Raw genomic sequence first — 288,358 nt, forward strand, 5'->3', positions numbered from 1 at the left:
ATTGCAGTCACTTGGGGAGTGAATCAGCAGATGGAAAATCTGCTCTGTCTCTCCTCCTCTCTCTATATCTGACTTTGCAATAAAAAATAAGTAAATCTTTGAAAAAAAAACCTTCATTGTCATATTTTACAGAGAAGGGAAAGGAGTTAAGAAAAAGCATATTCACTAACCACTTGATTTTTTTTATTACTTTTTGAAAAGATTTATTTATTTTATTTGAAAGGCAGAGTTTCAGATAGAGAGGAAATGAGAGAGAGATATCTTCCAACCACTCATTCATTCTCCCAAATGGCTGGGGCTGAGTGAAGCCAAAGTCACAAGCTAGGAACTCCAGCTTAGTCTCGCACATGAGTGGCAGGGACCCAAGTACTCGGACCATCCTCCACTGCCTTTCCAGGTGCACCAGCAGGAAGCTGGATGGGAAGCAGAGCAACTGGGACTTGAACTGGGATGCTGGCGTTGTAAGGAGAGGCTTAACCCTTTGTGCCAGAGTACCAGCTCTATTTCATGAGTTAATCACAGGATATTGACTAACTTGAGATGTGTTATGACCCTCTTGATTCTAGTTAATAGTAAGTAATATTAATAACATGTTAAGTAAAAGGAGAAACATTCTCTCACCTTGCCCCTATTTGCCCACTTTGTCCTTGAATGTGTTTGTGATTTCCTCATCTTTTAAGGAAATGTTATGAAGAATAGTAATATTGCTGTACTGTGTGTAGTATCTGATGGTATATAGCCTTTGTCTCCTAATGGCTTTCAGTTCCTATTGGGAAGGTCCATGGGAGAGCTGTGGAAACACCTGCTGAGAAATCCCACTTGCTGCCACCTTGATGAGAAGGGGTTGGATACTTAAAAGAAAGGAACCCAAAGAGTCTTGAGATCTGTATGGATAGGTGGGGGTGCTGCTAATAAATCAACTCAGAATTGAATGAGTCAAATACATTGCTATCTGACAGGTGGAGGGCAGGCTTCAGAAGGGTAGGAAAGGCTTGTGAGAAAGATCAGATCGGCTGTGGGGAAATAAAGAGTGAGGCCTTCTCTGCACAGGAGAGTTGGATTGTGGGTCACCATCAGGCCTGGTGGACACAGGTAGTCTTAGGAAAGGGGAGCTTGCACACTCATTTATTACATGAGGGTTTACTGAGTACCTCCTCTCTGTCAAAAACCATGTAAGACTGGGTAAAGAAAGAGCTGACTGAACTCAGTCTGTACTCTCCATGAGTCCCAGTGTGGTGAAGGACTGAAAACCAGCACATTGCTCCCAGGAGGGCACATTCCAGGGTCAGGAAGGTTTCCACAAGGCGGTGGTGTCACCCGCTGTACTCCAGCTACACTGGTCTGGCGGCTGCACATGACTCCCTGCCTAAGAGTGTCTGATGTGCAATTCCTTAGTATCAAAGGCTGTCCCCACTCCTTTAGACTGTCTATTTCTACAAAGCTCTGACTCGGTTGTAAGCGGCTTCCCCTCACCCCCTTCCTCTCAAATGCAAGTGATGACACTTCTGTTATTTTTCTTTCCTAATATACCGCTGCTCTTTTCCTTTACAACACAAATATATTCGTATAGCTGTGTGGAGTTTTAAATAACTGCTTACTTTTCCTACTAGGGTGTAAGCTCTTCCAGGTAGGCTTTGCTTTTCTGCTCTATTTGCTATAGTTCCTCCACCTGGAGGGCCTTAATAAATAATGATGAGATGCAATGCACAAGCTCACCCAACAAAAGCAAGTCAAGAAACCCCCCATGTCTCAATTTTTCATCTGTAAAATGGGACTTATGGTACTGAGTGTAGGGTTTCTGGAGCCTGGTTGGGATGAGTTACGTGCCCCAAGAGGTTTGTGTCCTAATCCCCGGAGCCTGTGTAGATGTTATCCTACATGGCAACAGGGACTTCACCAATGGGATTAAGTGAAGGATCCTTGAGGTGGTGTGATTCTCCTGGATTATCTGAACATACCTGATGCAACCACAAGGGTAGTTATATAAGGGAAGATCACCAGAAAGCAATGTGATGCCAAAAGAAAGCAAACTGTAAAGTGTTGCATAATTGACCTTGAAGATGGAGGAATGGATCAAGAGCCAGGGACCTCAAGTGGAAGGACACAAGAAAGCAGATTCTCCCCTGGAGCCTGCGGAAGGAGGCACTTCCATCGACACCTTGACTTAGCCCTCCTGGACTCATTTAGGCCTTCCGATGTCAGGAACCGTAAGAGGGAAAAAAATGCTACAGTATCTTAAGCCTCTAAATTTGTAGTAATTTGTTGCAGCAACGGGAGAAAGCTAATACACAGGGATCAAGCAGGATAATATGTGGAAGACTCCTGGAAAAGTACAAAGCCAGGAGTCATTATTAGTTTATGATATCTCACCCTTTGTTTATGCCATTTCTGCACAGAGCACAGTAAATTCCAGCTACCATAATGAGGAGAGATCCTTGAATAATAACCCGACACCCCATGGAAGGGTATTTTTTCATGGTTTATAATTGCCATAGAGCTTGAAAATCTTCCAGGTCTTCTAGTTATTAATTATGTTCTCATGCGTATGCATCAATTACCCACATGTTCATACCTAGCTTGTTACTGCAAAGATAATTTTGAAAAAAATATTTGGAAAGGTTTCCTCTGCATGCATCTGCCTCAGAAAACATCCCATGAAGCATTTCACCTCCACTGCAGTTGGGATGTGCTTGCCAGGCTTCTCTGGCACAATGGAATTAAACCTCTGCTCTCATCTGTCCCAGTCCTGGCATCTATTTATTCTATGCAGCAATTCTCCTTTTCTAAGTGCAGTGGTTTAATGGCAAATTGAGTCATCTGGACTTGCAGTTGCTTCACTGGGGCATGGTCTGCAACAGAGGAAGGACCCGGATGCACCTGACCCAGGAGTTGGAATTTAAAGGGCAATGGGTGTCGACACAATGCTGCCTGCTGTTTCTCCTTGTTGGAAGAGGGTCTGTCAGGTCCAGTGGAGTGTCAATGCCAGGAAGGCAGTTTGGCCTGCCAATCAGTGCCCTCGCCGAGTGAGGACATGTGATGTGGCCTTCGTGTCCACCTGACTCCATTGACCAGTCTGCAGGGCCATTCCACCTCTTTCTGTTGTGTCCTCTTACCTTCCCATCTCTTCTGTTCTAAAAATGCTTGTAGGAACTCTAGCTGCTCCTTTGTGTTGGAAAAATCATAGCAGGTCTTTATTTTCCTTCCAACAGCCCAGTGTGTTCCTCTCGGTGATCTACAGAGTAGGGCACCTTCACTTACTGATTGGTAGACTAGACTTTAAACATTTATATGAGGGAAGACATTTAGCCTAGCAGTTAAGCCTCCATTGTCATCATTGGAGTAGAGAGGTTGGGATTGGTTTCCAGCTCCTAACTTTAGCTAACTTTCTGCTAATGCAGATCCTGGGGGACAGCAATAAATTAGCTGGGTTCCTGCCACTTGCATGGGATTCCTGCACTGAAGTTCAGTATCCCAGTAACATAGGAGTGCTTAAGGTGGGGGGAGACTGTGAATTAGTGTGTCAAAACCTCATCACCCACTGAAGGCACTCTGCCCTCCTCCACTGACCTCACTCCTGTTTCTGTACTTGAGGGGCATGTGTACCCCAGATGAGTTCTCTTCAAGGGACAGGGGGTTCTCAAGGGCATTAGTCCAGACAACTCCTTTGGGTGTCTCAGGAGTCTGGCACTCTGCATTTAAGGCAAGCTGCCCTCGGTGACATGGATGCCACAGGTGCCCAGACTTTGAGAGACTTCATGGGCCATGATATTAGCTGTGAAGATGGATAGTCAGCATTTCTGGGGCAGCTCCCATGGAGTATGAACCTATGTTTGGTTAGGACACCTGGCACAGAGGAGACACCTGGAACACACCAGCCAATGTCAAATGAGTACTTCAAAACGATCTGATTTATATCTTCAAGTTTGATGCTTCACTGGGCATTAGAGGGTGGTGTGTAAAGTACACTCTTGTTGCACCCATCAGCTCAGCCTTAAAAGTCACTGCTGGGGGACATCCAAAGCTCACATCCTCCCCCTGCCCAACATGTCCACTTGGAACCCTGTTTCAGGAAGTCCCAATTCAAATGTCATGTTCCCTGGAAAGTCTTTCCCATTTGGGACTCCATTTGGACTGCCACTTCAACTGGCTTTCTTCACATCATTTAAAGCAGGTTTGTTGTAGGAGTGGCCTCTGGCTCTTAGTCTGGATTCCTTGTTTCCACACCAGAAAGAATTCAAGAGGAGCCATAGGTCAAGGTCAGCAGAGAAGCAAGGTTTGTAGACAAAGAGAAAATACCTGCTTAGAAGGGAGTAGTGTGTCTTCCAGAAAGGAAGCTGCCTTGAACAGAGTTTTGGGCTGTCTTCCCGCACGACCAGGAGGGATTAGTGTCTGGAGCATGACTTGGTTAGTTGAATATTCCAAGTGGGTAGGGTTTTGGCAGAGGCTTGAGTACTCCCAATTTCTGTGCCTTTTTTCCTTTTTTTGAAATCTCAGAAGTAGGATTGTGTCAGGTGCGAGATGGGAGTGAGATGTGGGTGTTGGGTGGTATACCTGGGGTTGTGGCACATGTGGTCCCTTTCTGCCAGCTACCTGCCTGCTCACATCAGCCAGATGCTACCATGGCTAATGGACTCATGTGTGCATTAGCTGTCTCAGCAGATCACTGACGCTTCCTGCTCTTACCCCTAGTATCTCTAAAAGCGCTCCCCTTATCCCATCTCAGCTATAATTGCACCAGTGTCAGCTCCATCATCTTCATGCCTCTGTTCTTGTGTAACTCCTGCCTGTTCACATAACCACTTAACACCCTTCAAAAAACATTGCTTTCCTTCTCTGGTGGGACCAAGTCCAGGTTTGTGGACTTCCAGAGCTTTGTGTGGTCCCTGCCTCCCCAGTCTTGTATGGTGGTCCCCCACCCAGGTCCTGCAGGCACCATGCCTCCAGCTCCAGGCCTTTGTATGTACTTAAAATGATTTTCTATCCTAGCTCATGGGCCTGGCTAGCCATTTTCAGCATAGACTGCACATCTCACTCGCTAAGGAAAGTCTTTTCTTGATCCTCTTCTCTCCTCATTTTATATAATTCCTTTGTCTTTTCCAGCTGCTCATTTCCTTGGTCTTGCTATACAATCCCTTATCAGTTGTATCAGGACTTGATTCCTGTTTGTTTCCTTGGGAACAGGAGCATCTGCTTTCATTCTTCCAAGGTCTCTTTCTCTTTCCTAGATGAGACTTAGCATAAACCAGGTGTTAAGTGAACATTTAGTAGATGGATGGAATAAGTTAGTTCATGGATAGGCAACATGCATTTTGCTTCAAGTTGAGACTTTTCTTTTGAATTTATTCAGAAAGCACTTGATTTCATTAAGTCCTTGGGATCAGATGTATGCAGTTGAGCCCTAGTTAATCAATTAGAATTGAAATGTCTGTGAAACTAGTTTGTGAGTGAATGTCAACTCAGGAATTACATTGATTAATTGTGATATGACTGTCTTCATTAAGTCCTCAAAATGCTTGGAGAAAGTGCATTTGGCTGCCTAGATAACTTACGGGCTAGACTTCACCAGATAGATGCCTGTAGTGTCCCTTGTCAATGTGACTTTCAGAGACAAATGTTTTTCAATAAACAAAGTGAGGACTATAGTTAGTTAAGTGGAGGGGGTGGGAAGCTGTGGGGTCTCTGACTTGAGATCATGCCCCTCCCATCTAGTCCTGAGAACTAGGAATATAATGCAAGGGTAGACATGGCTGGCATGGGCAGCGGGAAAATGGAGGGCACATTCAGGAAAAAGATGCAGAGAAGTTATACAGAAAATGTTCAAAAACAAGATTCGTTGGATGAAGGGCAGCAGCGTAGAAACTGCAGGCATAGGAAAGCTCAGGAGATTCTGAGAGCAGGTGCTGAGTTCCTGGCCCCATAGCTCCCCCTCCCCCCCACTCCGTCTTTCTCCTTTGTCAGCTTCCTTCCAGGTGATTGCTGCCAGTGCAGTGGGAAGAGATTCCCAAGGCAGTTTCATCTGCCAGCTGTGCTCTTCCCTTCTCCTGCAATTGTTTGGTCTACAGAAAGTGCCTGAATGCACAAATGTAGCTCAGCCAATCAGATCCATGTCTTAAAAACCTGGAATTGGAATAAACGGGCAATGAGAGTTCTAAGTCAGAATCTGAGCTGGGGCCAGAGCCAGCTGCCGGGTGAGCTCAAGTTGAAATTACAGGAGCAGAACCCACAGGTGAGGATGCAGGTCTGCCAAGCGGTAGATGGCAGGGTTGGAGAGACAGGGATGCATGACTGACTGCATCACAGAGAGTGGCTGCCTGGGTGCTGGACTTTCCTGGGGCTTAGATTCCGTTTCCAAGACACCTAGCTGGCTCCGGTAACTGTGTCCTGTATCTCTTCAATAAACTCTCCTTTGAATGGGCTGGTGTAAGTGGCTCTCCCCCTGCATATTCAAAAGAAATTTGAGATGCAATCAGTGATTGAACATGCAGGGGACCAAGTTACAGCTTGAATTTGGGATGTACCTTGGTGTGGTGAGTGTTAAGATTGGGGCAGGCAACTTTGCATTAGAGCCAAAAATATAGCCAAAAACAAGGAGCAAGGCAGAAACACCCATGCTGTTTTTGCAATCAAACTGAAAGTCACTTCTTGTATCTGTGTATGTGGCTGGCATTTTGTTACACTCGGGTGAAGAAGATTCTGCTGATTGGACATCTGGCCAACAGTGAGTCAGCCTAACAGCCTGCAGTGGCGAAGTGTGGCTATGGTCAAGTCTCCAAGGTGAGGTCCAAGTGCAGTCGTCATTATGTCCTTGTGAGATGGCAGTGGAGAAGACCAGCAGGGAGAGACTTGGTCTGTTTTGTCCTCTTTCCAGAGGCAGGAAGGCCTAGCAAAGGATTTGTAGTCTACTTCCCTGCTTTTTCTTTAAAAAAAGATTATTTCAAAGTAGTTACAACCACAAGAGGTTGTTATACAATTACACTGGCTGCTGTCTTCTTGTACAGGGTCTGAGACATTGCTTTAAAATCCCTAAGCTATCCAAGGTTGCAGGTGTGGCACTCATCTCATCATCCTAGGTGTTGCCAGCAAGTCAGCGCACATGGACTGAGCATTCATTTTTTGTAGCAGGTGCTGTGCATGTCTGACTTATATGTATGAAGAAAACAGCTAATAGGCTGCTCAATGTGCTACTGCTTTGGAAGGGTTCTGACGCTTTGGTGGGCATTGCCAGGGCAACCAGACCAACAGTCTGTTAAGCTAATTAAGGCAGCAGTAATTGCACCCAAGCCTAGCTAAATGCAAGAGTATACTGGTTGGTTAGAATAATTTTCTTTCTGTTGAGGGACAGGTCAAACAGAAGCAGTTTTATAGTGCAGTAGAGGCTTTGGCCCCCTCTAAAGCTAACTGGAAAAAAGAACCTTGGGTAGGGGGAGTTTTGAATAAAAAATAGTTCATCCTACAACCAAGCAGATAATCAGAAGCAAAAATATTTGAGCATTTTCTTAGGAGCGAAGGCAACCACAGCATGGAGCATCCATCAAGGCCACAGCTCTCCTGGTGAGTCAGGGATCCATGTTCATATTCCAATCAGGGCTACTGAAAAGTTCCACCTAGAATAGGTCTTAGAGGGACAGCTGGAAATACGTGAAGAAAGACAAAAATGTGTGCATTTTGTGAATTTTTTATGTGCATTTGTGTAGGTGTCCAGTAACAACAGCAACAACAACAAAATGAGTGATTGCCTAAGTTCGCCATGGATTATTGATGGTTTGGTCAAAAGGCACACCATGACGTTGACTTAGGGATGTCAATCTTTTCTTGCTATGGTGCTTTCTGCCTCTGTGTGCCTGGAGTCCTTTCCTGAACCCAGGCTATCTGCTAGATTCCAGAGGAACTCCTTTGTAGGCCGGACTTTCAGAATTTACATTAAGAAACCCACCCAGTTGGCACTGGGAGTTTGAAGGATGTAGGGTCGGGTTGTGGAGTCAGGTGGTGGGCAGTAACTTTCTCCCAGCAGTTCACAGAAGCAGAGAACAACATTCACTCATTCATCACATTCATTCATTCTAACATTGACAACTTCCCGCCATGCCATCCCCTCTGATATAACAGTGAGTAAAACAAAGTCCCCTTTCCACCTGGAGTTGACATTCTAGTCAACTAGTGAGGCAAAGGGACACAGAAAATAAAAATATAGGGAAGAACTTCAAAAGGTTCATGAAAGGGGCTGGTGCTATAGTGTAGATGCTGCTGGCATCCCATACTGGCACTGGTTCAAGTCCTGGCTGCTCTACAACTGACCCAGCTCCCTGCTAACTTGAGAAAGAAGTAGGAAAAAAAAAAAAGAAGTGAAATTTTAAAAAAGCAAAGCAAAACAAACAAACAAACAAAATGGCCCAAGTGCTTGGGCCCCTGCCACCATGTGAGAAATCTGGATGGAGTTCTAGGCTCTTGCCTTTCTCCTGGCCCAGCCCCAGCCATTGCCACCATTTGGGAAGAAAACCAGCAGATGAAAGATTTTCTGTGTCTCTCTATCATTGCTTTTCAAGTAAATAAGGGACTCTGTTTTTAAAAAGTTCATGTAAATTGGAATTAAGATGATTTGTCAAAAATATATGCATATAAGGAATCTGAAAAATTCATGGAAATGCATATTATGCAAAATGCTATGTGTGGACTTCAGAGAGCTTCTCACCAAGATCAATGCATCTTTTAAGTGCATCTTCCTATGAACTTCTGAAAATATATTCATGAGTGCTGTGAAGCAAAATAAAGCTACTAAGGCCCTAGAGACTTATGGTATTGAAGGGCATCTATTTTACCTGGGAGGACAGGAAGTTGAAACAAGGGGCAATCCAGGGGTAAGACTAAAGGAGGCTGTGATGAAAGGAGAAAGTCTAAGGTTCCTGGGGTCCTAGAGAAATGCAGAGTGCGATTTTTTTTCACTTTACCACCTGCCCATATTCCTGCCTGGGAGCACTGTGACACCTGCAGTCTAGTAAATTAACCTCCCCGCCCCCCGCCCCGGCCTTTTTTTTTTTTTTTTTTTTTTGTAGGTTACAGGTTTCCAAACCAGTGGATTGAGTTTATAGCAGTTAGGAGCCTTCTGGAGTTTCAGCCAGGCCTCCCTCGTCAGAGCTTATGTCTGTATCGCCACCTGGTGGCCATGTCCTTTGTGCAGGCACCCTAAGAGGCAAAAACCAATCTGGGAGCGAAAGACAAGCCAGAAACAGTAACTCTACAACCGTTTCATATCCTGATCTTGTATGGCTTGAAAGCGGATGAATCACATTTGCTTTTTAAATTTCTTTTAAAAATTTGTTTATGTGAAAGAAAGAAAGAGAGAAAAATACAATCAGAGTTCTTTCATCTGCTGGTTCGTTCCTAAATCAGCCAGGGCTGGGCTGGGCAGAAGCAGGATGCTGGAACTTCATCCAGGTCGCCCACATGGATGCGGGAACTCAAGCATTTGAGTGCCATCCTTTTCTGCATCCCAGCTGTGATTAGCAGGAAGTTGGAAAGAGAAGTGGTTTGGGGATTTGGATCCAGGTACTCTTGATGTGGGATTAGTGTAACCCAAGTACTGCATTAACTGCTGCACCAAATGATTGACCCAGAAATTATATTGTTATCTACAACTTATTAATTTTGAGAGTTATATAGAGTGAAGGAGAGACAGAATTATCTTCTGTTCTCTGGTTTACTCCCCAGTTGTGTGTAATGGCCAGCACTGGGCCAAGCCAAAGCCAGGGGACAGGAGCCTCATCTGCATCTTCCGTGTCGGCGGCAGGGATCCAGATACGTGGACCATCTTCTGCTTTCCCACGCCTCTAGCAGGGATCTAGATCCAAAAAGGATCAGGTGGGACATGAACCTTTGTGGCTTATTGGGATGCTGATATTGCAGATGGCAACAACATGGACCCCGGGCATTATTCTTGGAAGTGTTAAAAGTATATGTATTTGTGGTAAGGCTATTCCATTTTTCCCTGGAAGGTTCAGTCATGACTTTTGATTCAAGGGCTAGGACAGGCCCCTTTCTTTGCTCTATTCATGCAGATCCCTTTTCGAGGCTGCTGGACAATTCCACTTGTCAACATGGGCATGATTTGTTTCTGGCCTTCTAATCCTGGTACAGCTGAAAGTCCAGTCTTTCAACTGGAATCTCTCTAGAATCTGTGGTTTCTGGGAACTCCCACTCAAACATCAGCCAGGAATTTAAGCCTGAGTGACAACTGCTGGGGGATCTGTGTCTGGGGCGAGTAACAGCCACGGAGAAGCCTGGTACCAGACACTCAACATGCATCATCTCTTCTTATCCACAAAGGGTGAGCTCCATCTACTAGGTCAGGAAAGTTCTGCAGAAGCCTAAATCCTCAAGCCATCGAGCCATCTACTGTCTCCCAGAATGCATTGGCAGGAAGTTAGATCAGCAGCAGAACTGAGACCGGAACCAGGCACTCTGATGTGGAATTAAAGCATTGCAAGGCAACTTCTCTTGCTGCACCACAACACCTGCCTCTCATCTTCCTCTTTGTGCCTTCCTTGTTCTCTGTGCCTCTTCTTCTGTTCCTAGATTTGATATTGCATCTTTGTGAGGGACAGGGACCATGTCAGGTGATTCTGAGCAGGGGCTGTCATTGTAAGCCAGACCCTGCAGAGACTTGGATGGGGGTGGCGTGGGGTTGGGGTGGGGGATAACAGCTGATCTCATAGGTCACCTGCTGGTCTGACATCCCTGAAGGTTCAGCCCCACAGAGAGGAATCTATGGGCTACAGCTCCACTCTGTGAGGCTGCTGGGCTTTGCGGTCTGAGCTCTTTTACCTGACTGCTGCTGAATTTCATTCCCCAAGGACAGAGTGAGCCTGGTTGGCTTCCTAATGAAGCCAACCTAACTTTGGGAGAAGAAACCTGCTGGGTGAGCACCATTAGTATGATAGTGTGCCTCCGGTGGTGAGAAGTGTCCCCAGTGACCTTATCAGAGGGTACCCCCCCAGCTGGACATAACTGGCGGGAAGAGATGATATTCTACAAAAGGTCACCAGTGACCAGAGGGAGAGAGAAGAGGAGGGGCAGGGGAAGAGGGAGGAGAGAGCTAGGGAAAGAGGTGATTTACATGTTTTTCTTCCATCTTCTCCCACTGTCTTAGGTTCTGCCATAGTTACCCAAGTCTTTCTCTTTCTTTCTCTTTCTCTTTCTCTCTCTTTCTCTCCTGTCCTCTAATGTGCACCTGCTATGTATCAAAGGGCATGCATCTTTTCATTGTTGTTGGATTAACAGCAATCAGCATCCCATTCAGTTCTTGTAAGTGGGATACCTTACACCTCCCAGTTCTTAACTCTCTCTCTTCCTCTCCCCCCGCCGCCCCCACTCATATGCAGGCATGCACACACACATACCCCACATCAGTGAAACAAAAGACCATTTCCTGCTCTCTGGAGATTGCTTTGTTTTGAGTCATAAAGGAAAAAATCCCATTTTAATTATTTATTTTTATTTATATGAGCAAAGCATGAATATGGTCTGGTTGCAAAAAGTTCACAAAATAAATAGAAAAGCAAAACCTTGTCAGGTGAAAGATCTGAAACAACTGTGGTCCTCACTTGCCAGCCTCCTGTTCTGGACCATTCCTGAAGAGTGTCCATGAACTTGGTAAGGGCTTAAAGAAACACAAAACCTATGTTCTACATCAAAGGATGGGGAAGTTGAGGTCATTTGGGAGATGAAATGGGGCATCCTATTTCACCTTTCTGTAGAAGTTGTTGACCCTCCAGCAATGTATTATTAGGTTTCTGCAGTTGCTTTGAAAAGAGTGAGGAAGAGAGGTGGGACCCCTGCTGCTTCTTTCTAACTCATTGTGCCTTCAGAAAGTGAGCATCAGAGGAAAATGTCCAGCATCCTGGCCATATTTGCCATGGCAGGTGAGAACATTACGGTCAAATTAATGCCTTTGTCAGTGATATTCTAATAGTGAGTATTCTCCTGGTATGACTGTACTGTAGGGCCAAATGGAGGTGAATACATAATTTTAAGGAAAGGAGTCAGAAATGTGTTGAATGAACAAAAGTTTGAGATGGGAAAGATCTTGGAGATCATTGATTCCCTGCATTTCATTAATGAAGACACTGAAGTTAACGAGTTTGGGCTCATATGTGGTTTGGGCCCAAACCACATGAACAGGGTTAGAAGCAGAGAGGCAATCAGGTCTTGGTTTCTGACACCCAACCCAATCCTATGCTTTTTCCTTTACACTAGAATTTGGTCCAGGTTGCCATTGTTCCCTACCTGGAGGACCTGGGCTGGTCCCAGTAATTTTTGGCTCCAGTTTCCTCATCACTTCTGTCTGCCTTAGAGTCACCAAGAGCATCAGAAGATTGTTGCGAAATGTCATGCAATGGCCAAATGATTTTCAGGTACAAAAAAGTGAACTAACTTTTGGCTTTTGGAAAGAGGAACATTTTGAATGTGTCAACTGCAGTCATATTTTTCAAAGCCTGATCAGACTCTCCTAAAGGAATCATAATTTGGGGAAATCTGGCTCTGGAAGCTTTGCATTTGTTCTTAAAATTCCCTAGGAACTGGATTATGATTACATGTTATATGACCTTAGGACATTGTTTCTAGTTCAAGAGATATAAGGCTATGGTTATATTGAAAGATGTCATCAGTTTTGGGGAATGCATGTTGAAGTAGTTCTGGGATATTTGGGATTATTATTTAGGCATTACATATCATGATATCTATAACATGATTTTTTTGGTAAAACAGCTTTGTAATTGCCTCAGTAAATATGCATGCATGCACATGCATACTAATGTTTCATGCAAGATTCCGAATCTGGGCCCGACGATACAACCTAGTGGCTAAAGTCCTTGCTTTTCATGCACCAGGATCCCATGTGGGTGCTGGTTTGTTTCCTGGCAGCTCCATTTTCCATCCAGCTCCCTGCTTGTGGCCTGGGAGGGCAGTGGAGGACAGCCCAGGGTCTTGGTATCCTACGCCCATGTGGAAAACCTGTGTGTGTGTGTGTGTGTGTGTGTGTGTGTGTGTGTGTTGGGTGGGGAGAGGGGTGACTCCTGGCTCCTGGCTCCAGATTGGCCCACTTGGGGAGTAAACCAATGAATGGAAAGTCTTTCTCTCTGTCTCTCCTTCTCTCTGTAACTCTGCCTTTCCAATACAAAATAAACCTTTAAGAATAACAAAAAAATTCTGAATCTAGGAGTTTGGTATATTACGTGTTGGTCACCAAACTTGTTTGAAAGTTTTAAAAAATGAAATTGCAAGTAAAATAAGTTCTCCAGGTGGTTCTGGTTTTCTCTAATGGTACAAGAAACACTCATGTCAATGAGGCCCTGACCAACGACAGTGTATGAGTGATCACTTTCCCTCTTTTTACTTTGGATGTCTGTGTTCCTGGCTCTAGTTTAGTAGGAAAAGAGACTCTTTCTTCTCTACTCCTTGGTCAGTCTCATCAGCGTTGGAACCATTTCTCTGAAGCAATACCAATGCAGTTCAACTGCCCCTGAGTTTATATTGTGTGTCTGAGTTGTCTTTAGGACCAAAGTCTTAAAATGGTGGACTGTCTTTCTCATAGCCAGGAAGGCCTACAGGTGGCACTGACTAGACTTGGAGGCGTTGATGGCACCCATGGGTCACAAACTCACCCAGGGCCCAGAGATGACACCCCAAGTGGGCCCAAGAGAAGACAAGGGACAGGCTCAGGATGAAGCAGGGGCAGGTGCTTCGTAATCATCACAGGGAATTCACACATTTCTAGGTTTAAGACCCCTTGTTTTAGACTGTGATAGCAAACCCAAGGTCATGGGTTAGATCCCTACCTTAAGAGCTGTGAGTATTGACCTTTGCACAAAGAGAAATTGTTTCTCACTGACAATCCGTGTACCTTACCTTGTTCTACCACTTGAGAATTGGGGCTTTGTTGAAAAAACTAAGGGAAAGAAGGCCAATAGGGTTGGGCAATTGGTTCTACACAGTGTAAGGGTTACTTCAGGAAATTCATGGCAAATGAACTGCAAAAGTAGAGTACTTTTTTTGTGTGCAAAACATTTTTGAAAAGTAGGGATAATTTTTTCCTTTGAAATGTATTTCCCCTAAAAGGCTGTGTGTGTGTGCTCATATGATGTCATTATATGTGTACGTATATATGTTTTACATAGGTTTTATATGTAACATGTACATTTTTTCCTTCCTGTGGGAACCTGCTCCATGCCACTGCAGAGGTGGCTGCTTTTTACCGATGGGTGAAAAAGACTTTTATTGCTCTCTGCTAGCAAGATGTATCAACCACCTTCAGAACTGGATGAAAAGGTGAAAATGTTTTGTCAGCACCAGTGAACTGTGATCGAAATGAGTGTTATTTTTAATGAGCAATACTTGATGAGGATTTACCAGGCAGCATGAAAGGAGCATATTGAACCTTGGGAACCAGAACAATAAGCACCCCAGCCCACCGCCGGTGTAAACCTTTACAACTCACACACTTTATGGGTCCTCTTTGGCTGTAACAGGAAAGGAGAGAACCGCACTCGGAGGCTCAGCCCTGGACCCTGTGGCAGGAACCTGCAGGATCCTTCCCGTGCACACCATGAGGTAGCCTGCCTTGTTCTTCTGTCATCCGCCCTTGCAGCCGAAACCCTTAATTAACCAGAGATGTCATCAAGAAAAAGTTTGCCAAGGAAGAGGATGCCTGGTTTAATTAAAAAGATCTTTAATAGTTATTAAGGAAATCAATTTGGAATTCAGGCCCTGAGAGCACTGATGGGGGAAGAAAATGCTGAGAGGAACTTTGCCGGCTCTCTGGGTAATGGGTTTTAACTCTTTGATCTGCTACTGCTTTCACATCGCTGGGGCTGGGTTGTAGCCACAGAGAGGGTTGCTTGTCACTCATTACTTAGGGTTTTGCACCCCCAAATCCAAGAGAAGCTAACCTTTCTAGAATGCGGTTATCCGGGTAATCCAAAGAAATAGGAAACCTTTATACATTGAAAGTCTCCCACCTCCTAAGTAAAAGCTGGCTGTCTTTTCCTCTGGAGAGAAAGAGAGGCATTATTTCTCCCAGAGGGTTTGTGCTTGGCCTGGGCAGTCGGCTGCTTTTCTTTATTACTCAAACCAACCTGCTTTGGATCAAGCCCGAAAAGGGGATTTGGCTCTTTGGAGCACAAGAGAAATATTATTTTCACTTGTCTCATGAAAATGATGACATGAAAGGTGAGATAGCCAGAGGATGGGCAGAATAAATCATCTGCACGGAGCAAATTGCAAAAGGGAGTGAGTTTTTATAAGACAGCGTCCTGCCAACAGGGAGAAGATATTAATATCGGCTTTTGATGCAGCCCCATTGAGTTCACATGCTAAAAGCATTTTTCAAATAATCTATGCTTAATTAATATTTGTACAGCACTTACAGAGGGAAATGGAGGACAGGTGCAGGGTTTGGCTACAAAAATGACTCTCCCTTGCTGCAACGTAGCTATTTCTCAGGTGACCAAAGCTCTTCTGTCCACTGCTCACCATGGGACTCAATGGAAACCCAAGAAGAGCGGCCAGACCTTTCCTCATGCAAGCCTTTGTTCACACCACCAGCTTATACTTCCTGGCAGAGCCTGGAGCAGGCTTTTGTTTATTTGTATTCCTCACAGCAAATGGCCAGCGTCTGTGGGCTATGCTCACAACTTGTTTGTTGATTGTTTTGCTGATTACCTGGAGACAAGTGAGGCCTCCTAGCAATGTTTTGGCTTCTTTGTTTCCCTTGGTCTGTGATGCCACTTGGGAGCATGAGGGTGTGGGGTTGATCTGTTGTAACCAAAGCGTTACCAGTGAACCTGTTGTGTATGCTGTAGACACATCTGCTGGCTTCTCTGGGTTTGTCTTTCCCCAGTTATAAAATGGGGAGTATAGGACCAGATGACCCCCATGGCTTCTCTTTGGAGCCTCACTTAGTTTGGTCCACCTTCATTTTCATGCTAGCTGGGTATATCTGTTCCCAGTTAAGAGATGGCACACAGGAAAAACCTCATGTGTAACTGGAATAGGTTGTAAACAGACCACCAGTTGGCTGGATCCAATATTTTTATGGGGAGATAATCCCATTAGCTAACAACAATTCAAGTCCAGGAGATTCCTGGACATGGTCATCTGGACCTCAGCTTCTGTTGAGAAGCTGGGAAATTCTGGAAGCACCTGATCTGCATTGGCATTGGTCAGTTGGAGCTGGCTTCATGCTAATCCTCTGTGGACTTGACACTCTGTACCATGCTTCCATTGATATCATTGTGTTACTGGATCTTCTTTTCCTGACCCTATCCCATTTCATTCATTCACATTGCATTCATGGCCCATATAAGGATGAGTGTAAGAGAAAAGGTGTTTCAAGTCTGATGTCAGGAATCTCTGGTCTTCTGTCTCGGGAAGTGGTCACTCTCTGGGATGTTCAAGCTGCTGTGGGTGGGTAGGTTCAGGTCATTGACTGACGTGACTCTCTCTTACTTCCTTATTCAAAGCCAGCTTGACTTCACATTATTGCTTTTTTTAAGATTTTACTTTCATTTGAAATGCAGATTCACAGGGAAAAGAGAAAGATAGAAGAAGAAGGGGAGGAGGAGAAAAAGAGAAATCTATTCACTGACTCAATACCCACATGGCTCAATGACCAGAGCTGAGGCAATCCAAAGCTATGAACTTCTTCTGGGTCTCCCACAGGGCTGACATGGCTAAGGACTTGAGCCATTCTCTGCTGCCTTCCAGCAGGGAACTGGATTGGAAGTGGAGCAGCCAAACTCAACTCTGGTGGCCATATGAGATATTGGCACAAATGGAAGACTAGCCAGCCATGCCATCACACCACCCTCACACATTGCTGCTTCTTTGAATCAATGTCTTGAAGAGCGTTTGCTCAAAATAGCATCTTTTGTGAATATTTAAGGTATTCTAAACTCAGCACATCCATAAAGCAACTTAAAAGCTAGGGCTCTAGGACTCACACTTACGTTTCAAGAAAAGCCGACATCCTTCTATAAACATCTCTTGAAGCCTTCCTGTTTAGAGTGGCCTTCTAATGTATTGCCTAAAATGGGAATTTTTTTCCAAGTGAAAGGGCATACTATTAATAATGATGTCAGAAAGATAAACATAAACAGGGACTGTCCCAAGAAATCTGGGACATGAGAGGCCACCTGGCACAACAGGCAATGTCTACTGATGACTCGATCCCAAAATGTGCCAGTGGGCACTAGAGCTTGTCCTGGATTTGTCCTATTTCCCCTCCTGGGGCACGACTGGCTCTGTTTATTGTTAAAGTTACAGCCAGACTGGTGAGGCACAGTTCTGCTCCTCCTAGGATTTGAGCTCGCTGTCCCTGTTCTGCCTCTCCCTCACGGCCATAAGTGGAAACCTCCCGAGAAGCACTGACTTCAATTGTCAGGATGCATGCAGCTGTCATACTTGGCTGTCTGAAATCTGGGACCCGGGGAGTGACAGCGTTTCAGAATCCATCTGTTTCTTGTGGTGCCTGTGCTCTCCTCTCTCTGATAATTCAGGTTAAAGAATCTTCTCCACTTTTTTGTTGAGCTAATTGGGTCACTCTTTCATGCTAGAACTCTGCATTTTCTACGGGGGTGCGAGAGAGGGAGCCGTGTCTCAAGTCACCACAGGACACCATCACTGAAGATCAAACAGTTTCTACAACCAGCAAAGACATATCATTAGAGCAGTCGCAAGTTTGGCAGTTGGGTGAGGAACAAAGAAAGTTTGGGAGCATTTCAAAATAATGAAAGAAGCAGGCTTTTGAAATGCAAAGATATAAATCCCTTTCAAGGAAGCAAATTATGCAGTTTCCTCCGTATATATGCATACACATATATGAGAAGGGGGAATGATTGGGGATAGTGGGAAGGTGAAAGGAGTTGTTTTATGGGTTTTATGGATAAAGATTCAGAAAAGAGATGGTCAGATCCCTTAGATAAAGCTTCCCATGTACTCATGGAAGATGAGAAGGGAAAGTGGCTGGCTTTATTCTTTTGACAAAGATGTCCCAAGGTAGCAGGAAGGGGGAGGGGTTGGTAACAGCCCATTCCCATTTACCTAAACTACTCCATCACTCACTGTAGAAGAGACCTATAGGAGCCCCAAGATTCGCAGTTTTAACTACATCAACTGTGCCAAGGAAAAGAGAGAGCGAAACAGAGGAAAAGGGGGCTGATGTATTATTTACAATGGGAGAACTCGAGCAGCTGAACCGGCTGCGGGACTCAGTGCAAAGACTCGGGTGTGATGAGTGCAGAGGGAGGCTGAGCCTCTTTGTAGCCTTCCTGCTGTGGTTTGGTGGCTGCGAAAGCCTGCCAGGGTTGGACCAGCATGCTTGCTGTGCTGTGAGCTCACCTGCTCATCTTCCTCTGTGGCCCAGACAGAAGGCTGTCCTTCCACCAAAGGTGAGATGTCATTTGATTGGCACAAAAGGCACCCCATTGGTTGTGACAAGTCTAGTAAGCATGAAGATAAGATGACAAGCTTTACACACACACACACACACACACACACACACACTCCCTGATGCCACACAGTGGGTACAGAAGAGAGACTTGGGACTTCTCCTTTTCAGAGGAACAAAGGCAGCAGGCTGTTGTGAGCTGAGTGGGAAGGACAGGAGGACAAAAAGCTAATGGAGGAGCCCACAGCATGTGCATCGGACTTCAGGGCTTCCTCCTGCTTCCAGAGCACATTTGTTCCATATGCTACTCTACACAGCTTTCCAGGGCCATAATGGATTTTATTCTGTAGTTTTTATATGAACATGAATGACTCACATCTGCTCCAATACCCAGTTTGCTCCCTAATGTCTTCAACAGCGAGGAGAAAGAGAATACAGCTTACACTCAACTTGCCAATGTCGGGAGTGACAAAATGTGTTTCAGTGCAGGGACCAGGAAGGTTAGAAACCTCAGTGAGGTCCTGGGAGGGTCTCTATGGGAAGACGGTCATGACAAGAAGGGAAACTGAGGCCCAGAGAAATGAGTAATTTGCTCAAGCCCATGGGGGCAGGACCATTTCTAGGGCATCAACATGGCCCTTATTTGTTTTTCTGATTGCTTGCCATGTTGAATCTTTCTGCTAGGAGCTTTTCTTCCCCATAGAGGCTGAGATGAGAAAAAAAAGTAACTTGGATTAATGGCCAGTGATGGCTAATCCCTCCCTGAGGTCAACAGTGCTCTGTGCTACTTAAGCTGTTTATTAAAGTTTTAAGCATCCTTCTGGGCATAGTGTGGGTACTGTGGCCATGCTGGGACCCCAGAGAGACCTACCCAGCTCTGGGCTCTGCGTGGACACTCACCTGGTTTCCAGATGTAGGAAGTTCCACCCAGAACCCATTTCAATCCTGATGACATTTCCTGTTTGGAAACCCAGAATAACATACCATTTATCTGAATCAGGTAATGAATGGCACCTGGCATACCTAGGATCCCTTAACAGCTTCTGGGGGCCCAAGGGAATCTTTACCACCGAATGGGGTAGGGGGCAAACTAGTGATTCACCAAACAGGCACCTAGGAAGAAATCCCCTGCTTCTCCAAGACCCTGCCTGGAGTGGCTTCACCCCCCAGGGCTCCAATCTGCTCATGAGCCTGGCAGTCAGCATGAGACACCTCTGTGGCCAGCAGTGAGTGTGGTGCTGTACCATCTTGGCAACTTGGCAATGGTGTTGTGTAACTGTCTGCCATCTGTTACTCAGTAGCAGCATCACAAAGCGCTCATCAGTGGACGCTGGTGCAGCTGGTGCCTGGAGCTGACAGGGGCTTGCCTGGGGGTTCCCTGTGGAGCCTGCCACAGATATGGTACCAGCAGGTTCAAGCCTGCAGGTCTGGGGTGAGGCTCCAGGGACCTGGGGATGCTGCAGGGGTGGGTTGGTCTTGCTGCTCCCCTGACCCCCCCCCCCCACAATCATAATCTCCAAAGTGATGGCTGGGAAGCCCAGTGGGACACTCCAGTGAATGGGTTTTAAATAAAGGCAATGACTGGCCGCTCCCTGGGGTGCTGTGTAATGATGGAGTGCTCAGCTCTGACTCCTGTTGGGCTGGCAGGAGTTCCCAGCTTTTCCAGATTGCTTGATTCCACCACTGCTTCCAAACCAGCACTTCTTTTTTTTTTTTTTTTCATTTGCTGTTTTTTATTTATTTTTTTTATTGCATTTCATTTTTTAAAATTAATTACATTGCATTATGTGATACATTTTTTTATGCACTGGGATTCCCCTGCCCCTCCCCACACCCTCCCCCCACGGCGGATTGCTCCACCTTGTTGCATTTCCATAGTTCAAATTCAGTTGACATTCTTTCATTGGAGGTATTTACCAAGCATAAAGTCCAGCATCTTACTGTCCTGGTAAGTTCAATGGTTTCTTAGTGAGACCATCTCTGGTCTGAAGGTAGAGCCGGCAGAGTATCATCCCAATCAATTAAAAGCCCCAACATAATATTTCCAACCATTTACAACATTGTAGCTTGGCCAAGAACCGTTTGAGGGGAGGACATGTAGCCTGGGGATTAAGATACCCACCTCCAATCCAATGTTATGGAGCTGGGTTCAATCCCACCTCCAGTTTCCTGCTAATGCAGCTCCTGAGAGGCAGTAATAATGGTTCAAGTGATTGACTTCCTGGCGCCACCCATGCCAGCGACCTGGATTGTATTTCTGGCCCCTGGCTTTGGCCAAGGCCTCATCCAGGAGGAACAACACTTGGGGAGTTACCAAATGGATGGGAGCTCGCTGACTGCCTCCTCTCAACTGACTAAATAGTCCTTTGGGGTTGTGAGGCCAGACTGCCTGTAGCTGAAGGACTAAGTGCCAAGAACAGAAGGCTCTGGGTGGCCTTCTCCATTTCTGAGGATGTGTCCTGGGGGTTCAACCTTGTTGGAGAAGGACCCCCAGAGCTGTGATTTGAACCTGTCTCACTTGCGGGGAGGTGGGGACATTTCCCTCTGAGCTCTGTGAGCATAGAGTGGAGGACGGTGGCTGCAGGCATGGCTGCGTTATTCTCCCTGCACGAGGACCTTGGTGAGGCCAATGCTCCTGTAAGTAAAGCACACAGGCCCCTGGATGGGCAGTTTTGATCTGCTCCCTTTGAGGGTTTAGATAACACCAGTCCTTGGCATTCAACTTTCTCTCCCCTCCACCCCCTTTTAAAGATTTATTTATCTAACAGAAAGTATCTACTTGATGGGCAGTTACAGCACACAAGGGAAACAGAGAGGTCTTCCATCTGCTGTTCACTCCTTAAAGGCTGCATCTACTAGAGCTGAGATTTTCAGAAGCCACGAACCAGGAGCTTCTTCCAAGTCTCCCAAGTGACTGCAGGGGTCCAGGTACTTGGGCCATCCTTTGCTGCTTTTGCAGGCGCATTAGCAGGGAGCTGGATTGGAGGTGGAGCAGCTGGGACTGGAACTGGTGCCCACATGGGATGTTGGCCACTGCCACAGTGCAGGCCCTTGCATTCAGCTTTCACAACTTCGGTTCAGCTGTCAGAAGAGGTGGTTAATACCAGATGGGGATTAAGGAAGGTGAATCACTCCCCCAAGATGCACACAGCCAGCGTGTTGGGGCTGCCTGAGGAACTCCTAGTCTAGTGACAGTGCCATGAGGCAGCCTTGCTAGGTCTGTGTGGGAATTGGATTCAAATCTGTACAACCTAATGACCCAAGTGCTTCTAATTGCCAAGTGGGAGGAGCATGCATTTCCTCAAGCTGTTTGCAAAGCAGGGCGTTTGAAAGCTGCCCCTCTGCACCTGGTATCTCTTCTGCCCAGGGTCGTTTTCCAAGAACCCTCTGTGGGTACGCCACCTTTGGACCCCTCATTTCCTGCAGGCACAGTGCTCAGATGCTTCCAGGGGAAGGGTCCCCTGAAGAGAGACATGGCGCCTTAATTTTTTAAAGGACATCTTTAAAGTTAAATTTAGCCTAGTTCATCTATCCATTAAGCTGGAAAAAAAAGTTGCCAGGCACCTGCAGGCAAACACAGAAACGCCCTTGGGAGTTTGGGAGTTGGTGGAACTTGGCCTTGGTCCCCACTTGCCCTGGGTGGCCGCGGGGTGGGGGTGGGGGGTCAGAAACCTGACCTAAGTAGCAGTCCTTGTCAGTGCCCCAGCATCCCAGCCTGGCTCTGGAAACGCCAAGCAAACGAGGGCAGGACCCGGGTATGAGCGCCAAAGTCCTCCCAGGCACAGCTGCGCCGGAGCCCGCGGCTTGCAGCAGGCGGGTGGCGGCCATCCCAGGTGCACCCGTGCCCACCCCGCCCCGCCCCAACACGGGCTGGCCCGGGAGCTGCGCTCAGGGCTCGGCGCCGGCGGCCCAGCGGCAGCAGCAGCGGGCGCCTCGGTTGGAGGGCGGCAGTTGCGCCCCCTCCCAGCTCCCGGGGAGTCGGTCTGTCTGTCGGCCCGCCCTCCCGCCTCGCTCCCTCCTCGCTCCCTCCTCCCTCGTGCATCTCCCGGGGTGCCCCGCACAGCCTCGGATCCCGCCCTCCCCGCTGCTCCAGTCAGTTTCCCTCTCGGCGGCGGCGGCGTGCAGAGCATCTCAGCGCTCGCTAGGCTCCTCTCTGGCTCGCTGCCTGCCCCTCAGCCCTCGCTTGCTTCGCTTCGGGGCTACCCGAGTCCCCATCCCCTCTCAAAGCAGGCTCGCTTCTCCCCGAAAGCGGACCGCAGGGTGGGGTGGGAGGTCGCCTCGCGGGATCCCGCCGCCCTTCACCGACTCGCGTGGCCTGCGCTCCCCCAGCGCGAGGCGCACGCCGGGACTCCTGCCCCGCCGCCCCTGACCGCCTGGGGGTGCCCCAGGGACGCAGCGCGGCCGAGAGGAGGAGGAGGCTAGTGGGACCATGAGGCGCCTGACTCGCCGCCTGGCGTTGCCGCTCTTCGGGGTGCTCTGGATCACGGTGCTGCTGTTCTTCTGGGTCACCAAGAGGAAGTTGGAGGCGCCGCCGGGAGCTGAAGTGCAGACCCCCAAGGTACTGGGTTTGGCGGCCCGCCGGGCGCGGGGCAGTGGCTTCTCCGGAGGGCGTGCGGTGTGCGTGTAGGGCTTACAGGCTGCCAGGAAAGCCAGGGCGGGGGTCCGGGTGCTGTGAACCGGGCAGCCAGTGTGGGTGCAGTGTTCCTGGGTCGTAGCAAGCTCGGGGGCAACTGCGGATTCGTGGCGTGCCGAGGTGGCCGTTGGAGTGGATAGTGGGCGCGGGCAAAGTGGGATTCTCAACTTGAGTGGCTCGCTCTGGGCGGCGAGGTGAGAGGTACGTGGGGTCCCGCCACGGAAGGGGAGCTGCTGGCGAGCTTCCCCGAGGCTGACAACTCGCGGACGTCGCCAGGAAGTCGCCGGCGGTTGGGGCGGGCGGCCCGGCGGGCTGGTGCAGGTACCCGCGTGCGCGCGCGGGAAGTCTGGCGGCCGTGACCTCCTTCCCGCAGCTGCCAGGCCCGAGCGGGGCAGAGTGGAGGCCGGAGGGCGCCAGGAGCGTGCGTGTGTCGCGGGCGAGTACCCTGCAGTCTGTGGGAGACACCCCGCAGCTGTGCTGCAAGTTGAATCAGCCGCTAAGAAGCCTGTGGGAACCGACTCCCTTGGTCCTGACAGGGAGTTGGGGAAATGGGAATCCAAGTGGTGTTTGCACGTCCTGCCCGCTGATTCATCCGCCAGCCCGCAGAAGCCGCACCTGCACCCCTTGCCTTTCCACCCAGAGGCCCCCCTCGTCTCCCAGACTTGGTCCCGGTGCACAGAAGATGGCTTGACCTGGGGCCGTGTGTGTGTGTGTGTGTGTGTGTTTTGAACAAGGAGGACGGGGAGAGAATTTCCTGCAAGTTGGACTATGGAGGATGTTCATAAATTGAGTCTGAAGCAGTCTGAGAAGGGCACATGGGAAACACGTTTATTTGTGTGCTGGGGCGGGTGTGTGTGTCTGTGGAGGGGTGCTACCAAGCACAGCAGCAGAGGGCCTGCCATGTATCTGCATACAGTAGGCGCTTTATTCCAAAGTAGCTGCCTGGAGTCCCCCGGCGAGGGAACAGGCTCAGGTTAACTGCTTTAAGTCACTCTTTTTGCTGGTAGTGCCCAAACCTCTGCCCCCAGGAGCTGTTCATTGTGGAAAGTTGGCTCTAAGAGTCTCTTAACCCTCTGGCATTTGTATTTCTGAATCTTGCCCATGTTGATGTCAACATGCATTTATTTAGCACCGTCTGTGTACCAGGCAGTGTGCTAGGGGTTATGATGCTGGAAATGCAGAACTCTCTTGGGGGAAGGGGATTTGCTTACTTTTGGACCAAGATGGCCTAGATCTCTGAGTGGCATGGGAACTGGGGAGCTGCCTGGGAGAGGGAGATGAGGAAAGAGAAGTGAGTTGAGAATGGTGAAATGGGTTTGTGGCATGGCCGGGAGGGCTCCATGGTAGCTGTAGGCTTAGAGGAATGACACAGCACGTTGTATGGGTTTGGCGCAGTTGGAGCACATGACCCTGGGCACGCTGTAGGGTGTGTGTGTGGCTCAAGCCAGGTAGGACCTTGTGGGCTCTGGGGTCCTTAAGCAGGGAGGTGATGAGGTCAGACGGGTGACTCCAAGCAGCCGTGACAGCACCTGATGGATGGCACACTCATCTCCTGCGGACCCATGGCTGGGGAGAGCTTCCCTCGTTCCCTTGGGTAGTTCTCTCCCAAGGAAGCAGTTAATGGTGCCTGCAGGGGGACATGAACTTTGTTTTGCATTGGACCTCATTACGTTAGGCTCACTTATTCCTGCTTTGCCCTGGGGATCTGGACCAAGAGCACCGCTCATCCTGGGTAGCCCAGGCAGCTGTGTGGCAGCCTGGGTGAGAGCCTGGGTGAGAGTTGCCAGCCCTGGCAGCTGCTGGGATGAGTGCAGTGGCCCCACCGTTGGCTGGGGTAGGGGGCTGGAGGCAGTGGTCTCATGCCAGGGGTCTGGCCATACTGCTGTGCATTCACCACAGGTCGCTTGGTATTTGTCATAATAGTGATTCCTTTTCCTGAATCTGTCTGCAGCCATGAATTATTTCTATGGACTTGAAGCACTTTATGCTTCTTATGACAAGGTGGCCTTTTTTTCTGTTTGCCTTTCCTCCTTGCTGTTTTTCACCTGCACAAGTGTCTGTGTGTCTGCTGACTTGTATGCCTTCTTACCACCGGAACAGACTTGCTCCCCGTGATTGATGAGTATAGAAATTGGCACGGCATGCCCAAAGGATCTCAGTGGTCCCCAAGCTTGACTGCATGTCTCCATCACACAGCTCATTGAACCTTCTCAGTCTTGGCTTTTTGGCAAAGATTGTAGTTCTGTGGGTTTGGGAGAAGCGTCTAGCCTTGGTGTATTTTTACATATACACCCTATGGTTTTCAAGTAACCTATGGATGAATGGGCTTTGGGAGCTGGATGGAGAATAGAGAATCCCACATCTCTTTAAGTTTTGCAGTGTGATTGGCTGCATGTAAATAAGGCCAAATGACTTCTTTCTGAATGGACTTCGTGTGGTTGAGTATATGCACTCAAGTTAAATAATTGCTAGTGTTTGTATAGTGCTCCACAAATCCACAGACTCCATTTCACATCCGTTAGCTCGGAATATTCTCATAAGGGTGATGATACCTCCATGCAGATGAGGTTGAGTCAGAAGGTGAAATAGAGCATCTAGGATTGCAGGATTCAAGAGGCAACATCCGGGCAAGAATGGGATGGGAGCATTCTGGAATCTGCCTGCTCTTTCCATACCATTGCATCCCGTGGACTGCTTGGTGCTGTACTTCAGCAGATGGTACAGTGAGCCTGGGGGATGTTGACAGCATGAGCTGCCCTTCTACTTGCCACAGCTGGTGTGGCTCACCTGCAGTGGGTGTGAGTGGGGTCGATAAGACAGGAATTCCTCTGGAAGTAAATGCTGTTGTGTGTTCTTGCCACTGTTGCTGTTAGATGGAGCTCACCATGGTGGAGAAATTTGTCTGATGAAGGGCCGTCCCCAGTGCTTTCACACAGCTGTTGGTTTAGAAATTGTTTGCCAGAGTGGAGATTGTTTCCTTTGCAGTACGAGTTTGATAGGACATTGTTCATCAGAGGGGAAGAAATACAGGTCTTGAGTGAGTGCAGTATCCTAGGCTTTCCCCAGAAACACTTCTACACAACCAGCTTGCCGTGATATGCTGAAGCCTTGGGGTGGAGTCCATCCTGCTTGTCTTTCTTCCTGGTGTAGGGGTGGGAAAAGCGATGATCTCTTTCCTGTCTATCCTCAGGGGTCATGACCAACACCTCTGCAACCAGGGGCATGGGACATGGAGCCTTTGGAATGAAGACCCCTAAAGACCCAGGCTGAACTCGGTGCTTTTCTGCTTGGGCTTGATGAAGCTTAGACAGCTGTGTGGAAATCTGACTGGGCAAGCGGAGGGTGAGTTAGTGCTAACAGACTGAGTCTGAGTGTTCACATGCTGTGGGGGACTCTCTGTACCCTGTTCTTCTGAGTGTGGGGCAAGACCCCTTCTAGGAGGGTGGTCTCATATCTACAAGGCAGGTTGGGAATTTTTTTTTTTTTTGGCTTTTGCAGTTTCATTTATGTATGAGTGGGAGGGAAAGAGAGGGACAAGGGGAGAGAGACTGACTTTGTTTGAGGCTTTCACTTTGGGATGTCATTTTTTTTGGCCCCAACACCAGCATGAAGGAGAGGCTGGGGAGGCGCTGCTGCATCCCTGCACAGGAGGGGCTGCCCAGCTCTTAGGGTCAGCGGGGGCAAGCTGCCTTCCCAGTGGTCCAGTACAGACCCAGGCTCTGGGACCTGGGGCCTGTGCTCTTCCTCCTCACTGCTTGGCAATGTCCCCTGCCCCGGGGAGGGGTGGGTAGTGGTGGGAAAGGTGTCTCCAGAACAGGCTGGGTCTAGTGAAACCCCTGGCCTGGTGGCCACAGTCCATGTTATACAGAATGGACTAGGTGCACTTTAGGTTTCATAAATTTCACTGGAGATTTTTTTCCCCTTTAGTTTGAAGAAGGGCTGATTCTATTAGTAGGTCAAGTCAAGAATTCTTTAAATTTGACTTCTTAGTATTGATTTGGTTCTTTTTCCTTGTCTTCCTCCCCCAAATTACTCACCAAACTCTAGTTTGTAACTGAAAGTCACATAACACACTTTTTAAAAAAGATCTGTTTATTATTACTGGAAAGGCAAAGCAGAAATACAGAAAAGAGAGTCAGAGAGAAATATCTTTCTCTGCTGGTTCAGTCCCTGAATGGCAGCAACGATCTGAGTTGAGCCAAACCAAAGCCAGGAGGAAGGAGCTTTTTCTGGTCTTCCACTTGGGTGCAGGGCCCCAAGGCTGTCTATTGCTTTTCCATGCCAAAGGCAGGGAGCTGGGTGGGGAGTGGAGCAACCGGGACACCAGCTGGTACCTATATGGGATCCCGTAGCTTGCCAAGTTAGTATTTAGCCATTGAAGCATCATGCTAGACCCCATGTAACACATTTGATGTTTTAATTCAATCTGTGTTTTAATGATAAATGCCATGAAAAATGACCTGAAAAGTGTTCTTTCTCTTCTTTCTAATCAGTTGTTTGTCATTGGCAGAATTATACAATGTTGTAGATTTTTTTTAAAAAACTAACACATTTGTCTCTTATTTCCTAGAAACCAAATTTAATCCAGGGGCTCAGAGTTTAGTAAAAGCAAAAGAAATTTGGGCCTGAGGGTAATTTTGGGGGAAAGGCTTGGAAATGGAAAGACTTTGAATAAAGTGCCTGAGGCCCATGTAAATGTATCGGCGTTGTACCAGGAATGTAGCAAACATGATTAGAAAATAGCTTGTCTTTCTGTAACATTTGCATACCACCAAAGTATATAATACTGTTGTTTTATTCCTCATTTAGTCGATAATTTCTCCCATTACCAATAGTTGTTGGTTTTCTGGAGAGGCTTTGCTAATCTGCTGATGCGCAGTGTGTGCGTGTTGGACTTGGGCCAGGGACTTTTGATCTCGGCACAACCGGAAGCAGTATGTGCTCAGATGCATGCTCATCCTTTGCTGGCTGGTGTCTGTGCCAGGCACCACACTCGTTTTCATTTTAAGGCTGTGCCCTGGAGCCCTGGGGGCTCCTTTGCTCGTGTGCAGCATTTGTTGGGAGGGGTGGAGAAGCATGCAGATTGCAGGTGGAAATCTCAGATATTCAAGCAATGGCCTGTCTTTGCTTTCTAGGTATCAGATCAGCAAGGTTGAAAAAAATTTGTTTTAGATTTTATTTACTTATTTGAAAGGCAGAGAGATGAGAGAGAGAAAGAGAGAGAGAGAGAAAGAGAAAGAGAGAGAGATTTTGTATCTCCTTGTTTACTTCTCAAATGGCTGTAATGGCTGGGGCTGGGTTAGGCTGAAATCAGGAGCCTGGAGCTTCCCCCCAGGTCTCCCAGGTGAGTGGCAGGGACCCATGCACTTGGACCATCTGCTGCTGCTTTTCCAGGTGCATCAGCAAGGAGTTGGAAGGAAAGCAGAGCAGCCAGGACTAGAGCTGATTGTTCATATGTGACACCAGCGTCGCTGGCAGTGGTTGAAAATGCTCAGCCACAATGCTGGCCCCTCCTTCAACTTCAGCTCCTGGTCCCCTGCCACCTGAGGAAGCTGTTGGGGAGGTCACCCTCACTCATTTTTGGCCTGGGGTCTGAGGACATAGAGTTGAGTCTGTGGTGCTCAGCAGTGAGTGAATGATAACTCAGAGGATGGCCCAGCTTACGTGCTTTCCTGCTCCCCCAGGTCCAAGTGTGAGACCCTGGCCCAGGTTGTGGGGGGAATTTCCTTTGCTTCCCTCTTGGAGCTCCCTCTCTTGCTTCCTTCTTATTCCTCTGAAGTGGGGTTTTTGGAGACACCTGTTGAAATCTGAGAAGGCGATGCCTGTGTCACAGCCTTCCTGGTCTGTCTGTCCATAGGTTTAAAGGCGCTATCTTCCACTCATCATTGGTCGTTTATTTTTATTATTATTATTATTCTTTAAAGATTTATTTTTTATTGGAAAGTCAGATAGAGAGGAAGATCCTCTGTCCGCTGATTCACTCCCTAAGTGACCGCAATGGCCAGTGCTACACTGATTCAAAGCCAGAAGACAGGAGCCTGCTCCAGGTTGCCCATGTGGGTGCAGGGTCCCAAGGCCTTGGGCCATCCTCGATCTCTCTCCCAGGCCACAAGCAGGGAGCTGAATGGGAAGCAGGGCTGCTGGGATTAGAACCGGCACCCATATGGGATCCTGCAGCATGCAAGGTGAGGACTTTAGCCACTAGGCTACTGTGCCAACCCCCATAGGTTGTTTATAAAGCCACCAATACTTGGGGCACGGGAGTTCTGCCAATTTTCCTGTCACTGTTTGATTAGTCTCCTTTGCCTGCACCCCACATCCACACCGCCCCTTCTCAACAATTCAAAGTAGTTTGATCAGGCTGGTGGGAGGTTTGAAGACATGTGGCTGGTGCCCTTGTTTGATGTGTGGTGTTTGTGCTTTTGTTACCCCTCCAGAGCATCTCAGCATCCGGAGGCATTTTTGGAGGTACTCTCACTTAGGAAGCAGAGGGAGTTGGAACCCCGCTGTGGCTTTTGTGCTTCCTGTACCAAGAGCCATCTGTCTGGGGCTGTGGGTCGGACCGTGCTCTGTGCTCTCTGCAGCTGGTTGTGGGCTCTTTGCATTGGCCAGACTACCTGGCGCTGGGTGGTAAGCATTCTCACATGGCCCTCAGGGGTGCTCACTGTCCCTGAGGGCAGGCCACAAAGTTGGGCCCTCTCCTTGTAGTTCCCATATCTCCAGGGAGTATTTCTTAAAAGCCCAGCAACCTGGGGATCCCTTGGAAATGCCAGGCTAAGTGGGGCTCTTCTCCTTCCGGCACAGCCTCCTGTGGAGGGGAAGCTGTAACATTTGTCTCCCATTTGGCTGCCTGCAGCCTCAGCTCTTCCCAGGGTAGCTTGGAGTAACTTTGAAGGAAGACCATATGGCTCTTAGTACTTATACTTCTGTTACTCTGTTATCTTTTGATTATTTTACCAGGAACGCTAGATGAACAACAACAAAAAATCAGTGAGTCTCCAAAGGCTTAAGTGGTAAGCTGACTAAGCAAGAAGATACACATGCACACGTATGTGAACACACACACTGGTGCACCCCCTGCACACATTTGCACACACATGCCTCTGCACTCCATGCATTTGCACGCATGTGCACACACACACACACACACTCACTGGTGCCTGTCCAGGGGTTATTCTGCAGAATCTCTGGTAATTTGCTGGCTCTGGAATTTTGCTATTGCAAGCAAAATGACCTGAGCTGACTCTGGGTGGCTGCTGCCATCATGGGACTAATAAAAACCAGGAAACTGATGGGGGTCAGAGAAGAAGAGATCTCTGAGGGTCAGGGAGCGTGGAGACGTGAGACGTGTATGTGTCCCCCTCGGAGTCATCTTGTGCTGAATGTGTCCCCCATCTTCTTCTTGCTTCATCTCATTCTTCCTCCTCCTCTTACCCAAGTCTCCTGAAAAAGCTGCTGGGATTGATGAGCAAAGAGCTGCTGGGCCAGGAGCCCCAGGGAGAAGTCTGGAGGGACAGCAGTGGCCATCCTCTGCTCAGCAGGAGCCTGCCATGTCCCTGTTGGCTCCAAGGTCAGGTGCAGCCTGCCTTGCTGGTTCCTGGACACAAAGGCAATTCTTTCCAAACGCAGGAAGCGGCTGCTCTGGGTGCTCAGCACCTTGTTGCTTGGACATTTTTACCAGCACAAGCCCGAACCATCTGATCCCCTCCCTCCTGGATGGACAAGGCTGACTTCCAGTGCAAAGCCTCTTCTGCATGCCATTTCCTGGAGACAAGATTAAAGGCACTTAAAAAAAATAATTAAGTTCCCCTCATGTCACTTGTCTTTTTAACCGTAAGCACTACAGAGATCTTTCGTGGAAAGATGGGTGAACAGGACACATTCACATGTTCCTGCCATTGGTGTGGAATGCCCGGATGAAAAGAACAACCACTCAGCTGCCTGCTTCCTAGGATCCCGCCATGGCAACTCAATTTGCATCTCATTCTGCACCCCAAGAGAGCAGGAAACATCCAGAGAGCTGGTCTGACCACCTCATCCTGACAAGCTGTCTGCACATGGGCTGGCTGTCCCTTGTCCCCGTCTGTCTTCAGGAAGGTTTGAAAGTTAAGAGTTTTCTTTCCTAGCATTCTGGGCTGAAGATTTACGCAGCTTTGCTTATTCCTCTGAGAGTACTCGAATCATTCATGTCTCCCCAACACCCCCAAGCCATGGAGAGACGGGCGCAATCAATATTTATGCAGCCATCACTCACAGCTGCAGCACGCACACCTAATGGATGCCAACTATCTTGATGGCTACTGAAAAATTAGCGGGTGCTGTATTTCAGGCCCATTGTTTTCTGGGATCTCAGGGATTTCAGAGCATGTGATGCAAGGATTAATTAAGCCACCCACATAATTGGCAATTAATAGATAGTTCATTGATGGATTCCAGCTGGGTGCTGAATCAACCAAGGTCTGTACGGAGGGCAGGTCATTGGAGGGGGCACTGCTGAAAGATGCCAATCAATAGAGGGCAAGTCAGGACAAAGGACAGCTTCTTTCTAACATTTTATGTGGTGTTTATGGCTTACAAAGCATTCATATTTCACAGATGATTTATTTGGCCTGTATTGCAAGCTTGGGGCGGACATTCCTTTTTTTCTGCTTTTCTGAAGTACAATGGATTTGACATTAAGAGGAAAGAAGACTTTGGCAAGCCCGTGGAACCGGCAGGTGGCCTGGGACTCACTGTGAAGCATGTGCTGTTTCTGTCATGTCCATGTTCAACTGGTTAGCTTCCTTTTCCAAGGAAAAATGGAATGTTTGTGTTATATGTATACTGTCATGTGGAAGCTAGTACCCTTGTTGGGCCATGAGGCCCTGCCTCTGCTTAAACATTGGCCCTGCTTTCCTGCCTGTGCAATGGAACTTGGGGATGGATGAAGGTAGGTGCAGAACCATGGGAATGTTGGAAGCAGGTTGAACCCGCCTTCAGTTCTTGCCAAGTGAGGAGATGCCTGGGCTGAAGTCACAGACTTGGTAGCTGAGAAGCAGAGCAAGGTCCTGCCATCGCATTCCCTGCTGAGTCTGCTTGTCAAGCCTGGGGTCTGTTCTGATGCTCTGGTCCTCCTCCTCCAGCTGCCTCCCTCCATGGTTGGCTAGGTTTAACCATAGGAAATGAAGCTTTGCTGCCATTGCTGGGACCACTGCAACTTAGAAGTCAACAGAATTGGGAAGTAAGACAGAGAACCTACTATGATGAGTGTTGAGTGTGGCTCTTAAATGACAGGCAGTCATTCCCTTGGGGCTGGAAGGGGTGGGGGGCGGGGCAGGACAGAAACATCCTTTGAAAAACCCAAACACAAGGCAGGCACAGGAGGCAGGGCTTTAAGGAAGCGACTGCTGTCTTGAGAACCAAGGGCACCCTGCTGGTGTGTCTCCTGTTGTCGCCTGGAAGGCCCTCTCATGGCTGCTTCTAGCTGGCAGCTGGTTTTGCCCAGCCGAAAGCCAGTGCAGAGGCTACTGTGAGCGATGCAGTTGCCACCCATGGATAGAAAGTCAGGTTGCTGCAAACACCTCCATAGGTATTCTGTCTGCACTTGGCATGAGCTGCTTGGGGTGGTGTGTGATGATGTTCCTGTTACATGGCCTACATGACAAAGTGGGTGCTGGACATGGGGATTCTGAGCAGAAGCTTGATTTACCTTATTCTTGGTTTTTGTTGGGTGACGTGACAGCTCTAACAGGTACTGCATCAAAATCCTGGATGTTCGGGTAAAGAGGCCAAGATGTGTATACTGAGAAAATTCACACTTGCCTCTTCTACTCGGAGGGCCTGATGGTTTATTCATTATTTGTTCAATTCTGGGTCAGATGAACTATCTGTCATGTGGCCTGCCTCTAACTTTTGGGGTAAATGGTCAGATAATAAGTATTCTTGTTTTCTTGAGGCCATGGGGCCTCTATTGTAACTTGACTCTCCAGTGAGAAGTGTAAGAATGATTGTGGTCCAATAAAACTTTACTCAGGGATGCCACAATATAGATTTTATGTTTTTTTCACGCCTTGTGAGAACTTCTTCTTCTGAAATTATTTAAAAATATTTATAAGTGTAAGAGACATTCAGAGTTTTCAGGCTGGGCTGACAATTGACAGGTCAGATTTGGCCTGAGGGCTGTGACGTCTTCTTCAGTCAAAGCCTGAAGAACAGACAGCAGCAACCCCTTAACAGTAACCCTGGGTGCTGGAAGTCCTAGTTGGGGTGAATATACCAAGGGAAAAGATAAAGTTCAGGAAGAAAGAAGTCTGAACTGAGTGTGTGGCAGGAGTGTGAGCTGAGCGTTGAGCACCTCATTTAAGGAGCAGAGCCTGGTCTCCTCCATTCTTTTTATAGTTGCTGGTTTTTGTTTCCTGAGTAAGAGAGGCTTTGGAGAAAGGCCTCAGTCTGACTTTGCAATTTCCCAAATCTTACTCCCTTTTATAGCCAGGGAGACATTTAACAGCCGGCCAGCATACGTGCTGTGGGTTAGCCCTTTTGTTGCCAGATTGTAGGAAGATGGGGGTTTTTTGGCAGGGAGAAGAGGCAAGGAGAGGGCATTTGGGTAAATGGATGCTGTGAGAGGGCCTTTGGCTGGTATAGTTGCCCCACAGGACATCTGGGCAGAATCAGCACTTAGAGCAAAGAGGTGCAGGCTGCGACGCAGAGAGTGAAATTACATGGCATAAGCTACAGGCTCATACAAAACCACGGTCTTGTCTGTGTTCCAGAGAGTCGGGTCTGAACTGTTAGTAAGTGCCGAGAGCTTTCTGTGCTAGTCCGACAGGGTCTCCAGGGAGGCTCACCCAGCTCAGGGGACTTAGGTGACGTCCCCAAGGCCACTTGGCTCACCAGCAGGTGGAGGATCAGATTCCAAACTGCCCCCCCTCCCCCGGCCCAAAACACCTGACTGCTTCCCCTACACCATGCTCACACCCTGCTCCCCCCACCTCAGTCACATTGGCTCCTGTCTCCTAAAGTGAGAACTTGGGATGTGTCTTCCCCTTAGCAACCAGCCTTCAGAGTCTGTGTTTGTTCTGTTTCCCAGAATTACCCACATCTTGTTTGGATCAGAAACTGTGGGGTACAGTGGTTTTCTATCAGAAGTTATCTCTTCCAGGGGGAGGCATTTTAAAGCAATACTCAAGGGGGAAATTCAACAGCATTTGCAAAGAGGAGGATGTTAGGTTGGGCTTTCACTGTTCTCTGACATGTTCTTGTGAGCCATGTCCTGTGACAGATGCCTGGAAGCATATAGGGTTAAACGTTAGACGTATTGAGCACACTCTTGAAGGTGCAGAGCTGGTTACACACACACACACACACACACACACACACACACACACACGAACCAGGAACTTCTTCCAGGTCTCCCATGTGGGTGACAGGGGCCCAAAGACTGGGACATTCTCTGCTGATTTTCCAAGTGCTTTAGCAGAGAGCTGGATCCAAAGTGGAGCCCCCAGGACCATATGGGATGCTGGCACTGCAGGCAATGGCTTTAGCTACTGCAGCATAGCAGCATCCCAAGGGTGTGAAGGTGTTTTGGGAATGTTTTCAAGCCTGATTAAAGACATGGCAGTGAGGAATTATGTCACTGTAGTCGCTGGTTAAAAATTCTCCCAGAGCGCCCCCCTTGAGGAGAAGAATCCTCCTGTATCTAGCATAATAACACCAATTATTTGGTTGTTTGTGCTGAGGAGTTGAAAGCTATCAGGTACTGGGGAAATACTCAGCATGGAGCAGTAATTATGGATCAGCTGATAACAGGGGATGCATTGGATTGACTGCTAATTAGATTATTAGCGCCCCAAACAAATACCTGCTATTAACTGCAAATCAGTTACATTTATGATAGTTTTCAGTGTTTACATGCATTGCTTTTTATAACGTGCAATTTCCTTCCTTCCGTTTCTGTGCCAAGACGTCTGTTTTCTGCCATCAAGTGAAATGTGTTTGATTATTGAGCAAAAGTGGAATCTTCTAGTTTCTCTCTATTTTCAGGAAGAGTCTGAGAGGGTTGACATATGAGCAGTTTCAGGTGTAGGCGAGGCTGTCTGGACCATGTACAGGCTGGGTCCAGCTCTCTGCAGCAGGCAGGCCACCAAGTGTTTGGGAAGGTGTCATAGGCCTTTCCTTTCAAATTGATTCTGGAGTTCACTGCCCAAGAAATGATCCAGTTGGGTAGTCTGTGGCCCTTTGAGATCGGTTCCTTGCCATCCTAGAGTCAGGCAGGGTGGGATGGGCATTTGGGCACATCAGGGACCTGTGTGCCCTCCGTTTCTAGGACATCTTCCTCCACACAGGCTGACTGTATCCACACCAATGTGACCTGCTGGCTGCTTTCCTATCCTGAGTTCTGTGGATGACATGATTTGGAGGGAGCCTGGGAGCTTGCCAGGAAATCTGGGAAGAGCAGGCTGATCTAGCAGGAGACAGGAGTGGCCCTGTTCCTGCCCTTTCTCCATGACACATGCACAGTCAAGCGTCCTTTGTAGAGTGCTAAGGGTGCAGCGTGTGTGGCCTCCACCAAATGTCAGGAGTCTACGCAGGAAGAAGAGGTTTCCAGAGGAGGGGACCAAGTGACTGACTGTTAGAAGAGCTGTCAGGGGCTCTGTCTATGTTATGTCATTCCTCCCAACCACCTTGTAAGGTGGGCTGGCTGAGATTCAGCGGCTGTGTGCACCTTTCTGTCTGAATAATATCTGAACTGTGCCTGGGGCTTCATTTTTTGTTTTTTGGAATATTATCTCTGGATGATGTATTGATTAACTTGGTTTTTCCAATGAGTGAATTAAGATTTCTGAAAGCCTAATACTTTATCCAAGTCAACATTGCTCCTAGGACGAATCGTATGATTGTGGGATCTGGACTGGGGTGCTGTTCGGCTGTTTGGCAAATGAGAAAGATGGGTGAGCTCCCAGAAGGAATTTTCCGATTTGAGTGCCTGTCATATGTGGACAGACACAGTATTGAAATTGACTTGCGTCAAGGTCAATTTGTTCGTCTAGAAAGCTGACCCAAGGCATTGGTGCATGTGAAATCCTGTGCAGGTTGCAGCAGGCCTGTGGGTGTGCCTGAGCCAAGTTCTGTCCCCTCCTCCAAGGACATGTTCTGAGGGAACATCAGAGTGTGGAACAGTGGCTCTGTGCTGGCCCCTGGTCACTTGGGTCTCTGGAACTCCATCCCCTTGGACTTGAAGATGTTTATCAGTTGTGTGTTGCTGGGGCTGGCTGTTGAATAGTGGGAGGGACTGCAACAGTAGAATCTCTGATTCCTTTTTTGAGTGCAGGTGGACTGTGAAGCCCAAGGGGCTAGAGAGGGGAGTCTTGGAGGTACGCAGCGATGAAGTCGGGGGGGTGACTGCCTCCACCTTTACCCAGAGCAGTTCTGCAAGCTTGAATTTCTTCCCGATCACGTTATTCTCCTGTTAGCTTCAGAAAACTCTGGCTGAAGTTTAATCTCCTCCTTAAAGCTGTTGCACGGAAATAGGAACCTGCTATTCCACAGGGCCTCTTATTAGAAGGAGAAGGATTTAGGATGGTCTTTTCAAGTCATTTTAGTGGTTTGTGAAGAAGCATTTGCTGGGATCCACTCGTCTCCGAAGCGTCTGCTGTTTTAGAAGCATCACACCAGCGGAAGGATAACAGGAAAGGAAAACCAGCTTTAGAGTAAATGGGCTAACCAAGCAGTCCCACTTCTACCGATCAGCCAGCAATGCTTATTGTGAGTTCTGATAGTCTTGGATATTCTAGACCAGGGACCAATCTCCAGTTTCTCTACTGGTCTTGAGTGGCCTGTGAGCTAAGAGTGATTTTCAATGTTTAACTGGTTAGGAAAAGAAAAACAATATTTCTTGGCATGGAAAATGATGTAAAATTCAAAGGTCAGTGTTGGTAAAGTTTGATTGCAGTACAGTCACATTCATTCCTTTATAAATTGTCTGTGGCTGTTTTCCTACTAAAGTAGTAGATTGTATAAGCACCTTGGCAAGATGGAGACTTGATGGCCCACGAAGCTGTTTCTTCAAGTGTGATTTGTGGGCCAGGGCTACTGGCATCACCTGTAGGTTTGTTAGTAATGTAGAATCTCAGGCTGTCTCAGGGCTGCGGATCCCAAATCTGTATCTTAGTGAGAGCCCAAGTGACCTGTATGCCCCGAGTGCATGAGAAGCCCTGCGTTTGGCCATGCACCTGCATAGAGCTTGTGTAAGTCATCCCTGGCAGTCGGCTCTGGGTACCACATTGCTTTATGTTCAGTTTGACTCTCAGGACCCATTCTCCCATTGGTGTGTGGATTTCTCTTCTGTTTACAGCTTCATAAGTACACAGGAGGCTTCACCAGTTTCAGGCAGTGTGGGAAAACCTGTGGTCATAACCATCACCGACCTAGTTCCTGCCATTCTGCTGCTTCCAGATAGGTGGGTTCCAATGTAACCTCCTTGGGAACAGCACAAAGCCATTTTTCCTTGGCCTTGCCCTGCCCTGGGGCACCCACCCATCCATCCATCTCAGGCCTGGCTCCCTCCCAGTCTCTTTTTAAAACAGAGGAATTCGCTTTCTAGTCCTCAAAGATGTTCTCTTTGTCTTCCTTGTTTAGGCTGTTTATTCTTTCAGGGAACATTGGCTTTGGTAAAAGTTAGATGATGGGCTATTTTCTGGTCTCTCTGCTTTAGGCTTGGGAATATCACCTCGCTGGAAATTAGGAAGCTTGGCCAACAGGTTATCAGCTGAGGTGAGGAGTTTAGGATGGGGCTGGAGTGGGATTGGGCGGGTAGAATGCAGTGAGAACAGAAATAAGCCAACACCATCATCATCTCAACACATCATGTAGTTGGGCAGGCACAGCCAACATAACCTATGAAAGTACCCCATCCATAGTAACTTTCTGTGAATCTTGTTGGAGTTCAGAGAAAGAACAGTGGTGTGGGTGCCAGCAGGGAAGGTGCAGGACTCAGCAAGGGTGACCACCAGTGGGTTAATGGAAAAGATCAGAGGAGACCAGGAGTAGGGCCAGACTGCAGAACAGTTGGAAAGGAAAGCCATGTGCTTATTTTTATTCTAAAATGGGAGTGTTTCTGAAAGTAAACAGATTTCCCCAGTTGGAGTCATTTTATTCTGCCCTCCAGGGACTTTATTCCGTAAAACGTTTTTGGGTTTAAGGGTTTTAACTGTTCCGAGCATGCTGATTGCTCTTAAAGGGGCCATTCGGTGAACTTTGAATTGGGTTTTCACTTCCTCTTACTTACCCTTCTGGCCTGCATGGGAGTTGCTGTGTGTGGTTTGTATTTCCTACCAAGGTTGATTTGGGCTGTGTTTGTATTTCTTTTCATCTCTAATTCACATAGCTGCTGTAAGAGAAATACTCTGTGAAGAAAGTCATTGTGTGTATGTTTGGATTCGCTGCAGATGAAACCTTAGCAGGTGTATAGTCACGTGTCACTTAGAAGTGGAGTGTACTTTAGTCAGTCCTGGGCTTGGGAAGCCTGATGGGAAGGATTGGGATGTGAAGACATCCAGTTTGTGTGGCCACATGGAAGAACCCTTCTTCCTTACATACAAGGCATCCCAAAGACTGATGGATCTCAGGTGTTAGCTGAGGTGTGGGACTGACCCACTGAGCTGCTCTCCAAATTGACTCCTTGGAAAACTGGATCCGTAAAAGACTGAATACATGGACATGGAAATAGGCTCATTCATGGTTGGCTAAATACCACAAAGGTCATAAAGTTGTATCCAACAGTAAGATCCTATTTTGTTGAAAAAGAGATATCTTGGGAGCTAAACCAGAATGTTGGAATATAATGAATGTTACTGACACGGACATGATACTGTGCAGTACCTCTCATTGCAGCATATTTATTTGCCTTCTCTCTGACTCCCTCTACCTACCACCCTCTGCCACTTCCTCTCTTGAACGTCTTTTTTTTTTTCTCAGTGTGTGGTGTGGCCAGTGTGTAAGTGTGTAGAGTTGAGGACTGGTATTGTGGTGGAGCAGGTGACACCTCTGCCCGTGACCCCTGCATCCTGCGTGTGTGCTTATTGGAGTCTGAGCTATTCCACTTCCAACCCAGCTCCCTGTTGGTGGCCTAGGAAAAGCAGCAGAGCATGGCCCAAGTGTTTGGGCCCCTGCAGCCCTGTGAAAGACGTGGATGAAGCTGCTCACTTTTGCCTGGCCCAGCCCTGGCTGTTGTAGCTGTTTGGGAAGCAAACCAGTGGGTGGAAAATCTTATCTGTCTCTCCCTCTCTGAAACTCTGACATTCAAATAAATAAATATAAAGCTATCATAAACACCCATGTATTGTCACATAAAGATCTTTTTGGTCAGTGTTAAATAGGAGAATGAGACTGATCCTGTTTTATCCTGTTAATCTGTACTCTGCTAGAAATGTCCAGATTAGTCAGTTCATGCTGTTTAATGGCTGCATAATATTCTATAGTGTGTGGGGATTTAGCTGAGTGTACAATTTCTATTTTTTTTGTTTTAAAAATTTATTTTTAGTTTATTTTTATTGGAAAGCAGGTCTACAGAGAGACCCTCTATCCTCTGATTCACTACCGCAATGGCCATAATGGCTGGAACTGAGCTGATCCAAAACTAGGAGCCAGGAGCTTCCTTTGGGTTTCTCACATGGGTGCATGGTCCTAAGCCTTTTGGCTATCTTTTATTGCTTTCCTGGGCCACAAGCAGGGAGCTTGTAGATGGGACATGGAGCAGCTGGGACATAAACCAGCGCCCATTTGGGATCCTGGCACGTGCAAGGCAAGGATTTAGCCACTAGCCATTGCGCTGGGCTCCCACCATTTACATTTGACTAGTATCTGACTTGTCTCTTAACTCTTATCGCTTTGAACAGTGTTGTAACAGATATCTGCTCATGCATATTATTATATTGGAGCTTTGGATTTTGTGTAGATGTTGAGGAGTGAGGATTCTGAGTCAAAAGAGGTTTGCAACTTTTGTATGAATGCATATATTTTAGAATTGCTGTAGGAAACCATGCACTCATCCATATTTCCACTAGCAAAGTAGGAAGAGAGCTCTTTCTCAGCCTGTTCTTTGTTGTGAATGTTGTCATGCTCATTTTGCCAGTTTAGAGGCTGTGGAGTGGAGTCCAGTTGTAATTTTGTGTTTTTCTGGGTGCCAGAGAAGCTGTGTCCTTTTAGATAGATTGCCCTTGAAGATCTGCCTTAGTGTGAGGTGTTGATTCATGTCCTGTGCCCGTGTTCCCATTGAGCTTTTTACTTTTTTGTTGCCATATAAGTTCAACTCTTTTTGTTCTGAGTGGATAGTCATTTGTATTGACATCATTAATTAAATAAGCTAATACTTGCCCCACAAAATGAAATAACATCTTTGCCATACTTATGTCCCGTGAACATTGGGTTCTACTTCTGGAATGCCACTCTGTTCGGACCAATTTGTCTTCTCCCAATGGCAATATAATACTTTTTTAAAAGCTTTATTTATTTTTTATTGGAAAGGCAGATTTATAGAGAGAAGGAGAGACAGAGGGAAAGATCTTCCATCTGCTGGCTCACGGCTAGAGCTGAGCTGATTCAAAGTCAGGAGCCAGGAGCTTCCTCCAGGTCTCCCACGAGGGTGCAGGAACCCAAGTCTTTGGGCCATCCTCTACAGCTTTCTCAGGCAACAGGCAGGGAGCTGGATGGGAAGTGGAGCAGTTGGACTCTGAACTGGCATCCATAAGGGATCCTGGCTCTTGCAAGGTGAGAATTTAGCCCCTAAGCCATTTTACCAGGCCTGATATCATACTTAAAAAAAAAAAAAGATTTGTTTTGTTCCATCCTATGATTCATTCCCCAAACGACTGCAATGGCCAGAGCTGAGCCGATCTGAAACTGGGAGCCTGGAGCCTCTTCCAGGTCTCCCATGCAGGTGCAGGGTCCAAAGGATTTGGGCCATCCTTTACTGCTTTTCCAGGCCACAAACAGGAAGCTGGATGGGAAGCAGAGCCACTGGGATTAGAACTGGCACCCATATGGGATCCTGGCATGTGCAAGGTGAAGACTTTAGCCACTCGGCTACTGCGTTGGGCCCAATATCATACTTTTTATCAAAATTTTCTTCCTATACGTAAAAAAAGATTTATTTATTTTTATTACAAAGTCAGATATACAGAGAGGAGGTGTGACAGAGAGGAAGATCTTCTGTCCGATGACTCACTCCCCAAGTGACCGCAATGGTGGGTGCTTTGCCAATCCAGAGCCAGGAGCCAGGAATCTCCTCCAGGTCTCCCACATGGGTGCAGGGTCCCAAGGCTTTGGGCTGTCCTCGACTGCTTTTCCAGCAAACAGGCAGGGAGCTGGATGGGAAGTGGAGCTGCCGGAATTAGAACCGGCGCCCATATGGGATCCCAGTGCGTTCAAGGCGAGGACTTAAGCCGTTAGGCCATGCCGCCGGGCCCTTTCATAATATTATTTTATACCTTCTAAGTCCAATAGACTAATCAAGAAGTATAAGAGAATCCGGTGGCATGGCCTAGTGGCTAAACTCCTCGCCTTGAACGCCCCAGGATCCCATATGGGCGCCGGTTCTAATCCCAGCAGCTCCACTTCCCATCCAGCTCCCTGCTTGTGGCCTGGGAAAGCAGTTGAGGATGGCCCAAAGCTTTGGGACCCTGCACCCGTGTGGGAGACCTGGAGGAGGTTCCTGGTTCCCGGCATCGGATCGGCGCAACACCAGCCGTTGCGGCTCACTTGGGGAGTGAAACATCGGACGGAAGATCTTCCTCTTTGTCTCTCCTCCTCTCTGTGTATCTGACTTTGTAATAAAACTGAATAAATCTTTTTTTAAAAAAAAATTATGAAAATATTATCTTTATGGGCTCGGCATTGTGGACTAGCAGCTAAAGTCCTCTCCTTGAATGTGCCGGGATCCCTTATGGATGCCAATTCAGAGTCCAGCTGCTCCACTTCTCCTCCAGCTCCCTTTTTGTGGCCTGAGAAAGCAGTTGAGGATGGCCCAAAGACTGCACCCTGCACCCTCGTGGCAGACCTGGAGAAAGTTCTGGCTCCTGTCTTCAGATTGGTGCAACACCATCCGTTGTGGCCATTTGGGGAGTGAATCATTGGTTGGAAGACCTTTTTCTCTGTCTCTCCTCCTCTCTGTATATCTGACTTTGCAATAAAAATAAAAATAAAAATTAGAAAAAAGATAATATTATCTTTCCTTTCTGAATATTTGTCTTGGTGGTTTAAATGTATTGCGTTCATGAACATTCGGAATGAAATACCATGACAATGTATTTCCCTCTTGCTGGTTGCAGATGACTTTAGTATTCTCTGTTTCTGTGCATGTTTTGTCAAAGACAGTATTGTGTTTCAGTAGTTTCCTTTTATTCTAAATTTCACTTCAAGTTTTCAACCAGGGTTTGTAATCAACTTATGATTGGATCATATAATTTCTCTTTTATTGATATACTGATCAATTTTGATTTCTTTGTCTTGAGCCATCCTTGCATTCCTGGGATAAGCCCTGTTTCGTTATAGTTTGTTTGTATTTAGGCAACTGATAAATAACATTTATTTGGAATGTTAACAACATTATAATTTCACAAATTGGTTTGCCAGATTTTTTTTTTTGTGTGTGTGTGTGTTGTCAGTTCGGGTTTAATAGCACACTCCTTCCATAAAATAAATGCATTAAGGCGTTTATGTTTTGTAATGTCCAGGAATAGTTTAATAATTTTGGCGTATTTTTTCTTTAGTGGCCACATACAATGGATCTGTGAAAGGATTTAGTCTTGTTGATATCAACAGTGGGTGTCGTTAAGCACGTTCGTATTTATTGCACACCAATTTCGAATCTTGCCTTTGGGCCGGTGACAAGGTTGCATTTTCCATTCTCCTGGCTATAGGTGGCGCTCTAACTGTTGTCTAAGTGAGACTGATAGGTTTCATGTCTGCACCAGAAGATAAGAACATCCATGCACATTCATGTTCTTTGCCCTGTCAGATTAATGCATTTGGGAGTAGGACCAAGTGATGGAAAGAACGGTGTTCTCTGTTCTGAAGGGAAGAGGGCCTCCCTGTCAACCGCAGCATCTATGCAAGCTGTGTGGGAAAGAAATTCCTGTGGCTCTAACCTGTTGCAGTCTGTTAGCACAGCCCAGTGTACACTAGCTGGTCTTTCCATGTGTTCTACTTCTTCTTAGGTTAGTTTGGGTGGTAGTCATGTTGCCCGTAAATGACCCACATCTTTTCTCTGGGAATTTTTTCTATAACACTTGTGACCACAGTTTTAATCACGTTTTTACCCTTTCCCAAACTATCTTGTGAGGCATTGATCCATCTTGTAGGGTTTTTTTTTCCTCCCAAATGATCAGCATTGGAATTTATGTCTCTGCTATGTTTTCATTTTTTGTATTAAGTGTAGTGGATTTGCTTGTAGTTACGTTTTGTATATTCTCTTCTTCGTCGTTAAGGCATGCATGGGTATAGGTTTTCCACATCTCTGTCGCATAGGATTTGGTTAGTCTTCTTTTTCTTTTCAATTTCCACTAGAAGGTTTATATTTTTAGTTTTGAGTTTTCTGTTTGAAGAGCTATGTTTCTTCATTTTCAGAGTTTCAGGATTTAAAAAAAATGCTTTTAACTTTTTTAGTTTTTATTTTGAATTTTGTTGAATTATGAATACAGGATATGGCTTATCAAACCTGTTTTTCAAATGTACTAATTCTTTTTTGAAAAGATTGTATTTCTTCGAAAGGCAGAGAGACAGAGACAAGAGACCCATCTTCCATCTGCTTTTTTACTCCCTAAATGGCTGCTACAGCCAGGACTGGGCCATGCTGAAAGCAGCGGTCAGGAACTCCTTTCTGGTGTTCTGCGTGGGTGACAGGCGCTGAAGGACTTGTGCCATGTCCTGCTTCCTTCCCAGGTGCTCTAGCAGGCCGCTGGGTCAGGACCTGCATGAGTACTCTGATATTGGATGCCAGCATTGTAAGTGGCAGCTTAACCTCCTGTGCTACAACACTGGCCCCTTCAGTTTTTAGTACTGGCTAATGACATAATCGGTTGTTGAAGCATGTTTTAGATGTATGTCTGGGAAAGCCCCTGAATATCTTTATTTGGTGGCTAGAAAATTCTCTCTTTGCATTATGTATTTGGTAAACTTTCTGGATTCTGTTTGTCATCATCTTTATTTGTTTTTGTCATGTTGTGGGCTTCTAAGTCTGTTTAACTTTGACATCATACTCTGCAGTTTTGTTTTAATCAAAGAGCTTTGGTTTCATGATATTTTTGTGCTATTTTAATTGGATCTTATAAATTAATGATTTATGTCTTAATAAATTGTGCCCTAACTTTCACCTTACCTGTTAGATATTTTTCATTTTCTATTGCATTTGGTTTCCAATCTTTCTTTATAATATAAAAAACTATATATAAATTGTTCTTATCAGCATAGAGTATGCTGATCTGAATATCTTCTTTATTTTTCCATCCAGTCTAGTAAATGTTTATATTTCAATAGAAATGTTCAGCTTATCAAAATTAATTCAGTAACTGTTATAATTGAATAGTTACTGTTTTGTAATCTTTCTCCAATTGTATTACTTTCACTGGTTTGGCCAATTACTCTTCCAACTTTTCATCCAAAACTTTTATTGATTTATTTTAGCCACAGAGAGACAGAGATGGAGCTGCAGAGTTCCCATTCATTGGATTACTTGCCAGCTGCCTGGACTGAGGTGGGCCAGATCTGACAGGTGGAAATTCAATGCAGGGCTCCCATGTGATTGCAGAAACGCAATGACTTGAGCCCTCGCCACTGCCTCCCAGGGCCTGCTTTAGCAGAAGTGCTGGTGTCAGGAACCCAGAGCTAAGAGTGGAATCTGGATGAGCTGACATGGGAGGCAATCTTCCTAGCCACTAGGAGCTCGTGCTGTTTTTCCTTTTACAGTATGGACATCTTTGTACACCGTCTTTGCTGACCATTACCTCTCAAGTGCATGTTTTTATGTGAAAAAGATGTGAGAGACACTCCCCCACCCCCATGCACATCATGCAGAAGTTGCTCCTTTATGTTCATCTGGACAAATGGAGCCTTCCAGGGCTACTTGCCCCGCTTTACACCTGCTTACCCGGAAAGCAATGGACAATCCAGGGATTTTACTTCCTTCACATTTACCACCCAGGTTCTGCTGAGAAAATTTAACACATCTAGAAATAAGTGCTAACGTTTTCTTTGCAGAATGCCTCTTCTTCCAATATTCTTTTCTATCAGTTGCATTAGCTGTTACCAAGCAATTTCATGCTACTTGTTTAGGTGTTAACTATGCAAACTGTCATTTCGTCACACTGTAGTTTTCTCTTTTCATCTTGCCAGTCTCTCTCTAGATCCCTGTTTCAATTCATTCCTTTTTTGATAAATTATTTTTTCTTAGACGTAGTTATGCATGTGTGTGTGAGCACTTGCATATGTAGAAGTGTTCTCCAGGTCTGGTGGATGGATGACACTGGCTTAGGTGAACGCAAGCTTGCACGTAGTCTTTCTGTTGTCTTCTGGATGCTGCTTTTGCCAATAGCAGGTGAGCATGAAGTCTCATTTCTTTGCTTTGGAAGTCACCTGCTCGTTTGTTTGTTTGTTTGTTTGTTTGTTTGTTTCTCTCTCTCTCTTTCTTTCTTTCTGTTTCTGTTTTTTTGTTTGGTGTGTGTGAGACCTTGTGCTTGTCCCGGGCACCAGGACACACACCTGAGAGTATATCGTAAGAGCTCAGTTACTCTTACTGACTCAGATCTTTCTTAAAATTCAGGGCATTTCCTGCTTGCCTGTATCTGATCCTCCTCTGACTCCTGAGATGACTGTAACTCCCAGGTAGGGCTCTGCACCCTGTTGTTCCGGTGTCTTTGCTTCTGCTTTTCCTGACTTGGTGTTTGTGCTCTTGCGCCGTCCCCCTCACTTGCTCTTCTAAGCCATTCATGTAGGTCTCTGCGGCAACCATCCTTTTCATCAACTGATCTGCTGACTTTTTTTATTTTTTTACTTTTAAAATTACATCTTTTAGTGCCAGAAAGCTGCCTTTGTGCTGTAACTGAGGATCATTAAGCGCTGTTATGATTGTTTGTTTGAGTTGCCCTTCTTCTCCTGTAACAGCTCTGTTTCCTCAACAGCTCCTCCTCCTAAGTGCTTTGTACACCCATCCCCCTAACTTCTGCTTGACCCAGTGAATGACTTGGTTCCTTTGTCTCCTTGGGGAAGCTGAGGCCCAGCTGCTGGGCTTCCCTTGAGTGAGATCAACAGAGAGTGGTGGTAATGCTGCCGCAGATCCCACTTCTGTACCTTGGACAGCGATAATGCTTGGCAACTTGGCGGATCTCTCTGCAAGAAGATGAACCCTGACTCCAGCTGGGAGGGCTTAGCAGGCCCATTCAGCTTCCCAGCCCTTCTTCTGGACCAGAGACACAGACTCTCATTTTTGGACCTGCATGCCAGGTGGAGCTTGCCTCCTTCAAAGGGTCCCCAGAATTCAGGAGCCTCTGAGCATGCTGCTGTGTCTGCTTTCTGCTGCCCTTCCTCGGGTTCCCTCTCAGTCCTGCAGCAGGCTTTCCCATCCAGCTCTGTCGTAACTGAGATCCAAAAATGCCATGACACAACTGCATGGTGGCCTCCGTGGCTCCCAGGCTCAAGAGGGAAACCTGTAATTGGATTTAAATTCAGAGAGAGAGAGAGAGAGGGAGGAGGAGGGAGGGAGGGAGGGAGGGAGGGAGGGAGGGAGGGAGACAGAGAGAGAGAGAGAGAGAGAGAGAGAGAGAGAGAGAGAGAGAGAGATATGGAGTGAGAGCAAGAGCAAGTGAATGTAAGAGCTCAGGTTATTTTGCAGGAGTATGCCCTGGTCACCATTGACCATAGTTGCTTCATTGATTTGCCTACGTCAGCATTGAATTTTCAGGTACTTTCAAGCAAATATTTCTTTAAAATTACAGATTTCTTTGTAAGGTGGTTAACTTCTGGAATGGAAAATGAGACTTTACATTTACATTTATAACCTGCCACGTGCTAAGAGAAGAGTTTGAGTTTTAGTTTTGAAAGGTTTATTAAGAAATGTTTCTACAACCTTGCAATAACTCCCTATACTGACGTGGTGGAAAAGAGCTACTTTATCCGTAGTGAAGTTAACTTTCTTACGTGGTCATTTGGACACACCCAGGTTTCATTTCTTCAGAGTAAGAATTCCGGAAGCACATGGCAGTACCTTCTGTCATCAGAAAAAGAACCAAAGGGAATACCTTGGAGATGCAAGAAGCAGCAGAAGGTTTTAAGTAGACTCAAGGCCCATGAGAATAACATGGGATCTTGTCCCACAGAGCGGACACTAGGTAGCTGGTCTCAGGGTGCGACTTGGACTTTGATTTGCTGGTAAAGTAGTTGATTTCAGTGTTTTTAAATATCTTTTCAAGCGAGAAGAACTACAATAATGAAGCAGACCATTTGTGTTGAACTTACTCTTTGATGATGTGTAACAGTGGTGAGCTCACGAAGAGTGGGTCAAGCGATTCTCATCTAGGCCATCAAAATGTAAGCACCCTGCACCTGGCACTGTGACCCAGTGAGTTCAGCTGCTGCTTGGGATGCCTACAGCTGATGTAAGAGTGGCTGAGTATGAGTCCTGCCTCTACTTCTGATCCAGCTTGTCTACCCTGTGAGGTGGCAGGTGGCAGTCAAGTATTTGAGTCCTTGACACCTGTGTAGGAGAGCCATCTAAAGTTCCTGGCTTCAACCTGGTCCAGCCTCTGCTGTAGTAAGCATTTGGAAATCTCCCTCTCTGTTTCTCTTTTCTGCCTTTCAATAAACAAAAATAAAAACACAAAGTGTAAGCACCTATTCCAAACTAAACATTTGTCTACTGTGGTCTTCAGACTTGGACTGATTCAAGGGCACATACCAGTAAAGGTGCATGGAACATCCTGTGCATCGTTCAAGAGGCTAGACTCCGATGTGACAGCATTGTTGAGAAGCACAGGCTGTGTTTGGGATTTCCTCACACATTGTTTAGGTCAAGGAAGCAACAGCAGCAGTCTGTCCTGGGCTTGTTGCACCCTTTGTGTGTGTGTGTGTGTGTGTGTGTGTATGTGGCACCTGGGCATTGCAGAGAGCCCTTTTGTTGCCCAGGCAGGAGCAAGAGGGCACGACTGATCATCGGCCTGCTGGAGGGCACTTTTATGGCACGCTGACTGAAGTGGGATCTGGGTTCTCAGACAGAAGAGAGTCCCCTCTGATTGCAGAGAAAGCCCTCTGGGTGAATCCCCAGAACTGTAAGGAGAAGCCATTCAGCTCTGTCATTGGTGGCAGTGGCTTTTTCGGGGGAAGTGCATTATTGGTGATGGTGCAGCTGCTGACCTATTTAAAGCAAAAGCAAATAAAAATGAGAAAGAAGTAAAATAGACGAGGTAAATGCAGGTGATGATGAAGTAAGAATTCATCTTGCATAGAAACAAGTAACACAAGAGAGGGACTGGAGACATTAAGTTTGGCATGAAAGTCCATTTACTTGCACCAGCTCATTTCTTTTTCAAAGATGAAAGGCCCTTAGAGTAAATACTGGACCGTGGTCACAGCTTTGATGCCAGGATCTCCCAGAGGACTGAGTTCAGGGCTGAGTTTCATTATAGTTTGTAGGAGTTTTTGTTATTGTTTATTTTTGGTTTGAAGGGTTGCAGCTTGATGCTATCACACAGGGTGTGGAGGGCAAGTGTCCCCAGTCAAGCCAGCCTGGGGAAACAATGAGTCCCTTCCTGTCCCTGCCATTTGGCTTTCCTGCTGCTGACTCAGTGGGCAGATTAAATTTTATTAATGTTTAGCGAGCATCTACTGTGTGTTCTGTGCTGTGCTCAGCAGGATGGGAATAAAATGTGAGCCCTGGTCCTGCACCATGCATATGTGTGTGTTTCCAAGGGTCAGCCTGCTGGGGAAGGTCCCCTGGTGACCTTGGGACTGACTCACAAAGATCCTTCACCTTTTTATGCTGGACTTCATGTTGCACCCTGGGAAGCTCCACTTGGTGTGGTACTCTCTGTCCCCACATCTTGGGTGGAGACCTGGGGCTTCTGCATGAAAGCAAGGAGATCACGCTGTGTTGTTGTTAATCCTGTTGGCTGGATTTGAGCTGTTATCTCCTGTGCCTGCTGCTTTAGGTCTTCTGGTCCTGTTGTAAGCCTAAAGTTTGTCTATCTGGGTGTTACAGATGGTACACAAGCAAGGGAAGAGCCGAGGCTTGACCCCAAGGTTGACACTTGATTGAGGTCAAGTGCCCACCTTCCTTCCTAACTACCAGAGTCAGGATGAGTCACATCCTTGAAAATCTGACTCTTAAGAATGTATTATTTTTTTCTGCATAACTGTGTGGAAACTAGGTAGGTTCTGTAGCTCAGAGGGACAGACCAATCAGCTCATCGTTAATTCTCCCAATTTTGGAACAGATGGCTTTCTGAGCACTTAGAAACAAATGTGGCAGTTGCCACAGGTAGCCTGGCTCCGCAAGAACCAAGCATGCCATGTGAACCTTGTGCTCACTCTCTGTGCTTTGATTTGGCTCTTTGGAAGTTACCTCTTAGATAAGAAAAGTGGTTTTTCTTCTCTGTGATTTTCTCTTTTTTCCCCCCACTATTTAAAATTTTCATTTCATTTAAAAGGCTGGGAGTACAGCATTTGTTGGCTCACTTCCTCAATGTCTGCTGTCACCTTGAACTCAGTCTGAGTCTTCCCACAGGGGCAGCAAGGACTGAACTGCCTGAGTCATCACAGCTGTGTCCCTGAGTGCACATTAGCAGGAAGCTGGATTGGAAAAGGAGCTGAGGACTTCAGCCCAGGGCATTATGATGTGGGACGTGGGCATATTAAGTTGTGGCTTAACTGTTGTACCCAATGCCCACCCTCTTCTTGTAACTTTTAAAATCCTTGGCCTGTTTCATTTCTAAGATGCCTACTATTGGAAGACTTGTCCCTTGAATACAGTTGCTATCTCCAAATTAGGACCCCTTTGACTTGATTAGTCAGTGAATAGGGCACCAGGAGCTAAAGCTGGAAAAGCAGCTTGTGTGTCTCCTGCTGTCACAATGAATGCCAGCATGGCATGTAGGAGGTAAGAAAGAGAGAGAAGGGAAAGAATGAGGTGTGGTGATTCGGAGCCTGGAATAATGTTTCCAAGAAAGGCAGTACAGAAATTAAACCCGTTTTTGAAAGATGGGGCTCAAGACAAGGAAAGAATGGATTTGTTTTTAACGATCTGAAGTAGAATTGAGGCTGTTCCTGCGATTGTTGGAAATAAAATTGGTTAGAAAATGATGTCAGCAGAGAGTGGGGACTGTGAACCAGGAAAATAAATGAGCTCTGAAATCACCTTCTATTTTATAAATATTGTTTCTGGAGCTGAGAAAATTGAGACAGATTATTCCTTTTTCTCTCTCCCAAGCCATGGGTAAAAGAATCCCTGAGTATCCCATTTGAACCTTGTGAGGAGCATCTTATCTTGTCCTGGCGCGCTAAGTAGCTTTGTCTGCATTTAGACACACTCCATTTCCCTTTCAAGGACCACTATCAGCAGTAGCCAATTACAAACACACCTCATAACACATTATTGAGATACACTGCACGCAAATAAGCTGGAGAGATGCTTAATGACTGTACCACATTGCGTCCATTACAATCTGTCCATGCGGCCATGGGACAGAGGGGCCAGTGTTGGCGTGTGCACCTCTGCCTATGTGTGTGTTTATGTGTATTATATTTTAACTGTGTCCCAATTAGGTATAATTTGAGCCAATCTGATTTAGATTTTCCAGAAAGAAAAGGAAGACCATTTCACATTCTGACAGGCTCCTTTTAAACTGGAGGCACTTGTCTTTCGTTTTCTAAAAGTCTCAGCACTATTAGTAGCCTGAATTCATCTGAGAACAAGGAACGATGCATTTTCCGACTCAATGCGTGGCTTCCTTCTGTTATCTGTTTCTGGTGGAGAGGCGAAAGGTGGGCAATTTAGAGCAATGTTACAGAAGCAGCCACTTCCTCTATTCTTCTATCTGCTGGCCTTGTTTTGCAGTGAGAGTTTGCTGAGTTTTATTTTTGCTGCCATTTGCCAATGCTGTTGGTTTTGAAGTAATAACTGCATTTTGCCACCGTCACAGTTGTATCCCAGGCCTGGGTGAAACAGCGGCTGATTCTCCAAGTGCAAAACCTTCTGCTATGGTGTTAAGTGTGTGGAATCTGGGAATGAGATAACAGCTGAGTTCAGGTGGGTAAACTAGCACCCTCACTTGTGGAGGTTGGGAGCCTTTGAGTTGATCAGGTTCACTTGCTGTCTCTTAGTTGATGCTGCGACAAAAGAGAAGTCACTTACTCAAGAGTACTTGGCTGGTTAATGGCAGAATTGATCTAGAACCTGGACTCCTGGCTTCAGGTCCAAGCTCCTGCAGTCTGCCTGTTTCAAGCTATGATATGCTTGCCTTTAAAATATAAGGCATGGTGCAGTGCAGGGAGCTCCTAAAAGGGATGCTGGGTGCCTTACTATCCAGCCATGACAGCCTTTACAAGAGCATACAAATGATTGACGCTTACAGACTCTGTGTTCCCCAGGGGATGCTATTTCCATGCTGCAGAAGCTTCTGTAAAGGGACATGTGATTTCAAAAGATTTTGCAATCAAAGAGATTTTTTTTTTAAATCCTTGTTTTCTTGGAAAAATGGAGTGCCTAATGTTCCTACAAGTGTGTTGCCTTTCCTGTGTTTTTCTTGAGTAATTCTGGGTCTTCCCTAAGAGGTAGCTTGGAGAAAATATACCTTTTTGTTTGCCTTTAAGTGAGACCTTTTTAGGCTGACAGAAAACTTGGAAAGTTCTTATGGAGCCCATCTGTGTGATTGAGCAGGTGACTTGTCCAGCCTTCAAAACTTGGAAAAACTTAGCTGTTCACACTTCATTCATATGTTCCTTAGTCCTTGGCAAGCTAGTTGCTTTTGAAGAATTTATGTTCCCATCTGCCTCTATTAGTAAGGGGGATGTTTGTGACTGATGTGATGATGGTGCAGTTCTGGGGCTGTGTTGATTCGATGTGGCCTGGCATACAGCCTGAAACTTCAGGGTTCATGTGGGGTCAGAGGCAGTAGTTTGGGCTTGGTATTTCCCCAATCACACTGCCTGGCTGAGGGAGATTGTGTTTGCTCACAGCCAGACAGATGGTGCCAAGTAGTGGCATGTTCCTACTGCTACTTTTTCAGCCAGCAAGAGAAATGAGACAGGGCAGCTAGCAAATTGGTATTTTGAAGTTGTGCTATGCCTTTGAGTGTGAGTATGCATGCTGTTGAGGAGGTGGTGAGAGTCTGGGCTGTGGGATAAGATTTTAATCTTACAGAAGCAGCTGTTTCTTTGTGTGTGATCTATGGAAGAACACCAGGGAAAGCTAAGGGAGAAGTAGGAGTGGTAAAAGGATCAGAACCATGGACAGCACCAAAAGTTTCTGGTGCCTACGCTGCTGGTTTCCCTGGGTTCATAAGGATCAAGTGGAAAGGCCAGCAATTTTACATTCTGTTTTTGGAGAGCTAGACTTCAGGAGGTGACAGGTCTGAGACACTGTGATGTCAGTAGAACTAGCAGACAGAACCAGCAGTTTAATGTGGTTGTTGGCACAAGACATCTCTTGAACACCGTTGCAGAAATAAGAACAAGAGAAAACACCATTTGCAGTGGAATTGAAGGACAGTTAGATGTAGTTGGTGGATTCTGAAATATGTGTGAGGGCTGACCTGAGCAGCTGGGAGAGGACACGATAAGGGAGTGAAGATGTTTAACAGAATGTCATGTAAGTGCAAGGGCATCCAAGGTGAGAGAGTGCAGCAAGGTACACATCCTGCAGGTGGAGTTGACATCTTGAAGAGCCATGGTTAGATCCCTTATTTGTATTCAGTGCCCAGGGGATGGATGAGCAAAGCTTGACGAAGATTCCTCTTGGAACTGCTTCAATCAGAGCAGCCAAGTGGTGTTCACACAGAGGGCATGCAGAAGAGCTTAATCCCCAGGAAGTAATGTGTATGACAGCATACATCCCATCCCTCCTTCGTTCCACCCCTAAGTCCCTTATTTCTTTCTAAACATGTTTGCTGACATGTAACATGCACATAATTTGACAAGTTTCTACATATAGGCAGTAGTAGGTAACCATTACCCAAATGAAGGTGTAGAACATTTTCAGCACCCTGGAAGTCTCCCCATGCCTGCTTCTGTTCATTGGCCTTTTTCTACAAGGAAAGCTTTAAAAAGATCATAAAAGTGTTTTCCAGTCCCTCCTCCTTCCTGCAAAACGATGGTCTGAGAAAGCCACTTCACACAATAATGTGCAATAGAGAAAGAAGTTGAGAATGTCAGGGGAAGAGAAGCAAATGTATTAGAAAGAAAAATGCCCATAAGAGCCATGAAAATTACTCCCAAATAAAGGACATTCCCAGGAAAGTGTTCTTAGGGAACAGATGAAAATTATAATCAAGAATCTCACAATGAATTCAAAGAACTCAATGAAGCAATCGTTTCTATGAAGACAGACCACAAAGCAGAAACACGAATTCTGGAAGGGTTGACAAGATGGTGAGAGGTGTTAAAATGTGAGCTGGCAGAACTCAAGGAGAAAATAGGAAGAAAAAAAGCAAATCTGCCTCAGAAATGAAGATAAAGTGAGAATATCTCAAGGGAAAATTGACACAGTGGAAAATTCAATGCAGAGCAGCGATAGTATAAATGAGAAAGGTGAATAAATGCTGTTGGTGTAAGGGAAGGTCTGATGTATATTAGAGAGAAAATGAGAGATCTAGAAGACAAGCAGTGAAGAAGCATTATTTTAGTTCCTGAAGGAAAACATAAAATAATGGAATAAAGCAAATATTTTACATTAAGAAAATGTTCATGATATAAAATAAGACTTAAGGCTCGGTGCGATAGCCTAGTGGCTAAAGTCCTTGCCTCAAACATGCTGGAATCCCATATGAGTTCCAGTTCTAGTCCCGGTGGCCCTGCTTCCCATCCAGCTCCCTGCTTGCAGCCTGGGAAGGCAGTCAGGGATGGCCCAGAGGTTTGGGACTCTGTACCCACGTGGGAGACCCAGAAGAGACTCCAGACTCCTGGCTTCAGATCAGTTCAGCTCCAGCCATTGCAGCCGCTTTGGTAGTGAGTCAGTGAACAGAAGATATTCCTCTCTGTATATCTGACTGTCCAATAAAAATAAATCTTTAGGAGCTTGGCACGATACCTTAGCAGCTAAAGTCCTTACCTTGAACATGCCGGGATCCCATATCACTGGTTCTAATCCTGGCAGCTCCACTTCCCATCCAGCTCCCTGCTTGTGGCCTGGGAAAGTAGTCAAGGATGGCCCAAAGCCCTGGGACCCTGAACCCACGTGGGAGACCTGGAAGAAACTCTTGTCTCCTGGCTTTGGATTGGCTCAGCTCTGGCAGTTGCGGTCACTTGGGGAAGGAATGAATCATCGGACAGAAGATCTTTCTCTCTGTCTCTCCTCTCTATATATCTGTCTTTCCGATAAAAATAAAATAAATCTTTAAAAAATAAAGAAATCTTTAAAAAATAAGACTTAAATGTAAATGTTAATACAGAATCAATTTGGATGTTGAGAATAATTACCTAGAACAGTTAACACCAAGATACAAATGTAGCCTTGGAAAGTTTTAGATATTAATCATACACAATAATGCCTGACTACTCTATGAAAAGCGTAGTTTCTATTATCCTGTTTACTTACTTGCTCCATAAATTATCTTAGTTGCCCACCTTTCACAGTCTCCCATCCATCTTAACCACATTCCTTTCCTCTCTCCTTGTCAAGGAAGTAGGGTGGTGGAGGGGGTGTGTAGGTAAATGGCAAGGGATGAGTGCACTCCAATGGAGTTGAGTAGATGCTGAATCCTGAAATCTTGGTGTCTGAGTACTATCTGAAACCCAGAGTTACCAGGGAGCCTTGGGAAATGGCTGGTCTAAGGGATGATGCAGAAGAGGCATAAAGTGAATGTGAAATATACTGCCAAGCTAGAAAGTTAGGGAACGCTCAAGAAAAAAAATGGAGACTTGTCAAATGGACATAGGAGTTAACTTAAAGGCATTTGCATTGGCCACACTGAAGGTAATAGGAATGAATGGATGCTTATATAGATAAGCAGATAATGGAGTAAGTGGTATGGCCACTGAGAAGTGTAGCAGGAATGGTGGAAATAGATCTTCACCACTTGGCAGCCCTCTTGGTGACACGTGATATGGGCAGGAATTGCTCAAGGATGCTGTTTTGTGGGTGGAGGAAGAGTACATGGGCATGTTAGAAAAGCTTCCCATACAGTGTAGTGAAATGCCATGGAAATATGCTGATGTGTTGGTAGCAAAACTTGACAGACCCAGTTGAACCAGATGATCCTTAATTCTGGGAAAGGCTGATGCAGGGAGAGCACAGCATTGCTTCTGTTGTGTTCCCACCAGGTGTACATGGCTTGTGTCTTGTCATGAACAAACATGTGATGAACATAGTCTGTATAGAGCCCAAGACCTATACTCTGAGACTGAAGGATTTCAGAGGCAGAGAAAGTATGAGAAGCTGTTCTAGAGGGACTGGTGGAATAAGGCAACTAAATGCAGTGCTTGGTGGCATATAGGCTTCTAGAAGGGAGGTGTTGCTGGGATAGTTGGAGACTTTCTGGAGTGGGCTAGATTGGTATTGGTTTACTGAGTGGGAAGCTTGCAGGATGATTATGTAGAAGGATGGTCCTTATCTTTGGAAGCCATGCACTTGCATGTTTACTGGTGTTGGATATCATGCAAAGAAAATCAGTACCTGTGATTTTCTTAAAAAATGGGAGAGTACGATAAAATATCACAATCAAGGGCGATTTTGTGAAGGGGTAGAAAAGTGTATATACTGTCTTTGTAATTTTTCCTTAGGTTTGAACTTGCCCCCAAATTAGGAAAAGGTTGGTTAAAAAAAAGAGAGCAGTACATAAAAAGGAAGAATCCACTGGGAATCCTGGCAAAGAAGTGAAGTCATTTATGGGAAGAAAAATATCAATGTGGCCTCAGTTTTCTCTGCAGCAACGTTCAATGCCCCAGCAGACAGCGAAACAACATTTATAAGATAAGTGAAGAAAGAAAGTGTGTGCCACTGATTTATGTCCATCTTACCCATCTTTTAAGTATAAAGACGACTTTGAGCATGCAGTAAGTCAGGGAATATTGTTCCCGTGAGCCCTTCCTGAGCAAACGAGTAGAGGAGGAATAGAAGAGGGAGGGGGAGCCCTGAATATTTTCCGGTGTCTAACCAGCCTCTGAGGAAGACTCTGAGACACAAACTGGAGTGACAGAGGGGAAATGCCAATGTTCCCTGCCCAGATGATGAGGCTGTGGCTCTCCCAGCACATTCTGGCAGGGGAAGTGGCCACAAGTTCTAAGAATGCCTGGTTTTGTAACAGCAGGGAATCCAAGCATGGAATTGAGAGCTGTCAAACAAAGTCATAAAAGCTTAGATAGAGTTAGCAATAAATGGTGAACACTTAAAAGATAGTATTGATTTTTATCAGGTGGTGTGGGACACCCAGAAGGACGAGCAGTCAGTGGTGTCCAGGGACTGTGCAGGGTGTCTGTCATCTCCCTGCCTGCACACATGTGATCAGGAACAATCGTGTCTGTCTTGTCTCCCCTCTCCCCACTCCTCCATACCTTTATTCTGACTACAGAATGAAAAGGCAGGAAGAGAAAATACACCAGTTTTCTCATTGCTTGTATTATAGAATTAATAAACCACATGTAAAGATTTCTAGGTGAGGGTTAAGGTTACCACTTGCATGGAACACATAGGTATGAATGTAGTCAGTAAACCTTCGCAGAAGAAGCACATGGAAGAAATAATCACACAAAGCCTAAAAATAATGTTCTAAAACCCAGAAGACATATGAGCTAAAAATAAGGCTATTTGTCGTATCGGTGAGTATAAATGAATTTCACTTATCTTTTTAGAAGATTTTCAGATTGGCTTACAAATCAAAACCTAATCCCCTATTGTTTGTGGAGGTACCCCTAAAGGAAAGTGATACAAGAAGGTTGGAAATAAAAGGATGAGGGAAGGAATGCTTAACAAGGTTAATAAAAAATAAATACAGACATAAAAAGTAATGCTTATGAGCTTGTATCAGGCAAAGTGGAATTCAACTTAAAATGCATTAAATAAGATAAAGGAAGTCTATCATGCTACAGGGTACATTTCACAATGGAAAAAAGAGATCATGGCAGCAGCACTTAAAAACAGAAATGTCAGGACACGTGAAGAGAAGCAACAGGAGTACCCCCAGTAGCACATCACTTTAATTCACCTGCCTCTGTCTCCAGATAACTGAGCAAAAATGAAATCAATATTGAAGACATGATTAAACATAAACAATTAGATGTGATTGCTAAATATCAAGCCCTGTAGACTAAACAAAGAAGATGTGTCTTTTCAGAACCCATGAAACATCTACTATGCAGCAAAGATAACTTGAATAAATCCCAAAAAGGGAGGAAAAAACTATAGGCAGCAGTCTCTGATTATAGTGCAATGAAACTAGAAGTTAATACTAATTCAGAAAAAAGACTAACTAAAAGTCAAAAGAAACCAAAAATCTTCAATGCTTGACTGAAAGAGGAACATAAAAACTGAAATTGCAGATTTTCTGGAAAATGATACTTAATGCACGAAATACCAGAACAGATGTGACAGACCTCAAGTAACACTCAGAGGAAAATGGATGGCTTTAAATATTTACATGAAGGAAGCATAAAACATGAATTAATCATCTGAGTCAAGGAGTTCTAATGAAATAAGAGAATATAGCAGAGGGAGGGCATGATAAGAGATAGAATAAAACAGAAATTAATGAGTTAGAGAACAAAGCAGTTGAGATAAATTTCAAGTTTTTTTAAGGAAAAAAAAAGACAAGGCGATAGACTAGCCAACATAAAATGGGAGAGCAAGGGCAGACACATAAAATAAGAAATAGTACAAAGTCACATAGAGGAAACTGAATGAATCGTGAGCCTGTTTCACTCAGTTGTATGTAAATATATTTTAAAAAATCTAATGAATTGGATGTTTTTTTAAAAAGATTTATTTATTTTTATTACAAAGTCAGATATACAGAGAGGAGGAGAGACAGAGAGGAAGATCTTCCATCCAATGATTCACTCCCCAAGTGAGCCACAACGGGCCGGTGCGCGCAAATCCGATGCCAGGAACCTGGAACCTCTTCCGGGTCTCCCACGCGGGTGCAGTGTCCCAAAGCTTTGGGCCGTCCTCGACTGCCTTCCCAGGCCACAAGCAGGGAGCTGGATGGGAAATGGAGCTGCCGAGATTAGAACCGGCACCCATATGGGATCCCAGTGCGTTCAAGGCGAGGACTTTAGCGCTAGGCCATGCCACCGGGCCCGGATGTTTTTTTCAACAAAATACTGTTTGCTCAAATGACCTTATAAGGGAATCCAAAATTTCCAAGATGGAAATGAAAAACACAGTTGTTTTGAACAGGTATATCTGAAAACACCAGTTCAGATAGTCACAAAAATTTTTTAGAAGTTTACTTTATTTAGTTGAAAGGCAGATGGAGACAGTGTGCATGTGAGAACAAGAGCGCTCCTGTTTGCTGGGTCATTCTGCACACACCCCTGACAGACAGGGCAAGGTTGGACTCAGTCTAGGCCTCCCATTGGGTGGTGTGAAGCCAGACACTTGAGGTGTCATCTGCTGTCTCCCAGGGTGCACATGGTAGGAAGCTGACTTGGGAGTGGGGCAGGACTCCAACCCAGGCACTCTGCTATGGGATGTGAGCACCACAAACTGCAGCTGAGCCACCAGGATACCAGCTGTTGTTACAGGGAAAAGTCTGCCCAATTTCCAAGGAATGCAAAATTCTAATATAATTCTAGGGCATAAGAAAATAGACAAGTGCAACAGTTACCTAAGCCTGACAAAGTAGCCACAAATAGATAAACCAAGCTGATGGCGCTCATCAGCATCAATTAAAAATCATAAATTATCACAATAGTTTCAGCAGAACACTGGAACATTGCTGCAGGTGTGGTTCCACCTTAGCGCACACAGGGCAGAGGGGAGATGATTTATCTTTGTAGATGCTCAAAAGGTTCCATTAAAAATCACACTCAAGGAAATAGGCACAGCTGACATTACAAAGTTAAGGAGCTTTATTTTCTAAACATATAGTATTTATTTGAAAAGCAGAGGTACACACGCACACACAAATCTTCCATTGGTGGTCTACTACCTAAATGGCTGCACCAGCCAGGGCTGAGATAAGCTGAAACTAGGAATTGAAAGTTTCATCCAGGTCTTCCATGTGAGTGCAGGGACCCAAGCAGTGGGGGCCATCTTCTGCTACTTTCCCAGGCACATTAGCAGGTAGCTGCATTGGAAGTGGAGCTGCCGGAACATGAACCTGAGCCCATATGGGACATTGACATCACAGGTACTGCCTTAATCCACCACACCACAACTCTCACCCTAAGAACTTTCTTTTCTTTTTTTAAATCTTTTTTCCCATTTTTATTTTATTTTTGATGTTGTTTACATAGTTAAACATAGTTTAACATAGTTAGAAAGAATGCAGACCCATGAGAACCACTGAATAGGGTGAGGAGGGTCAAGGAATGGGGGAAGGTGGGTGGGACAAATAATTCCAGTTTTCCTTTTCTTCCCTTTTCTCCTGTGTGTCAGTGGGGCGGGGTGCGAGAGTAGGGAAGGTAAGGAAGAAGCGGGAGGGACCTGCTTGCAGCTGCCACACCACATCAGTACCTGGGGATGGGCATGTCCACTGCATATCATCTTGGAAACCTGAACGTGGAGGAGAATGTTCCAAGGGTTATTAGTTAGTAGTTTTCAGAGTTTTGAAATGTTGTTGGTTTCACTGCTCTAAGATTGCGGACATGCTTTCCAGGTCCATTGACTAAGTCCACCCTAGTGTGTGCTGTCCTAACCTTTCATACAGGATGGGTGGGGGGTGTGGAAAGTTACAGAGTTAGAATATACATTTGTTTTTCCATTTGTGTGCCTAGGAAATTCAAGAAAAAAATATATAGGAAAAGTGGTTTACCTTTAGGGTTGGTGATGCAAACTGAGGATGGACAAGGGAAGAGGGGGACCTTTTTTATTGTATGCATTATTTAAAATCCGGCAGTGCACTGATTCCTAAAAAGATTATTGTGCTTACAGGATTCTGACTTATTCATTGATGTATTTATAATATTTGCTTGTCAGATAACATGGTGCACACCCTCTAGCCTTCACCTTTCCGAAGTATATAAATGCTTCTAACCCGGCCAGGTATAATTTGCCCATACCTCTCTGCTACTAATAAGCCATGAAGGAGAGAGACCGAACTTCTAGGAGTCGACTGTGATTTTCTCAGGTGCAATCAGCCTCATCTCGAGTCACTAACTTTTATGAGGCACTCGAGTGTTTGTTTGCAGAATGCAGTGCCTTTGCTGAGTGTGCGACTTGCGTCTCCCCAGAGGATATGGTGTGAATCTGGATCAAGTGTTAGATGCTTGTTTTGCAGCTTTTTAATTGAGACGTACTATATGATTGATGCCAGCTTGGGATTGTTCAGTTTCCAATTATAATACAACCCCGAGAGGCTCTGATCAGCTGCAGCGTAGAGAGGAAATGCTGGAGGTGGAATAGAGCCTGGAGGTGAACTTGTGCAGCTCTCCCATGTCACCAGGGAGGGCACGCTCCAGACAAATGGAGTTTGTTCCCTGCTTGCTAGTGCTCAGCTGGAACTATACGCTGAAGTTCCAAGGGCCAGTTCTGGGCTTTCCTGTCTGTCCATTTTCTGTCATACCGAGGTCTCGGCACAGTTGGTAAAGTTTACCCCAGGGACAGTACAGTAGTAGGGAGACTCAGCATCAGGAGAATGAAGGCCACCTATGTTAAGATGGGAAGATAGGACACATGTTAGATATGGACAGCAGGGCACCTAATTTAAACCATGGGAGAAATGCCCAGTGTAACTGAAAGTTCAGATAACAGCTTTGCTCCTGCTTTGTATTGAAACTCTTATTCCATTTTCTTGCAGCCCACCACACTCCCAGAATGCCTCTTGCTCAGTTTGGTAGCTCTGTGACAGTAGGGGCCTTGTCTGGCCTGGCCAGGTATCTGCCACATACACAGCACACATATTCAGTGCTGAGTACATTCCTGTGGAAGGAGTTCGTTTTCCACTCTTAGAGTGGAAGGCTGAGGAAAGAACAAGTGCATGACCTGAGAGTGGAAAGAAATTTTTCCCTTGAGGACACTGAACTGTGAAGACGAACATCAGGGTCAAAAGGTGGACGAATGTCCACTGTACTTCCAAGACTTTCAGATAATCTCTGATTATCTTCTTACTATTTGCTAGAGAGTGTTGTTGTCTCTTCCATTGGAGTTGGTTCCAGAGGATCAGCGTCCATGGCTGGGATTAGCTGTCCTGACTCCCATAAGCAGCAGGGCTGGAGACCAGCTGGCACTAGACTGAGAACAAGAGGCACTCTCCTGCTGGTCCCAGCTACAGGCTCCTGACTGTTTCTTCCTGCCTTAAAACCAGGACTGTGTTGATAGTGTGCCATCTCATAGCAAGGAAGGAGAAATACAATCTTAGGAGGATCCTTTCCATGGAACACACCTAGAGAGAGGGCAGGAATCTAAAGAAGGGGACCCCGAGCCCTGAGTTATCTTCAGGGGTGAGCAGGTGTCACTGCAATTTGGCTGAGTGACAGGTTGGCGTGTGATAATTCCATTTCCCTGGGTGGAAAGTTCTGTGGTATTCAGAAAAGGTTTGTGACGCAGGGCATGTTTTATCATGGGGCTCTAATTTGAAATCAGGACAGCCATGTGTTAATTGTGTGACCCAGGACAAATCATTTAACTTCTGACTATTAGAATACACTTCTAGAAAGTGGAAATAAAGAGTGAATCTTTTCTTTGTAATTTTCAAGGTTAATGTGAGACTCAAACAAAACAGTGTATGAATGAGTGCTTTGGAGATTGTATTGCATAAAACAGAAGCTAATGTTTTTATGTGTCTGCTTTATCCCCATTAACATTCCATTATAGATCCTGAAGATCTTATTAGACAATAGCGCTGATTTCGGAGTAGGAAACCAAAGGAGTGAGGGACTTGGCCAAAGATGTAGAAGAGAATGTTTCCCAACTGTTCTGAGACTGGCACTATGAAGAGCAGAATAATGTTCACCTTACAGAAGTCCGCATTGAATTCCTGCAAACTGTGAAGATGTCGGGTTACATAGCAATGGAAATCAAAGTTGCTGATAGAATTAAGTTGCTAATCATCTGACTCTGTAGAGAATATTCTGTTTGTTTATTTGTTTGTTTAGGTAAAATCACAAGTGTCCTTAGAAGTAGAAGATGGACCTGGGAGAGGAGGTCAGAGTGGCTCCATGTGAGAAGGGCTCAGCCCCTGGGTGGAGACTGTGATGATGGAAGAGAGAGGCCATGAGCCAAAGAAGAAGGGTGACTTTCTAGAAGCTGGAAACATGAAAGAAACAGAGTTTCTCTTAGAGCTTCCAGAAAGAATTGACACCTCCCTGAATTTTAGCTCATTGAGATTCATGGTGTACTCAAAACCCACACAACTATGCCATAACATATCTGTGTTAAGACATTGAGTTTGTGGTAGTTGTAGCAGTGATAGAAAAACTAATTACAGGTGCAGGTACCCGATTTTATGGGAACACTAGGCAGACAAACTTTTCTTAAGTCACAAGTCTTGGAGCTCTTTTTTGAACATTTTTTCTTCAGGGAAAGGAATTGTTGTGATGAATATGTCCAGTGTTTGTTCTGTGAGATAATCTGGGAGAAACAGGATATGAAATATTTGGTCTTGGAAGCACATTGTCCTATCTTCAGGTAGCCATTATCCCTCTCCCTGTGGAGGGTGATCAAGAGCTCTCAATTTTTTTTTGTGACCCTGCTATAACCATTGCTTGTGCCGATGACTTTTTTAGGACTCAGGGACATTCCAGGAGGAGGAAAAAGTAGGAAGTCAAGTCAGAGATCTCACTGAAAGAGTAAGTAAAGACTTTGGTGTCTACCCTGGTTCCCGCTGTGTCTCAGCACTAGGTGGGGAATGAGTGGCTTAATGTAGAACCTGTGTTGTGTGAGATGCATGCTTTGTAGTTCTGTAGTGAAGGCTGATGCACATTTATCAGTGTGACTAGCAAAAGGTTGAAATTCATGGACTCTGAGAGCTGGCTGGGGTCCTATTACTCTACAATAAGTCTGTGCCAAGACAGTCTCATCTCTGTTATTTTCTCTGGATGTTTGCCCTAATTCTTAATTTTTCTACTTCCACTCTGCTTTTGTTACTGTCAGTTTTTTGTTACAACAGAGACCAGGTGGGAAATCCCAGGAAGCAAAGAGGCTTATTTCAGCCTACAGTTTGAGTGGTGCACAGTCGAAGATCATATAGCCCCAGAAGTCTGGAATGTGAGGAAGGCAGTGGAGGGTGGAATGGGTGTGGAGAGAGGACCACATCATGATCTTGGGAGGGAGGGAGGGAGACAGGAAGGACACTTGACTTACATAACACACCGTTTTGATTAGATCAACTCTAATTGGATTAAGCTATCACCCATAATCCATCAACCATTAATGTTAATCCATTAACTGTTAACATAACACTTTGGGGGTTTCAGTAATTGCACGAGATTGGTGCCAAATCATGTGCAGTTCAGGACAGCAACTCTTTCATTGAGTTCCTTATTTTCTTCCTGATGACAGAATCTCTCCCCTTCCTTGATTCTACTCCACATTTGATATTTGCCTGGTGGTTCTTTGCTGTCAACTCCTAGAGTCTTCCTGACTTAGTTTGTTGTTGTCACTCCTGCCTTGTGGCTGTGACCTGGCTCTTGGTCTAGACTTCTCATTGACTAGAGGAATCACTACAGTTAGAAAGGTGAAATGATGTGCATGGGCTGCACTATCATAGGTGCAGTAGTGCGACCAGAGCGCAGGCTATCTGCTCTAATTTCTGCCCTCCATCTGGTAGCCTTCCCCCTACAGTGAGTTGGTGTAGGCATACAATTGCTGGACCATTAACAATCAGTGCTTGACCTTCAATGTCAAGAACAAACTCCCATTCTTTGGGAGAATTATTTAATGGTTCACTTTAATTCTCCATATGCAAAATGAAGAGAGTGAAGAAGAAGCTGAGAGACATCTGGCAAACAGTGAAATCTGGAATAAATAGATCAAGGGAGGCCCAAGGCCATCCTATAGCCAGAGCAGAGAGTGATGGAGAGCATCTGGCCACGTATTGCTCTCATCCAGTGTCTGTGGCTGTCTGGTCCTCAACACAGCTGTGGCTGCCACATGGGGCATGCACCTGGGGTAGATCTTACTGCACTGAAACAAATGGGAATGACCTGAATTCAAAGGCTTGCCAACCAGTCAGCATGCTTGAGAGAGGCCTCTCGAGTCCCACTCAAGGTAGGGATTCTAGGACTTGGAAGAACCTGACAGCCATACCATTCTGTGCTTAGGAATTTTGTGTCTTTCTAGGAGGCTCAAAATCTATGAAGGTGTTTTTTAGTTTATTTGCATTCCACACCTGCTGGATGCTACAGAAATAAAGTGATGTATACATGATAGATAATAATAAGAAATGTAGCACTTGTCATTTTTCAATGGTGCTATTCATTATTCTTCGCTATAGCACAGGGTGATAGATTTTCATTATTCTTTTCCTAAATAGGAGAGAAATAGACACCACATGTGCAAATTGACCTGCCATGTGGTCCCTGCCCAGGATGTATAGTGTCAGACTCTATTCCCCTTCACTTCCCACCTCCTACTCCTGATCCCCAAGACACCACCTCTAGAGGGCATAGCCTCCACTACAGGCTGCCCTTTAGATAACATTCTTTAAAGTTCTGTGAGCTGTAAGTAAGAGATTCCATGTCAACTTAGCATCTGTAAAATGGGATTATTTTATAGTAACCCAGAAATGTGGCCATGGTATCCAAACCTCACAGGCAGGACTGACTGCAGAGCTGTTGGGAGGCCCAGGGACAACTTTCTCTGTCTAGTCCCTCTTCTTGTCTCCATATGTCTGCTTTGTTCTTTCCAAGGAGACCAGCTCTCTCGCTCCTTAGCAGAAATGGGCAGAAATGTTATACTCCAGGGCCTGCATTGTAGTGTAGCACATTAAGCTGCCAGCAGCATCCTGAATGCTGGTTGGACTCCTGGCTGCTCCATTTCCCAGTTCCCTTGCTAGGTCTGCAGCAGAACATGAACTAAGTACTTCAGTCTCAGCGCACTCTCCCTAATATAGGAGACCTTGTTGAAGTTCCTGGCTCTTGGCTTTGGTTTAGTCCAGTCCTAGCCATTGAGGCAATCTGTGTAGTGAAATTGGATGCAAGATTTCTTTGTCTATCTCTGTCACCCTGCCTTTCAGATAAATTATTGAGAACACTGTTGTCCTCTCCTTTGTTCTCACCTTCACCTGCTCTCGTCTGTAGGAAACGGACCTAACTGGACCCAGGGTCATGCAGAAGCCACTCCAGGCCCAATAACTGGGATGTTGGTGGTTGAATCATGACCTTCAGGTCCTTCCTTCTTGATGTCTATGTTGTGGTCAAGGAGGTCTCCGCAAGATGAGCCGTTTCTTAGACGTTGCCCAGATGTTCACCTGGACGTTGGTCACTGTTTTGTATATTTACAGCATTGTAGCAGTGTGCCTGGACCAGTCCTGAGTCTGCTGCCTGGACGCTTGGTGTGGGTACTAAAGATGGCGGGTACGGCACCTTCTGGAATGGTCAGCCCCGGTTTTCCTGATCCCATCAGCTACCCTAACTCCAGCTGGCGGGGGACCCTTGAGAGCATGCATCTTCTGCTTTCTTGTGTCTATAAATAAGCTTTGTGTAGTGGAGAGGGAGCGAGCACACAGACTGCTTGTTATTTCTGGGACCCGTTGCATGAAATACGGGCTCCCTAGCATAACCTGTCAGAGCGGGCACTTTTTGTTTCATTAAAAATAAAACAGGAAGCCCTTTGAGCAATGGCATAAGAGAATGTCTGGAAAATAACCCTCTGCTTTTCCAGGGAAGATGTCAGGGTGTCCAGGACAAGGTGGATGAGAGAATTTCTGAAGCAGTTCAGAAAATAAAATTGATCAGACTTCAGAGGCATCGGTATAAGAAGTGAGGAAAGAAAATCTGTCTCAAAGCAGAAAACATGTCTATCTCCCAAAGCAATAGTCCTGGTGGCTAACTGATAACAACTGGCTTGATCTGAGCTTTTTTTTTTTAAGCCCAAGTTGGATATTCTTTTGTTTGGTTTCAAGATTTATTTATTTTCATTGGAAAAGCAGATTTACAGAGACAAGAAGAAAAATCTTCCATCTACTGGTTCACTCCCCAAAAGGTTGCAATGGCTAGAACTGAGCTGATCTGAACTGAGGAGCCAGAAGCCTCTTCTGGGTCTCCCACCCAGGTGCAACCAAGGCTTTAGGCCATCCTTTACTGCTTTCTCAGGCCACAGGCAGGGAGCTGAATGGGAAGTTGAGCAGCCAGGACATGAATTGGTGCTTGAAGGTAGAGGATTAGCCAGTTGAGGTAATGCACTTGCCCCTCAAGTTGGCTATTCTTTAGGAGGAGATGGTGGCAGATATATCTGTTTCTTCTTAGCCAGTTAACATGCTCAGCCTCCCCAGTGTGACCATCACTTTGTAACTGGTATTGTGGGGGACTCCAAAGACGCCAATGACCTGTGCCCCATGTCTCATCAAGCCAAGGCCCGCAGAAAGCACAAGGTACTTCAGTCTTGCATTAGGCAATGACAGGTGCTGAACAAGCATTGGCCTGAGGAGATGATGAGCACTGTGGGAAATGGAGGGGTCTTAGTAAGTCAGGAAGCTAGCTGAGACCTTGAGGGAGAAGGGTCCCTGGAATTTAGATCAGCAGAGAAAAGTAGACATTTAAAGGAAGGAAAATAGCAGACACCCTTTACCATGCTAACATACTCTTTCTTGATGATCTTGCTTTCTCATTGAGTAAGTTGAGTCCATCCCATCTGAGCTCTTCTCTTTCCTGCATCAAACCTTTGAACCTTCTGTATCCACATGCACCTTTCCCTCATCCTTAGGAAGGAGGTTGTCCACAGATGTCTTCTGGCATAAAGTCAACCCCTGCCTTGTCCTTAGAATTTGAACTCTCTTGTTATTAGTGCTGGTGGACCATCCAAAGCGACCTAACCTGTCTCAGGTGTCAAATTCCTTGTTGCTTTCCGGTGCCCTAAAATAACCTCTATATCAGGTGCCCTAAAAATAACCCTTTCTAACTGTGAAGTTTCCCTTGTATCACCAGTGATCCCAGTAATGCTGTGTAATAACCATAGCATCTCAGCAGTACACAGCAACCACTTGTTTATTTTGTTTGAAAGGGAGGATGGAAGGGGAGAGAGTGAGAGAGTGAGGGGGAGAGAGAGAGAGAGAGAGAGAGACAGACAGACAGACAGACAGACAGACCAGATGATTTTTTGTCCTCTGGTTTGATCCCTAGATGAACACAATATTAGGAATGTTATAAGGTGAAGCTGGATGTCTAGGTCTCCCACATGGATGATAGTGTCCCAGGTACTTGAGCCTTACTTGCTGCCTCCCAGAATGCACATTCACAAGGAACTGGAATTGCAAACAGAGCTGGGCACTTAGATGTGGGTTATGAGTGCTTTGCTAAATGACTGTCTCAAGCCTGTGGTGTTTGCTCACATGTATGTGAGTTGGTTGGGAGGGGCAACCTGTGGTTATGTTAAGCTGGTCACCAACCTATGGGTTATATTCTGGCCTTGGGCCATTTATCATTCATCCTCCTTCACCAGAAGCTATTCAAGATACTCTCTTCTTATAAGGAAAGGCCCCTGGCCCAGCCCACCATCTGCAGGGTGGGAAAGGCGCTCTTCCTGTGCAGATGGAGGGAGGAAGTGAGTGCTGGCTGAGCTCGTGCTTTCTTCATCAGCCCCCTTCGTTCTGGTTCTTGTGGCAGCCGGACTTCACGTCCCCAGTTTCTGCCCTCTCAATCCCTTTTCATCACACTCTGTTGGCCTCTGCCCCAGCCATTCCACTGAGTCTCCTCTTTCCCCCTGTCTTAAGTCTCACGGGGCAGCTGTAGCAGAATACCATATCATAGGGCCATATGACAGAAAGGTGTTGCTCACAGGTCTGGAACTAGGATGCTCCCCCTGGAGTTATGAGCAGATTTGGTGTCTGGTAAGGGTCCAATTCCTGATGCATATGGGAAGGGGTGAGGCAGCTCTCTGGGGGTCTCTAATAAAAACCCACATCCCCTACATGTGGCTATGCCTTTCTCACCTCCTCACTTTCCATAGGCCTCACCCCCAGATACTGTTCCAGTGTGGCTTGTGTTTCTGTGTAGAGAACTGATGATGGGAAGAGGGGCATGAGCAATCAGTCTGTGGTCCTCTGTGTTATCAAACCCAGCAGGTGTGATTCCATGCTCTTCTTACTTTCTATGTCTCTGCCATTGCCTTCCTCTCAGGTTCCTTTCTCTCTTGAGTCCTATGGCTTCCCCGGGTCCTAGTTGGCCTCCCTGTCTACTGCTTGATGTTCCAAGTTCCTTCCTGCATTTCCCACCACCCCCCGTGATCATGTTCCTAAGGACTTGGCTCAGAGACCCTCGTTTCCTGTCTTGTACCTCCAGATTCCCAGCTTCCACAGTTTGAGACATCTCCTCCTGACTGGGGACTCCTGAGTGGGCATCTGTAATAGTCACTCTTGAATTTCAACCTCCTCACTTCACTTGGATGTCATGCATATCTTGCCAATGAAACATCCTATCATGGAATTGCCCTTTTGGCCTCTGTGTCTTCATCTTCAGCCTTCAGCATTCTTTTGCAGTCCGCACTGGTACCTGCACTGTCTTTGTGAACCTCTTATGCTTATCCACTCCCTTCCCTTGGAGGGTTGCTTATTGTCTTCCAAATCATATGGTCAAATGTCACCGTCCCAGAGAAGCTACCTGGACCCTTGTGTCTAAACAGGGTCACATTCTTCATGCTGCCTTATTTCTTATGTCAGTCTTATGTTTTTACCAGTTACTGTAATTGGTTATCCTTTTGTTTGTTCTCTTGGATTTTATGTTTCCTTAACTAGAATGTACCCCTGCTAGCAGGTCATTGGTAAATCTTTCTAGAATTAATGATCTGGAAAGGTCCGTGGAGATCCTCAGGTCTGTTGTTTGCCAACCTTCAGCTATGGAATGTGGGGGTGGGGTGGGGCGGGGGGGTCGGACTGTGGCATTAATCCATGGGTTTGAAAGTCTACAGAGCATCAGTCACTGCTTAGCTGTAGGAGAGTAAAATAATAACTCACTGGAGTTCATGGAAGTTGCTGCTTATCCATGGTCAGGGGGTACATTCCAGTGCCCCACTAGATGCCTGAATCTATGAAGAGTACAAAACTGTACATATACGTGTTTTACTATACATACATGCCTATGATAAGGTTTAGTTTATAAATAAAGAACAGTAACAGATTAACTGCAATAATTAACTATATGTCTTTGCAACTTCGGCATATCTATTTTTTTATTATCTAAGCTGTGAAATTTCACCTCGTCAATCAACATGAGCATTTTAGGATTTCTCTTTGCAAATCTAAATTGTCAACATGACTGCTCTTGTGTGTTGGGACTGTTGTTACCTGGAAGAAGCATTGTTTGAACATAAGCAGTTGTGGTGGTTGATTGGATAACTGAAGCCAGTCTTTAGTGACTAATAGGTGGGCAGTATATACAGTGTGCACACACTGAACAAATGGATGGTTCACATCCCACATGGTATGGAGGGGAATGGCAAAGCTTTCATTGTGGTACACAGAACAATATGTAGTTTGAAACTTACATTAGCTTATTTCTGGGATTAAAATGCAGAAGACAGAAACTGTGGAAGACAAAAAATGTGGATTTTTGGGACTACTCTATTACTAGTTTCCAAATGATGGCATTGTAACAAATGTAGATTCACTTGAGGACTTTACCAAATTTATAGGGCCTTTCAATCTTCATGGGTTTTCTTAGCTAATATATGCAACTGTGCAGCCTGGTACGTTTTCTTGGTAAAGTTTGGAAAATTGCTGATGTAATTCATATACCTTCTGTCTTTGTGGCTGCACGAGTCAAGATTTAGGGGGAAGAAGCTACTTTGTGAAGGTTATGTTCTTCAGGTGGAGAAAGGCCTAGAAGAGGAGAGAAGGAAAAGGCCATGGAACCTGGGAGCTGTGTGGCCGGGTGCTGTGTAGCATGGCCATGAGCCAGGTCACACTGTAGGGCGTCCTCTGGCCATGGGCCAGTGAAGATTTGTACGGGTCAAAGGCTGGTTTCTCAGAGTGTGGCAGTGACTTTGAATCCTGGAATGCAAGGTTTAGCCTAGAGGAGCATGTGGCCTTGGACAGGGTGGATGCAGCAGTGACAGAGCCAAATGCCACAAAAGAGGAGGGGACCCGAGCCTTTCAGATAGGCATGAAGGAAGCACAGATGAGCTGGAGGTCCAGAGCCATGCTTGGAAAGGACATGGCAGGGCGACTGCCGATGAGACCCAGAGGCAGGAGGGAGATGGATCAGAAGGGGTGGTATGACAGAGGTGGGAGGTCTTGGGTTCTCTTGGGCCAAGTGGTATTGAGTACATTGATTCCAGTGCTGGGCTATGGCAGAAGCTGGCTTCCCTGCTGTACCCTGTGCCATGACCTCAAGCTTTCATGGGGTTGAGTCTGCCCTTATCTCTTGACTTGGAGTGGAACACTGGGCTGGCTGTTCTTGCAAGCATCTTTTTGAAACCCTGAGGTCATGTGAGAGCCCTGACGGTTCTTCTCCTTTATGGAGTCTTCGAGTTTGATTCCTGAGCAGGTTAGGCTATCATTGCTGAGTGTCCTATTGAGTGGCAGGATGGCTTCTGTTTGGCCTGTGGAGCTGGGCTCATGGCAGCTTAGACAGTGAAGGCTTCTTAGCTACCAAGGAGGCTAGCCCATTCCAGTCTGGGATGGGGGGTGGAGGTTGGGGGAACCCACACTTCTTCTGTGCCCTCCCTCAGCACTGGTTCCAAGAATGTTGTCCCATCTCAGTACCAGGCAAGCTGAGCAGCAGGGATGGGTATGGCACCCCATTGTGAGCAGGGAGGAGCTAGGTATGTTGACCACAAGCCTTGGATGCCACACTGGACAGCTGGACCAAAGCAGGTTCTTCCTTGCCCCTGAGGTCTTGGTTTCCAGCACCAGCCCATGTTCCACATGTTCCCAGTCCACCCCCTGACACCTGCTTTCCCAGTCCCAGAACCACCTGTTTCAGGCTATGCCAACACACAGAGCCATTTAGGCAGCCGCGTTGTCATGAACAGTTTCCTCCTCAATGCCATGGGGTATCAGAGTGCTTATCTCGTTGTTCGTGGCTGTGCATTAAATGAGGACAGAAATCTGACAAAGTGTCTTACCTAGCGGCTAGCCCATGGGTTTACTCAGTATGTGTTAGCTGAGGCTGGCTTTGTGGGGTGGTTGAGCCGCAGGAGACATTAGTTCTGACTCCAGACCCAGTACTCTTTTCTGCCTTGCCATTCATCATGTCCCCAAGTCGGTTCCTAAATCCCTGGGGCACTAAGGGTCCCTGGCAGCTTCTGTGATCTGCCCAGCCTAGCCCCAAGAATGATCTGGGTCCTCCTGTACTCTGCTTACAGATGCACCAGAGGCATGAGAGGGTGTAGGTAGCACATTGGGTGACTGCCCTGTCCTCAGGTCATGGGTTGGGAAGGGAGCTTGGCACATGGGCTTGGCGTGAGGAGTGGGGCCAGCCCATTGAATCATCGCTCTGTGATGGTAACACCTCACTGGTCACCTCGCCTGTAGGTCCCAGCCCAGCCCCACCTCCCAGTTTGTGCAGTCAGTGAGCTCTTGCAGCAGGGCACTGGGTGGAGGACAGGGAGATTGGCTGGGATTTAGGTGGGGCTTCCTCATTGTCCTTCCCTCAGGCCCGCGTTCTGTTGTCTTTAACTGGAACTGACGGGAGGAAATCATTAGACCTGGCGGCTCATTAATGATCATCGATTCACTGCCTCTGCTTCCCCCGGTGCCTCAGAGGGCAGAGGCAGGCCCTGATCCTCGGATGAGAAAGATCAGCCTTATCCGCTGGGAGACGTGGTTCCTGGCCCTCTGCCTCACCGCATGTCTAGTTCCCAGAGGGAATCAGGACATTGAAACCCACCAGAGGGGTTCCCCTTGCCATGCTTTGTGGTCAATGTAGGCGTAAGGTTGGGATGGAGGAGTCAGTCCTCTGGGTTCTTTCTGCTTACAGCACTTAACACCTTGCATCCTGCATGGCCAGCACCGCTGTCAGAGATATTCCCTAGAAGGGAATATCCTCATCATTGATTTTTCTTTTTCCTCCCTCCCTGTCTCCCTCCAACTCCTCCATCACCTCCTCCTCCACCTCCTCCTCCACCTCCATCTCCACCTCCTTCCCTTTCTAATTTCTCATCAGCAACAACTTTGTGTACACCAAAGCCTATGCCACCTACTTCAACTCTGTAGGAGGTGGCTGAGACCCTTCAGAAAGCTGGGACTTAGAAGTGATCTAAGTCACCTGATCAACCTTTGGATTAAAAAAAAAAAAAAACTATGCATGGAACTCGGGTTTTAACATTTTTTATTTTTTAATTTTGCACCAAAATAGACTTCTCTTTTGCTTCTGTTTTCCCAAGAACTTTTTCCAACAGTCTGGTGTTTCCTTGAACAGGTAACTCGGGTTTTGAGCCTCAGGTCAGCCCCCTGTTGGCGCTGTGCTGATTCTTTGGTCCTAGGAACTGATTTCCTCCAAAGCTCTGGTGTAGGCCAGTCTCTGACTTTCATCCACGTCTCTGACTGAGACCTGCTGACTGTTACAGCCCCTGGTGATGGAGGCCAGCTGTGTTCCTGACCTCTCCCAGCTCAGAATTCTGCAACAGCCCTGAGAGTTGTCCTTGAACTCCTTGCACGGAGGCTCAGCCTTTCTGCTGGCTCCTGGAGCTGCAAGCGGCTGCCCTGACCTCTGCCTGCTGCCTGAGGCCCACTGCCCTTTGTGTTGGGCTTTACATTCGTGGAAGGTGTTTCTCTTTCCTGCTGCCAAGCCCAGCAGTAGTCTCCTGCCCATCCAGGATGGCACCTGATCCTGGGCACCTGCATCCGTATGACCTTGGCTCACTCTCCTAGTAATTATAAGCAGATTTCGGTTGGCCTTACAGGAATTACTGCAAGTGGTCTCAATTCATAGAAGCCTTGGCTTCCTGCCCTGTGGAAGTGACACAGGAAACCCAAGTCTTTTCATATCAGACTGAGTATCCTATAACCAGGAAGGCAGAGACCCCCCCACCACCACCACCAAGAACAACTTGCATGCCAAAGGCACATGTAAATGACTTTGGGGTGGGGTAGGTTCGATGAAAATCAAATCGATTCAGATCATGATTTGAATCACTAGTCAGAAAGAGTCGATTAAATCAATACTTTCTCTTCAAACCTGCATTCGTTTTTGATATCGTTTTAATGCACAGGCTTCACAACTCTGACAGAGATGGATGTGGTTTTCATTTTTAGAAGTTACATACCATGCATTTTTAAGCTGTGATTTATTTTGACATTTCCTTGAATCAATTTTGCAGCCACGTCTGAGTCTTGAGTGATGACTTGGTTATTTTATTTACCAAAGCTAATCAAACAAATGTGTGTAATTTTCCCAGCAAAATAAGCATGTGCACGTTTGAATGTTTAACTATTTTTCGCTCTAAATGTGAAAATGTGTTTTTGCTGAGATAAATTAAACTGTTTCGGGCAGATCCACCCCCCAAACACTTGTAAAGCTTATGGTTGGGAATTAACGCAATCTTTTCCCTCCCCCCTCTGCTTATTTCCATGTTCGAAAAGAAAGATAAGCTGTTCTACTTTTGTAGGAAGTAGCAGCTACCTTCTCGGTTCCCCAGTGATTTTTTTTTTTTAAGTTGATATCAAATTACTCTTGCCTGGAAAACACTCTTGCTGTGTGTGGAGGAGAAATCGCTGTAATTGCAAACTTGATATTTGTCTTCATCATTGTTGCGAAGCCACACACTTGACTTCCTGTCAGCTATTGGCGTGACCTTCACAAAGCCTTATCAGCATCTTCAGTGATTAATTGAGCTTTACCATATCTGAGACAAATCCTCTTCGTGGGGAATTTGTTTTCAGACTATTTTTTGGTTTTGTTTTGTTTCGCAACAAAACATTTAGGATCAGATCTGGCCTTAGATACCACCACGTGGTGAGAAGGCAGGCTGTTTCTCCGTCCCTGAGCTCGGGCTTGGGAAAGTTGGGAAGTACTGCTTGTCTGTAGTGACCCAACTGATGGATTGGAGTCTGCATTTTGCTCTCACTTTTCAGAGCCGGCTTCCGGCTTCAACTCCATGACTTTCTTTCGTAGTACACAGGAGTCTTAAGAAATCTCAAGGGAAATGCAGGCTATGGAAAAGGTACACATGGATTCTAAAAAGTTTTGCTTTTTTTTGGCACCAAAACCCATTTTGCTTCTCCATTTTCCACAACCTTTTTGCAGTGCCCTTGTGTAGTCTCTACCTGTTGAAAAATTGAAGACCTCTATCTTTCAAGCAGAAGCGGGTAACTGCTAGTTTTTACTTTTATTTATTTATTTTTCTTTTTTCCACTCCCCGGGACTTGGACATAAGTACAAGGTTCACTTGTTTCATCTTCCTAATGTCAGTGTAACCAAACAGCATTTTGCTGTTAGGAAGCACAGCTTTAATGTGAAAAGTAAGAGCCTTGCATAGGTCACAAAGCTAGCGATGAGAAACCCTGTCCCTTGCAATTCCCACGACTGGGAGCTTCTGCCAGAAATATTTCCTGGATTTGGTTATTTCTCTACTTCTTCGTCCTCTCTGTGAAGTAATGATCTCTGAAAACTGTTCACCATAAATAAGCATCTGCCTCCTGTTCATTTACAGCTGCCTCAGTGGGACTGTTACAAAGCTACCAGACACCGCATGTTTCTCTAATAGGGATGCCAGGTGAGCAAAAATGAGAGGATGCCAGTTAGGTCTGAATTTCCAACAATGAGAAGCATTTGTAGTGAAAGGATGTCCCTCTCTGCTCTCTGGGACATAACTTATGCTGAAAAACCTGTCCATTTGGAATTCAAACATAACCAAGTGCCCTGGGTTTTAGCTGGCAACCTTCTTCTCCCTGGTGTTCAAAACAATGCATCTTGCTTGATTTCCCATGCTGACCCCAAGGTGCTGAGTAATTATAGTTTAGTTCTCAAGTGGCCAGACAGATTTGAGGTGATTCTTTCCCTGCATATATTGCTTTCTGTCGTTAAAACAATGCAGTCTGTAGAGTGTGCTCTAATCGTGCCCCCCACACTCTTCACATTCTCCTTTGTTGCTGTATTCCTTTGAATCCACATGTTGACACATGTCTCAGCCAAATTGGGCAGGTACCAGCTTGCAGGGGACCAGCCAAACCCAGGGCTGCTGAACACCAGCCACCATCTTCCCTGGGAGCACCAGGGGTGGCCTTTGTCTAGGGGGTGGCCACTAGAGGGAGTACCTGCGATGCAGGCTCTGTGATAGGAATTCCACAGGACCCAGAGTGGGGAACCTCCATGACTGGATGCCCCGCTTTTACTGGCTCCCAGGAACCTTACTCCCAAGCCTTTATCCCTGCATGCACGGCCCTCTAGATGGAGGAAACCCTCTTGCCATCCATTCTCCCCATCTTCTGACATTGATCATGATCTATGGCACTTGGTTCAAGCAAGCTAATATCCTTCAACACCAGGTGCTTCTCCTGATCTAAATATCAGGGCTTATTTCTTTGTTTCCTACAATTGAACCTCTCTGAGCCCAGTTCTTGGTGTGGTACCTTGCCCTCCCTCCACGCCCAAGGAGCAGCATTGCCTGAGATGAGGCACAGCCAAGGGATTGGAGCCCATGAGGGCCCTGACCTTGTGGCCTCCTGGCTTGTCCTGCCCTCTAGTGCCTGGGCTCTGCCGGACCTGGGTTTGGCCCCTGGCTTTCTCACTTGCCCATGCTGGTCCCTGAGGCCAGCTTCTGGTTTCTGTCCAGCGTGGAGACTCCTGTCTGCTCCGCTCTGACCTGAGTGAGCTGCCTGCCCCCAGGGCCTGAAAGTTTTTCTGTTTGTGGTGCTCTGGCACGACTAACCCTGGGAAATCTCCTGTCAGCCTGGGTGGGTGCACAGTGAGTGGGTTCCATTGATTGGGCATCTGGCAGAGGGGGAGAGGAATCTTTGGTAAGTGAAATCCACCTGGGAGGGCTGCGTTGGGAAATCCAGTTTTATTTCGAAGCCATGCAAGGGGCTCTAACTGTGGAGGCCATTTTCCGTAACCCTTAAAATGATGGGGTTTTCTGAGCGGGCCTGTGTTCTTTCTAATTAAGGGGAGGGCTGTTGAGGATGGGGTGAAAACCTGACTAGGTGAACCACGGATGGTCTCTGGTTACCAAGCCTAGTTAACATTTCCAAAGCCCTGCATTAGCGTTAGCATGGGAAGTGGCCCTGGAGGATCCTTGCCATTCACTTGCTCTCCTAATGAGCTCACCTCTCCCTGCTGGAGGCTGAGCAGGATTTCAGCTGCTGTCCCTACTGACTAGCAGGCATAATTGATCCTGGGCTGTTGTCCAGCCTCCTCATCTTACCAGCAGCCATGTCCCTCTGGAGCTGGCCTTTCCTCCACACCACCACTGCCCATTCATTTTCATCCTGAGCTTCCACCTCTAGCACATGGCAGTGTCCTTGAATTCCATTTGGAGGTTTTCTTTTTTTCAGTGGCCTGCCCTGGTCTTTCTCTCCCAGACATGGAATGGGGCTGCCCACTTCTGTGTGAAACCCAGTCTCCCTGGAACCCAGCCTGAGGCCATCTCCAGCAGATGTCTCGGCTGGCGCACCAGAGCCTCTTCACCAAGCCTGTAATAGAAAAGCTATATATGTGAGATATGCAGAAAGTTCATGGAACATGCGTGTGACACATGGATTTCAATGTTGTGGGCACCAAAATGAAGTTCTTTGAATTGTCTTGCTCAGTGAACTGCCTAAAGAACACTGCTTGTTATGGGCCTGATGGGAAAACAGAAGAGACACAACTGCATTGCTAATTATAACACAAAATCCAGAGGTGACAAATTATGTGAGAAATGCGTGTATTTTGGGGGAGCCTGGGGACAAGGTGGTTTAATTAGAGATAGATACAGAGGGAAGTGAAGATTTCTGGAAACTCTGAAATGGGACTTCTTGTGTCCTTTCAGTGTCATTGTTGATGGCCTAACTGTTGCTTAGTTATTGTTAAGTCTTGTTTGACAACTTGGGCTTTTATCTGCCTCAGTAAAGGGATTTTTGTTTTTCAGGAAGGTTTGGAGGTTTGTAGCAGATGGGGAAAGACATGTTTAAAGAGAGTAGAAAATAAGTCCGGAGATCAGTGAAGGGAAGTGTGGGGCAGAAGTTAAACAGGGAGGCACGTAGTAGCTGAGCTGTGAATAATGAACAGTGGAGATGTGTATTGGATTTTGTAATCTTGAGAAATGTGGGTGAAAAGAAATAATGGAAAGACCACCTGCTTTTCGTGGCCTTGAGCTTGTCATGGAGCCTGAACTCTGTGTACCGATTTTACTCATTTGTGAATTGGTTCCAATAATGCCCACTCTCTTTTCATTGTGGGAATCAAATGAGATGATGTTTGGAATGGCTTCTCATACTTTCTGTAATATTTAGTACACCAAAGTTGTAATTACTATAAGGATTGTCATTGTACAGCTTGAGTTCTCCTTGTCTGATGTGCTAGGGGCTGGAGGCCTCTTGTATTTCTGCTTTTTTTCAGCTTTTGGAATATTTGCTTATACACAGTGAGACATCTTAGGACCCAAATCTAAACATGAAATTCATTTGTGTTTCATACACTCCTTAGAACCTTAGGGTAATCTTGTGCCATAGTTTCAGTAGTGTTGGTGGCACCACCTCATTGGAGTGTTTCGAAGTTCACCTTTCAGAACAGGACTGCTCACCCTGTACTAATTCAAGTGGCAACAATGGTCAGTGATATGTCTCCTATGGCTTCTACTGTAAGTGCTATTGTCACAAGTGATGAAGCAGCTTCCCACAATACCCAGTACTTGTGTTGGACTCTTACAAGCTGAGTGTCCCTGATGGTGGCTGGGGCTTGTGACCATGCTCCCTGGTTCATTTCAGTGGAATTGATTTACACCTTTTCCAGAGCAAGTGTTGCCTCTCTGAATGGTAAATTACATGGTTCCCTATCTCTGTTTTTTTTAGTATCTCTATCAGTAAGACAATGTTATGATATCATACATGTTTTCCTCTTTTCCCAAATAGGTTATGACTTTTTGGGGTCGTGTGTGTGTGTGTGTGTGTGTGTGTGTGACGCACATTCCCATGTAGTACCCATGCATTTACAGCACTGGTTAATGTTCTTCCCATAGTGACGTTGGTGGCCTCATGCTGCAGAGGTCGTCTCTAGGGCTCGTCCCCTGCCCCTGTTGGTGACCCACGTGCCCTTGCCAGAAGGGACTCTCCAAAAGATGGTGACTTAGGAGATGAGGCGTTCGTAGAAGCAGAGCTGACTGTGAAGTGTGCAGCCGGGTGTCGGGTGTGGGTTTGCCGCTTGGCCTTTCCCTTGGGTCATACGTGCTTTGGGGGCCAAGCTGTGAGCTTCTCTGAGTCTGTTTTTCTCATGCAGAAAATATGCTTAATAAAATAGGCCTTGAAGGCTTGGCTGAGGGATGGCTTTGAACCTGAAGGAGTTCAAGAGGCGCTGTTCTGAAGTTTAGTGTGCTTTTGTATGCTGATTACTTGGCAGAATAGCAGCTGTTCCAGCAGGGGCTTTCTCTGAGCCCTCCTTGTCTGCCTGAAGATGGGTCCTCCAGAAGGTACCCGGTGCACCCTGTCCTTCCCAACCCCCACATCAACAACCGGGCAAGATGAGCAGCATCATAGGGCGAGAGAGTGGCAGCTGATAGCGAGCTCGGGTGGACTTTCATAGGCAATCCCCTTGCCTCCTGAGCACCCATTCCTTTTCTCTCCCCTAAGCTGCTTATGTCTCCTCTGCTCTTCCCTGAAAGAGCGTTTTAAGCTTCTGCATCTCACTGGATCTGTGGGTTCTTGCCTTTCTTACCTGCAGTGCCCCTATGCACATAATCCATTTGTGCATTTTTTTCTTCCTGCTCATCTGTCTACTGTCTGTCAATTCCACAGATTCAATTATTGACCCCTTGGAGGGGCCTGGGGACAAGTCTTGCCTCCTCTCTGGCACAGGACTGACTGGAGGGAGCCTCCATCAGGGCAATGTTTAGTGTCTGTGGGCAGTGTCTTGTCCCTGCCTCCCCATACTCAGCTCTCTGCTGCAGCTCTCTCTGGTGCCCAATGAACTCCAGCACTGAGTCTGCTAGAGTTAAGACAGCTTCCAGCCATGCAGATGGATCACTGCATTCCTTCATTCTAGAATCGCTGATTGATAAGAACATTAGGCACTGTGTGATGCTCTAGGAATTCCCTGCCAAGCAGTCAGCTCTTAGACCTGCTCTCTCATGGTGGTGGGAGTGGCTGCTAGGCTTCTTCTGAGAGATTTTCTCTCCCTTATCCAGAAAGGTGCCTGCCAGAGTAGCAGAACCTGGCCTGCGGGGAGGGTGTTTTTTTACCAAGGGCTTTGAACTTCCTGCCGGCCTTGAAGTGAAATCACATTATTCAGATGGAATATTTGTGATTCAATAATCAATTCACTAGTGAAAGGCAAAGGAACCGTATGCCAGCCCTGGCGGAGTAAATCATCTTGAAAGTGTATGAGAAGCAGCAGCCCCTAATAGCTCTTGTAAACATGCTGTCACTCCCAGGGTTGGGTCTGGGCCAGTCTTGACTTCTCCGTTCCTCTAAAGCTCTGCGGTATCTGGCTGCCGCACATACTGTGCATCAGACGGGAACTGCTCATCAAACCCTAGGCTCCCCTGAACCAGGAAGTTTCTAGGTCAGTCAGCACACCTTTTAGGAGTAGCTTCTAGACAAGTGGAGGCTCAATGATGTATGAACCATCTTTGCACAGGAATGACAATGGATGCTGTGAAGATACCATCACTCGGGTTCGTGGGTACTGCCCCTTGTTAGCCTTATGTTACAGATGGGGAAGCCAGGGCTTGGCAGTCAAGTGACTTATCCAGGGTCACACCATCAGGGTTGCATCAGAGCTTGCTTGGGGTGGCTGACATTCAGTTTCCTGGTACCGTCAGGTATAACTCTTTTTTTTTTTTTTAATATTTATTCATTTTATTACAGCCAGATATACACAGAGGAGGAGAGACAGAGAGGAAGATCTTCCGTCCAATGATTCACTCCCCAAGTGAGCCACAACGGGCCGGTGCGCGCAAATCCGATGCCGGGAACCTCTTCCGGGTCTCCCACGCGGGTGCAGTGTCCCAATGCATTGGGCCGTCCTCGACTGCTTTCCCAGGCCACAAGCAGGGAGCTGGATGGGAAGTGGAGCTTCCGGGATTAGAACCGGCGCCCATATGGGATCCCGGGGCATTCAAGGCGAGGACTTTAGCGCTAGGCCACGCCGCTGGGCCCAGGTATAACTCTTAAGTCTGATGTTCCCTCCTGCAGGAACCTCTAATGCTTTGCGACCTAGCTCCCCTGCACCTGCAGCTTTGGCCTTTTCCAGGTCCCTGCTGGTGGTGTAAAACCCAGAGATACAGACATGATTAATATATAGTTAAAGTAGTCAGCGTGGGGTAGGACAGAGGACCCTTGGGTGGCCATGGAAAGAAGGGTTCACCACTCCTGTCCCCCATATCATTCTCAAAGCCACTGTCATCTGTCTTCTCTGCTCTGGAGCAGCCTGGTGGTCTGTAGCTGGTTTCCCTGTGGTTTTCTGCCCACAGAAGCTGATGATGAATTTGTAACATGAGTCCGATCAAACCCCAGTGCATAACTCCGCAGCAGCTGTTTGTCACATTAGAATAAAAGGCACGGACCTTCTCTGATGCCTTTAAGACCACACTCCTGCTGGCACCTCCCTTTCTGACTTCATCTCCTCCTGTTCTTTGCTTCCCCCGCTGCAGCCCTGCTGGCCCCTGACTTGTCCTTGAACTGAGAGCATGACCGGTGTCAGCTTTGCAATTGTTTTCTGGCTGGGAAGCTGGCTGGCTCCATCCTTCCTTCACTGTTCAGGAGCACCTTTGCTTGCATCCTGCCCCAGGGCTATTGCCCCTTCCTCTCTAGCCCCTGACTTTGCACAGGATCTTGCTCTCGGTTTCACGTGGTGCCACAGTGACTTACCTTTGAGCAAAGGACTTGCATTTTCATCTTTCACAGGGTCATATACATGCCAGAGTCCATTCTGCCCCCGAGCCTGGAGATATTATGCAAAGTCATTTTCCTGCTCACTTGGTCCCCTGAGGCTAGAACAATTCCTGTACACCATCTGCATGCAGAGGATGTTCATATGCATTGCAGTCTCATGTTTATAACTCACGAATTTGGAGTGCATATACTATGCCAGGCCAGACCTGCTGAGAGCCCCATGGAGTGAGTCCTATTAATAGTTTCTGCTTTGTAGAACCAGACCCTGGAGAATGGAGTGGATGCCTATCTTGCCCAAGATCCTACAGCCAGTTAGCATGGAGGCCGTCACTGTTTGATTCCATGATCACACGCCCTTAAGCACCTGCTGTCACTCAGCCTGCAAAGTTTGTCTGTGCTCTGTTTACCCAACACTCTTGTTTGGGAGCAAAAGCCATCAACATAGGGCTGAAAAAACGACTAAATAAACAGGGATGTCCTGTGAGGTCACAGTAGAAGCAGAGGGCCAGTGTCTGGTGGTCCGACCTTTGACGGGGCCTGTCTCTCATGGGTATTCTGTCAGGCATAGTTTCCCTCCTTGCAGAGCATAGCAGGTATGTAGATGTGCGAGGAGACCAGATGGCCTCAGAGACTCCTGCAGCTCCTGTCTGTACACACCCCAGGCTGCCCCTGGGCTCTCCCAGGCTGTGAGGTTGTGAGTCTGGTAAGTGGGAAAAACACACACAAGGCAGCCTCTTCCAGGCAAGCCAAAGTAAGAGTTTGTGAAAAGGAAAGAACACAAGAGAAGTCAAGGAGGAAAAGAAGAGAGATAAGAGGCCAGGAGACCACAGGAAACCTTAATGAAAGAGAGAGTATGTAAAGGCATCCAGAGAAGAAAAATAGAGCGGGAGCAGGAGCAGGAGCAGGAGCAGGAGCAGGAGGGTGGGTATATCTGCTAACTCTGTGAGTGTGAAAGTCAAGGCCGGTGGAGGGAAGAGGTTGGAAGCATGGAGGAGAACCTGCTTATTGCAGCCCGAGCCTCCGCCCTGCCCATTGTGTCTGCTCTCCTGCTCCGTGGCAGAGGCTGAGACTGAACCTTTGCTTTCACATCCCAACACATTCCTCTCTGCCCGGGTGGTCTCTGTGTTTCTGCATGTGCCCCCATCCTGTCTCCTTTTCTGGCCTCTCCCAGTTTCCTTCTCTCTCTCTCCCATGTGTGAGTGGTCCCTGCATTGCAGCCACACTGTCTGATAGGCACTCTCCCAGTGGTTGTGAGGTCAACACCTGCAGCTTCATGCGTGCGAGGCCACACAGATGCACTGAGCCCTGGTCCCGTGTTCAGGGCCTCTTGAAATGCCCCCCTGACTCTTCAACAGGCAACTTATGCCTTCACTTTGCACAGAGTGCTGTAAATCCTCAAGTCCATCTTGTCCAGAGCTAGGAACACCTGCCATGGGGCCTGAAGGAGCTGGAAGCTCTTAGAATTCAGAAAGGAAGCTCAGTAAGAGCAAGGCAGGTCCAGGCAAGAAGGAGGGATTCAGGATGAAGATTAGGGAATGCAGGGCAGATTCCAGGGGGCAGGTGAGCCCAGCCATGCCAGAGGAGACAGGAGAGGAAGGGACGGATTATCCCAAGCCTCAGAGCCTCCTGGGAGTTGGGCTGCATGGACCACCGCTCTGCTAGGGTGTTCAAAAAAAGGAGCCGGAAGGACCGAAATGAGAGTAATGCCGTTTGACACCAGCTTCTGAAAGATTCTCCGTCTGCCCTTGACTTCAGATCCCGACTGCTGTCGTCAGAGCTGTTCCTCCCCGTTGCCCTCCAGATGCTCCTCTGTTCTCATGACTTGGCTAATAAAACAGCTGAGACGATCAAGTTCTGGGGAGAACTCAGATTCTGCTTTTTAAGATTTTATTTATTTACTTTGAAAGAGTAGAGGATGATGGAAGGATGGAGAGAGAGAGAGGAAGAAGAAAAAGAAAAAGAAAAGGAGGAGAGGAGAGGAGAGGAGAGGAGAGGAGAGGAGAGGAGAGGAGAGGAGAGGAGAGGAGAGGAGAGGAGAGGAGAGGAGAGGAGAGAAGAGAAGAGAAGAGAAGAGAAGAGAAGAGAAGAGAAGAGAAGAGAAGAGATCTTCTAACCTCTGGTTCACTTCTCGGATGATTGTGACAGAGCTGAGGCAAACTGAAGCCAGGAGCTAGGTGATTCTCCTGGTCTCCCACATGGGTGGTAGGGGCATAAACATTTGGTCCATCTTCTGTTTTTTCCAGGACATTAGCAGGGAGCTGGATCTGAAACGGAGCAGCCAGGACTCAAACTGATGCCCAGATAGGGTGCTGGCATCCCAAGTAAAGGTTTTGCTTATTATGCCACAATGTCAGTTCCAGGAGCAGACTCTTGATGGGCTCATCCTTGTTTGACTTTGGTTCCACTTTGATTTTGTCCAAGTTCAAGGTGACCCTGTACCAGTCTACTGAGGAAGACACTTGACCCTTTCTGCTCTCTGAAGCATGACATCCAGGCCTGAGCAGGGCTAGCCTCTGCATCCCTTCCCTATCCAGCTACCTAGACTTCCTGGCTTGCAGTTTTGTAACTGGGCAGAGGCCCTGGGGTTGTCCCACCAGCTGATGACATGGATTTACCTGCAGACTGGACTAGTTCACATGGTTGTACCAGCTCCTGGCCGTTGGCTGCTCGCTTACCAGAGTGCTGATACACTATAACAGAGCATTCTTCAAGCTGGAGGGAAATGGCTGAGTCACCAGGCCCTTGGAGCCTGGCTGTAAGCATGTTTGATTTAGTGTAAAAGGAGCAGGTGCATGAAGAGGGCCTGTGTATCAGGGGCTCTCCCTGGACTCTATCAGTATCTCTGTTGCGCAGGCCAGAAGGATCTGCACAAAGTCTGGATGGTTCCATCATTTTTATATTCCTTCCAGAAGGAACACTGCAACTTAAGGTCTCCTTTACAACACCTGAATGGGTGCCATATAATACGTGAGAGCTGGGTGCACAGAACTGACTCTGACAGTCCTTGATGGTTGAGTGCATGGTGGGACATCCCCAAATGAGGCTGAGGTGGTCTTGAACAGGAGTTGGTACAGGAGTTGGAACTGCCATTGGGTGATTAGCTTCTTCGGATTATTACTTATGGCTCTACATCCTTCCAGGGGTGCGTGGCAAATGCTCTGTGGGGCACAGAGAGGTGGTGTCCACAGACAGTGAGAGGATCATGTTTTGCAACAGGTAGATTAAGCCATGCTTCTCTTTGGCACTGCAGCTTGAGCCAGCCAAGCTTGATGCATTTCTCTCCCCCAGACCCCATCGAGGTGCTTACTTCTCCCTGAGCGAGATTGTCCGTCACTCATCGGGATCCGGAGATGGATTGCAGCAGTAACAGGAGCTGAGCGGGATTAGATAAAACCGAGGAGCTATCACACACAGCAGTGGACAGTCATTTAAAAGGAAATCCATCTACACAATAGCCAAGGCTGCTCAGGGAGAAAAAAGGACATCTTCCTGTGGCAGGCGCAGACTCCAGTGCTGTCCATCAGGTCTACAGGCAGTGGGGGCTCTGCTGTACTGGGAATAGGGTGGGAAACCCTGAGTGGTCTCATGTGAGTTCTCCCAGGGTCGGTGACGTGACCTGCCTGGGTCCAGGCTCCTATTCTACCACTGGCCGGCTGCCTTCTTCACAGGGGTATTATGCTTCATGTTTTGAAGCCTCTGTTTTCCATTTGTAAAATGAGAATAAGTATTTCCCAGAACAGGCATTGGCACATCAGTTAAGACATCCCTTGGATGTCATTTCAGAGTGCCTGGATTTGAGTCTTGTCTTCACTTGCAATTCCAGCTTCCTGCCAGTGCACACCAAGGGACACAGCAGGTGATGGCTCAAATGGTTGGGTGCCTGCCACCCAGGAGGGAGACCTAGATTGAGTTCATAGCTTTGGCTTCCTGCTGACGCGGTCTTGACTATTGTGGGCATTTGAGTAGTAAATCAGTGGGTGGAAGATTTTTCTTCATGTCATTGCCTTTCAAATAAATAATCAAATGAAGGGGGAACATAAATAGAAAGTGCAGTGTGTAAGGAGGATGAGTGGGATGCTCATAGGGTAGGTTCACACTCTCCAACCTGTCTCTAACAAATATATGATGACAAACACAGGTATCACCTTCCATGGGTGGCCATGTGGTAAACTGCAATTTTAATGCTATTTCTGAAATAGTGACTTTTCTTGTTTTACTCTCTCTCAAAAAAAAATAATGGTGATGGTTGAAGTATCTTATTTCCTGTTAAATAGCTTCTTTGAGATAGGTCATATATCATATGCTCCATTTACACAGAATGTAAAGGTTGTGTGTGGTGGGGTGGCATTGGGCCCAGTAGTTAAGTCACTGTGTGATATCTCCATCCCATATCAGAGGATCTAGTTGGAGTTGACACTTCTCTGCTGCTGACCCAACTTCTTGGGAAACAGGTGATGGCTCAAGTTCTTTGATTCCTGCCATCTGCCTAGGTCACTGGTTTGGGCCAAGCTTAGCCCTTGGTGGTGTGGAAGATCTTTCTCTCTGGGCTTGTCACTTGGGATATTATCCTACCTCTCTCATGAGCCGTATCCAACTGGTAAAACTCAGAGAGGTGGAGCCACTTGTCCCATGTCACACAGGAGTTTGAGTCCTTTGATCTGTGTGCTTTTCCACCTACCAGTGGGCTAAGTGTTCAGGTGGCCTGTAGGCATGTTTTGTAAATGGTGGGGAATGCACATGTTGAACCTGTAGAGCTCACCATTATCAATTGACTATGATTCCTTGCCCACTTCGGTTGGCACATGATTCTGTGATTAGGCTGTGGTGAGCAGTGTAGGACCATCACAGATCCCCAGGACCATTGTCAAGCTGGCGGCCCTGTGAGATGTGTGGCATCATTGGCTCAAGCCTGGGGCCCTCATTGCAGTCCCTCTCCATCACTGTGCTGCCTGCTGTTAGCTGCCAGGGATGGAGCTGTGGGTTTTACCTATCGCACCTAATTTGCTTTAAATCCTAACTACTCTCCTGAGAAGTGCCCTCTGCATTTCAGGCAGGGACCACTGATGACCAAGAGCATATGGTGATTAATTCAGTGGGTGGGGGTTGAGGGAAGGGAAGACTCTGCATGAAGACACAAAAAGGCTTTTCCCAGGATCACTCTCCTTTCCTGGGACAAGGAGAGAGGCATGATGCATCAGGTCTGTTCTATAGACCCTGGGGACTGGAAGCAGCAGCCTGTAGTTGAAATAGACAAAAGAGTAGGTGATGGAGGATGACTGGGGGAGTGCAGTGCCCAGAGGTCTTCAGGCTTCTGTGGAAAGGAGAGGGCGGTCTGGGGCTGCTGGCTCCCTACTCTCCCCTGCCTTCCCCCACTCCTCAGTGCCTCACAAGAGACCCCAAACCAGCCTGCATGTGTGAGCCCTTGATCAGCCTGCAGGAGACACATCCCTTTGGGTGTGCTAGCAGTTTCCACCTCTCTCTCCCTTCTCACCACCCCTACCCACCCTTATCTTGGAGACTGATGAAGGTACCAGGAAAACAATCCCTACACTCGCTGCTTCTCCCCCAGGCTCCCTCACCCTCTCCCACTGTGCATGTTGAGAGTAGAGCCATTTTAAGAGGTACTTGTGGATGCTGGCATTGGACTTGTGAACTCCAACTGCTCATATCCTCTTGGATGAGACCCCGGTCCCTAAGTGTGGTCCTTTCTGGTAAGATCCAACAGAACCCCTCAATTCTGCCTGCCACACTGAAACTGAAAGGTCCTTTGTACCATTGATTTTGACATGTAAACAGCCACTCTAAGCTGTTCTGAAAGCTAGCTACAGAGCCTGAGGGCATTAGAATAGATGTTAATTTTCTGATCATTTTCTCCAGAGGAATCCTTTGGCTTCAGAGTAGTTGTTAGAGATGCATGTGACTAATGGACAGGAAGAGCAGGTTTTGGCCTAGGTTCTGAAGTATGGAGAGCCTGACCTCAGTGCCCTCTGGGCACCAGCTAGGGGCCAGCACTCTCACAGGAGTTTGAAATGGAAAACACCTGAAGTAACGGACCTCAGGGGTTGGCTCTGGGTCCAATGTTCTAGAAATTTCCCATCATCCACGAGTCTCTTCTCTGCTTGGTCCTTGTAAGTAGACTCTTCGGGAGGCAGGGTCAAGTTGTACGGACAGAGACCTTTTACATTTGATTTAGTTCTTGCACACAGTAGGAATTTAACAGCAGATTGCACCCAGTTGAGTTTCAATCTCCGTTCCCACCAACCTCAAGTGTTTGTGGCAGTTTATCCAGGGGAGAGAGCCACTACTCGCCAGTCGGGACACGATATCCATTCCAAGTTTGTGTGGAACCTGCCTTGAAATATGCCATCCTCCTCCTCTCTTGCCATCTGTGAGGAGAGACTGCCCGACAGGGAGGAAATGAGAGTGAAATCTGTGTTTTGGAAGTTTCCTCCTGTGGAGTTGCCTTCTCAACGCTTTTCCATCCAGGCAGAATCACACTGATACCACCAGGCAGGAATTCAATGCATTTTTTTTAAGATTTATTATTATTGGAAAGCTGGATATACAGAGAGGAGGATAGACAGAGAGGAAGATCTTCCATCCGATGTTTCACTCCCCAAGTGAGCCACAACGGGCCGGTGCACGCAAATCCGATGCCGGGAACCTGGAACCTCTTCCGGGTCTCCCACGCGGGTGCAGGGTCCCAAAGCTTTGGGCTGTCCTCTCCTGCTTTCCCAGGCCACAAGCAGGGAGCTGGATGGGAAGTGGAGCTGCCGGGATTAGCCCCGGGGCTTTCAAGGCGAGGACTTTAGCCGCTAGGCCACGCTGCCTGGCCCAATTCAATGCATTTTTAAGAATTAACTGAAGTCATTTGCTTGCGGAGCTGTATTAAAATGCTAGGGTGGGTTGGGGAGTAGGTGGATGTCCATTGTAACCCTGTCTTCTGGGTTGGCACACTGTTGAGTGTAGGCACTTGGAGGTGGATGAGTAGGTTGGAAGATACGGTGAGGTGTACTTGGAAAAGAGGCAGATGCAGAGAGGGTGCAGGACTTGGTAAGGGGCAGGAAACCAACCCTAAAGGACAGGAACAAAAGAAGACATGTTTTCTATCTGCTGGTTCATTCCCTGGCTGGCTGTGAACAGCGTGGAGGTAAGCCCGACCAAAGCAGGAGCCAAAAACTTCATCTTGTTTTCCCACGTGGGAGAGAATGGACTCAAGCACTCAGGCTTCCTCAGGTGCATTAACAGGGAGTTGGATCAGAAGTGGAGCAGCTGGGACTGAAACTAGAGCCCATGTGGGATGCCAGCTACACCACAACTCTGACCCCTGTCTGTTTTTCTAAGGTTGCACAGTAGACTGGAGCACATGGGGAAAGTACTTGGGGGTGGTAGACCTGGAGAGTTTATGGCCCTAATGGGAAAGTTGTATAAACTACGAAGTGAATTATTTGTTTTTAGAACAGGACAGTTATGGCCATTGCCTTGTCTGGTGGTATCATAGAGAATGAATGTTGGAGTGGGGTAAAGGGGGAAATCAGACTTCCTGGAAATAAGGATGGAAGCCTAGACTGAGATGAGAAAATTTTGTTTCAAATGCGAGAGATGGGAAAAGTGTTTACATGTTAACATGCTGCTTGGGACGCTCACATCCTTTATTGGCATGCTTGGTTTTGAGTCCTGGCTCTGCTTCTGTATCCAGCCTCCTGCTAACATGCCCTTGGGAGATGGCTGATGATGAATCAAGTTCTTTGAGTTCTAGGCTTCTGGCTGGGACCTAGGCAGTCCTGGCTGTTCTAGGTCATTTTAGGGGTAAACCAACAGATGAAAGAACTCTTTCTACCTTTTAAAGAAAGTGAAAATAAATTTTTTAAAAAGAAAGAGACGGGGCAGGGTGGGGTCCAGGTATTTGACAATTGGGCTGCTCATCTGCATCCCATATCAGAGTGCTGAAGTTCAACTTCCAGCTCTACTCCCAATTCCAGCTTCTTGGCTCAAGTGGTTAGGTCCCTAGCACCCATGCGGGAGACCTGACTCCTGGCTTCAGCTTGGCCCAGTCCAGGCAACTGGGGACACTTAATGACTGGCAGATGGGGACACATATTTTCTCTCTCACAAATAATAATAAATTTAAACATTAGAGAAAGAGATGGTGGATGCTGGGGGGTTTTTGAAAGTAGAATTAATAAATCCATCCATGAATATGATGGTTGACAAAGAGGAATGATGAAAGAGGCTGTGTTTCCAGTTTGGGAAATGGTGGGAAAGGAACTTGCTGTTGAGATTAAGGGGCAGTGAAGAAAGCATATTGGGTGTAGGTTAGAAATAAGATTGTAGTTGCCTTGAGTTTGAAGGGGCTGTGGGCCCCCAAATGGGACATATGGTAAGGAGTTTGGAGGTTCTGATAGAGGCCTGGTTCATGTGTGTGGATGAGCAATCAGGGATTGCTTGAACCGCAGAAGAGAAACATTGATTAAGAAGGAATGGAGGGCCCGGCGGCGTGGCCTAGCGGCCAAAGTCCTCGCCTTGAAAGCCCCGGGATCCCATATGGGCGCCGGTTCTAATCCCGGCAGCTCCATTTCCCATCCAGCTCCCTGCTTGTGGCCTGGGAAAGCAGTGGAGGACGGCCCAAAGCTTTGGGACCCTGCACCCACGTGGGAGACCCGGAAGAGGTTCCAGGTTCCCGGCATCGGATTTGCGTGCACCGGCCCGTTGTGGCTCACTTGGGGAGTGAAACATCGGATGGAAGATCTTCCTCTCTGTCTCTCCTCTCTGTATATCTGGCTTTTCAATAATAATAATAAAATCTTTAAAAAAAAAAAAGAAAGAATGGAGAAGAAAAAGTCCAGAAGGAATCAAGGAAGCCTCCTCCCCTTCAAGCCTCTTGGGAAGAGAGTCTCCCGTTCCCAAGGCAGCTCCCAATGCCCTGCTGGGCCCTGGGGTTTCCCTGGCAGTGCCCTGGGGAAGGGGTGCAGACAAGGGGGCAGGAAGCACCTGTCAAAACAGAGCCAGGTGCTTTTGCAGGATTGGCTGTCTCCAGAGCCCCCACACCAGCTTCCATAGGAGAGAGGTGACCTGCCTGGTCCCAAGCACTGGAACTAATTGGCAGAGCTATTTAACTTAAGCACAACACCTTGGCTGTGTGATGTGGCTGGGACCCTGGGTGCCACAGTGACAGCTAGTCGCCCATTAAGAGTGCAGCTAGACCGGTGAGTTAGAGTTCTGAAGAGCTGCTATTAATGACATTTAATAACGGGACTGTAGTTAATGGTTAGCAAATGTTTTATGAACGGCTTCCCTGTGTTGTGTGAAGGCTGATTCAATTTATTTCGAATGAATTTGCCTTCCGCTATTAAACCCAGGAGCACATAATCAGTTCCTCTCCTCTGTGAAAGCCTTCAGCTGGCAGGGCTGGTGTCACTGTGGCCCCAGGCAAGTTGAGCAGGGCTTGTGATGGAGGAAGCCTTTGATGGTGAACAACTGTGTGGCCGGGGCTGTTGTGTGGATTGTTGGCAAAGTGGGCACTGGAGTGACTTGTTCCTGGAGGGTGGGGAAAGGCCATCTGGAAGACCCAGAGACAGGAAGGGGCTGCCCAGCTTCCTAGAGAAAACCCTGAGCCGGGACCCCCAGGTTTCCCTTCTGGCTGGGTACTGGCTCCCTCCTGCCTCTAGACTTTTCACTGTGCAGTACAGTAGTTGGTGATGTGGTACTCCATGACCATGAAGCTTCTCAGGCTGTACAGGGAAGAGCTTGGGATGGGGGTGACACCAAGCACCCAAAGGGAGTTCTAAGAAAATGTTCTAAGCAGCATAGCTGATCTAAGAAATATCCTAAGCAGCATAGCTTAAAAGTGACAGACATCTATTTCCCACAGTTCCTGGGATGGAGACGAGCAGATCCAGGCAGTTGGGGTCAGTTGAGGGCACTCTGGGTGCCTTGTTCCTTTATTCCTCATCATCACGTGCTGGCGTCCCTCAAGGGCCCCTTTTTATTCACGGATCCCATTTATCAGGGCTCTGGTCCTGTAACCTGATCCTCCCCCCCAGCGGCCACACCTCCTGGCACCATCTTCCTGGAGATTAGGATTTGTACATACAGTAGGAGGTGAGTCAGTGGTAGCAAAGGCATTCAGATCATTGTAGGCAGAATCAAAAAAGTCATTTATGAACTTGAATCTGTAACAGTACTCTTTGGGGACAAATGGCATTTCAGGATAGCAGTATAGAGTGCTATTAGACATTATTCAGAATAGAAATGGCTTTTGATGTGTTTTTGTTTCTTTTTTAATTGCTTATTTGGAAAGGCAGATTTACAGATAGAAGGAGACACACTGTGAGAGACTTTCTGTCTGCTGGTTCGCTCCCCAATGGTGGCAATGCTAAGGGAAGGGCAAAGCCCCAGCCAGCAGCTTAAAACTTCATCTGAGTTTCCTGTATGAGCAATGGGATCCCAAAGCCATCATTTGCTGGTTTCCCAGATGCTACTTTGGGGCACACAGTATTGGCTACTTCGGGGCACACTGAAGTTTGAGAAGCAGCACCCATGGTTCCTGATGGCTTGTGCCCCTGGGGGCTTTCCAGGGTTCAGAATTTAACTGGATTTTCAAAGTGTGTCTCATTTCTAAAGCAAGCCATGCTTGGGCTGAATCGAAAGGAGAGTCATTGCCTTTCACACTGCCCAGTCTCTTTCTGCCCCCACTGATGTGCATAGCGATATTGTCATCAGGCGGGGCAGGGCTCTGGGTGCCCCGAGAGGACCACTCCTCAGAAGGCAAAGCCACCCATCACCCAAGAAGAGGGTATAATCTCTGCTTATCCTAGGAGGCCAGGGATGTCGTAGATCACCGCTCTGTTGCCTCCCCAGGACCACTCTGGGGCTCTAGATCAGGCTCTGGGCAGTTTGTCCCCTTGGCAAGGAGCCCCTCCCTGGTCCCAGCGCTCTGTTTGAAAGTTGGCAGGGGCATGCCAGTGTTTACAGTCTCAGGGACCAGCACACTAGCCCCTCTGGCTTCCTGTGGCTGCCCTAGTCTCTGTGACCCAGAAGTTTTGCATTCTCAAAGCCCGTCATTTGGTCAGGCGAAATGGCAAGGCTGGGATTCTACAGGGTGCTTTCATTCTGAGTGCTATCTGAAAATCAGTGCCTCCAAGGGGATGAAGGATTTGTGTCACATACACACACACTTGTACACCAGTATATATTTTTAGCTATTAAACTGAAAGCAAAGCAGTCTGTGGGTGCCTTGCTGATAGGTTTACACATCCCACATTTCCACTAGGTTGCCAATGTTATATAGATGATCCATTTGATAACAGCGAGCCTGAAGATACAAGCACAGTATCTGTGCCACGAATAATAATTTTAGCTTTCATTTAAATTACTCCCTTTCTAGAGCGTGATTGCTTTTATGAGCAATATTTGCATGGCTGGGTCTTGTCTCGTTTCCCTCAGACAATTCAGTGGGTTGAAATCTCGCTCAGGTTTCCTGTCCGTTGCTCTTGGGGCTGCAGCGTCAGACTAGCCTCCTGGGGAGCAGGTCCCTATTCCCGGCCTCACCTCTCCCACAAGGGCTCCTTCATGCTTCATGTTTCACTCTACGTCTGTCTTGTCTTGAAAGACATTATCCACTAAGTGAGTTTGGATGCCTTTGTTTTCTCACCTTTAATAACAAAACTGTGTTTACTGACTCAGATTTTTCATTAACACGGGAACCGGTAGTACTGAATTGGTTATCGTTTCAGTGCAAGGCAAAGACAGGTGGCATTTCATCTTCCTGTGGGCCTTTATCAAGGGGAACGAGCAGCTGAAGGCCCAGGCTTTGAGTTGGGTGGAAAATAGTTCACAGTGTTCTGTGCTATCATACAAAGATGTGGGAAGTTGGGAGCCAGAGATGGTTACTCAGCCTGCCTATTTACTTGCGCAGCAAACCTGTACAGAGTGGACTCAGTGCTGGGTGATGGAACGCATGTGTTGTGGGGGAGATGGATAAGAATCAAGTGTGAAGCGGGGGACAGATGAACAAACAAGAAAGAGCCGACGTTGACAAATGCTGTAATAACAGTAAAATAGGATAATGGGTCGGGGAGTGACAGGACCACTTTAGATCAAACTCAGAGGAAGAAAGTGTCGAAGATGGAACTGGAATGAGGAGCAGGAGCCAGCCTCGCTCAGATCATCTGATGCTATTGACAGGATGGTCAGCAGCAGTCCACACCAGTATGAATGTAACTTCAATCTCAGCTCAAGCCACTGAAGACATATCTATGGGCATGGGGCAGGAGGTTCACCCTGGGCGGTAGAAGCTTTTGTTATACACCCTTCTTTGAAGTTTGCTTATCTCATTCAATGTTGTGTGAGCTCCTTGCTGGCAGGGACACTGGTAGGGTGTCCCCTGCTTGCACAGACTGCGTGCCTGGCACAGAGTAGGCTTCCCTGAGCCACACCCAGTACAGAGGATGGCTGCAGTGACTTCACTGGGTGGGCAAATGAATGAATGAACTGTGCTGATCTGCACCTGCTGTGGGCTTGGCATGGCCACACTCCAGTGTGGGTTCTTCCCAAACAGTGACAGGGACTCAGAGCTGGGTGAGAACTGAGCAGAGAAGTCACCAGGAGCCTTATGAGCTTTGGTTGGGTTTTCTGGTTCCTCAGACTCCATGCTGTATAGAGTAGTATGGGAGGAAAATAATTATTTCCTGGCAGATGACTGATGCCACGGCGTGTCTCTTGTTGCAAAGCAAGAATGCCAGGATTGTTGAGGAGCCAGTCTAATCAGAACGTAATTGCCTTTGGAATTTGAGCTACTGGGAAGCAGTGAGATCTGCAGGGAAGGCTGGAAATATGGCTTCTTAGCGGAGGATGGACAAGCTGGGGGTTAGGCTGCAGGTGTTCAGATGTGTCAGGAGAAATGGTGGGATTTCTGCCATGACATGGTCCCTAGTGGGGTTTTCATGGGCTGCATTTTGATGGATGGTTTTGCTCAGGAAGCAGACTGGCCCACAGCAGTCAGAGTGGGCGACAGCAGGACAGGGCAGGTTGAGGAAACAATGGAATTGAGACATGTCATCCTTTGGGTGAGAACATCACGCTGGAGCTTATGTGGACCAAGTACAGGATTCAAGGCTATTGATCCAGGCAGATCCGCCAGAGAGGAGGGTGATACCCAAGGTGAAGTGACCAACTACTGGAACAACTGGGTATATCGCCTGTTACGCTGGAGGCCAGGGCATAGGCCCAGTCCTGAGGGCCTGAGATGACCAGGCAGATTCCCTAGGCCTCATAGAGGTTCCCAGGGGAACCCCAAAACAGGTGCAATAAATAGAATGCAAGACCAGGCCCTGGGGCCCATAGAGGCCCTGTGGGAGCCCTGGGGCTCTGCCTTGGTGTGAATCTGCAGCAGGCCAACCCTCTTCCTGCCTCCCTTTAGGGTTGGGCCTGGACTTAGCGAGTGACTCCAACTGTGCAAAACCAGAACTGTGTGGTCTGAGGCTGGTGTATTACAGCTTCCCCTCCAGCGAAGCAGAGATGCCAGAGCCCAGACAAGACACACTGAGGCACTAGACTTTCGGAGAAGCAATGGATGACTTTAGTACACATCCCAAATGTTGTATGAGATCCTTTGTAGTTGATCTGAAATTCAGCTTTATTTAGGTGTCTTATATTTTGCTTTGCTAAATCCAGCAATCTAATTTGGAGAAACAAGGCAGAAGTTTTTGAAGGGACCCCCAAGATTTAAAGCTTCCTGTCCTATTTTCTTCCATGAAGGTTGGTGGAGGCTGATCTTCTTGTCCTCCTCCCTGAGCCCCTAGGCCATCAGGAGAGCTGTAGACAGGGGCTAGGATGCCAGGTCAGGGACAGGGTGGGCTGGGGGTGTCTTGGTTGAGTGGGAGAAGAAAGCCCTGACATCTGCCAGGGCCCAGGCCTCCACCGAGAACAAGTTTTACTTCTGGCTAATTCCAGAGGTACAAGTGCCGTTAGCTGCTGGCCGATGCCTGGCTCCACACTCTATGATTTGCTCTTCATGGCCTCCTCCAGTGACACCTGAAACATGACCCCTGAGTTGTCAACCATCCCAGTCAGAAGGAACACAAATATTTCCACTCAGTGGAGGACCTGTGTTTGTAGAAACATAACAGAACAGCCACATGGGGTGAATGTGTTGGTGCACATATATGTATGCCTATATGTATTATGTATGCATGTGTCCGTATGTATTATGTATGCGTGTGTATTGTGTGAGTGTATGTATATATCCGTTTGTGTAGGTGCATGTGTGTGTGCAGCTAGAGCTGAGGTTTCTCATCTCCCGGCAGCTGAGGGCCCACAGGCTCTGGGAAGTTTCAGGGCTGCTCAGTCCTTTCTTCGGCACCAAGGACTTGTAGGGCAGGACTGGCAACTGTTCTGATGCCGTGGTTCTGTTGTGTATGGCTCCCTGGCACATGGCACAGTCGTTCTCACCCCTAAGGAAAGTTGATCTGCTCAAGGCCTGTGTGCCTGGGGTGGGGGTGAGGGTGGTGAGTTGACAAGTTGTGATTTGCAGGTTGAAATGAGAAGCGGTAGGGCAGATGTCTGCTAAGCTGGTTCTGAAATCTTTGTCGCTGACTGTCACTTTCAACTGCAGGGAAAGACATGTTCTTAAGACAATCAATGCGAAGTCTTTATTTCAGTGACTGAGCGATGAGACAGTGGCAGCATGGGTGGGTAGGTGGAGGGGAGAGGTGTCCTTAAACCCACTGAGGCCACCGCATGGGGCAGATTTTCCTGACTCCTGCATCAGTTGAGGTTCTCCCAAGAACAGAACCTATAGGAGAACAGAGAGAGGTTTGTTTCAGAGATTTTTGCTTATTCAGCTGTGGGGACCAGTGCACCTAGAAACCAAGGGCAGGTGGGTGCCTGGAAATTCATGGGAGGGTTGGTGTTGCAGCCCTGAGCTTGAAATGCACAGGGTTGGCCCAGCAGGCTGGAAATTCGCGGGTTCCTATGCTGCCAGTGTGGGGAAGAATTGTTTTCTTGAGAAATCTTAGACACAGCTCACCTACTATGGAAGGTCACGTGCTTACCTCCACAGCTACTGATTTTATTTCATTGGTTCAGTCAGTCTAACAGAGACCTCTCCGGGAGCATCCAGTCTGGCATTTACCCAAACAGTAACAAAGCCCAGCTGACACATGACATTCGTCATTACCCTCTGCCCGTGCACCACCCTGCTGCTGCCTAACAGCTGGAGAGCTGCTGTGCTCTTGTCCAGCTGTTGGAGTGTGTGACTGTGTTTGTTCAGAGGTAGAAGTCATCTGGGACTTGGACAGGTCCTAGGGTCTCCCTTCCCCTCTCTCGACGTGCCTCCATCATTCTATCACCTCCATGTGGTACACTTTCTCGCCCCAAGGCTCTGTCAGCAGGCCCTAAGGCCTCTCCATGCCCTCACTCTGTCCCTTTCCTGGCATTCCTGTCAGGAATCTCTCAATCCTCAATCCTTTCTCTCTTTGGTTAGGATTGGCCTGTGGATTGCAGGCTTCTTCTGGGGTAAGGATTCCATACAGGGAAGGTCCCTATGGGTTCTGGGTTGCCTCCAAATCTGCTCCTCCAAAAAGCTGTATGTTCATTTAAAAATTAAACATTTGGAGACCTGGGTTATGGTGCAGTAGGCTAAGCCGCTGCTTGCAGCACTAATATTCCAGTATCTCATATCTCAGCACAAGTTCAAGTACCAGCAGCTCTGTTCCCGATCCAGCTCCCTGCTGATTGATGCACCTGGGAAAGCAGATGAAGATGGTCCAAGTGCTGCCACCTGTGTGGGTAATCGGGCTGAAGTTTTGGACTCCTGGCTTCAGCCTGGCCCAGCCCTGGACATTATGACATTTGGGGAATTGAACCAGTAGGTAGAAGATCTTGGCTTCTGTATCTCTCTCATTTCTCTGTCTTTGAAATAAATAAGTTTTTAAAAAATAAAAAGTAGGCTTTTTAGCTTAGGGTAACTTGAGATGGACAGGAAAGCTGCAAGGATAAATTAGTACACCCTTCACAATCCTTGCAACAGTTAACATCTTTCATCTCTGTGGTGTGAACCACCTGTGGGAATACAACACGGGCGCTTGCTCATGAATTTGACGCCAGGCTTTCTTCGAAGCTGATTCATTTTCCCACTAAGGTCCTGTTTCTGTTCCAGGCTTCCATGTGCTCCTCAGAACACCTGGGCTCTCCAGGCAGGCTTTGTCTGCCATCTGCAGCGATTCCCCCTTCCCTCTTGTTTCTGTCTCCACCCTCACCGTCCCCAGCTGCCTGTCTGGTTGAACAGTCACGGACTAGGCACTCAATGGTAAGGGTGACTGATCATTGTTCAGATGCCTAATCCCTGTGCATGCTGGGAAGAGGCAGCTGCCTCCTGGGCCCGTTGGTAAATATTTTACAACATCTAATGCAATCGAGTTGTTTACTCTGCAGGAAATGGAAAGGCATTAGTTAAGCGAAGTAACAAGCTGGCTGCTTGCTGACTCTTCAGGTTTAAGGGAGAGGCCTGGGAGTTTGGAGGATTTCTGCTTCAGGAGTTGTAACACTGGCTGGTTCATATCTTAAACCTTCCAGAAGGGATTGACTTCTGCTCCCCGACCCTTTTTTGCAGGCAGGGTTGGCTGGGCCATGGGGCCAGGTTCTTTCAACCTTGGACTCACAGAGACCCTTGCTGGGTTCCCGCAGTCCTCATTCCCAAATAGTTTCCCTTTGACCTCTTGCTCTTTCACCTACCTCTCTTTACTTGTTCTTTTGGGGGCTTCAGCTCAGAGCTGTGGACCGCATCAGGGGCTGTGATGTCTGCTCCCTTTTGGAAGGTAGTCAGAGGATCTGGGACACAAGGCCATATTACTATCCGCAGCAGCTGCTTTCTGCCCCTCTGGCTCCAACTCATCCACTCCTAGGTCCCGTATCTTGCCTCCCTACCTCACCCCCTCAAACAAAAAGTTCATTTCTCAGAAGAGTTAAGGCCAAGTGTTTATCATTTAAACCAAAGCATGCAAAGACCTTGGTCAGTGGTTGTGATGTCATTGGTAAGATGTATTCTGTAGCAAAATTTGATATGAAGTCATAAGGGGTACAGGACAGGAAGTCCAGGCAGAGTCCTTAAGGAAGGGGAAATGGGTTTTATGGGCCCCAGACCTGGAGCCTGCTCTTCTCCTTCCAGTTCTGGCTGTTTTCTCTAAGAAGGACTCTGTGTGTTCTGTGTGTTCTGTCCCTTGTTGCTCTGTCCTGGACTCCCTTTCCCTCTTCCCTATCTGAGCTTCTCCATCTGCCCCTAGCCCTTCTCATATCCTGAATTCTGGAGCAGCTAGAATGCAAACTTGTGATCTTTCATTGGATGCTAGCATTGCAGGTGGTAGCTTAGTTCACTGTGCCACAGTGTTAACCACAGGGGAGGAAGCACCCCTTGCCAGTGAAGGGCTCTGATGGGATAAACACAGCAAGTGAAGGACCTGGCCATGAGTCCCTGTTGAATATTAGGAAAGTCAAGTGCAATCCAAGTTTCCAGGACATGAAGAGCTCTGCTGGGGTCTGAGGCTAAGATATGAAATTGGGAAAGCAGTAATAGCAATGGAATACAGCAGTCTCAGATGGAGCTTGCAGGGGCCAGAGGATGGGCGCTTGGCTCAGCCTAGAGCAGCCCTGACGAATCCACGGAAGATTGCAGAGGTTAATGGTCAGGCAAGTATATCAAGCTATGCTCAGAAACTGCCCAAAGGCCTGGGTGTCTCTGCCTTGCTTTCTGTTCTTTAGCCTCCAGTGAGAGGTCTCCTCCAGACTTCAGCCTTCAGGTATGGGTTTGCACTTGGGCTACCATTATATTAGGGCAAGAACTAACAAAGAAGTAGGTTCATGTGTTGCTTTTGCCATCCTGCCTTGTCAGGGTCTTCATGGAAAAAAGAGGCAAGTCCAAGGTGCATTTTGGCATTTGTATGTCCCTTTGCCAAAAGCCAGAGGGCCAGCAGGGCCCCAAGTTTTAGATGTCAGACAGACAGAAAGAGAAAAGCAGAACAAAGACCAAAACAAGTTTCCTGTCACCCACCCCCTCATGGTGTGATCAGCATATCCACCTGGGGCTCAACTTGCTCTCGAGAAGGCTGTCTGTCCTTGGCTGTGCACTGTCCCCTCTCAACCCAGGGTAGCTGGCTTCATGGCCCTCCTGCTTGGACCATTTTTCTCTGAGAACTGGGAGCTGCCTCTTGGATGTTCTCTGGATTAAAATGTCCTAAAGGCACCTATTAAGGACGCTAAGCTTGGGCCTCAAAGGACTGGTGCTTGGCTGCGAGCCAGCACTGCCCATAACGGGTGGGTACCAGCACTGAAAAACCACCTGGAGATGAAGGTGAGGGGTGAGCTTGGCACCATCCCATAGCCTTGGCTGAAAGGAACACTGCATAACATCCTCATCACATGGGGCTTGTCAGCAGAACTAACAAGCATGTAGATTCTAGGACCGGCTTGCAGGGTTTATAAGGCAGTTCATTTGAGGGATGGCCCAGGGATCTGTGTTTTTGTAAAAACACTCTTGGACCTTGTCACTGGATTTGGGAGACCAAGGAGCACCTTGGATCTTCCCTGTTCCTTGCTTTTAGTTCTACAGAGGTAGGACATTTGGTCTGCAGTGCCCGTCAGACCTTGCAGTCCCCAGGAAGATGTAGGTTTGAGGCCCTTTAGAGTCTAGCCAAGGGTGCCAATTGGGAATCGAGGACACTGGGATGTGTCATCCTTAAGTAAAGTATTAGGGACCAGCATGGGAAGGATTGGGATGTGTCTTAGTTGGGAAGAAATTAGGACTTCTCTACAGAGTTGAAGTCCCCTTCACCCAGTGGCCTGCTCACTGACGTCATGTCAAGGCTTGCAGTTTCCTTTCCTTGCCTCAGTAGGCCTGCTTGGCAAGTGCAGAGGGCTGTGAGATGAGGCCTCTTAGACCCTATTCCAGCAACTCTGCAGCCCAGCCTTCTGCAGCCAGCCCTGCTGTTTCCTTGGATGTATGCACGTGTGCTTCCAGCTCATCACTGGCGTCCCTTCCCCCGTGTTCTTTGGAGACCCCAGAAAGGTGATCCATGCTGGCAGCTGGGCTCTGCACAGGGAAGCAGACGCCAGTGGCTTCTTTAGCAGCTGGGCTACTCACTGGTGTCTGAGTCCAGGCGAGGGGCTCAACCCTTGGAGGATTGTGGAAGTTCTTCCTGGGTCCATCCTTGCCTTTTTTCCAGGAAATGAAGGAGGGAGAGACAGCTCACTGTGTGGTGTGTGGAGTTTGTGGATCTGGGCTCAGCCTGGTGCCTTTGTGTTGTGGAACCTCGGCAGGCCACTTGATGTTGGCAGACAGGGCTTCTGGGGCCCAGCCTTCAGAGGTCAAGGTTTGAGCCAGCTTTCTAATCTTCCTAAATGCCCCAGATGCTGGTTGCTGCTCAGACCCCCTCAGAGGTCCTGAGTGTACCTTGTTCCCAACCCTGTCTCTCAGCAACATGACCCTGCCTCTCTGTGGAGCATCTGTGTAGCTCCTGCATCTTCCTTCCCACCTCCCATCTAGAAGGACCTTCTGAAGGCTTCCTAGAGGCATGTGGTACAGGGTGTGGCCGGGGTCTGATTTCTAAATGGCTTGTTTCTGGCTTGTGCATGAGCTAATGTGGAGTATTGGAGTGCAAGAACTTAAGAGTGCAGAGACGCACATCTGTTTATCTTGCTCTGAATTACATCTTGGGCACAGAAGAACACTTAATAAATCAATGTCTCCATGAAGATAATGGTGTTGTCAGTAAATGATACTAATCAGGAATGTAAGAGGAAAACATTGCTTACTTGAATTGTGAACCTTGGGTTTTAAGGGAAGAGAAAGTTCCATCCAGCACATTGATTTCCAGAGGGCAGCGTGCTGTCGAGCTAGGGAACACAGTGTGACTGCTGGATGAAGTGAGCCGTGTATTATTTTACTGTCGAGTCCTTCCAAATATTTCTGGGAACTCTGTCAGGACAAAAGGCCTTGTCTTTTCATAACAACTTGTGGCTTTAAAAAGGCTTACTAATGGGACCATAAAGAAACAATTACAGGGAAAAAATGATCTTTGGGTGATTAAAGGGTCTAATAATAAAATAAGTGGTCAGTCTTTTGCCCTGTTGTTATCCATTACTTGTACATGAACTTTGCAGTCAGCAACCTATCAGCAGAATGGACTGGATCTTTCTGGGCCTGGTTGCCTCAGGGAGGCACCTGATAACACGACCAGGCCATTTCCTTGTTACTCTTTCTTCTTGGGCGTTCTCCCCCACTGACTTGGCTGCTGCTGCGTTGCTGTCCCTTTATGGTTAGCTGCTGTCATATTGTCTTAGGAATGTTTGGTTGTAGATCAGTTTTTCTGGACTGTGGGGAAGGACCACATCTTTATATGCACAGGACCTCGTACATAGTATGCTTCACTGTATATATATTGCAAGCATTCAGTAACTTACAGAAAGTACACACACACAGACACACAACAGAATCACCTGATCTAGATCCTTCTGGTACTGTGGAAGACCCCAGAGAGCATGAATCCCTTGTCAGGAGTCCCACAGCCAGACTGTGGCTCTTACAGGGGTGGTATCCTTTGTGGCTCATGTGCAGGTGCACTGATTTTGGTTGGAGTTGTTGGGTTGTGATTTTCTCCTCCTTGTGTGGCTTGAGTTGGTGAATCCACCATTGGAATGTTGTGATCCAACAACCTTACATGCCAAGAGAGCATCAGAACTTTTTCTTTGTTTTGTTGTTCTTCACTCCCACATTAATTATTAACCATCTGTTGTGGACTGGGTGTAAACTAAAACACTTCAAGAATCCTACTGTCTTTTATTCCAGCTGGGAGAGAGAGCTGGTAAATAATAAACATAATCAATCTGGTAAGAGTGAAGGAAGTAAATATTGCATAAGAAAGAAAACAAGGAGCCAGAAGGGGATTGGGTAAGCATTACATGAGGTGCACATGAGAAGGTGAGATAGGAGCAAAAGCTGCAGGAGGTCAGGGTCTAAACCTTGCAGATGTCTGGGAACCGTGCTGCAGGCAGAATGAAGACCTGACGCAAGTGCTCCAAGGAGGGATGCTCTGAGTGTCTGAAGAAGAGCCAGGGACAGGGCCCGGCGGCGTGGCCTAGTGGCTAAAGTCCTCGCCTTGAATGCCCCGGGATCCCATATGGGCGCCGGTTCTAATCCTGGCAGCTCCACTTCCCATCTAGCTCCCTGCTTGTGGCCTGGGAAGGCAGTCAAGGACGGCCCAATGCATTGGGACCCAGCACCCGCGTGGGAGACCCAGAAGAGGTTCCTGGTTCCCGGGATCGGATTGGCGCGCACCGGCCGTTGCGGCTCACTTGGGGAGTGAAACATGGGATGGAAGATCTTCCTCTCTGTCTCTCCTCCTCTGTGTATATCCGGCTTTCCAATAATAATAAAATCTTTAAAAAAAAAAAAAAGAAGAGCAAGGGACAGGCATGGCTGGAGTGGAGTAGACTGGGGTGTGCAATGAGGGGGAAGGTGGGAGAGGAGCTGAGACAGCTGATCAACATCACTTTCTGGATGGCCATGTATTAAGAGCGCTTTGGCTTAGGTTCAGAAGGAAATGGGAAACCTTTAAAGGGTTTTAAGGATCTACTTGTCTTTAAAGGGGTCATTCTAGTGGTTGTATTGTAAATAGATGTTAGGGGGAAGCCAGTAGATCTATTAGGCACCTATTTAAATAACTCATGCCAGGGCCAGTGTTGTGGCATAGCAGGTAAAGCTACCACCTGCAGTGCAGACATCCTGTAGGGGCACCAGTTTGAGTCCTAGCTGTTTCATTTCCTGTCCAGCTCCCTGCTAATGTGCCTGGAAAAGCACCAGAGAAAACTCCTGGCTACTGTCTTGGGATAGGCCCACCTCCAGCCATTGTGGCCCATTTGGGGAGTGAACCATTGGGTGGAAATCACTTTCTGTCTCTGCTTAAAAAAATAATAAGTAAATAGCTCAGACCGAAGCTGATGATGACCTGGACTAAGGCAGCAGCAGCAATGGATGGTGAGGAGAAGAAGATATCCTGTGTGTTTTAAAGCGAGAGCCAATGTGATGTATTGGTGGATTAGATATGGAAAGAGAAAGGTAGTGAACTTTGCCTGACGGTTTTCACCTCAACTGAGGAGTCTGTCTCCACAGAGATGGAGCAGGGCAGGGTCAGCCAGATTCCCTGCCTCCCAAACAACCACACTAGTTTGTTGTTTGTTTTGCCTGGAAAAAAAGAATAATGTGACACAGCTCACTCTGGTGAGATGACAGGCCTCACACTCTGTTTTAAGCCTCCTATATTTCTTTTTTTACCAACTCAAATGCCACCCTTTAATAACCTCTTTAAGATTCATCACTTGCTTCAGGACATCCACCTTGATTAATTTTACCTGGCTCAAGTCTCCCAATTCATTCCATATTCATACATAGATATGCTTTACTTAACACAATAGATGAGTTTTTGAAAAGAGAGGTGTAAGTCACCTTTTAAAAAATATTAAAACCTATTTTATATTCACCAAGGGAGCTAATGATTTCAACTACCCTATTATTAATGCTTTTGTAAGGTGACGAATCCTTTTGTTAGATGACAGTGGATCTCCATTAATTTATCAGTTTTGAAAGATTAGGTTTTAATGGATAAAGCAGAGTGCACACTTACATAATATGCCTCTGTGCATGGGGCACCTGCTACTGGCCCGTCGGGATCGAAGGCACAGTGCAGTCTCACTTTGAGTCCATCAGCGTCCCACTAAATCCCCTTCCTTCCCTTCTTGCTACTTCCCCAAGGCCTGGAGCTTCAGAACCATGATCCCCGTTCTCTTCCTCCTTCCCTAAGCTCCTTACTACTTCTCTTGAGTGAAATCTCCTGGCTCCCACATTTCCCCTGTGTCTCCATAGCTCTCTGATACTGTTCATGCCCAGGATGGTGCCCCGGACATCATTTTTCTCCCTGTAATTACTTTATCTGTCTTCTCTGATGCTTCATTCCACACTGAGTGATTCACGCAAACTTCCAAAAGCATCCTTCTTGCCGTGACATGTCTCTGCCCAAAGATCTCAGTCCTCCTTACACTGTTAGCAGTCTGAACTCCTGAATGTGGTGGTGCATCGCCCTGCTATGACCAATGGCGTACATCTCTCCGGCCTCATCATCACCACTTGTGCGTTCAGCCTCTCGTCCCAGGAGGGACATTGATGATGAAACTTTTGCTGTGCCTTTACAGCCGTGAGTATGAGCAGTTAGGAGGCCACACCTTCACCACACATGTGCAATGACTCCAAGATCACTTCCTTCTACTCAAGTCCTTTCTTGCTTTCGAAGACCAACTCAACCACCTTCTCTACTCCATCCTTTTAGGAAACCTCCTGTTTCAAAATTGCCTCTCCTATACCACTTTGCTATCTGTGGTTGACCTGGGTCTTCTAAGCATTCATGTGTTAGAACCTGTACCCCTCAAAGCAGTGGCATTGGGAGATGGCCCCTACAAGGTAATCAGGTCATTGAGTGCTAACAGTGCTTTTCTCAGGGAATTGGGTAGATTCTGTGGTAGTCACATCTTGCTCTTGTGGGACTGGGTCATGTTTGCTTGCCCTTCTCCCTTCTGCCACAACTTACATCAGCACCAAACCTTCCCTGGAAACTGAGCAGTGTTCGGCCCCAAGTCCTTGGGTTTCTCAGCTTCCACAAGTGTGAGCTACATACATTTTTTCCTTTAGAAATTACCCCAAGTTCAGGCATTCTGTTGCAACAGATGAATATACACTTACACAAATCCTTTCACATGTCCGTGATGCTGGAGCACAAGTTGTAAGACATCTGGTGTGTTAGCATCTCCCCGTCATATCCTCCCCGTCACCCTGTCTATTTCTTGCTTTCTGGATGCTGCCTAATTCCTCTGCTTCATCTTTTTGCTTTATAGTGTGTGTAGCGAGTACTTAATGGAAATATGCTGGGTGACTATTTGGCTGCTTTCTTATTAAAGTTCCAATGCTGACACATGCTATGCTGATGCGCATGAGCTTTGTGAGGAGTAGTGCAGTCGTGGGTTTTATACCCCCACTCATCCCTGGCCAAACCCACAGATGGTGTACCCCAGTTTACTCTGCCTTCTCTGATAATCTGGGGTACTCAATAGTGGATCCACAGCATGATGGGGGAATTCACCCCCAGTGCCCTAGCCTCTGGTTTGCTTATTCTTTCCTTCATTTATTTATATTCTGCAAGGCAGGCATGAATTTCAGGCCACAACATCAGGCACAAGAAATGTCGCATTTCGTTTTTTCCTCTAAATCAAATTTAATCGGTGCCAAGCTTCTACTTGCTGAGCTGGCAGGAAAGCCAATTCGTCTTTTGAAAGAGCAACTCCCCTGTCTCCTGCTCCCAGGTGCTGCACCACAGCCTCAGCGGTGGTCTCACCCACAGGGAAGAGCCAGGAAATGAGTCTTTGGGTGGAGGTCCCAGCTGGTCACCTGTGAGCCAGTGTGTAGTGTGCTGGGGTGCCCAGGCTGGGCACAATGGATCTTGTCTGAGATCGCCCCCTAGTCCCAGAGTACTGCATGAAGAGCACTGGCCTCTGTTCTCTCCTGGTACTAAAGAAACTGTACTGCCTCATGGAACGTTTTCAACCACCCCCCTCCCTCACCTGGTCACTGCCTGACAGGCTGGCCAAGGCTGTTTTCTGAGAGTTCAGCCCACTCTGTCTTTAGCCACATAGGAGAGACATCTGCAAACAGAATTACCAGGGGTGTGTGGTGTCCCACCCCTGCTGGAAAAAAACCAGTGATATCGTGTGGCTGGTCACCAGGGCTGTTACTGACAGGGCATCACACCTGAGGCAAGAAGACCCTAGGGCCTCAAGGTGTGGCAGGAGAGATGCCGTGGTTCCACAAGTCTCATAAGTCTTTTTTTATATATAAGTCTTAACCAATAATAGCAAAGCATTACTGTCTGAAAGAGTGTTTGTCATTTTTCTCAATAAAGTGATTTATACTGAGTGCGCTTGTCATAAATTCATTACAATATAACCATAGAAATATATGTTTAGTACCAAGTTGACATAGAAATAGATTGTGAAGACTGAGAAGGAAGAAATCTGGGGCTAGGGCTATGGTTGTGGCATGCAGGTAAAGTTGCCAACTGCAGTGCTGGGGTTCCATATGAGCACTGGTTTGAGTCCTGGATGCTCCACTTCCCAGCTAATGTGCCTAGGAAAAAGCAGAAGCTAGCCTGTGCCTGGGCTCTTGCACTCATGTGGGAGACCTGGAAGAAACTCCTGGTTTCAAACTGGCTCAGCTTTAGGTATTGTGACCATGAACCAATGGATGGAAGATCTCTGTGTCTTTCCCTCTCTTTCTTTATAACTCTGCCTTTTAAATCAATCAATAAATCTTTTTTAAAAAGCCAAACTTCCATTGGTCCTGATTTTTATAGTTCAGTTTCCTATATGGCCCTGTTCTAAAAGGAAAAGAGATATGTGTTTTCATAACTCTGGTCTGAATTTTTGTTTACTTAGTTTCACTTGTTTGAATGGCAAAGAGAGGGAGAGAGACAAAAAGACAAAGGAAAGTGGTCTTCATCCAATGAGTCACTTCTTCGATGTCCACAATGCTAGGTCTGGGCTGGGCCAAAGCTAGGAGCCCAACATCCCATTCAGATCTCCCATCTGAGTGGCAGAAACCCAAATTCTTGAGCCATCTCCCACTGGCTCCCCAGATGTACATTAGCAGAAACTAGACCAGAAGTGAAGCACTTGGGCTTGAACCTTGCATTTGGATATGGGATGCAGGCATCCCAAATGAAGCTTAAGGTGTGATGTCAAACACCCATCCTGTTTCATAACTCTTATCAAAAAGGGAGAAACAAGCCACTTCTCAAGAGAAGTGAGAATTTTTCTATTACCAGGTTCTAAAATAAGCTATTCTCATGAGACTTTATAATGGATGAGTAAGAAGCAAAGCATCTTCCACACAAGACTGTTACATGAGATCTCTGCTTCTTGTGGCTTGTGCCTCTTGTGAGGAGGCTAAGTTTGCCTGTGCACCTGCTGGTAGTGGAAGTGTCCACATCTATCAGCCCCTCTTTATACTATGTTTTATTACCTGTTCAAAACTTTTTAACTGTGGCCAGATACTGCAGATGCCAGTGCTACAGCATAGCCCAAGCAGAACTGACTGAGATGAACATCTACAGAGATCATAACCTCGTGACAGAAACGCCTGGCCAGGCTGGGCAAAGGGACTCTAATCCTCAAGGGATTGTTGTCTGTTGGTCAACTTCATCATTTCCTGCTCCTGATGAACTCGGATTGGGCATAACGACTCGATGTTCATGATTAAATCGCACGGTTCCTAACATTTAACAGATACTAAATTAATCACTGTGGTTGAATTGCAGGTGTATATTTTTAAAAATTGTATCCATGACATATCTTTGAAGTTACTCTTATGTTTCTTTTAGGAATCATGGTGAGTTACATGAAATAAGAGTCTTTCTTGGTCTGTGTGGGGGTCCCTTTTTCCCTTATTTTTGTTCAACATTCAGTTTATGTGAAAGAATTAGAGAGAAGCAGGGGATGGAAAGAGGAAGAGAGATTTGTTTTATATTAGCTGGTCCACTGTCTGGATGGCCACAGTGATAAGGGTTAGGCCAGGTTGTAACCAGCAGCTTTCTCTGGGTCTCCTATATGAGTGGCAGGGGTCTAAAAACTGGGACCCTCTGATAAAAACCCAGGCCATTAGCAAGGAACTGGATTGGAAGTGGAGCAGCCTGAATACAAACTGGCACCCACATAAAGTGATATGGCAGGTGGTGGCCTTATCTGTAGTACTACAACACCAGTCCCTCCCTTTCCCCTTGATAGATGAAGGTGTAGAAGAGGGTATCCCAGGATTCTGCAGTGACTTGGGGGACATACCAGGAAGAATTTGTTGCAATACCAGTGACAGCAAGACATGGGTTAGCTGCTGAAAGTTAAAAAGAGGGTGTGTGATAGAGGAGCATGTGAGGTGGGTAAGCTGGAGTCCCAGTTCATGTCTGAGAGCTAGTCTTTGCTGGCTGCAAAGTGCGACGAGTCCTTTACTTTGCTCCTCTGTGCAGTGAAGATCTTATCTGCTCCAGAGGTTCTTGTTAGTGGTTCCCTGCAAACAGAGAGTTGTGGGGGGGACATAGGACGTCGATTATTGCTGTTGCTGGTCCTAGCATTTAGGGATGAGCCCTCGGCCAGGGAAGGTAGGGTGAGGTCTCTGTGCAGGGTGTGTAGTCTTTAGGAGGAGCCAAGTGTACTTAGATGTTAGTTACTGAAGTGTTTCCAGGATCGCAGAGGTTTCTCACCAAGAAAACTACTTCTCCATAAACGCAATGACAGCACTGCTTTAAAAAATTTGACTCTTGAAAATTCTCAAAATTAACAAAAGGCTTGGAACCATCTGAGAAGAAAAGTAGCTGAGCTGTAGGAAGAAGTAAATTTTGTGACATTTCAACTTGCTCTGTTGCCATGAATTCTCTCCAGCTCTGTCTTAGAAGACAAGAGCTTTTCAACCATGTTCACTGTGCCACTAGAGGAGGCAGATTGGGACTGGAACCATCCCCCTAAATCTCCACATCCAGAGTTCTCATTAGATAGAAGGAAGAATTAAATATCCTTAGATATTTTAAAACAGAAAGAAATTGTTTTAGAAGACCTGACATCCAAGAAATATAGAGTTTTGTAAGTTAGAATGAAAGAACACCAGCCATAAATTCAAACCCATAAAAAGCAATAAACAGCATAAAGGATAAATGTGGAATTAATTGACATAGTATTGAGCAGCCAACATGTTAAAAATAAATGCGATTTCTTAACCACATTCTGTGACCACCCCATTCACATTTCAATTTTAGTTTATATACGACATATGACATAACATCCATAACATAACATGTTATGCATAACATCATATCATCTTAAATTAAGGCAAACATGTGGTATCTAACCTTTTGGGATTGGCTCATTTCCCTTAGCATTATGGTTTCCAGTTTGGCCCATTTGGCCACAAAGAACTGCATTTTGTTTTTTTTAATAGCTGAGTAGTATTCCGTGGCGTAGATGAACCATAGCTTTCTTATCCAATCCTCTGCTGATGGGCATTTTGGTTGCTTCCATGTTTTTGCAATTACTGATTGTGCTGCTATGAACAGTTGATCGGGATGATACTCTGCTGGCTCTGCCATCAGACCAGAGAGGGTCTGCCCAAGAAGTAGTTGGACTTGACTGGACTATAAGATGTTGGACTCTATGCTCGGCATGTGCTTGCAATTGGGAATCTCAACTGAACTTGAACTATGGTTAAGCAACAAGGTGGAGGAACCCACCATGTGGGGAGGGTGTGGGGAGGTGTGGGGAGAATCCCAGTTCCTACAAAATTACAACACAATGTAATAAATGAATAAAATTAATAAAGTAAATATTTGCACTTGAAGCAGTTAATATTTTGCTATAAAAAAAAGGATAGGGCCCGGCGGCATGGCCTAGCGGCTAAAGTCCTCGCCTTGAATGCCCCAGGATCCCATATGGGCACCGGTTCTAATCCTGGCAGCTCCACTTCCCATCCAGCTCCCTGCTTGTGGCCTGGGAAGGCAGTCGAGGACGGCCCAATGCATTGGGACCCTGCACCCACGTGGGAGACCCGGAAGAGGTTCCTGGTTCCCGGGATCGGATTGGCGCGCACCGGCCGTTGCGGCTCACTTGGGGAGTGAAACATTGGATGGAAGATCTTCCTCTCTGTCTCTCCTCCTCTGTGTATATCTGGCTGTAATAAAATGAATAAATCTTTAAAAAAAAAAAGGATAAATGTGATTTTGTTTGTAGTTTTGTTCTTTTGTTGTCTGGTCTTAGAAGACAACTATGTAATGTGTCAGTTATAAAATTGTGTTGATAAGTTTAAAAATGCATTAAAAAGTAATTTGTGCATCCATTCCCTACATCAAGCATGTTGTGAGGGGGGGAATATATTGGTGTAAAACTATTATATACTATAGAAACAAAGTTGGTATTAATTTAAAGTAGAATGCTATGAATTAAGACGTTAGTTATGGGCCTGGCATGATGGCTCAATAGCTGGATCCGCATCTTGCAAATACCAAGATCCATGTTGATGCTGATTTGAGTCCCGGCTGAATACCCAGCTCCTCAGGTGCACATGAAAATCTTCTAGGTAGGCCACATATCTGACTGCAATATACTCTTAATACATTTGGAAGCAGATTTTTTTTAACTACAATAGAGTGAAATTGGAAATCAGTGGCAACAAAATTTTGGAGAAGTACACTAATAAGTGGAAATTAATAACAACAACGGACAAAGTCCTTACAGAAACAAATGATTTCTTTATGGAAAATAAATACTTTGGGATGGATAAGAATAAAAACACAACATAACAAAACTTAGCAGATGCAGCCAAATTCATGGCTGCATGTGTACTATTCTAAGGAAAAGAAAGATCTCAAATTAATCACTAAATTTCCACCTAAGAAATCACAAGAAGACAAGCAAACTAGCACTCCTCCATAGGAGGGGAGACATTAGTAAAGCTTAAAACAGAAGCAAATCAAGTTCTGAATAAAAACCAATCCAAAGATTGGAAAAGATCCAAAGTCAGTGGCAGGGTCACCCCAAGGAAGGACCAGCTGACGAAGCTGCAAGGGTGTGAGTGATGCCTTTCTGCGTGGAGCCCTGGAACTGGGCTCCATTCTCTTTGGAAACACGGGTTAGGAGGAGGTGCTGACACTTTCTCCTAACAGAATGACACAAACAAAAGTTTTAAAGGATGACTTTGGTAGCCAGATGCATTTTACATGGCTCAAGAAGGAAGTCAATAAAATCACCCAGGAGGGTCCAGGTAGCTGGGGACAGAGTTGAAAGCAGAGTGGTATCTGCAGAAGGCCAGTGTCTAAGGGATGAGGCAGGAAGAGATCAGTCCCAGGACGTGATGACTGGGTCTTTGATTCGACAGTAAATGAGAATCTTGAATGCTGGCTCCATGATTTATCTATTCCGAGCTGTTTCCTCACCTATGGAAGGAGAGTAGCGATACTTGTCTGGACCACATCACAGGATTTTGGTATGATCTAAAGGAAATCATGTGTTTTAAAAAGGGATAAGAGCCAATTATGAACTCTCAAACTCATGACAAATGTGACATCTGTCTGCTGTTCTGATGATGAGCTCAGAGTCTGATGTGTGTTTCCAAGGGTGACAGCATCCATGTGGAGACGCTGAGTAGGCATTTGGAAACGGGGGGGGGGGGGGGGGGGGATGTGATTGTGCTGTGAAATTAGTGCCAGAACCACCATTTGGGCATTACCAACCTATCTCAGGGAGAGGAGGGGGAAGGGACGGGGAAGGGAGAGGACAGAAGGGGAGGGGAGGAGGAGAAGGGAATGGAGAAGAGGGAAGGAAGAGGAAAGGAGAGTGAGTCAGGGGGAGGTGTAGACAAGGACTCAGTCAATAGGGAAATCAGATTGGCTAGGGGCAGAGGTGGGCGGGGTAAGAAGGAAGCAGGCCAGGGCTTCCCTGAGATGGTGAAAGAGAGAAGGCAGGCTCTCTGGGGGTGAGGGGGTGTCTGTGAACAACCTGCAGTGGTGCCCTGTGAGAAGGAAAGGAGCAAGAATGGCATCCTTAGGATTTAGCTGGACAGTCACAAGGAGGCAAAAGTAGGCCCTGGAGTCAGCTGCTCACAAGGAGTGGGGACCTTGGGAGGCAGACAGGGGCCAAGTTCAGAGACATGTGTTGGGAGTCCGTGGCTCCTTACTCTAGGATAGAAACTCTACCATGGTTCTGCTGGTGGCGGAAGGGCTAGGAAGGAGAGGTGACCCTATTTTGTCCCTGCCACTGTGCAGGACACAGCATACTCCTGTAGAAGCAGGAGAGGGAGATTTCTGGCTAATTAGACCACAAAGCATTAAGGGCACTGTCATTTCTGGGTCACTGGAGCCCTAGCGTTCAAAGCCACTGTCTAGCTGGGCTGGCAGGGCTCCTTTGGGACACCTGGATTTTCACTGCCCTCTGTCTCCCCTCCGCCCTGTGAGCACACTAGCTGCCTGTTTCCTGTCCCTAGAAGGCTCCGCCATCACAGTAAGGCCCGAAGCTTGTGCTGGGAGTGATTCTAGCTCCCTCCCAGCGCAGGCAGGCGTTAAGAGTCAACTGACCCAGCCTTCCTATAGTGCCCCTTTTCTGCAGCACGGAGCCAAGCATGGGCTGAGTCAGAGCTTCTCTGCTCCCCATGGTAAGACTCATCTTCAATGCTTCATAAGTCCTCTGCCAGGTCAGCTTTGATCACAGGCTGGCGCCTCCAGGTGTACTGAGGAGGGCTTCCTGGCAAAGGAAGTGAGAAACAGGTGTGAGGAGGGAATGTTCTCAACGGCTCCTTAGTAGACAGAGTGCAGACTCCACGCATGACTGTCCCGGGAGGTCATCTGGGCAGTGTCAATCATTTCTCAGCTTCAGGATGTGTTTTAACATGCTTGGCGTTAGAGGGCACTGGGAAAGTGAAAGCAGCGGAGGTGCAGGCCAGCGCCCCCGCACTGCCTCCTTCCTCTATGTCTTGAAGCCTGGAAATGCAGGCTGCACTGCCTTTTTTGGTGTGGCTCAGTGATGTCAGAGGCACACTGATTCTTCCTGTGCTGTCTCCCAACCCCCTGTGTCTTTTCTCATTGCCAGTGGTGGGCTCAGGTGAGGATGGACTTCCTGACAGATCAGTGACAGGGAGATATCCTTGAGTGACAGTCTTCAAGCAACCACCACTCCTGTTCCCTAGGCACCAGGGCTATAGAAAACTTTCTGAGAAAAGTATTTTTTTTTTTGCAGATTAGGACATTGGCCTTGAATCCCCAATGGTCTTCCACCTCAGAGAGGTGGCCTTATCACCACAGGTCTCAAAGACTCCTTCTGCCCCTCCTAGAGTCTGCCCCCAGGGAATTCTGCTCAAAACCCAGGATTTCATCACTGCCTTTTATCTGGGCAAGTATCCCAGTTAAAAAAAAAAAAAAAAAAAAAAAGGTCCCTGAGGGTGAATGTGGCAGCCACAATGAGTCCCAGAGGAGCCCCACGAGGCAGCAGGGCAGAACTTAGCCTATCAAAGACAGGGACCCCAGCGGCAACACGAAGGGACACTTCAAGGAGAGAGGCATGTGTCCATGCCTTCCACCCATGGAGGAGGAGGAAGTGGAAGCTTTCTCTCCCCCCCTCCCACCGTCTTTCTCTCTTTTTCCTTCCACTCTCCTCTCTCCTCTACAGAAGTCAGGTGTATGTTAGGGTCTGGAAAGCAGAGGATGCAGAAGCTGTGGCTGCTGCTGCTGTAGCTTTGAGGCAGGCCCATGGGCATCAGCAGGTGCAGACCGCAGGTTTTGTCAGTGCCCCTGGGTGTCCTCTAATAGGCTGGAGCAGAAGTGTCCCCCACGGCTATGCTGCGGGTGTCCGAGAGCATTGGTGACAGTCCTTAGCAGTTCCTGTCGTTTCTGTCTTGAACTCTAGCAGTGACATCTTGACTTTTGGCCTTTTAGCCTTTTCAGCTTTGTAAACCTCCAAGTACCTCTGTTCAGTCTCTTGTTGACCTTTCCTGGAATGGTTTTGGATGCATAACCTTTGAATTTCCTCTGCTGCCCAGCTCTGCTGCCCAGCCCAGCTCTGCTGCCCAGCCCAGCTCTGCTGCCCAGCCCAGCTCTGCTGCTCAGCCTAGTGCCAGATTTCTGGGAGATAAGGAGACACGCTCTGGCACTGGCGATGAGGAACGACAGCAACTCTTGCAAGTCTTACTCATCCTGTCCCTGGTCTGTCCATTCAGCATCAGAGGCCCCAGTGCTCCCTCTTGTGTCGTTGTGAAAACTCACAATGTTGACGCTGTTGTGGGCAAAGTTGATTCCTGTTCCAGTTCTGCCACAGGGAGGAATTTTGTTCTGTGTTGTACATAGAACTGGCCCTCACCTTGTGTTAGTTATGTGGTTCCATTTGCCTGCAAGGTGGTCAAGAAATAGTCTCAAAGTTTCTGTTACTAAGGAATGTGGCAGAGAAAGATTCAGACAAGTGCCACTCTTTGTCTAGGGGGCTCCATGGAGGGGGCCCAGAGGCTGCTGTGCCTGCACATGAGGTCAGCTACATGGGGCACCAGGTGGTCGGGTGCCGGGAGGGAAGGCAGTGCGTGTGGAGGGGATGGGTGTGATGATGGTTGCAGAGGTGATGAGAGTCATGGGTGACAGTGAATGTGGAAGTAATGGGATCTGTGTGGATGGGGAGGCTGGCCTTCCTGACGTGGGTTCTTTTTACTCCTCCACCTTAAATAAGGGACACAGAACTTGGCAAACCCTTCCTTTCTCAAATGACAAAGCTAATTGGGAGATTTGATGTGACTTGCTTGGGATGTCACAGCTGGGAAGTTGTTCAGCAGAAACCTAAACCTGAGCCTCTTCCTGCCCTGGCTCTTAACCTCTTCCCTCCTGGTCTGTGAAAGTTTCTGTGTGATGGTACGGTTGGATCAACGGTAGCCTGCGCGAGAGCTTAGGGTGGGTGACGGCTGTTGAGAACTGCCTACTCCTAAGAGCCCTCTCACTCCTAGCCCTGTATTCTGGAAACCAGTGCCTTTTTGGCTATGGTTTCTCAATATGCCCTGTCCCCCAGCTTGAAGCCACCCTCGCTGTTGCTACTTAGCATGTGTGCCTTCCTTCCCTGCTCCTCACCGTCCCTTCCCTGCTCCTCACCATCCCTTCCCCGCGAGATATGTGACGATGAAATACCACCTCGGCTGAGCTGGAGAATTTGTCATTTTTACATCTCCACATCCTGGTGTCTGCTGCTCCCAGTGACAAATAAATCCCTGGGCTGATGGCTGGCCCCAACCATTCATTAAGCAAATAAAACCCCAGCGTGGGAGTCGGAGGGTCATAAATAATTTCTGATGTTTTTTATTCCTACCCCCTACCCTTCACCTGCTGCCTCCCAAGATTTGCATATTTATTCAAGGCGTGGTGCCTCTGACATGGACTATTATACAGGAAGCATGTGGTGAAGGGCAGACAGCTGCTGCAGGGCAGGGAGGGGCTGGTGGAGCGAGGCCTGGCTGAGGACACTTGCTCGGAAGCCCTGAGCGTTGGTGCTGGCTTCCCAGCAGGGCGGAACTGGGGGCTGTGTCTTGTTCAGCACTGAATTGGCTTGGGTTGAACTTAGAGGCCAGGGAAGAGAGGGAAGAACTGTGCCAGGAGGCAACTGCATGCAGTCTGTGCTGTCCTGGGGCTGGAGTGCCTCATCATCTTAGAGAATGGAAATATGGGAACACTGGGGGAGCCCTTGGCAAGGTAAATGCTGGCAGATCAAGGGAAAGGGCAGTAGTTTTCTTCTCACAGAGAGCTGTTGTCCTCACACCTGCACAACCTCTGGGGGAGGAGCTCTGACTTCCAGCCCTGAGGAGCCGGGAGAAGAGAAATGTTCTAGGAAGAAGCCTGAGAGGTTTTGCAGGAACATTCACCTTTCAAGCTGGGCTTGGGTTTGACAGGCACAGTCCTGGTGCCATGCACCTCATTGTGTGTGCTTATGGGCCATGCACTAAGCCACCCTCACACCTGGTGAGGATGCTGCAGCTGTAGCCTCCCCGCCCTTCCAACATGCCTGTGATGCGCACATGTATGTAGGGCATACCAGGGCACTCTTGGCATGTCATATCCCCTGGGAACAAAGGCCTTCCATAAGCCAGGGCACCATGAGTGTGCCACAGTGACTGTGGACTTAGTTAAATTTCTGTTCTACTGTAAAGGGTGTGGTCATAACATTGGGTGATACACAGAAACACCAGTGATAGACAATGCATGCTGTATCCGAATCACACAAACAATACATAGGACAAGCTAGTGTGAAGCCTTCAAGGGCATGAGATAGGGACCAAAAGGGAATAAAAAGTAAAGGTTCATTTCATGAAACGTTGGTCTTTCCCATGTGTGCCAGTGTATATGTGCTGTTTAGCTTGCTGGCTGAGGTGTGAGTTGCATGCATTTGTTACCCTGACTTACCCTCAGATGAGCAGGCTGCAATGGGAAGACTGGGGAAAAGGGAACTCAAAACTCAGGAGTGCTGAGTGCTGGCTTGGAATCCTGACTGTGCTCCTCACATCCTCAAGCACACATCCACACATACCTCCTGGCAGGCTCTCTTTGTGTGTGTGTTAGAAATGATACCCCATGATAGCATGCAAGAGCTTTAGAGACCAGCCAGGCCTGGGAAGAAGCTGCTGTTTAGATTGGAAAAGGCTGGTCCCCTGGTACATTGGAGGCCAAGGCAGACTGCACTCCCCACAATGAGTGTTGGGACGGCCCCTTCTGATCACAGATAGCCATAAGAGCCTCTGCACATGGCTATCAGCCTGCTCTATCTAGGCTGCCTCCATCTGTGATCTGGGGCAGGGCAGCCACTCGAGCCATCACAGGTGATATGCCAGGTTCTGGCATCCATTTAGCGAGGGAAGACAAGGTACTCTGCATCCAACTAAATGCCAACAAGAGTGTATATGGGAGACATAATAATTCCATTTCTTGGAAGCCAGCCAGGGCATCCTTTTCTCTCTCTCTCTTTTTTTTTATTAAGGTAAAAAGTTACAGGGGTAAAGGGAATCTTGAGGAGAAGCCCCACCCAGTCTCCCACCCACCCCAGGTCCCGGATGTAGGGCATGCTCCGGGATCCTTGCTCAATTGGTCCCGGTAGTTCACCAGTTATGCATTGCTGCCAATCTCGCCACTCCAGACACGATGAGACTGTTGAATAATCCACTGATTGACATAGTCCATCATAAAGTCTCCCCTTGTCCAGTGTTTCGCTGCCAACGTATAGCTGTGGTGGTTGACTGTCCTGCTCTATCTTCTGTCCCTTCTTGGTTAATGTTCTAAGTCCGCTATTTCGGTTGAGGGGATCCCCAAAGAAACCTTGAGGTGTTCCCAGACCAGAATCCTATATGTACCAGCAAGTACAGGACCCAGCACAGTCTGTCTTCCAGTTCAGCTGGTGGTTGCAATTGCTGGGTTGGTTCCGTCTTGAGCCTCGACTTTCACTGGGGCCAATGGGTGTTGTAGTCCATCCTGGTTCTGCTCATCACATACTTGGCCATCACACCAACCATTGGGAGCTGCAGCCTAGTGAGAGTGACCCCCAATAACCCCCACCAGGCCCGCCCCTGCCCTGATTTGCCAGCATGTGTAGCAGCCTGGTTCAGTCTGTCCCACATCCCATTGGGCTCTCGTAAACGTCGAAGGGTATTGGAGCTTAGTTCTATCCAACCAGCTCAACTCTCCAGCCCTCACGGATGTTGTTGAGTGCCTCTCTGTCTCGCCATCCCAGTCCCTATCCTAGTTATTATTGTGCCCTCCCATGGGAGTATTAACTCAAGAGGGGGGAGCCAACTATTTCCCTCCCAGATCACCCTCACTCCCGGATTATGTTCTCTCCAGGTGGTCCTGTGGTTGGGCTTGACAGTATTGGCCCCTAGTGCCAGCTTCTGCTACGGCTAAGCCCCAACAGCCCTCACCCCCTCCAGTTTTGTTAACACTAGAAGGGATAGTCCACCCATACTGGCTCTTCCCTGATCTGGTCCATATGAGGCGCATAGGTGCTGCAGCCCTGCCTAGTCTGGTTCCAGCTCATGCTTTCCAGTGGGAGTAGCTATCCAGCAAAGGAACCACCCCTTATTCCCCTGTCGGCTCTGCCCCTCCCTTCCAGATTCTCATGTGTACTGGTTGGGTGCTGCGGTCTCATCTGGCACAGGCAGTCTCACCTTGGTATTCTGTGTTGTATCCTGCTTTTGTCGCGACCAAACCTGGCTCGACCCACACTCTGCTCTGGCGTTCGGATTTGCCAGAGGAGGACGTGAACTGACTCAGCCTGGTCCGCCCCCAGCCCATGCCGAATATATGCCAGTGGTACGTTTTTTGGGGGGCTATTTCCTTCCGTGCTTCTTGTGCTTATTTGTAGGATCCGTGTTCTGTCAGAGAAGTTGCTCAGGCTCCTCCCTCAGAACCCCTCCTGGTGCTAGGTTTCGCGCACACCAGTGGGTCTGTGGGCCAGCACCACTCAGTTCATCTCCTGTCCTAGCAGGAGTAACGGATTTTCTTTACTGGCCTTCAACCCATTCTGGTTCTTACTGTTGGATGTTTCAGTCCAGCCACGGCTCGTCCGTACCCACATATAGCACATACATGGCTTAGTTGGGGTTGAAACCCAGCCTAGTCCTTCCCACATCTACCCTGGTCCTCCAGAACACCAGGTGTTGCAGTCTGACCCAGCCCGGTGCGCCAAGTCCCAGTCCACACTTGTGCCAAGGGAGGCTACAACTGTGTCCTGACCAGAATGCAGCCCCATCCCAGTGTGTGCGCCCCTTGGTGGGAACTTTCACCCAGCCAGGATCTCCCCCCCTGCTCCCCAACTGGGCCTGATCACCGCCAGTGTTAAGCATGCCAGTGGTTGCTCTGGCTCAGTTCAGCACAGCCCATCGCCTGTCACAATCCCTGCCCTAGACACTGTGGCTAAGCTCCTTGGTTTCACCCAGCTTAGACTGTCACCATCCCCACTCCTAAGTCACCCAGTGGGATTGGAATTTCCGCAGGGTGTGGCCCACCCCCCCATACAATCTACCCCCAGATATGGTTCTCGAGTGCTAGTTAATGTCATGGCCCTGCCCACTGTGACCCCTCTGCTGATCCATCATCATGGCAAGTAATGGGACATCCTGCTGGGCATGCCTGCAGTCCGAGTTTTGAATGAACTGGTATTCGGTGTTCAGCATTATTGAGTAATTACAGGTTCTTCAGAGGAAGATTTACTGTCATTGGGAATCTTTAGGATTGATTCACAGCTCCAATGCACTGTGGGTTCAGCATGGAGCTACCTAAGCAGCACATCAAACAACCAAAATCCCAGAGCTCCACTGCCGGGCAGCTAGCAGGTGGAGTTTGGCGCCAAATGGCACACTGGCCGCCCGGGAGCAGCTCACCACGTGCACATGGTGGCTGGTGCACGCAAAGCAGGCATGGGACGACCCGTGTAGCCCTGGGATGCTTCCGCAGCCTGGCAGCTACAGGAAGTTAAGATCCCAGGACTCAAAGAACTGCCCCTTCCCATCCCCTCCCCAGCTCAAGCCAAAGCGAGCAGTAGGAGGAGCTGGACCCGCCTAACAAAGCCAGAGTCCCGCCTCCGAGAGGTTAGCTCCTGGGGCTCTGCTAGGCAGGTCTGGGAGTGGCTCACCATGTGCATGTGGCGGCCAGTGCGTGCAAAGCAGGCATGGGATGACCCGTGTAGCAGGGCATCCTTGTGCCGAGACTGGGAAGGATAATGATGCCAGCCATGAAGGTGGGCAGTGAAGAGCTGTCACAAGATCTCAGAGGCTTGGCCAGGCAATGAGATGAGGGGAAGTCAAGGTGGCCACTGTGCCTCTTGTTGAGTCTCCTGTGGACAAGCACAGGGCCCAGCCCCTGCTGGAAGACTTGTCCTCCCTCAGGCCCCCAACACCCTGCCTAGGTCTCTGCAGCTGTCTACTGACAAGTGCACGGTGATGGTCATTGTTTTGCATCAGCTAGGTGGGCCTGGGGTACCCAAGAGTGGTTGGCTGTAGATGTGTTAAAGAATGCTTGTCATTTACACTGGCTGGCTTTGTGTCAAAAGAATTGTTCTCTCCAGTGGTAGTGTGCCTCCCCCAATCAAAGGCCTTCAGAGCAGACTGAGGGGCCAATGCCACGGTGTCATAGATTAGATGCCAGCTGGAGCACCAGCATCCTATATGGGTACCAATTCATGTCCTGTATGCTCCACTTCTCATCCAGATCCCTGCTTATGGCTTGGGATATCAGCTGAAGTTGGTTCAAAACTTTGAACCTATATGAGAGACCTGGAAGAAGCTCCTGGCTCATGGCTTCAGACCAGTCCAGCTTCAATCATTGCAGCCATTTGTAGTAACTAGCAGATGGAGGATCTATATCTCTCTGTTATTGCCTTTCAAATACATGTATTTTTTAAAAGGAGCACAGCCTGAGGTTTCCTAAACAGCAAAGAGATCTCTGAAAAACTGAAGCATGGGAAGGTTCCCTGAGCTTCCAGCTGTCCACACAGACAGAATTGTCAGCCATGAACATAGGTTCCACCCAGCTGGCCTGTGCTGCAGGTTTCGAATGCACTTGCTGCCTGTTAAAGCTGGAGAGATGGGCAGAATGGATTTCCCTCTTAGCAGAAGAAAGAAACTTGGTGGGAGCAGGTTCAGAGGGGATCCATGGCAAGAGCAGGGGCGTACGCTGCGGATGTGATTTGGACCTTGAAGTGGAGGTGCAGAGTGAGCAGTAAGAGTAAGAGGGAGAGGTGGGAGAAGAGAACCTCATCCTGGGACTCATCTCTGGGTCTAAATCCTTGGGACAAGAGGAGGTCTTAGAAGGAGTGGGTGTGGATACAGTAGGAAAGAGGGCTGGGGGGTGAGGGGTGCAGAACAGAGACATTTTGGTTCTTGGCAGGGAGGAGGAGACTGAGAGGGGTGTAGGGGAACCAGGCGAGAGCGGTGAACTGGAGCTGCAAGGGGACCATACCCTGGGGCAAGGCAGAACCATTGTCCCAGTGATACTGTTAGTGGGATATGAGCTTTAAGAGCTGTTGATTGGACCAAAGCATGTGAAGGTCACAGCTCACGCTAGGAAAAGCTGCTTCAGTGGAGTCCCATGGAGTCAGACCTTGTTAATAAAGGACAGAGGAAAAGAGGGAGGAGTGGGCAGGCAGCAATAACCGTTGCTGCTGCGCTGAAGGGTATGATTGTTGGAGATGGTCTGGGGTCAGAGGAACTTTTTTGTTTAAAAAATTATTTATTTATTATTTATTTTTATTGACAGAGCAGATCTACAGAGAGAAGGAAGTATGGAGAGAAAGATCTTCCATCCTTTGATTCACTCCCAGAATGGCCACAAGGGTAACAAATGATCTGAACTAGGGGCCAGGAGCTTCTTCTTTGTCTCCTGCAAGGGTGCAGGGGCCCAAGGACTTGGGCCATCCTTTGCTGCTTTCGTAGGCCATAAGCAGGGAGCTGGAATTGGAGTGGAGCAGCCAGGACATGAACTGGCTCCCATGGGAAATGTTAGCACTGTTTAAGAAGTTTAGCCATGCCCGGTGGCATGGCCTAGTGGCTAAAGTCCTCGCCTTGAAAGCCCCGGGATCCCATATGGGCGCCGGTTCTAATCCCGGCAGCTCCACTTCCCATCCAGCTCCCTGCCTGGGAAAGCAGTTGAGGACGGCCCAATGCATTGGGACCCTGCATCCGCATGGGAGACCCGGAAGAGGTTCCAGGTTCCCGGCTTCGAATCGGCGCGCACCGGCCTGTTGTGGCTCACTTGGGGAGTGAATCATCGGACAGAAGATCTTCCTCTCTGTCTCTCCTCCTCTGTGTATATCTGGCTGCAATAAAATGAATAAATCTTTAAAAAAAAAAAAAGAAGTTTAGCCATGGTGCCAGCCTCTGGGGAACAGTATTTGAAAGACTCAGAATAGACTATGTATGGGGTGATGAGAAGGATATGGCAGAAAGGGAACTTGAAGAAGGATAAGAAAGAGAATGCACCTCCTGGGAAAAAACTGCTTGCAGACAAGAGGGACGGAGGTATAAGCAATGCATATCAGTACTCATGGCTGTCCATACGCTGGTCTTAACCTGGCTTATTAGCATGAGGGCCTTTACTGTGGGCAGAATTTAAATATTCATCATGCCTTCAAACATACGTTGGTGTTTTTCCTCTTACTCTGTTGGCCAGATGGTTAGCTAATGTGGAGAATGTGCGTGTCTGCTCAAGGCTTATCTCAAATAATTCTGTGTTCTGCCCTGCCCTTCATGGCAGCCCCCCCAGCAGCCCTCCAGGAAGGGGCCCTGTTGACTGGCAGCCCCCCTTGCTTGGGCCTTGCAGAGCACTCACCATCAGAGTTCTCTGGCTGCTAGTGGCAATAGCAGAACCAGGTCACCATGGACAGGGAATGGGAGAATGAATTCAGCTCTCACAAACTTCTCTAGGATTTTGTTATTAGAAAGGCTACAAAGAACCTCCATCCATTTCAGCATGCTCATAAGTCTATGCTTCTGTGTTACTTATTTTTCCAATGTTAGAACTGTCTACAGGGGTACCCTAATTTCTTCTCTGCTTAGGGACCCGAAGATCCGTATCTGGCTCTGCTTGTCACTCGTGTCTGCAGGAAGCTCTGAGTTCCTTATGAACGCCTTGCACTCCACCCGTCTTGGGGCTCTGAATCATCCCCTTAATCCCTAAGTATGCCTTGGCTAGATTGTACATCATCCCTGAGTGGAAGTGTGAGATGGCAACTGGAGTCCAGGATGCAATGCTATTTTGATGCTGGAGAAGACACAGTGTTGACAAAAAAAAAAAAAAAAAAAAAAAAAGAAAGGCCTTTACTCCAAAACTAATTGGAGAGGGGAATGCAGAATTGGATCAGAGCCTGTAACGCTCAGCTCCAGGGAAGGCTGGTCCTTAGGCCAGGTATCAGATGGTGCACAGCATTCTATGATCCCCTTTTGAGGGGACCCCTTGGGAGCCATGTGATCCTATTTGAGAATATAGTATTCTAGCTAAAAAGGAAGAAGCTTTGCCTCACTTGTCAGTATTTTACCCAGAAAACCAAGTCGATGCCTAAGGGCAGCTCTTGTTGCTTGCCTCCTGTGCACCCCTCTTTTACCCTGTTTTGGAATGTTCATCGCCATGCTTATGATCAGCTGCAGGGTCGCCAACCTGGTCCTCGCTCATGAGGACTACGAGACTTGGGTGCAAAGATGTTTTCCAGAACCTCAGGGGAGGATGACTCACTGTCCCGTATGCCTACTTATTTACTGATGCATCTGCCTTGGAGGCCTTTGCTGCACACAGAGCTCATCTCATTTTTATCAATTATGACAACAGCTCTGTCACGCAGACACCATGTCTTCCTTCTCTAGATGACAGTCCTTGATGTCTGGAGCAGGAGAGGAGCCTGCCCAAGGCCACACAGCTAAGAGTGGGTGCAGAGCACATTCTGTTCCAGCCAGAGAATGAGCTTTAATGCTCTTTCTGCTACATTAAGGTCAGGGAACTTATTCTCAGAAAGTTGAAATAATCACTATTTCAGGCATCTCAGGCCAGATGGTCTCCTCAGCTCTGCTCGTGTAGTGAGAAACACAGCTTGGATGGTGTATAGACCGATTGGCATGGTGGCGCTTCCATTCACTTAATTTATCCAGACAGGTGGCCAGCTGGATTTAGCCCCGAGGTGTTGGGGGTAGAGGTGGAAGGGAAGACCCCAGGCCTTGTTGGAAGTTGTCCCTGGTGGCCAAAGTTGCACTTGACCTTTGGAGCATCCCTTCCACACTTCCAAAATGGCCCATCTGTGCAGCAGCGGCTGCTGCTTCCAGCTCTTGAGTGAATCCCTCTTGGCTCCAGGATGGCCATTTGTGTTGTTGCCTTCCCTCTAGGCCCATTGGCAGATGATTAAGAGCCTGGCTCTGCATTTCTGACAGCAGTGGTGGGTGGAAGAGACCGCATGGCCGAGATAAGCTGGTGCATGCTGGGGATGGGGGCCAGCCACGTGCACTGTGAGCTTCATGCCTGGAGAGGAGTAATACGCATGTAATTGGCTTTTCAGAAATGTGCAAGCTGCTGGAAGGCCGATTGCTCCTGCACACCGTATTCTCTTGAGAGCAGCCATGGCTGGCTCACCAAGAGCAGGGTGAGCCGACTGAATTCTACAGCAGCAGGTGAGGACCACCCGACCTAGGTGATCTCTATAAGCTGTGTAGGAGCCAAGAGACAGAGCAGGAAGAGAGGGAAGGTGGGCTGATCCCAGCAGCATAGCAGGTGGACCCAGTGTGAAAGCCAAGGTGCAAATGAAACAGCTTTCTCAGGGTGAAAAGCTTGTTCTTATATGATCTCACAGGCCACCGTGAATGTCTGTCTTGCACAACCCTGGTTTTGTGCTGTGCACAGAGGGAGCTCTGTGTCTTGGGGTGCTCTGGGACAGCTCAGGGCCCTCCTGCTTCTTTTCAAAGATCTCTGTTCTTTAGAGTGTTCTTTGACCCACACTGAAACTGTAGCTTTATTGTGTTTTGTTTAAATTTATTTGAGCAAGAGAACTCCTTCAGCTTCTAGCTCATACTCCAAATGGCCACAATGGCTAGGGCTGGGCTGAACCCAAGCCTGGGGTCTGGAACCTGTTTCAATTCAGGGACCCAACTGCTTGAGCCATCACTGGCTGCTTCTAGGATGTGCATGAGCGGGAAGCTGAATCAGAGCTTAAATCCAGATATTCCAATATGGGATTTGGGCATTCCCCCCCAAACACTGCACCCAATGCCTACCCTGGTTCCTTGATAGAACAGCTGTAGAAAAATCAGCCTTTACTTAGGTTCAAGTTCAGGTCAGTCCCCTTTTATTGGGTACAACTGAAGTGTGCAATACACTGATGGAGTCTGTTTTCCTGTTCTGGGTTAACAATCTGCGTACTCTAGCAGCAAATGCACATTTGTCTCCCTTGCATTGTCTCAGCCCCTGGCACTTAGGGCAGAGGTGCTATTGGGAGGGTGCCCTGGGCCACCTCTTGAACCTGTCCTAGCACAGCCACACTTCCAGAGCCTAAGAGTTGGAAATGTCCTGGCCCTCTGCACGCCACCTTTCCCCTGCTTCCCATAGCGACCCTCCGGACCTGGACATAACGGGTGTAGTTCCTCTCGTTGTGCAAGAGGAACAAATGAGCCCCAAGTGGTTCTCTCAGAGTCACACAGGGTGTGAGTGTGGAGCTGAGGCTAGAGCCCTGAGCTCTCTCCTCTGCCCTCAGCTGCCATTCTCAGAAGGATCCAGGCTACGGCCTAGGACTGAACACACACCTCTGCTAAAGGAGCTACTTAACCTGTGGGAGGAATTCCTGTAGTCCCTGGGCTGGCTGCATCAGGGCCCTCATGACTTCCCTTGTGGACTACAGGCATTCTTGGGAGCAGGCCTGGATTGTATGGTCAGTAGTGCACCCACATCTTCCTGCCTGACCTGGACCCTACGGGACATGGGGAGCTTTGCAGAGATCATGTGAGTAACCCAGGTCCCCGCACAGATGGTGGGAGCTGATGCCATTCAGCAGACTCTGCCATCCCAGGACCCTATTCCGAGTGGACTCTGGTGTGAACACAGTCTCAGCCTGTACTTCTCCATGTTGAGTTTCAGCCATAGGGAGTAGCGAAGGCCCTGAGTAGGTTCCTACCCCAGGGCTCTGTCCCCTCTGCCCTATGGGAGGGGCCTGATTGAGGACACCCAGTCAGGCACCTGACTCACTCATGCTCTCTTGGAGTTGAACTGGGGATTTAATGAAATGACGTCTAATAATGCATTGCTCATGGTGCCTGGAGATGCTTGCCTCCACTTCCGGCTCTGCTGAGGGGTGCCTGGGAGTGCCTGTTCTCTCACTGGAAAGTCCCTCTGGACCACACAGGGATGGGCTGAACAGAAGGCTGTAAAGTGCAGCACACAACCAACTGGCGTGTAGGTCACATAGAGCGTTCCTGAGATGCATGTGCTGAGTCAAGTTAGTTGAACAATGTTTTATTGTCATTGTCACTAGAATTGTACCCTAACATCTCAAAGAACATGCAACAGTTTCCTTACTGCCTCACTTCTTCTTTTAAAAATTTGAATATTATTTTAAAAAATGAAAGGCTGAGAGATGAGACAGAGAGGGCTAGAGAGAGACAAACAAGGAAGAGAGAGATCTTGTCCACTCTCTGGTTCACTCCCCAAATGCCTGCAACAGCTAGGGCTGAGCCAGGCTGAAGTTGGGAGCCTGCAGTTCAGTCTGGGTCTCCTGCATGGTTGTCAGGAACCTGAGAACTAGAACCATTGACCCCAGGCACTCCAACCAGGGCTGTGTGCATCCCAAATGGGGCCACATGCCTGTCCCCTCTGACTCACTCCTGCCCCTCTCCTACAGAAGCCCTCTTGCCCCAGAAGCCACTTGTCAAATACCCTTAGCAAAAATTTCCTTACATAAGTACCCACCATTCTGCACTTTCATCAAATGATCTCTGTTCATCTCTCTCCCTTCAGAACCGGCTGCTGTTCTCCTGCCCTTCCTGCCTGCTAAGCCTTTCTTCCTCTCACATTCCATTCCTCTTGCAAAAATGGCCTCTCATGGGTCGGGAAGTGGCTGAGCAGTTGGCCTTGACCTTGGTCGGGAAATGCATGGAGCGCTGCTCCCTCAGGTCCTGGGCCTGTGGCGAGGGTAATTTTCCTCTTGTTGCTGTGACTGCGGATGCCCTTATTACTCACCAGACGTCTCCCCCTTGTTTAACAACATATTAAACCATTAGTCTCCATGCCAGTGGGTTCAGTTAGTTCACAGTGGCAAAAGCTGATCATTAAATCCCCTTTTTCCTGCTTAATCTCTTTTAAATTGGTTGCCTTTTAATTTCATCAAGTGCGCTCTTCCTCACTGTCCCATCGTGCCCTGAGCAGCTACCCTGCCCTCCCCCATGGTGAGGGGAGCAGGCCCAGAGAAGGCCGGGCCTTTGTCTCTACATGGACGGTAAGGTTTGGGTAAGGTTAGCTGACGTGAGCCCCTCTAGGAGCACAGAGGGGGTGAGTGGCATGTTTACCCCTGTGTTGCTTTTGTCTCAGTATCTGGAATAGAAGATTCCAGTCTTCACCCAGAGGACACAAAGCATTAGCTGCAAATCTTGGAATAGTGCCTAGCACACGGGCACATAGATAAAAATGAAGTCATATGTTTTCTCAGTAGGAAATTTAAATATTTAAACTAATGGATATTTGCTACATGCATTATTTACAGGAAACTCTAGTCCCATTAAGATGATAGTGGAGTTAAGAAAATTCACGTTGCTGGGGGTTCATTAGCATCATGGGCTGTAGGTCAGATGAAAGGAGATGGTAGGTAGAGCCCAAATGCCATTGTCACCACAACAGATCATCTGGGTGCAGGCAGGGGTCCATGAGCCTGGGGCTAGGTCATGTCTGCTGAGAGCATAGGACTGGAGAGAGATTAAAATCCTAGGGGCCCTTGAGAAAATGTGGAGATGCAACTGATTGATGCTTGAAGCTGAAATCGCATTAACAGAATGAGCATGGGGCTGTACAGCCTGCAGTTCCAATCAGAAGGCTGCCATAGCTGACTTAGACAGTTATTGTGGACCTGCTGCAATAGCTCAGTTAGCTAATCCTACCCCTTCAAACACCATTATCCCATATGGGTGCAAGTCCATGTCCTGGCTGCTCTACTTACAATTCAGCTGCCTGCTCGAGGCCTGGGAAAGCAGCAGAGGACAGCCCAAAACTTTGAGACTCTGCACCCATGTGGGATACCTGGAAGAATCTCCTGCTTTGGATGGACTCAGCTCTGGCTGTTGTGACCACTTTGGGAATAAACCAGCAGATGGAAGCTCTTTCTCTCTGTTTCTCTTTTTCTCTATAGCTCTACTTTTCCAATAAAAATAGATAAATTTTTAAGAAAAGCAAACAAATGGTTATCATGGGATTCACTTCTGAAATTCACCTTGTGGTGTTGCTGTGATGATTCAATGGAAGTTGAGTGTGCTGGCTTTGGCAGCACATATGCCAGTGGGTGTTGAGTGTAATGCACCCAGCACAGGGCCTGGCCTGTTGTCTTGATGATGGTAGTAATGTGGAGCAGTGCAACACCTAGGGGTATTGCTGTGGTTCTGAGGTAAGAGTCCAGGGAAGCCAAGCCTTGTGATCCTGGTTGAAGGGGAGTCCTTCCAGAAGAGAACAGAGGCAAGTAAGCACAAGGAAGAGGAGGGTGTTATGCAAGGATGTGGCCTGGGTTGGAGATCAGCTGGAGTCACATCCACAGTGGAGTATCACACCAGAAGCTGCTCAGCCGTTGGCCCTTGGTCACTCCCAGGATGGAGGCTGTAGCCTTTTAGGAGAGGCAGGTCTCCTGCTCAGTGCAGGGCAGGTGGCTGTAGAAGAGGTCAGAAGGCCATGCTACCAGCAGCTGCAGGATAGGAATCATCTCAGAGGAAGGGATCTGTGGAGCTGCAGCAGCACCAATGGTGGCCCACCCTCCCCACCCAGAACAGTGTCTCCAGCCAACTGCAGAGTTTCTGTAAGGTAGAGTGATATGGACTCATCTGTACTCCACCCCCTCCCCCCAAGTGTGTCTTCATTTGGCAGTATGGCTGGAGAAGTACTGAAGTTTTGTGTACCAAGGACAGACATCTTGGGAGAAAGTGGCCCTGCTGAGCAGTGGCTGCTGTTGGAAGCCTCAGGTCAATGGTGTTTGGCAATGGCAGCCCTAGGAGAGAAGGCGACTAGTAGAACAAACTTGCTGCCATACTGGTTTGTGAGGTGGTGAGTGAGTCGCATCAGCTTCCTTCTGTACTTTCCATTTTAGATCTTCTGCCCACTCCAGCTGCACCAGGTCTGGTCTGGTGCCTTCCCTTGTGGGCGGATACACAAAGCCTGCTTTCCAATCCATGATTCTCCCTTGCAGCTACATAGGATGTCCCCTTGGCCTTTTTTTCCCTATGACTGCGTGTCTATCTTTTCAAGTCCTTCAGGCCCTGGACACTTTGAAGAGTGCTGGTCAGTTGTGTAGAATGTCTCTCAGATTTGTTAGAGATTTTCTCTTGGTTTGGATTGTTTTTGGTGAAAATACTACAGATATTATGTTGAGCCTTTCTCACCATCTTTTAGGGGCTATATAAGAGTAAGATGAGAGTGACCCATCGGTTGCTATAAATGTTAACCTTGATCTTTTGTCCAGGGTGGTGCTGGCTGCATGTCTCTGCTGTTGATTCACTCTACCCTCCAACTTGGTAATTGATAAGTATGTGGGCAGGTATGCAGGCATCCTGATCTCACCCCAGCATTAGCCCACTAATTTCAGGACAGATGGAAGTTGCCTGGCATGTTCCCTTTTCATGAGGTGATGTGGCCTGCCTTATGCAGTTCCCTGACCGAGGTTGGAACAGATGTGGGAGGCAACTGTCAGGTCTTGGGCAGCAGGTGAGCTGAAGTTTCTTTAAGAGTATGGAATGGTTTGGTTCTGCCATAGGCTGCACAGCCTAAGCCTTTCCCTGATTCCTCTTCATATCCCCTCACCTGCTGACTTCCATTTTTATCTCACATTTCCTTCCCCTTTCTGCTTCGCTTTGCTTGTTGAGTTAATGATGATGGCAAAGGCTTGAGTTGAGGCACAGCCAACTTAGAACTCTGTAGTCTACAGACATGGCAGAGTAGGAGGCAGCTTCAAGATCACTGACTCTAACCACCTTACTGGTGAGGGATGAGAGCCAGAGCATGAAAGTGACTTGCCCAAGGTTACACCACAAGCAGGTCTGAGACTGGCTCTAGAAGAGTTCTGCCTCCTAACCACATGTCCTGTGTCCTTGCAGGCTCCATTTCTCAGAAGCATTGTCCAGAGACCATGCATCCAGGCCTTCAGGAGGAGGTGCCCAGCAGCAAGCCATTGTACCATGATATCTCTCCCCTGTCCTGCCTCCCTTTCCATTCAGTCTACAGCTTGGTCTCTCCCCGGTTGGAAACTGGAACCCAGTGCATCTCTGTGAGAAGGGCTTTTCTGTGCCCTGACCTAGGACATTGTTGGGGTAGAGCCCTTTGGGAAGCCCAGAGTCTCCTCCCAGCCACCCGGACCCTCATGCAGAGCCCGTGTGCCTCCCCTTGCCTTTTCTGGGAAGTGGGAGCAGGAAAGTGCTCACTTGCACTTGTATGCACACATACCTTTAGTCCCCTTCACCTCTGAGAGGATAATCACTGTGTGAAAGTCACTATTTTGTACATGCAGTCTTTTCATTTTATCTTTTAAACCCTAGGAAACATGTACCTGTTCTGCAGGTACAAGAACTGCAGTTTAAACAGGTGATGTAGTATACATCACATTGAAAGTGATAGAGCTGGTGTCAGAGTGCAGGTATTGAGGAAGCATAGGCCCACCCATTTCTATTCCTGAGTAACTTTCATGAACAACTACAGCATTAGAAGTTAAAAATCATTGTTCACAATATTTGTGAACAACATTCTCATGATATTCCACTCCCATTTTCTTGATTTAATAGATTGAGCTTCGTACTGGTTCTTATCCTCCATTCCTGGCATTTCAGTGTGAAACATCTATAGTTGGACACTATCCGATAGTAGATGCTTCAAAGTGGGTTCATAGGTGCTGGAATCCCTGAGCTCTCGGACTATGGAAATGCCAGTCTCCCGCCTTGTGCATCTGAATGGCATCGAGAGAGCAAAAATGCCCCCGGATCACACTGGGTGGAGCCCCTGCAGGGACTGCGTCCTTGTCCTCTGATGTCCAGTGTTGTCTTGGGAGATTTTGAGGCCTGCCAACCATTTCTGCTTCTATAGGTGACCGGTTAGTTCTGCCTGGATGCTTGATGATATCTTTCTGGAATGTTGACATCCAGTACCTAAATCAGGGCACGCCCTCCCATTCCTCAGCATTGTATCCATTTTCCATGAAAGGTGCCTTGCTTTCTTGAGGTGCAGATCTCAGTTTTTGTTCATTTCATAAGCTTTTCATTCTTTGTTTTTTAAATGGCTTTAAAAGGTTTTTTTAAACCCTTTTCCATCCGTTTGTCTCCTTCAAGGTCACTGTTTTCTAGATGTTGGCTCTCCTTGGCTGTTTCTGTGTTCTTGTTCCCTCCTCTCATGACACTGCTGACACTGTTCTTCAGTCTTGGTAACTTGCAGGGGTCTCCCTGCTGGTGAGTGGCAGAGCCAGGACTGGACCCTCGAGTTGGTGTCAGGAATTACACTGCCTGCTCTGTCTGCCATGCTTCTGGGAATTCTCTACATTTAGTTCCTGGTTCTGCAGAAGTATCTGGTGACTACTAGCTTTGTAAGTCTTTATTTCATGGCTTTATCATCCAACTCATCTTGAGCCTCTGTTTGATGAAGTTCATGTTCTTATGTTATTCTACCACACATATTAGGGGTGTGTGTGTGTGTGTGTGTGTGTGTGTGTGTTCCCATGGTGGTTTGTTTTCAAACTGTGGCTTTTGTTTTGTTTCTGTGTGTGATGGTATTTTTACTGTTTTCATGCTATGCTCTGTGTTTTGTTTGTCTCAGCCTGTTCATTTCCTCCACAAGGCTTAATTTGAGGGCTGGGAATTCTGTATCTGCCTTTTTGGGGGAGTGGGGTTGGGGAGAACTAGTTGGAGGCTGTGAGTGGTCTTCATGAAGACAAATAATCTCTCCAGCTAATGCCCCGGATTCAGAGAGATAATCCATACTACCACCTCTACATGTAGGTTGGGGGCAGAGGGCCTCCAAACAGAACAGTTTTATTAAGTGCTGTGACATAAGAGGAGGGGACCCTTGTGATTGCAGGGATCAGATCTTCCTGCCTTCCTTCAAGTGTGAGAGGTAGCGGTTACATTTAAGGAGACTGGTGTATCGGAACCGGGATAAAGCCAGCTGAGGTGGAAGTCCAGGGCAGGATGTGCAGGTCCTGGCAAGGAATTTGGCCTCTGCTCTTTGGATTGGATCCAAAGGTATCTTAGAAAAGTTGCTGAGCAGCAGGGTTCTAAATGAAATGCAGGCTGAAAGCCACGAATCCCCAGCATATGTCTTGATCAGCTTTGTGATGAGCACAAGGAACCAGCTTCTATCCCTGAGAGTGGGACCCCAAGGGGCAGAGAGGCTTCTGGATAGGCTGGTTCTCGCTAGCACCCTCCTCTCCTCCTGCCCTGTTGCAAACCCCTTCAGTTTCGGAAGGCAGCAACCAGTGAGTGCTCAGTTTCTCCTCCTGGGAGTGGACCCCTGACAATGGTCTAGTGTGTCTAGGCAGCAGGCAGGCCCAGGGCAGCACATCCAGAGAACACATCTCAAGTTTGTTGGTTTGGAAAGGAAAAACAGCAGGAATCAATGATGGAGTCTCTCTGTACACATGTCTGATTACTCTGCTCAGTGTGCAATGGGCAGAGACCAACAGAGTTGGGGAAACTGTGTCAGCCTATATGGGACTATGGAGAGGAGCGAAGGTTCGGGGACATTGACTTCTTTGCTGTGAGATAGATATGCCTCTGTGAGCCTCCCTGGCTTTGGGGTGGCCCCAGGTTCCTGACACTATAGCTAGATTTTTTTGTGTGTCCATCTCTGCACATGCAGGTTCTATCACATTTAGATTTGAAAATGGGGGTCGTGTCTCCTCAACACTATTAAGCATGGTGGAGAGGCAGAGTAATTAAGCAGGGACTCCATTACCAAAGGTGATTTCAGCTAAGGAGGCTGAGTGGTGAGGGCCAGGCCTGGGAGGCCCCTCTGCTGCCTCTCCTGGGACTCCTCCCTGCCTTGCCAGTGAGCTCACCTGCATGCCCTGTGCACACTGGGTGTGATCTTTGCTTGGCTAACAAATCAAGGTGCAGACATTATTCATTGTGTGCCAGCGGCATGCATGACACAGTGCTCAGTACTGTGTCAGTATTCATCCATTAGGTCTGTAAACTGGTCTTACAGTTTGGTGGAATAGACAGCTGAGGCCCTATCAGTTGAGGGAGAGTGGTTACATCCTGCTTACCCATGGTCTTAGAGACACTAACTGGAAGAAGAATTCTCGCTATCCCATTCTCCTCCTGCTATGCATTTCTCCCTCAGCTTGGTCTATCTCTATAGGCCCAGATAAGGACTCACCTCCTCACTGATCTGTTCTCTGATGGGCCCAGCACTTGATGCTCCCCCTTTTTCCAGAGAGCCAGGACCACTGCAGGCTGGTCCTGCTTTCCTGTCCTGCCCCTTCCTTGCTGGCCATGCCTCTGCATTTATGCTTATCTCCTCCTAGCCTCTTGGCTTGTGTATGATAGCAACATAATTGTATCCAAATTTTGGGTCTCAAAAATGACATTAATGTCCATAGAGCCAATAAATATTTGGGGGCTGGCTTGTGCCAGGAACTATGCCAACTGTAACAGCTGCAGCTGAGGCAGCCGTGCTTGCTATTCTCATGAAGGCTGGGCCTGGCTGGGGTGGCAAATGCAGCACCTGGAAAGTTAGACAAATCTCCCGTGTGGGCTCTGACTTCCCAGGCCCATGAAGGAGGCATGTGAGGTTCTAGGAGAGCGAAAGAAGGGACTAGAGTCATTCTGGAACATTCTTGGAGACCAAACGGAATACCAACTCTGATATTTGATGGATGAGTAGGAGTTGGTCAAATGAAGGCTAGCCCAGGCAGAGTTAAGCAGGTCATGAGGCCTGAGATGGCACAGACTCTGTCTTGTTTTATACCCAAAAGGGACTCCAGTGTGACTGGAGCAGAGGGAACCAAGAGGGCAGGGAGTAGGGAGTTTACAGGCCTGGATCAGGCGGGGCCTTGAGGCCACAGCATGGAACAAGGACATTATTGTAGGTGTAGTGGGAGGCCCTGATGGAAGTTGCATGGTACAGATGGCCACAGTTGTCACTTCCAAGAAGTGACTTTGGAAAATGTCTTAGAAGGGCAAGGAGTACAGGTACAGAGTCATGTTGGGTTGTAGAGATGAGGGAGGGGATAGCCAAATAGAACATCTGTTTTAGAGATGGAACCAATAAGAATCTGGTGATATATTCATTGTGTGTAGGGTCTAGTTGATCAGGGTGAAGTTGAAAGAGCTAAGAATGAAGGCAAAGACAGTGCTAAGGATGAGTAACCCCTGGCATGAACACCTGTGTGGCTGGCAGGATAGGTGCACCTGTGATGGGCAGGGTTACAGTGGTGACCTGTTCAGGTGTGGTACTAGGAGGCACCTACATGGACCCATTCAAGTAGGTAATGATAGAGATCCAGGGGTCGGAAGAGAAATCTGGACGAGCAAAATGTGTTTGTAATCCTCCACCTTTAGAAGGTTTTAGAGCCACAGTGGAGAAGACACAACCTCTAAGTGACTGGGAACAAAAGGGGGAGGGTTAAATGGAAGAGCAGATCCAGCTTTCAGAACCCAGACAAGAGAGCTCAATGTGGTGCCTCAACTGGGCTAATTCTCTGCCGTCAAGTGCTGCGATCCCATATCGCTGCCAGTTTCCATCCAGGTTTCTCCACTTCCCATCCAGCTCCCTGCTTGTGGCCTGGAAAAGCAGCAGAGGATGACCCAAATCCTGTGGATCCTGAACCCACCAGAAGAAGCTCCTGGCTCTCAGCTCTGGATCAGCTCAACTCTGGCTGTTGCGGCCACTTGGGGAATGAATCAGCAAATGGAAGATCATTCTCTCCAGCTCTCCTTCTCTGTAAATCTGCCTTTTCAATAAAAATAAGTAAATCTTTAAAAAAAGAAAAGAAAAGGAATGGATGAAGAGAGGGGGAAGTTCAGTGGAGAGGAGGAGCCAGCAAAGGAGATGGAGAGGTGCTAGAATAAGAGGAGAGGCCCACTGCAAGTGTGGTGGGGTGCAGAAGCACCTAAGGGGGTGTTGCCCATGGGAGCTAGCTGGTGTTTACTGAGAGTCTGTCTCAGTGCTGATCCTTGATGGTCTCTGGTAATAGGAGATCCCATGTCATCCAACCCCCTTCTAAGTATCTGTTGCCTTCAGATTGCTGTGGGAACTCAAGAAAGAAGAAATAAATGCATCAGTGTACACATGCCCACTCAAGGGAGGGATTGAGGTGAAGGACAAGTGCAGCTGTTCTTGTTGACTACCCTTGTCTCCCCTACTGCGGCCAAGGTTATTGATTTGGTCCCAGGGCTAGGCCAGGTGCAAGCCTCCTGGGAAATGAAAGCCCCTGTTGAACAAAGGGCCCTCTGGGGAGGCACTTCTCTTTCTCCCCAGGCATCTTGGCCTGAGGTGGTGCCAAGCGGGTCCCCCTTGTCCACTTGTGCTGGGAGCTGCCTCCCCCGGCAGGTGGCTGGAGTCCCTGTCGCTTTCCCTCCTTGAACGGTGTTGACTGCACTGTAATCACACAATTATGATGCCATTAAAATGTCACATTTGAAAAAATCTGTATAAACAGAGCATTAACAACTTCTCGGAAAATTGTAGTTTTTGCTGCTAATGACCTACTTTTTCTATGCACCCTCCCACCATCTGCAGTCCCCTAAGGCAGGCTGCAAAGTACAGCTGTGTTTTCTGCCTGGAAGGCTTTAAGGTGCACAGTACTGGGGGAGGTGCTTAGGTAGGACTGCTGACTGCCTGGAGGAGGAGCCCAGCATTGAGCCTCTGAGTGAATAAGAGGGCGATACCTCTGACGTGTAGATGCCTGGGAGGGAAGTTGGTCCCTACGAAATGGAAGCAAGCTGAAGGCTGGGCCAATCCCGGTGCCTTTGAACTGTTCATCTTGGCATAAAGAGATGGAATCTAAGACGTAGTGGTCACTCTCATAGCATAATAGCACAGCAAGGGGAGGTGTCCTACAGAGTGGCTGTGGGCCACCAGGGACCTAGGTGGGAAGAAGGGGCGACGGGTGCCAGGTAGTCCTAACCTCATTTCCCGGACTGTTGCTCTGGAAAAGCTATTCTGAGGCCAAAATGTCTTGCTCTCTGGACTCAAATTTTAAAGCACCAGGGAAATGGATGACTTAAAGGAATCTTGTAGTGAATACTTTTATAAAGTAAAACATAAACCCAAAACAGCTTTGGCAAAGTGATTAATCTCTCTTCCCAGCGCATCTGAATTGCAAATCTGGGTCCCACACAGCCCCAGATTTGATTAAAGCAAGAGCACGCCTAATTCTGCAGAAGCAAAGAGAAGGTCGCTGTGGATGAGAGGAAGTTGAATTAGAGTGTGGGAGACATTTGACCTGTCATTCTCATGTTTCACATCTTTGGGCCCTGCAGAAGTGATGGTGCCACCGGGCTGTGATGAATTGCGTTGCCATTTGGAAAGTAATTATTGGTACTTCCCAAGGGGGAGGAACGTGGTCCTGTGGGTGTCGTTTGTAGAAGCAAGTTTATCATTAATCACTCTGGACAGTGGCCTGATGGGGTTCTGGGTGAGGCCTTGCAATATGTAGAGGTGGCCAGTGTTCAGGACAAGGCCAGCAGGGTGTCTCAATTTCTTAGCACATTTCCCTCAGCACCTGGGCAACACCTGCAGCACTAAATCCACCCTTGACTGAGGCAAGTGTCCCTTTCCTTTCCAGATGGATTCGGCAGGCATGGATAACTGGACGCTTCGGGAGACTGCTGTTAGCATTGAAAATAGCCTCTTCCAGCCAGCAGCCCCCTGAAGTCCCAGGAGCGGAAGTCTTTTCAAAGTCATTCACGGGCTCTGAACCCACACCTCCACGTTCAGTGGCTGACCCAGTTTTGAGAGAGCCGGAGGGTATCTGGATGTCACCTTATTTACAGAGCAGAAAGAAAATGCGCTAAGCCCTGGGCCCTTGCTGCCCACAGTATCTGTGGAGGCGTTCAGACAGGGGAACGAATTTCTGCTCTGAAGAGTGTTAGAGGCTTCCAGCTGCTGTCGCCTTAGGGAAATGAGTGGCAGGGCTTACTGGACACTTGCCTCTGCAACTGTTTCCAACTGCTATTCCAGTTAGGGCCTTTTGGCAAGGGGATTAGGGAAAGTGTTTCAGGGATAACCTTAGCAGCAAGTGCGGAATTGAGCGTCTGTTCAGTGCCCCCCCACTCCTCCTCCCTTTGTCTGTCTCTAAGTGGGCACTGTGCTGCCATGCAACTCCATGGGGGTCTCTGGCCAGAGCAGGTACAGGCTGGGGATGGGCACTAGAGTTCTCTTGCCTGGGGTAATCCCAGCACCTCCATCTACTTGTGAAGTCAACTTGGCCCAATCACTTTGGTTGTTCGGTACCACCAGCTGCCTCCGTTTTGCTCAGAGGGTTGAAGGAGGGATATTTTTAGGTTAGAGCCTGCAAGCAGAAAATGCTGCCAAGACACCCGATGCTTGTTGTTGATGCTGTGCCGGGTGATTGTGCATTCGGTGAGAGGATTTGTCACCTTTGCAAGCTTTCCCACGGTTTCTCACTTCCATTTCTCTCAAGGTCACTACTGCCTGAGAAGAACCTAGAGGGAGACTGGAAGAGGCTGAAAATAAACCTGTGATACACATTCCTTGTGATGCAAGCATTTGGACCAGTCATTCTGGTCCTTAGTGGCAAAGTCCCCAGGGACATGGAGGAGATCTTTTGGGACCCAAAAGTCCAGAGCAGGAAAAAGGCTGGGAAGTCTGCAGGTGCTCCTGAGAATCCTAGCATCTGTGGCAGGTTTGGGCTTCTGATCCTGCCTGAATCTCTCCCTGGGATCGTCCAACATAGCTTCCCTGCCAGCCCCAGCCCCACCTTGCCTTGCATCAGAAAATTGGCAAGAGAGCTCAATTTCTGGGCTTTGAAGTTGATAGTCACTTGTGTATTGTGCTTTTTGCAACTTGCATGGCTGTGTTCACGTCTGCATTTGAGAAGGGGCATTATGTAAGGAAGAACGTCAGGGTTCTGGAAGCACTGGTAGGGACAGTGACCACTTCCTGCAGCTGGGCGATAAGGTGAGACATGCTGTAGAGAGTAGATGCATCTGAGTCCCTCTTTGCACCCCCAGTGGAAGAAGCAAGAAGTAGCCCCAAGTAAACTGGCCCACTGCAAAATGCATTTTCCTCTGTCCCCAAAAGTCACAGTCAGGGCAGCCACTTCGACAATAATCACATGTTACATATGCATTACGTTTTGTGAGTGATGCTTCCTGTCTTATTACATTACTGAGATCTGATCTAAGGAGTGACACTGGGTGAGGGTGAGATTGACACTGCCCTTGGAACAGAGCAAGGATGTGCCTAGCAGAGCAATGCTCAGGCCTGGTTTTTCAGAAGTCCAGGGGCTGAACTCTCCCTCTTTTGTCTATCTCCTCCCTCATCTCTCTCATTCTCTCTCTCTCTCACACACGCTCACACACACACCACCTTTGTAGCTGCCTTTCTGTCCAGGAGAAATGGGGCTGACCTGGGGCTGTAATGACCAAGGGGCGCTTGGTGAAGGAAAGAGGTCCCCAGAGCATGGTGTTTGCTGTGATCACTTTCCCATGCGCTGGGTTCTCTCTCCTGTGGCTTTCTCAGCCCTTTCTCTTTTTATTGTTCCATTCCTATCCTAGGGGTCACTCTGTGGCAGTTTGCAACCCCCATTCAATCTGTGGACATGTCTGGCTTTGCACACAGGTAAGTATTGTGTGTTTCACTCCCCAGTAACTGCCCTCGCTCACATTTCTGTTCTCGCTGACCCTACACCTGCTCATTCATGACCCCTGTGAGATATTGTGGTTCGGTAGGGCCCCTGGAAAATTACTTTGCCTCCTAGCTATTTCTTGCTGCTAAAGTGCTTTGTGATGAGGCCTTAGATATTTCCTGGCTTCTGTTGGGCAAGTGAAGGAAGGAAGCATAGTCTCCACTTGTGGAGAAAGAGTGTTGCTGTCACTGAAAAATACAAATATTTTCTTTTACTGCTGCTGTTTCTCTTCATACAAGTGGTTTGCAGAGGAGTGGGTGTCTGACCTTGAGGCCCCATTTCTATCCTGCCAGAGGTCACTAGATTCTATGGTTGGACCACCCTGGGAAAATTTCTCTCTCTCTCTCTCTCTCTCTCTCTCGCACACCTGTGTGCACACCCTGGAAAGTGACTACAGTATTTTCTGCATTACAGAGTTGAGACTACTAGGGTGACTTATTTCCAAGATAGCTCAGCTGTGTGAGCACAAACAGCATGCTCCAGTGTCCACCTCTGACCAGCTGGAGGCCACTCTTCCTGAGCTACTTCTGGCTGGCTTCCTCCTTTGTTCAGCCCCTCTACTTGGCATGTGCTGTGAGTTGGTTCCTACTTTTACTCCTGGTACAGGCTGTCTCTAATATCAACCCCCGGTTAGGAACCAACCCATCCTCCCATGCTTTCATCTGGTCTACTATAACCCTTTCCTCCTGGGGCCCCTGTGGGTATCAACCTTCTTTCACCTTGATTTCCTGCTTTCGGGGTGTCAGAATTGGAAGAGACAGAGGCTTCTTGTATCCCAATGACATGTTTACTGCTCCCATCTTTGAACACAAAAGAAGAGTGGTATTGAAGTAAGTGATAAGGACAGGATCAGCCACTCTCGTGTGCGCCTGCAATTGGGGACTGTTCTCCAGTCAATGAGAAGCAACTTCAGATACCTGTCCTCTAAAAGGAGCTACGATGTTTAGTCTTGCATGGTGGAATTTCTAGGCTTCTGATAGGAAAGCACCCAGGCATCTTGGCATGTGCCCCAGGAGTCAGGCCTTGTCCCCAGTTATGCTGACTTCACTTTTGCTGGCAACTCCCTCTCATGCTAATTAGTGAGCAAATGAGTCTCCATATAAGGTCCAAATTATGTGAGATCTTTTCTTCCCTCCCTTATTTCAGAAACAAAACTGGGCTTCTGTCCATTCAGCTAATCACATTATATTTCACAGTTGGAATTTTCAGGCAATTGCAATAATTATTGGAAGTTTTCTTGCTTTGGAAGCTAATCCCACAGTTGCATTTGCATGCGGTGTGCAATTGGGATGGGGTAGCAATTACATAAGGGGGCGAATCGATGAAGAATCAGTCGTTGATGTCTCTTCTTATTAGAGACTGAGGAGACCGGAATCAAATGGAGAAAGGGACCAGCCGTCCAACAGTCACCTGGATCAGGTGTCCAGAGCTGGCCAGCCCCCCCCTCCCCGCCCCCGTGCTCCAAGACACATAGCAGTGAGAACAGTTTCTGGTAGATCCAGCTTCTAGGCATCTGACTGTTGAAGAGTTGAATAAACTTACCTCTCCTGAATTATATGCTACCTCATTTGGTCTGAGAAATAGCCCTTTCCTCCTCTATTATATGTCCATTCGATCTCTCAAACTCTTTAAGAAGTGACTCGCCTATAATTAATACTCACCATTAAACTACAACATTGAGGGAGCAATTGCCTAATTCAGAGGAAAATTTAAATTTATTACTAGCACCCGAGATAAAATGAATACTAAAGAGAAGGAGAGAAAGCCCTACCAAAGATAAATAGAAAGCCAAGTGGGATATTGACTTGATCCTTCTCCAGTACGGGGCAATTTGGCCTCTAAAGTGAGTTAGATCATAATAAATTAAATTTAGATTTCTGCACATCAGTTAAATAACTCCCAAGACAGAACCCCAGTGAGAGGAAAAGGTGATAATACATGAAGGAAATATTAAAATGAAGACCTTATCTAATAATCCATAATTGACGCACTCTCCCTGAGTGGGGGAGAAGGAATTTCTAGTTCTTTTTGTCATGAGCCCAGGTGGGCCAAGGGTTGGTCCTTCTGTGTTTGAACTTGTCTTGCATGTGGCAGGGAGGCGTGCTACCAAAGAGTATTCTTTTCTCACCGCTTTCCCAGAGGTAGGACTTCTATTAGCAGTAGCAGAGTCACGTGGGATGATGTCCTGTCTCCTTTCTGGGCTGGTCCTTGTGAAAATTAGGTCACATTCAAGCTGGCTGGAAAACAAAAGGGTTTAGATGTGAGTGGATAATTTCATGTAGTTTTTTTAAAAAGGGTTATTTATTTTATTTGAAAGGCAGAGTTATGGGTCCAGCACAGTGGGCTAGGGGTTCAAGTCCTCACCTTGCACATGCAGGGATCCCATATGGGGGCCGTTTCTAATCCTAGTGGCCCCGCTTCCAATCCAGCTCCCTACTTGTGGCCTGGGAAGGCAGTTGACGACAGACCCCCCCCAAAAAAAAACCCTTGGGACCCTGCACCCATGTGGAGACCCGGAAGAGGCTCTGGGCTCCTGGCTTTGGATCGGCACATTCCAGCTCTTGTGGCCCATTTGGGGAGTGAATCAACAGATGGAAGATCTTTCTCTTTGTTTCTCCCCCTCTCTGTATATCTGACTTTCCAATAAAAATAAATCCTTGGAAAAAAAAAAAGGCAGAGTTATAGAAAGCAAGAGAGTGACAGAGCCAGAGATCTTCCATCCCCTGGTTCACTCTCCAAGTGGTCACAACAGCTGGGACTGAGCCAGGCTGAAGCCAGGAGCCTGGCACCTATGTGTGGGGCTCCCATGTGATGGCTGGGCCATCTTCCACTGCTTTGCCAGGCACATTAGCAGAAAGCTACATCAGAGTGGCTGGGACTCAGTTGGTTCCCCAATGTGGGAAGCTAGCATCACAGGAGACAGCTTAATGTGCTGTATTACAATGCCAGCCTCAAAGTGTGTGTGTGTGTGTACGTGCACTTGCACACACACCCTTAACTACCTCTCAGGGAAGGTAAAAGTGGCCCTGGAGATGGAAGGAATACAAATTTTGAAGTAAAAATTCTGGATTAGTCGAAACAGTAAACTCACTGTTGATGAGATCTGTTTTGGGATGCAGGGTCCCAAAGCTTTGGGCCATCCTCAACTGCTTTCCCAGGCCACAAGCAGGGAGCTGGATGAGAAGTGGAGCTGCCGGGATTAGAACCGGCGCCCGTATGGGATCCCGGCGCATTCAAGGGGAGGACATTTAGCTGCTAGGCCACCGCTCTGGGCCCTGTTGATGAGATCTTACAGCAGTCCCTTTGCTTCCTTAGGCCAGTTTTCTCATCTGTGAAATGGGAACAACGTAGCTATCCTGCTCACTTCGCAGGGATAAGAAAATGAGACATTCAAGCAGAATGCTTTGTTCTGTTTGGTGTTAACTTTCACCCCCACACTTTTCATTTCTACAGGTTTTTAGTGTCATAATTTTTCAAACTGGTCATTTTATTTTGCTTAGCCTTTTTTTAAACTAATTTTTACTGTGTATCACTAAACATTTGGCTCTCTTCTGCATTTGGGACTTGCTGTGTCTGCTGTGTGTCATCTGCACTGCTTCTTACAGCAACTCTGTCCTTAGGTTTCCGGTGATCTCTTTTGATGAGCCGCATGGGCCTCCTGGGGGCCTTGACTGGAGAAGCTTTTCCTGTAGTCAGAATTTGCAGCCACTGCTTCTGAGAGCCGGGGCCACAGCTGGACCACCCTGTCACCTTGTTGAGCTTAACTGCAGAGTATTCAGCTTTAGCTTCTCCATCACTGGGGCAGTGAGGGTACAGGTGGCAGCACTGTTTGATTCTCAAGACTTTTCCCTCAGGGCAGCTCTGCTCTTGGCTCATCTTTCAACTACCTCAGCTCTGGAGACAACATCTGCCAGGAAACCCTGGCCTTGCTCCCTCCCCTCCCCCCATCATGTTGGAGAATTTTTTTCCCCCTTCTAGAAAGCCCAGCAATGGCTCAAAATCCCACTTGTTGGAACGTAGGTAGCAACTAGTGAAGCGTGTAAGTGTGAAGGCTCCCCTGGAGTGTCAGGTCTGCCTCCTGCTGGGTGCAGAAGCTTCCAGGTAATGGAAAACAGAAGAGCTCCCAGCAGCAACCCTAGCCATCATCCTAGAAACAACCCCAGGTGCCCCGGAGGTGGGAACTCAGGGCTCCACCGCTGGTTGAACTCGGTCTGCTGGAAAGAGCAGCTGAGACAGACACTTAGCAGCTGTGTGAACTGGAGGGAAGGAGGCCCAGGCAGAGCTTACAGTCCCTCACAACAGTGCTCTGGGGAGGGCGGAAATGCCATCCTGTCCTGATGTCTGTGCCAGGCTCTACCCCCTGTTTTATTTTCTTAGAAGAAAACCCTTCTGCGGAAACGTGATGGGGGTCGGGATGACAAGGATTGTTTAAGAAATCTCAACTGAGTGTTGACCACGGGAACATGGCAGGTGCCCAGGAAGTGGCGGGCATTGCCATAGGCCCAGTGTTGAACCAGGACAGCTTCTGTACCTGAGGCCTTCCTGTGAAGGTTAGCCTGCATGGTGGACAGCATCTCCCTTCTCTCCTCAAGCACAGAGGGGTTTCCACAGGTTTTGAGTCCTTTCCTGAATCTCTGACTTCAGTTGAACTAAATAGCTCACACTTTCAGTGCACGCCTTCTGCTCCTCAGTGTTAAGCTTTCTCATTTTCAGGTCTCATGTGATGGCCTCAAGCATGGGAAGACCTGGGTGACACAACAGTTGTCATCAAATACCTGAAGGATAGGCAAGAGGAATGTTAGGTGATCAGCCATTGGCTGCCAGGGGAAAAGGAAGATAGTATCACGAGACATACTAAGAATACTAAGAAGGAAGTATCTAGAAGCCACAGTCTTTTGGAAGGTTGGAATGGGCTGCTTGGAAGCTCGGAGTCCCTGGTTGAACTTGGCAATGTGGTGTTAAGCCAGTTTCCAGCATTGGATGGAGAGGTGAATTAGAGTATCTTTAAATATGATGTTGTGCCAGTTTTTAATTTCTGACCTCTTGCGTCTGCCTAGCATCTTTCCACTCTGCTGTGGAACATGGTCTCACTGTGAGCTATACACTTGCTCCTGGGTGACTCCACTCAGCAAGGGGAGAGGAGAGTGAATGGGTGAATGGTTCAAGGCTGTACAAGCGAGTGTTGAAAGAAGAAGACTCCCACCCCCACCAGGTGCTGAATAGAGTTGACTGAGACTTTGATGGGAGCGTGTAGATAATTGGGCCTTTGCAGGTGGCTTAAGAAAATGCATGGATGAATCTCTTGGGAACAGGACTCAGGCTGCCTGGGTTCAAATCCCAGCTCCAGCACTTAGGAGCTGGGTAACATGGAGCCTGATATTGTATTTTTTTTCTCCTTCAGTTTCCTTAATTTTGGAATGATGCTGTGAGTCTCTGTTATAGTGAAGATTCAGTGTAAAGGTTTATGATGCGTAGAAAGCACCTCCCTAAGCTGCTGCTGCGCTGTTATGGGATGAGCTGGAGAAATTCTATTAAAGATCAGACACACTTCAGGGTAGGGTAGAAGCTTTCCCAAGGGTGAGAGAGAGCTTCCTGGTGTAAAGGGGATGAAAAGGGGAGAATTAGGACCACAAGACAGAAGTAATAGAATACAAGTGGGAAAAGAAGAGAAGGGGGCAAAAAGAGGAAAGTAGAGACGTCTGCCAAAGCCAACGGGAGGGAAGGATGCATTGTGGCTTCAGAGCCAGATAAGCAGCTTGGAACGGGAACCGGAGACAAGGAGCCCAGAAAGGGGATTTGGGATTTCTCCTGGAAGCTAGGTGGGAGGAGAGAAGAGAAGCAGCTTAAGGGACATGATGTTGAGCTTTCACTTTTGATGCCAAAGGATTGAAGCTGCGGGCTTGGTCAGGGGTTTGGCAGACTTAACGAGACGTCTGCCAGTTAAAAGATGATGTCTTGGTTTCCTGTGGATGGTGTTGACCCTGCGTTTTGAAATACGGTCCATCTCCACTGCATCAGTGATAGCTAGAAGTGAAGCCTGAAGCTTGCCTGGGGAGCTGGGAGACCAAGATGAGGCCACATAGGAGTGGGCCCGGGTTTAGTGATGGATCTTTGAGGGTCCTGGGCGTACATTCTCCTTTCCCCAAGGGAGGGGTATGAAGGTGAGAGTGATGGGCCCGCCCAATACTTGCCTGGACATTGATGTGAGCCAGGAAACAGAATCCAGAGCCTAGCATCCAGGTCCTATCCTGGGGGCCAATGTGGGGGTCTGCAGAAGGCCAGTGTCTTGCAACTGCAAGGCCAGGCCAGGAAACCCCACCTCCTGCTCTCCCAAGGAACACTGTTTGGGGACTGCGAGGCTATGGAGCTCAAGAGCCAATTCTACTTCCATCTGGGAGAACCAGGTGAGGTCAGCAGTCCATCAGAAGCCATGGGACCCTCCCTCTTGCCCCCATCCCACCCCCACTGGCTTCGTCTGCAGAACAGTGCAGGCCACTCATCTTCCCTCAGCCAGACATGGGTTCTCTGTGAGTCCTCCTGGGGCATCTTCTCTGCTGCCCCCTGATCCCCAGCAGAGGCAGTCACCCTGTTGGGGTTCTGTCTGTGGCATTGGGAGGATCTTCAAGATGATGAAAGCTGCAGTTCCCTCACTTATTGGCTGAGGCCCTGGACAAACCCCTCAACTGTCCAAGCAGATCTCCTGCTGCAGGACTGGGAGTTGTGAGAGCTGCCTGAGCAGTTTACGTGCAAGGTTGAGCGTGACTGTGGTGATTTGGAACGCAGTTTTATGTTGTGCCGGACATCCCTATGTCATTATAGAAAGCCCTGCTCCCAGCACAGGCTGCAGCTTGCTGGGTCTTAGAGCAGCAGGCTGGGACCAAGCTCTGCAATGCCCTTCCGCCCTGCCAGTGACACCTGCTGCTGACCTGTCACCTGACTTCTGTCATCAGCTCTCCTGCTGCTCCAGATTCTGGTGCCCAGTACACTGCTTGGGTCACATCTCTTGGAGGGCAGTTCATGCCAGGATGCCCAGCATGTTGAGCTGCCCTGATGGATGAAGACAGCCAGGCTGAACCAACACTGGCCTGCCACCCGCCTGGCCCTGAGTCTCTGGTTGACCTTGCTGGAGAGCAGTTGCATCAAGTGCCTCAGCCTTGTATGTATTGTTACAGGGGCTTGTTGCCTCTCTGCCTGTCTTTGCAGCTGACTGGATAGAATCATCCAGCAGGACCCAGTCCAGGCGTCCCTTATCTTGAAGTTGGGGGTGCGGAATGTTGAGGTTACTCCCTCACTGATCTCTTGGTGCTGGTTCTCTTTCCCTCTACTCCTTCCTTCCTGTGTGGCCAAAGTTCATGTCCCTTTGACCTGCATCCCACAGACCCAGCTGCATTATGGTCTCCTTTCACTCTTGCTCTTTGTCATCCCCCTACTGGCTCTTCATTCCTGACTAGCCACTCCCTGGACAGAAGATGCTCTTTGAGCCTCCCTTTATGCATTCACTTAACCTTGCAGTGGAGTGTACAGGTATTTGGTCAAACGCTGTCCTGGGCATGTGTGCCTATATAAAGGGGATTCTAGGTTTACATTTGGCTGCAGGGTACTCAATCTCCTGTGTTGAGCTGGTTGTCCTCCCTAGTGTGGGTGGGTCCCCATTGGATCCCTTAGAGGTTCAAGTGGGACATAAAATCCACGAGGGAACTCTCCCTGCCCAACTGCCCTTGAACTGGGACATGGATTCTTTTCTGTCCTCAAACTTGAGCTGAATCATCAGCTCTTCTGAGCGTCTCCATCATGAGCAGCAGCTCTTGGGCTCGGAGGAACTGTCATTCTCTATCACCGCATGAGCCAATTCTCAGTTCTTTGTAATGGATCTCTTCCTGCATAAACTTACACATACCCAGGCATCCTATTCATTCCATGTTCCTCCAGAGAGCCCTGATTAATTACTGTGTTTTCGCAAGCTTTTCACAGCATGATGTCCCTTCCTTGTCTCATCTTAGGCAAAGTAAAATCTCTTCTCCTCCTTCAAGATCAATTCATTTGATTCTTTATCCTTGGAACTGTCCTTCTTGCCCCTCCCCCTTGCTGTGTGTCACCTCCCTGTCATTGAGCCTGTGTCATGAAACTCACCTTGTCTTCACACCTGCCCCCATGCAACCTTCCAGCCCCTTTGGAAGCAGAATCTTCTAACTCCATGTCTTTCTGCACCGCTCAGAGTACTGTGGGGCTCACAACCTATTTAGAGTGATTTGAAAATGAGCCAAGGGAACACAGTACCCTGACCCTTCCCACCAGATATGATGCCAGGGCCACACTAGGATGATGTCACACTGCAACTGACAGATGTCAGATTGCAACATGGCATAGGCTGGTGGTTTCATGCCCCCACCCCCAACTCCCTCCCGTGCGATCTGTAACAGCAGCAATATCACTGGGAATTAATAAAATCAATTATTGGATAAAAAGCACTGTTTCCCAGAGCTTCATTTTGTGCTGTTAGTAGGAGAATGCTATTTCAAAAGGAGATAACAGAGAGAGACAGAAAGAGGGAGAGGGAGAGAACAGTTACCAGATAAGATAACCACTGTGCCTGTGCCTGAGATGAATATATCAGCTGGATCAGCCACTCTGCTGCCTCATGGGCTGAGCACCTGCACCGCTGTCTGCTGCTCCTGCCCTGGGCCTCACCAGATGCAGCAGGTGCATACAGTTTGGCCATGTGGTGATGGGTGGGCATCTTTCCACTCTCCTCTTAGCCAGCTGGCTGGAAAAACTTGGGACAATTGGCATCAGTAACATGAATGAGCATCCTCCTGCTGGGTGATAATGCTGGCCCCAGGACACCAGTTCCCCCCCAAACTCAGTTCCAGGTCAGGACCCTATTAGCAAATTCTCTGTTGAGACACTGCATCTTTAGATGGACCTGGAAGGCCCGAGCTGTTTGGTGCTTAGTCAGGTTTCTGCTAGAAGAAAGAGTGTTGATGTCCCCTGGGCGCAAACTTGGCCAGGCTGTGAAGCTGAAACTGACGCTGGCTGGTAGAATGCCTCTGTTGGCCACAGGACTGCTGTGGGCTGGGCGAGCTGCACAGCGCAGTCACTAGCAGGACAGCCAGTCCATCACCTCACTGAAGTGGCCCGAGATACTCGCCTTTGCTCTGGGCTCTGCCTTGTTTCAGCCATGTGGCGTCAGATAAGCTTGTGAGCTTTCTGGAAGCCCTTCTTGCCCTCTGTAGCGTGGAGGGTTTGGGTAAGGTTGAAACCAGAGCAGGCATGCAGAAATGGTCCCGGGCATCCTCAGTGTCTCTACGGGCAATGAGCATCCCAGGTACTGCTGGCTCCCCAGGGGAGGGAGGGATGGAGAGAGAGAGAAGAAAGGAGGGAGAGAGAGGGAGAAAGAGAGAATCTTCCATCTACTGGTTTACTGCCCAGGTGACTGCAATGACTGGGGCTGACCCAGGCCAAAGGCAAGAGTCAGGAGGTTCCTTCAGGTCTCCCACTTGGGTAGCAGGGGCCCAAGCACTTGGGCTGTCTTCTGCTGCTTTTCCCAGGCTCATTAATAGGGGGCTGAGTTGGAAGTAAAGCAGGCAGAACATACACCGTTCAGTGCCTGTATCGGATGTCAGTGCTGCAGGTGGTGGTTTTACTCACTGTGCCACAGCAGTGCCCCTCCCACCCCTAGTGATCTTTCTTAGTGCAGGTTCTTGGGAAGGTGGAGGAAAGAAAGAGGGTGACTCTGGGCCCCTGCCTTTCCACAACAGGCAAGGAGAATAGCAATCCTTGGGTCACTGCTGGGGTAGCCAGTGGGCCCATGTTTGTAGACCAGGTGTTCTCAGATTGTCCTAAAGAGGTGACATCTGGGGTGGGATTTCAAATCCCATCCCTGCCACTTCTTCCCTCCACTAACCCTGTGGGTTAGGCTCTTGCCTATTGAGGCCATCTTCTAGTCTATAGAGTGGGAGAAGAAACCATTCTCTCAGTCTTGCCTGAGGGTCTGGGGTGTCAGTTTGGTATCGTCGCTGGCCTCTGTGTTACTGCTGGAGCTGGTGGTCTTTGCCAGCGTTCTGTCTCTGTCCCATCTTTGAGCCCAGCTGTGCCGTGCCTGCCTTGACTGGGCAGCTGGGCGCTGGTAGTGGAGCGGGCTCATGGAGGGCAGGGAGCCGTTCTCACACAGTCTTCCCATTCCTGTCCCACAGCCTTCCGATGATGACTGGGATGATCCGTGGGACCAATTTGACGAGCGGCTGTACCTGAATGCCAAAAAGTGGCGCATTGGTGACGACCCCTATAAGCTGCATGCCTTCAACCAGCGGGAGAGCGAGCGGATACCTAGCAACCGGGTTGTCCCGGACACTCGCCATCAGAGGTACCTCCTCCCCTCCCTCACTCCCATCCCCACCCTCACCCCTGTCGTCACGATGCAACCATGATTTACAGGCAGGCTCTGTGCCATGCCAAAACCTGCACCAGGAATGGCAAGGGGCAGGCCGGCCACTTGCTGCTAGCTGGACACCATAGGGGTTGTGATGTGACAGTTGCCCTTCCTGGTGCTGGGAACCTTTCCAAACCTCCTCTTTCCACCTGCCGAGAGTCCTCCTACACCTGCTGCCTTCCCTGGGGTCAGCCTGGGTACACCTGCTCTGAACTCCTGGCACCAAAGCCTGTTTTCCCCTGCCCTGGGCAGATTGCCACAGCTGGGCCCCACTTTCAAAGTGGGGAGGATTGGGCAGACAGACTCTCAGGGAAGTCAGGCTGGGGATCTCTTCTTTTATAACTCTGGAAGAGGTGCCTCTTGTCAAGCCCATGTATGTGATGACAAGGTGAGAAGTCCGAAGAGCTTCCTCACTCGCTATTGCTCCCACTGCTTCCTGCCTGCCCACCTGCTGCCCACCTGCCCAGGGGCCCATTCACTCACCTCTGGCCTGCCACCTACTGGGCAGGTCACATCCTCAGAGGGTGGTCAAAATCAGGCCTGAGAGTATGCAGGAAATGGTATTTTCCTGTACAGAGAGTCATAGCAATCCTTGTACTTCTTGGTGAGGCCTGAACCAACAGGTCAGCCCAGATCCCGGCTTCTCTAAACCCCAGAGGTGCGCATGACCTGTGTGGGCATGTTTCTTATCTGCTGCAGAAAACTGACTTTGTCGGCACCCCAACCAGCAGATGGGCATGCAGGGATGCGGGGTCAAGGGGTGGTGATCAACTGGAATGCATCAGTACTGACTTTGCTTCTGGGCTCTCTGGGTTTGTTTGGGTCCTCGGGTACTTACTTTGTAGGGACCGGGCCTTCTGAAGAGGGCACCAGGCAGTTTTCATGAGTATTGATGGTCTGGAGGTATGTCAGTTATTGCTATGGGAAGGCTGGCTGGTAGGCACAGTTTCCCCCCTTGAAGTGGTTTGCACAACTGAGAACCCTGGGCTTCTGCCGCACACATCCCCAGGGGGGGATGCAGCTAGTCCCACTTCAGCATCAGCACCCCCAAAAGGAGCCAGAGTCCTGAGCTTCGCTCAATTCTAGTGAGAGAGGTGGATGGGAGACCATGATGGTACTTCCACGTCTGAGTCTATGAATGAAAGAAAGGTGATCATTGGGTTTGTGGTGAGAAGGCAAGAGAGGTTTTGGGTGGACTGTGGACCTCCTTTGGGAAGACATAAAGGGAGAGAGTGTGTGTGTGTGATATGTGTCTGCCTCTGGGTCCCCACCTTACCCAGTAGGGGTTGGCAGTGTGCTCCTCAGGGCATTTCAGAGTATGTGGAGCTTCCTCTAAACCAGAAAGGGGAGGGCAGGCCAGGGAATGAGGGTGAGGGCTAGCACATGGGACCAGCTGAGCATCTGGAGGGTACCAGGTTCCCTGCTGGCAACTGCGAGAGGATGCCCTGGGAATCAGATATGTCTGGACCAAGCTTGGTGGTGGGCTGAGCCCTTGCCGGTGTCACTCCGGACTGATGAGAACTCTAGACATTGCCATGTGTCTATCCTCCAAATGGGCCCCACTGGGTGGTGGTATCCTGCTCATAGTGTCTCCCACCTACAGCCCTTGCTTCTCAGAGAAAGTATGGCTGTGACCTTGCACTCAAGTCCTGTAGTCCACCTGTTATATCCTGACATCATCCTAGTATAATGCCTGGGGCCTGAATGCCTGAACTGGTAGAGACCTGGGGCTCATTTGCGGGCCTTTCCTTTCTCTGCCTTAATCAGCTGAGGCTACTGGGTCACCTGTATCCTATAGACCCCAGCAGAATCAGCAGCAGCAGCCCACAGTGTAGGCTGGATCATTTTGCTTATAGGTGTTAAGTACATTGTAGGATGTATAGCAGCATCCCTGGCCTCTGCTTTGAAAGCACCTCCTCCAAGTTGAGACAACTGAAAGTATCCATTGATGTTGCTCTGTGTCTTTCATCGAACAAAATTACAGTGAGAGCTACTGCTATCACCCCAGCCCTACTTTTTTTCACTGAAGTTCTCAGTAATAGAATGTCTACATGCTTTACCTACCCATTCACCAGCAGTAGGAGGGGGCCAGCCTTGCCAGTAAGTGGAGTGAAGCAGAGATGAATGCTGCTAGGGATTCAAGACAGACTCTGGGATCAGCCTGCCCTGGGTCCAGTCCTGGCTGGGCTGCTGAGCAGCGTCTTTGTAGCTCAATTTCCTCCTTTGAAAAAGTAGGGCTAAAAATAACCATGATCCTACCTAATTCTGCTTTTGTAGGGACCAAATAGAATTTACACATGGCAGTGTGACAGTTAGCTTTTCAATGCTTTCTCTAAGATATCTCAGAGGAGCAACTTAGGAGAGAAGGTTTCTTTTGGCCAATGGTCTGCAGATTCACAGTCCAGGACTGGCAGCTCTGTTAGACTGGGGTCCAGAGGAGACTGGCAATGGTAGAGCTGGTATAGAGTAGCAATTGTGTGATGAACTAGAAAGTTGAGAGAGGAAGAGTTTTCAAACACTGCCTTCCAAGGGCAAACCTTCAATGAACTAAGGGGCTTCCCCCTCTGTCCTCCTCCCCAGGACCATAACTAGGTCAAGTTTGCACCCTTGTTCCTCTGATGTTAATACATTAACATTTAACTTAGGACTTTGGATTAAAACACCTGCATGAGTTTGGGGAGTCCTATATGTAATAGCACATATGTACCTGTCCCATGGTAAATTTTCAAAGTGCTTCAGCTGTGCTGTTACACAGGATAGGTTCAAGGTGAAACTGCTGGAGGGGAGACAAATGGAGATTTGTACTGGAAAACTGGATATGCCAGGCAGGAGATGCAACCAAGGCCTCAGGGGGAAGGGACTCTGGTATCCCAATTCGTGGGGAAAGTAAAGAAGGGGGTCACTAAGTTGTTAGGCCTGTTTAGGCTGAGGTTCCAAGAGCAGAGGTGAATGTCCAAGTCAAGATCAAGGCCAAAGACGCGGGAGTAAGCAGAATCAAAGTCACGGGAATGTGGAGTGTTAGGAGCATTGGCCTTGGCCGTTCTCAGCTCAGAATTTTTATAAGAAGCATTTGGGGAGCTTTTCTTGAAAAAAAAATCAAAATCCTGATACCCACACTTGTGCTCCCTGAAGTGTCTCTTTGCTGAACTCCTCAAGCGAGTCTAATGAGCAACCAGGGCCGAGGACACCTGCTCTAAGTAAGTGCTTCTCACACTTACTAGGCAAACAAGTGGATCATCTGAGGAGCTTGTGACAGGCTCGTTCAGCAGGTTTTGGATGGGGCCAGAGGCTCTGCAATTCTAATAAACTCCTAGGCAATGCTGATACCACGGCCCCATGCATCATGGTTTGCACCACAAGGTGTTTAGAACAATGGTGCTCAGAGTCTAGTTTTCCAAACCAGCAGCCCAGAGGCCTCAGCATTGCTGGGGTACTTGTTAGGAATGCAAATTCTTGGGCCTTAAGCAGAACCAGTGCATCAGAAACACTGGGGGTGGCGCCCAGCAGTCCATGTCTCAGCAAACACATAGGGTTCTGATGCTCCCCCGCAACCAGGTGTGGATACGTGAGTGTTGGCTGGTCCTTGGTTGACCAGATGAAGTCAAGAGGCTTAGGGTTCAAGCAGAGACTTGCTTCTGGAGTCAGGCCAAACACCTGCCCACATGGTACAGCCCTCTCCCTGTGTGTCCGTCTGTCACGTGGGGACACAGTCCCCTCCTAACCAACTCCCCACCCCAGGTTCCATCCCTCTTTTTCCCAGTTACTTCAATCACAGGATTCGTGTCTTACCATCTTTCTGGCAATCAGCATCACTTACTGATGCTGCTAGTATGCAACCACTCCCAATCCCAAGGCCACTGATCCACACTGAACTCCTGGCTCTTTTATGGCACTCAATATGAAAGAGTTAGGATGCATTTATGTTCCCATCATGCCTTGCAGCTTAGATGCTACCAGTTAGGACAACATTGCCCTCCAGGGTGAGTAGCTTTTGAACAGCCCATGGCCATGCTTGGTGGGGGAGAGTGTTGTAGTAACTGCTGGTTGAACAAATGAAGGACACTAGCCCTTCATGTAGGCAGGAAAACAGCAACTTAAAGAAGCCCTCTTCTCTTACCATTCAGTCATCAGGGGCCCACCATGAGGAATTGGAAGAACAGACTCCGTGTCACAGAAAAGGGTCTTTTTCCTTAGAGTTCTCATTACTGGAAGGAGAAGAATGAAGGCACAGCATGTGGGAGGGGTCTGAGCTTATTAAATTTGCTTCCAATTTTCTCACCATGGTAATTGGATTCTGATTTATAGGATGCATAGGGACAGCATCTAAAACCGAGAACTATTAGCTGGGTATTAGAGCAAGTGCTGCTGCAGAGATGGGGTGGGAGGTGAGCTGCTTCAGAATCTCATGATGCTGCATGATGGGGTGAGGGAGGCAGCAGGGATGGAGGACAGGAGAGAAGGAGGATGTTGTGCTGACAGGATCGCCTTGGACATGGCCATGGGGTCCCCTTGCACACAAATCACAGGGTGGCACCAGGGGTTAAAGGGGCCGCAGAGTCCTCTGGGTGGAAAAGATCAGAAGAAGAGTTTTTCTCTCAGTTTTTGCTCTGTGGAGATCACAGGACTTTGGGGAAGGCAGCCTGGTTTATGTGGAGCGGGAACTAACCCAGGCAAGGGGCTAAAGAACCTAGGACTGGGGAGGCTCTGGCCGCCCTGGCCCAGCGTCTGGGGGATGATGCTCAAGGGAGGCTGCTGCCAGCAGGGCTTAGCGTCTGAGTCTCTGAGCTTCAAATGCCCGCCCACTCAGCCACACCATGGGGTTACCATCCTGACCAGGTCCATCCCACTTTATTCCTGCTGGATGAGAATTTCACAACCTTGAGGTGGAAAGCTGCTGTTTAGGGCTTTTTGTTTTTAAAGATCTGTTCATTTTTATTGGAAAGACCGCTTTAAAGAGAGAAGGAGCAACAGAGATCTTTCGTCCACTGACTTACTGCCCAAAGGGTTGTAACAGCCAGAGCTGAGCTGATCCAAAGCCAGGAACCAGGAGCTTCTTCTGAGTCTCCTGTATGAATGCAGGGTCCCAAGACTTTGGGCCATCCTCTGCTGTTTTCCTGGGCCACAAGCAGGGAGCTAGAAGGGAAGTGGAACAGCCTGGAAATGGACTGGTGTCCACATGGGATCCTGGCACTTGCAAGAGGAGGATTAGCCAATTCAGCCATCACCCCAGGCCCTGTTTGGGGCTTTTAAGGCAGGCATGTGTCGGCTGCTCCTGTATAGCCCCTCATTCCCAATACAGGCCAGAAAAGAGGAGTGGGAGGTCAAGGGACCAGTAGTGACCTTCTGCAAGCCATTTGTGTTGGGCTAGAAAAAGCTCAGAACTCTGGTCCTGTAAGTGACCACACAACTACAGATCCCATGCATTTGCCAGTGGCTGATGGTCTCATTACACACACACACACACACACACACACACACACACACACCACCTATGTGCATATGTATATCTGCCCCATTTCTACTCCAACAAAACATTGGGGCATCCAGTGTCCCCCTTTACTCCCTTAGGCCTGTGGTTCTGTTAGCATGCACAAGAGCATTGCTTTCCAGAATGCTGCCTAGGTCCTATGTGGTCGCAAGGGGGAAAGACGCGCTGCATACATACAGCAGGGTGGGGAGGTGCACGACATCCATCACTTCTGTGAGGATGAGACAAGCTGGAGTGGAGGCGCATCTGAGAAGGTTTCCCAGAGCAGTTCTCTTTATAAAGCAGCGCCTGCTCCACAAATAGTTCTCATTTCCCCGACCCCATTACCACGTTCTGGTGACAACAGCTGGATTTGCAGTCGTCCAAGTTGCTCATGAAAGCTTGGGCAGAAAGAAACCATCACTTGGAGACATAGCCTTCAAGAGGGGTGAGGGGAAGTACTTTGATAAAGCAAATGTATATATATATATATATTTTTTTTTTCTGTTGCCTAGCAATGCCTCTGATGGGGTTGCTTTGAGTGCTGGGGAGCAGGTGGCAGGGCTGGCTGAGTCCGTGAGCTCTGGGCTGCTAGGAATGAGAGCTGGGGAAGCCTCATTAGGTCACCTCCCCCTGGCCTGGCAGCATTTGATTGCTCCCTTTGGCATATTCTCCCGGCCTTTGTCCAGTGCGGTGCTAAATGGTTCAAACAGCAGGGCGTCCATCGCTTGCCTAGAGAGAAAATTCCACACTTGGCTACATCTCACCAGGAAGCCATTTTTCCTCTGCTCCTTTTCATCCTGGGAAATGAAGGGGCAGTGGCCCAGTCTTTGAACGTATCTCTCCCTCCTTGTATTTACTGGGTTGGAATGGCTGCCAAAGACCATCATCATTTCTCTCCTCATACTCATCACTTAGCAGTAATAGGATAAAAATCTTTATGGCTGGAATGGCTCAGCACAGAAAATGTTCATGTTCCCTCGGAGTCAAGGCTGTTCCACCAGTTCAGCACCGCGTTAATGATTCTGCATCAAGGCGAAGGGGAGAGAGGAGGGTGGAAGCCCATCAGAGACACTTCACTTTGGCAATGAAGCTGTTCCCATCTGTTGCACCCAGGTCCCTCCTGTGCACCATGATTCAATGTCGAGAAAGTGATTGTGTTGCCAGTGGCTCTGAGCATGCTTCACTCTGGAACATCTTGGAGTTGCTGGGGGAGGGAAGGAACAGCAGGGGGAGTTTCTGAACATCCTAGAAGCAGCTCTGCTGGAAGACTGTGTCCATGACCCAGGGTATCAGTCCATAGTCCTCAAGATGAACTCTTACTAGTTGAGAAGGGAAGACACCTAGCCACATTTTGCAAGGTTGTTTATTCATTCCATTTTCTGTATGATTTCCTTTTGCCTGAATGTATTTACCAGGCATCTTCAAAAAGTCCATGGAAACTGTAATGGGAAGAAGCTTTGCATGAATTTTGAAATGGTCTGTACTCAAATTCTGTTTCTCTGTAACCATGTTGAAGATCCTTTGTTTCTATTCTGTAATGTTTTTTGGAGTTCTCCCTGTTTATAGCTCCAGTGAATTGAATTTTTAAGATCAGACGTTGTTTAATGAAATATGTGAACGGCAGAGTTACAGATAGAGAAAAAAATCTTCCATCCTCTGCTTCACTTTCCAAATGGTTGTAATGGCTGGGACTAGGCAAGCTGAAGCCAAGAGCCAGGAGCTTCTTCTGCTTCTCTCTCGTGTGTAGTAGGTGTCCAGACACTTGGGCTGTTTTCTGTTGCTTTCCCAGATACGTTAGCAGGAAGCTGAATTGGAAGTGGAGAATGTGGGTCTCAAAACGTTGTCCATTTAGGATGCTGACATCATAGATGGCAGCTTAACTGGCTATGCCACAGTGCGAACCCCAAGATTAATCTTACACTTGCATTTTGGTGAGCATGTGTAGTGTTTCTGGAGAGTCCATCACCAACCTCTCTGGTAAATATGGTCAAACATTTAATCAGGTAGATGTGGCTGCTCTGTCTTCATCCTCAGTCCATTACTGCTGTTATTTCATTTCGAACTTTCTGGAGGCCAAACAATGCTATATTATCATGCTTTAATTTCGCCTCTTCCTGGTGATCAGTGCAGTGAAGCCCCTTTTTATAAATGTGTTGGCCATTTCATTGTCCAGTTCAGTCTCTGTGTCTCCCTTTCTCTCTTTGTTCATAGCCTTTGCCCAAACTAAGCACAGGGAATGCTCTTAGATACACCTTAGTGGCCTGATATAGATATATATATAATTTTTATTCTGCCCAACATTTTGAGGCCCCATATATTAAAAGAAGAAGGAAAAAAAAAAAAAACGAAGTGGGCTGAGCTGGAGAATGTCTGAGCCCTGCCTCAGATGCTGCCCTGCCATCTTTTAAGCTCCCTGGTGTCCAGCCCATGAAAGAAGCGAGTCAGAGATGGTCAGGCTGATGCCCAGCACTGTCTGCTGGTGGGAAGATGCTTTAGCCAGTAGCAACTGCAGCCACTGCTTTAAGGAAGGAATCAGGTGCTGGGCTACACGGCCCCTCCCTCAGCAGCATCCCCCCGCTCTTATCCAGGCCCTGGATTTATCTTTCCCCTTGCCCATTACCCTCTCTAACAGGGCACCAGGGCCCTGAAGGGCCACCAGAGCTGATCTTTTCTGTATCTTCTTTCCCTGCCCCATGCCTGCCCAGTCCGAAACACAAGTGCAGGTTGCTTTGGGGTGTCCTTACTTACCGGAGAGGCCCCAGGGCTCTGTGTAACAGACTCTAACACAACCACAGAGCTGTTTGCACCTGCCATTGGCATATCGTGTAGATGGCAGCCTGACTGCATACAGCAGGCCCTGCCAACATACCTCAGTCGGCAATAGGAAGGTGGAACTTGCTGATGTCTTCCCTTGGAAACACAGAATGCTGTCAGGCTTTGGGGTCATCTGGCCCTGGCATTTCAAAGAACCACTGGCTCCTGTGATGTCATCCTGGCACACCTCCAGTGCCTGTAAAAAAGAAACAGGGATGGCAGAACTGGCATGGAAAATATGAGAATGCTCAGAGCAGATGCCTGGGACCTGGGGCAATTCCTGTGCAGCAAGGCCTTGGAAGAGACTGATCTTGCTTATATTTGTACAGAACTTTGCCAAGTACTTCCCCATATTTCTTGTGATGTCTTCTGTAGCCTTTTGGGTGATGGGATCGTTGTCATTTGCACAGAGAAGGAAGCTGAGGCCCCTGCAAGGTAACGTCGTGGCCTGAGTGGCAGGGCTAGGTCTCCCTCCCAGCCCTGTAAGCTTCCTAGCTGGTCCTTACTCACCAATACTCAACTTCTTCATCCATAAAATGGGAATGATAGTGGTACCCTGAGACTCTGAGTAAGGCTCAGTAATTCACATCAAGTGCCAAATGTCTAGTAAGTGATGTAAAATAATTCACATGGAATGTTGAGCATTTAGGAAGCACCTGGGGCCTACATGTCAGCTCTAGCCACGTAGGGTCAAATAAGCACCGGCATTAAGGATCTTCCCATTGCTCAACAGCTACAGGCAAAGGCAGGTACAGGAGGCAGGGCAGAGGTGGGGCAAGTACAGAAGTGGAGAGGGGAATGACCTGGATGAGGTTAAAGGTCCCGGCTCAGGGGCCACATCCCCTGCCTGTGAGCTGGGGTGCCATGGACCACATAAACCAGGGCTGAGCTGACAAGCCAGGTGACATGGGCAGAGCGTGTGTGGGCAGCACGATCATGCTCAGAGAGTCCCTTGGCTTCCACCTCAGCTCCCTGCACCGCGTGTTCTACTTGCCCAAGCGTCAGACTTCCACTTTCAAAAGTGGAAAGCAAAATAAGCAATGAGGCAATCGCGATGCCCCGTCTGGTGTGATTTGTTCTTGAACGATACTGGGGATAGAAGCCAAGGCCAGCACGAGGTGGTGATGGAGGGCTGCAGGCCAGCACATGCCAGGATGTGTTTGACGAGAGATGAAAAGAGCAGGAGAGCAGATGACAGCTGTGGGTGGGAGAAGCTGTGGCAAAGGACTCTGAGCGGCCATGGTGACAGACAGTGGGTTGGCACAGGGGAGCCGCATGAGGCCCCAGGCAACGGGAAAGCCAGCCGAGTGTGTATGTGTGATGTGACAGAAGCAGGGCTCTGCTGGGCTCAGGATAGCTCAGCAGCATGGGGGCCCTGCATGCTAGCCAGGCTGTCTCTATGTCCATCCCTCATGAAGCCATACAAGGAGGTTCTTATTTTGATTGTAGCTTTTATCATAGCTTCCCTATTGTTGCTTTTGACCCACCTGACCCTCATGACAGCCCCAAAAGTGGCATCACTGGGTCTGTTCCAGTGCCTGCCTGTCCTTAATTCATCATGAGACTCCCTACTGCTTTCTAACTCCAGTGTCATCGAGCCTGCCTGGGCCCCCACTCAAGACAGCAGACCTACTCTCTTTGTTCTCATCTGCTCCTTTTCTAGCCAGATCCCACCCTTCCCACTACAATGCAAGCCCAGGTCGATGGGATCCTCCTTCCCTCTTCTCTCACCCTTGTCTTCTAGAGTCTGCTTCTTAGAAATCTCTTTCTCCATTCCTTTTGCTGCCAAGCTCCATTGCTGCCCGCTCTGGCCAGAGTGACTGCGGCAGCCCAGTCACCCTCCTGGCTGGCTCTGGCCCCATACCTCCTCCATACTCACACCTCCCTGATGAAAAACTTCCCAAGTCTGACGCGCTCCATGTGCTGTTGGCTCACAGCCCCTGCCAGCCTCCCACTACTGCCTGGAGGCAGCCGGGGCTCCTGGCCGACTGTGACGGCAGGGTTGGCACCTCCGCCTCCACCGCTGTCTTGTTCTGGATGCAGAAATGGGTGAGGCATGGAGCTAAGGTTCCTTGGCACCTGCTGTACCACACCCCAACTCTGAGCAGCACCTGCTACCCATATTGCAAGCAGCATCCATTTTCTTCTCATCTGAACCCCTGGTTCCAGACTCAGGTCAGCCTCCATCAAGCAACCCTGGGCCCAAAAAGTATTTCATGAGTTATCCTTGAACAACACCATGAGAATGTATGCTCGGGAGTTTGTGAGCATGCATGAATCCTCAAAACAGAGAGATGAAATCAAATCCCAGGAAATTTTAAACCACCGTCATGTTATCTAGGCATCTTGTGTTGGCACCTAAACCCAGCCCTATTGAACATTCCATTTCTCTGACGGGTAGGTGCCTTATCTGTGTTCTCTTGGTTAAACTCAAACTAACGTGGCTGTTATCCTTGTCAGAGTTGACTCCAGTAGGTTGGCCCATAGGAATAGCAAGAAATAGAAAGGCATTCCTAGATGCAGGACACCAGCAGGTGACCTGAGAAGATGCATAGCAGTGTACAGGGAGAATCGCCACACCAGACAGCCTACAGAACATGGGATGTGTGAAGAAACTGGAGCTATGCAGCCACACGGCAGTCCTGAGTTAGGCAGCCCCAGTAGCAAAGGCAGTGGGATTGGTGAGTGATGACCCAGACCATGACCAAGGTGGCTGACAGACTGAGCTCAGCAGGGCTAGAAGGGCTCCTGCAAGGGCCCAGGGAGGCAGGCAAGCCTGCAGAGTTAACGCTATGAGGGCAACCTTGACTTTGGACAGTGTCTAGGTAAAGCAGTTTGGTGGGAAGCTCTGGGCAAAAGGGCTGGGTGGGAGGGCAAGGGCTACAGGCAGGGAGATTCATGAGTTCATGATGTAACATGGCAAGCCCTGGGTGCAGGTCAGGGTTGGGGATCAAAGGGAAAGCAGAAAGAAGTGGTAAAGGCAGATTGGGAGGCAGGTTTGACGGGGAAGGCGCTGGCAGGTGGGGGTGGAATGGGGATGAGCCTGTGCTTTTTACCTGTCCTCCCTTATACTCCATAGGGGTACACCATTGTGCCTTCCTGGGGAGAGCTATTGGACATTCGGCAACTGGCAGCCCATTCCTGAGCCCAGTGTGCTGCAGGCAGCCAAGCCCAGAGCCCCTGGGCTGCAGGCTTTACCCCAGCTGCTTTGATCAAGAAAGGTTCCCTCTTACATCAAAGAAGTGAATATCTGTTTTCATATCCGTTAGCAGGAAAATCTGAGCACTGCTGTGAAAAGGTGCCATGGACCCTCAAGAGGGGATGCCATTGCTTAGCAGATGAAGGAAAGCCCAGACTATGACTTTTCAGCCTTCCAGAACTTTCCAGTGTGTAGCCTCCAAAACAGAAGATGGGAAGAAATGAGATTGGAGAGGCAGTGAGGCCAGATGGTCCAAGCCAGAGCTAGTGCAAGCTCAGAGCCAGGAGCCCAATGGTCAGGTTTGGGGTTGGCTGCCTCCTGGGACCTCACCGACACCTGCAACAATAGGAGAGGACGAGTCGGAGCACTGACCTCAGAGATTTGTTGTGCACATTGAAAGCTCTGCGAATACCCGAGACTGAGGATTTAGTAAGCATTCTAAGTGATTGGTGTTGTGCCATGTGATTCAAGCTAAAAGAAGACATGAAGGAGCACTGGTCCCAGACACGGAGGAATCATTTTCAGCAAACAAATGCATTTTTCATCATCCTGCGGACTGTCCGCACCAGGGAGATTATGCATTTGCTCACTGAGAATGCCATCCTTTGCATATGTATACATTAACATGTGCATGCTTGTACACACACACACACACACACACACACTCACATCCAGCCATCATCTTGGGTGTAGGTCCTGGTAACATCCCAGGAGAATCTGCCCCTTTCCCATGCTCTCTAACAAAACTCAAACTCTTGCCTGCTTGGAAGGAACTGGTTACTCTAAGAGGTCACCAGTAGCTGCCCAGCAAAGCAGAGGGAACCTGGTGCATGGTACACTGGTGGTCATTTCCAGGATGTCTACGTGCAGTCACCAGGGTCTGCATTTTCCATGACACAGGGGTATTCTGGGGTGATACTACACAGGCAGGATGGGGACCCCAAGAGATGGATCAGGACCAGAGAGTGGAAAGCTCATCTCGACTCCTTAGAATCCACAGCCCAAAGAACAAAGATGGTTCTGCTGGCTACAGAACAGAGAACAGGAATGGTATGGATGTCCGTGCTGAGCAATCTGTGTTGTGTGCTATGAAAAGCCAGGCACAGGCCCATAATTGAGTGGAGCAAACATTTGTGCCGTTCTTATAGCATAGGGCTGGTCTGTAGAGCTAGGGTAGACAGTAAGGAAGACTTCTCTAGTGCTGAATTTCCAATGGATGTGAATTGTGGCCTTTTCTGTTACCTTGTATGGAATGGAGAGGCTGGCACATAATGAGGTTTAAAAAAAATATTCTTCCTCTTCCCCAACCCCCAGACAGAATCTTGCAAGCCTAATACTGGTCTCCATAGGTTGTAATGATATTTTACTTATTCACAAGAGCCAACCATCTGGAGACTAATTATCTGGCACTCATGTTGACATTTTAAATTAGATTCTATATAAATTAAAGTTCAGGAACAATATATGCCAAAGATGTCCAAGGGAAAGTAGACGCGAGCCACATGTAGAATTTAAAATTTCCTGGGAGTCACATTTAAAATAATAAATAAAAAATAAAAGATGCAAGTGAAATTCATTCTACTAATATATTTTATTTACTCCCATGCATCCAAATATTTTCATCTCAACATCTAATTGGTGTCAAAACAAACGAGTGTTTCATACAAAGTCTCTGAAATCTTGCATGTATTTTATATTCATCACTGCCCATCTGCGTGCAGGCTAGACCTATTCCCAATGCTCAGTAGCAATGTATGGCCAGCAGCGGTCACTAGACCAGACAGTGCCCGGCTAGGGGAAGAGCGGCAGGGCTGTCGTCTGCCATAGGATTCAGTCTCTCCCCTCCCACGGGATAAAACCTCATTTCTCACTGCTGGAATTTTGATGAACAGGAGCAACAAGCTGGCCTTTTAAATACCACCAGAGATTTCCACTGAGTGTGACAGAAGATGCTTAAGAGCTGTCCGGAGACTTCAGATGCCTTTGCACGGTTTCCCCCAGGGCCGCCTCAGCCCTCCTCTGCCCATTCCCTCCTCCAGCTTCTAGACTCCTGTTCAGTTTTACTGACGAGTTTGTTCTTTCTTCTTGGCATTCTTGACCTTGACCCTGGCTCAGCTGATAGACGTGCAGCTCTCCAGTGCTGGTATCACCCAGAGTTTGGCACAGGATGTTTTCTCCTTTGCCCTGGACACCCTGAACACCTCTCCAGCCTCTTCCTGCGTTCACGCTGTGTTCATCCACTCCCTTTGCAGGCACCTGCTGTGTGTTTGTGAAGTGTGAACACCATGCTAGGTATTGACATAACTACAGCCAGTAACTCTTTGCTTTCATTGTAGTAACAGCCAGTGGAGGAGACGGAAAAGTTAATTTTGTGATTCTTTTTTTTAAAGATTTATTTCTTTTTATCATAAAGGCAGATTTACAGAGAGAAGGAGGAACAGAGAGAAAGATATTCCATCTGTTGGTTCACTCCCCAAATGGCTGCAACAGCCAAAGCTGAGCTGATCTGAAGCTAGGAGCTAGGAACTTCTTCCTGGTCTTCCACGTGGGTCCCAAGGTTTTGGGCCATCCTTGGCTGCTTTCCCAGGTCATAAGCAAGGAGCTGGATAGGGAGTGGAACAGCTGGAACACGAACCCAGTGCCCATAAGGTATGCCAGCACTTGTAAGTGGAGGATTAACCAACTGAGCCATTGTACTGGCCCTAATTATTTGATATTTATTAATTATAGGAATGGTGTATGCATAAGACCCTAGAGAGGCCCATCAGAAAAGTCTGGGGACATGGGAAAATTCTTCTCAGGGGAAGCAGCTTCCAAGCCATGATTGAAAGAGGAAAAAATAGTCAAGTCTGTGAAAAGAGGAACATGCAGGAGAGAGGGGACAGCAAGCTGGTCAAGCAGTAGGGGGCTGGGACTTTGATGGTGCAGCAGGCTAACATCAGCAGGTCACTAAGTTCAGGCCTCCAAGCATGGTGAGCCATGTGGAATCTCAGCTTTGCTGGGCAGTAAGGCAGCGCTGGAAGATGTTAAAAATGTCTTTTTGGAAGGGGGCTGGTATTGTAGTACAACACGTTAAACTGTTGCTGTGATACCACCAACATCCCATATCAGAGAGCCAGTATAAGTCCTGGCTGCTCTGCTTCCATCCCAGCTTCCTGATGATGCTCCTGACAAAGCAGGAGAGGCCAGTCCAAATGCTTGGGCCCCACTCACTCACATGAGAGACCAAGGTAGCAATCCCAGCTCCTAGCTCCTTCATAGCCCAGTCCTGGCTGTTGCAGCCATTTGGGAGTGATGCAGTGATAGGAAATCTATCCCCACCTGCCCTCCACCCTCTCCTCCAAATACACACACACACACACACACTCACACACACACACACACACACACACACACACACACACACACACACACACGGATGCAGTTTGGGACAGATCATCCTGTCCATAGCATACAGGATAGATTAGGAAAGGATAAAGCCAGCTAGAAAGTTACTGCAGTTGTTTAGATAAGGCACCGTGTGAATGGGTTCAGGTTCAAGATCAGTGGTGAGCAGGAGCATACCCAAGGGTCAGTCAGGGGAAGGGTGGATGAAGAAGTTACGGCCCAACCAAGAGAGAAAAGTGCACAGGGATTAGAGTTAGGCTTATCATAGCAAACACATGGGGAATTGAAGTCTTGGAGACAGTGAGATAACCCAAAGAAAGGAACACTGAGAAGAAGGCCTAGGTGAGAAATCTTGGAGAACATCAGAAAGTTTGGTGCACAACATAAAAAGGAACAGCCCACACGGAGGACGGCCATGTCATGCTCATCTCGCCACAGCCAAGGGCAAAGACCCAAACACTTAATATCATGTGTGACTTGGTGATACATAAGATGAATATGGAAGAACTGACCTTGCATTTAGCAGCATAGAGAAGTCCTGGGGACCTTGAGGGAGACAGTGGTGAAAGGGCCTTTGAAGGCAGAGGTGACCAGTAGCCCATGTGGACTGGGGCCTGGGCCTCTCTGTGCCATGTCATGGTGGCCTGCCATGTCTGGGTACATTAAGGAAACCGAGCAAGCTTGGGAGATCTTAGCTCTGCACCAGAAGGTGACACGGGGCAGGGCAGTTACTGTCTGCATCTCAGATTGTCTGAGAGAAAGAAAGGAGCTTAAACCAGTGTTAAGAACATTTCATGAAATCCTGCTTGGTAGGATGCTATGTAGTATGCTTGGCTAAATACAAGGATGCTTCAGGAAGGATATGGGACATAGAATTAAAAGATGCCTTTATTTTGGTGCAGGCAGTTATTGAAATCCGTGCATACTAGGTATTTTCAAAAAGTTCGTTCAAAGCATCTTACAATGAAACTGTATATGCTTTTATGCAGGAAATATTTTGAACTCCTATTATGTTGAAGCTTTGTGTGGTATGAAAAAGGAGAGAGCCCCAGGGTGGGGATGGGACAGGTTTTGAGGTTCAAGTTTGGTGAACAGGAGGCTAGCAGGACTCTGAGAACCATTGACATGTGAATGTGCACTGGCGAATCACCAATAAAAGCTCACCCAGGTTTAGCCCTACCCTTGTATACCTCAATAACCAAGCAAACACGTTCACCTGCTGGATATGTGACCCTGGAATATGCAGTGTAAGGACTTCTTTATTTTTTTTAAAGATTTATTTATTTTTATCATAAAGGCAATTTTTAAAAGAGAAGAAAAGACTGAAAGATCTTCCATCTGCTGATTAACTCCCCAGATGGCCTCAACAGCCAAAGCTAAGCTGATCTGAAGCCAGGAGCCAGGAACTTCCTCTTGGCTTCCCATATGGGCTAAGGGTCCCAAAAACTTCAGGCATCCTCCACTGCTTTCCCAGGCTATAAGCAGGGACCTGGATGGAAAATAGAGCAGCCAGGACATAAACCAGCACCCATGTGGGGCTACCAGTACTTGCAGGAGCGGGGTGGGGGGTGGAGATTAGCCAGTTTAGCCATTGTGCTAGCCCAGTGTAGGAACTTCTTAACTAGGCAATCTTTGTAGATCCTTCCAGTCTAGCATTGTAACAACCAGGAATTGGCTTGGAGCCAGAGAGTACAGACTTCAACCTGCTGATACTTCCAAAATAGAGACAGAGACTGAACCTGTGGGGAAGTCCAGACAACACAATTTCTTCCCCCTGAATGCCCCCTCCTCCTCCCTAGCTAACTTTCCAGCTCACCAGGAAAGACTCTTCGGGTTATTCCCACTTTGCTGGCAAGTGCACTTCGCAGAGCCAGTTTCTGAGATCAGTCTGATCTTCAGGCTGCAATTAATCAGATGAAGGGGATGTGCACTAGAATTGCCAAGGTGGAGGTTTTCCTAGAATTGGATGCTGTTGCAGGCAGATGGTTAAGAAATCTAGGGAGATCCTCCAAAGTGCAAGAATATTGCAGCCCCTGCACTGGCCTGACTGAGCAGTTCAGTCAAGAATAAAGGCAGTTGTGTTGGCATGAGGGGATGCACATGTCGCCCTAGATAGGCTCTCCCCACCAAGAGCAAACGTCCTGGCAAAATGGCCCTGTGCTTATGAAATGGAAGATAGCCTTGTGAGAAAGTCCAGGGCAGTCTTTCCTAGCTGGGCTTCTACAGAAGAATGATGCCCTAAAGGCCTATGTGTACAATTCAGCTGACTGCTGTCTTAGGCACCTGAAGGGGCATGTGCCCTCCCTGGCAGAAATGAGAAAAATCACCCCTCCAGTAGTTTCCTATGGATTGTGCATCATGCTCAGAACCCCTAAAGGAGCTGGCATCTGTAACAAATGTTACCGTTCCCAAAAGAACTACAGAAAAATGTCCCCATGGGTTTCCTGAGGCACCCCCTTGCCCAGCATCAACTTGGAAGCCAGCAGGGTGTGAATAGAGGATCCCTAGGGGCTCTGGGACACTTTGGCTTGCCCTTTTACCAAAGAAATGAGAAGCTATGGTTGGTCTGTGTGTTCTGGAGCAGCCAACAGCACCCGCTGCTGTTATCTGCTGCTATGAAACAAGCCACCCTAAAGGAAAACAATGCTTTATTTGGGTCAGGAATCCTGAAGTGGCTGAGATGGCTTCTCCACTTCAGGGTCCCTAATGGGCAGCAGCCAAGGCTGGGGCTGCAGCCATCTGAGGTGGGGGGATTGTCTGGGGCAGGGTTCTCAGCTGAGCTTGAGGACATGGTAATTGGCTGGGATTCAGTCTTTTGCCATGTGAGCTTTTCGACATGGCAGCTGGTTCCACCAAAGCCTGCCAATCCAATGGTCAGGAGTCAATGTCACATAACAGTCCCTGGAGTGACATCCCATTGCTTTAATTGTCTTCTGATGTTTAGAGTAGGTCGTCAGATCTAGCCCTCAGTGAACAAGGGAGCAGGAGTTGGGGCCTTCTCTGAAGCTGCCTACCACAGAGGCTGGTCACACTCCTAGGCAGTTAGCCTCTCTGTTCCAGCCCGCTTTCCCTACAACTGCCACTGGAAATCTGGAATTTAAGGATTTCTAAAATTTAGGGAGAGAGAGAGATCAATCTTCCATCTGCTGGTTCACTGTACAGATGCTACAATGGCCAGAGCTGATCTGATCTGAAACCAGGAGCCAGGAGCTTTTTCTGGGTCTCCCATGTGGGTGCAGGGGCCCAAAGACTTGAGTCATCCTCTGCTGCCTTCCCAGGCCATAAGCAGGGAGCTGGATGGGAAGTGGAGCAGCCATACCGCAAACTGGTGCCCATATGGTATGCCAGCACCACAGGCAGGGACTTAGGCTACTGTAGCACAGTGCCAGATCCTGGATTCTGGAATTTAATAACGTGTTCAGCAATTCAAAATCTCAGTGTTATTTTAAGTGTCTTATGAGATGCAAGATTTCTGTAAATGCTAACTGGGGGTGGCAGATGAGGCAAGAATTGGGAGCAATACATGTTTATGTGTCTGGACAGATTAATCTGCATGTGAAATCCCAGTGAAATTGACATGAAATAAAAATTTCATGCCTTCCAGTGTTCCAGGATTGCCCATGAAATGAGATTAAAAGAAATTTCTGACTTCACAGTGGTCATGCTTTTTAAATTGCTTTTCTTCTGTTCTGAAGTGTTGATCTTGAACCCAGGGGCCAGCCACAGCTGTGGCATTGCGTGCTTTTTGTTTGCTCATTGGCTGGCTTATCTCGCTTTTTTTCCTGAGTGGAGACTTCTTACCTTGCACAGTCCCAAAACCAAAATCTATAATTCTAAAAACCAGTAGCAAGCTCACTGGCCCCTGTCCTAAAAGAGATAGCATTCTGGGTCAAGAGCTTTTCCATTCTCTTCCATTCTTGCTCACACATGGCTGGTTTGGGCGGTGCTGGTGGTGAAGGAGCTGGCAAGCAGATGATGCTGCTGTCCCTGAAGTCTCCTCTGGGCTGATGGGTTTGGCGGGAGTGAGCGACAGAGATGGGGAAGGAGGTGCACCTGCATGCAGGATCCGCAGACTGCCACTTTCTCCTGCATGTGCTCCAGGAAGTTAGTTCCACTCTCACGTTCTGTTACTTAGGCCCAAGTTCCCTTTTGCCTTTCTGGCCTCAAAGTTTGAAGCGGTGGAATGTGGCAAGAAGACAAAGCCATCCACTCATCTGCCTGGGTCTGACCTCTACCGTGTGCTTTGGAACTGTAGAGATTGGAAGGAAAACCCAATTCCTGTTTGGGTCAGTGTAGTTCTCTGTTCTGGAACAGATGTCTGTGAATCCTTGCCCTGGCCACCCCCAAGGCCTTGTGGAGGTTGCTTGAGTCCCCACCCTCTCTGGCTTTAATGGGCAGCTTGTACGAACCCCAGGGGGTATTCCTGTGGAGACACAGCCAGCAGTGTCCCCTCCCCCTCCAGCCTAGACTCCCTCCATGGCACTGGCTAATAATAGCTGGTTTCTGGCTCTTGGGAGAAACTACTTTTGGTGTGGCAATTGGAGTTTGGGCACCTGGGAGCATCTGATGTGCATGGGCACAGGAGACAAAAGTGTAACAGCTGCAACATGCTGGCACCATGACCCTAGTGGCCAGTGTGCTAGACTCAAACACCCCTGCTAGCTGGGGCGAGCTACTTAGCCTCCCGGCACCTCCATCCTCACGCTCCTTGTTAATAAATCCATAAGACAGAGACTTCTTCATAGGATTATTGTATTAAGTCCATGAGATGCAGAGCAGGCAGGCACCCAGCACAGGGGTGAGATGCCTCTTGGGAGGGCCTGGCTCTGTTTCCAGTCCAGCATCGTGAACATGGGCATCTGGAGAGGCAGCAGGCGACAGCTCAGTTGCTTAGCACCCATGGCATCCATGTCGGGGAGACCGGATGGAGTTTTAGACTCCTGGCTTTTGCCTGGTGCATCCCTCACTGTTACAGGCATTTGGGGAGTGAACCACCAGATGAACCATCTCTTTGTTTTTCTGTCTTTTGAATGGAATGAAAAATGTGGGAGATGCTGTGTTGCACCATAAGCAGTATTTGGAGCACATGACACGGGGTGAGTATTGCCAGCAGCACACACCCCAAGGATCAAGGCTTATAGCAGGGAAGTCACTGCCAAGCTCTCAAACTAAGGGGTACTCTGATGCGTGCCACAGTTTACCTTCTCTGTAGAGTGGCAGTTCTCACAGGTGTTGGAAGAGTCCGTTGAGACAAGGGGTGGGTCCCAGCTTTCTGAACTGCATGGAAGGTGGGGGAAGGCTCCATGGAGTCCTGTGAACCTGTTTGGTGTGTGGCACTCCTGCTCCCCAGTTCCCTGTGGTCTGCCTACCCTAGGCTTGTGCCTGCTGGAGGAGCTGATCACTTCCTGCCCAGCCCTATACTAGGGAGCTGGAGGGGCTCTAAGGTCAGAGAGCAAAGCAACCCATGCCTGCCCAGGACAGGGGGCTGAATTAGGTCATCTCTAAGGTTTCTTCCTTCTCTACACTGTGAGCTTGTGCTTCCAGGATGCAAGTGTTCTCCAGTTGTGATGATGACTCTACCTGCCATTTTGCCCAGTTTCTGTTAAACCCTATGTGCTCCGTGTGCATTGTCTGCAGTTGCACTAGCTTGGGAAGTGGGTATTTGACAGGTGGCAACACTGAGATAAACCACTTGCCCAAGGGCACACAGCGTCCCAGGGCCTAGGTTCCTTTCACTCATGCTGATGCCACATCCTCTGACCCCTTCCTCCTCTGGTCTCTGGAGACACAGGGATGAACCACCTGCTGCTGAAGTCCGGTTCCAGACCTGGCATCTACCGACAGGCAGAGTTACCCACAGATGTGGGCTGATGGCCAGCAACCCTGATACTGTTTTTCAAGTAGCTGTTATTCCGCAGATCTCAGACTGATAGGTGGTGTCCAAAATGCCCCCAGCCAGACCCCTGTGGCCTTCCATACCTGTTCTGCTTCTCTTCCTGGCTCTGCCTCACCCAGGAAGTCTAGCCCCACCTCTCCATGAAGCCTTCTGCACACTGCAGCCACAGCTATACCCCTGTGCATACTGTGTGTGTGTGTGTGTGTGTGTGTGTGTGTGTGTGTGTGTGCATGCTATGTCTCTATATGCACTGGCCTTCCCAGCTGACACCTTGCAATGCAGAACAGTGGCCCTGATGGAAACTCTCTAAGTGAGCTAGGTTTTGAGGTCCCACTGCCTCCCGTGAGGTAGGAAAGGAAGTTAGCTTTAGAGGTACCCTGGCAGTAGTGCCTTCTGGGCAGCCCCATTTTGACTGCCTTCAGCTCTGTCTCATTTCTATGGCTGGCAGCTTGGTGCCAGCTGCGGTCTGATGATCGCCATTCCTTTCCATAGAGATGTGTTTCCACAGTGCTGTTTGAGCATCCTCACAGCATGGCGGCTGGCTTCCCTCCAGGTGTCCTAGGAGGAGCCTGCAGTACTTTGTGGGGAAGGCAGACTCTTCTAAGTGTCATCGGGAATGTGTTCTGTCCTGAGTCAGCGAGAGAGGCGACTGCAGAAGACATGATGATTAGGCAGTCGGAGTCTTGGGAGGGTGGCTGCCATACTCCTTAGGACTAAGACAGGTTAAGCCTGTGGCTGCCCTGGAAATGCTTTTCTGACTCTCTTACTACTTTCATGTGAGTATCTATTATGCTTAAATCCTGACCTAGGACAGAGAAGATGGACAAAGCTATAGGACCTTTCCTGAGGCATCTTGCCGCCAAGTCGGGGAGACCTTCTCATGAGGAAATGTTAGAAAAGAGATCTGAACATAGTCACAGGAGCACCAAGGGCAGAGCACTAGCCTCCAAGCAGGAAGGGCGTTTGCTCTGGGTTTTGAGGGACATGAAGGAGCTCCTCAAATGGAAAAGGAGGAGGGATATTGTTTCATGCAGGAGTGACCGCACGAACACCAGCTGAGTCGCTGCAACACATGACTAGTTATGATGGGTCACAAAGCTGGTGACAGTGTCTCGGACTATGTGCATCAGCAGCCATGTGGGAGGCTTTGAGCCACAGGAAGAGCTGGTAGCACTCTGTGGCAGCCAATACTGGGCAAGAAGCCGGTGTGGTGATCAGGAAAAGGAGGAAAGACCACCTGATCCAGGGCCACAGAGGGAGGACAGGAGGGAACTGGTGGTGGCTCTGTGGGATGCAGGGGACAGGCCTGTGAGTCTTGTCCACCATCTCCCCCCACCTTCCCTACCCTGTAGCTTCTGGCCTGAGCACTCCTGGATGTCTCCTCCTGGGGAAAAATTGTTGCAGGGAGGATTGGCAGGCCCCTAGGCCTGGGTCTGAGGCCTCAAGTGGGCTACAGACTGTCTGGAAGATGGAGTGACAGCTGTGAGCTGTCTTCCCAGGGGGAGAAATTGATTGCACAGTCCCCCAGTAATTCACAACCCCCTTGAATCCTATCACTGGGTCACTGGACCCCAAATTAAAAGCTCCAAACCTGGAAGGAAATGGAGGAAGATAAAAAGAGCAAACATTTACACCCCCTCCCCAACATTTGTTATTTACCTCCTCTTTAATGCCTCCCCCCTTCCGCCCCCGCATAATAGGACAAGCTCTAAAACAGCGAGGAACAGGAGGAAGCATTTACCCAGCCATCGCCCTCCGAGGCACCAGCATCGCTAGGCGGGTTTATTTCCATTATTATAGTAATTTGGGGGCTGCAGGCTACAATTTTCACTTGCAGCGAGGTATTAAATTGAAATTACCCCAGATGTAATTGTCATGCAAAATGATCCTGGACATGTTGGAAATGAATGGTTTTTCAAGACAGGATTTCCACTGCCTACATGAGTGCATTCTGGCTCTCACCCCTTTGGAGGGGTGTGTGTGTGTGTGCATGCGTGTGAGCGCATGCACACGTGCACCAGGGGCCAAGGATCAGTGTGACGTGGCACGCTTGAGCTGTTGTCTCAGGACCTGGCAAGGCCCCTGTAGGCTGGGATCTTCTATGGACCCATGGCATGGACAGAGGGGGCTGGAAAGGTACGGACTGGAGGGCATAGCCCAAGGCACGAAGTTGGGTTTATGAGTTCACAGAAGCCACTGTGCACTCATGCAGACAGGCAAGAAATACTGTATTCATTTTCTGTGTGTCAACTGCAAGCCCAAGCTCTGCCCAGGGAAGGTGGCAGGAGAGCATTCAGCTTCAGTCATCCTTGGCACTCCCCAGACGCTCTGAGGGTCAGAGAGACTGTGGCATTACCCAGTGCTAAACATGTGTCATACTGGTGACCGCCAAGATGGCCACGGGGCCAGCCTTGCAAATGTGTTCTGCCTTGCCCAGGTCTTACTGCCTTCCGCCTTTCCTCCCTGCAGATGCAGACTGCTAATGTATTGCAAGGATCTTCCACCTACCAGCATCATCATCACCTTCCACAACGAGGCCCGCTCCACCCTGCTCAGAACCATCCGCAGGTAAGGCAGCATTCTGGGGAGGGTCACATCCAAGTGCTTGGCGAATACTGTACTCACCAAGCTCTGGGCCTAGCAAGTGGAACATCAGGCTTTCCTATCTCATGCTGTCCACTGCTAAGCACAGCACGTATGTCTGTTTGGCCACCTGTTGTGCTCCTGGGAGAGAGTTCTTACCCCCATTTTATAGGGAGGAAGAAAGAGACCAGGGCACGCAAGAACTTCCACAAGTTCACAGAGTGTGAAGAGAGGACAATCCCTGAGCACTTACCCTCCACCACTGTGCTCCACTGCCCCTAGGGCCCGAGGGTTACTAATCACAGGTGACAGGGACCCATGGCAGCACCAGGCTGAGATTTGAAATCAGACTTGTGTTGCAGCCAAGCTCAGCCCCTTCCTCTGCACAGCCTCCCACTCCAACCATAAGTGACAATGACATCAAGCTCCCACAGTCTAGCATGGTCACTAACACTTGATCATCCTCAGCACCTGGTCTGGACCGTATGCCCTGCTGTGTGGCTTATGATGTACATAGGATTTTTAATTCACACACGTCTCCTGCCACCAGAAGAACTGCCTCTAGGATGCAGAGACTAAGCCGAGAATTCCACATCCCCGTACCCCAGCCTTCCAGCAAAGGCCCTGGTCATCTTGGCTGTTTTCTGCCCATGCTGTGCCCCTTCCTTGCCCTGTGCCCACACTAACTTCCCTGCCCTCATCATGTGCTCAGCAGAATCCACACTATGCATGGCAGTGGGGCAGCCAGCAGTCCTTGAACCCCACCCCCCCACCCCCAGCACAACTGGTCATTGTCATGCTCACGTTACAGCTCAGGAAATCCAGACTCAGTAGTCATTAAGTCATGCAGCCACATGGCTAATGATAGAAAAGCCGGATGTTAACTCTTGGCGCCTCTGACCTTATGCCCCCCTTTCCCAGTAGATTGTGTAGATAGAGGGCAAGCCCAGTGCCCATGAGCATCCCAGGGGAGGTGTTAGGACCAGGTGTACACAAAGTCACCCCCTCTCACAGAGCCAGAACCTCGCCCCAGGGGAAGGAACCCCATGACCCCAACTGGAGCCTCTTAGTGTCCATCCTGATCTGCTTGGCGACACCACACCAGAGACAAAAAGCTGGCTCAACGGGCCAGAGTGTACCAAGCCTGGCCACACTCCTGTTGTTTCCCCTCTGCCTCTTTGTCCCTGCATGGCCGGGGTGGTAGAAAGTTCCAGGTACTGAGAAGTAAGTATAGCATGAGGGTTGCTGAGATCCTCAGCTCCCTGTGGCACTAATGCTGCCAGTCCATTGTGCAAGGCTAGCACTGCTCTGAGAGACACAAGCACCTACCCAGACCCACAGTTGTCAGCCTGCTGCCACATGTCCAAGCATGAGGCTCTGATGTCCTTGGCACCTGGTGGGCTGGCTCCTTCCACCAGCCGCCAGCCTGTCCTGGCTTCTATATCCACCCTGCGGGTTGCCTGATCCAAGTTTGCCTTCCCAACAAGGCAGCAGCCCTTGGCAAGCACATGTGCCAAACTGCTGTCAGGTGTCACCCTGGGTCTTGCTGCAGATGAATAAAGGACTTGTTGATTTGTAAGTTAGCAAGGGTATGGTGGAGGGCGAGATTCTGCTCTACCCAATCCCCTCTACAAGGGCAGCCCTTGCCTTCCCTGTTCCTGGGTGCTCCTCCCCAAGGCACGTCTGTATGTCTGGCAGATGTTTCTGTGAAGAGACTGTTCATGCCTGAGATGAGCTCCTCAACATGCCAGACTGGCCTCTTTTGATCCCTCAAAGAAGTTCTGTGACAGCAGGCACCTGTAGTCTGAGCACAAACACACACATGTGTTCACACATGCACAGGCATGCACACACTGAACCATCGGGGCTTCCTCCAACCCCTATCTCCCCATCACCTCTGCTGCCCTTACTGTGTTTCTCTTGTTTGCACTCTTTAGTGAGTTCCTTTTGATCTGATTCTTCTGTTGCCTAACTTCCCCATGACTCTGTTTAATTTTATTATACAATTCCATAGGCTCTGGAATTTCCCTTACCCCCTCCTTCACACCGATTTTCCCTGTATTATTACAATAATAGTCCTTCATAAGCAGTCTTAAGCCCATCATTCTCTTATTTGAGTGTATCCTGACATTATGAGTACAGACAATGGCAGAGTCCAGTATCCTATTGTCAAGATATATTTACCAGTTTCATTGGGAGTTTATCTCTGGATTTGGAAGTAGAGATGCATACTGCATTGTATCCTCACATCTGGATATGATAGTCCCTATTACACAGTTACTATACATCCTCTTAATTGAAAAGCCATAAAACAGAATCAACAACAGGAAGAAAGTTATGGCTCAGTTTCTGACCAGGGTTGTGGGGATGCTAATGGTACTTTGAGATAGGCTTGCCAAGGATTCATTCAGTGAAGGGACCGAGAAGTGTGTCTGACCCAGAGTAAGCCCTCATCTCCACGGCTCTGGAGGGGAGGCTAGGGGCTACATCCAATACTGCGCTTGGAACCCAGGTTCAGGCCCTGCCCTGCCACTTCCTGACTCTGTGACCTTGGGCAGCAGATCAACCATGTCTGCAGAAACAGGGATAAAAGGCACCTTTTGTGCTTTGAATTCTATCTTTTTTCTTCCAAAAGCCTTCTTCTTGGAAAGGTGGCAGGCATTCTGGGGGCATTAAACTATTATGTCAGAGCTCCTAGGTTAACCCGAATACGTCCCATACTGAGTTTGTGTTCTCAGGGCCACCTCAGCTGCTACCCTCTGATAACCTTCTCCTTCTCCTCCTGCTGCTCCTCCATCTGTCCACAGTGATAACGCCACTTCCTCGGTATGCTAAGATGCTAACTTCCCATGAGCATGTGCTATGGGCCACAGAACTCTGGTCTCCTGCTGCATCAGCATGAGCCTCAGCCTGAACCGGGCAAGGGGAAATGTGTGGAGGGAAAGGAAGCTGGGAAGCGGAGGAGCCAGGCCCTGGAGTTTTCCTGACTTCCTGAGTTGCAACCAGAGCCCCACCATCCACCAGCCTACTAGAGGGACAATCCCTAGGGCCTGTGCACTCTGTACGGCCACAGCACCATGGTGCCCATGAAGGGCCGCACTTCTTAGCCAGGAGAGCAGGTGCCTCGTATCCTGCTTCACAGGAGCTGTGAACATGAACAGGCAGGCACGGACATCTCTGCCTCAGCTTACTTCAGAGCAGAGGCTACCATTAGGAGTTTTCTGGCATGCCCAAGGAGATGTTTAGAGCAGTGCCTGGCACACGAGGTGCTTACACAGCTGTGCGCAGCAGCCTTCATCCCTGACTTACGGCAACATCTAAGGCACCACCTTCCAGCTGGAGCAGCCACCTCCTGAGGGTTTGTTGTACGTGATTTCTTCCCCCCCCCCATGATTTATTTGTTTTTATTGGAAAAGCAGATATATACAGAGAGAAGGAGAAACAGAGAGGAAGATCTTCCGTTTGATGGTTCATTCCCCAAGTGGCCGCAATGGCTGGAGCTGATCGGATCTGAAGCCAGTAGCCAGAAGCTTCTTCTGGGTCTCCCATGTGGAAGCAGGGTCCCACGGCTTTCGACCTTCCTTGACTGCTTTCCCAGCAGGGCCTCTGGGATTAGAACCATCACCGGTATGGGATCCTGGCGCATACAAGGCGAGGACTTTAGCTGCTAGGCTATGGCGCTGGGCTCGTGCGTGGTTTCTTAAGCCTGTTCTCCAGCAACTCCAGTTCAGCGAGCCTGCATCAGGCCCAACCATTTGTGTCTCAAACACATCCCCAGGTGGTAGTGAGGCTGCTAACTCGGGGACCACACGTTGAGAACCATAGCTGTAAAACCTGCCTGTTGCTATTATGAACCTCCATGAATAACCCGTTCCCATGGCCAGAGAGTAGCTGCTGCGTGCCAGGTATGGTGCTAAACTTCTTTCACATAGCTGAGGAAGGCAGAACATCAAAGGGTGTGTTCTCCCCAAAGCCCTCCCAGGTGGCACAGGGCAGCTACCCAGGTACCGTACTTGAGCCCAGGGTGATCAGTTGCACTCCAGAACAACAGCAGTCAGCTGTCAGGCGGCTTCAGGTCTTCATTCAGCTGGTGTTTATGGAGCATTTGATAAAACCAGCCCTGCCTATAACACTGTGGAGTTCACGAAGCAATTTCAAGTACATTTCCTCATTTCAGCCGAACAAAAACCCGCAAAGTAGGTCAAGTATTAATATCGCTCGCTTTTACAAGGGAAATGTAATTACAGAAGGACAGGGAGGCTGGGAGCAGAGCAAAGCCTCTCAGGATTGCACAGTGCTTACATGGTGGGGGGCCCGCCAGCCTCTCTGGGAACTCCGTGTGGACCCCACAGGCAGAGGGCAGCAGGGACATAAAAGACGGAGGACAGTTGTGTCAGCAGGAGCAGGTGCAGCTGCCCGTCTGGCAAGGAGGTGAGCTTTGTATGGGAGACTCAGATGTCACATGATTCTAGGCAGAATGTGACCCATCTATGCCAGTGAAGCGAGTGCCTACTTCCAGGTGAAGCCCAGTATGGAAAGATTTGGGGCAGCTGGAATAGAGGAGGAGGCAAAGAAGTACATTCCCTATGCAAAGGGCAGGGGGCTGTGCTGGGGTTGGGTGGGGAGGACAGAGGGGTGTTCCAGTAGAATAGGGGGAACAGCCAGGCAGAGATGATGGGACTGAGAGAGGGTGTGCAGAAGCGAGGGCTCGGTAGGTGCCTGCCCTGGCCCAGTCTCTTTCCCTCTCAGCCACCCTGTGCGCTCCCAGCCCCAAGCCCCTGTTGAGGAGCCCCTGCCATGGCTTCAATTGTTCTGATGAGAGGAGCGCAAACAAGCCAGGTGTTACCAGGAAATGGTCTAATTAGCACGTACTGCTGACGATTCCCCCCCCGCCCCCTTCTTTCTTTCTGTTTTAAATCCTGGACATTTTTTATTTGCTAATCATCTCTCAGTTCAGTCAGTGCACAGAGCTGCGCACGATTTACCTTTTGATGTTCACAGAAGAGAACTCTTGAATTTCAAAGAGCCGGCGGGGATTTGAGGTGGAATCGAATGCAGAAGCTCCAGCGTAATCAAACCTCATTAGAGGTTATTCTTCCCACAGGCTTTCCCTCTCTCCTGCTGCTGGCTTCCCCGCCCTCACTGATTGGAGGGCTGGTGGATGAGTTCACCGTTTTCCTTGGGACAGATGCGTGTGCCTTCACCTTCCACCTCTCTCTGGTGGATTGCTGCAGCCTCTGTGCCTTTTTTGTCCCCCTGGTCCCCGCAGGCAGTGACAGTGGCTCAGGGCTCTTGGCTGGGATTCCTCTCCACCTTACACTAGTTGCCATGGTGAGAATTAAGGCTTCATAAATAAAGGCAGCTCCCAGCAAAGTGCCCTTCTAGGAGAGTCTTCAAGCTGCTTGGAAAGAGTTCAGGAGACAGTGGGCCCTCCAGGCTGACCCCTGCAGCTCTCTCCCATGGCCCCATCTACACCCCTTCTGAACATCCTCGCCCATGTAATCAGGGTTCTAGGTGGCCTGGGTGCCCCAGAAATGTTTCTGACCAGCCGTGGAGTTTGAGAGTGTTTGCAAGAGTGTGATTTGGTCATTGCTGTAAGACCTGAGATCCTGAATCAACTTTGAAGCTCAGTCATATCCCTTGACCAGGGATCCACAGCATAGGCAGGGTGCCTGGCTTCAGTGCAGTTCAGTTCAAAAGTAAAATCATTGATGAGGCACAAAATAGCTATACTCGCTGCCAAGTGTTATGCTAACTGCATGGGTGCATTTCCTCCTTTTATTCTTTTATAGCCCTGGAAAGTGGGTAAAAAACTATTAGCTGCACTTTGTAGATGAGGTTAGATTGCTGCCCAGAGCAGCGAAGTAACTTGCCTGAGCCTGCACAGCTGGTAGTTGGTAGCTGGGGCAGAGCACACTTCATCCTTGTGCATCACTACATATCCACAGCAGGTATGTCCCACGCAGCCCTCCAGGAAGTGACTCCTGACCAAGTTCTGTGTTGAACCTGACCCGAGAGTCACTTGATAAGGTTCTGGCCCCAGATGCTACCATCTGGAGGAGACAGTAGACACTGGAGCTGGGTCAGTACGTGATCAAAGTGGAGGAAGTCCAGGAGACCAGCTGCTGAGGGAGCTAGAGGAGGAAGCAATGCAGCATCAGGAGATGGGATGCTGCTAGAGACTGGTCCTCGTGTGCGTGGCATGCAGGCGCAGGGAAGGCTTTGTGAGTGAGGGAGAGGCATGGGAGGCGATGGGAGAGGTGGGTCTGCTCCTCATGGCAGAAGCATCCAGAAGCGCTCACGATGTTTGTCCATATGAGGAGAGTTAGTGGGGAGAGTCACGCCATCAGATCTGGGGGCCAGGATGCACACCCTGGAGGCCACATGGAAGTGGGCCAGGGCCAGGAAACAGTGGCACTGAGGCAGGGTCTGACTCCAGTCACTCTGTTGATCTCACGGAAACACAGAGAGGAGCCTGGGTTCTTACAACATGGACTCGGGAGCCTGACTGCCCAAGGTCCAAATCCCAGATCTATCCAAGCTCAGGGCCAGGCAGAAGAGAGGTGAGAGGTGAAGAATGATGGGGGTAACGTTTTCAGATGGAATCAGCTGATCTTGCTCGCCGAGTTGATTTGGGGTTTCTGGAAGATGGCGAAAGTGTTGAAGGGATCCCTTGGGTGTCTGTCTGGGTGGCTGAGTGGATGGAAGCACCATTTCCCAAATGGACAAAACATAACCCCCTCTGCACTGGCTCCCGGAGAAGGAGCATGACTGGACCAGGCCTCTCAAGTGGCTCCAAGTTGAATAGAATCAGGTGTATTTGAACCTCAGACTGGTATGTGTATTTTGCAGCAGGAAGTCATTATGACTCCCCTCTCTTTCTTTCCGTCAGCATATTAAACCGCACCCCTCTGCACCTGATCCAGGAGATCATTCTCGTGGATGACTTCAGCAATGACCGTGAGTAATGTCTCTCACTGGCTCCGTAGGCACAGGTGTCTGCATGGTAGCCTATACACCTGGAATGTTGTGGGTATATGCGCATGCCTATACATGCATGTATGTGCCTGTAGACATTGTGTATGTGAGTGTGTGTGCATACATGTGAGACTGCACAAGTGTCACACCTGAAAAGGGACACCACACCTTGGACAGGTCAGTGCTGGGACCCCAAGTCCAAAAACAACCCCATCCATAGACATTCCTGATTCTCCAGCTGTATTAACCTGTTGACCTGAACTGAGGCTAATTTGCCTTCGTCCCTGAGAAATCTGTACAGGCCTTGTCTTGGGGATTTCCCATGTGGCCATAACACAGTGAGCAGCTTCCAGACCTCGAACACCCTGCTCATCACCATTTCCTGCCTCACATTCTTCTGGTTGTCCTAACAAAGTGCCTGGTGCCAGCCAAACTCACACCTCAAATCCTCTTTCCCAGGGGAAAGCATAGGGAGGTCTGTAGACATCTGTGTTTTGGGGTTAAAAGGCACAGTAATTAAAGCAGCATTGTTGAAGTTCCAAGTGTAGGTGGTGCCCACACATCCCGCAGCCCAAGTGTAGCTCCTAGGCAGAACTGCCTCCCCTGGTGACATACCTGGGAAACAGGGTGACTGCTGTGGGCAGCACAGAATCTTGGGGGTCTGGAGACCATTCCCACTAGCACAACTTCTGGGAGCCGGGCACAGGGAGCCACTCTGCACTTGTATCTGACATGCAACCTCCAGAACTCAGGGGAGTGATGCAATGTGTGTTGTACATGAGGCCTGAGGGAGTGAGATCCAACTCCCGGTTCCAGGATCGATAATCCACGCTCTCTTCCCCCATGAAGAAGCACTTGGAAGTAGGGAGATGCTAGCCTTGCTGGGGTAGCCAGGCACCATGGCAGAAGGGCCTGCTACTAGGCTCATATTAAAGCTGAGAAGCCTGATGGTTTAGAATGTGGACTTAGGAGCCAGCCTGCTGAGGTTTCCGTCTTGGACTTGGAGCTTATATCCTAGCTGCATGCCTCAAGCCAATCACTGGCCTGTCTCCTTGTCTGCAAATGGAGGCGCTAACAGTGGATAGGACTGAGGTAAGGATTAAGTATGTTAACATATCAGAAGCGCTTAGAACAGTGCTGACCCAAGGAAGTCTGCTTACATTTCTCCCGCTACTCTTGGAAGTCCAAAGTCAAGCCAAGGTTCACAGACTGAAAGTGAAAATGAAATAAGGCCTACCAGAGAGGGTATACCTAAGAAGCTGTTGAGCTTGACTAGACGATAAGATGCTGGACTCTTTGTTTGATATATGCTTACAATGGGGGAATCTCAACTGAACTTGAACTGTGGTTATGCAACAAGGTGGAGGAATCCACCATGGTGGGAAGGTTTGGGGAGGGGTGGGGAGAATCCAAGTACCTATGAAACTGTGTCACATAATACAATGTAATTAATGAATTAAAAATAATAAATAAATTTTAAAAAATGAAATAAGGCCCAAAGTATAGAGTCCCAACCCAGGGACCTGGTGAATCCAGGAACTGATGCCACAACGACAAGCCCAGGGGCATTCTGGACAGGTGTCCAGCTGGGGTCTCTCACCCTCCTTGACATGGTTCTTCACAGTGAGGAGGCCAACCATGCCCTGTATAGTGGAAAGCATCCTAGGCAGAGCAATCCACGAAGAAAATCCCAAGTCTGCCTCATCTGTCCCCCGCCTCGCAACAGCTGTGTCAGACCGCCAAAGGGAACTGGACCCTAGTCTCATGCTTTTAGTGACCTATAGCCAAGGAAAAACATTCCCAGGAGCCACACCAAGGTTTCCAACCCAGAATGATTTCAAGCAATATGGAGATCCCACTGGTTACTGCCCCATTGTGCTAAAGGGCTCAGTTGGGGCCATTCTATTTGATGAGGACAGCCATGTGTGAGAACAGCAGTGATCCACCGTCCCTTGCACTGCCCAAGAGCACCAGTGCATGAGACCCTGGTTCTGTAGTTGGACTTGGAATGGAAAACTGGGCAGGGCTGCCTAAAGCCCATTAAGCTTTAATCTTGTGTCTCCACAGCTGAGGACTGCAACCAGCTGGTCAAGTTGCCCAAGGTGAAATGCTTACGCAACAATGAGAGGCAAGGTGGGTCTGGGCTGCCGGGCAGGGGCTCAGATGTAAGTGGGGGAAGGGGTCAGGATATGCCATGCGCATGTTTGTAGGGGAAAGGCAGTTGGGTGGGGGGCTTGCTGGAGTGTGACCTGCTCCATTGTGTGCACCTGCCTGCAGGTCTAGTCCGGTCCCGGATTCGGGGTGCTGATATCGCCCAGGGGACCACCCTAACTTTCCTGGACAGCCACTGTGAGGTGAACAGGGACTGGCTGCAGCCCCTGTTGCACAGGATCAAGGAGGTGAGTGAGGCCAAAGAACAGAGCAAGATGCCTGCCTGCCCCCGCCACCTGCTTCCCCCAACTCACTGGAGCTCCTTACTTTACAGGTGTTCCCCTAGGTGCTGGGTGCAAATTGGTGGGATGGATGCCTGGCCCTGTTTTGCAGATGAGAGAGCTAAAGTGGGGGGACAATTCCAAGGTCATGGAGCAAGGCCAGGAGCTACCTGTTGAATCTGTCACCCACAGGGGGTTGGGAGGGGCCTACAAGTGATAAGTGAGAAACTGCTCAGGTCTGTTTCTACCAGACCACAAAAGGTTCCAGAAATGAGACCCTCATGCGTGCCTTTGGTGGGCTGTTGTTTCCGGAGCTGTTATTCCAAGGCCAGTCTAGGAAGTAGGAGTCAAGTGTTTTTAACATTTCTGAGCAAAGTCTCCAGAGAATTCTGAAACCCAAGTATCTATGTAACTGTGTCACATAATACAATGTAATTAATGAAGTTAAATAATAAATAATTAAAAAAAAAAAGAAAAAAAAAAAAAAAGAAACTTGGTCTGAGAGTTGTTAGTTGGAATTCCTGGGCCAGCACCCTTGATGTCACTATCGTAGCACCTTCGGGAGCTGAGCATGTTTCCTGTTCACTCTCCCAGTCGCTTCCTGATTCCTGCCTGTTTCATGGTGACAGCTTAGGAGCATGAGAACACTGAGCTGTGTATACAGCATGGAAGGGAACCAGGAGTGCCTCACGAAGCATTTGGGGCAGCGAGCAAGTGCCTGTGGGCTTATGGCATGCTCATACAGGGGGCGAGATGTATCAGCCCGCTGGGGACCATTTCCCCTGAGATAGGGCAGCTCACCAACTTGGCACCATTTACCTTCTTGGTGAGGTTGTGCAGAGGGTGGTGGGTGGGGAATCTGCCTGGCATCAGGGGAGGGGCTTTACTTAGCAAGGAGACTGCACCCCATGCATTCTCCCAAGGGGCTCAGGCTCCATCCCCCTGCCCAGCCTAGCACTCTAACAAAGCTGGATGCCCCCTTGCCCCTGACTCTGACCAGGTGCACTTTGCCCTTTACAGCATTTCTTCATCCTCACAAACCCACTCCCTCCTCTTCAGGGCAATCTCCCAAGTCTCACCTCCTCAGGAAAGCTTTCCTGAGTGCACCACCAGCTGGGATCACTCCTGTTGGTAGCTGCTGCCTGGACACTCCCCATTTTCTAGGTTTGGTTCTGTGTTTCCCACCCCCCATCCCTATAAAATCCCCAGGGGGTACTCGTGGCTCTTTTGTAGCCTCCTACTTGATGAAGAGTTGGTGCTCAGTGCTTGGAAAGGAGACCAGCTGCACTGGGGAGGTGATAAAGTGGGGGGTTGGGAGGGAAGCAGGCTCCTTCCCTGCCCCTGTGGTAATTCATGGACACACATTGAACATCTGATTTGAACAGTACCGGGAATTGGAAAAGAACCCTGCAGAAGGAGGCAGCCCTTGAGAACTCAACCTACCACTTAGCCAACCCACCAGGCCCCCTGTAACACCGGCCCTGTGCCCATCTGCCTGTGACCCGCAGGGAAGGGGTGTTCAGGAGGCGAGTTCAGGGAGAAGCGGTGTGGAAAGTTGGCTCACGGGGAATCTCTGGGAGAAAGGAATGCAGAACACACTTGGGCAGCTCTGTGCATCCGTGCATGTGAGCTGTGGGCTCTGCCCTGCAGCCTGTACTGCCACCATTGTGCCTGCGGATGAAGAGAAACTGGAGGGGAGAGACCCAACAGTAGCAGAAGGCGAGGGAGGCAGAATTAGAGGCAAGGCAAAGGAGCTGGAGTTCTTTGATGCGCAGAGAGAAGTGGCGTTGGAGGCCGTGGTTCTCGTTTTAGAGATTTCCTATGGCAGAGGTAAGGCGCTCGTTATTTACTGAGGCCAGGAAAGTTTGTGATGGTAAACCTTTTGGCAGAGGAGCAGGGACAGAGAAAGTGGCCCATCCCTTCTCTGTCACAGAAGTCCCTGGCCATGGAGACAAGGCCGGTGCAGACATTTAGGAAGACACGCAAGAGTGCAAGGAAAACTAATTGCCCGGACTGCTGCCAAGGGAACACAACCTCTGTTCACATGTCTTGCTGTTACAGCTCTTTTTCATTGCCAAGGGTGCCTTTTTTTTTACAGTTGTAATCAGTCTGTGGTTAACATAACTTTGTATTCTGCTTTGTTTCCTTAAGATCCTGCCTAGACATTTCCCAAGCCATGATTCTAGACTCATTTGCCCTTGGCCCACAGCAGCAGGTGTGTGGCTATGTACACTGTTGGGCAGGCAGGTCTTCTCCGAGCAAGGAGGGAAGGTTATGGTCTCAGGCACGCTCTTCTGCCTGCCCTACCTCGCAGGGACCTCCTGCCCCTGCCTAGCCCCCTACCCTGGCCAGGCCCCCAGGAGCTGAAGTTCATGTCCCAGTTTCTCATCTGATGTTGAGGACTACCAGGCTAGGGTGTGGTCAGGACTCCAACCTGGTCCTAACCACCAGCCACCCAGAGCTGTGCCTGGCCTCTTTGGGGGCAGCCAGCAGAGCAGTGGACTGCCCCAGAGCCCTTGCTCCTCAGTTGACTCTATGTGTATTATAAAATCCATTCAACAAGACTTACCATTTTAACCATCTTGAAGTGGGCAATGCAAAGATTTTCATACCTTCCCAGGGCTGTGTAACCCTCACTATGATCTCCTTGGGTAGCTTTTCTTCTCCCCAAAAGGAAAGCCCACACATGTTAGTGGTCACCCTTCATTCTCTCTCTTTTCCCACCCCTGGCAGTCACCCATTTGCTCTGACCCTACGGATTTGCCTCTTCTGTATGTTTTATAGTAATGGAGCAATCCAACACATGATCCTTTGACTCTGGCTGCTTTCACTTGACATATATTTTTAGCTTCATCCACATGATAGCAAATACCAGTATTTGTTTTCTTGGCCAAGTAATGTTCCCATGTGCTTTATCTATTCTTCCATGGATGGACATTTGGGTTGTCTCTACATGCTGTTGCTTTTTACTGGTATGGTTGTCTTGTTACAGACACTTTCATACAGGTTGTAGTTTGAGGACCTGCTTTGTATTCTTTGATGTATGCATTAGCTACTAGTGTTGGTGGATCCCCCTGCTAATCTGTCTCTGCACTACTGGAATCCCCAGCTAGGCTTGAATCCTGGAGGTGTGTTGAGCAAGTCATGATCTCTTTGGACAAGTTGCATGAACCTGCAGAGCCCTTCCCAGCCCAGGAGCTTTTAAGAAGGCAGCCTTTTCTGTGGCCACAGCTTCCCTGACCTGCGTGGTGAAACCTTGGTGCCCCAGCATGAGGCTGCCCACACCTGTCTGCCTCCCTTGGTGGGAGCTCTACTTAGAATCATTTGGGCCCAAGATGGGGCTCAGCCTCCCAAGCTTCCCTCGTTGGTCCTCACCACTGTGTGAGTCCAAGATTTCATAGCAAAAAGAGATGAGCCAGACATGCCCCAGAGCTGGGTGTGGCTCTGCCCCTCACTGGACTGTGGAAGCTAGGAGGGAGACCCCTAAGTCTGGGGCCAACGTGGACAAGTGGCTCAAGCACACATGCCCCTGGGAGTGTGGGGACACGTGTCAGCCCGTGTTTCTGCGTGTCATTGCATGTGTCTTGTCCCCCAAGTTGAGCAAGATGTGATCTTGCAAGTGGAAATGGAAATGTTAAGCTGTAATTGGAATTTGGGGTTTTTCAAAAATAGAAAGAGATAAGAAAGAGGCTGGCTGGAGCTGTCATGAGCTGTCCTCAGCTGGTGTGTTCCCTGTTGAAAGCTGCCCCAATTCGCCTTCTCTTCCCTCAGTTAGCTGATGCTACTTGAGACAAGCACTGAATTATTTTTTTTAACATAGGTCTCTCTCTTTTTTTTCCTTCCTCCTAATCTGTGAATTTCTCTAGTAAGAAAAAGATTTTCGGGAATCTCGATCCCTGTAGATTTCAGTAAATTTATAGAAAGAATAGCTTACATGATCTGCAATGCCTCCTTACAAACTGTCCCCCTTGTTCCCCATAAAAGCCCTGTTCAGAAGGCAGACTTGGGGCAGGCACTGTGGCTTCCCTCATCAGAGTTCTGGTTCAAGTCCTGGCTTTTCCACCTCCAAACAGACTCATTGCTGATGTGCCTGAAAAGGCAGTGGAAGATGTCCCAAGTACATGGGCCCCTGCCACCTATGTGTGAGACCCAAGTGGAGCTCTGAGCTCCTGACTTCAGTTTAGTCCAAACCTGGCCTTTACAGGCATCTGGGGAGTGAACCGACACAGGGAAGATCGATACGTCTCTCTCCACCTCCTTCCCCCTTTGTCTCTGCCTTTCAAGTAAAGTGAATGTTTTTGTAAAGGCAGATTATTTTGTGTACAATCATCTGTCTTCACCTTCTGGATGAAGAAACAGAGTCCAACAGACACGTATTGGTTTAAGATCACACATGTTTTCACTGCTCAGCCTTTTGGCCAAGATCAAGTCTAGATCACACATGAAGATGGCAGGACCAGACTGGGAATCCAGGTGTCCTGCCAATGTGTCCCTGTATCACAGTGTCACTTCCTTGAGGACTCCCCCCTCCACAGCCCTCCCTTCAGGCCAGCTTAGAGGCTGTCTACATCTGCATTGGAGTTACCTACTCCCGTGAGTTCTTATTCCTAAAGCATAATAGATTGTCAGGAATGCTGGGTGATGATCCAAGGGAACTTCCCCAGAAGTTTTGGGTTTGCCCACTCCTGGTGTGGTTTTGATGGCATGGAAGATTTGTTGGAAAAACTAGAGGTGGGATGGCAGGGATGATTGACAGCCTTTGGCTGGCACCTGCAATCTCTATTGTGGCTCCTAGTAAAGGCTGGGCTAGGGTGAATACAGGCTTGGAGTTGAGGAAGGTGGGGAAAAGGGGGTGGAGTCCAGGATCTGCTGGGGACTCTACTTGCTGCTAGTTGAGCTTCAGTGTGGCCCTAGCTGCAAAGATGCATCTTGTGGGACCTGCAGCAGGGACCTTTAATGGATCTTCTGTTTCACTGGGAGACTCTCAATCCGTGAGCCTCCAGCTCACCTGCAGTTAACTGGCCTTCTCATTGCCAATGCCAGTACAGTGTCCTCAGAGGGAGTTAACAGATGTCCTCTTTTAGCCAGTGCTGATGGAACACCTGCTACCCAGCAGGCTCTGGATGGGGTTGGGGTTGCGGGACAGAAACGGACCCCCAAGATCCCCCAAAGAGGCCGTGTCTTGGCTTTGGTGGCTCATGTATAAACTCTCTCAGATCCCGTTCAAGGTCAAGCTAGCACACAGCTCTTAACCCCAAACAGCCCTTGCTTGTCTGGTATCTGTGACTCCCAGCTGTTCAGATGCCACCCCTGAATTGTGACAGGACTAGAGGAAAGGGCAGAAATCCCCAGATTCTGGTGCAGTCCTCTTAGTAGTGTGTTATGGCTAAGCACTTGTTCCAGCAAGGGTGTGTGGCAACACACTGAGGGTGTCACCAACACGAAGGCTTGCCCATACCTTGTTTTTTTTAATTTTTTTTATTCATTTATTACATTGTATTATGTGATACAGTTTCGTTGGAACTGGGAATCACCCTACCCCTCCCCCGCCCTCCCCCCATGTGGAATATTCCACCTTGTTGCATATCCACTGATCAAGTACAGTTGAGATTCCCTCTTTGCAAGCATAAACTAAACATAGAGTCCAACATCTTATAGTCCAGTCTAGTTCCTCAGCTTCTTGGGGAGACCCTGTCCGGTCCGAGGGCCGAACTATCAGATTATCAACCCAATCAATTAAAGGCTCCAACATACCCTCAGCAACAATTAGTGTAACTAATAGTTATAGTATTGAGTAACCAATATGTTAAAAACAATTGCGATTTCTTAACCATCTTCTGTGATCACCTCATTGTCAATTCAGTTTTAGTTTATACACAACATATAACATAATATACATAAAATAACATGTTTTACATAACATCGTATCCTCTTAAGTTAATGCAAACATGTGGTATCTGACCTTTTGGGATTGGCTCATTTCCCTTAGCATTATGGTTTCCAGTTTGGTCCATTTGGCCACAAAGAACTGCATTTTGGTTTTTTTAATAGCTGAGTAGTATTCCATGGAGTAGATGAACCATAGCTTTTTTATCCAGTCTTGTGCTGATGTTGCCCATACCTTGTTATTCGAAGCTGGTCACATGGCCACAGCTGACTATCCTCATGGACCCTCATACCCCTCCAGAGGTCAAGTTGAGTTGACTCCGCATAGCCTCTCAGGTATAAGCCAAGGCACCCAGGTCAGCAAGGATACTCTTTTAGGCATTCCAAGGACTCAGCTTGCCTCCCAGCAGCTTGGCAGGGACTGAGCATCTTTGGGCAAGATCAACCCTTTATTGCACAGAGATCCACAGGAGGACCTGGTACCACTGCAGGTGCTCCCAGCTTGGCAAAGACTGTAATTCTCCCCAAAGAAAAGACCTCTGGTTTCCTAGGACAAAGCAGAAGCAATGAGAGCATCCCTGTGAGCATGTGTGTATGCACACGCACACAAGTGTGCATTGTGTGTCAACAGACACCCCATGTCAGCAGCCTGGGAAGACCCCCCCCAGAGGAGCTGTGGCAGCTGGGCAGGTGCAGTGTGACAGCAAAGGAAACAGCTGTGATGCTTCGGTGGCAGGAGCCATGCCTTGGAAATGAGCATTGCTTTCCTTGCGGCTTGGTTGGTTTTCAGAGACGCTTCTTGCTGTCAGAATGAATTGCACGTGGGAGGCAGAGGGCCACATTAAGTCTGTGAACTTAAAATCAGCACTCGGTGAATCTGGAGCTTCAAATAAGAAGACAGCTTCATCCAGGGGGAAAGATGGAACCTGGTAATGGAATGACTTCAAGGAGAGCAGAGATTCCCAGTGATACAGCCTTGGGTGGGTGGGTGGTTGGTGCAAGGAACTGAAGGAAGAGCCATCCCACCTGGCTGCAAGTGCCCTTAGGGGCCCCTGGGCTGCTGGACCTGTAGCCAGCTCTGCACAAGTGTCTGGGTGTCCACCCATTTCATTTACAGTGCTGTGGGCAGCCAGATTTTCTGCCTGGTACAAAGGTGCTCACCCAATGTTGGGAAATTTTAAAAAAGCAAATGGTATGTGCGTTGTCCTGCTGGTCCCTGAGAACTGGAGACTTCAGTTTACATATTTTGAAAAATGTTCCCTGGGTGATTTTTTGTGGTTTGAGCTAGTGTGGTTTGGGGGAGCAGCAAGTGGTGAGGAAAGCTGTATGCAGTCCTCTTTCAGGCTGGGTTTTTTTTTTCATCAGCACATGGTGATTGTGCATATTCATGGGCATTGTGTGAGCTTTCAATACGTGTATACAATGTGTAATGATCAAGTCAGGACAATTAGCACATCCATCATCTCAAGCAGTTTTCAAGTCTTTGTATTTGGAAGCATTCAAAATCTTCTCGCTGTGTTGGAATATATAATAGAGTGTTGGAAAGCCTATGCAGCCTACTGTGTGAGCCACAGAACATGAGGCATCATTCATCCATCCTCACTATTCTGGGACCTGTTATCCAGGCTCCCTCTGCCCTCCTTCTGCCTCCTCATCAAGCCTGCGATGACGGTTATTCTGCTGGGACAGACACTGCGTGTTCTCACTCCTAGGTGGAAGTGAGGCTGTTTTTGAATATTTGGGATGTCATGCCAAGGAGTTTGTTCGTTATCTTAGAGGCAGTTTCAGTTTTCAGCTCTTGAGTGGCAGGGTCATTTTGCACATGGGAAAGAGGTGTGACAGCTCCATGTAGGACAAAGTGGGAAGAGAGTGGGGTGGAGTAGAGTTTAGGGGTCCAGTGCCATGCCCCAGGTATGAGAAGGGGCAGGAAATGCAGGTGAATTCAAGGGGGACATCTTAGAGGCCATAGAGCTAGATCCAGTTGATGGGCAGGATGAAGCTTCTAAGATTAATGTTGAAACTTAGTTTTGTCTGTGTGTGTGTGGCGGGGGGAGGGTATGAGGCGGGCTGTTAACAGAAATAAAGAAGGAATGTGTATGGGGAGAAGCTGTTGGAGCCACCCTTGAGAATGCCAAGTGAAATGCCATGTGGGAGTGGGTGGTGCCGTGTTGGATCCCAAGTTGGAAGCGAGGATGGATGTCGGTTGGGCTGGAGGCACAGGTGCATCTGTCCACCCGTTGGAGCTCTCCAGAGCTGCTAGCAGAAGCTGTGGGTGTGGAATGAGCTCAGAAATCCCCACTGTTGGGGTGGGGCAATGCCTGAGACTGCAGCCTGGGGTCACCTTTCCAGCTAACTGCTTGGCCTTGTGGAGCCCCACTGGCATCTGCCTCCCTTTGTTCCCTTGGGTTCCCCCCACTTGGGTACCCCTCCCTTGGTCCCCCCCACCAGCTTCTACCAGTTTCCCCACAGTCCATGCTCAGGCACCCCCAACCACCCAGGAAAGACTCCACAGCATCATATACATTTAAACCTGAGACGTCCCAACTGTCAGGGCTCCTTGTTCAATAGAATGGAGAACCAAAAGGAGAAAGTACCCAATCATGGCCACAAAGCCTATCTCTGGCACTACGAAATTCCCCATGCACACTGAGCCAGCACCTGCTGTTTTACATACAGGACTACACGCGCGTTGTATGCCCTGTGATCGACATCATCAATCTGGATACCTTCAACTACATTGAGTCGGCCTCGGAGCTCCGAGGAGGTGAGTGGGGTTCATGCCTTTTCTTCTTCCCAGGAAGGCCTTTCTTCCTCTTAGTCATTACTACAAATGGGGTGGGGGTGAGGGAAATTCCCTTAAGTGGTTTTTCTGGCAATTCTGGCCCTGTGTTTTCCATGGGGGAAGCTGCCCATCCTCATGCACATCTATCTGCCTGGCTCCAGAGGGTTCTAGGCTTCTCTGGGATGGAGTGTCATTTAGGGGTGATGGAAAAGATCTGGGGCTGTGACTGACATTTAGGAGAAGGTGGGAGGGCTTCCCTGGCTGCATTAGCTCAATACTTGTGAGATCGGTGACATACCCCTAAAAGGAGGGGTCAGCAGTAGCATGCTGTGTTTGGATCACACATTAGGAGCTGCTGTTTAAAGCATATGACTCTTACATGGTCAAAGCTTCAGTATTGACCAGCATCAAGAGCCAAGTTAAGGTTCTTAGGCCTGCGGGTTGAGGAGATCTGAACTTTTGCAAAATCCCTGGCTCTACTGGAGGTGCCCATGTCAAATCACACACCTGTTGTTAATATACTCCAACTTGGCCCTTACCACCGGGACTGTGAATAAGAGGGTATCCCCTGACCTCCAGCTCTACTCTTGGCTTACCAAGACCTGAGACTGTAAGGGTTCCCCCAGGTATGTGGGACCCCTTGGGTTCTGCTACCTCCCATGGAGATCTTCTGTCATACCACCCCCTCCTCATGGAGACCTGCCACAACTCTCTGCCCAGGGCCCAGTGTTAACCCTGGGCCCTGAGAGATTTAAGTAAGCTGGAGACCTTTCCCAAACTTGCTGCTTACACCTTCCTAGGGTTCAAGGCCAAGGATCACATTCCATAACTGCCCATCAGTTGTGCCAGGGTCTCTCTGTCCTTCATTTCCTGAGGCCACCCAATAGAGAGACAGCAGCTGTCAGCCCAGCAGGACTTCCTTGCTGTCCTAGGACAACAGCTTCCCCAGGACCTGGTACATCCTTGAACTTTTGGAAAAGGTGCAGCATGAGCAAGCTTTCCAGGTACTTTGAGAGAGCGCATCAGCCAGACTGCTGTATTTCAGGGTTTGACTGGAGCCTCCACTTCCAATGGGAGCAGCTCTCCCCAGAGCAGAAGGCTCGGCGCCTGGACCCTACCGAGCCCATTCGGTAAGTAGGAGGGACCAGAGCAAGGGGGAGGTGAGCAACTGCATCCTTTTGCCCTTCCTGCTTCATGGAGAACAGGACACATAAGCTGCTCCACAGATTGGGAAGAGGTGAGCAGAGCCTCATGCCAGGTCACCTTCACTCCTGCCCTGATCTTTAGCAGTTTCTGTCCTCCTGCAGACTTTTACCTAAGAGGTTGGGGGCCTGGTGGAAACCTGAGCTACAGAATAGGCACCCAGTGTAGTTGGCTGTCACACACGCTGTGATGCTCTTTTGCTTTCTGCTAATGCTGCAGTCCAAGAGGGTCCCTTTTGGCACTCTGGTGGGGAAGGGAATGGTCTTTGGGGACCAGGAGCTCCTGGATCTTGACTGTCAGGGTTCAGCTCAGAGAGGTGGAGGGGAGGCTGTCAGTGGGGGCTGATATGAAGGCATGGGGCCACTGATGTCCATTAAGCCATCCTATTTATAATGTGTAAGAACATACATGTAGTGTGAGTTGTGGGCTGCCATGCCATGGATGGCCTTGTCCTCATCCACACTCGGTAGTTAAGGTCCCATAGTGTCCCATTGTAGATGGTAGCAGGCTGTGACCTAGTTCTAGTTTCAGCTGAGGCTTAGTGTAGCATAGAGAGCATAGGGACTCTTAATTAAGAAAGAACAGCCTTGATGTTCTGTCTCAAACTAGAGAGAGCATCACAGGTCCCTTGGGAATCTCCAAGCTAAAATACTTCTTTCCTCAGGAGAGGATGTTATTGTGGTGGTGGCTAGGGGAGGGGAATGGCAAGAGGATCGGAAGTACCTGAATAACAGCAGGAAAGGCGTTGGCCTGGGCGACCTTCGCCCTGTGGCTGACCTGCCCTGCATCTGTGCCTGCTCTGTGGAACATGCGCCATCGTTTTTGGTTGAAGTCCCTTAAGTCAGATGGAGACCCAATGGGAATGGGGTGGGACCCAGGGCACAAGCTAGTGTTCCCCAGGACAGGAGCTGGGGAAACCCTGCCGGCCATCCAAGCATCTGGGTCCTGAGTGAGTTCCAGCATCTGTGGGACGGGTGATGAGTAGCAAGTTTGCCCATTTGCAAGGTCAGGTTCATAATGCATTGAAAATCTCTGGAGCAGAGTTTTACTTTAGGTCACTGGGAAATGTGCTGACCCCTCTGAAGAGGACGGGAACAGGAAGGCAATGACCCTGAGGTCTGGGCTCTGGGGTAGAGCGGTTTGAGAGTGATCTCCTTCCATAAGTGAATTCCTCCCTTCCTTGCTCCCAAACACACAGGACCCCAGTCATAGCTGGAGGGCTCTTCGTGATCGACAAAGCCTGGTTCGATTACCTGGGGAAATATGATGTAGACATGGACATCTGGGGTGGAGAGAACTTCGGTGAGTCCCTGTCTCATGCATCCTGATGGGAATCTCTGTGTCATTGGCCCCAATGGGGAAGAGCTACAAAGTCGCAGGTGCCAGGGAGGGGGTGAGTAAATCACTCCTTTGGGACAAGACTGAGTGGGGTGCCCAAGCAACCATTGTTGCCAGTGGTTAGCAAGGCAGTTTCAGCATGGGGTTGCATGGAGGCTGAGGTCCTGGGGAGTTTTGTGCCCAGACAGATTGTTAGGACCAGAGGGACATAGATATGCTAGGAAGACCAAGTAGGAACTCCAAACCTGGGTCGCTTGGTGTGATCAAACCTTGAACTTTGGAATCTGGATCTGGAAGGAGACTGCAAAGAGAGACTGAGGAAGCAGTCAGTGGTGTGTGTTATATCCACCAATATCCTCAGGTGACTGTGAGGAGGACTGTTGGCCCTGAGTTAATGAGCTGTGTCTGTGTTAACTGCTGTGGAAAACCTAACCATAACCCTGCCCTTGTCTTCCAGTGGAACAAGAACTTGTGGGGGGGAAGGGCTGGTTACGGGGCTCCCACCATGCCAGCAGGTGGCTGCTGAGCCTGGCCACTGTAGTGCAGGGTTGGGGTTTAGGAAATGTTGAAAAGCCAGTGACATTAAATGGCCACCCCTGCCGTCTCCTTTTCAAGGGAACAGTGTCGTTTTGGGATGCCAACCTCCTTGTGCTGGCCTTGCAGTCTGTTGAGATGAGTGTGCAAAATCCTGGCCCTGTGTGGGGTGCTTGGACTGAGTTTATAGGAAACAGTTTGGGCCTCAGAAAGTCACAGCATGTAGACTGTGCCAGGGCAGGGAGAGTAGTCTGCTTTGTCCTCAGAGCTCAACATATGTAGTGCCCTCAATAGCACTCTGGAATGAATAGATGATGGTAGACTAAGAGGGAGCATCCCATAATCCCTGCCTTCCCCCCCTCCCCGCCGGGCGCCAGGGAAGGTGTACAATGAGGGCTCCCTGTACCATGATTGGGCCAGCTCGTGACCCCTGGGGCTCCTGTGGGCATTCGGCTGTGATCCCCAGCATTGGTGCCATCAGCATTTTATCCCATTCCTGCCTTCAACATGCTTTATGGCTTTCTTCATCTATCACTAAGAATTATTTCTTGGTAATCTATTGCTTCTGTCCCAACCCATAGCACCTGTTCACCCAAACTGGGCCCTGTAGAAAAATCCATCAGAAAAGTCCTGCCCTGTGGGGGCCAGACTGGAAGCTCAGTAAACTAATCAGAAACCCGGCCCCAGGAACCCATCTTCCAGGGCCTCATGGAACATGACAGGAGACCATTAGTATGGGGTTCAAGGCCACGCCTGCCTGCACCTGCCCAGGTGGACTCAGGCTAGGTAAACCCTCACATTCTCCATGGAGCAGGGAGTGCTGTCTTGCTGGACAGAGCCGATGTATGCCCTGGCAGTCACCGCACCCCTGGCAGGTGGCTGATGGAGCCTCAGTGCAGCAATTTAATGGACAGCGGTCATCTAGTCTCTTCCCAGATGGATGCATTCACCATCCACAGCTCAACACGGGCACTTGTTGAGAATATTCTTGCGATACTGTGCTTTGTATGTGTGTGTGTGTGTGTGTGTTTAACAAACTGCTTCAAGGAATTTATGAATACATTAGAAGCTCAGGGTCACTGCAAATGTGTGATAGTTACTACAACAGAATTCTCATGTTAATGTGATGTAAAATAACACAGAACAGATTCAACGTAGTCCATAGAAGCAATTCTAAGAATGCAGTGTTGCTTCTATCATCCACCCACTCTTTTTCTATTTTTCTTTCATTTTTGAGGTAACATTACAGACCACGACTTACTGCTCTACTGAATAGAGTTCAACCAGTAAAAAGTAAAAAAAAATAAAAAAATAAAAAAGAGGCCAGTTCAGTGGGCTATAAGTGAGAGCTATAAATAATAAGCAAATGAAAAGATGTCCATTTCACTCATATAAAATACATTTTAGGAATGCCTGATCTTTAAAGCTATAGTAATATGTCGTTCTTAATCACAGGTTTGACAAAGGTAAAACAAAGTTTCACAAAGCTTTATTTGCAGCAGGATTGACACACAGAGACATTTCTTTCTAAAATTTATTGTGTTGATTTTTTTTCATTTTCACTGTTGAACAGCTTTTTGATGGAATTTTGAGGACACTGCTGCAGGCTGGATACTGACTCCCGCTTTAGTCTGCCTTCCCCTGCCTTCACAATAGCAGTTCCATGTGGACTGAGGCAATGTGTCAGCTACAACCACAGAACATTCTGGACCAGCCTACCCATAGCTTTCTCTCACAGCCATATTAACATCCACCTGCCCAGGTCAAGTAGCCATCACACCTTGCCTGCCTGCTTGTCCTTTGCGGGAACACAGGCTAATTTGAGTACAAAAGGGAGAGGGATGGGAAAGGCACCTGACAATCCATCCCACTATATCCTAAGCCACAGGAAAGCACCAGAGGTAGCTGCCACAAGGACTTCGTTCTTTTCTTCATCCCAGTCTTCCATTGTTTTAGAGCGTGCCATAGCACTTGCAAAACTGTTTCTGAATTTGTTTTTCTTAAGCATTGGCTATGCCAGGGAATGTAGTGCCTTTCCATGATGGATACATCTGTCCCGGGAATACTGTCCCATCTGTGGCTGGTGATGAATCACAGGGCAATGAGCAGGTGAAAGTGAGAATTGGAAAAGGGGGCTGGCTGGAGTGTGTGAGTGTCACTTCAGCTGCAAGGGACAAATGAGGCAAGGGGGTAAAGGAGGTGGCCTGTCAGTTCAAGAATTCTAGATCTGGGTTGCGGCAGTAAAGAGCCTGCCTGCATCACTGTGTCCTGCAGCTGTGACAACTCCCCTTGGTGTCACACCTGTCACCTTCTCTTGTCCCTACCAATTCCCTCCACATCAGTTCTACTCATGTCAAGGCTGCCCCTTCCGCCCATTCCTGCCCAAGAGTTCTTTCTGAAATGCCAGCCTTCCTACCCCTCCTCAACCTGGATCCACAGCAGCGACCCTTGTGTACTAAGCAGGAGGCCCACAGTACTCAACTTGGCCCCTGCCCAGGTCCTGCCTCAGCAGCCCATCCTGCCTCCCAGGGGCCTCTCACACTTCCCAGAATGTGCCCTCCCATAGGTCCCAGATGCTGGTTGCACTGTGCAGGCAACTCTGGAAAAAGGACACCTTTCCCATCTCCCTCTCGCCCACCTCTCCCTCACTCCGTGCCATGCAGCTCCTGGCCCTCCACTGACACTCTGCTGAGCCCTCTTCTGTATTTGTTTATCCATCGGTACCTGCTGGCCTGCGTTGCCTCCTGCCAAACCTGCAGCTCCTCAGAGGCACTGCCAGATCTCATTCTTGGGGCCCAGAACAATAGGTACTTGGCGCTCAACCTGTGTTCCGAAAGCAAGACACTGAGAAGGCTGGGGACTCAGCCAGAGAAAGGCGGCCCTGGCTGTACACATGGGGTCAGACCCAAGACCCCCATATACACCGAGCTCTGCAGGTGCTCCAGTCCCTTATGTAAAACGGCATGGTGTCTACATAGAGCCCTTGTACATCCTCCTGTGCCCGGTAAATCATTTCTTGGTTATTAGGATTCAACATAAGCACTACATGAATGACTGTGCCGTACTGTTTAGGCAATAATGACAAGTAAATTAAAAGGCTACACATGTTTAGTACAGACACAGTTTTTTAGGAATTATTTCAATCCATAGTTGGTTGAATCCGTGGATACAGAGGGCTGACCTTGCATGAGACTGTTCCGAATGGATGTCGTTTCATGTTTAAGGGTTCCTTTTAAACTTGAGATTAATTCTACTTTCTGAGAAGTAGATAGAGTTTCTCTGTGTTCTAGATGTGTGTGAATGTGTGTGTTATGTTGACTTTGTTTCATAGCACAGGGACAGGTGATTGGCCTAGTGGCTAAGAGGCCAGTTGGGAATGCTAGGCCTCAGATCCTGGGCTCCTGTTCCAGCTCCTCTTTGCTCCTGATTCAGGATTCCTGCTAATGCAGACCCTAGGGATCAGCAGATGATGATTCTAGTCTCGGGTCCCTACCACCTCAGTGGATCGAGTTCCAAGGCTCTTGGCTTCAGACTGGCCCAGCCCTGGCCATTGTGGACATTAGGGGAATGAACCATTAGACAGGATAATAGGATCTCTTTCTTCTCTCTCTTTTTCCACTTTCCCTTCTCTCCCTTTTCTTCTCTTGTCTCTCAAATAAAAATATAATACACAAAATTGTTGGCCAGGGCATCCGTGCCAGTGCTCGATGCCACACTGCTCTTGCCCTGCCCCAACTTGGCCTCTATTTGTTAGAAGCAGCTGCTGGTGGATTGGTAGCAGTGGGCATATGAGAGCCATTCCAGGCCTTAGTAGACCACCTCTCCTCCCACCCCCAACACACACACTCATTTCCCTGGCCCTAGTGAGATCATTTCCTTACAGTATTTCTAAGATGAGCTGAATCGTGCTAATTACCTCTACAGTTCAGCCCTTGAGCAGGCTTTAGAGAAATATGGCTCTTAGATTTTTTTTCAGAAGTTAATTTGCATTAAAATTGGATGCTTAAACTCTCATTTACCTAACACAGGATATGTGCAATCTATCTACTTACTTTGAACCACATCTCACTTTTAGCTTTTGGTCTTTGCAGAGAAAAGAAAATCTGTTACCCAGTAAAAATTTCTGTGTGTGTGTGTGTGTGTGTGTGTGTGTGTGTGTGTGTGTAAGTGGCGGGGAGAAGGGATGCATGTTTCCAAAAAAAGGAGGCCTTGGCACACACGTGAAAGGAGAATATGGGATTCCTGAATTTAGAACTGGGGATTTCCAAAGCACAGCAGGTGCTGAAGTTAGCACTGGAGAGATGAGGTGGTGCTCAGAAATCATCACACACCAATGCCTCTGTGCTTGTGTGTGTGTGTGTGTGTGTGTGTGAGAGAGAGAGAGAGAGAGAGAGAGATTGAGAGAGAGAGAGAGAGAGAGAGAGAGAGAGAAAAGGGACTTGGCAAATGTGATAAGGTCACAATCAATGATTTTCAAAAGATTATGCAGGATTATCCAAACCCATCCAGGCTGGTGACGCAAACCCTTCAAAGCAGAGACCTTTCTCAGCCAGAGGCAGAAGAGGAGAAATGAGAAGAATTGGAAGCAGGAGTTGCCCAGCCACTGCTGTCTTGAGATGGAGGGAACAGCATGGAGGCAGATGAGAGAGGCCTTGGACTAGCAGTCAGCTAGGAACTGGAAACCTCACTTGTGCAACTCTAAGGGACTGAGCATTGCCTGAAACTCTAGGAAGCAACACGTACCTGCTGACTCCCTTGATTTGGGCCCTCAAGGAAGAGACCGGTCCACATTCACCTGCTGAATCTGTGGTGCTTCATGCTCCAGCAATATAAAGCTGTTGTGGTCACACCCATGTCACAGAACAGTTGTGAGGAGGAATTCGATGACACAGGTGCCTCTGCCCTACCAGAGTCGGCTGCCTTCCCCTTTAAGCAATATGTGGGCAGCGTTCATACAAGAACAGTTGTGTCTGACCAGCTGAAAGTGTATCCCCAGTGCTTTCTTACTCTACCTCAGCCCTTCCATGCTGGGTGGCTTGGTGTTAGGGAAATGGCCCCATCCTAGAAACACATCCAAGTCGGCTGACAAATCATCCTTCCCTGGAGTGGAAGAGGGGAAGCTAGAGCAGCCTACTGCTCTCATCCTGGTTTGGGATTTAGCCTTGCTAAGCTCCAAGCCCAGGCAAGAGAACCTGAAGGCCATCCTTCCCAGCTGCTCCTGAACACCCTGAGTTGGCTGAGTTCTGCTGTACATGAGCTGTTCCTTTTTCAACAGGAATCTGAACTGATGAATATCACCTTGCATTTGTGGTTCCATGGCCATTGGTGCCCACACTGGGCCTGTGGTTAATGCGTTTCTGGAAGCAGGACCTTCATACAGCCTTGGCTGTCCTAGTGAAATGCCTTGAAATGCCTTGAAACCATTTCAAGGCCAATGTAGTCACTCAGATTTATGTACTGATTGAAGAATAATGACAGAAAGCGAAAATCCCAGTTGCTCAGGCACATAGATGACTTAGGAATGACGGCAGCCAGGGGAGCGAGCGTCTATGACCTTGTTGGCCTACTACTGTTCTCTCTATCCTTTGTTCTCAGTAGCTTTAAACTTGGCCAAGGTAGAATGAATACCACTGTGCACCCACCATCTCCCAGGTAAGAGGGAGTTCAGAAAGTTCGTGGAAAATGCATCTTAAGAAAACAACTGTGTATGGGTGTCAAAATATTCTTTTGCCCCAAATAAACTTAGGTTTTAATCCCTTTTTAAAGGAACTTTTTGAAGTCTCATCTTAGATGGTTCCTGGTGTGGCCCCCATGTGGAATGGGACCCCTTGTCTTTGTTTAGGAACCAGTTTATAATGTGGCCAGGCTAGAGCCTAGGCCAGTAGGGATGAGCAGCAGTAAAATGGTAGCTGTGGTTCACTTACTGGGGAGAAAGCTGACCCCAGGCCCAAATTGCTCATCCCCAACCCTGGCAGGTCTGGCCATATCTGATGAAGAGCAGGGACTCTGAGAGAGCTAGTGCATGCCACTGGTGGACCAGTACAGACAGAGAAGGAAAGAAAGAGCTGGGCATGGATGCCTAGAGGGTTGTGTGCTCTCAAACGTTGACCAGAAATCTGAAGGAGGCAGGAGGATTGCAGTGCCCCTGAAGGGGCATCCTGATTCCTTGCCTGGAACTCAGAGTGGCTTTGGGCGTGGATGATGTCCGTTCCCAGGGAGAGTGTGTAAGTGCTGATTCAGCAGGAACCCCTTGCTGAGGGATGCCCACCCAGGATCTTCAGCTCCATTCTCGTTTTTTGAAGAGGTGATGGTTGGGTAGAGCCTACATCCTTGGAGAGCAGGGGAGCCCCACTGCCTCACACCTACCTGTCTTATTTTTTTGCATGGGCCTCAAGATCCCAAGACATCTTAAATGTAAGCTTTAGGCCCAGCTCGCAGACTTAGGACACACTGTATGGTAAGGGGAGGGTGACTGTGTGTCCTGGACTTTAGCACTTGCAAATCACCCTAATTGTAGCTGTCATTATCAAGCTTGGTACCTCTCTAACCTCCAGGTGAACATCTGGGTCCCAGAGTAGGGAGCCTCCCAGCTCATCCCAAGCTGCAGTGCCTTTGAGTGGCAGCAGGTGGCTTGCAGGAGAACTGAGACAGATGTTTTTCAGGATTGGGTGAATGAGTCAACAAATTAGAAATGTGAAAGCTGGTTAATGCTTGTCCCTGTTGTTCATCTGTGCATGCCTTGAAGTCTATATCTTTGTGCTTGTAGCTCCACTGGCCAGTGGGAGAGGTTGGCTGTTGAGGCAGGATGATGTCAGAGCAAGAGAGTGGCTTTTGGGGTTGGAGAGATGGGTGTGGGTTCCCTGCTACTAGTTGCAAGTGGTCTTATCAGAGCCACTTCTGCACTGTAATAATACTCACAGGTTCTATTCTAAAGTAAGACACAGGAAGAGGAGGAGGGCACGATTCAGTGGAGAAGAGGCAGTAGAGCTGCAGGAGAGAGGCAGAAAGGGATACGAGGTTTCTGTAGGTTGCATTGGTGTCTGGAGTTGGTGGGTGGAGGCGAGTCCTTAGCATCGAGGAAGGTAAGAGGAGGAATCAGCATTTGAACCACCCCAGGGTGAAGCTGGAGATGGATGCCAGGTGATCTGAAGGAAGGTGAAGGCCGACCAAGGCCAGGGGACAGTGTCATGCAAGTGGAGGGCCTGCCTGTGACCGTGGCAGAGGTGAGAGGTCAGTGGACTCAGAGAGAAACAAACTGCTGGGCCCAGGAGGAATAGTGTGCAGGACCTGGGATAGTAGGTGGGGGCCCAGACTGGGGGAATTTGCCTTGCAAATGAGCAGAGACATATGTCTCATTTGAATACGTGGAAGAGACTGTTGCTGAAACACAGGCCTAACTTTGGAAGAAAGCTGTCACACAGTATGCAGGTTCTATCTGGGAAGTGAGGCCTCCATCTCCAGCGTTGAGGGATGAGAGCGTGCATGTTCCTTTTTGGGTTCTGGAGCACATCTTGTTTGCAGTCTCTGGAGAAGGCTGACTGGCTAGGACATCCCAAATCGAATTCACACATGCAATGACACAGCCCCACAAACCAACCCCTTGGACTTCTCCCAGGTGCTCACTGCAGGGAGGGAGGCAGGTGTGGGGCAGTTGGCCAAGCAATGCCATGCTCAGTGACTCATGCAAACACCAGACGAGGGGTGGTGAGGGTGGACAGGACTCGAACAGTACCCCAGCCACATGCCCACTAGCTCCACACCATGGGTCTGAGGTGCAGTAGAAGTCAGGGGGAAGGGAACTGTGTGCCCTTCCCACAGGTGTACAGGGTCCAGGTGGAGGGATGGACCCTGGCTCTGTGGTTTAGAGACTGGCTTTAGAACGTATCTCAGTGCCCACCACTGGTCTTCCCTTTTCCACTCAGCCTTTCTCTAAAGTCTGTTTCACTTGGCACCACCAGCAGTCCTGTGGAGTGTTTTTCTGATCTCTGACAGTGAGCTGAAACAGGTTTCCAGGGATGCCGAGCAAATAGGTCACTGCAGGTTCCAGCTCACTAAGCCCAAAGCCAAGCTCTTACCATTTCTTCTTCCCCTCATGTTCTTTTTTTAAAAAATATTTATTTATTTTTATTGGAAAGGCAGATATACAGAGAGGAGGAGACACAGAGAGGAAGATCTTCCGTCCGATGATTCACTCCCCAGTGACCACAATGGCTGGTGCTGTGCCGATCCGATGCCGGGAACCAGGAACCTCTTCCGGGTCTCCCATGCGGGTGCAGGGTCCCAAGGCTTTGGGCCATCCTCTACTGCTTTTCCAGGCCACAAGCAGGGAGCTGGATGGGAAGTGGAGCTGCCGGGATTAGAACCGGCGCCCATATGGGATCCCGGGGCGTTCAAGGAGAGGACTTTAGCCACTAGGCCATGCCACCAGGCCCTTCCCCTCATGTTCTTACCATCATTTTGTTGCCATGATGAGAAGTCCTTTCTTGTTGCTTCAGTCTGTTCCCCAACCCTGGGATGGAGCTACAGCGGGCTGAGGGCCAAGTGCCCACAAGTGATGGAGTGAAGGTACTCAGGGTGATCTTTGCGAGCAGATGTGACAAGAGATGGGGGACGAGAAGGCAGTGTGGTTGAGGACCGGTGAGTGACAGCAATGAGGATCACTGTGGAGGATTTGAGCCAAGGCACCTGCTCGGGTCTTGGAGAAGAACAACAGGAAGTAGAAGCAACAGTGGCTGGGAGGGAGGACCCCAATGAGAAACGCAGCACTTGCTGGAGGGTACAGAGAAAGCTGGGAGTGGGAGGCCCTAGAATACCCATGTCTTCCTCACCTGCCTGTGGACACCTGTCCTGTCTCCACATGCCCCTCCCAGGGACAGCACTCCTGTGATCTTTTTGGTTTTATGAGCTAGTCTGTCTTCACACTTCTTTACCTAACATGGACCAGACAGGGATAGCCAGAGATCGAAAGAGGGGAGTATGAGAGAGGGTCTGCTCCTGGTGCATGCAGACAAGGGAGTGCATTCTCTGTAGAGGATTGCAAAGCAATAATAAAACATTCTGCCATTTGTTCTGATACTTAGCAGCAGCAGGCACTGGCGATTCTACACCACGGCAATGACAAACTTCCCTCCCCTACACCCTGCCTATCACTCCCCAGTCCCCCTTGCTTGGCCATGGCTCCTCACTCAAGGCAGGAGCTCTGCTTGAAGGCTATTGGAGAGCAATGGCAAGGAGGGAGAAATACCAGTCTCTGCCAGCTCCACCTACCAGCCATCTCTCAGGTTCCTGCAATAGCCAGTAGTTGGGAGTGATGCTGTGTGGGCAAGATGCCCACCCTGGAGCATCCCCACCAACAGCTCGGGGCCCAGCATTTTTCTGCAGCTCCTCTTGGCTTTTGGTTCCTGCTTGTTTTTTCTCTTCCTGTTCCAGCTGTCACGCAGGTGACTAGTACCCCATGGTTGGATTGCAGTCTTAGCAAGGACAAAGCTTTCGGAGCACCTGGTCCTGGTGCCTTCTGAGGCTTAGTCCTCTCAGTTGCATCCTTGCCATGTAGTTTTCTAAGCCTATCCTGGATCTTAGGACCTGCATCTGATTTGAAAATGGGATGGAATGGAATTTCTTTCTCCTCGGTCCTGGTTCTAACCCTCTGGGGATGATGCAGGGAATGAGTCTAATCCATCTTCTACGCTGGAACTTTCCATGTACTCATAGCAACTCTCTGCCTTGCTCTCAAGGTTTCTCTTTGCCAAGTTAAACCATCCCAGTGTACTCCCTCTCCCCAGCCCACCCCCCCATCTGCACTCTGCTGGCCACTGAGGTGTTTCCATATTAACTTGCACCACTCTCCAGGGTGTTAGCGCTGGCTCCCATCTGCTGAGGGAATCACCGAGGCTGCCTGGCCTTGGTGGAACTCACATTTTGGCTGTGCAGTCTAATTTTAGCCACTGCACTCTAGGCCTGAAGTGGGCAGGGGGATGGGGGTGCGGGGAGGTAGGGGACTCCCTAGCACCTGCTACCTTGAAACAGGTGGAACAGGAATAGGAGGTGACTAGAAAAGTGTGGTTATCTTGCAGAAATCTCCTTCAGAGTGTGGATGTGCAGGGGCAGCCTGGAGATCATCCCGTGTAGCCGAGTGGGGCACGTCTTCCGGAAGAAGCACCCATACGTTTTTCCTAATGGCAACGCCAACACATACATAAAGTAAGTTTGCACCCAGAAGTTGGCATGTGTGGGCAGCAGCAGGGTAGTGGCCATGGCTGAGGGGGTTCCCAGCCACCTCTGGGGCTCTGTGAGTTTGCCCAGATGCCTGGCTGGACAGGAGTGGCACATCTGCTCCCTGGGCTCCATCAGGGCTGGAGTCAGGCTGCTGCTTTCAGCACTGGGACCAAGACTTCCCTAGTACTCCCCCGAAAGCCTCCGTAGGTTCCACATTGCCCAAGGCCATGTTGAACCACTGATCAGCACCATCATGCTGGTTGAGGGTTGTGAAAGTCAGGGAGAAATGGTCACGTTTTGCTGCCAGTTTGAGAAGTTCTCACTGCCTTCAAGCTGGGTCCCCGCGGAGATGGGGTGAGGCAGTCAGTCCTGGGGGAAGATGCAGGGATGGGGGGAAGTGTAAGCAGATAGAGCTCAGGGGCCTGGCCAGTTCTGCAAAGGGGTGCGGGCCAGGGCAGGACTTGAGGCCCTGGTTTCCCCTCCTGGCTGGAGGATGGCTTGTCATTACTATGATACCTTGGCTCAGCAGCCCAGGGAGTACTGCGCCTCCTCCCACCCTGCCCCCACTCTTCACGCCCTCTTCTGCTTCCCCTGCTTTCTCTCCTCAGAGTCATTGAGGTCTGCTTTTTTTCTGCCCTTTAACTTCTTTTCCTCCAGCTTCTCTCCCTCTCCCCTGATAGCTTCACCCCTTTTCTTCGTCCTCCTTCACTCTTCCTTTTCCACTTGTGTGGGGGAAACTCTGCGCCCCTGTTGCTGGAAGCAGGGACTCTTTCTTGGGGGTATCCTTGTCCTCCTTTGCTTTCCTGCTGGGTCTGCCACACGCACAAACAGGTGTGCCATATGTCTTGGCACAGCCATCTCAGAGGAGTCGATGGCCAAGTCCACAGCACCTGCTGCAGATACGCAGTGGGCTAAGCCAGGGGAGCTGAGAAAATTGACCGGGCAGGGAGTCACAGGGAGGCAAAGGCAGGATCCCCCGAAACTGTGTGGGTTTCACAAAGATTTCCCTGGGAGGGAAGGAGGGAGGGGAGTGTGGATGCAGAGCCTGGAGCTTCAGACGCTGATCTGGGAGACTGAACCCCACCCAGCGTACATCCTGCTCGCCACTGATGGCCCTTTGGTGGGTAGAGAAACGTGGCTTAGCATCCACTCAGCAGTATCCAGTTTGTTGATTGTTAGGCCAGTGGGAGGCCCTGTTAACTGCTTCCCCTGCCCACACAAGGCGCCTCTGTCATTTTAGGTGCCCGCTTTGTAGGGCTCACCACATTGCTGCAGCAAATACTTCCTCTGAGACGCAGATCTAGGATCTGCAAGACCACCTTTTTTTGAATTAGACCCCCCCACATTCATTTCTGTAGGTCTCGTTGCTGCTGCCTGGGCCCCCAAGCCCCTCCCTGTTCTCTGAGGGCTGTACTCATGGCTCTCTCCCCAGCACCCCCGAGTGCTGCATGATGACATCCACAGTGTCTGTCTCTCTCTGGAAGAATCTCTGGGGTCAGACTCCGAGCAAACACTTGATTAAAACAATTCCAGCATCCCGGCTGGAGGTCTGAAAGCAATGGCTTGATTACTTAATTCCATACACCTGTGCCAAACTAATTGCATGGCCTGTGGGGACACCTCGTGTATGCAGATTTTCCGCTTGGGGAGCTAGGACTTGAGCCACTTGAGCGCCGGAAGCAAGGGCTCAGAGCTGGGGCCGTGCCTTGCACTGAGAGTTGCCGGCAGCAAACAGATGGGTTGCCTGCTTCTCCTGGACCTTTTCTCCTGTTTCTTTGGGAGTCAGGGATTTTCGTTCCGGCACGATTTCTCTGACCTGTACCTTCTGTTCTTACTCCTCAATGTGTGCTGTCTTGGGGACAAAGCTTTTTTGGAAACCAGGGTGGGCCTAGGCCAGGTTGGGCTAGGCTGCCCCAAGAGCAGGTGCATCACTGGTCTGATGCACTCATGCTGGCTCCACATACGTGTGTGTGTGCGTGTGTGTGTGAGAGAGACAGCGAACGAGAGAGAGCAAGCTGGCCGCTTCCTGACACTCTGACTCCCCAGAAACACCAAGCGGACGGCAGAAGTTTGGATGGATGAGTACAAACAATACTATTATGCTGCCCGGCCCTTCGCCCTGGAGAGGCCCTTTGGCAGGTGAGTATCCTTTCCCAGTGAGGAGATCAAGGCCAGGAGGCTGGCAGGTGTAACATGGCCACAGGCCTGGAGCCCAGCTGCTGCCCTGAGCTACTGCTGGCTCTCCTTCTGAGACCCTGGCGCTGCAGCCGAGTTGTATCTGCAGGGCTTCATACCACTTTTGTGGCAGAGCTTTCTGACAGGCTGGAGCTGTGAGTTCCTTAGGGGAACTGAGCTGTGCCTTGCACAAAGGGTTCAGCTTTCTGGCTTTGTACAGAGGTGGGCTGCGGAAGCGGCAGCTGGGGCCCCTCTGGGTGAAGCCGCTTCCCCTGCTCACAGTGTCTCCTGCTCAGGTGTGCCCAGGGAAAGAGAACAGGGAGGGGTGTGATTATTAAGAATGAGATACCATTGCATGACATGCATCATTTGCCCTTTTAGATTGCAAGAAAATGAGACTGGTCCCCACTGTATGATAAGAGGAGACTGAGGCTTATACAGGTGGTGGTCCTGGCCCCAGATCACAGCCCTCTTAAGAGGCAGGTGCAGGCACTCAAACTGTACCAGTTCGCTTCCTAAACTAGATGACATGGCACTCCCCATCCTAGAGCTGACTGGAGTTTTAAAAAAAATGAGAGGCTTGATTTACATTTACTTGGTCATTTATGTTGCTTTCGGGTCTTCTTGTCACAGTGGTCTGGGCACTCACTAGTCACGAAGGCTGTGGAGCAGATTTTGCTGTGATGTTTTAGATTCCCCGTGAGTCACAGGTTGATCCCACAACTGTCTGGGAAGATTAAATAAAAATCAAAGTAACTTCACCTTGGAAATCCTAAGACCACACTTTCTCTCCAGCCCTCTGAGGCCACTGGCTCTCATCCCTCTGGTCCACTGGCCAGGCCTGTCCCCTGCCCCAGCTTCTCTTTAGCCCTTTGCTTCTCCAACTTGGAGTCTGCCCTCTTGATCAGAAGCAAAGCTCAGAAGATCCTCTGCCTCATTGACCATCTAGTGACTCCCTGGCTCCACCTCACCCCACATTTTTCCACCCTGGATGAATCTGACTTTGTCACCTCTCCTCCTCCTGCATGAGACTGCTGAGCAGGGCTGCAAGTAGCTGGGAGTGCCACCAGCAGTGCTCTGTGGTCATCAGTCTGAGCGAGGCCCATGGAGTGCCAACTGGCCCAGCTGCCCTTCCTGGCCATCATTCTCCCACACTCATCCTTAGTTGTCTCCTCTCCTCCTACCCCAGCCCAACTTTGAATGAAAACAGGCAACATCAACTTCTCAGGACAAACATGGGGCGTCCATTGCGTTTGTGCCATTCTTCTGGGGCTCTGTCTCCAAGGAAAGGGTGTGATTGCCACTGCAGCAGGCCAGCACTCTGCCTGGATCCCAGCCACACCATTCCATCCTGCACTCATTCATAAATCAACATGTATTGAATTCCTGCTGCCTAGCTTCACCACCTCCTGGCACAGGGCTTCTCAAACTTTTCATATACAGCTCAGCTCCTGGGGACCCTGTCCAAAGGCGGGTTCTGACTCCGGAGGTCCGGATTTGTAACAAGCTCTCCAGGGGGTGGTGATGCTGGCCTGAGAAGGTTCCCCACCTGGTGTGCATAGTAGAATCTCCCGTGGAGCATCCACACTGCTACTGCCGCCTCTGCCCTTGCCCCAGGGAGCTCACTGACCTGGCGTGGGCAGCGGCCATTATCATTTGCAGAGCCTATGGACACTGCCCCTCAAGTGCTTCCACTGCCTCCTAGACTCCCATCTCTTGCCTGCGGCACTTTTCCCAGGATGCAGTGATGCCTCCCTGGTACCCCCGACTGTCCCCATCTACATGAACAAGTGATGTCTCCCTCCCACTGTTCCCTGTTAGTGAGCCACTGCCAGGTTCCACCTTCAGGGTCCCACCTGGAGGGCTCTGTTTCCTCTTTCCTAGCCCTCTTCTTACAACCCATCCTCCCTGGAACTTGAGGCTGCTCCTGTGCTACCAGGATATGAATGTGTTTCTAACCTGGACCTCTTGTCTGAACTCCCAGAGTTTATAATGCAAGAATATGCTGGCCGTCTCCACCTGGATGTCTTCTAGGGTACTTGCATCTCAACAAGGTCTAACCAGAACTCAAAGTCTGCTCCTAAACCTGCTTCTTAGCCCACATTCCCTACCCCTGTTGCCCAGGTTGGAAAATGGATTTCCACTTTGACTCCTATCTCTGCTCCTGGCCCTATTCAAGCAGTCACCACTTTGTCCCCTGACACTGCTTTCCCATGCTCCCTGAATGCTGACCATTCATCCTCTTTCCCAGGCTACCCTCCTCCCTGGCCTTGGGGAGGGGATGTGGCTGGTGCCCTCTGCATGTCCCGGAGCAGCCCAGGGGGACATGAGAGGGGCAGCTGAGAGGCAGGGCAAGTTCAATTGGGTTGGCTCAAGTGGCAGGAGGTAGAAGTCACTTTTCATCCCCTCCCCTGTGTAACAGCTTGAGCCTGTCCCCAGCTCTGTTCCAACACCCCATCCCTGCACCTATAGTGAGGGGTAATCCAAGTGCACATGCTACCTCTGAACCCCTGCATTCCATCCCAGCACCTCCACCTACCCTGCCCCCCATTTTCTGCTCCTTCTTGCTGCTCCCTCCCACTCTTCTCCCCAACACATCTACTCTGGGACCCAAGTGCAGCTCTGCCCACACGACTTCTCTTACTCCCTGCTGATCTCACTTTGCTCCTCTGTGCCCTCCTCCCCTTACCTCACCTGCCCCTCCTCTTTCCAGGTGCCAGAATTACCTGAAAGCTATGCAGTTCACCCTGTGATGGGGATTGGAGGCTCCACTCATGCCAGAAGCCTGAGGGGTATCTGGAGAACAGATCCTGCCCAGGGCCTTGACCTGGAGGACTGATGTAGAGAGCTCCGGAGGCTGGGGCCAGGGGGCATGGTTTCACAGCTGCAGAGAGAGGCTGTAGGGAGGCAGCCAGAACCCCTATGGTAAATTAGTAACACACTGAGTATTTTAGCTGCTTTATTCTTAATGAAAAGTAACCCCTTCCCTACCCCTCAACCCAGATTCCGTTTTGAACCCTCAGTATCACTGTGCACCACAGCCACACTGTGAGGTCTTGCTGAGCATTTCCACAGCTCTGTCTGGAGCCAGCCCTCCTCCTGGACTGTTTCCCTGCCCAGGGGCAAGGCTGTTGGCAAGGCTGTGCCTAGTGCTCACTCCGCAGCCTCTGACAGCCTGTTTCTGTCTTCGCATGCCCCTCCCTGCCGCTCCCAGCATTCAGAACCGAGTGTTGCTGAGGAACAGCCTGCAGTGCCAGAGCTTCAAGTGGTACTTGGAGAATGTCTACCCAGAGCTCAGGTACCTGTACCTGCTGGAGCCTTTGCTGATACTGGGACAGCACAGGGAGAAGGGTTGAAGAAATCCCTGACACCACAGGGGTTTAGAGGAGGGGCAGTGGGTGGCAGTGTCTCTGAATTGTGGGGTCTGAGCCCAAGGTCCTGATCTGAAGACCTGAGTTTGCAGACCCTGTCCCCTCAACTCTTTGCTGTCTCCTTCATGGCAGCAGAGTTCCAGCAGTACCGATTTCTGGAAGATAACCATTCCATTCACACAGCAACACCCTTTCCTTCCAGGATCCCCAACGATTCCTCCATCCAAAAGGGCAGCATCCGACAGAGGCAAAGGTGCCTGGAATCACAGAGGCCCAGCAACCAAGAGAACCCAAACCTGAAGCTGAGTCCCTGCAGCAAGTCCACTGGCGAGAAAGCCAAGTCCCAGGTAAAATATCTGGGTCTGGGAACGAGCTCCGTGTGCCACACAAGGAGACAGTCGGGTCACATGCCATCTGCTTTTACATGACCGCTGGGGTCTGGTGATCCCCAGAGGAGCAGGAGGGAGCTCATTTCTGCCACTGCGCTTGTGTGTTCTTAAAATCCCTCTGAAAGGCAGCAACAGGCAGCCTCATGCCTGAAGGACAGCAGCTGTCCCATCAACTACAGTGGAGTGAATGTCCTCCCTGCTGGCAGTGTCAGTGGGTCAGGCAGGGCCCGGGGTACTGCCCGCTCACCAGGGGACACATAGAGGGAGAAGAGCCTGCCCCTGGGCAGTGCCACCTGGAAGCGAGGGGTCAGAGAGCTTGTTCCATGAGCCTCATGGCGAATCCGACCTGGCTGGCAGATCCAAATCTGCTCAGACCAGCACCACCACCCTCAGGAGGCCCCTGGCTCAGCCTCTGCCCCTGCTGCTTCTTTCAAAGCTGAAGAGCCCTTGGGGTTCCCTCTCAGAGAAGCTTCCAGTGCTTTCTGGATCCATCTGCAGGACCCGCTTCTCACTGCATCCCTCACCACATGTTCTCTGGTTTGTGACTAGAACTGTTCTTGCCAAGGTTATAGACACTCACAGCCTTTCTCAGCCTCAGTAGCCCTTAGCTGGCTGCCAGCATCTCCACCATGTGGCCCCCTTCCTTCCCACCTCCAGCTCCTGTGGCTCCCAGACCCCCATGCTCCTGCAGTCCTGTTTTTTTCTGTCTCTTTCCTCAACTGCTTGCCTTCACCCTTGCCCTCTGAAGAACAGTCACTGTTCATCAAGGTTCTTAGTTTACATTTCTTTTTTTCCGAAAACTTTCTTGGAGATCTTCTCTATGCTTTTGGTTTTGATAATCTCCCTTTTAAAAAAAGATTTATTTATTTGAAAGATTAAGTTCTAGAGAGTTAAGTAGAGAGAATACAGGGAGAATACCCACATGAGAGCGCTTCCATCCATGCTTTCCATGCTGGAAATGAACTGTACCCTGAGAGCTGAGTGGGAATAGGCCAGGTGAGAAGGGGGAAGGGCAGCTCAGGAAATCTAGCTGTTTCAAGGCGTGGGACGGAGCTCAGGATGCAGCCTCTGGCATGCCTTAGGCCAGAGCCAGGGCATGAGAGGGTGGAGAGAGAAGACAGACAGGGGTCAGATGGTGGGCTCTTTTCCTGTGGTGACAAAGCCACGCCTTATCCTAAGGAGCAACATGATTCCTGGGTTGTGGTCACTTTGTCCACCTGGACAACCCCTCTCAGGCAAACTCACCTGGGATTTCCCTGCACCGATGGCTGTGGGCATCTGTTAGACCCCAGCCTCTTCCCAGCCTAACACTGCCTCATTTCCCTCCTGGTTTACCTCATTAACCTTGGGAGAAAATGTTTAATCTACACCTGTTTTGATGTTGGCACCCTAATGCCCGGGGTGAGAAGGGAGAGAAATGTATAATCCTGTTGTTGCACACATGGGAAGCCCAAGAAGTCACCAGGTTAACAAGTGTCCTCTTTATTGGATTCTCTAGGAAAATAGCTGTTAAAGGTGGACAGGAGGCCAGTGCACCTGTCTAGTTCTATTCCAAGTTAAGGAGAAGGCAGGGGATGGGAGGGAGAGCATAAGTGATAAGGGTCTTCCTGTGTGCTTCCACCATGTCCCTGGCAGTTCAGCCTGCTGGCATGTTTATGCTGTGAGGCATGAGTGAGGCAGCAGGCTGGCCCAGGAAGGGGAGAAGAAAATACCAGCTCTTTGCCCAGCCCGGACGTTCACTGGCACCTTCTCCACTGGCTGTGGGATCTGAGCCTGCAGGTGCCCAGGAGAGGGGTAGGTAGGAAGAAGGGAGAGTATACTGCTAGCATGTCGCTTTCTGGCCTGGTAGCATTTTGCTACCCATACTTTCCCAGAACAGGCTATGAAACTAACACTGCAGTCCATCTTCAAGGCAGTTGCAAGAGGGCCTAAAGGGCCATTATTGTCCTCAGGATCAGGGACAGGGACAGTCATTGGTTGCTTAGCAAAGCACCCCATCCTTGATCTGTTTATTCCATGCATTGACTCTGGCTGGCTGGCATTTACTGAGGGTACTGAAGTGCAGACTTGAGTCATTCACCCAAGGCCATGAGTTTAATAAGCAGGTGTACCAGCATTCCACAACGAATGCACAACGAATGTATTAGGTGAGAGGTGTCAATCATCACAAAGTATGTTAGTGTGGGAGGATAGGACAGGAGGAGCTGGAATTAATGACCGCAAAAGTCAGTCCAGCGAAGGTCCCAACCTTGGAGCCTGGCACCTCTGGTCAGAGGTGTCCTGCAGGAAGAGGCCAGGGTCTGGGTCTGCACAGCCGATGAGGCAGCCTCTGCATGGCCAGTGGGTGCAAGTGGGATGTAGTCAGGGTCAGCCATCACTGGGCTGGTGCTTCAGATGCAGATACGTCAGGTCAGCAGGTGGAACGTCCAGTGGAGCCCTGGTTCCTTCTATCCAGGTGCCTCACCCAAACAGAGTGTTTCATGGCTTAGTCCACAGACTAGCATATGGGGTCCAAGACCAGCTATTGGCCCTGCATGCCCATGACTTGAGCCGCATTTCACATAAGCATCCCATTCACAACTGGGCTCTGCTCCCACCCCTGCCCAGTGCTGCCATTGACCTCAACCCTGTTCCCAGCTCCTGGGTTTGTTGTGGGCGTCAGGTGGACAGTAGATGTGAGACATAGTTCTAGGCCTGCACCTCACAAGGGTCCCTGTGACCAGGGCATTACTTTGCTCTCTACTGCAAGACCAGCAATGGCTGCCTTGTCAAATTAACCTGCTGTTGCCATCCTCTGAAGTCTTTTTTTTAACCTAGGCTAAGTGTTCCCCAGGAAGTTTATTTGTTGCCTCCCCCAACCACCCCTGGAAAAATGGGATGTACAAGGCCTAGAGAGACTCCACTGGGGTGGTGCATGAGAGAGATCAGGGCAGGGTTCAGGGGCAGGCCTGCTGCTGGAATTGTAGGATTCCTTCAGGGCATCTCAGCCTCAGTATAGTTGAGTTTAGGCCCAGGTCCTCTGTTGAGGTTCATGCTATGCCTTCTAACATGTCCAGCCTCCCTGTCCCCACCATGCAGATGCAAGTTTTACCTCTTCACCTCAACATAACTAGATGAGAGCAAAGTCAACCCAGTAGAAAATGGCTGCTCTTGGCAGACTTCATATCCGAGGAAGGGGCCTGGACCCCTGCCTCATCCTCACAGCTGCCCCCTTTCAGTGCTGAGGAAGTCTTTACTCTCCGCTGCTGCATCGGAAGTGCCAGCGGAAGCCCCAGGCTGAATGCTGGGCCCTCTGCCTCCCAGCTTTCGCAGTCACAGCCAGATGGACAGTGCCCTGCCTTCTGCCAGCCCATGCTCATCCCAGCAGCCTTGGCCCTCTCCAGGGGTGTTCCCTAAGTACAGGTGGCCTTGGAGCTATGCAGGCTGGATCTGTTCATCAGGGACCCTCCCCCTCTACATCTGCCACACCCTGGGTCACCTTCCACAGGGACAGCTCTGGGTGTGACTTGTTAGGGGAAGTGACATCAAGTCATGGGCTGTGGTGCTCCCAGTCTGCTGGATGGAGCCCTCAGCAAGGAGCCAGCGTTCACACATCAGGCTGGCTCTGCCTGACAATTTCTGGCTTCCTAAATCTTGTGCTGTAGGCTATTGCAGGAAGTCTGACCGTGGCAGGATGGGACTCAAAAAGCCCCTGCTTATCTGGCCTTCCTGCCTGCCTCCGTTTCTTCCTCCCTAGTCCTCCTCTCCTCCTACAGATGTGGCTAGAGACCAGCCTTTGTAGGGAAATTGTGAGGTTCAATGACTCAGATGCCAGGAAGGGCCTGGCTAATGGAAGGTTGGCTTAGCGTAAAGGCCACTGTCCTTTATGTGCCTGTGCACTCGCTGCCCCGACCCCAGTCCCACATGGCACCAGTCATCATGCACTCCCTCCTGGCGGCCACTCATGCCTCTGGTGTCCCAAAAACATCCTCCTGTCCCCCATTTCCAGTTTCTGAGGCCTTCTTGGGCCTCAGAAGAAACGCCAAAAATGGGCTTTCAGAAGCTGTGCTCACTCCACGCTTAACACGACTCACTGCGGTGTGGCAGGGACCGCTTACTTTCTGAGTGCTAATTCGTGATTCTCCGCAGGCTGTGTGGTCAGCAGAGAGAGGTCTGTATTTTGGGTCTGCTTTATGCCATGGACCTAGACGTTTGGCTTCCTGGCAGCCTTGTCCTGAGGCCATCCTCTTCCTCTTCCTCCCAGACCTTGGAGTACCCCAGGGTCACTCCCAGGGCCTGGCCACTTTCCCACATCGCACCCAGATAGCTAGGGCCTCGTGCAGGACCTCTGTGTGTGTCTCATCCTGGGCTCTGTCCTCCACCCGCCAACACACCCACATTAGGGTGGACTGAGTCTTCTGTTCTGCACTCCCAGGTCGCAGGGGAACCACCTAGAAGGGTGTGACCAAGCTTGGGCGTATAGGCTGGGGGTTCACAGTGTCACGCAAAGCTGCAGGTGAGGAGTCAAGGGCAACAGGCCCAGACCGCAAGCCAGCACTGGTGTGTGTCCCCACACTCTGGTGTGAAGTCATTGGCACAGGGACCTCTGTTCTCACTCTCAGCCCAATTCCCAGAGACACCGCAGAGCGGGCATGCTGCTCACTGACCTGTCCCACCCCAGGACCTATCAAACGGAGGCTTGGTAGGATGGATAGGCCCCTTTTGTGCTGTTGTATTTGGAAACTACCCATGAAGGAAACTGACATATAGTTTCAATATTTACAACTCTGAAGAAGAATCTCAGGAGCAGCCTTCTCCTGTGATTTTACTCCTCTGCTAGAGCCTCGGAGGCAGGGAGGCCTCTGCCAGCATCAGCAATAGCAGAGCTATTGGAGAAAGTTGGTTTGGGTCCCTCTGTTAATACCTGACCTTGGATAACCTGTTGGAGCCTCAGCTTCACCATCTATAAAGTGAGGATCCTGCTCATTTTAAGTGTTAACTGTTTGCACAGCATCAGTACTACCCCATCAGCTCTGTGGGTACTGGCTGGGGAGGCAAATGGTCTGTGTGGAGTGATGATATTCACAAGACCAGAGAACTGCTGCGTCTGTCTCAAGGCATGCTTTCCCTGACATGTTACTATTTCTATGAGTTTATTATAGAATGCGAAGAGCACCCACTTACCCATCTCTGTAGGAACTGAGTTGCTGTCTTTCTTGATCTAATTCTATCTGCATCTACGCCCCCAGGAAGTTGTTAATGACCTGGGTCTTCTCCCCAACACCAAAAGTTTGAAAAAGGCCAACGCAAGTATTCTGGTCTGAACCGTCTTTTGGGTCAGCATTTCCTGCTTGGGTGATGGTCCCATGTGAGGGAGAGGGGACAGAGGGTCCCAGGTGGGGAGGGGCAGTGACTGTTGCCCAACAAGCCAGCCCAGCTCAGGTAGGCCTAGCAGTGAGGACAGCAGAGGGTCTGAATCCATGGGAGAGCGAGGAGGAGGAAGAACGAGATGTGGAAGGCATTTAACAGACCACAAGCTACTGGCATGAGGCAGTGAACCTGTGTCTTGTTTCAGGGACACTTGCTCCTATCACTGTGGGAAATGGACCTTTTTCTTTCCCTAGCCACTAAGTGGCTAAGGGCAGAGGTGCCAGGCCACTTGGTCTGCAGGAATGGAAGACAAAGGTTGCCCTCAGCAAGAGACCCTCCTGCATTTTGGGGGTGGGGGTTGGGAGCTTGTCTTTGGTCCCCAGGAAAGGCCAAGGGCAGCTATCCCTGACTTCACAGCTGGGGACAAAGCTCTCTGTGGCTCATGGTTGACAGCTCTTGGGCCCACATTGGCTTGAGAAGTGAGGTGCTCAGGCCTCATTAGCAGCAGCTGTGCTAGCATCCCTGGCACCTCGGAGGATGCACCTGCAGTCCCAGCCTCTTCCCCATGTCCCTTCTTCTTGTGTCACCAGAAATCAGCTCTCAACCTGCTCTTTTTGGCTTCTCTTCCTGCTTGCCATGCCTGGGAAGAATTTGCTTCTTCACGGCCCTCTTTGCCTCAGCTCTCCCTCCACCTTCCACTTGTTAGCACTCTCATACCTTCAGGAACCCTCCCCACTGCCCGCCCGACTGGGATGTGTTTTTTTTTTTAAAGAGACATTCTAAAGACAGGTGGGGAGGGGATGCCAGGGAGCTATCTGCTGTGTCCGGTGGGGGGAACACACCCCTGTGAAGACTTTGGCCCCAGACACACACTGAAGACCATGGGCTTGGACAAACTGATAACCCTAACCCTAACACCTCCCGCCCAGACATAGTAATCATCACACCTGGACTGAACACTGCCCTGCTCCCTTCCCATGTGCGGATCTTCACCTCCCCACTCTCTCCCACTAGATATGGGCCTTCACCTACACACAGCAGATCATCCAGGAGGAGCTGTGCCTGTCGGTAGTCACTCTGTTCCCTGGCGCCCCAGTGGTCCTTGTCCTTTGCAAGAATGGGGATGACAAACAGGTGAGTACTCCGTGGTCCCTCGGGTGTGGGCCACCTGCTGTTTTCCATGTTCCTGTGGTGGAGGGGCCATGTCTCAGGTGCAGGCAAAGAGGAAATGCCATTCAAAGAAGAGGGTGCAGAAGACCGAGGCCCTGGTTGTGAGTACAGGGAGGAGAGTGTTGCCTCTGCATGTGTGTGTGTGTGTGTGTGTGTGTGTGTGTGTGATGCCAATAGCAGCAGCTACGTTGGGCCCACTGGCCAGCAGCTGACCATACCGGCCTACTGTCCCTGACTCTTCTGCCATCACCCCATTCTTGTCATCACATCCCCAGAGAAGGACCTCTGAGCCTCCAGGATGAGCCAACCCCCACTCTGCTTCTGGGTGCTGGGCACTGACAATGTGTCCGCAAGTTCTTGGTACTCTAGGTATGCCTGTGTCCAGTTTGTCCTGCAGCACAGAGCTGGCGGCACTCAGGATCCCATGTGCCATATATTGAGGTCAGGGATGGAGAGTGAGATGCCCATCTTAGGGCTCCCTGATTGTGTGACCCATTGCAGATTCCTAAATGTCTCTTTCCTTTCTGCCTCTGAAATGTGGTTGATGATGCTATGGTACAACTGTTCACAGCAATTGACGAAGACCATCTTCATGAAGTATACAACTCAGCACTGTGATTGGGGGAGGGTGGCTTAAGGCTTATCTTTCCCTCCATCTTTTTCATGGGAGGTAAAGCATGGGAAATAGTGCTGTGTGAGGCTCTGCTTGGGTCCCTGCCATCTTGCTCACCACCCCGCTCTCCCCTGTCCTTCCCTGTGGTTTATGACCTTGCAGAGCTGAGCGAGGGATCCCCAAATACTCCTGTAATTGTCTGGCTTCACATTTTGTGGCCCATGACTTGGCAAAGGTAGCGCCTACTTCAAAGTTTTTCTAGCAAACATTGATTTTTCCTTTTAATTCTTTTGAGTACAATTAAATAATTGTGAGCACAGGGACCAGCCAAGTAGTTAGCTGTACTCTTATTCCTACCCAAGACCATGAAATCGAATCAATGTCCTTCTTTGTGGTGGTGCTGCAATTTGTGACATTGTGTGTGGGGCCCAGGACCCTGCCTACAGTAGCCCAGCTCACCCTCTCCACTCTGTCTTCTCAGCAATGGACCAAGACGGGTTCCCACATCGAGCACATAGCATCCCACCTCTGCCTCGACACAGATATGTTTGGTGACAGCACTGAGGCCGGCACAGACGTTGTCGTCAATCCATGTGAGTCCTCACTCATGAGCCAACACTGGGACATGATGAGCTCTTGAACTTCCTTGCCCAGGCCAATGTGGGCTCTGGGGTTGGTACTTCTGTAGGCCAGAACAGACTGGAAAAAGAGGCTGCGGGCAGCCCATGACTGCTGCACACACCCTGGACTGGGAGGCAGAGGCAGAGCCTCTCAGGACAGGTGCACTGTCTCAGGGAGGATGGAGGAAACGCTTGAAGGCCAGCATGGCTCAGTGACCAATCCCACATGTTCTGGAGGGCATGATGTTCCTGGCCCGGTGTTCCCCTGCCTGGTCCCTGGAGACGGATGCAATGGGAAGTGTTTGCTGCTCCTTTTCTTCCAAAAAAGAAAAAGCCTTCCCTGTCATCAGGCCAGGACTAGAGTGGAGGTGGTTTTCAAAATAAATAAAGTTAATTTTAGAAATTGTCTCCGGGTGTCTCTTGCACTGTGTGTTCTGCCACTGGCTGGAGCTAACCAATTTTGGTATTGTTGGGGATGAGGGGTGGGCATGTTGTGGCAGGGTGGACAAAGAAGAGGAAGAGGGAGGCTGGAGACTTGTTCTTTTATCCTGGCTGCTACCAGCTAGCTGGGTGATCTCAAGATAGTTCATAACATCTGTGGTCCCCCATTCCCAGTTATGTCAGAGTCAGATCAGATCAGTGGGTTTTGCCAATAAAGCTGCTTCTGAGTTCCTTAGTGGAAATCCTGAGGCAGACAGTCCAGGTAAGGTGTAGCTTCCTCAGCTGGTTCTGAGCCCCTTCTGAGTTAGAACAACCTTAGTCAGTCTCTATGGGATGGCCCCATATCCTGCATTGTTAGCAGAGGGGTTTCTTAGTCTGGTATCCCCAATTTACTAATGTGCTCTGGGAATTGGTTACAGTTGGGTGCCATTTCTTAGAAGAAACCATCTATAACGTGTGACAATGTCTACCACTTAGGCCCACCCATTCTCTGCTAAGGTAGGTAAGTTTGGTCTCTTCCATGTCTATTGCTATATAATGAATTAGGCTGACCCTTTGGAGCTTAAAGCAACAACATTGGTGTTAGCCCACGGCCTCCGTGGGTCAAGCATAGCTGGGCTCTCTGCCTCGGAGCATCTTACCACATTGCGTGCAAGGTGCTGGTGAGGCTATGGGCATCTCAAGGTTCACCTACGGCTGATCTCTTCACTCAGCCAGTGTGGCACACAAGCTGTAGTTCCTCACAGGCTGTTTTTGGCCAGAGATGTTCTCAGTCCTTGCCATAGAACCTCTCCAAGCAGAGCCAGCCAGGAAGGCAAGCATATCAGCGAGAGGGAAGCTGTGCTCATTGATAACCACATCCCATAAGTTATGCCAGCCTTTTGCCAGGTTCTATTCAGCAGAAACTATCACCAGGTCCAGCTAAGGCTTGGCAAAGGCTTATACAAGAGTAAGTTCCAGGAGGCAGGATTCACTGGGAACCACTGTAACTTCTGTATTCTATGCAGGTGTCTGTCTCCACTTTATCCAGAAAGCCCTTCAGTGGTGGGAAGTAGTTCAAGTTTATCAGCATATATGCCTAGACACAAATCACTACAGACTTCGAAATCTAAGAACCAAATATGACCATAGCTGGAATCTCCTCTAGCGGACTGTGTATGCTTATTGATTCAGTCCCGGTGCCTTCTATGGTTTGGACGCAGCTCTTTCATCAGGGCTCTACTCTGTACTGGGAAAATGAAAAGAGCCAAATTAAGCTGTCATTGGAAGACATGCTGATGGCTCCTTGGGCTCTGTGTGTGCAGGGTTCAAACCAGCTCTGCAGAGAAGAAACGAAATGAGAATATTCACCATCAAATGTTTATCTAAACAAAAGGACATCTTCCATCTGCTAGTTCACTCCACAATGGTTGCAAAAGTCAGGCTGGGCCAGGGCCAAACCAGAATTCTGGAACTCCATCCAGATCTCCCACATGGGTTAGAAGGATGTAAGGACTTGGCCAACATCTGTTGCCGTCCCAGTCACTGTAGCAGTGCACTGGATTGGAAGTAAAGCAGCTGGAACGCAAACCAACACTTATATGGGATTCTGGCATGGCAGATGGTGGCTAAAACCTCTACACAATGCTAATTCCTGCACCATTTTATAGAAGGAACCAGAACACCTGTAGACTTGGATATCTGCAGTGGGGAGAGCGATAACAATAGTCCCTCCTGCATACCGAAGGCAAGGCAGGAGCCTCTGGCTATCTGGTGTCTGGATTAGAGTTGGAGGTTGATGGTGCTGGAGGAGTGGGGAAGAAATAGAGCTTCCCAATGAAACTGGGTGCAGTGTGTGTGGTCAGGCCTGTGCCATGTCCAACCTGCGACTTGCTCTCTGGGCAGTTACTTCCTGTCTTGCTCTGTGGTTTCTTAGTGTGAACTGGACTTGAATTGAAGTGTTTCTCTCTAGTTATCTCATAGACCCTGTTGTGAAGGCATGACTCTGTTTTCATTTGCTCTGCTAGGATTCGAGATTGCAATGATTGAGCCAATTTCTACATTGATTCCTCCATTGATGATTTTCACACTGAGAGATGAGAATGAGAGCCTGCCATCTCCATGCTTGGTGGAAACTTGGGTTTTGACCTTTTACCAATTGCTTTTTTTTCCACCTCAAATTTTAGTTGTTTTTACACCATCACTGCTCCATCAGCATGTGGTGCATGAAGCTTGGCTAGACCTTCCATGCACCCAGCTCTCTGGAGGGCCCCATCTCTGGTTCCTGCCACCCATAAAGCTGTGAGCTTTAATTCTGCCTCTGCTTAGGTATTAAAACCCCAGTCATTGTGGTACTACTTTTAAAAATCCCTTCAGTTCTTTCTCCCCACTCTGGCTTTGAGTGCCCACTTGTCTTTGGGATTTGGAAACCATCCCCCATTCCTTTCAAATACAGCTGTGATTTCAGGTTGTCTCATCCAATATTTATATGTGTGTAAAGGACGAGGCTTCCTGTGTCAGCTCAGACAAAATTCCTTAGTGCTGGAATTAGCTGTCACCACCGTCTTTCCCACTGGCCATGGGAGCATATCTTATCATAGAAACTCAATAAATTTCTGTGAACGAGTGCAAGAATAATCCTGTGATTCTATGGCACCACTTCCTAATTACCTCCTGGCTAGTTATCAGGCGTTGGAGTTTTAAAAAGACAGCTAAGGCAGAAACAGAAGACTGAGAAGACAAACTTGCAGCAATAAAATCTCGTTACCATACACATCGATTTAGGGATCATGCATATTTTACATGATGATGACAGGGTTTAATACTGAAAAAATGCTAACTGGAAAGAGCTATCAGTAATGGAAATCTTTAATACCATAGTGGATCTGGGCAAGAGAGAACCTGTGCTCATAAACTGGGGGATGGTGATAAAGCAGATGGTGGGGAGGAGAGGGCATTCTTGTATCTCCTTGGCAGAGGTTTCAGGCATGTCACCTAGCATCTGGCAAACTTGGATGCTGGTTGGCATTTAAGGTCAAGTTCACCTTGATCCTGCAGCCCACAGTAGTTTAACCTCAAGGGGAGCATTCACCTTGTATTCACCTACCACTGTAGTTCACCCACAGTGGAGTGAAGTGTCTTGCTTCCCACTGTTTCCACATGCTGGGGCACCAGCTTGCATTAATGTATCCAGTCTGTCAGCACCATGGACAGCTCCTGAAGCCATGGTGAAGGTGTGTGAGTTTTCTTGGGAAGATCTAGTAGTTGAACAGATGGCATGGCCTCTGGAATGTGCCTCAAGGTAATGGAAGCCTCCTCTGCAGCACCCTGCATAGCCAACCATCTGAGCTTCTCCCTGCCCAATGGTCTCTGGCAGCCCAACTCGGATTAGCTAACTCTGAAGCTCCAAGCACTTTTCCATTTGCCATGGCACTGGCTAATTTAATGAAGCCGTCACAGTGCAAACCTCAGGGCTTATTGGAAAAGGACTCGAGCACGACATTATTTCACAGCAGTAGATTGCATCATTTTCATTTCACAGCTTTCCAATGGGAAATAATAAAACAAAATTACAAACATAATGAAGGAAGAAAGAAGGAAAGGAGAGGGGGAAGAAAGCTCGGGTGAGAGAGGCATCCTCTGTACTGTGTCAGGACTGGTTACGTTATTAAACTGAGCAGGGAAATATTACCTGGCTTCCCTGTGCAGGAAGCAGCAGCCCAGGAGCCGGACACCTCCGCTTGCTGCTGGAGATAACAGGCTGCCATGACTCACTGTCCAGACCCAGCAAGGAGTGGGCAGGGTTCCTGGGGATGGCCCTATGAAAATTCCAACTTCTGGAAGTGCAACCCATTTGATTACCCCCAGTATCATGGTGGAGGGCTGGACTGGGTGGAACAGGCAAGCTGATGAGGTGCGGGGTGCTGGACCTGCCTTCCCAGGAAGACAAACCAGCTTTGCGGGGTAGGTATCATTTGTCGCTGGGATGGAGGAAAGGGAGCAGGTCCTTGCCTCCATCCATCCTGGAGGGTGTTTGGCCATGAGCATGGGTGAGAGGATGGCAATAGGGTAAATAAGAATCAACAGAGAGTCAAATTCTGTTCTCACTGAGGGCACTGAGGTGTGTGGGTCAAGCCAGGCAATGGCCTCAGCTAGGCCTTTCTTTAGTCCTTTCTGGAGTTGTGCCCTTCAACATGAGTAGATAAGCTGAACTTGTGCACACAGCACACCCAGCCCCTCATTCCACACAGGTCCAAAATCCTTCCCCTGCCTTTAAGCTAAAAGACAAGGAGACTTCAAAGCATTCAGGGCAAGTTGAATTAAAAGATTATTTCCAGGCTGAAGATTTATGCATAATATGCACTTTACATGAATTTTTGAAGACCCTCTTTTCTGCACTAATGGTGGAGGCATTTGAGGCCATCTGGAGTGAGCTTGCCCTCCCCGAGGAGACTTTCCACAGTTGCGGCACATCTGGGCCTTGGCTCCCTGCCTTGTTTTCTCTATACTGCAGTTATGCCGCCTCCCACCCTGACCTAAAGGAAAAAGGCAAAGGGGTGGTCAAGCTCACAGGCAGGGCCAGGCTTTTTCCGGCACTCTGCTGGTTGATGATATGGGTATAAGTCCTGGCTCCTCCAATTCTTAGCTGGGTGACCAGGGGTGAGTTACTCAGCCTCTCTGAGCTCGATTTTCCTCTCTAGAAAGGGAGACTAGCAATCATGTGTGCCTCCTAATTTCATAGTGAGAGTAAATGAAATTGTTCATGTGAAGATCTGAGCAGGACCAGACTTGAGGTCTGTCCTCCATGACACTTGCCATTCTTGTCAGACCTCTGGGCCCTGGGCAGAGGCCAGGACCTGTGTGTGTTTAGGGCTGACCCTGAGCTGCTGTACCACATATGACACAGCCTGGGTAGTTTCCACACTGTCATTTCACAGTTGTAGAGGCCAAGGGGTCCAAGATCAAAGCACCTGCAGGTTCAGTCCTGATGAGGGCCTAAGCTGCCACCTTCTGTCTGTGCCCTCGCCTGGCAGGAGGGTGACAGCAGAGCTCCCAGGGGTACCCTTAAGATGGATGCTAACCACATTCCTGAAGGCCCCTCCCAAAGGCCCCATTCCCTAATACCCTCACATTGCTGAGGGCTGGGGATGTATCCAGGATTTTCCCTATATGTGTTGGTGACACAGCACACACCTCTCAATTCTGAGAGGTCCCTTAAAAGAGACCAGACTGGGGAGGAGGGGCTATAACTCCTAGCAGGATTGTCCAGGGCATAGTGGTTTGGCAATGGCTCAGACCGCAGGAGGGAATCAGCTGGACAGAGCAGTGAATCAGGGTGGGAAATGGGCCTCTCGTGGTGGTGGCCCTCGGTTACACACATTCCTCTGCCTTTTCCCTACCCACTGCTTCCCTTCTCTTTGTGTTCCTTCCCTTACCTGTCCCCATGAAAGGGGCCTCTGCTGCTGCTATGCTGAGACCCTTGGGGAAGTGAAGGAGTATACAGCATCCCAGGTGCCACAGGATAGGAGGAAGAATAGCATAGAAGGAGCTTTGGGGCATGCAGAGTGCGCCCATACCCCTGGCTCCCTCCTGATCACCCCAGCACCCTAGCAGGGTCTCCAACTCTTGCTTTCTACACTCTGTCAAAGAGTTGGAGACTTCTGGGCTGACCCATTTTAGTTTGGCACTTGTACCTGAGTTATGACTTTCCCTTTGTTCTGCCTCAGCCTGGCTCCTGCATGTTTTGCAGTGTGTTGACTGCCCCTGATGCTGCTGGAGCACTGGGTCCTGTTTGGCTGCCAGCATCCAGGCTCCCACCTGCCTTTCCCATGGAATCACACGCTCAAGGTATGGGTTCTGACCCACCTCTCCAAATGGGGCTGGGAGCCCTGGATCTACCGGGGTCCATCATGGCTGCTCAGACCTGGATATGAAGACCTCAGAGGAGCTTGGCCACAACCCTGAGTACCTGAGACTCAAAAAGGGAAGGAGGCTGCATGGAATGAGCTTGAAACATTTGTGAGATTTCACCACATTGCAGACAGGGACTTATCCTAGATGACAAGAGCAGTTTGGGGAAGTTCAGAAGTAGAAGGGACAGGCCTTTGTTGGGGAATGCAGAGCAGGCTGTCCTATCTGCACCATTAGACACCTAGACAGGGTTGGGGGGTGGTCAGAAAGTGCTGGAAAGGGGCTCCTTGAATGCCAGTCAGAGGATTCTGAACTTATTGGAGGAAGAGTTTATGAGCCAGTGAAGGTTGTGGAGCAAGGGAGTGACCAGAGTGTGAGAAGAGGAAGATTGGATAGCAGGGGCTGGTCTGCAGCCGAGTATCTATGAGGCAGAGCCTCTTAGAGAAAGCTTATGAGTCTAAACAGTATCAGAGAAAACAGTGGCTCAGAGAGTTTGTGGGGGTTGTGATGACAGAAGAGAAGTTGGGGAGAGCTGTTGGGGTGGGCAGGAGAATGGCCTTTCTGCCTCTGGCACCTTCCTGTGTAGCATCCACATGCATTTATCTGTGTATCTGATTGCCAGGCTTCACTTTGTCATTGTCAAACATCATGAACTCACAGAGAGGAACAAAAGTGTCACAGAGACCCCCTTCACAAGTGTCTCTGATCAGCACCATTACGAGAGCTGCCCAAGAATGTAGGCAATCTTCATGGGATCAGGAAGTCTGGGATAGAATAACAAAAACTCATGTTCTCAGCAGAGAGAAAATGCTACAAAGGCATTTCCATCTCTTGTAGAAAACTCCCTGATGAAGAGTTTACAAATTGAGTGGTTCTGCATCTTTAGCTACTAGTTAGCTGTGTCCCCATTCTGATGTGTCCACTCGTGAGCCATTGTGCAGTAGAAAATGGAGAAAGTGGGGGTAGGCACATCCAGTGAATGCTTCTGAGCAGCCCAAGCTGTGCACCTGGGCACTGGGCTCATGATTCTTTTTAATGTGCACAGCTTTCCTCTGGGGTCGACATTAGCATCATGATTTTCCAGATGAGAAACTTGAGCCTCAGAAAAGTTAAATAACTGGCCAAGGTTGCCCAAGTGATAAATAGCAAAGCAGGGTGCCTCTCCTCAGTGGCTGTGCCTCCCAAAGTGCATGGCAGGTCAGCCCCCAAATGCATATGGAAATCACTATGCAATAAATATTTACTAGGCACCTGTTAGCTGACAGGCACTATGCCAGGCGCTGGCTACCTGTCCTTGCCTCCAAGGGCAACCAGCAGAGAGAAACAGGTTTCATTTTTTGAGCAAAGCAAGGGCAAAGGGGAAGAGATAGTTAGGGTGGGAGGAGAGAGAAGGAGCAGGGGCTAGGTCACCTCACTACTATGACGAGGCTATGTGAGTATAGACATAGGACTGAGGAGGGGTCGTTGACAAGAGGTGGGGTGAGCCATGAGGTTAAGAGAACAACAGCAGACAGAAATCCAGAGCCAGGGACCCCCGTGTGCATCTCTAGTCCTTGCTGTCATATCTTCACTGCAGTCTCTTGATGAACTTTGGACTATGTGTTCTGAGATCAGAGAAGAACGTGGGACTAAAGGAAGGAAATGATTTCTGGGCCCCCAGCTGGAGGAGGGCAGGAAGTTAGGAGTGTCCTCTGAGTACCCAAGTTGCCCTGTGTCCTCCTGGAATGCTGTGTGTCTCCACACCCTTTGGAGTCCCCAGGACACCCTTGGCATGGCCTATCAGCACTCCTTATCTGCACGTTGTGCCTCTGCTCCCACCCCCTTTACTATACACTGTCTCGGCATGTGACATTCTCTAGAGTTGGAAGTCACGCTGCAGCTGGCAGGGTTTGGCTTCCAAAAGGTGCCTGTGGAAATAAACCACCACTAGGGAACCAAATCAGGTATTCCAGACAAAACTGATCATCAACCTGAATTCTTTATCAGATAGGTACTTCAATAATCTCATTTTCAATGGAGTCTGTTATTAAGGCTTTGCTGTGTTCCTTTGAAGATGTCATATTGCCTTGCTTTTTTATAATTTCTGTGTCATCAGGTTGATATTTGTGCATCTGATGGATTGATTGTTTCTAGCACATATAAAAATGCTTTCATGGTGAAGGGCTTTTTCCTAAGATATATCTTTGAGTATTAATTTGGTAGACTATTTTGGTTTCACTCTATTTGTACATTACCAGGTAGTCTTTCTGTATTTTCCCCCACAGCATCTGTGACTATGTGGATAGGGGATGCTCCTTGTACTCCCAGCAAAGCTGTGTAATCCTGGTAGCAGCCTGCAGTGTGGAATCCAGGTCTACAAAGTTGTTCGCTTGCAGTCCTCTGTGTCTGGGGTCATGGGAGCACCAACCCAGAATCCCAGAGCACTTGCCTAGAGTCTCAGATACCTGGAGTGGAAGGGATGTGACTGGGGTCATAGCAGTGCAGATCGAAGTCTGGCAAGAACATGCAGGTTCCCATGGAACCTGCTCCAGTTTTCTATGCACTGTCTTGGCATTGGCTCTCTTCCACCCCAGGTAGACACTCTCTTTCTGGGTTGTTGCCTGGGTTTAGGGAGGAATGGAGCGAATGGTTCTGTAACTACCCATGCTGCAATGCTAGACCACACCAGAGTCCATTGAGACCAGTTCAGTGCATTGTATTGCCAAGACCTGTTTTCCTGGGCTGCCTGCTACTGAGGCAGATTTGCAGCCCAAGGGCAGAACAGTGAACCTCAGTGTTGTCAGCCAGGATATAAGTCTGCTTGATTGGAGCCATGGGTCTCCACTTGGGACCGGGGCAGGTCTAGAAACACTGTTTACAGTCATTGGCTTGGGAACAAGGACTGTTAATATCTGCCCAGGGATGGATTTACAAGTTGAGAAATTAAGTCCTTACACACTTTGGTGTCCTGCTCCCCAGTTGCTGAGTCCCATTCCTTGTCACCTGTCCATGGTTGGGGCAGTGTGTGATAAAGACAGTCCCTTGGCCACCCAAACTGACACAAACCAGGGTGCTCCTGAGCCTTACAGCCACAGGGCCTGGGGATGTGTTGCAGTTGTGTGCAAAGCTTGTGCATGACTAGGGACAGTGCAGACTTTTCTATCAGGGTGGAGGTCTCCGTCTGACTCCAAGGCAGGTATAGAGACATGGCTGCAAGGATGACCCTGAGGAGAGGGGACTTTGATCTCTAGCTGGTGCTGAATCTCTTCTCAACAAGACTGGGCACTGAGTTTCCAGGCAAAGCCCTGAACTCATTCCTGCCCTACTCCCTGCAGTTGAATTCTTACCTTCTACTGTCTACCTGGGATTGGGAGAGATGATAGAGGCAGTTCCTTGGCTTCCAAGGTTGACACTAAGCTGGGACACACCAGGCACTGGCCCTGCACAATGTTGGAGGTACACACCAAGCCTGCATGAGACGGACAATGGGACACATTGACACGGGTCTGCATCTCTCAGGGGCAGGTCTCCAGCTGATGCTGGAGAAGGTCTGGAGCCTGCACCTGTGAGCATTAGTCTGGGGCTAGAGAGGCTGTAGTTCATTGTAACTGCCAAAAATGGAAGCAACAGGAACAATTCTCAGATTTTTTCCTTTGTGAATAGACAGTCAGGTGCTTCTAAGCTGCTGCCTTGGGGCATTCACAGCACAAATTTAACAGGAGCTTTGGGGTTTTCAGAAATTATCTTGAGGGAGCAGAATCAGCAGAGAGCTCCCCTCTGTCCTCAGAGTTCTCCAGCTTCCCTGAGCAGGGCTGACCATTTAGGAATGGTTAGGCAGTGGGCAAGGGTTGTACTGCAATGACCACTGACCTCCTTCGAGGTAGACTTGGGACAAGTAGACTGAGTCAGTTTCAGACTAACACCCAAGCAAGGTAGACTCAGGCTGATGTGTTCCAAATGCAGGAAACTGCTCAGATTCTAGAATTGGAAGCAACAATTTTGAGAGCATGACTTGAAGATTAAGTGCCTGAATCTGTGGCAATTCTTCATTATAAAACAAGCCACACCTGTGTGATGAGCCAGTCTGATGCTTTCTGCTTCTTCGCCATCAACTCTTTCTAATTTCAGCCACCCAACCATGCTGCTGTGAATTCTGCATTTCCATGATGGGATGGTAGAAAAGTCCAGAATACTGAGTAAGAACTTTGAAAATAGCATTTCTAACCCAATCCCAACTTCTTGGCATGCCTGTACCTAAATCACAGACATTCTTCCACTGTAAAACGTATTTCCAAAGCATTCTTAATTTGCTGAAATCAACACTTAGTAAATGTCTGCTGTGTACTGTGTCTCTATAGAAACAACTGGAACTCCCTTTTGGTCTCCCACATGACTGGTAGGAACGTTTGCTCATCACCTACTACCTCTCAGGATGCCCCTTAGTAGGAAGCTGCAGTTGCCAGGGGAGCTGGACCTCAAGCCCAGTCAAGGCAAGGACCTTAACCGCTACGCTATTTCGCCAGGCCCAAGCTGAGATTTTTGATAACCTATGAGAGTATGTTTAAGAATATGACTGTCGGGTCCATGTGATAGGCTAGTAGCTAAACCCTCGCCTTACATGTGCCAGGATCCCTTATGGGTGCTGGTTCATATCCCGGCTGCTCCACCTCCCATGCATCTCCCTGCTTGTGGCCTGGGAAGGCAGTAGAGCAGTAGAGAATGGCCCAAAGCCTTGGGACCCTACATCCACGTGGAAGACCCAGAAGTTCCTGTCTCCTACTTTCTGATCAGCTCAGCTCTGGCCATTGTGGCCACTTGGGCAGTGAATCAATAGATGGAGGATCTTTCTGTCTCTGTACCTCTGGTGAGCTGAACTACAGGGTGACTTGGCTTTTAGGTTGGGGGATTCTAATAGTCAGCCCTGGTAGGGGCTTGCTGCTGATTCCTCTCATTTCTCCACAGAATACTCTATCAGTTTCCTGGAAGATTTATGTCAGGCTTGGCTTTCTGGGCATAAGGCTGGGGGAGAGAGCTGAGGTGCCCACATTTCAGCAAGCACGCTTCACTGAAGGAGAAGAAATAAATCCACTTGATAAATGGAAGTCCTTGACCTTACTGCTGTCTCCACATGGTCCTGCTCTTGAGTTCGGCATCTCAGGCAGGCAGGGGTGTGTCTTAGCTTAAGCCTCTGGCTCCTATTACAACCTGAGAGGAAATCACCTGGAAATTGATGAGCTCCTCAGCTCATGTGATTCAAATTCTTGCGGATCTCACTTGCTGGGCTCTCTCCCTAAAGCCATTGCCATTCCCTGTGGATCTTATCATCTGATATAGGACATCCCAAAGAGAGAGCTGGGGATTCCAGATGCCTTTTCTCCAGGGAGCATTTGTTGTAACAAACAGCAGCGTTTTTTTAATAAAACATTAGCTGGCCATTGTTTCTCAAGTCTCAGGGTGTTAATTGCCCTTCTTGTAAAATATGTCTTCACAGAGTGTTTCTTTTCTTACATTCACATCCTGAACATCTGATGTGTGCTTTAAAGACCTCCTGCCTCCTGGTCAATGTTCACAAAGTCTCAGTTTCAAGGCCACTGCTCCCATGAAGCCTTCTTCAGCCATCACCTGACAGGTGTATGCACTCACAGAGCAGGGAAGTGCACAGTCTCTTCTCTCTATCAGAATCTCAGTGGATAGAACTTGGGAATCTGCATTTAAGGAAATTCTCTAAGTAGCTGTGATGACTTACTTGGGTCTCCCATTCCTCATGCCTGCATTTTGGTCTCTGATATTCTAGGTCCCTGTCCCAGGAACCTGCCCATTTGGACATCTGCCAATCCATTGCTCTGGCTGGGTGGAGCCTAAGCCTCAGACCTTGAATTTGTCACGCTTACCCTGACTTTACTCCATCCTCACACTGGCTCATTGTTTCAGTCTGATTGGATGGAATTACCTGTCCTGACCAAGGCTTACCATCCCTGAAGGCCCTACCACCCTCCATCTCAGGTTTTCCCATCTGGTCCCCACTCTTCCTGGAACACATTGGTGCTGCCTATATGCCAGATCCAGTAAGCAGATGGGATGCCATTGGGTGGTACAATGCTAGGTCAGTGAGAGATGCAGACAGGAACTCTGTGGGGAAGTGAGACTGGCATCTCAGGGAGGGTTCAGTGAAAACCAGGATTTCAGTAGGATTTGGGTGAGAGTATTGTTGCATATTTGTAGTAGAAGGGAAGACAAATATAGAAACTACTTAATGCTTCCTGCTGTTACTAATAATCATGTTTCTTACTACCGCACCCTGCTATTGAAGCATTGCATGTATGCCAATTGTCATACTTTGAATCTTTTCAATACCCTCCAAGGGATGTATCTTATCCCCATTTTAGAGGTAAGTGCAGAGGAGAATGGGTTTTGCATGACCTTAAGATGAGCAAGTACTGAGAAACTTCCCCGCCCCCCTGCAATCTTCTGGGTAGTTGGTCCTCAGTTTCCACTGCCTCTCTGAGGTGGAAGAATGCAACTCTCTCTCCAGGAGAGACATCCCCGCACTGTCTTCTCAGGGAGGCATCTGTAAATGAAATCAGACCATCCTGTGTGCTCCCCCTTCATGACACCCCAGCATGGAGACTGGCAGGCTTCTCCCTCTCCTGTGGTGTTATCCTGGTAGATAAAACTGTAGCCAGTCATGGTATTGATAACTCGGTGACCATGGGAGCTGTCTGCAAGGCCAGGTAGCACAGCCAGGCTGCAAGCTCCTTTTCTTCCACACCCCGCCTTTCATTCCCTAAAGCTTTCTCAGACATTTGCTGTGAGACTAAAAATACCCCTGGTTCCATGCAGCCCGAGATCAGAATTATTTTGTAGAACTTGTTAAGTGCTTTTACACTTAGGCAAGCAAGAAAATATTTGACGTTTGTTCTAATGAAAGCTATTTTTAACATTTAAAATATGGAAAACAACCCTCCTCTGCACTTGAGACTTCAGTGTTTGCTAGGCTGTTGCTATATGCAGCTCTGGAAATCCGACATGCAGGACAATCTAGGTTTACAGAAAAATTCAATTCTGGGAGATTATTATCAACAAAGTTGACCATAAAGAAATGTCAAGAATTCAGACAACCGAATTGGAGACACAGCTCCAGCACTTTGGATGGACGTGGGAATTGGAAAATCTTAACTCTACTACTTATTTTATGAGGGGGTGTTGTTAAAGAGAACTAGCTCTCTAGCCTGGTTGTGCCTCAGTTTCTTAACCTGCAAAAAGGGATCATTGTCACATCTGCTTCATAGAGTTAGAATGGCAATTAAGTGAATTAACACAGAGGAGGGGTTAAGAGCGGCCAGATATGATCAATGCTCCCTGCACATTAGCTCTTAATCTCTCTGTACTTCAGTGTTCAGCTCTGTAAAATAGAGAGATGTGAGGTTAAGCTGTGTCCCCTGTCTCTTGAGACTGTCCTGAGACTCTCATGAGCAATGCATTGCAGGCCTCAGGTGCTATGGAAAGGGAAGACATCTGGTGGGAGAAGTGAGGACTAATGGGTAGAGGAGGAAGTCTGGTAGGCCAGCCTCCCACCTTGAGCAGCTTGGGAAGTCTCCCCTTGGTCCCCACGATGAGGGGAAGCCAAGCTGTTCCCAGTTCCATTCGCCTGCACAGCAGCACCCTGCAACCCTGCTATTCAGTTAAACACTGCAGCTCCCGAGTACGTTTTAATTTCTGATCATTAGTTACATGATTTTCTTGTTAATTCTGATTCAGCACATTTTGCTGAGACAGCTCTATTTTTTTCCTCTTTATTTTGGTCTTGCTGCACAGAGCCTAGTCAGACAGACAATAAATTCTGGTGGCCAACCGCCCGCCTGGGAATGAATTATCAGTGACTCTGAAAAGGACACAGGCATGGGGAGTGGGGAGGGAGAGGTTGGGACAGGGATGGGAACGGATCATCCTCCCAGGCATTGGTGCAGTCCACTCTAGAGGATCTTCAGGATTCTGGCCCCAGGACACAAACCTTTAAGTAATGACATCGAGAGAAATATTAAGATTCTCCCTGAAGTCAACAGCAGCCAAGCCAAGGGTGAAAAAACAACTTTGGACAATTCAGCAAAATAAGATTCCTGCTTTCTGGTCCCATGCAACTGAATTTGCTGTATATTTATCTAGCCTGGGAGGCACCAATAGGGTTTTACAAGCAGCAAGGTTGGCTTGGGGCCTTGCACACTTTTGCTCCTTGTCTCCTATCTTATGACCCTGTGCTTGCCTATAGCTATGAGCCAGGACAGGTTTAGTGCTCGCTTTTGTCTGGTAGGTAACACTGTTATCACTGTGATGGGGTGCAGCCTGTTAGTGGCTGGCACCCACTTGTCAGGTTGACAGTGGATAGTGCAGAAATGGGGTTTCCTCAACCTGCCCGTCCTACTTCCTCTCGCACCATTCAAGTTAATTGAATGTGTGAAACCGGCTTCTGATGGGCAACTGGCCCGTCCTGCCTCCTATTTTGCCAGGTAAGATTAATAAAACTACAGGGAAACGTAGGGCTCTTGCAGCTCGCTTCCTGCCCCCCTGCGCTTAGTAATTGGATACATGGAAACTGTTATGTATGTTTCTCAAGCTGATTGGAGGATGAGAACTTAAAAACTTCTGGTTTCTGCTGCACAACACAGTAGCCCCTTGAGTGCAGGGGCTATTGTCCCCAAGTTTGGGCAACAAAGACTCCTCCTAACATCCTACACTGTCTGGTGTGATCTCTTTCACACTCCACAACATCACCATCCCTACTTGTAGCCCTGAGCCTGGGAAAATGATGAGCTCACCCATGCCTCACTGTTATTCTGGTTTTAAGACCCTTCCTAGGAGGCAGCAGTATTTTGGTATTTTGTTAGACGTTGTTAGCATTAAGAAGCATGGGGCGTTTAACATGTACTGGCCATTCTTTTAAATTCTTTCTGCTATTCATTCTCTTCATAACCATTTTAAACCAATGAAGTAAAAATGAATGTTCCCCTTTTACAGATGAGGAAACTGAGGCACAAAAAGATTAAGGAGGTCTCTGTAGCCACTTATATAGTAAGATGCAGTGTGAGAATTTGGTCTCCATGGCATCTGTACCTTATAGATGACCCTGTTTTTGTCACAGTGCTGCAGTAACCTGGTGTAATAACAGAATAGTTCAAGTCTTAGAAGATAGAAAACCTTGGTTAGAATCTAACAGGGATGGGGCTGGACCTGGAAGAAGAGAGGCCATGCTTTCCAGTGATTCCCAATCCAGGGCAAAAAGTAGCAATACAGGCAAGGATGGAGAGATCATGGAGCCTGATAATGCAGAAAGGGTTCCAGGCCAGTGGGTAATGCAGCGCAGGACGCATTTAGCAGTGCAGACATCAGACACAGGGCTGGTGGGCTACAGGTCCCAAGTTGCATCAGAGCCTAAGCACATTGGGAGCAGGGGGAGGACATGAGAACATTGACTCAGCTGGCTCTACTCCTCCACCTCCAAGTGTTGCATCCCATATGGGTACCAGTTCTTGTCCTAGCTGCTCCACTTTCTGCATAACTCCCTGCTTGTGGCCTGGGAAAGCAGTAGAGGATGGCCCAAAGCCTTGGGACCCTGCATCCATGGGAGAGACCTAGAGGAAGCTCCTGGTTGTGACCAGGACTGTTGTGACCATTTGAGGAGTGAACCAGCAGATGGAATAGCTTTCTGTCTGTCAATCTACCTTTCCAACAAAAATAAATAAATCTAAAAAACAAGAATAAAAGGCAAAGAGTATTTTAGGAATCCCTACCTCATACCATATATACAAGTTAGCTCAACAATGCACAAATCACTAACTATTAAAGCCCAGGCTAAAAATTACTAGAAGAAAATACAGGAAGACAGCTTCTTGACCTTAGATTTGGTGATGAGATCTCAGGTTAGACAGCAAAAGTGTAAGCCACAAAAAAAGATAAATTGAACTTCACAAAAATTGAAAACTTTTTTTGTTCAAGACTTTTATTGGAAAGTCAAATTTACAAAGAGAAGAAGAAACAGAGAGAAAGGTCTTCCATTAGCTGGTTCACTCCCCAAGTGGTCGCAACAGCTGGAGCTGAGCCAGTCTGCATCTGAGCCAGTCTGCACCTGAGCCAGGAGCATCTTCTGGGTCTCCCAAGCAGGTATAGAGTCCTGGCCACATCCTCTACTGCTTTCCTAGGCCACAGACAAGGATCTGGATGGGAGGTGGAGCAGCTGGTACACAGTAGCTGCTGGTGCTACTGGTGGAGCAGTAGCACCCATATGGGATCCCATCACATGGGAGGATTTATCCACTAGGCTATTGTGCCAGGCCCAAAAGTAGAAAAAATTTGTGTAGTGAAGGATACTACGGAGAATGGGAAAAGACAACAGAATAGGATAAAACATTTGGAAATTATATATCTGATGATATCCAGAACAGATAAAAAGCTCTTACAACTCAATGACAAGAAGACAGTCAAATTTATTAAAATAGACATTTCTCTAGAGCAGTTATATCAATGGCCAAAAAGCACATGAAAAGATATCCAACGTTAGTCACTAGAAAATGCACACAAAGGCTGCAGTGAGATATCACTTGGAGGAATGATGTTTCAAATTTTTTCTAATTAAAAAGGAAAGAAGTATTAGCAAAGAATCAAGAAATAAGAAGTCATATACATTGCTGGTTGGAAAGTAAAATGGCTCAGCTGTCGTGGAAAATAGTTTGGCAGTTTCTCAAAAAGTTAAATATCAGGTCATTGTTCGACTCCAGGATTCCACTGCAAGGAATATACATGAAAGAATCTAAGGGTGACTTAGATTCACGCATGCCCACATGCCTATTCCTGGTGTTGCATTTCAGAGTAACCAGAAGTAGAGGCAGCCCCAGGTCTATCCTCAGATGAATGGGTGAACAAATGCGGTATGTCCATACAGTGCAACACTGTTTTGATACAAAGAGGAAAGACGGGCTGATACACGCTGGGATGAACCTTGCAGAGACACTAAGTCGAGGAAGCTGCTCACAAACTGTGATTCTGTTGACGTGAAATATACAGAGTAGACAAGTCCATGGAGACAGAAAGAAGACTGCTTGTCGTCAGGTGGGGAGGAAGGAAAAATTTGAAGTAAAGAGTTTTCTTTTGGGATGATGAAATGTTTAGGAATAAGATAGAGGTAGTGGCTGAACAATGTTAACTAAGATCATCAAGGCCACATGGTTATTCCCCTTAGAATGGTTCATTCTGTGTGAAGTAAATTCCACCTCAGTCTGAAAACTGAACAGAACCTCAGAATAACCCAGACCTCAGAAGGGACCACAGCAGCTTGCCTGGCACTTGAACAGACTTAGGGGGCCAGTCTTCCAGGACGTGGCAGGAATGCCAGTACTCAGCGCGGGAGGTATCTGCTGTGAACTGCAGTGTAAAAGACCAGGGATCCTGGAAGAGGACCAGCGTCCGCGTGGGAGGTGGACTGGAGCCAGCTGGGCAGAGGAGAGCCTGGATCACCTTTCCAGGGAGCACCTTACCAGAAGAGACGCAGACGCAAATGATCCTGGGATTCGGGCCTGTTGTGGCCTCCCTCTCTCAAATTGCTATATTAGCCTGGAGACTTAGACCAATGCATTTGGCTGATAAGGAATCTCAAACACAAAGGAATAGTTGGGAGGGGGAGTAAGGAGGGAATGTTCTGTTGTTGTTTAGAAAATGAGCAAAACAGCTGGAGGTAAAGCTTTTGTTACAGGCTGCCATCTCTGATTCATGTGTCTTTATAAGCCTAACTCCGGTTTGAGGAAGCCAGGCTGAGCGATTATTGCCTTTCTTGTTGCACCCCCCAGCATGGGGCTGCTTAGAAGCAGCCGGTCATTTAGCAATGTCAGGCGTGTGCTGATCATTATGAAGAACAGGCCCCAGCCTGAACGAGCCAGGGGGCTGGCTTCCAAAAAGCCCAAGGCCCCAGCTCAGAACTTTGGTTGCTAGCAAGTAAAGAGTGTGGGGCCTAAAACGCTCCTGGAGGTCTCAGTCTGGACTGGGCAGAAAGCTGTAGTCTTCCAACTTCCCCGTCCACTGGCACCCGGGAGTAAGGCAGACCAGAGAGGAATTTATTTAAAGGAACAAGAGGCCTTTGGCTAGCTCCTACCCCATGTTCCTGCTCTCCTATGCCCCTGACTGAAGGCTCTCCTCATTGTCCTTCATTCTGCTCTTGCTGTGTAAATCTGTTGGCATTTGTTGACTGCTGGCTGAGCCAGATCAAAGCCAGGAGCTTCATCCAGGTCTCCCACCAGGGTCTAGGGGCCCAAGCACTTGGGCTACCTCCGGCAGCTTTCCCAGGCTATTCTACCTTGCAGGTAGACCAGCAGTTGTCCAGGAGTGACTGGCATGTAGGTGCTGGGCTGGGGCAGGTGGGGAGGGCAGAAGCACCCTCCTCCATTGGGTCTGCTGCTCCTTGATTTCTCTCCAACAAACCTGGCTGGGCTGTCCCAACTGCCTGCCTTCCAACCTCCCCCATCTCCCAATTACAGAATCTATTTGGTATTTTCTGCATGCAGCACCCTAAATATTAGGTCTGAAAACAATTTGCAATCAGTTGCACTAATTAATCTAATTGAATTTAATTTCCCTTTCTTGGTGTTAGGGGTGAGCGAACTACATATGCTGACTTATGCAAAGCAATATGCAAATTTGTATCTGGAGCCCAGAGACTTGCAAATGCTTGGGATTACAAGAAAGGGCTATGTGAGGCCCTTCCTGGATGTGCGGCTCCCTGCGGCTTCTGGCCTGACACCTGTCTCTTCTCACAGCCTGGGACCCAGCTAGACTCCCATACCACACCCCTGAGCACACTGGCTAGTTCCTGCCCCAACTGTATTGCTGGATACCACCAGCAGGCCCCAGGGTGTGATGCATTTTCAGTTTTAACTCTTAAGAATATGACTTTGTGCCCAGTTTTTTTTTCCCCTAAGATTTATTTTTATTGGAAAGTCAGATATACAGAGAGGAAGATCTTCCATCTGTTGATTCACTCCCCAAGCAGCCACAATGGCCAAAGCTGTGCCAATCGGAAGCCAGGAGCCTGGAGCCTCTTCTGGGTCTCCCAGGCAGATGCAGGGGTCCAAGGCTTTGGCCATCCTCGACTGTTTTCCCAGGCCAGAAGCAGGGAACTGGATGGGAAGCGGGGCCACCAGGATTAGAACCAGCGTCAATATAGGATCCTGCTGCATATAAGACGAAGATTTTGGCTGCTAGGCTTTGGCACCAGGCCCAAGTTTTTTTTTAATTAAAGATTTATTTATTTTTATATGAGAAACAGATTTTATAGGGAAGAAGAGATAGAGAGAGAAGGTCTTCCATCCACTGGTTCCCCAGATGGCTGCAATGGCAGCTGAGTTGATTCAAAGTTTCTTTTAGGTCTGCCATGTGGATGCAGAGTCCCAAGGCTTTGAGCCATCCTCAAGTTTGCCACCATAGGGCAGAGAATTAGCCTGCCATTTCACTGCTCTGGCCCTGGCTTCCTGTCCTTTGCTTCCCTCTGGATCTTAAGGTCACTGGAAGGGCATAGGATGAGCGCTCAGGTGATGATCATCCTGTTTGAGGAGGTGGTGGGTGATGGTTGGCCAGGTGCCCCAGTGCCTCCCAACAGGGACAGCTTAAGGGCAGGGCTGACATGAAGGAGGAGGTGGGAATTTGTTCCCCATGAAAATGGGGCGATCAGCATGGATGACAGTGACATGAAGATGGAGGCGATTATCATGGATGACAGTGAGGGGGGCTCAGGAGCCCTGGGAGATGCTGGCTGAGGTCTCTTATCGAGTGCCTGCACAAGTTGTGCCAACAAGAGAGGCCCCAGGGAGGGACAGTGCTCAGTGCAAGGGCTGTGCCCCCAGCCTCTGCTCACTAACAGCCCACGCTCTCCGTGCCAGTGGCCTTCAGACTAACCAAGGGTGGGAGAGGGGCATTGCACGGAGTAGAAACAAAAGTTTAATTGGCCATGGGTTAGGACCTGCTGAAGCTGGGGTGACACTGCGGCCAGCGACAGACCTTCCACCTGTGACTGTGAGCTGGTATGGTTCTGTCGCCTCCCGCTGGGACCGGGCCAGGGAATTGTCTTGCCATTCGCACAATGAAATTGCCTTCTCGGAGTGCCTCAGCACATCCTGCTGTCATGAACGTGATGTGCAGTGGTGCCTTGCTACTTCCGGGCCTATTTGAGATTTTCTTTAACAAGGAATTTCTTTACATCATCATCCTGACACTGGATCTAAATGCTGGCTTTTTGCTTCCAACTGAGTGGCAAAATCAGGACAGGGCTTCTTGTCATTTCCTGCCTTACCTAGACCAGTATGGATGGGAGCTGTACCTCATGCCCTCTGCCCAGGTAGGGGGAGAGGACAGTGTGAGGTACAGGGGGTGCTGTGGGTTTTGCTCTCTCAGCTTTCTGCCAGTCCTGTGGCTCTCTCGGGAAGGACAATTTTAGGTTCCAGCCACTAAGACAGCAACGTAATGGGGCAGGTCCTGGAGGGCACACTGGAGAGGAAGCAGGTTAAGAGGAGGAAGACACAATTAGAGGTTTGCCTTAGAAAATCATGAGCATTTGCATTAGGGTGGGGCTAATGCAAATAAGGAGGTGGCACAGACTAGAAGTATCCCCAATCCACAGCGTATTGGTTCACAGGGATGTGAGAGCTGAGTGTGCCAGCATCCTCAGCCATGGCCCAGCCGTGCCTTGGAGGAGGTAAGGGTAAGGCAGGGAGAAGCAGATGTCTTCAGTTTCCAGCAAGAATCCAACCGGAGCTACCCAAGGAGGGTCTTTGGACTTGGAGCCTGAGAAAGAGATGAGAGCTGGAGAGAAAAGATGCAGAAGTCCCAGCATGAAAGCATCTGACCAAGTGCATCCTGGGAGAGAGAAGGAAACCCCAGGCATCCTGGTATTGAAGAGGAGCCAATGGACATAGCAAGGAAAAGTTGGATGGAAAATAAAAGGAGAAAATGGAGAGGAAAACAAGAGACTCAGGGCAGTAACCACAGAGGCTAGAAGAGGAGCGTGTTGCAGGCAGGACAGCCACAGCACCAGGTCATGCAGGAAGGTTGCACGGAATGAGGAGGGCGGGAGAACGCTCTCTATAGGGGCATCTACGAAAGAACATGGCAGGAGCTCAGAGGGTCTGCGAAGCTCACTCAAAAATCAGATATACTTCAGATGCCATTTTTTAAAATTCCAAGCAGTTCCAGACATAGCTCTGTTAGGTGAGAAATCCATCTTCTTCTCTAAATTCTGCTTTCCCCCCACTGCGCATTGAATGTACTTGAAGCATTATTCAGAGATGTTCAAGAACAATGAACAACTTTCCCATTCCGCCTCTGATGGGAGGGAGAGTTTATTAGGTCGAATAAATCCAGTTGAAAAGGCAGAGGCTAGATGACAAGAATTGATTAGTGAAGGCAATCTAAGGAGGCCCTCGGTGCACCTGCCCCCTCCCTCCCTGTCTTGGTGGAAGACTTCACTCCACCATCGCCATGATTTAAAAATCTTGCTCTTCAGCCTACCAAAATACATTAGGAGTGTACTATGAGCCAGGCACATTTGGGTGGAGAATTAGGATTCATCTAGAGGTGTTTTCTCAAAGAAGCCCAGAGGAGGTTAGAGACCCTCAGCTCAGCCAGGGGCACCTCCCACAGCCAGTCACAGAGGTGCCTTGTTTTCTAGCAACATCTTCCTCTGCCTAGTGTCAGGAGTAGGCTGGTTATTTTGGAGGCAGCCAGACAAAACCATCAAGGTCAGGAACTTTGTTTCTTGTTCTTTCTCTGTAGGTTCCTCGCTTTCTTCCAGTTATAGAGTAAAGCCTGTTTTCAGGCTGCTTCCCCCTGGCGGGGGACAGGGGCATTACAGCCAGAGTATGTGGTCCTGCAGAGCAAGGCTCCACACCAAGCTGATTTCTAAGATTCATATTCAGCTTGCTCTTAGTGCCCTGGGGTCACTGCAAGGAAGGCTGTGTGTGGGTCTCTGCTGCTATGAGAGGTGGAGATGGCTGGGAGGAGCCATGCGATCATACTCCAGGCATGTGAGTGGTGGTGGGGAGCCACTCAAAGACCTCTAGTCCCTGCCCCAGAGCTACTGCTGAAAGGAGAGGGTCTGGGACTGGAAGGCAGGCCCCGGATAAGCCTGGATGGGAGGTGCAGGGATGGGGGAGGAGTGAAGCACTCTTGTCATGCACAAAAAGTCAAAGATGCTGAAGAAATGCTGAGGTCAGTCTGAGCGCCCGCACCTCTTTCTAATCCTGAAATCTAAATGATTTGCCTTCTGTTTTCCACCAGATCTTCCCCATGCAGGGGCCACTTCTCCCACTTTCCAGCACTGTCTAGGCCTCCTTTCTGTCCTCCTTCCAGACTTCCTTTAATTTGTTCTTATTTATATAAAAGCTTTATTCATTTGGTAGAGTAACAGAGAGGGAGAGAACGAAAGGTCTTACATCTGCTGGTTGTCTCCCCAAGTGGCTGCAACAGTCAAGTTTGACTCTCCTACCCCAGGGCCTTTGCACTTGCTCACTCTGCCATCCAGAGCTTCCACTGCAGGTTCTTGTAAGCAATTGTTCTCACTGCTGAAGTATCATTTGACATGCCTCTTCCCCTGACACTTCGCTCCCCCTTTTATGAACCTGCAGCCACTCTGCCCTCTGTGTCCTCCACAACGTGTGTCACGGGTCTTGATGGCCTTGTTCCCTTGTTGGTTGTTGGCCTTGCTGGCATGAAAGCCCAGGCAGGGTGGGACCTTGCCAAGCACTGCTGTGCCATTGCAGGCCCTGACACAGTGCTGACACATGAAATGTGTTTGGTACCCATTGTAGCTGACTGGTGGGACTCCTGTTCAGGGGTTTCCTCTTCTGGGAAGGCTCCCAGGATACCCAGGCTCACCATCACCACCTGGGGAGCCACTGCTTGGTTTTCAGTAACTTCGGAGTGTTTTGTGTGTGCACCCACGCATGTGTGGTTCAGGTAATGGTACACGGTGGGCAGCTCCTGCGTACAGCTATCTGTTAAAACTCATGTCTCTCCTGCTTCCTTGTACCCATTCTCCAGCCTGGCACTGTGCCCAACCCCCACAGATGTCCACGTGGATGGGGGGACATGAAATTGACACTGAACTGGCATAGTCAGGCTCTTGTTAGCTATGTTCTGGAAAAGTTAGATCTAATTAAAATTTTGCAAATCAAAGAATATTTTAATGGCAGCAGGGGAGCTTACTGCTTAATGAAACCCAATGGAGAATATTGCTGTACAGAATCACTTCTTTCCTCATGTGTGTAGGGTTTTTGTTTTTCAGCGTGTGCCCGCAAGGGCAGGCTTGTCCCGAGCCTGTGGGTGTGTCCTTTACAGTTTTCTGATGTGTTGTGTCCTTTGCCCCACACAGGCTGTCCATAGACCCCAGGAATGTGGCCATGATCTTCTCCTGTCCTGAGTGCTGTGGGAATCCTCAGCAAGATCTGGCCCCCTTTGTTTCTCACTCGCTCTCTCTTTTTACAGTGTTTGTTTATTTAATAAGAAGAGTAAGAGAGAGAGAGAGAGAGAGAGGTCTTCCATCCACTGGTTGTCTGCCTAAGTGGCTATAAATAGTTAGGTCTGAGGGTCCAGTGCAATAGCCTAGTGGCTAAAGTCCTTGCCTCTCAAACGCCAGGATTCCATATGGGCACCAGTTCTAGTCCCAGATGCCCTGCTTGCCATCCAGCTCCCTGCTTGTGGCTTGGGAAAGCAGTCGGCCCAAAAGCTTTGGAACCCTGCACCCATGTGGGGGACCAGGAAGAGGCTCTGGGCTCCTAGCTTCAGATTGGCTCAGCTCCAGCCGTTGCAGCCATTTAGGGAGTGAATCAATGGACAGAAGATCTTCCTCTCTCTCTCTCCTCCAGTAAAAATCTTAAAAAAAAAAAAAAAAAATAGGTCTGACCAAAGCCAGAAACTTGAAGTTGCTTCCAGGTCTCCTACTTGAGTTGCAGGAGCAACTCAAGTTTTCCTAGGTACATTGGCAAGGACCTGGAGCAGAAGTGGAGCTGGGAATCAGACCAGTACTGATATGGGATGCTGGTGCAAGCAATAGCCTACCCTGCTGAATCCCAGCGCCAGCCGGTAATTTGTTTTCCCTTATCTGAACAAACTCATTGTGGACTCCTTCTGGTCTCCACTGAACAGCAATAGGTGGTATCTGGGAGCCAATCAAAGACTGTGGGATAGCTGGACTAACCCAGGGCCAGCATCCCAGGGCATGCCTGGCTGCCACATTCAGCAGGGCACCTGATTGGCTGCACTCATCGGCCCTCTGACCACGCCGACTTCCCCACCCCCAGTTATTTCCTGGCTCTGAATTGCCCCTTCCCACAGACACAGCTTCATTTTGGAACCTTGAAAGTCAGGCAGCTGTGAACAATGGAAAGGGGGTGGAGGGCGGCAGGGGCTCCAGTTTGAGGGCTCTGTGCAAAGATTTCCCAGCCCACTCGAGGCAGCAAGGCTTGGGTGGGGATTAGCGCAGTCGCCCACGGCTGATTGCTTCCCTGAGGCCTTTCTCTCTGCTTGTCGTGGCTCCTTGGTGGACGCTGGTTGAGATACAAAGGGTTGGCTTCAGGTTAATGAGGTTCTCCCTTAGATATGTATGTATGTGGAAATGCTGTAAATCATGGGTGGGATGGCTGGAAATCAAACTTGAGTCTCACCTTACTGGCTGTGTTAAGTGTGTTACGCAATTCACTTGCCTTTCTTGGCTGTGTCTACAGTATTTCTGCGTGACAGGCTGTTTGCGGTTCAGCAGTACATTCTCACTGAAGCCACAACTATCGACTATAGCTCAAGAGAACAATAGCAACCCTGAGGGCCCCCAGTGTCCCTGTTCTCTTTCCCGGTAAGGGATCTAAGCAGCCTCCCCCCTCCTCACGGCCCACAATTCCTGTCACTCCCCCACCCTCCCGCATCCTTCACAGCTGAGCATCCTTCATCTTTGGTCTCCACTACAGGATTAATCAAAAGTCAGGGAAGACTTAAAATATCATCTTTGGTTGGGTTCTTCCTTTGTGCCATCTACTAGGCAAGACGCTTTCACTTCCTGCATCCTAGCCACACTATGCTTGGTAGCTGGGGAAGCTGCTTCCTACACATGGACCCTGACATGGAGGATTAAACTCCAGGCCTTCTGAATCCCCCATCAGCAGCCTTTGTTCCAGATACACCGTGGTGAGTACAGTCTGTTTGGATTAAGACAATGAATGGAATGTCACTCCGAAAAAATGTGCCTATGTAGATTGGTCTGGGAACAGAATGAAGTGGGTTATGTGTAGCCGCGGAGAGGACGCTGAGTTCAAAATAAGAGGCGTACACAGTAGTGAACAGGTAGGTATCACCTTGAAGGGATTTGGAACTCCGTGTTTATATTTGTCTTTGGTCCACTTGGAAATGTTCTCTTTGGCTATCCTTTGTTCTGTTTCAAGTGTGAAATAGAAGCTATGTTACCAGCTGTTTCAAATAGGTCATGATCAGAACAGATGTAAGAATGGGCTCGTCTGGTACAGTTTATAAATGAACAAGAAGAAACACCTAAGAATACTAAATAGGGAAAGAGTGGGGGAATCACAATAGACAATCTACAAGAGAAAAAAAACGGAAGTGCTGTTGCTTGTGATAGTGGTTGGGTAGCTTGTTCCAGACGCACCATTCTGTAAGGAGGATTATAAACTCGGGGAAAATAAACAAAATAAAACCACTTGAAGGCATTAAAAAGTGATTAGCAGCAGGTGGAAACTGGAAAGGAATTAATCTCTGGAAGAAAACAATGCTATGAGCTTCACGTGTATCCAGCCTTTCGCCCAACACCATCTCCGCTCCCCCCTTGAAGCCTCGTCTGTGCAAGAAGTGAGGCTGTAACCCATCTACACCCCTGGGCCCACACCAGCTTGTGGGGTGAAACAGCAGATTTTAGTCCTTCCAAATCAGATGGAAACACAGAAGAGAAGTTCCAGAGAAGCAGATGCTGCAACGAGTGGAGATCCACAGTATTCCTATAAATCCTGCACGCTTGTTTAATTAACTCAGAATTGTACATATATGCAGATTAGTCCATGCTACCTAGCCAGAAAGTAAAAAAAAAAAAAGGGTAAAATATGATGTCAGTTGGAAAGACGGAGTTTGACATTTGATTTGAGCCAAGTTAACTGCCCATCTTAACAAAATTTAATACTCTAGAAAGCAAGACAGCAAACTAGACTTTCTTCAACATAGTTTCCACAATAACTGCTCTACAATTAAAGGTATTAGAAATGAAGAAGAATTATGGCATATCATCAATAGAAAAAAGAAACAGTAGAAATGGACCCCAAATGCTAGAAGAATTTTTTGGGTATCTACACAAGGAGATTAGAAGAACATGGAAAAAAAAGAGATAAATGGAATGTCCAAAGTGAAGAAATATGATTATTAAGATTGAAAGCTCATTGGTTGGGCTTAACAGAAGTTTGGAAATGATTTAAACAAATGGTTGATACACCTGAAGTTAGAATAACAGAAATTATGCTAAAGATCAGAGAAAAACTTGAAAATTTTAAATAAGCCCCAGGCATCTGTAGGATCCAGGTAGGCATTTTGCACAATGGTCAAAATGCCTGAATCCCATGCCAGAGAGTCTCAGTTTAAGGCCTACCTCTGCTCCTAACTCCAGCTTCTTGCTGATTCTCAGCCAGCACTTGATGGCTTAAGCAGATACGTGGGAGAACTGGATTGAGTTTCCAGGTTCTGCCTTTAGCGTGGCTCTAACAATTGAGGAGTGAATCAGTAGAGGGGAGATCTCTTTGTTGCTGTGTTTCTGGGTCTCTGACTTGGACTTTCTCTTTCAAATACTATTTTCCTTAAAACAAACAAATCTACAGGACAAGATCAAGCAGTGAAATCTAATACGCATAGCATAACCTGTGTAGAGTGCAGAAATAAAATGCACAAGAACATGGTTGAATAAATAATAGCGGCTTGATTAAAATGTAAATTTACAGATCCACAAAGCTCAGTAAATTTCAAATAGACTAAATACAAAGGAGTGAAAACAAACCACACCTAATCATATCATAGTAAAATTGCTGAAAGCTAAAATTAAAAAAAAAAAAAAAACCCTGCAAGGAACCAGAGAAAAATGGGACATTATAGAGAAAAAGGAGAGGATGATGTCAGGCCACAGGCCCCAAGACAGAAAAACACCACCTGCCAAGTGCTAAAAGTTAAAGCTGTCTAACCCAAATTCTTCATCAGCAAAAATATCCAGCAAAATTAAGGAAAAATTACACTGTTTTCAGGTAAATGCAAGTTAGAGGATGTATCATTACAAACGTTCTGGATAAGAAAGGGCAAAATGGAGGTCAAAGGAAGCTGCCTACAGAGGGAAACTTCACTTTACAGAAAGGAGCAAGGAACACCAGAGAGAGTAAATTAATGGATGGCTAATGATTTCATTTTCTTTCTGTTTCTAAAAGATATGTAACTAACAGAAGAATGAATTTATGTAATCTGAAGCATTTATGATGTGTAGAAGTGTAAGACACATGACAATGTTAACACAAACAGTGTCCTATCACAATTGTAGCCAAAGGATGGGATAAGAAACTCAATAAAGCTATGAAACAAAGTTCTGAAATGACAGAATATTTACTGCAACATCTGTAGTTAGTTAAGGATTCACACTGCAATCTCTAGAAAATTAATACAGGGCCAAAAATGAAAGATAAGAGACAAAATGAAACAGCAAGAATATTTGATCAACTAGAAAGAAGAAACCAGATTGGATCAACAGCAAGTAATTATAAAATGGTAGTCCGTATTCAATAATATGATGTATCACTTACATTAAAAGGGAGAAGTATAAAAATTGATAAAAATCAATACCCAATTAAATGTCACTCATCAAAAGACATGTTTTAAACATAAACAGAGAACTTGAAAGCCAGAGTCCAGGAAGATACACTGTGTAAACAATAACCAAAATAGATTGGAGTGGTTCTATGCAATTCGACAAAGTTGAGTTCAGGATAGAGAACGTGACATTTCATAATGAAATGATTGACTCATTAGGAACATGTAACAATCAAATATGTATTCATGTAAGTACTGATTTTCAAGGTATGTGAGGCAACAATATAGCAGTTCAAAATTAAAATGAAGAGAGATAAAAAGTTCAGTAGAATCCTTTTGGTAGGATTCTATTGATATGGAGACAGAAGTCAACAAGAACACAAGACAAAAAGCCATACTATGATCCACATTTTTTAATTGACATTTATAGAACATTACACTGAACAACTGCAACATATATGTTCTCTTCAAGTTTATCCAGAAGTCACCAAGATAAAGTTTGCTGGGCTGGGCTAGTGTTGTGGCATAGTGTGCAAAGTCACGCCCTGAAATGCCAGCACCCCATGTGGACACTGGTTCAAGTACTAGTTGCTCTACCTCTGATCCTAGTTTCTTGCTAATGTACTTTGGAAATAGTATGAAATGGTGCAAGTACCTGGGTCCTACCCACATGGTAGACCCAGAAGAAGCTCATGGCTTCCGCCTGGCCCAGCCATCTGGCGAGTGGAACAGCTGGTACAAGATCTCTCGCTCTCTCTCTTTCTCTGTCTCTCCTTTCCTCTGTAACTGACTTTGAAATACATTAAATAAATTTTTCAAAAAAATGTTTCTGGACTGCTAAATAAAATCAATACATTTTAAAGTACTGAAAGCATCAAAGTATGTTCTCTGATGACAATAGTATTAAGTCAGAAATCTAATATGATATGCATAAAAGCTTCAGATATTTATAAATTAAACAATACACTTCTTTTTTTTTTTTATTGGAAAGTCAGATATAGAGAGGAGGAGAGACAGAGAGGAAGATCTTCCATCCGATGTTTCACTCCCCAGGTGAGTGCAACAGCCGATGCTATGCCGATCCGAAGCCAGGATTCAGGAACTTCTTCCAGGTCTCCCACACGGGTGCTGGGTCCCAAGGCTTTGGGCTGTCCTCAACTGCTTTCCCAGGCCACAAGCAGGGAGCTGGATGGGAAGCGGGGCTGCCAGGATAAGAACAGGCTCCCATATGGGATGCCGGGGTGTTCAAGGCGAGGACTTTAGCTGCTAGGCCACGCCGCTGAGGCCAAACAATACACTTCTAATTAAGTCATGGGTCAATGCAGAAATTACAGGACAAATTAGAAAATATTTCAAAGAATACAGCTACAATACATCAAATTTATGTAATGCAACAAAAGCAGCAGTTAGAAGGAAATTATTGCTATAAATATTTTTGTAGAAAAATTACAGATTTAAAATTAATGATCTGGGGTTGGAATTTTGTTATAGTGGGTTAAGTTACTAAATGTGACCCTGGCATCCCAGTGCCCAGATGGGCACTGCTGTAAGTACCAGGTGCTCCACTTATGATCCAGTTCCTTGCTAGTGTACCTGGGAAAGCAGCAGAGGGTAACCCAACTGCTTGGGTCACTGGCACCCACATGGGAGTCTTGGCTGGAGTTCTGTGCTTTTGGACTTAGCAAGGCCTAGCCCTGGACATTATGGTCATTTGGGAAGTGAATGTTTATAATGAAATATAAAAATATATTAATGTAATATAAGGTATTATATACAATATATAATCATTATATCTATATCTATCTGTATCTATCTATCTATCTATCTATCTATCTATCTATCTATCTATCTATATAAATAATGAAAGCCTAAAGGAGTCAATGCAAAATCTTGGCTCTACCTAAAACTCCAAGTAGTGGCATTGTAAGTAAGCTTGCTTTGCTTTGTTTCCTTATTTTCCAGTCTTTCTGTAAAATGTCTTGTGTGTGTGGTTTTTTTGTGTGTGTATTTGAATTCACAAATTTTGTGTCAAGCAGTTTGCTTGGTGCTAGGCGTACAGAAAGAAAAACACGGAGAAAATCCCTGTCCTTGTGGCAAGAAGTATAATGAAGACCTAAACTCTTAAGTGGCGAGCAGTGAGGATCTCGTTGAAGGAGTATAAGCCAAAGCAAAATGATAAGCTAAGGTGAACTGGGAGCCTCAGAGGGGCTTGAGCCCACTATTTCCAAAAAGATGGTAAGAGTAGACTTTCTGAAGGAGGGCAGATTTGAGCCAACACTGGAAAGAGATGAGAAAATTATGCAAATATATGGGTGAAGAAAACCATGCCTCTGGGAACAGGTGGGAGATGGAATGGAATAAGCAGAATGGAAGGAGGGGATATCAGACAGGGGACAGGACATTTGGCCCTGGGAGGCCCCTTAGCCCACATGGACTCTGTGTTTACACCCCAGGAAACCGAAGTGCTGGCTGATTGAAGAACCCTAGTGTCTTCCTGCTCTGACTGGAGAGAGACTGGGCGAGCAGGAAGCCAGTAAGAGGACATGGCCCTAGTTCAGGTGGGACAGAGTTATAATCCCACACACAGTCCTCAAATCAGGAAACTGAAATGGGATTATCTGGCTGTTACAGCCGTTTAGTAGCTAAGCTGGCATTTGAATCTAGAACCGCAGGACTCCAAATGTGTTCTTCGGCTCAGGGTGGAAAACTGGTTCAGAAGCCGAGTGAGGGTCCCTTGATTGCCAGTATTATCAAATGGAGGCACTCTCACCCCTCTGCCCCATTTCTTGCCCCCGAAGGCAGACCCTGTGATGCTTCTTTCTGTCTTCACTGACAGTCTGGCCAGAAGAACAGAACTGATGTTAGCTCTTCCCCATGCTGGAAATGCCATTTGACATCTTGTTGTTGTCTTCAAGTGGTTCCCAAATTCTTAAACTGATTGCCATTGCAGGAGATAACTTTTATAGCAACTAGAGGCCCTGTCCAATCAGGAAAGCACCCAGGGTCACCCAGTGGGTTGGGAGATGGAGCCTCCTCTTTCCCTCATCTGCCCACATCAGCAGCTTCTCTCCCTGGCTCTGGGCACTTGGTCCCCAGTGAGTCATTTCCCAGAAGGGTGCCCATGCCCCTTGGCCTGTGTGAGTACCGCAGCCATCTAACACATTACGGTGAATAATCGTTGTTTTCTTGCACCACATGCGTCAGGAGGCAAGCCCTGACATTTATCCAGCAGCAAGTGATCGTTATCTCCTGGCAGTGTGCGTCCCACTGACAGTATCTTCTAAATAAGGTCAGCCATCCACAGTCTGTGACTGATTTCTTCCTGTGGGATAAGTCACTTTCAACCCAAGTCAGTGTGCCCACAGAGTGGAGGAGGGGTTGGGGATGAGAGAAGGTGATTATGTGAGATGGTTGTTCCAGAGCTGAGCCAAGGGTACTTTCCTTCTGACAAGGGTGTGGAAGATGCAGCATTAGGGAGAATCACGTTTCCACTTCAGCATACCTTCGTACATGAATGATACTGACTTTTGGTAAATTACTTGAGTGGAGATGTTCGTGGTGTTAGGGAGGGTTAAAAAACCAAAACCCCATAGTTCTTGGTCTTTGTTGCTCGCCATCCTACTGTCAGACCAGTCTCTGGATTGGGTTTGAGTCAAAGAGCTTGGAGTGGAGGACAGTCAGCAAAGTAGCCCAGAACCTGGTATTAGAAGACACAGGTTCAAGTTCAAACCTCAGTTCTCTGAATTCCAGACCCCAGTTGATTCCTCTACCCTCCCTAAGCCTAGATTTGCTCTTGAAGTTAGAATGCTAATGATGCTTTTCTCACAGTATTACTTAAGATAATGCAGATATAATATCCCTTCTCCGAATTGTTTGGGGATCAGAAGTGTTTCCAAACTTTGGAATATTTGCATAAACATAATGAGATACCTTGGGATGGGGACCCAAGTCTAAACACAAACCTCATTTGTTTCATATGAACCTTAGGTAAATAGCCTGAAGATAATATTTTAAGCAGCTCAGTGTAGGAAACCATTTTTCGTGGTGTGGAATTTTCTATGTGTGGCATCAAGTTTGGGCTCAAAAAGTCTCAGATTTGGAAGATTTGGTGGATGCTTGGGAGTGATTAGAGACAATCAGCTTGTATGTAAGAAAGTGCTGTGTAGGCTACAGAGTGTGCCATACATATAAGTTTTTATTTTTGTGTTCAAATCTAGGGCCCTCTGTGATGCGGTAAAAGCTGTCTTCCCTGTGTATCGCTGTGCTCAGTCTTAGCACAACCTGGCCTTGTTTCTGTGATTTTACTTCTTTGAACTTTAGATTGTTAACTAATAGAGAGTTTTGTAAGTTCAAGGCTGGACCTGGTTAGTGCATAATCTAGAGGAATATATGACTTAGCCCTCATGGCGTTTATGAGGTTCATGTTTGGACAGTCTGAGCCCAGGAGAAGCCAAGTTGTGATTATGAGTACTTTGTATGTCATTCCTACCTATCATGGCTTTTGAAATGAGCTGAACTGGATCAGTGCCCCCATATCATCATTGTATTATTGTATGCTTTTAATTTTGGATTAACATGTAGTATATGTAAGTTTTTCAGAGGTGCAGTGCAAAATTTCAGCACATACATAGCTTAAGCTGACCATAGTGGACAACCAGGCTGTTTTCTTATCTTTGCTTTGTTCCTGGAGCCGCCTCAGCTACTCCAGTTTCCTTACGCAGATTATTACTCCTCACTGTGTCCTATAGCCACCCCTCGATGCCAGGAAGCCCAGAATCTACTACAGTCTCTCTGCTGTGTCGTGGTACCCATTATTCAGTTCTTGCATCCCTCTCCTGCCCCCCTTCCTGGCCTCTGGAAATCATTATTTTATATTTCAACCACACATATGAGAGAAAACATATGTCATTTATCTGCTTATTTTACATACTGTAATGATCTCCATTGCACCTATTTTGCTGTGAATGTCAGAATTTCACTCCTTTTTATGGCCTGATGACATTCTATTGTGGCTTCACACATTTTCTTTATCCAGTGTTCTGTGAATAGTATTGCAATGAACATGGAGTGCAGGTACCTCTTTCATTCACTGATTTAATTTCCCTGGAATGTGGTTTCAGAATTGAAATAGCGGGGTCGTGAGCTAGACCTACTTTTAGTGTTTTGAGCAGCTTCCGCACACTGTGCTCCAGAAAGATTATACTAATTTGCATCCCCATCAACAGTGAAGTAAGGGTTCCTGTTTCTCTACACCCCTCCTTTTTTTGTCCTTTTGCTAATAGCCATTCCAACTGGAATGAGATATTTTCTTCCCATGATTTGGATTTTTCATTTCCCCGATGGCTAGCGATATTGAACAACTTTTCAAGTATTACTTGGCTATTTGTATTTCTTCTGAACAGTGTGTCCTCAGATCCTTTGCCTATTTCTTAACTCAGGTCATTGTTATTTTACTGTTGAATGTTCCCTGTGTGTTCTCAGAATCCCCTATTGTATGAAAGGTTTACCTAGATTTTCTCCCATCTGCTTGGCTGACTCTTCACCCTGTTGACTATCTGCTTTTCTCTCCAGGAGCTTCTCAGGTTGATGACATCCCACTTGTCTGTTTTCACTCTTGTTGTCTGTGTGTTATGGTCTTTCCTAAAAAGTGGTTGTTTATGCCAGAGCTTGAAGTGTTCCCCACATGTTTTCTCCCAATAGTTTCATATTTATATCTTTGATCCATTTTGCATTGGTGTTGTATGGGATAGGAGCTCTTTGGTTTAATGTTTTGCATATGAATATTCAGTGTATCCAGCACCATTGACTGAAGAAAGTGTCTCCTCTCCAGGGTATGTTATTACTACTCCATAAAGTTCTCAGTACAGCATGTACCTATTTTACAGAAGAAAAAAGTGAGATCTGGAGAGATTAAATTGCTGGCCCAATATCACAAGAGAATGACGGTCACCATCTCTGTTTACTCCCAAGTTTAGGACTATCCAAACTATCTATTTTGGAAATGCTATCAAACCACAGTATAATCTGGTGTTATAACTGGTTACTCTCTGGAAGCAAGATCTGTCACTTGCAACCTGTGTGGCTGAAGCTCTAGGCTGCTCCTGCCACCAGATTTCATTCTGACCCTACAGCTCTTGCTACCACTGGGTATTCAAACAAAAAAATCTCTAGTTGGGGAACTTGGACATTTAAAACCCAGGGGGATATGAAGAGCCACAACTTCATGTCCATTAGGGTGACTCATTAAAAATGGAAAATAGCAGGTGTCTTGGAAGGATGTGGAGACATTAGAACTCTCTGGCTTTGCTGGTAGGAATATACAATGTTTCAACCCTATGGAAAGGGTTGGGGTTCCTTAAAATGTTAATCATAGAGTTATGATATGATCCAACCATTCATCTTCTGAATATATATATATATATATATATATATATATATATATATATATATATAAGTATGAGACTCAAGCAGATATCTCTATACCCATACCCATAGCAGCATTATTCACAATAAAAAAGGAGACACAATCCAAGTGTTTAACATTGGATGAATGAATAACAAAAAGTAATGTAGACATATGCTGGGATATTATTCAGCCTTGAAAAGGGAAATTCTGACATATAGTATAGTCTGGATGAAGCTTGGCAGCCTAGTAAGTAAAATAAACCAGATACAAATGAACACCTACAGCAGCAGGTTCACACAAGCAGGATGCAGGTGGAGCTTCCCAGGATCTAAGCAGGTGAAATGAAGGTTGTTGTTTAATGGGCAGATACTGCTTTGGGATGACTGGACATTCCGGAAATGGATAGCAGGGTGGTTGCAGAACATTATGAATAAACTTAATACTACTGAATTTCATGGCGAAAATGTTAAATTTGTAGTATATGTGGTTTACCACAGTGAAAGAAAGGAAGGAACGAGGAGAAAGAAAGAAAAGAAAAGAAAGAAAAAGAAAGAAAAAAGAAAGAGAAGAAAGTGGAGCAGGCATTTGGCCTGGCAGGTAAGATGCCAGCTGGTATCCCGCCATTCCACCTCGGAGTACTTGGGCTCTAACTCCTGACCTCAGCTTCCTGGCCGCGCAGAGCCTCAGATGCAGCAGTATGCGAGTTCACAGCATTGAGTTCTTGCCACCCTATGGAAGACCTGGACTGAGGTCCTGGCTCCTAGCTTTGGCCTGGCTGAGCCCCAAGCATTGCAGTCATTTGAGGAATGAATTAACAGATGGAAATGCACTCTCCTCTTCCACTCAAAAGCATAAACACAAAATAAAAAACCCTCAAGGAAAAAATAATCTTCACTTGAGCAAAATGAATGGTGGGCTACCAAAAGGATTCTTCCGTCAATGCCAAGGTGGTTATATTGTTTGTTTAGAAATCATGAACTATTCGCTAAAGTAGGGGGCAGTCAGAGACAATCCCGAGATATTTGAAAGAGAAACAGCTCTGCAACAGTAATGCGAGACATTAGGAAATAAGAATTTAACTAAGAGAAGAAAAAAACTCAACTTGTCTGCAGCTTTATTCAGAGCCTACCTATTGCCCAGTGCAAACAAACCTGCATCGGTAGTCAAGGGAGCTAACTGGAGGCACAGTGGAATTTGGTGATGGTCCTTTAAGTCATTCAGTGATGAACATTTATGCCACATGTTTCTTGGGCTTTTAAAAGGCAATGTTCTGTGCTGATGGTCTCCCCGGCTGTATAGATAATTGTAAAACAAACTCCATATTCCACTGACACCCTTTCTAATTACATCTCACCTTCATTAGGCTATTAAAGTGATAGATGATAGCAATTACATTGAACCCCACTGAAAACTCTCTATCTGTGACGCGCAGTGACGAGAACATGAGTTATTTACCCAGCAGCCAGAAGAAGAGGCAGCTGGGAAAGAACCCCCAGGGAAAGCTAGGTGTGAGGCTAGAGCTATGGCTGGAAGGGGTAGGGGTTGCATTTATGCAGACTTTCCCACTCCACCAGATGTCCAGATGTGGACAACAGAGGCTATTATCAGCGCTACAGAATCATTTAAAATAAGTGTAAATGTACTCAAAGACAGCCTCCCAAATATTGGATTTCTGCCAGCTGTTTTCTATGAGGAATGGTTAAAGGAAGCAAAGGAGTTCAACCTGGAGGACAGAAAACAGCCGAGCAGAGAGTGGCCAAGATGAGTTATACTTGGGCATCAACGTGGCTCAAGGGGAATGAATCAATTAAGGTTGACAACAAAAAACTCTATTCCAGTTGGTGTAAACACCTAGGACATTTACTAGTTGAATTACTGGAGGCCCAGAGGTTGATTCAGTGGCTCCGTGATATACTCCAGATTCTTGCTACTCGTCCACTTGGCTATGCACAGTGTTGACTTACTCCCAAAATGGTTACTCTAGTACCAATTAAGATAACCAGTAGCAGTATGGACTAAGCAAGGACTGTCTTGGGAACTTGTCCTAGCACTTTGCTGTTTCTTCTTACCAACAAAGCCTGGGAGTTCTAATATTTTCACATCCTCCCAAGACACCTGCTATTTTCCATTTTATAGTGAGTTATCCTAATGGACATCCTTCTTGGGATGTTGCCTGAGCTTATCTTACTTGCTGTTTTCTAGAGCAGCCCTACCCATCACAGAACATCAGTACCTTTGTGCTTCAGTTTTTGCAAACCCTTTGATTTTAGCTTCCAATTTTTGGGTCTCATTAAAAGTCACACACCGCAGGTGGGCACCATGTTATCTGTTTTTGCATGAACCTAGCGGTTGGCTTAGTTGCACAAGATCAAGATGAAGGCTGACACAGGAACCCAGTGCTGTTCTGCTGTAGCCAGGATCCTACTTTGGAAGCACAGGGCTACAAAGTGCCCTCACCTGACCATACCACTAATGAAATCCGGGGCACCCCGTTGTGGGCAAGAAAGGCCAGACAGACCCCAGTGTGTGAAGTGTGCTCTTCATGGCCATGCTGATCCTTGGAGAAGGCCTGAGTCCCAAGCACTCTGAGTTAGCTGGGCCTACCCTTCTGCCTCAGTTTCACCTGCTTCCTATGCATTGCCTCACCTGTAGCTTCCAAGTAAGAGATGATACTATGGTTAAGACACTGTAAGGTTATGGCAGAAAGTAGAGGCAGTTGACAGACCTTCTTCTTCCAGGAGCAGACACACTCCAAACTCCTGTGAACAGAGTGGAAGCCCTTGTGGCTGCTTCCTGCCATTGGCTCCTTTTATTGGACAGCAGTGGGAGAGCAGAAAGGAGGTCTGGGATTAGGGTCACATTGACTGGATGTGCTTCCAGCTCATTACCTGAACACACTGTCTCTATCTATGTTTTTCCTCTCTAAGCCGTTTCATCTTGTGAAGATATAGAGAAGACCACAAAGTATGAAGGGAAACCTGAGTTCCCTGAGAGCCGCTCTTAATCTCCCGCAGCCTCTGCCAGCACGATTAATACCCTAAGCACCTCTGTGGGCCAGGCCCAGGGAATGGTGCTCACTGTACTGCCCAGGTAGTTAGTGTTGTCAGCTCTGGGGCACATTGGTGTATTTCAATCACTGCCATATGATGTTTCTAGAAACCTGGCAGAACCTGTCTGTGTTGCTCACATTGTAGCACAGCCTCAACTCAGAAGACATGTAAAACTAATTAGCAGTCAGATTGAATGATTAATGAAGTCCATGTGTGTGAAAGAGGATGCCAAGGCTCTCGTGGATGGATCAAGGTATAGATGAACTTTGGCAGATTTGGGGCTATCTCCTGCTTCCCAGTATGGTTTGGCAGCCTGCCTCTAACATTCCTCTGTGCTCAGTGATCTTTGGGAATGGCAAATTAGTCACTAAGCTGAAGCTATCTCAGAGAATTGTCTGCAGTGATGGAGATGTGCAAGGCCTCCAGTATCTGGTAGAGCATCCAGCGGCTGCAATTGGCTTTGTAGACCTTGGGATAGAGCCGGGATGACTGAGAAACTCGAGAGTTTTAAGATTAAATTTGTTAAAGATTTATTTTTTATTGAAAGGCAGATTTATAGAAAGAGACAGAGAAAGGTCTTTCATCTGCTGGTTCACTCCTCAAAAAGCTGCAGTGACTAGAGCTGAGCCAGGAGCTAGGAGCTTCCTCTGGGTCTCCAATGTAGGTACAAGGTCCCAAGGCTTTGGGCTGTCTTCTAGTGCTTTTCTAATTCATAAACGGGAGTTGGATCAGAGGTGGAGCATCCAGGACACTAAATGTTGTCCATATGAGTATGCCCATATGGGATACTCATGCTTGCAGGCAGAGGATTAGCCTGTTATGTTACTGTGCTAGTCCAAGATTTGTTTTTTTGTATTTTGAAAGGCAAAGTGACAGAAAGGGAGAGAAAGAGAGAGAAATAATCCATCCACTGATTTGCCCCACAAATGACCACACCAACCAGGACTGGGTCAGGCTAAGACCATTAGCCTAGAATTTCATCCTAGTCTCCCACATGGGTTGTAGGGACACAGGCACTCAGGTCATCTTGCAGTTTTTTCCCATGTGCATTAACAGGGAGCTGAAACAAAAACAGAGCAGCCTGGTGTTGAACCATCACTCCAGTCTGAGATGCCAGTATGGTAGGAGGCAGCTTAACTTGCTGCACCACAACAGCAGCCCCAAGAAGCTAAACTTTTCATTTTTGTGGCTAGTGGATGCCCCATTGAATGGAAAAGCTCTAGAATTTTCCATCTTCTAAGGCTTAGCATCACTGGCTCTGACAAACATGGAGGCAGAGGGAGTTTGTAGTCAGAGGTGACACTTGGACGTTCTTTATTGTAACCCTTGGCCAAACATGCTCAGTCCCCCAAATGCATCGCTCAGTCTGAAGTCTGTGTGCTGCCTTCTGCAGAGGGAATGAAAGCAAAATTGAAAGAGTTGAAGCAGAAAGACTATTGATTTTTAATCCTTTTTTATCATCCAGGAATTTCAAGGTATATTTCTCATGTCATTCCATTCCTCCCCTGGGAACTGGAAGAAATGGACCCATGAGGCCTGGCAAGCATAGAGTGATGTGAATTAAAAAAAAAAAAGGCACACACACATACACAAAAGCCCCCCAAACGCACCTTTCTAGTTAGCATAATTTTTTCTCAGTGAAATGTTTGGATCTTTGATAACTACTATTTTCCTTTGGGTTCTTGCCAAGAGAAGTCTTTTTATTAATAATAAAAAATAGATTAAACCATTAATCCATTATCCAATGAGTAATTTCTAAGTTCTCACTTGTCCAAACTTTTTGTATCACATAACAGAATCACGGCATCGGGGCTAGAAAAGAGCTCAGGCAATCTCTAGTCCAGAGAACGAATGAGTCCCTGCTATCCAAGCTCAGGCCAACCCTTCCTTCTTCCTTCTGTTGGCCATGGTAGTCATCACCATCATCCCAGGGGGTGGGTAAGATCCATTTTACAGATGGATAAAGAGCTGAGTTGAAATTTCCCACCAAGGTCTCTCTGGCTCTGACACTGTTGCTCTTCCTGTGCGCTCAGAGCTGTCCACTTATTCTGTGGGTGATGGAAAAGAAGCCTGGGCGATGCAGTCCCAACACAGCAACTGGGGCTGGATTTCAGGCCCAGCCGTCTCTCTCTGCACCATTGGACTTTGTCCTCTGAACTCACATCTCAGTCCCACTTCTGGCTGGCACAGACAACACCCCCCCCCCCCCCCCGTTCCTCTTTAACAAACAGAAAACAGAAAGATATCTTCCTTGAAATTCAAGTCCTTCTACCTTCCCAGAATCCCTCCCTCCCCACCCAGCAGCCACTCAGTAAAGGAGGTGTCTCAACAAGGCTAATGTCTCATCTTCCCTCTGTATTTTACAGACATGAGCATTTTTTTCTTTGCATGATAAAAAAATAATGCCCTTGTATGCCAGTAAAAATACTTTGGCGTTAAACACAAAGGTGTTTATTACAGAAATATACCTGTAGTGAAAAGTAGAAAACGACTTCCACAGTCAGCCATAGATGAAATGTGAAGGGGGAAAAAAAACACACTTCCGTAGATTCATCTGAAGCTACTACAGTGCAAAGCAGGAGCCCGTGACAACGTAATATTTGTCTCCCCACTGTGGGAACAGCTGAAGGAGAAACAATTCCTTCTCTTGAGGCTTCTTGTGTGAACTCATGATAATACTGATTAACTAGGCTTTGTGCTAGTTTATAAAGCAAAGTTCATAGCACTCACCATCTCCTCCTTGAAGCATTCCCTAGTGGTAGCTGGTGGAATCAAAAGCATAAAGGATTCGCAGTTAGGGAGTATTCACTGAAGTTCAGCTGAGTCCCTGGGATTTTGCTGTGCTTATCTGTGAAATGGGAGGTTTCTGCCCGCTGTGATATGCTCTGTGGGGGACAATTGGTAGCCAGTAGCATCTCTAGTATTGTGTCTTTCTGAGGCTTCTTGGGTGAGGGAGCACACCTCTTTGGGCTTTCTTGCAGGTACAAGGGATTGAGGGAAGCATCCCTATGGCAACCATGTAGAAGAGCAGGTGAACTAGTGCTCTGAACTTGCTGACCATCAGCCCAGTCCTTAAATCACGTGAATTTGCACCAGTCTGTCCACATGGTGGCAGGAGTGGAGAGGCAGGGTCCTGTCCTGCAGTCCTGTGGTTGATCTGGCTCTAGGAACATGGCTGTGGCAGCCAGCCATACCTGGGGAGTTTCCTGTGCTTTGAGCAACCATTGAGAGGATAATTTGCAGCCCTAGTCAACAGGGCAATTTCTGTCTCTGTAGGAGATCATTGTCACCCAGTCCTCTCAAATTGCTGTGTTCAACAGGACCTGCTGATATAAGCACTGCAGAGTGACTTGAGCTTTGTGTAAATACATAGAATTTGTCCTCCATGGCCACTGAGTTTGGAAGTGGGATTGATATTTGAGTCTCTGGAGCTTGTAAGCTCGTAAGCTCTTGGGAAGTTGTGAACTGGCTACAAACAGTGGTTTTCAACATTTTTAAAGAGCATACTATTTTTCCTCAAATAAAGTCTCATTTGGACCTCAGTGTATATGAAACAGATGAACGGTAGCTGCCTTTTATGCATTTTCAAAATTGATCTCTCATAAGTAGACGCTTTTGCGAAGTCAGCCAATGAATGAGAATTGTTGTGACAAAAAATATTTGAATCAGTGGCATAGATGACAATCGCATTTTTTTGTCAGCTTCAACAGCTAACGTATATCTCTTTTGATTGTATTACATCGAACATGGACAACAATATTTTAGCACGGCTTCAAATGTGAGTCCATTGAAACATTTGAACTTTGTGATGTATTATTCCTAGATGAGAACTGGAAGCTAAGAGACCATGATAGGTACCCCCAAATTACACAGCAAATGAGTGACTGGCAGAGCTGGGGCTCAGTCCTCAGCAGTTTAGCCTCACAGTTTATGATGTGAGCAGCTTCTTCCTTTGGGTGCTCCCAAGTTTAAAAAAAAATCGAATATACAAACACATACACAGAGTGAGGGCAGAAGTCTTAGTCTACATTCTAAATAAAGAAATAAAGAAATAACCTAGCCCTCTAAAGCACCCCAGTAGAGATCAGGGAGCAATTTGAACATTCCTAACCTAGAAAAGCAGGGGCTTCCTGAAGAGCCAATCAATCCATCAAAATTCACAGGCACAAAACCCTTGGGGAGTGTTACAGCTGAACGACATTGGCTGGCATTTTACCCAATGGAACTCTCTCATCTCTGGCACTACCAATATTCCCCATTACAAATCTTCTAGCTGGTAAACAGAATGATGCCACTGACATTTAATTGAAATGTCAGCACATTTAAAAAGAGCCCTGATGAGACTGCCAAGTTAAAGTTATCACTGATGACTTAGGCTAAATGGAAACAGAAAATCACCACTAACACCCTACACACACATCCACGCACCATAATATCAGACAGAGAGAAAACAAAGCTTCAGCTGGCCAAGAAAAATGTACAAATCATTTTAAAATGGAGTGCAGTCTGGCTACAACAAACTATAGGGCAATTGGCAAACACTTGTGAGAAGAATCCTGCCTAAGCCACATAAATCTGTTCCACAAGCATGCATTGATTAAAATGCCATTGGATGGTAATATGATCTTACATTTATTTGCACGGCTTATAGTGGATAGAGGCTATGGTAGATGGCAAAAGAGATCCACTTCTTCACCACCATGCACATCCTGGTGCCATTGCAACTTTGTAATGCCATCCCACTCTGGACTTCATTGTGTTTAACCAGATGACCTGTTTTGGCCCATGGGTGTTAGGAGATAATGATCTAAACAGAAACCAGTCAAATGCTTGTGTGCATCCATTCTTCCTTGTGCTGGTCCATTCTAATAGAGGAACTTGCTACAGGCCTTCCTAGAGCCAGCAGTAGACAGCATGGTTGCTAAGAGCAGAGCCATCCTGATGATGCTGTGCAGGCAGCTTTAGGAGCAACTGAGCCTTGGTCAGCTGAGCTCCGACTCAGGAGCCCATTGGATCTGTACTCTGGTCTTCTGTCTGCCTCTGTAGCTTTGAGGGTTTGGTGGATCATCATTAACATGGCAATGGGTATCTGAGGAAGAGCGTGTATTACTCTTTGCCCCCATTTTGGGAAGGAATGAGGGGCTGCTCCTCCAGCCCATCAGTTTGAACACTGGGGTTCCTACAGGTCAAGTGGCAGCCTGCCTTTATCCTCACAGCTGCCAGTTCTCTGCTCATGCTGAAGTAGCTTCTCTGAACTGTTTAGGCAACAGCATTAACCCAATGTTTGAACCCATGGAGGCTGAATCCATCTCTCCTCCTTAACTCAAAAAGGCAGCCTTTCTAGACTGAAATCACAGGAAACAGGCCTCAGAAGTTGCTGGGCCTTGAAAAGCAGCATTTTGGCAGCACCTGTCTCTGCAAGCTCCCTGCCATGGTCTTATGCTGGGCTACTGCCCTCCTGCCCCAACCTAACTCTGCTCTGAGAGGTAGGGACCCAATCATGCCTCTGTGTGTGTGCCACAGTTGTCTTTTTTTTTTTAAGTAGATGTGTTTATTTGAAAGGCAAAATTATAAGAGACAGAAAGAGAGAGATTTTCCATCTTACTGGTTCACTTCTCAACTGGCTACAACAGCCTAAGCTGAGCTTCCTGGAAGTGGAGCAGCTGTAAATCCAACTGGTTGCCCATGTGAGATGCTAATGCCACAGGTGTCAGCTTTACCTGCAGCCTCTTGCAGGCAGCCTTGCAATGTTCCTGGTAGTCCCTGCTTGGTAAGAAAGCTATTGAGAAGCGATGACAAAATGATCAAAGTAGGTTTTACTGATCTTACAACATCTTAAAAAAATCAACTGTAAATTCTATCATCTCTTCCTCCCTCCAAAGCACAAACTCAGGGAAGACCCTGTATAGCCCGGATCCACTTGCAATGTCAGTGTCTAACTACTGCTCCCTGCCCTTCCTTCTTGGCTTTAGAATTGGAATTATCTCTGTCTTCTCAGAGTATTTTGAATTTTTCCCACTGCTTGTACACTTCCATCTGTCTAAATTCTCTTCCCTTTTTCTGGCCTGCTGAGCCCTTATTTCCTGTGGAATCACACTTTTTGAGAAGTAATTTAAAAACCTACTCACTATGTGTGGGTGTGTATGCATTTGTTTTGTCTGTCTGAGCCTGGGAAATGTTCAAAGGCCTGGATGTCCAACCTTGAGGCAGCCTGCTTCACGGAGCACGTTGGAAATTGTGGAAAAATAAGTAGTCAACTTTGTTTTACTTTGGACTATGTCCAAATTAAGTGTGAAACATAACAAGTCCCAAGGAAGTGGGCTTTATTAGTTTATCAAAGAAACAGGATCACTCCCTTTTAGAAACAGGTGGATCTGGGAAAACAGACTGACTCTCCAGGAGCCTTCGTGGGTTCTCCCAGGTAGGATTAGTTCCAAGTCCCTCCAGTCTGTAAATGGACTTACCAGTCACATTGATTAGAAAAGCCTCGTTTAGCTGATCTGTTCCTCCTACTCACTGTGAGCTCACCAATGGTACATGCCCCGCTTTGTTCATCTTCAGATTTACACATCTCCCCACTTCCGATGTCGCATGCTTACAAAAGGATCTGGCACATGATAGAACTTCAATGACAGATGACAGAGTTAAGACTAAACCAAGACATTGGACAGTAGATAAGTGAAGTGGCCACCTAAGTAAATTCCACAAAAAAAGCTGGGAGAAATAATGTATGGTCTGGAGTCAGGCAATTCTGGGAATGTTATCTAATATCACTGGTCCTTAGTTTCCTAATCTTTAAAATAAATATCAAAGGATTTCAAAAGAGTTCATTTCCCCAGAATCAATAACAGATGGAACATACACATTTGAAAAGCTTTTCCTATAGGATTTTGAGATAGTACCTCTTGCCAGCATGAGAATATTGGGACTATATCCAAGAATAGGACACTGGTTTGGAATGGAGGACTGTGGGGTGCTCTGTGAAAACTTGGAAGCTCTGGATGGTGAAAATGAGTCATGGTCTTGACTTCTAGAAGAAGGATGAAGGCAGGAATATGCAGTGGTCAGGCTGTGTTGTCCACCAAGATCAAGGATGACCGCTTGGAAAAGGCTGTGACTGTGTCCTTGTAAGTGATTGGTTGATCCTGTCTGCTTCTTTGGGATTCCTTGGTCCACATTTTTGAAGAACACCAGAAGGATGTGAGAGCCTGCTCGGGACAGTGCTTGGGGCAGGGTCAAGTAGGGAGACCTTGTGAAGGTGCTTCTGTTCTGCACCAGCCTTGTGGGCAAAAGAGAATCCAAGATGGGAGAACTAGTGACTATAGTGAAGCAACAAGCTCACAGATAGTTTGGTTCTGTTCAAACCTCTGCCTCTGCTGGAATCCTTTCCCCTCTGCTTATATGGACACATTAAAAGTATAGTCAGATATGCATGTATGTATCCCTAGATATGCATATACATGTCACTTATTTTTCTAATTGTTTTATTAAAAGGACATTGTGTAGAGGAGCTTTCTCTGGTCCTTACTTAGTTCCAACTTTGGATCCTCACCCTCTCTTGCAATGACCATCAGAGTCGCTCCGGAGTCCCCCAATTCCCCCCCAAAAAAGCAAACAAAAAAATTAGAATAGATAGACAGAACAACAAGGGAAGCTTAGAACCAGACAGGAAACGGTCAGCGGGGACTCACATATACCTTACTAGGTAGGCCACAAAGATTAATTACTCCTCATTAGGGTATTGAAGATTTCTCTGCACACCCCTCCTGCACCGCAACTGTTGACATATGCCTTGTTAGAGTTATAAGCCAGTTTAGACTATCCTAAAATCTGCCAAGTTCAGCAAAATTATGCTTCAATGCTATAAACTGCTAAATACTTAAATGAAAATAGACACAAGACAGCTGAATAGTACCCTATAGCCATTTTAAGGTGTATAGCAGCCGGTTCTGTATATAAACTAAAATTGAAATGTCAATAAAGCAGTCGCAGGATGTGGTTAAGAACTTGCATTCTTTTAACATATTGGTTACTCAATACCATGTCAATTAATTTCATAATGTTGTCAATTGTTGTTGATGTTGTGTTGGGACTTTTAATTGATCGGGACGATATTCTGCCAGCTCTACCTTCAGACCAGAAATGGTCTCCCCAAGACACTGTTGAATTTATCTGAACAATAAGATGCTGGACTCTATGCTTGGTATATGTTTGCAAAGAAAGAATCTTGACTTAATTTAAACTGTAATACAGCAACAAGGAGGAATCCACCATGCGGGGGAGGGCACGGGAAGAGGTTGGGGGAATCCCAGAGTCTATGAAACCGTGTCACATAATGCAACGTAATTTAAAAAAAAAAGACACTGTATTATATGCAGGCATTTTGTGGAAAATAAGATGCTTATTTTAATGCAAAAAATTGAAATCCATGTACACTTTTAAAAATTTATGTTTTTTTTGGGCCTGGCGGCGTGGCCTAGTGGCTAAGGTCCTCGCCTTGAAGGCCCCGGGATCCCATGTGGGCGCCGGTTCTAATCCTGGCAGCTCCACTTCCCATCCAGCTCCCTGCTTGTGGCCTGGGAAGGCAGTCGAGGACGGCCCAATGCATTGGGATCCTGCACCCGCGTGGGAGACCTGGAAGAGGTTCCTGGTTCCCGGCTTCGGATCGGCGCGCACCGGCCGTTGCGGCTCACTTGGGGAGTGAATCATCGGACAGAACATCTTCCTCTCTGTATATCTGACTTTGTAATAAAAATAAATCTTAAAAAAAAAAATTTATGTTTTTATTATAAAGAAAGCAGAGTTAATGTATAATTCACAGGTTCAATTCTTTTTTAATAAATACTTTTTTAAGAGTTTTAATTTGTTTTTAAAGCAAAGTCAGATTTATAGGGAGAAGGGGCAGTGAAAAAGATCTTCCATCTGCTAGTTCACTCCCCAAGTGGCTGCAATGATCAGAGCTGAGATGATCCAAAGCCAGGAGCCAGGAGCTTCTTCTGGGTCTCCCACACAGGTTCAGAGTCCCAAGGCCTTGGGCTGTCCTCCATTGCTTTCCCAGGCCATAGGTGCAGGGAGCTGGATGGGAAGCGGGGCCACAGGGGCACGAGCTGGTACCCATATGGGATCCTGGTACATGCAAGGCAAGGACTTTAGCCACCAGGCTACTGTACCGGGCCCCAAAGGTACAATTCTAATACTATAATTATACCTCATTTCTTTTCCCTCTTGCTTTCATTCTTGATTTCCTTGAAAGTTTTTTGGGATAATTTTTTTTAAATTTATTGGGCCTGGCATAGCGGTTCAATTAACTAATCTCCTTGCAAGCTCCAGGACCCTATATGGGTACCAATTTGTGTCCTGGCTGCTCCACTTCTGATTCAGCTCCCTGCAATGGCCTAGGAAAGCAGCGGAGGAAGACCCAAAGCATTGAGACTTTGCACCTGCATGGGAGACCCAGAAAAGCTCCTGCCTCCTGGTTTCTGGCTTCAGATCAGCTCAGCTCCAGCTAATGTGGCCATTTGGGGAGTGAAGCAGCAGATGGAGGTTCTTTCTGTTTCTCCTTCTCTCTGTAAATCTGCCTTCCCAATAAAAATAAATAAATATTTTAAAGAAGTGATTGATTGATTTATTTGAAAGTCAGAGGAACAGAGAGAGTAAAAAGGAGAGACAGAGATCTTCTATCATCTCCTTCACTCCCCAGATGGCCTCAATGGCCAGGGCTGGGCCAGAGCAGCACTAGGAACCAGGAGCTTCATCTGAGTCTCCCCTATGGGTGGCAGGGGCCACTTGAGCCATCCTCCGCTGCCATTTCCTGAACTTAAGCATGGAGCTGGATCAGAAGTGGAACAGTCAGGGTTTGAAACAGCCCCCATATGTTGCCAGTGATGTAGGCAGTGGTTTCATTCACTATTCCACAAAGCCAACCTGTACATGTTTTGATTTACTGTATAATTCACGATTTTCTGCTCTACTATATAAAGAGTCAGTGAGTAAAAGAGAACTGCTCAGGAGTATAGACAAAGGCTATACACAATAATCAAATTTAAAATGTCAGTTTTTCTCATATACTGTAATTTTGAATACTCTGTTTACTACCACCAGTGAGAGGGAAAATGTGACACTTATGTTTGAGGTCTGGATTGTGTCTATAAGCATAATGAACTCCAGTTGCATGCATTTTGCTGGAGATTCTATGATTTCATTTTTCAAACTGATGTTATATTCCATCATGTATATATACCACATTTTTATCTATTCATCAGATGATGAACAGTTAGATTGATTGCATATCTTAAGTATTATTTTTTAAGATTTACTTATCTTTATTGCAAAGTCAGATATACAGAGAGGAGGAAGACAGAGAGGAAGATCTTCCGTCCAATGACCCACTCCCCAAGTGACCGCAATTGCCAGAGCTGAGCCGATCCGAAGCCAGGAGCCAGGAGCCTCCTCCAGGCCTCCCACATGCATGCAGGGTCCCAAGGCTTTGGGCCATCCTCAACTGCTTTCCCAGGCCACAAGCAGGGAGCTGGATGGGAAGCGGGGCTGCCGGGAGTAGAACTGGTACCCATATGGGATCTGGTGCCTTCAAGGCAAGAACTTTAGCTGCTAGGCCATCGTGCTGGGCCCTTTTAAGTATTATTAATTGAACTACTTAAAAACATGGTCATACAAGTATCTCTTTCATGTGCTGATTTCATTTCCTTTGGGCAAGCTGGGGTGTGTGAAGTATCTACTCTAGTTTTCTAAGGAATCTCTAAACTATCTTGCATAATTATTATACCAATTTACATTCCTACCATCAGTGTATTAGGGTACCTTTTTGTTTGCATCTTTGTCAGCATTTGTTATGTTTTGAGTTTTGAATAATAGCCATCTTAATTGGGGTGAGATGAACCTTTAATCTGATTTTTATTTGCATTTCCCTGGTAACTAGTGATTCTGAGCTTTTTGTCATGTGTCTGTTAGCCATTTGCATTTCACCTTTTAAAAAATGCCTGTCCATATCCTTTGTCCATTTCTTATCTGGACTGGTTGTTTTATTATTGAGTTTCTCGGACTCCTTATATATTCTGCAAATTAATTCTTTATCAGAGGCATAGTTTGAAAATATTTTCTCCCATTCGGTTTCCTCTTCATTTTGTTGACTGTTTACTTTGCTGTGCAGAAGATTCTTCGCTTGATATAGTTCTGTTTGCCTGCTTTTTGTTTTATTGCCTGTGCTTCCAAGATTTTTTCAAAACCTTTTTCCTAATGCCAGTGCCTTTCAGTGTTTCCTCTATATTTTATTCTAGTAGTTTGTTTCAGGTCTTACATTTAGGTTCTTGATCCACTGTGTGTTGATTTTTGTATAGATGGTAAGGTAGGGGGTTTTACTTCATAATTCTTCATGTAGATACTCAAATTTCCCAGTATGACTTGTTGAAGAGACTGTTTTTCTTCAGGAAATTATTTTAAGTCTTTTTTTAAACATTAGTTGACTGGTGCTGGTGCTGTGGTGCAGTGGGTCAAGCTGTTAACTGCAGTGCCAACTTCCCGTGTGGTCACCAGTTTGAGTCCCAGGGTATCAGATTTCTAATCCAGTTCCCTAATATTATTCCTGGAAAGGCAGCATAAGATGGCCCAAGTGCTTGAATCTCTGCCACCCATGTGAGATTTGGATGATGCCAGTGGCTCCTGGCTTTGACCTAACCCAGCCCTGGCTGTTGTGGCCATTTGGGGAATGAATTAGCATATCGAAGATTTCTGTCTTTCCCTCCTTTCTTTGTAATTTGACTTGCAAATAAATAAATTTGAGAAAAGGTTAGTTGGCTGTGGATGTGTGGATACACTTCTGGAGTTTCTATTCTGTTGCATTGGTTCACATGTCTAGTTTTAGATCAATACCAGGCTGTTTTGTTCAAGCACTGTGCCATGTCTTGAAGACTGCTATGCTGATACCCCCAGTTTTGTTTCTGTTGCTGAAGATTGCTCTGGCTATTTGGGATCTTTTGTGTTCTCATATGAATTTCAGAATTGTTTTTTTCCCAGACTGAGAAAAATGTCCTTGGTATTTTGATTGGGGATCTCATTCAATCTAAATTGCTTTGAATGGCATAGACATTTTGAGGATATTGATTCTTCCGATCTATGAACATGGAAGATTTTTTCTTTCTTTGGTTTTTAAGTAGTTTCTCTCCTTAATATTTTGTGATTTTCGCTCTAGAGATCCTTCACGCTCTTCATTAAATTTATCCTAAGATATTTAAATTTTTGTAGATTTTGTGCATGGGACAATTCTTAAAAGTTCTTTCTCAGCCATGGCATTGTTTGCACATACAAATGTTACTGATTCTGTGTGTTGATTTTGTATGGTGTAACTTTGTCAGATTCTCTTACAAATTTCAGCAGTTGCTTAGAGTTTTTTGGTTTCCCTGTATGTATTTAATCATGTCTTCTACAGAGATAATTTGACTTCCTTTTTTTCCAATTTATATTCCTTTGATTTCTCTTTCTTGATCTGGTTTAAACTTCCAGAACTGTGCTTAATAGTAATGTTGGACCTGTAGGCTTCATGTGAGCTGTATCAGGGAAAAGCCAGGCTGGGCCGACTGTACCTTCTGGTACCCAAGGCAGTGTGGGTGTGGTTGGTTGGGCTTTGCCACAGCATCAGCTGGTAGATGCTGACAATGGGAGCTAATTCTGTCAAGTTAAACTGCAGAACCACCCAAAGAGTGCATGATCCGGGCCCAGTGCAGTGGCCTAGCAGCTGAAGTCCTCGCCTTGAACGCCCCAGGATCCCATGTGGGCACCGGTTCTAATCCCGGCAGCCCTGCTTCCCATCCAGCTCCCTGTTTGTGGCCTGGGAAAGCAGTTGAGGATGGTCCAAAGCCTTGGTACCCTGCATGCGTGTGGAGACCTGGAGGAAGTTCCCGGCTCCTGGCTCCAGGCTCCAGATCGGCTCAGCTCTGGCAATTGCGGTCACTTGGGGAGTGAATCATTGGACGGAAGATTTTCTCTCTGTCTCTCCTCTCTGTATATCTGACTTTGTAATAAAAATATATAAATCTTTTTAAAAAAGAGAGTGCATGATCCGGGAGTGGGAATGAGCCCTATAGGAAAATAGTGGGCACCTCTCTGTTGGGTTACCAATCCCACTGGAGAGCATGAAAATCAGGGCAGGGGGCAGGTGTGACTAGACAGAATGGTGCCTGCTGGCATGTGTGTGGTCTGTATAGTGGGGCTGATTGGGTTGAACTAGGCTTCAATGCCCATTGACATGTAGGAAAGCTGAAGTGGGACAGACTGGACCAATCTGCTGTACATACTGGCAAGCATGAGAACCAGGGCAGGGGGCAGCCATGGACCGGGTTATTGGGAGTTGCCTCAACTAGGCTGCAGCTCCCACTGGTTTGCACGAGGGCCGGGTGTCTGGTGGGCAGAATCAGGCTGGACTGAATGGTTCATGTAGAAGATAGGGCTGGAAACAGAACTGACCCAGCAATTGCAACCACCAGCATGTGCAAAAGCTGATTGGGATGATGGTCTGTGCCAGATCCTGTACTGGCATTCACACACAAGAATCAGGTCTGGGATCACCTCAGACAAAGTTTCTTTGAGGATCCCCCAAACTGAACTGCTGATCTCAGAACCCCAACCATGAAGAGAAGTACAGGTTTCATGGTCTGACCATGGAGTGCAAGTGTCAAAGCTGAGCCTCCTTAGAGGCTCAGTTGGAGCAGTCGACAGCATATCCAGGTGTACCTGGAAGATATGGCAGTCTATCGAAACCTGCAGAGGACACCTGATACCACAATAGAGGACAGAGGACAGAACAGATTTATCATTTACCCCAGCCATGTGTTGGCAGTGAAAATCTGGGCAAACAGACTCTAAGGTGGACTATATCAGCCAGTGGATTCTGGAGAGATTTCATCGTGTTTGGAATGGCAAGACTGGCAACAATTCAGAACTGTTGAACTATCAAAGCCACTTGAATAGTACCCTCGGAGCATGCCCCACCACATCGGAGACCCTGAGATGGGTGGGAGGCTGGGTGGGACTTCTCCCTTTATCCACCCTCTTATCCCAGACACAGAAAAAAAGAGAGAGAGAATGTAGAAACAATGGTCTTACCCAATTTCCTGTAGCCCTTGACCCTTTGTGCCATAATCAACTATGTAAAGATTATCCAAATAAAATAATTAAAAAATAGTAATGTTGGGAGTGGGCATCCTTGTCTTCTGAATCTTTGTAGAAATTCTTTTAATTTTTTTCATTCACATGATGTTGACTGTGGCTTTGTTAGATATTGTGTTTAGATGTGTTCCTTCTACATCCAATTTGCTTAGTGTTTCAGACATGAAAGGATGTTGATTAAATACATCTTTTCCTGTTTATCTATGGAGATATTCACATGGATTTTATTCTTTAGTGTGTTAATATGATATATCACACTCATTGATTTGCATGTGTTGATTTGCATCCCTGCATGCCTGTGGTGAATCCCATTTGGTTTGTGTGGATGATCTTTTTGATGTGTTGTTGGATTCAGTTTGAGGATTGTGACATCTATGTTAATCAGGGATATTGGTCTATAGTTTTGTCTCTCTCTCTCTCTCTCTTTTTGGTATCTTTGATTTTAGGATTAAGATAGAATGAGTTTGGAAGAGTTCCCTCCCTTTGGTGGTTTTGAAGAATTTAAGAAGTATTTGCTGAATTTTTCTATAAAAGTTTAGTAGAAGTTAGCAATCAAATAATTGAGTCCTTGACTTTTCTTTGTTTTGGAAGCTCTTTATTAATGATTCAGTCTCAGCCTTGGTTATTGATCTATTCATTTCTTCTGTGTCTTTGTACCTCAATTTTTTGTAAATTGTGTTCAGAAATCAATTTCTTCCAGATTTCCTAATTTGTTGTGTATATATGCGTTTATGTTATAAGCACATTTTCCTGTAGAATTGATCCCTTAGTCAATTACACAATAACATCCTTTATCTCTTTTAATAGCTTTTCTTGGTCATCTTTCTCTGTTATGTGTTACACACATTCTTAAGTATAATTTGTAAGACTGGGTAGTGACATATTATTTCAATTGTTTGTTTTGGAACAGCTATTTCACTTTCATTTGTAAATGAGAGCTTTGTTGGGTATGTCTTAGCTTGACAGGTTTTTTTTTTTTCTTTTAGGAGTGGAGCTAGCACTCTCCTTTCTTTCCAAGCCTGTACGGTTTCTTTTCTTTTATATTTTTAAAGATTTATTTATTTTTATTGGAAAGGCATATATGCAGAGAGGAGGAAGACAGAGAAGAAGATCCTCTGTCCAATGGTTCACTCCCCAAGCAGCTGCATTGGCCAGAGCTGAGCCAATCTGAAGCCAGGAGCCAGGAATCTCCCCCAGGTCTCCCACACCGGTGCAGTGTCCCAAGGCTTTGGGCCATCCTCGATTGCATTCCCAGGCCACAGGCAGGGAGTTGGATGGGAAGCAGGGCTGTTGGGATTAGAACTGGTGACCATTTGGGATCCTGGTGCGTTCAAGGCGAGGACTTTAACCACTATGCTATTATGTCGGGCCTGCCTATAGTGTTTCTGATGCGAGATCGGCTATCTAATCAGAGTTTCTTTAAATGTAATCTGGCACATGTCTCTTGCACATATTAAGACATTTTCTTCAGTTTTACTTTTGAAACTTTTACAATAATGTGTCAAGGTGAAAACTTTTTTCTTATTGTTTCTATTAGGAGTTTTGTATACTTCCTGTCTTGGGTTGTCACTATCTTTTTTAAATCAGGGCAAATTTCTGTTATCTCACTGAACATTATAAATTATTCTGCTTTTCCATTCCTTCAGGGATGCCTAAAACATGTATATTTGATTCTGTCCCATAGATCTCAGATATTGCTTTCGGCTTTTTAAATTTTTTGTTGTCTAAGATATTTCCAAAGATTTTATTTCTAACTCAAATATTCTTTCTTCTATCTCCCTGAATCTGTTTAAAATTCCCTACTATTTTTTAACATTTGAAATATTGATTTCTCCATGTCTAATATTTCAATGATTTTCCTTTAGTATGTCTATTTTTTGCCAAATTTCTTTTACATGTCGGTATGGACTTCTTTAACACTTGTAATTGCTTTTTTTGTGTTTGAGTAACCTTAAAAGAATTCTTTTGAATTCCTTTTCAGGAATTTTAACAATCTCTTCATCTTAGTCACTGTAGTATATATATTTGCAATTTATCTATTTATTTGAAAATCAGAATTACAGAGAGGGAAGGAGAGACAGAGACGGAGATCTTCCATTTACTGGTTCAATTTCCAGATGGCCACAATGGCCAGGACTGAGCTAGGCTTAAGGCAGGAAACAGAAGCTTCTAGGTCTCCTACAGAGGCAACAGGGGCCCAAACACTTGGGCCTTCTTTCACAGCTTTTACCCCAGGCCCTTAGACGTGAATTGGATCACCAATGGAGCAGCCAGGACATGAACCATCACCCAGATGGGATACCAGCCTTTCAGATCTCTTCTTGACCTGCCATACCACAATGCCAACCCCCATCATGTAATATTGAAGTATGGTGTTCCTGGCTCATGTTTGTTGCTCTTCTCCTTTTAAAATATGTGTCTGGGTAAACATTTGTTGGTATCTCCTCTAAAAGTTTTGTTTTTGGAGATGTGCCATTATCCCTTCCTGGAATGCCTTTACCTTTAGCAGATATCCAGAGGTCTATTCTGGATGGGGACAGGGAGGTCTGTCCAGTGTTTGTGGGTGGGATGGGAGTCTGGAATGACAGCCAACATGGGTGTGACAGATCTCCATTGTCAATGTTGGAGAGGGGATAATCCTGCTGCCTGGTAGGTTTAGTCTCAGCCTTTCTCTGTGCCATGATCCAGCTCCCTAGGCTGAGCTCTCAATGCCTAAATAACCTACCCACTCGTGAATAACACCAAGGGTTTGTGTATTTCGTAGTATAAGCAACAAATTGTGATGATCCTTCCCAGTCTGTAGGAAACTCGGCTCCTGGAGTCAGACTTGATGCTTTTCTTTTTTTTTTTTTAAGATTTATTTTATTTTTATTGGAAAGGCGGATATACAGAGAGGAGAAGAGACAGAGAGGAAGATCTTACGTCTGATGGTTCACTACCCAAGTGACTGCAATGACTGGAGCTGAGCCAATCAGAAGCCAGGAGCAGGAGCTCTTCCGGGTCTCCCATGAGGGTGCAGGGTCCCAAGGCTTTGGGCCATCCTTGACTGCTTTCCTAGGCCACAAGCAGGGAGCTGGATGGGAAGCAGGGCTGCCGGGATTAGATCCTGCGACCGTATGGGATCCCAGCAGGTGCAAGGCAAGAACTTTAACCACTATGCTATTGCGCTGGGCCCCAGATTCGATGCTTTTTTTCAAGCACCCAGCCACATGCCCACACCCCTGTCAGTTTCCTGACTGATTACACGGTCACAGGATTCTCTCAGTCACTGTACAGGGCTCCCTTCCCTGTGAGCCTCTGCACCCCTGGAGCCAACAGGGTGCCTGACAGCTGCCAGGTGGGGCTCTGCCTTGACAAGCTGAGTGTAGTGCTTTGAATGGGAGAAGGGGGAAGAGGGGGTTTTGTGTGCTCTCCTTTTATGCACTTATTGGGTACCCTGCCCCCTACCAACTCTCAGGATTCTACTTGAAATCAGCGGGGACCATAGGCTTCTCTGTGGGACAAAACCCATCAGTGGGGCTCAGGACACAGTAGCTTCCTCTTGCCTTATTCTGGAAGACAGTGCTTCTCCACCCCTCCAGCCAGTGGGTGGCTTGGTTTGGGGAGAAAGGAGAAAAGCAATGCATACTTCCTTAATGGGGTTAAGTGGGTACACTCTTCCCCCCTCAACTAGCTGCTTGGGTTGAAGTCAAAGTCAGTGGGGACCATGGGGTTCTCCCACATACAAGATCTCCAGTGGCGCCAGAGCCTCAGCAGGCTCCTCTTACCTCACTCTGAGAAGATGGCATCCCCAGCAGCCAGCGGTCGTGGGAGTGGCTGGTGGCATCTTGCTAGTCTTCGCTGCTCTGTGGAGTGTCTCTTCTTTGTGTAAACTTTCCACTGAAAACTTCTCCTGGACTGACCCCTGGGAATGCGGTTCCTCCTGTGTCTTCTGGAATCTCCCTGTGGTCAAAGCTGGCGAGTCTTTTTCCTTTTTGATTAGCTTGGCTCTGTCCTGAACTGATACCTTATTCATTAATATAAGGATCTTCTTTGTCTCTTACTAGTTTTTATCTTAAAATTGTGTGTATGTGTCTGGATCTGTGTCTATGTATTGCTACTCCTCCTCAGTCCCCCATTTACATAGAATATCCTTTCACTTTCAGTGTAAATAACTTTATTGGTGAAGCGTCTTTCTTATAATTAGTGAACAGATGAGGTTTTCTTTCTTACTCCAGTCTCCACTGATAATTTCCCCAACACTTCACTATGAATGTGAGTCTTTGTTTTCTGGCATCTTTATGTGGCTGAAATCAGTCCGTTTTCCCACGATCCAGCTATCTTGGATCTCCCTCCAATTTTTTAAAAATAATTTCTCTTATTGCCAGGGAACTTGAGCATTTTTTCATATGTTTATTTGCCATTTGGGTTTGTTCCTTTGTGAAGTGTCTGCCCATTTCCCGTGCCCATTTCTTGAGTGGCTTGTTTGTTTTGACATTTTGGTTGTTTTGTAGCTCTTTGTATATTCTGGAGATTAGCCCTCTATCACCTATGTCATGTGCGAAGATCTTCTCCCATTCTGTGGGTTGCCTTTTTACTTTGTTGATTGTTTCTCTAGCTGTACAGAAGCTTCTTAGTTTGATGAGGTCCCAATTGTTTATTTCGATTTCTACTGCTTTTGGAGTCTTTTTTAGGAAGTGAGGGCCTACCCCTAAGTGTTGCAGTGTGTTTCCAACATTTTCTTCCAAAAGTTTGAAGGTTTCTGGATGTAGGTTTAGATCTGTTACCCATTTAGATCTGATCTTAGTGTATGGTGAGAGATGTGGATCTATCTTTTTGTTTCTGCAGTCTATTAACCAGTTGTCCCAGCAGCATTTATTGAACAGACCTTCCCATTTGCCTGGATTGTCGTTTGTCTTTTTGTCAAAGATTATTTGGCTGTACATGTTTGGGTTCCCTTCTGGTGTTTCTGTTCTGCTCCATTGATCTTCCTCTCTATCTTTGTGCCAGTACCACGCCCTATAGTATGTCCAGAGGTCCGGAACTGTGATTCCCCCTGCTAACTTCCTGTTCTTCAGGATGGTTCTAGCTATCCGTGGTTTTTTGTGTTTCCAGATGAACCTTTGGATCATTGTTTCCAGTTCCATGAAGAATGTTTTGGGCAATTTGATTGGGATTGCGTTGAATGTATATATTGCTTTTGGCAGTATAGACATTTTAATGATATTGATTTTACCTATCCAGGAGCATGGGATGTTACTCCATCTTTTGAGGTCTTGTTCACTTTCTTTTTTAAGCAGTTTGTAGTTTTCTTCAAATAAGTCTCCTACATTTTTGGTTAGATTTATTCCCAGATATTTCATACTTTTCTCTGTTATTTTGAATGGTATCTTGCTAGTTAAATCTTTTTCCATCTTGGGGCTATTCGCATACACAATGGCTGTTGATTTTTGTTCATTAATTTTGTACCCTGCCACTCTACCAAACTCTCGTACAAGTTCTAGCAGTCTCTGTATTGAGTCTCTTGGCTCTTCTACATAAAGAATCATATCATCTGCGTATAGTGAGAACTTGACTTCTTTGTTTCCCATTTGGATTCCTCTGATTTCTTTTTCTTGTCTTATGGCCTCAGCGAGTACCTCTAGGACTATGTTGAATAGTAGTGGAGAAAGTGGACATCCCTGTCTTGTTCCAGATCTCAGTGGGAAGGGTTCCAGCTTTTCTCCATTCAGTATGATGCTGGTGTTGGGTTTTTCATATATGGCTTTAATTATGTTGTGGATTTTTCCATCTATGCCTACCTTGGTTAGGGTTTTTAGTAGGAAGTTGTGCTGGATTTTGTCGAAAGCTTTTTCTGCATCTATTGATACTATCATGTGACTCTTGTTTTTCAGTTTTTGGATGTGGTGTATCACATTTATGGATTTCCTTATGTTGAACCATCCCTGCATTCCAGGGATGAATCCTACTTGATCTGGATGAATGATCTGTCTGATGTGTTTTTGAATTCTGTTGGCTAGGATTTTGTTGAGAATCTTAGCATCAATGTTCATCAAAGAGATAGGTCTGTAGTTTTCCTTCTCTGTTAGTTCTCTGTCTGGTTTTGGGATTAAGGTAATGTTGGCTTCATAGAATGAGTTTGGAAGGGTTGCTTCTTTTTCTATTGTTTTGAAGAGTTTGTAGAGGATTGGGGTCAGTTCTGTTCGGATCAATGAGGTACCACCTAACGCCAGTAAGACTGGCCCACATGAATAAAAGCACCAACAACACTTGTTGGCGAGGTTGCGGGGAAAAGGGAACCCTACTCCACTGCTGGTGGGGCTGCAGGCTGGTACAGCCTCTATGGAAATCAGTATGGAGAACATTCAAACAACTCAAAATCAACATACCGTATGATCTAGCGATAGCACTCCTAGGAATATATCCAGAACACTTGTTCTATGAGAAACCAACATGCACTCCTATGTTCATAGCAGCACAATCAGTAATTGCAAAAACATGGAAGCAACCAAAATGCCCATCAGCAGAGGATTGGATAAGAAAGCTATGGTTCATCTACTCCATGGAATACTACTCAGCTATTAAAAAAAACAAAATGCAGTTCTTTGTGGCCAAATGGGCCCAACTGGAAACCATAATGCTAAGGGAAATGAGCCAATCCCAAAAGGTTAAATACCACATGTTTGCCTTAATTTAAGATGATATGATGTTATGTATAACATGTTATGTTATGAATGTTATATGTTGTGTATAAACTAAAATTGAAATTTAAGTGAGGTGGTCACAGAAGGTGGCTAGGAACTCGCATTTACTTTTAATGTATTGGTTACTCATCACTATGTCAATTAATTCCATAATGATGTAAATTTTTGCTGATGGTATGTTGGAGCTTTCAATTGACTGGGATGATACTCTGCTGGCTCTGTCTTCAGACCAGAGAGGGTATACCTAAGAAGCCGTTGAACTTGACTGGACAATAAGATGCTGGACTCTATGTTTGGTATACGCTTGCAATGGGGGAATCTCAACTGAACTTGAGCTGTGGTTATGCAACAAGGTGGAGGAATCCACCATGGTGGGAGGGTTTGGGGAGGGGTGGGGAGAACCCAAGTACCTATGAAACTGTGTCACATAATACAATGTAATTAATGAATTAAAAATAATAAATAATAAAAAGTACACATAACCCTATAGAAGCAAATAACAATGACCTAAACTACATAAAATCAGAGTTAAAAATGATAACCTATTTGCAAAAAAGGTGGAAAAGTATAAATGTAAAGGCTAAAATTATTTTATTTGGAAATATACACAGTTATGGGAAAAAAAAATAATTTCTATTTTTCATGAACTTTTGGAAGCAACTTTTCCCCCTGGAATGCTTTTTGCATTTTTTTTCTTTTCTTGTCTGATAAAATCCATGGACATTTTTGGGCAAATCCTCTCATAGTTTTCCACTTGATATTTTATTATGGTCACATAATATTTTATTATAATATAAAATTATAATATGTAACATTATTATAATGTAATATTATATACAGTATTATAATAATATGTAATAATTTATTATGGTCACAAATAATGTTCTGTGCACAGTCTATTCACTTTGGGCTACTACAAACATCAGTAACCAATTTAATAACAATATATGCCTATATTATCTACTTCTTTAGAAACTGTCAATGTTGTTTATGTGGGTTATATTCAGAGAGCATATATATGCTCTGAGTATTAGTAGATAATACGTGCTTACTTCCAGAGTAGCTACAACTACATGACTACCCTAACCAACAATGTTTGAGAGCACACTTTATTCCCCATGTTCCTGCCAACAATAAACATGATGGTTCCTTTTGAGTTTTGCCAGTCTGGTGGGTACTAAAAGATCTCGCATTGTTATTTTAATTTGGGTTTCTATGACTGTCAGTGAATTGAATGCATTCCATGCCATTTGTGTAAGTCTTTTTACAAATTGTACTTTAATGTAATGTGCTGTGTTTATTGTGTGTTAGTCTTCTCAGCAATTTAGTTGCTCTGCATATAGAAATTAACCTTTTAACAGCCAGTTATCTGTATTATAAATATTTTTTACAAATCATTGTTTATTACCTTATATATGCATATATATTTGCCAAAATATGTAAACTGAATTTTTATTGAGATATAATTCACATATTATAAAATGTACATTTTCAAATATACTATTCATTAAATTTTAGAATATGAACAAGGTTGTGTAACCTTCACCACTCATTCTAGGAAATATGTTTATTATCCTGAAGAAAAGCTCTAAATAGTGGTTATTCCCCATTCTTCCCTTTCCCCAATCACAGAAAACCACAAGTTTTCTTTTTGTCTCTATCATTTTTTCCTTTTCTTGCTCCTTCATAGAAATGGAATCATATATTGTATGACTTTGCTTTAATGCTACATTGACTTAGCATAATATTTTTGTGATTCAGTCATGCTATAGTATATATCAAAATTTTATTCCTACCCATAAATGAATAACCTCTACTGCATGGAAATACCATCTTTTTTTTCTCTGCTCACCAGCTGATGGACATTTAGATGCTTCTACGTTGAATTTGTTTTGAATACTGCTGCTGTACTATTTGTTTAACTTTTGTGCAAATAAAGGCTCTCGGTTATCTTGTTGCATATCACAGGATGTATAAGTCCATGTGTAACTTTTACACTTGATCTTAGCCAAAAGACTGAGAAGCAATCCATGTATAACTTTTAAGAAACTGCCATGTAGCCATTTTCCAAGCTGCTGCACGATTTGCCATTTTTTTTAGCAGTGTATGAGGGTTCCAATTTCTCCATGCTTGCCACTGACCATCTTTTTACAGTTGCCTTCTATTTTTTTAATTATAAAGCCCTAATGGACTTTCGATGAGTTTGCTTCCAGCACATAGACTCTGTGAAAAAGCACTGTTAAATAATAAAGGAAAAGGCTCGCACCAACATCATTGCTATTGGGCATGTAGATTTGGGCATGTATACAACTACTCTCTGTTTAATTTGGTGGCACTGACAGAAGAACCATTGAAAACTTGGGGAATGAGACTGTTGATATAAGGGTTCCTTCAAATATGCCTGGGTCTTGGATAACCTGAAAACAGCATCAACATGGTAGCACCATTGACATCTTCCTATGGACATTTGAGACCAAGTATTTTGTAACTATCACTAATTCTCTAGGACACAGACTTTATCACAAACATGAATAAAGACACATCACGGGCTGACTCTGCTGTCTTCATTGTTGTTGTTAGTGTCAGTGAATTTAAAGCTGGCATCTCCAAGAGTGGGAAGACCATGAACATGTACTTCTGGCTTCCATCCTTGGTGTAAAACAACTAATTGCTGGTATGAGCAAAATAGATTCCACTGAGCCACCCTTTAGCTGGAAGAGATATGAGCAAATCATTACGGATGTCAGCACCTAATTTAGGAAATTGGCAAGAACCCTAACACAGTAGCATTTATATCCATGTCTGATTGGAACGATGACAATGTGTTAGAGCCAAGGACTAATGAACCTTGGTTTGGGGTTGGTGAGCCACCTACAAAGTTGGCAAGGCCAGTAGAACCACACCACTTGAAGCTCTGGATTGTATCCTCCCACCAAGTTGTCCAACTGAGTAGCCTTTGCATCTGTTCCCTCTGAACATCTACAAAAGTGATGGCATTGGTACCATTCCCGTGGGTCAAGTGGAGACAAATGTCCTCAAACCTGGCATGAGGATAACCACATCGAGTCAACGTGATGGCTGCAGCAAGGCTTTTGAAATGCACCATGATGGTTTGAGTGATTATCGCTCTAGGGATAATGTGGGCTTCAGTGTCAGGAAAGTATCTCTCAAAGATGTCTGTTGTGGCAACATTGCTGGTGACAGCAGAAACAATCATCCAATAGGAGTTGCTGGCTTCACTGCTCTGGTGATTCTCCTGGACCAAATCCAGGCCAAATCCGTTCTGGCTATGCTTCCGTACTAGATACAGAAGCTGTATCTAGCTGTCAGATACAGCGCAGATTGCTGGCAAGCTTACTGATCTAAAGGAAAACATTGATCCTTTTGGCTCAACTGATCATTTTGGTAGGAAGTTGAAAGAAGATCTTAAAATCTTAAAATCTAGTGATACTGTGCTTGTTGGTATGGTTCTGAAAAGTACAAATGTATAGGGTGTTTATCTGACACTCCCCACTATGGTTGTACACATACATAACCTGGGGATGATCAACATAGTGCAGGGGCTGGTAGGCTCATTAAGTCAAGACAGAAAGCTCAGATAGCTAAATGAATATTATCTCTAATACCTCCTTCCCTGATCTTTTTTTAAAAAAAGGTTTATTTATTTACTTTAATTGGAAAGGCAGATTTACAGAGTAAAGGAGATACAGAGATAAAGATTTTCCATCACCTGGTTCACTCCTCAAGTGGCCACAACAGCCGGAGCTGAGATGATCTGAAACCAGGAGCTTTATGCTGGTCTCCCACATAGGTGCAAGGTCCCAAGACTTTGGACCATCCTCTGCTGCTTTCCCAGATCACAAGCAGGGAGATGGATGTGTTTCCCCAGTCTTAATCAGTGATGGAAGAACAGTCTCAGAACGTGTGTGTCTGTGACCATTCAGGTTCAATTGTAAAAGAGGGGTTACGACTGGCATTGGGGCATAGCAGGCAAAACCATAACCTGCGACACTGGCATGCCATTTGGGCACTGGTCTGTGTGTGTGTGTGTGTGACAGTTTTAAATCATTAGTTACTAAAATCAGTATTGCATAATTGAAACAACTTTGGCCCAAACTCTGTCAGAATTTTTTGACCCATTACAGCAAAGTTTAATGAGAATATCTAAAGAAATTAATGATCTAATTGGTGTTCACTTTCACTGGTATTATATTGCAGATTTGATTTATGTTTTGCATTTTCCTAGTAACTAATGATGCTGAGTATCATTATTGGTCATTTGTGTATCTTCCTTGAAAAAGATGTCCAAATATTCTTGTCTACAATTAAATTGAGTTATTAGTCTTTATTATTGGTTGTAATAGTGCTTTAGATTATGGACACTAGACTCATGAATCTGGATGTTTTTCTCACTTTGTATTTTAGGTTTCCTTTCTTGTGGATGACATTTGAAGTACTGAGGTTCATCATTTCATTGAACGCTGATATATCCATTTATTCTCTGGCTGGCTGTGCTTTAGATATCATAAAGTATTATTTCACTCAGGATCATGAAGATAGATATCATGATTTTTTTTTAAGTTACCAATAGCTCTAGCTCTTACATCCAGGTCTTAGAGCCACTGTGAGTTAATTTTTGTGTTCATGTTATTAGGTAGGATTGCAGCATCATTGTTTTGCTTGCGAATGTCCAGTGTTCCCAGGATCACTTATTGAAATGACCATTTTTCCCACATTTTAGTTTTGGTGCCCTTATTAAAAATCTACTAAAAATTGAAGGGTTTATTCCTGGAATCCTAATTATATCCCATAAAATAGAAGCGGTAAAGGCAAACATCCTTACCTTGTTTTTGATGTCTTGGGAGAGATTTCAGGTTTTCAGTATGAAGTGTGCTAGATATGGATTATTGTAGATGTCATTTGTAAGACTGAGGAAGTTTCCTTCTGTTACCAATTTGTTATTTTAGTATTTTCAATAATTTTTCTAGGATTTTTGGGTTTTTTTTTTTGACTCTCTGAAGCAAATCATGGTGGGCTTTGTCCTTTTTCTTATTAATATAACAATTACATTGCTTTTTGTATGTTAAGCCAACCTTACATTCTTGTGTGTCATCCTTCTTTTGTAGTGCTGCATTTAGGCTGGTAGCACTTCCAGTGGGAATTTATTGTTTCTATATTCAACAGGAATATTAGTCTGTCTTTGTTGTGCTTGGAACTCAGTGGTTTGAATCCCACCCTTGCAGCCAATTTTTGTGGTCGGAGTTTATGATGATTAACCAACTTGCTGAGAAGCAACTTCTTCTCCCTTGTCCATTTCACATGAGAGATGAGTCAAAATCCTTTTGGCATTGTTCTTACAAGATGGAAAGTGGAAGCAGAACCTGGCATGAGCCAGACACAGTCGAGGGGTCAGATGACTAAGTGACTGAGAAAGCGTCTGTAACTGGAGACCATTTTCAGAGTTTGGAGAAGTCTCCCTTCCTATGCCTGGGTTCAATCTTGGGGCATCATCAACAGGTTTCTTCTTTAAAGAAAGTTTAAGCTATTCTTGGAAGTGTTGGCTGTGATGTTGAGAGGTGGAGAGCTGTACGTGTGTAGAGGTAGCCTTGTGCCCTGGAAATCCCTGAGCCAGGTCGCATCACATGTTCCGTGGCACATAGTGTCAGTCCTGCAGGGTATTTGAGTGGGTCTAATGATCATTTTAATCCAATAGCCACCATATTTCTCTCATAGTCAAGTACACCGGGTAGTGTTCATATGGGTCTCATAGAATGACTGGGTAAATGGCACCCCTCTTCTATTTTCGGAAAAGTTGATGAAGGAGTGCTATTAATTCTTTAAAATTTTCTTGATTTCTTCAGTGAAGCCATTTGGTCTGAACTTGCTTTTGTTGGAAAGTTTTTCATTACCAATTCAGTGTCTTTAGTTATTTATGGTCAATTCAGATTTTGTATTTGTTTTTGTCTTATCCAAACTGTTTATCTTTCTAGAAATATGCTACTTAAAGTTATTTACTGTTTCTGCTGTGGTTTGGATGTGGCTTCACCCCTAAGAATTTGTGTGTTGAAAGCTTTGTCATCATGGCAGAGACACTGGGAAGGAGAATGGAAGCTTTAAGGGGCGGGGCCCAGTGGGAATCTGTTGGTCATTAGGCACATGCCATTGCAAGGGATTAGGGTAGTTGATGTCAGTGTGGGTTAGTTTATATGGGAGGGTAGTTGTGAGACAAGCCTGGCCACTCCCTCAGTCTCTCAGGCTTCCTGTCTGATTTCTCAGTTTTGTCTTCCTGTGTGATCAGTTCTGCTGTGTGCTCCTGCCACAAGGCCAGCAGTGGCCATGAGGTGATATAGTCAGGGAGGTGTTTCCTGGGGCTGCACCATAGTGTTGGGCTTTCAGCCTCCAAAACTGAGAAGTAAATCAATTTCCTTTCAAATTGCCCATCCTTACAAATTTTATTATAGCAATAGAATATATGGCTTAAAATTGTTATTAATATTTTCTGGTTATCCTGTTCCTCCAAATCAATAGTTGTATCTCATTTTCACTCCTAATTGTGTTTGAGTTTTTGTTCTTTTTCTTTTGATCTGTCTTGTTAAATGGAAATCTGTTTTGTTGACTTTCCCCTGAAAGAATCGGCTTTTTATTATCATTGATTTTTTTCTGTTTTCTTTAAGTGTTTCCATTATTTTTATTCCGATCTTTGTTTCCTTCCATGTGTTCAATTTTCATTTGGCTTACTTTTCATTTTTTTTAGTTTTTTAAAGTATAAGTGTAGATATTGTTTTGATATCTTTTTATATTACACATCACTTCATGGTGATAAATTTTCTCTGCGCACTTCTTTATTGTATCCCATAAATCTTCGTAACCTGTGTTTTCCCTTTCATTTTTTTTCTTAAAGTGATTTTAATTTCCATTGTTACTTCTTTTGATTTATTGTCTGATTTCCAGATATTTGTTAATTTCCTTCCATTGTGGATAGAGAAGTTTCTTTGAATGGACTAAATCTTTTCAAGTGTATAGAAGCTTGCCTGTGACCTTACATATTGTTAGTCCTGAGCATGTTCAATGAGCACTTGGTGAGAATGTGTAGCCTCTTGTTGGGTGGAATGTTTTGTGGACATCTCTGAGGTTTAGTTGGCTTAGTATTGTCTAAAGCTTCTGTTCCCTTGATTTTCTGAGTAGTTCTATTGATTATTGAAAGCAGAGTACTAAAGACTCCAACTATTGTTATTCTCTGTTTTTCCTTTTAATTCATCATGTAATTAGAAAACTTTTTTAAACATCTGTTCTACCAGTCTTTGTCTTTTGAACAGAGTATATTCATTTACATTTAGTGTCTCATCCATTTTCATTCAATGTAATTACAAATGAGATATGATTTACATCAGCCATTATACTCGCTGTTTTGTGCATATCTTAGGTGTATTTTTAAAGATTTATCTTATTTGAAAGTCAGAGTTACAGAAAGAGAAAGGGAGAGACAAAGAAAGAGAGTGAGTGAGATCTTTTATCCATTGGGTCACTCCCCAAATGTCCACTATGACCAGAACTGGGCTGGTGCAAAGCCAGGTCTTGGGTCTCCCACACCGGTACAGAAGCCCAAAGCCTTGGGCCATCCTCCACTGCTTTCCCAGATCATCTTCAGGGATCTGGATAGGAAGTGGAGCAGCTGGGACTTAAACCAGAGTCCACATGGTATTTAAAAAAACTTTTCCCCAAAACTGTCTCCTTTTATATTAAATAGCTATTTTGTTATATAACATGTTAATTCCCTGATGACTTTGTTTTACTGTTTATACTTTTCAATGGAGTTGCTCTGCTGGCTGTGGGGTTATTGGTTTTCAGTGTGACTTCAGGATGTTGAGTTTTGTGATTCTTCCCTGAGAGAAAGGGAGATAGGAATACAGAAGTTATCATGCACTAACACTTGCCAAAAATGAGTCTCCTTTTTTGAATAAATGTAAGTCTTTGGTTAATTTCTAAAGTTTTAAAAAATTAATTCTGACAATTTTGTTGATGTTGACATTGTCTTTATGGTGAAGAGAGCTTTTGGAGATTCCTACTATTTTCACAAATACATTTTCATAGTCTGAAATTTCATTTAAAAATGTATTTTCATAGAAAACTAATTTGTATATAATCAAGCATCTCTATTTTATTTTATTTATTCTAGATAAGTACTTTTCATTGGTAAAATCTCCTTAACTTTATATTGTAGTCTTCCAGTATGACACACAGAGATACAATTAGCATAGGTTAATTACATATTCACACATATATAAGCATATAATGCCTATATAATAGATGCGAACAGGTGACCTGTATGTGTATGTGTTTATAGAATACCTATTTATGGGATTTTTAAAAAGATTTTTAAATTTTTATTGGAAAGGCAAATCAGATTCACAGAGAGAAGGAGAGACAGAGAACAATATCTTCCATCTCCTGGTTCACTCCTCAGATGGCTTCAATGACTGGAGCTGAGCTGAAACAAGCCAGGAGCCAGGAGCTTCTTCTGGATCTCCCATGTGGGTGCAGGATCCCAAGGCTTTGGACCGTCCTTCTCTGTTTTCCCACACTATAAGCAGGCAGCTGGATGTGCCGGAGCAGCTGGGACACAAACTGATGCCCATAGGAAATGCTGGCTCTTGCAAGTTGCAGATTTAGCTGTCGAGTCATCATGTCAGGCCCTATGGAATGTGTTTACATAGTTGATATATATTGGAATACTGTTGTAATAAATTATTTTGATAGTTTCTCTCCCTGAAGAACTCCTACTACTATAAAATCTACTTAATCATAATATATTATTCTTTAGATTAGAGTAAGACATTGTTTCCTTTATTTCACTTAGGTTTTTGTGCTTATGTGAATAAATGAAACTGACTTATGGTTTTCTTTATTGGGCAGGATTATTAGGTTTATATGGGAAGGTTTCTGTGACTGTATCATCTCAAATCATGAATTAGCATCATTGTTTTTGGTCTGAAATTGTTAAGTAACTCATCTTTGAGGTGTGGTGACATTTTAATGCTAGCTCACTAATTAGCTTTTCTGTTTCTTGTCTCGTAATTGATTGAATCAAGATTTCCATTTCTTCTAAAATCTGTTTTATAGGATGTGATTCATTTGGAGCTAGTCCATTACCACTTCATTTGAAACCTTGCTACTATTCAAGCATGTAAAGATGGTCTATCTCTCCTTTTTAATCTTGCCTATGTGTTCTCTTTCATTGCCCTTAATTAGGCTTGTAAGAAGCAGAGCTATTCTCATTTTCTCAAAGGATCAGATTTTTAATTTATTTATCCTATCTATTTTTTAAATTTCCATTTCACTGATTTCAAAGAGAACATTAGAACAGATTACTTACTATCCAGACACCAATGAAAAATATAAAACCTCATAAAAAAATCATATGAGACACAATAAAAGCTGTACTTAATTATTAAAGAAATGCAATGAAAAATAAGGGACCAAGTACTCATTTTAAACTAGGAATAAATGAATAAGCCAAAGAAACAGGAAAAAAATGAGTCAATAAAGAGACAAGTTGAAACTAAAGTTATTTCAAAAACCAAGTCTTCTTTGTCTTTTCTCTCTACTGGTAACTTTAAGACCAAGTTCTTAGCCTAGAGTGTGGCGCCAGTAGCCACTAATTTTCTTGTCCCTGTCTGCCTTTGACTCTATCAGTTGACAATCCTTAACTTTCTTCTTGATTCCAAAATCTGTGGTTCCCCAAATACCCTCTCTTCTGGGTCTTTATTTTTTGCATGTACTGTTACCACTCTATAGAATGAATCCTGTATTTTCCCACCTGGAAAACTCCTTTTGAAATGATTTATTCATTTTTATTTTATATGCCTTTCCAATAAAAATAAATAAATCTTTAAAAAGAAGAAGTGGAGCAGCTGAGAATCATGTATGTGATGCCGACACCACAGGCAGAGGCTACCCTACTATGTCACAGTGCCAGCCCCAAATGCCTTTGTTCTAAGATAGATTTATTTGTTTATTCAAAAGGCAGAACAAAATAGAGACGCAGGGAACAGAAGGAGGAAAAGATCTGTTGGTTCATTTCCCAAATGTCTGTAATAGTCATGACTGGACCAGTCCAAAGCCTTGAGTATGGGACTTGGTCCGTGTTTCCCACATGGGTGACAGGGCCCAGACTTCCTGGGCCAGTGTCTGTCGCTTTCCTAGATGTGTTAACAGGAGATTGGACTGCAAGTGGAGCAGCTTAAAATGGCACTCTATTGTAGGCTGTCCACATCCCAGATGGTACCTTAACCTGCAGCACCCCCAAAGCTGGTCCCACTCATTTTAATCATTCAAAATTCCTGCATTTCCTTAATTTAAAATGCATTCATTCATTCACTCATGTAATGGGAAGAATGAGCAGGAGGGAAGAGACAACATATTCATGCATCTTTACAGGAAGTTTCTCTGTTTTCTTCCTCTGAGCTATGCTCGATTTCCTCGTGGAGTTTATATCTGCCTGTCTTAGAAGCTGTGAGTGTGTCTAGGGCAATACTTACATCTTTCTTTTTCCTTCAATGGCCCCAGATCAGTGGCAGGAAGATATGAGGGCATAGGAAGGCTTTGGTTCAGTGAGGGACCATAGGCAGGACTGTCCTGTCCCAGGAAGTCCAAGCCCTTTCTGCTGCAGTTCTCGTTTAGATTGTTTTCAGTGTTTGCTTTATTCTCTTTTTTTTTATTATTAATTATTTTGCATTATGTTACAGTTTCATAGGCTCTGGGAATCCCCCCACCCCCACGCTGTAATACTGCTTTATTCTCTTTTGAGGACTTTGGAGCACTCACAACCTTTGGCACAATGTCTTCTGCTTCCTCTGTATCATTGAAATGGCTGAACTCAATGTTTTCAACAGCTACCACCTTATGAATAATACTTGATGAGTTCTTAAGAGACCTGTTTTGTTTTTCCTGCTTTCCATTGGTGTTCAGGGCACATTTCACCTGGCCAGCCCTTCATTTTATTACTTCCTCCCTTGATTCTAGATTCCTTCTTTGAGTTTGTATGCTGAATTTCTACTCCTTTCAGCATGATTTTCATCATGTGGCTTCGTTGTCTTGTTTCAGAATGACGCCATGTGTTCCTGTGGTTTCAGTATATTCTGCTAGTCTGAAGACTTTCCAATTCCTAGCCCCAGGCCTGAACTTACATTATGAAGAGCAAGTTGATGTTTGTAACTATCCATTTGCCAGAAAACCTATAGGTACCTCAAATGCAACTGCGTGCTTTTGTTTCAATCCCTTTTCTTTTCTGTCTTGTATTTTGAAGAATGGAGTAGAAGCTGATGTTACGGTGCATGAGGTTAACCCAGTGCTTGTAACACTAGTCTTCTGCATTGGGGTACAGGTGTACTCCATTTCTGTCGTAGCTCCCTGTTGATGCTCCTGGGCCTTTTAGGATTCAGTCTTTCCATCTTACGTGTTCCTTACTTGGCATTAGCTGTTGTGTCAACTCTGAAACAAATCTGGCAATGCTTTCCTCAATTAAAGGAAACAAAAACCATTGGTAGTTGACTACTACTGAAAAGATAAAATTCCAATTCCTTAACATGAGTCCAGGGGTAAGTAAAAGAGAGGGGACAGGGGAGAGAGAGAGATAGACTGACTGATGGAGTACGTGTTGGTGGGCTGGTGTCTTTTTTGTGATTCTAACTAGGACCCTCGATGTGTCTCCCATTGAACTCTGGAATTAGCAGAGAAGTCCATGACCTTGAGAGAAGCCATGAGAAGAAAAGTCACTGCCCCTGGCTGTTCCCAAACAATTCACCATCTAGAAAGTGCCTAACACCTGCCCATCCTGGGCCATGTCATACTTGACCATAGTAGATGCAGGGAGCCTTGAAATGTCACTTGAAGTTCATGGCTAGTTTCTCTATACCTCATAAAGGCCAGCAGAAACCTGGATTGCTAAACATGATGGAAAATGATAACCATGAGCCTTGGTTTCATTTCGTTTCTTTGGCAGACAAATATCCCAGAGATAGTCTACCCTACCCCCTACCCTACCCTGGCCTACAGTGGTGGCCCAGAGAGCCAAGAACAGCCCAAAGGGATGTCAAATTTCAGCCATTCTCCAAATATCAATTTAAAAAAAAACTGCTTTAGTCTCAATAGACACGATTTTATTGTAATTGCTTAGAGTTTGAATAGCATGCTATAACCATCCTCATAAATTGGACTTCTTTAGATTTATTAAGCTATTTATTGAATGGTGGGTAATAAACATTCAGGATTAACAGCTCTGCAACTGCTCTGTGCCTGTTACATATATAGTTGCT

General features: G+C 47.5%; 1 protein-coding gene across 2 annotated transcripts; it reads left to right on the forward strand.

Moving 5' to 3' along the window:
- The first annotated feature begins 22,153 nt into the window (after nucleotides 1–22,153).
- On the forward strand, nucleotides 22,154–218,496 carry GALNT14 (polypeptide N-acetylgalactosaminyltransferase 14). 2 transcript variants are annotated; one of them, XM_058668119.1, is made up of 16 exons: nucleotides 22,154–22,997; nucleotides 148,918–149,087; nucleotides 172,389–172,487; nucleotides 179,395–179,462; nucleotides 181,548–181,613; nucleotides 181,758–181,879; nucleotides 190,475–190,562; nucleotides 191,626–191,710; nucleotides 192,982–193,085; nucleotides 203,729–203,855; nucleotides 205,917–206,009; nucleotides 209,260–209,343; nucleotides 209,619–209,763; nucleotides 216,169–216,288; nucleotides 217,419–217,530; nucleotides 218,418–218,496. In XM_058668119.1, the coding sequence occupies exons 1-16, from the start codon at nucleotides 22,869–22,871 to the stop codon at nucleotides 218,456–218,458; spliced, it is 1,653 nt and encodes a 550-aa protein (XP_058524102.1). In that variant the 5' UTR covers nucleotides 22,154–22,868; the 3' UTR covers nucleotides 218,459–218,496. The 2 variants fall into 2 exon arrangements, with proteins under 2 accessions (XP_058524102.1, XP_004582769.1); XM_004582712.3 differs by lacking the exon at nucleotides 218,418–218,496 and having other exon boundaries at nucleotides 22,155–22,997; nucleotides 217,419–217,965.
- The last annotated feature ends 69,862 nt before the right edge of the window (nucleotides 218,497–288,358 follow it).

The sequence above is a fragment of the Ochotona princeps genome, chromosome 8 (genome assembly GCF_030435755.1).
Source record: "Ochotona princeps isolate mOchPri1 chromosome 8, mOchPri1.hap1, whole genome shotgun sequence".
Taxonomy (NCBI): domain Eukaryota; kingdom Metazoa; phylum Chordata; class Mammalia; order Lagomorpha; family Ochotonidae; genus Ochotona; species Ochotona princeps.

Excerpts from the sequence above, each read along its gene's own strand:
- GALNT14 (XM_004582712.3), top strand. The coding sequence starts at position 22,869 with ATGAGGCGCCTGACTCGCCGCCTGGCGTTGCCGCTCTTCGGGGTGCTC. Across the intron at positions 181,880-190,474 it reads TGTTGCACAGGATCAAGGAG|GACTACACGCGCGTTGTATG; the intron begins GTGAGTGAGGCC and ends TTTTACATACAG. Across the intron at positions 209,764-216,168 it reads GCGAGAAAGCCAAGTCCCAG|ATATGGGCCTTCACCTACAC; the intron begins GTAAAATATCTG and ends CTCTCCCACTAG.